The following is a 288,358-nucleotide window of genomic DNA, read 5'->3' as shown; positions in this document are numbered from 1 at the left end:
CGATACTTCAATTGTTTAACGAGAAAAAGACATAGAAAAATGTCAAGGAAAAGTAAAGAATACAGAATTATGCGTCACTTATCAGTGAAGTCTCTAGGAAGTAAAGGGAAGGTAAAGCGCAATGAATCCAAGAAAAATGTTAAGAAATGTAGAAGGGAATATGGAAAGGCATGTAGAAAAGTACAAATAACTTTTGGTGAAATTAGTAGGAAAGTTGTCAGCATCGTGTATGCAAGAGGAATTCGACAGTTAAACAGAAATCGAGAGCGGGTAGATGGAAAGAATACATTTTGAGCCCCTTCGAAAGTGAGGAACTGTTCGATAACATGTTAGACGGTAAAACGTGTGCCGGGGATAGTGGATCCAGTATTCGGCAGAGTTTTAGAGAGTTCAGGAAGACTTGTAATCAGACAAGGCCGACGGATAGCTAATATTTGCGTAGATTTTCTAAAACGCTAGTGGGAAGTAGTCTTAGTTGGAGCGTGGAATCTAAGACACTGATGCCATACCAGCCGACGTTATTCAACACAATCCAGAAGACAAGAAGGGCAGATAAATGCGAGAACCACAACCACCGCACATCCAGCTTAACAGCTCGTGATATTATGAGTAACATATACGAGAATGGAAAAGAAAACTGAGGATCTGTTTCGGTTTAGGAAAGTTAGTAGCATCGGAGAGGCATTTATGACGTTAGAACTGATAACGGAAGAAGGACTTGAGAAAAGTTATGTCACTGTCAAAGGATTTTTTGACCTAGAAAAAGTGTTCGAAAACGAAAAGTGGTGTAAGATTTTCGAAATCCTAAGAGCAATAGGTATAATAACAAGTATACGCCATAATAAAAGACGTAATATACAATATGTCCAAGAATCAAGCGGGAACAACAAGAATGGAAGACAAAGACAGAACTCCTCCTATTAAAACGGGCATAAGGCAGGAATTCAGTCCCTCTCCTCTACTGTTCAGCCTACAAATCTAAGAAACAATGATGGAAATAAAATAGTTCAGAAGTGCGATTAAATTTCATGGTGGAAGGATATAAAAGATAAAATTTGTTGGTGACGTTATTATCCTTCCTGAAAGAAACGATAAATGACAGGACCTGCTGAACAGAATGAACAGTATGTTGAGCACAGATGATGGACAAGTTGAAAGTAACATGGAGTAGCAGGTATGAGCTTAGCTAACAATGCAATATCAAAACTTGGGACGACGTGGTAAACGAAGTGAAGGAATCCTGTCACCTTAGAAACAAAACGACGTATGATGGACGAAGCAAGGAGGATATGACAACCAGGCTAGCACAGTAAAATGGAACATCCTTCGATAAAATGAGTCTACTTGCATCGAACATACATTTTAGTTTGAGAAATAAATTTCTGAGAGTGTAAGTCTGCATGTAACCGTGGGTTATAAGAAAACACAAAGATAAGATAACTGAATTGTTTGAAATATGGCTTTTCAGAAGGGTGTTGAATATCTAATAGACCGATAAGATAAGAAACAAGCTTTTTAGTATAATTGGTGTGTGAGAATAATATTTAGAAAACGCTAATTAGAAGTAGGGTCCTGGTGAAAGGACATATGATAATAGGTCAGGGAATAACTTCTGTGGTACTGGATGGAGCCGTAAATGGAAAATATACAACAGATAATGGAGGAATTTGGGTATAGATACGAATGTGAGACAAAAGTAATAGGTAGATGAGACGAAATCTTAGCGGTTCGCATCAAACCACTCAGAAAACAGTTGAAAAAAGTAATTTGTGTTTGTGTGGAACTACTCTAGGGCATGTAGAGTTCTCATAACACACCAAGCGGTGCTAGGAGTGTGTCGCCCCCACAGTATTTCCCAAAACTAAGTCCTACGTCTACCAAATTCGGTGGGAATTGCTGTAAGCGTTCTGAAGCTGTGCTGGAACAAATCTACATATACTTTCCCATATACACTTATAGATGAAACTACTTTCCCCCGACCAGGGAGCATGCTGTTGAGGGAAACCTACGTTTCTTATTCTCAGCAAACAAATGCTACTATATACAGGTAAGGTCTTAAGAGTCAAAGTACGTCATAAGGTCCGTGGAATGAACCTGAAAATGCACGAAAACATTTCTCTATCCAACAGCTGTCTGACACTCAAAAGACGGCGAAAGATATTAAATAGCTGCTTTGTCGAGATAATTCCAGTCTAAGCTGCACACTAGGTCGTTAGCAGCTTCTAACACAAGGTCGGAGACTTTGTTGACCCATCTCTTTAAGTTAGCAGGATATTAAGGACTTCCTTTCCACACGTCCAAAACCTAATATGTCCATTAGGATGACTTTAGATTTCGCCTTACTGACCATATAATATGGCAGGGTTAGGACACCGTAATATGTTTTCATTTCATCTTTCATTTCTTTGATCGTTTTTCGCGCACCATATTTTATCAAGCTTCGAAACTAACTTCCCTCAATATCAGCAAAAAAAGCACAGTTGTTTTCGTTCTCTCAGCGAAGTTGAAACTTCAGCAGGAAAGTCGTCTCGCGGTCGCAACTGTCCGTAAACTACACTCTGGGGAAAGTCATCCAGCAGCGGATGAGTTGGCGAACCCAGAGTTCTCTGGTAAACACCGACCATCCTCTGAAACTATAAGCCCTGTAAGTGCTTCAACGCCCTCAGTGCGGTGAACTGATGAAACATCGTGCCTGTGTACAAGCAATTACGAGAGGGAGGGTCATGGAAGTACCCAACGTAGCTGAAGAAATCAGTGGTGTATTAAAGAATAAGGGCTTCATTTTAAAGTTCTGTTTCTCCACTCAGCAACCCTTTCTGAGCGAATCGTAGCTGGACTTACGCTACAGAAGGCAAGGGCGAATCTATTGAACTGCTACGTACACTGTGATTTAGATTCCCCATGTTACGCAGTCCGCAATGTTATATCTGGCCTCCATGAACCACGCGCGAGATTTTCATATTTTCTCGCTCGCTACGCGTAAATTGTTAGTCATAAAGAAAAATGAACAAGACCTTTTTGTAGGAAATTTAATGTTGTTAAATTTTGTACTGCGATACGTTTTCGCTGGACTCCACAGTTTTCTAGTTACGTAAGAAAAAGTGACCTCCTGCGTCACCAGTCAGGAATTCTAGTGTGTTCCTCCGTGTCACTTCCTCCTTCCACTAAACAAAAACGTCCGATTACACGAACTAGCTCCGATATTCGGCCTTTTTTAGTGTCTCTGTCGATTCCGCTATTACACCACCGCCATAGTGGACTACTTCGTTAACATTATTAACTTAAATGTGCCCGTGAGGGTAATGAAAGAAAATCGACTTTTGTAAATGTTACACTAGAACTAATTACGTTGACAAATCGATCGATACTTAACTCTTACAAGCACAATAGCTTCGTGGTCAGAAGATCAGACGCATACAAAAATGTAGCTGTTTATTTTATGCTGTTAAAATTCTGAAAATTGTTAGGTAAAATTTAGACAAACTTCAATTTTACAGTGCTCCACTAAGCCGGTGGCGTAATAACGCCAGTCAGTGAATACCAAAAAGGGTCGAATATGAGGTATAATTCGTGAAGTTGCAAATTTTTGTATAGTGATAGGACGGAGTGTCACGAATAACACTCTAAAAATTCAGACCGGTGGTGACTGAGTGTGGGAGTGGGGTGCGTTTGAAGGTCTCTTTTGCACGTTTTTCTTGGATAACTCGAAAACCACAGCCTCTAGCGAAAACGTATCCCAATACAAAATTTAACTTCATTAAATTTTCCGCATTAAGTTGCTTTTCATTTTTTCTGTAGGACTAATGGTTGGAGCGTAGTGAGCGAGAGAATATGAAAATTTCGCAAGTGGTTTTTGAAGGCTAGATATGACTTTGCGCGTGTCATAAACCAACACTGTATATCAAAATTATGGTAACAAGATATTAACGTGCAAAGTTAGGTAGTCGCTTCCTCAAAGTAATGCGTAACGAGAACCTGCCACACTATCACAGTCGAAAATTGACTAAGAAGAAACACACAAGTGTATCAATTTCACATCGGTCACCTCGGAAGATAACAACTGTTTAGAGCTGTAAAAAATGCTCGGTGATTAATCCCTGAATTGGAACAATTTATCAGATGTATACCTGCCTCTGTAGCCGAGATCGTCAACGCAGACGAAGAGATGGCACCGTCATTGTTTCGCCGGCGAGGGGAAAAGAGACGGTGGCGTACACTTTCTTAGTAAGAGGCTCTGTGCCATTGTCATAGATTAAATTCGAAATCTTTCCGCTGCGTGTGGATTAACCGCAGGTGACAGTACTGATGTTGATCCGTCTGTCGGGTGGGTGTGCTAAGGTCGGCGGCTTCTTTGTGCTGTTCGAGAGGAGAAGGTTGTATATCGTCACAGGATTTCACCCTACCCCTTCTCTCATCATCCAACAGAAGCGTGACACCACACTACACATCTGGCCACTACAATCTACTACGGTCAACAGATACGCGTAAGACAAAAGCTTCGTACATTGTGAGGAATGGATCTTTCTACGGGATTTGCATAAACTATTGCCAGTTATGCATTTGAATCTATTCATCTCTGTGTCCCAGCCAACAATGTCATATCACTATTTCTTTCCAACAAATATGTATCGGTGACACTAATGAATAATTTACAATGTACGAGGGACGTTCAATAAGTAATGCAATAACGTTTTTGTTCTCGGCCAGTTTCGGCTGAAAAAGTGAGCAATTTGTTGTAGGACATCGGCCAATATTTCCCCTTCAGCCTCTGTAGTTTCAAGAAGTTCCGATAGGTGTCGGCGTTGCGTGTAGCCCTGTAACCTTCCAAATGGCATCTCTAACGGAGGTGCGTCCCAAGCAGAGGGCTGTCGTTGAGTTGCCGGAAAACAGGAGCATCGCATATATTCATAAGCATTTGCAGAATGCCTGGCAGTGAACATAAGCTCCGCAAGTCGTTGGTTGGCTGAGGCGTCTGTCACAAGCGCAAGGTCGCGCAAACTTGTCCGATCCCCCATGCGCTGGCCGGGCGCGCACAGCTGTGGCTCCTGCAGTGATGGATCGTGCGGACACTCTCATTCCAGTTGAACGACGCATCAAAATCAGACACCTTGCTGCTCAACTGGACGTCTCTGCTGGTAGTGCTGACACATCCTTACAACAGTTAGCGATTGAAAGGTGTGCTCGCTGGGCTCCTCGCCCACAGACAGAAGACCATTAAGAGCAATGAAGGACGATCTGTGCTGGACTACTTGCGCGTTACGAAGCTGATGGTGACGACTTTTTGTCGAACATCACAACAGGGGATGAAACATCGCTTCACCACTTCGAACCGGCAACAAAACGGCAGTCCATGGAATGGCGCCACACCACACCTCCTCAGAAGAGAAGTTAAGGCGGCGCCCTCAGCCGGTAAAGTCATTACGATGGTCTTCTGGAATTCTGAAGGGATTATTCTGTTTGATATCTCCCTATATGGGTGCTCTCGCGCTCGCGTTCTCGCTTCCCGAGCACGGGGTCCCGGGTTCGATTCCCGGCGGGGTCAGGGATTTTCACCTGCTTCGAGATGACTGTGTGTTTGTGTTGTCCTCATCATTTCATCATCATTCCTGGAAGTGGTGAGATTGGACTGTGCAAAAGTTGGGAATTTGTACGGGTGCTGATAACCGAGTAGTTGAGTACCCCTGTACAGCGGTGAATTTTGTGAAATGACGGACACAGTGGCTATGGGTTTTCCGTTGTCTCCAACAATGGCCAATTTTTTTATGGGATATTTTGAGGAACGTCCATTAACTTCGGCTCACCTTCACCCGTCTTCATTTCATTGTTACGTTGGCGGCACGTTTATGGTCCGGCCACACGGTGTAGAAGCTCTCGAGCCCTACCAGGAAAATATCAACAGTGTGAACGCAAACATCCAGTTCACCGTCGAGACAGAGAAAGAGGGAAGGCTGCCATTTTGAGATGCTCTGGTACAAGGGAAGTCGGATGGACGTCTTGGCCACTCAGTGTACCACAAGCCAACGTACACTGATTTATATCTTAGCGGCTAGAATTTTCACCACCCAGTCCATAATAGAAGCACTGCGTCTTCAGGCCACGAGTGGCCTACCGGGACCATCCGACCGCCGTGTCATCCTCCGAGGAAGATGTGGATAGGAGGGGCATGGGGTCAGCACACCGCTCTCCCGGTCGTTATGATGGTATTCTTGAGCGAAGCCGCTACTATTCGGTCGAGTAGCTCCTCAATTGGCATCACGAGGCTGAGTGCACCCCGAAAAATGGCAACAGCACATGGCGGTTGGATGGTCACCCATCCAAGTGCCGGCCACGCTCAACAGCGCTTAACTTCGGTGATCTCACGGGAACCGGTGTATCCACTGCGGCAAGGTCGTTGCCTAGTCCAGAACAGAGCAACTTTAAATATACTTGTACACAGAACAAAAACCCTTTCCGACGAGGATCACTTGGATTCCGAAATTAATCATCTAAGGTATGTCTGCCGAAAGAGCGGCTACGGGTCACGTGATACGAAGTCAGCGTTCTCCAAGAAAACGAAACGTGATAATGTTGAACATTCACGTGATGAGCCACAGATTGCATTCCTTCCCTTCTGCGACGCTACATTCATCAAAATAGGTAGATATGTTATCCGATCTCCTAAGAAGATAAAGCAGATGCTACGCCCTGTTAAGGACAGTCCTAGCCTCAGGATTCCTTGGGATTTACAACATACCACGTAATAAAATCACATCGATCATCCACCCGCACCGTCTCCGACCACTGTGCGCTGTGCGGTCTATTAAAAATCGAGAACTGGAGAAATATGTAGTTACTGAGCATAGCCTCACAAACAAACATAAAATACAGTTTGACGAAACAAAAGTTTTGTCCCGGGCTCCCACATATTGGAACTCTGTAATTAAAGAAGTTGTAGAAATAAGAATGTATAAGAAAATTTTGAACCGTGACGGCGGACATAATCTTAGCGGCGCATGGAAGTGAGCTCGCGATGCAGACAAGAACCAGAGATATTCGTCGCAGTGTTTGCGCTACAATGGGAGCGGTGGCGCCACCAGCGCAGACGTTGACACCATCTACGACAGCAGGATGCAATTACCGACCAATCAGAAGCCATATTTCGACTATACGAGGGTAAGTCAATTTTTATGCGCAATTTAGCTATACTTTTGTTTATTTTGGTAGTACTGTCGTTTTACGTTGATGACGCATGCTTTGTTTACTTGTTGTTATATATTTTCAATTTCCAAGTTGCTAGGTTAGTTGCGTTATCACTGCCGTGCTGTTAATCATGACTGCTCCGCTGTCTATTTGCACCAAAGAAGAGATACATTCAGTGATCCATTTTTTGTGGTCGTAAGGCGTATCAGGGGCCGAAATTAATCGAAGATTTTTTGTACAGTACAGGAACAGTGTTTTGCCACAACGGAGTGTCTACGAATGGATTGAAAAATTCCGGAATGGTCGCACAAGTGTTACGCGCGATGAAGGAGCCGGACGACCGTTTACCGCCACAAATGAAGAAACCATTGAGCGTTCGCGTGAAATGATGCTCTTTGACAGTCGATTAACTATTGACGAAGTGGCACATCAACTGCAAATTATTCACGGTTCTGCCTACGAAATCATCCACAACATACTTGGGTTTCATAAAATTTGTGCAAGATGGGTCCCAAAACCACTCACACAGTTGCATAAACAAACGCGCTTGGACATCTGCAGAAAATATTTGAATGGCTATGGTAACGAAGTGGACAATTTCTTAGACAGGACCCATCATTACGAGCCGGAGAGCAAACGGCAGAGTATGGAATTTAAACATCCAAATTCTCCGTGCAAGGAAAAGTTCAAGACCAAACCGTCCACAGGAAAACTGATGCTTACGATGTTTTTGGGACGCACAAGGTCCAGTACTGGAACATTATGGGGACAGGGGCACAACAATGAACCGTGTACGTTACAGTGAGATGCTTAATGCCAGGCTAAAGCCTGCAATTCGAAGCAAACGCCGAGGACTGCTATCAAAAGGTATTGTGTTATTGCACGAAAATGCCCGTCCATTTACTGCTGCCCACACTGCTGAAACGCTCCAGAAACTCAAATCTGATGTACTGGATCATCCTCCATATACACTCCTGGAAATTGAAATAAGAACACCGTGAATTCATTGTCCCAGGAAGGGGAAACTTTATTGACACATTCCTGGGGTCAGATACATCACATGATCACACTGACAGAACCACAGGCACATAGACACAGGCAACAGAGCATGCACAATGTCGGCACTAGTACAGTGTATATCCACCTTTCGCAGCAATGCAGGCTGCTATTCTCCCATGGAGACGATCGTAGAGATGCTGGATGTAGTCCTGTGGAACGGCTTGCCATGCCATTTCCACCTGGCGCCTCAGTTGGACCAGCGTTCGTGCTGGACGTGCAGACCGCGTGAGACGACGCTTCATCCAGTCCCAAACATGCTCAATGGGGGACAGATCCGGAGATCTTGCAGGCCAGGGTAGTCGACTTACACCTTCTAGAGCACGTTGGGTGGCACGGGATACATGCGGACGTGCATTGTCCTGTTGGAACAGCAAGTTCCCTTGCCGGTCTAGGAATGGTAGAACGAGGGGTTCGATGACGGTTTGGATGTACCGTGCACTATTCAGTGTCCCCTCGACGATCACCAGTGGTGTACGGCCAGTGTAGGAGATCGCTCCCCACACCATGATGCCGGGTGTTGGCCCTGTGTGCCTCGGTCGTATGCAGTCCTGATTGTGGCGCTCACCTGCACGGCGCCAAACACGCATACGACCACCATTGGCACCAAGGCAGAAGCGACTCTCATCGCTGAAGACGACACGTCTCCATTCGTCCCCCCATTCACGCCTGTCGCGACACCACTGGAGGCGGGCTGCACGATGTTGGGGCGTGAGCGGAAGACGGCCTAACGGTGTGCGGGACCGTAGGCCAGCTTCATGGAGACGGTTGCGAATGCTCCTCGCCGATTCCCCAGGAGCAACAGTGTCCCTAATTTGCTGGGAAGTGGCGGTGCGGTCCCCTACGGCACTGCGTAAGATCCTACGGTCTTGGCGTGCATCCGTGCGTCGCTGCGGTCCGGTCCCAGGTCGACGGGCACGTGCACCTTCCGCCGACCACTGGCGACAACATCGATGTACTGTGAAGACCTCACGCCCCACGTGTTGAGCAATTCGGCGGTACGTCCACCCGACCTCCCGCATGCCCACTATACGCCCTCGCTCAAAGTCCGTCAACTGCACATACGGTTCACGTCCACGCTGTCGCGGCATGCTACCAGTGTTAAAGACTGCGATGGAGCTCCGTATGCCACAGCATACTGGCTGACACTGACGGCAGCGGTGCACAAATGCTGCGCAGCTAGCGCCATTCGACGGCCAACACCGCGGTTCCTGGTGTGTCCGCTGTGCCGTGCGTGTGATCATTGCTTGTACAGCCCTCTCGCAGTGTCCGGAGCAAGTATGGTGGGTCTGACACACCGGTGTCAATGTGTTCTTTTTTCCATTTCCAGGAGTGTAGTCCCGATCTTGGTCCACTCAAACAGGCATTAAGGGGCCGTCGATTTGCTTCGGACGAAGCAGTGAAAGAAGCGGTGCATTCTTGGCTCGCAGCTCAACCGAGAACCTTCTTTTATGAGGGCATCAGGAAGCTTGTACAACGATGGACCAAGTGCGTTGAAACTCAGGGAGACTATGTCGAAAGATGGTGTTTTTGTAAGTTTCCTATTTGATTACAATAAAATTTTATAACTAATTTGCGGATAATAATTGACTTACCCTCGTATAAGGTCATCACAGCGGCAATTTTGACAATCAGTTGCTCCTGACGATGACGATGGTGTAGAAAGTCGACAGCTCGAGGTTTTACCCTGAACTGACCTGCAAGTGGTCCGAGAATGTTTTATACAAGTAGGGTTTCAGGCCTCATGCAATAACTGGCTTACGCCCTTTTGAAACATGAAGAAAATGTTGAAGAAGCTGATAATAGATTTGTAACCTACGCAAATTGGTAGAGGAGTCAAAGTAACGCACTTGGAGACAAGATACCACAGAGTAGAGGCGACTAATTCGGGATCCGGTTAGTATTTATGTCATCATTAACATCATAAAAATTGCTTTAGTGACATGGAAACAATGTGTCTCTAATAGTAATTTCTTAAAAGTTTATTGAAATAAAAGCACTAATGCAGAGGGTGTATCAAAAATTATTCTGCGTGACAGAAAACTGCTCATTTTTCAAATGGGAAATCCTGCCCAATGCATATAAATTGTTAGGCGATGTTGATCATCCTGTTTCACAACGGTGACTTTGGATAATGTTTGATATCGTAACTGGTTACGCAAGCCATTAGCCGTCAACGTAAGGTGGATGCAGGGCCATGGACGTCTCGCAGGGCATAAACCATAAATTTCCACACATGATTTCTCTCTCGGAAAACGATCCATTTACCGCCCTATTCGATATACATCATGTTTCAAAGAGATTATTCCTGTTACACATGACTGTATCGGTAAGCACGCGGCAGCATGCGCTATCTAATATGTTCCAAAATGCCGCTCATAATAAAAGGGATTCTTCCGGGGCTCATACCTCGGGCTTTATTGGTAACAGAAAGGTAGGGTCAAGTGTTTTGTATAGCAATTGTGCTAGGGACCATTTGTATACCCAGCAGAACGATCATTTTAGTGTCACTATCCTACAGGAAAGGGTCAAAGTATGAATATTAGGCCTACACACTTCCTTTTGCTTAGGCAAATGGAGCGAATCTTTTGTTTCTTTTTGAATTGGACGTAGTCTATGGTTGTCCTTAAGGGGTTTATGGAGGAACCACTAGTTCATGGGCTGTTTCTTAGAAAACTCCAAACTAGGTTTTTACCATTGTTTTCGTACCGAAAAAGAGCTATGGATTTCAAGAGGGCTAAGCACGGCGGAGGGGGGGGGGGGGGGCGGGGGGGGGGTTGCGAAAGAATCCTTGTTTGTGTTTCCCATTCTAACTACTTCGGGTGAACTGCGATGCTGAATAACAACAGCAGCAAATATAGTAACTACATTGCCGGAAGGAATAGAAAACCATGAAGGACTGTGTCAGTGGCACTAGGGTATAATACACTGTTCAGCCAGAACATTAATCTCAGTCTTTCTTCCTGTGTTATTGACTCGAGGGATCTGTTATTCGTGAGTGTGCTTACGTCGTTCGTCCAGGCCTCACGCCTCAGTAGTGTGTTCACATTCTGCGGCGTGCAGTGCGGCTGTAGCGGTTATAAAGCTAAGTACTGACAAAGTTATTTGTGCACTGTTATACAGTTATCAAATTTAATAGTTTTCAGAGGTGTTTCGTGCTGATTGTGGTGAAATAACGATTTAATAAACTTTTGGAAACGTTCGCTTCCTGTGGAGGAATCGGTTGACCTATAAGCTTGCGATCAAACGTTTTCGGTTCCCATTGGAGAGGCACGTCCTTTCGTCTATTGGTCGCACGGTTTTACGGTGCGGTCGCAAAATACAGAAACTAAACGTATTACAGTGAACAGAGACGTCAATGAACGAACGGACAGATCATAACTATGCGAAAATAAAGAAAGTAAAATTTTGACTCGAGGGAAATTGAACCAAGGACCTCTCGTTCCGAAAGTGCTCACGCTAACCACGGGACCACGGCGCTCCTGAGCTCACATCGTCCTTGATGTTGCCTATCTTGCGCATGGACTACTCCGTTTGTATATTTTGCTTATTTTTTTCATAATTCCACACAACTTCTTCCTGTTTTCTCGATCGATCTGTGTTCTGTTTTTCAAGGCCTATCCACTGTGCCAACTTATAACTAAATCTGAGGGAGGTGCGATGGGGAGGTTCCCTTGTTAGTAGAGAATGTCGAGACCGCTATTGTTAGTTCTATATTTAGTTCTGCTGGTGTAACTGAACTTTGGTAACGTAGACGTATAGTTTTTTTTTTGGTAACTGTAAACTTTTACCATGAGTGAGAAGTGTGGGCTCTGTCATAGGTTTGTGTGTGTGTGTGTGTGTGTGGGGGGGGGGGGGGAATCATTGTGGAAGCCACTGGACATTCTAGTGAGATCCTCTCCTGGGAATGCAGAATCCGTAGTAGAAATAAGTTGATAGAGGAGCAGGAGCGTAAGATCTGTGTCCTTCAGTGCAGTTACAACGCGCAAAGGAGGAACTAGATAGGCTGAGGAGGGTGAATGGGAACTGGCAGTTGGCAAGAACGCAGCTAGGAAGAGTAGGTTATACATTGCGTATATGAATAGATTTGACCGACTGTCAGAATTGAGAGAGAGGAGCTTCGTGTAGCTGTAGCTGTAGATGTAGGGAACATGCAGCAGTCCTTAGCAGTTAGGAGGCCTAGGTCAGCTGCTAGGTAGTTGGCACGGTAGCGCTGCGGGCCACCAGGTGCAGGAATTGGGGACTGAGTACCAGGTCACCAGCATTGTGAAGCCTAGTGCAGGGTTGGCTCAAGTGACTGACAGCATAGGGGAGTTAAGTAGGAATTTTACGAAGGAGGATCAGGTAATGATAGTGGGTGGAACAGGGAACAGTCTTGATAGGGACGGGGAATATGATGTAGGTGGTGACCTGGTAAAGATAGCTACTAAAACTGATGCACTAATGTGCATTTCCTGCAACTGTTTCAGCGTCATGATCGGCCTCATCTTAATGCGGCTATTAGGCGCGTTAACATGGGGCTGGGGAAGGCGCTGATGGCAGAGGGCATGGGTCACATCTCAGTGGTGCCAGTTGGATCTATCAGTAGATCGGGATTCACTGGGCATAGCCTGCACCTCAGTAGGTATGGGAAGGGGAGGCTGGCAAAGCATATAGGTTACAGTGTAGTGGGTGGTGGTGGTGGTGGTGGGATCGTTCATGGAAAAATTCCTGTAGTAGTTAGTGTTAGAGCTCATTAAAGGAAGTCCCTCTAACTAAGGGCTCACCTTCAGAGGACATAATGTTTCCAAGTAGAGAAGGAATTGGTATATTTCATCAAAATATAAGAGTTATTAGAGACAAAATTTGTGAACTGCTTATAGATGTTGACTCTGAAATTATTGGTATATCAAAGCATCACTTAAATAATTTGACAGTTCAGAGGCTTCCTTTACCGGGATACAGATTAGCTGGCTGTTTCTCAAGGAGTTCCTTGCGTTGTGGGAGTGGCTGTGTATGTAAAAACAGTATTCCATTTGAGTCCATAGACATATCACGGCACTGCACTGAACAGATATTTGAATGTTGTACAGCGGCAGTTGAATTTAGTAAAACTAAACTTCTAATTGTTGTTGTTTACAGGTCCCCTAACTCTGGCTTCAGAGCATTACTGCTCAAGCCAGAGAGCGTTCTTGATTCACTTTGTAGGAAGTACCAGAAATTACTTGTATGTGGTGACTTCAGCATAAATTTTGTATATGACGGTGCAAGAAAAAGGATGTTGGTAGATCTCGTAAATTCGTATGATCTGATGCAGACTGTGTTTTTTCCAACTAGGGTGCAAGGGAACAGTAGCACAGCCATAGACTATTTTTATTCATTCATCATTACTAGCTGAGCATTCTGTTAGTAAAAGGGTGAATGGCCTTTCAGACCATGATGCACAAATTTTAACACTAAATGGCTTTAGTACTCAAACAAATATCATATTTAATTACATACTATGTAGGGAAGTTAATCCAACAGCAATAGAGAGTTTTTAAAACCTTGTCAAGGAACAAGAGTGGCAGGATGTTTATAGTGCCGATAACACAGATGATAAATATAATGCTTTCCTTAACACATTTCTCGTGCTCTTTGGGAGTTGCTTTCCATTTGAACGTTCTGAACGGGGTCTAGCAGTAATAGGCAGCCTGGGTGGCTGACTAGTCGGATAAAGGCATCATGCAGAACAAAGTGGGAATTATATCAAAATATTAGAAGTAGTCACAATCAAGCTACAGTAGCCCATTACAAACAGTATTGTAAGGTGCTTAAAATGTTATTAGGAAGGCAAAGAGTATGTGGTACACAAATAGAATAGATAATTCACAGGATAAAATTAAAACCATATGGTCAGTTGTGAAGGAAGTTTCTGGTCAGTAGCACAAGGTCGACGATATAAAGTCAGTTCGCAGTAAAAATATTTCTGTTACTGATAAATCAGATACAAGTTCAGTATATAACAATTATTTTCTGAGTATTGCTGGTGAATTAAATAAAAATTTAGTTTCTACAGGGAATCATATAGCTCTCTTGGCAAATGCCTTTCCGAGATTGATGTCTGAAATACTCCTCTGAGATACAGACAAGAGGGAGATTGAGTCAATAATTAAATCACTAAAGACTAAGGACTCTCGTGGTTATTATTGAATGCCTAGCAAATATTAAAGTACTTTGCTACACTTGTTAACCCTTTATTTAGCCATATTTGTAATTTTTCCTTTAGGAATGGTCAGTTTCCTGAACGATTGAAGTACTCAGTAGTAAGGCCGCTTCATAAAAATGGAGAAAGGGATAATGTAGATAATTTTAGACCTACACTCCTGGAAATGGAAAAAAGAACACATTGACACCGGTGTGTCAGACCCACCATACTTGCTCCGGACACTGCGAGAGGGCTGTACAAGCAATGATCACACGCACGGCACAGCGGACACACCAGGAACCGCGGTGTTGGCCGTCGAATGGCGCTAGCTGCGCAGCATTTGTGCACCGCCGCCGTCAGTGTCAGCCAGTTTGCCATGGCATACGGAGCTCCATCGCAGTCTTTAACACTGGTAGCATGCCGCGACAGCGTGGACGTGAACCGTATGTGCAGCTGACGGACTTTGAGCGAGGGCGTATAGTGGGCATGCGGGAGGCCGGGTGGACGTACCGCCGAATTGCTCAACACGTGGGGCGTGAGGTCTCCACAGTACATCGATGTTGTCGCCAGTGGTCGGCGGAAGGTGCACGTGCCCGTCGACCTGGGACCGGACCGCAGCGACGCACGGATGCACGCCAAGACCGTAGGATCCTACGCAGTGCCGTAGGGGACCGCACCGCCACTTCCCAGCAAATTAGGGACACTGTTGCTCCTGGGGTATCGGCGAGGACCATTCGCAACCGTCTCCATGAAGCTGGGCTACGGTCCCGCACACCGTTAGGCCGTCTTCCACTCACGCCCCAACATCGTGCAGCCCGCCTCCAGTGGTGTCGCGACAGGCGTGAATGGAGGGACGAATGGAGACGTGTCGTCTTCAGCGATGAGAGTCGCTTCTGCCTTGGTGCCAATGACGGTCGTATGCGTGTTTGGCGCCGTGCAGGTGAGCGCCACAATCAGGACTGCATACGACCGAGGCACACAGGGCCAACACCCGGCATCATGGTGTGGGGAGCGATCTCCTACACTGGCCGTACACCACTGGTGATCGTCGAGGGGACACTGAATAGTGCACGGTACATCCAAACCGTCATCGAACCCATCGTTCTACCATTCCTAGACCGGCAAGGGAACTTGCTGTTCCAACAGGACAATGCACGTCCGCATGTATCCCGTGCCACCCAACGTGCTCTAGAAGGTGTAAGTCAACTACCCTGGCCAGCAAGATCTCCGGATCTGTCCCCCATTGAGCATGTTTGGGACTGGATGAAGCGTCGTCTCACGCGGTCTGCACGTCCAGCACGAACGCTGGTCCAACTGAGGCGCCAGGTGGAAATGGCATGGCAAGCCGTTCCACAGGACTACATCCAGCATCTCTACGATCGTCTCCATGGGAGAATAGCAGCCTGCATTGCTGCGAAAGGTGGATATACACTGTACTAGTGCCGACATTGTGCATGCTCTGTTGCCTGTGTCTATGTGCCTGTGGTTCTATCAGTGTGATCATGTGATGTATCTGACCCCAGGAATGTGTCAATAAAGTTTCCCCTTGCTGGGACAATGAATTCACGGTGTTCTTATTTCAATTTCCAGGAGTGTATTTCTATGCCATGAGTGTTTGTAAAAGTTATTGAAAAGGCTGTGTATGTAAGGATAATTGATCATTTCATATCACACGATTTGCTATCAAGTGTACAGTTCGGCTTTAGAAGTCGCTTAACAACTGAAAATGCTATATTCTCTTTTCTCTGTGAGGTACTGGATGGGTTACAAGAAGGTTTAGAACGCTAGGCATATTTTTTTTGATTTAACTAAGTCATTTGATTGTGCTGATCACAAAATATTGCTCCAGAAGTTGGACAATTATGGGATACGGGGAGTACCTCACAATTGGTTCACCTCTTACATTAGAACAGACAGCAAAAGGTCATTATTCACAATGTCGAGAATGGCTGTGATATGGGGTCTGAGTGGGGTACAGTCAAGTGGGGGGTGCCCCAGGGATCAGTGTTGGGACCACTCCTGTTCCTTATTTATATAAATGATATGCCTTCTAGTATTACGAGTAACTCTAAAATATTTCTGTTTGCTGATGACACCAGGTTGGTAGTACAGGATGTTGCACGCAACTTGGGCTCGGTTTCAAATAGTGCAGTTCATGATTTAAGTTCATGGCTAGTAGAAAATAAACTAACGCTAAATCACAGTAAGTTTTTACAGTTTCTAACACACAAATCAAAAAACCTGACGTTTTAATGTCACAGAATGGGCATATGATTACTGAAACTGAACAGTTCAAATTTCTAGGTGTTCAGGTAGATAGTAAGCTGTCGTGGAAAGCCCGCGTTCAGGATCTTGTTCAAAGGCTTAACGCTGCCATTTTTACGATTCGAACGGTATCTGAAGTGAGTGATCGTTCGACATGAAAATTAGTCTACTTTGCTTATTTTCATTCGCTTATGTCGTATGGTATTATGTCATTTGTAGTTAACAATATTAGGTTATTTCCAAGAATAAGCAGCTTTCACTCAGTTAATACTTTGCAGAAGTCAAACCTGCACTAGGATCGGACTTCCTTAAGTCTTGTGCAGAAAGGTGTGCAGTATACTGCTGCAACCATTTTCAATAAGCTACCACTCGAATTCAAAAATCTTAGCAGTAATCCCCGCGTTTTCAATTTGAAACTGAAGAGTTTCCTCATGGGTCCTCCTTCTATTCTGTCGTGGAGTTCCTTGAGAGATTAAACTGAGCCTTGTTGTTTTGCTGATTGCGTTTACTTAAACTTATGGTCTGACTTTTTTCAGGTTTATAAACATTTATTCTTATCTTTTATTACTTTTCTGTTGTAATTTCATGTACTGAAATGTTCCAAGACCTTGGAATTTGCTCCTCAATTTGGTCCTACGGAACTTAACGTGTAAATAAATAAAAATAACATTATTACTACCTACCTAATAGCTGGTAAGTCCACCCTTGGCACGTATAACAGCGGCGCTGCGTCGTGGTATGAAAGCAATAAGGCACCAGTAAGTCATTGGAGGGAATTGGCACCACATCTGCACACGGAAGTCACCAATTGCGTGGGGGGTGGGGGGGTGGGGAGGGGGCGAGGGGGGTGGGGAGCGATTAGCTCTGACGGCTCATTCAATCACATCCCAGATGTGTTCGATCGGGTTCAGATCTGACGAGTCTGGGGCCCAGCACATCATTTGGAACTCGCCACTGTGCCTCCATCACACTCCTGGCCTTGTGACATGGCGCATTATTGAAAAATTACACTTCCGTCGGGAAACATGGTCGTCATTAAGGGGTATACGTTTACCCATGGATGCCCACGTGTATGTGCCCCAGAGCATAATGGAGCCACCGCTAGCTTGCCTCCGTCTCGCAATTCATCTGTCAATGAGCTCATCCCTTGGAAGAAGACGAATTCGCGACCTGCCATCTCTCGGTATGATGAATCGGGGTCCATCAGACTTTGCTACGGGCCAACGTCCAGTGCTGATGGTTGCATGTCCATAGTTGCCGATGGCCTGGTGTTAACATTGGCACATGCGTGAGTCGTGTTCTGCGGAAGTCCATCGTTAGGAGTGTTGGTTTTACTGTGTGTTCAGACACACTTGTACTCTGCCCTGCATTAAAGCCTGATGTTAGTTCCACCACAGTCCGCCGCCTGTCCTGTTTTACCGGTCTGCCCAGCCTACGAAGGCCGACATCTGTAGTGAGGAGCGGCCACGCAAACCCTGCGACGTCTGGAGGTGGTTTCACCTTGGTTTCGCCACGTACTGAAGACGCTCATCACAGCACTCCTCTAACACCAGACAAGTTGTGCAGTTTCCGAAATGCTTGTGCCAAGCCTACGGGCCACAACAATTTGCCTTCGGCCAAACTCAGGTAGAATGCGCGCCTTTCCAGTTCTACACACGGTCATGATTCATTGATACTACGTGCACCGTGCGCGTCTCTGACTAGCGATCATTCCTCGCCAGATAACGTTGCTATCGCCTGGACGGGTTTATATGTCGATAGTAGGTCGGTGGTCATAATGTCGTGGCTGATCAGTGTATGTGTATACTGAGTAACTGTAGTGTTAGTGATTTATTTGTCACCGTCATCGGCGATCAGATGGAGCCCAGGACATGTTGCGAGCTAAGGCAACCTGAGCCAGTCGCTGGGTTCAGCAGTATCTTCGACGGTCTGCTAAGCCACCGGCCGCCACCGAGTAAACAGCAACGAGTTGTATACAGAGAAATAAATGAAGTAATATTTAACACTGTTTTACTGCGTCTAACGATGTCAAAAAGGTTCATTGGACTTCGTCATGGCAAAACATTGAATTGGTTGTCAAAAGTGTTTGAGCCTACGTATTGGAAGTGCTGGAGCCCTGCACCAATAGGAATTTGAGGACACAATTTCGGAACCAATTCCGATCCGGCACACCAACGCCGCAACCATTCACGTAAACATAGTTTCTTGTTCTCAGGGATACTGTATTTGTTGTCATGTCTAGGACGGTGGTTGAAGACTGCAAATTTACTTTCCATATGCCTAGTCAGCCAGACGATTTATTTCAATTTAAGAGCTGTAGCTGGCAAGAGCACCTTGTTCCCCAGACACTGTAAAATTTTTCACATAACGGGTCATAGTTCACTCTGTGATAAATTTAAACTTGCAGCATATACTACACGTAGAAGATTACAAGATACGGACACACAGCAGCAAAGTGTCCTTGGACACTGATTAGCGGTAAGAATTAGGTGTAACTGTTTGATTCACATCTGTATTTACTGAGTTGGTGTTTGGAAATGATACTAGTTTGTTCGTGAAAAAAAAAGTAAATTGCACAAACATGGCGCAGACACAGTCATCTAGTACTAGTGATACGACAACAGCTCTTATGGAGCAAGTTTCCAAATTGTTAGAATGTAGAGAACAACGGAAAGCACTGAATGAACAGCTAAGTCTGCACTTACAAGCTTTATTGGCAAAACAGCAGTCACAACCAGGTGTGAATGAAGTTATATCTGCAGTGAATGTTTCCTCTTCATCCACTGATTCTTCAGCAGCGAACCTCATAACCCCCTTCTCTGGGAAAAACATCAGAGGATGTTACTGTGTTTATTAACTATCTGTTAACCACGGCCGAGTTAAGTAGTTGGTCAGATGAAACATATTTACAAGTGGTCGAGTTACGTATCACGGGCCAGGCTGACCTGTATCTCGTACTGTGAAGTTCGTAATAAGGCATTCACGTTTGCAAACTGGCGGAGGCTTTGTGGCAAAGGATAGCAAAAGAAGAGTGCACAGTATTTTAGGGAGAAATTGAAGAGTTTAAAACAGAAAATGACTGAAACACTTCAGTCGTTTTCTGACATGATGCACTAGGCAAATGCACAGACTTGCGGGGTGACACAGAAGCGAGAAATCCAAATGTGGATAGGGTCACGCCCAAAGAATGAGAGAGAATAGGGAATTCCTGGGAGGAATTCTCCACATTTTACACGGTGGATGCGAATGGAAAACCCTGAGAATTTAGCAGCAGCATTCCGCCTTACCACTCATTTACAACAAATATACAGTACAATAAAAATGCGTACTAAGCGGAAGATATTTACGTGTAGTACGGAATGTTACCGTTGTGGTCTACAGGGGCAATTTGAAGGCTCAGAGTTACCAACTACAATGCTTCGGGCATAAGGTTTGGGATTGTGGATCCAAAATGCACAAAATGGAGGGCAAAGACATCGGCAAAAGGAAACAGTTAAACACCAACAGGGATCATCCTTCCATCGGGAGCGGTCCCTCTAAACCACAGTCCTCTAAAACCAAAAGTATAGATGTATTGTTCCCTGATAGCTTGGTTGAATAAGCAGAAGTACAAATTTCTAGTGGATACTGAGGCACACGTATCGGTTGTGAGTCTGGACCTCGAGCACAAGGGGAGACTGGAAACTGTGAGATACAGGTTGTGCGCAGCAGGTGATAATACGATAGATTCAGTAGGGACAACACAACTCAAATTTAAGGTAGGAAACATGTTTTCGTGAGCAATGGATGTATTATAAACTATGGGCCAAGGATTTTCTTCAATACTTGGATTAGACTTACTGGTTAGGCATCAACTTTACATCGACCTTCGGCAACAAACAGTTTAACTCAACGGGAATTCATATCTGATGGGTGCTACAATTGCAAATGTCTCTCTATCACAATGTACACCAATTGTTAAGATAATACCAAATAAACTCTGTAAAAGGGTGTTAAAAGTTGTTTCGCATGACAGAGTACCATCAGATACAGGAAAGCTAATATGCGCTACAGTAGATCTCGATGAACCACAGCAGCTTTATATTCGATAGAAGCATTGTCTGCTAATGACATTTTGGATGAACAGGAACGTTTTGTACGAAGAAGTGCAGCACATTTTAGGGGCATCAATGGCAAAGTTATGGTGCCAATAAGCCTGGGTAATTTGGAATGGATAAAGTTAGACTACCGGAGGGTTTGATAATGTTGTTGTTGTGGTCTTCAGTCCTGAGACTGGTTTGATGCAGCTCTCCATGCTACTCTATCCTGTGCAAGTTTCTTCATCTCCCAGTACCTACTGCAACCTACATCCTTCTGAATCTGCTTAGTGTATTCATCTCTTGGTCTCCCTTGATAATATGGACTAAAAATCGCAACATCAAATAATAGTTAATGTAGAGTAATGAAATTTAAGGAATACCTGTCTCTATGTCAGGGGTCTTCAGACTACGGCCCGCGGGCAAACGTCAGCCCTCGAACACCGTCAATCCGGCCCCCCGTATACGGCACCCAGCCCTCCGTAATGTTTTCTATTACTACCAGACCTTGCCCATCGAGCACCTTCCAAAACAAGTGGTTCGCACAACGAGTAGAAGAAAATGTAAGAAAATGACAAAGTTATTGAACGATGTTTCGCATAAAGGGTCTGTTTCGTGTTATTTTTTTCAGTCTTTAATAACCACGTCAAAAATAACCTTCTGGCCTAGATCGGTCTCTCTGGCCACTGTAAATGAATACTAAGTCACGCGTTCTCCTATAAACTCTCCACTGTGAAGTAGAATCTCCGACAATGCTCTGTTCAGTCAGCTGTACTGCCTGGCCTATCACGACGATTTTGCGAATGTCCTGTAGCGATATTGCAAGATCTTTTCTTCGCTGACGTATAATACCCATTTTCTTTCAGTATCTATTTATCAATTCTAATTCTGAATTGTCGTCGTTAACTAACACGAACTCATTAAAGATGAACATAAGGTAGTAGATATGCAAGCTAAACATTTTGCTAACGAAGAAGCTATGTCTCTTTTTTCGACAAATTTTGAAGCACAGGCATGAACAAATACTTTCAGAAACTTTCTGCTAAAACAGGATGTACTGTACTATAAGTAAAAAGTTACTATACCGTATTATAAATCTGTTTCAGTACCTATTTTTTCGGAATGGAACGCATTGATCTGTTGTAGATGGATTCCTACTGAAAAAAATGCTTTTCTTAACGAGTGTTAATTACGAGTAAGATTCAGGAAAGAATCCTCCTCATTAAGAGAAGAAACATTGTACAGTGTAAAATTTACGGTGCAAGTAAATCTATCAAAATCAGTTCTTTTCATTTCACGACCAATTAAGATAAACATTAGCTGACATATATGAAGTAACTAATTACTTTAGCTGTAATTATATGACATTTCTTGAAAATTATCGTACCTAAGTGACATACATAAGTAGTTCACAGAATGACATTAAGAATTGTAGCTATGATTAATGAGATTTATGTAGCTGCAACTTCGCTCTTTAAATTTTCTCAGTTTGGAATCAAATTTACTAGGGGAAATTATGAGCAGCGACTTCAAGTGCTCATCAGCTAGTTAAGATCTTTAATATTTTTCTTATATTTCATTTTTTTCACAGAGATAAGTAGGGCCAAAAGTGGAAAACAGGAACCAGCAAATTTATGCAATTCGTCAGACTGTGTCAGCGGAAGACCCTTGTATAATTGCAGCAATGACAAATTTAAATATTTATCTTCATAAAAATCGTTACATTGCAAATCAACCATTTCAATTTGCAGTTCTGGGGCAAGAGTTTATACACTCCTGGAAATTGAAATAAGAACACCGTGAAATCATTGTCCCAGGAAGGGGAAACTTTATTGACACATTTCTGGGGTCAGATACATCACATGATCACACTGACAGAACCATAGGCACATAGACACAGGCAACAGAGCATGCACAATGTCGGCACTAGTACAGTGTATATCCACCTTTCGCAGCAATGCAGGCTGCTATTCTCCCATGGAGACGATCGTAGAGATGCTGGATGTAGTCCTGTGGAACGGCTTGCCATGCCATTTCCACCTGGCGCCTCAGTTGGACCAGCGTTCGTGCTGGACGTGCAGACCGCGTGAGACGACGCTTCATCCAGTCCCAAACATGCTCAATGGGGGACAGATCCGGAGATCTTGCTGGCCAGGGTAGTTGACTTACACCTTCTAGAGCACGTTGGGTGGCACGGGATACATGCGGACGTGCATTGTCCTGTTGGAACAGCAAGTTCCCTTGCCGGTCTAGGAATGGTAGAACGATGGGTTCGATGACGGTTTGGATGTACCGTGCACTATTCAGTGTCCCCTCGACGATCACCAGTGGTGTACGGCCAGTGTAGGAGATCGCTCCCCACACCATGATGCCGGGTGTTGGCCCTGTGTGCCTCGGTCGTATGCAGTCCTGATTGTGGCGCTCACCTGCACGGCGCCAAACACGCATACGACCATCATTGGCACCAAGGCAGAAGCGACTCTCATCGCTGAAGACGACACGTCTCCATTCGTCCCTCCATTCACGCCTGTCGCGACACCACTGGAGGCGGGCTGCACGATGTTGGGGCGTGAGCGGAAGACGGCCTAACGGTGTGCGGGACCGTAGCCCAGCTTCATGGAGACGGTTGCGAATGGTCCTCGCCGATACCCCAGGAGCAACAGTGTCCCTAATTTGCTGGGAAGTGGCGGTGCGGTCCCCTACGGCACTGCGTAGGATCCTACGGTCTTGGCGTGCATCCGTGCGTCGCTGCGGTCCGGTCCTAGGTCGACGGGCACGTGCACCTTCCGCCGACCACTGGCGACAACATCGATGTACTGTGGAGACCTCACGCTCCACGTGTTGAGCAATTCGGCGGTACGTCCACCCGGCCTCCCGCATGCCCACTATACGCCCTCGCTCAAAGTCCGTCAACTGCACATACGGTTCACGTCCACGCTGTCGCGGCATGCTACCAGTGTTAAAGACTGCGATGGAGCTCCGTATGCCACGGCAAACTGGCTGACACTGACGGCGGCGGTGCACAAATGCTGCGCAGCTAGCGCCATTCGACGGCCAACACCGCGGTTCCTGGTGTGTCCGCTGTGCCGTGCGTGTGATCATTGCTTGTACAGCCCTCTCGCAGTGTCCGGAGCAAGTATGGTGGGTCTGACACACCGGTGTCAATGTGTTCTTTTTTCCATTTCCAGGAGTGTATATCGGCTTTAAAATGACTTTCAAGAATCTTGTTGTCGTTTGCACAAAAATCTGAAGAACGAGACTCAGAATTTATTTTTCAAACCCTCGAAGGTTCAGTTGCGAAATCTACCCGAAATGGAGTCCCTGATTGCTGACTGAATGTTTGGCATATATTAAAATACTTGACACGCTTTTTATTGAATTGAGGCTGAAACAAAATATTTTGAAAGGATTAAATTTAGTGTTCAAATAAGGCAGTAGCTGGTTTTCGCCTTGTAATTTTAAATTAAGGTCGTTCATATGCTTAGTTAAATCTGTACAAAATGATAACTTCCATGTCCACTCATTGTTTTGTGACGGCCAGTGGTGGATTCCTTTCGTTCAGAAAATTTCAGTTGTTCGGAGCTAAAAAAAATTGCGCCATAGCCTTTCCACAGCTAAACCAGCGTACGTCTCTATACTAAGGCAAACAATTTTCTTCAATCTATTCAGTTAACTCGCTGAGTTGACGATGACTGAGAGCATGTGGCTTTACATAATTAACAGGTGATGTGACTGGCTTTAAGACTTCTGACATATCCAAACATTTTCCACACAAAGATTGTTGATGAACGATTAATGGTTTCGATCCATTGTCATTTTCTACCACCTTTGACGCGACAGCAACGACATCTGTGTTTTTTTCCACACATGTTTTTGCCACTATCAGTTGTGATACTCACTAAATTTTTCCACTGGAGATTGTTTTTTCGAATAGCATTTTCTACTCCTTTAATAATTTCTTCTCCCGTGTCAGTGCAGTGAATGCTACGAACGTCAGGAAACTGTTATTATATTTTATAATTTTTATTTATCCATCGAATAAAAATTAACACCTGTGCACTATTTGAAACATATATTGGTTCATTCAGGCCCAAAAGGAACCACCCTAAGTGTCAAGTTTTGTCAGAAAACTGAGATAATATATTTTCAGCAATATCATTTACTTTTCGAGCCATAGTGTTTGCAGACAAACTGGTGTTTTTAAATAAATTAGCTTTTTCTGGACACATTTCTTCAACTGCTACAATCATACAATCCTTTACTAAATGGTCTTCCATGTTTTGCTATTGAGTGAGCCACGGGGAAAGTAGGACGAGCTGCTGCTTCTTGTTCAGTATTTACTTTCTTAAACAATATTTTCTGAGATTTCAAAACGCATTTCAAAGACTCATAAATTTCTGACCGTTGGTATCCGGTAAATTTCGAATAATTTTGAGAATGTTTAGTCTCATACTGAGGTTTTATATTGTGTTCTTTGAGAACTGATATTGTTTAATTCTAATTATACACACTGTCGTATTACTCCACTCAATTGCTCTTTGAGATCTCTGCACTCACTATGTCTCTTCCGTTTCTTTTCCATATTTACACTAATCCACACACAAGGGATTTAAGTGCAAATAAAAATCATGCCATTAATTGTATTAAGAGCAAGGGTTCTGGGTAAATAATTCCACTAGATTTATCTTTAAGGCGATTTTAATTAAATTGTCACTATTAAACATATGTTCACGAGGACACTTTAGTCACAAGACAGACTAGTTCCATTATGTTTTGATTTCAGAATATATATGTTACCGATACCCGCTAAATGATGCTGTATTAATGCATTAAACTTATACAGATTAAATGACAGTGTTTCAGAGACTGTACTGATCTCATATAGATATGATTTTATGTGTATAGATTGAAGCGGCGAGTGAGAATTTGTACTAAGGCAGGGAATCGAACCTGGGTCTCCTGCTTGGAGGCAGGTGCTTTAGTCACTAAGTCACAGTTGCACCGTTTCAGTCTACATATCCTATCTCTATGAGACCAGTAAAGTCTCTGAAACTGTGCCACTTCATTTAAGTATCTGCTCCTGGATTTCAGGCTGGATCTCCCACTTACATTCGATGCTGAGGTGCTATTCCAGAACATGGAAGGCCTCGACAATTCTATTCGTGAGTAAGGGGGAACTGAAAGTAGACTGGAGGGGTGGGTGGGTGGGTGAGAATTTGGATGAAGAAGAGAGGCGTACAGGATAGTCCGTGTAGTTGTGTCAACCGCTGTGCCCAGTTAACTTAGTGGCTAACACACCTGCCTGGTAAGCAGGAGACCCCGGTTCGATTCCCGGCCTTGGTAGAAATTTTCACTCGCCGCTTCAGTCTATATACATAAAATGCATTAAACTTCTCTGTTCTCCGGAAGACGTTACTACTATACATTTAATACTGTCAGAAGTAGTCGTAATAATATACACTCATCAAAAAAAGTATTGCATCACCCTGGTTCCCAGAACTCCTGAAGATAGACATTGACAGCGGATATTGTATCACAGACACAGTCCCTTTGACTGTTCAGAGATGTCACTAAACCCGCTCAAAGATATAAACAACCATACATGAGCAGCGCCTATTAGACGGATTAGACGGAGGGAATCCGACAGCCGATCAGTTCCAGTCGTTCCACCAGGCACACGGCTTATGTTGTCCGTAGTTCAACCATGCCTAGACGGTCAATACCGCAGTTCGACCGCGTCCACATTGTTACTTTTACTTTGTACCACGACTAGCTCTCAACAAGCGAAAAGTCTAGGCGTCTCGAAGTGAACCAAAGCGATTTTGTTCGGACATGGAGGAGATACAGAGAGATAGGAACGTCCATGACATGCCTCGCTCAGACCGCCCAAGGGCTACTACTGCAGTGGAAGACCGCTATCTGCGGATTATGGTTCGGAGGAACCCTGACAGCAACGCCACCATGTTGAATAATGCTTTTCGTGCAGCCACAGGACGTCGTGTTACGACTCAAACTGTGCACAATAGGCTGCATGGTGCGCAACTTCATTCCCGACGTCCATGGCGAGGCCATCTTTGCAACCATGACACCAAGCAGCGCGGTACATATGGGCCCAACAACATGCCGAATGGACCGCTCGGGATTGGTATCACTGTCTCTTCACCGATGAGTGTCATATCAGACAATCGTTGGAGACATGTTTGGAGGCAACCCGGCCAGGCTGCACTCCTTAGACACACTGTCCAGAGAGTGCCACAACGTGGAGGTTCCCTGCTGTTTTGGGTTGGCATTGTGTGGGGCCGACGTACGCCGCTGGTGGTCATGGAAGGCACCGTAACGGTTGTACGATATGTGAGTGTCATCCTCCGACCGATAGTGCAACCATATCAGCAGCATATTGGCGAGGCATTCGTCTTCATGGGCGGCAATTCGCGCTCCTATTGTGCACATCTTGTGAATGACTTCCTTCAGGATAACGACATCGCTCGACTGAAGTGGCCAGCATGTCCTCCAGACATGAAGCCTATCGAATATGCTTGGGATAGATTGAAAAGGATTGTTTTTTGACGACGTGACCCACCAACCACTCTGAGGAATCTACGCCGAATCGCCGTTGAGGAGTGGGACAATCTGGACCAACTTGGTCAACTTGGGGACAGTATGTCACTACAAATAAAGGCATACATTAATGCAAGAGGACGTGCTGTTGGGTATTAGAGGTACCGGTGTGTACAGCAGTGTAGATTACCACCTCTGCAGGTCGGTGTGTGGTGGCACAACATGCAATGTGTGGTTCTCACAAGCAATAAAAAGGGCGAAAATGATGTTTATGTTGATCTCTATTCCAGTTTTCTGTACAGGTTCCGGAACTCTGGAGGTGATGCAAAACTTTTTTTGATGTGCATCAGCTATCTTCATGTGAAAAAAAATGGCCTACACATTTGCCCGAAGGGGTAAGAGAAATTGCAGAGTGGAGTCCAACCCGTTTCCTGTGCTATAATACCTCAATCACACTCTGGCTGTGTATCGACTGCTCTCAACAGCCCATCAATTGGAGTTCAAACTCACCTGTAGCTCATACTACAGCGTTTGCCAGCTATGCTTAGCTCAGAGTTCACACACAGCTCCTGCTCACGCTGTGGGGCTTTGCCAGATGTGCTCAGCAGCTCATCATTTGGAGTTTCCACTCAGCTCTTGCTCAACCTCCACGTGTATGCCAGCCGTGCTCAGCAGCCCATGAATCAGAGTTCACACTCAGCTCTCACACACACTCTGGGTGTATGGCAGCTGTGCTCAGCACCCCATCAATTGGAGATCACACTCAGTTCTTGCTCACAATTCGGGTGTATGCCTGCCATGCTCAGTAGCTCATGAGTAAGAGTTCACACTCAGGTCTCACTCATGCTCCAGACGTATGCAGCCACATCCAGCAGCCAATCAGTTGGAGTCCACACTCAGCTCTCAGCCATGCTCTGGGCTTATGCCTCTGCACTCAGTAGTCCATCGATCAGAGTTCACACCCAGTTCTCTCACAATCTGGGCGTAAGCGGGCTGCTTATAGGAGACCATTAATTGGTGCCCACACACTACCCTTGCTCACGTCCTGGGCATATGCTGGCTGCGCTCAGCAGCCATCAATCAGATTTCTTGCTGAAGTCCTCGCTTCGCTGGAATTCAGATGTTCAAATGAGGGTGAAATCTTATGGGACTTAACTGCTGAGGTCATCAGTCCCTAAGCTAACACACTACTTAACCTAAATTATCCTAAGGACAAACACACACACATCCATGCCCGAGGGAGGACTCGAACCTCCGCCGGGACCAGCCGCACAGTCCATGACTGCAGCGCCTTAGACCGCTCGGCTAATTCGCTGGACTTCACTTCAACCATCAAGAACATTCTGGTGCAACGCCAGTGTTGAGTTACAGTCGAGCGAAGTAGTGTGGAGTCTCGTCCCAAGAAAATGTGTTGTTTTTTGTTTTTGTTAGACTTCATAAACGTATCATTGTACCTGTATACCTGTGTAAATCCATTTTAGTCTGTTGTTCCACTCAGTCACAAATACGAAACTTGTGCAATAAGTAACTTTCATTATGTTGATCACCATGGCTGACAAATTTTAATGATTAATGAAAAGTACCTGAGCAGTATAAGTATACATTTCTTGTTTCTTACTTAGATCATCTTCATGTTGCCTGCAGTTAAACAAAACAGGAAATTAAGCTAAAGCTAGAGTACCTTAAGAAATAAAATAAGGACCTGACACTGACAACAGTCTTATGCTGAATCCAAATCGAGTTGTGCTGAATTCATGATGTAAATTTTCTGATTGTCATATACAATGTTAAACAGTAAAACGAGAGATATTATCACAAATATTCTGCCAATCACTTAACAGAAATATGGCAAACAGCCACGACATACTATGTACAGTAGATCTGTCCTGACAGGGCCGCTCCACGCGAGAGGTATACGTGTAAACATAGCATTTGGCTTCTGTTGAGTCCGATACCCGATTGTGCGATCATAATTTTTATTCTTTAATGTCAGTTCTGTAGCTAAGGTTACGTTGTTGCTTATATCGATTATGATCGCATAATCAACTATCCCACTTAACAGAGGACAACTTCTATGTTTACGTGTACACCATTCTCGCGGATCGGCCCTGCCCGGTCAGTCTAGTGTACACAGCACGTCGCGGCTGTTCGCCATACTTCCGTCAGGCGGTCGGCAGACTGTTTGTGATCATTGTTTCTGGATTTGGTCTTAAACGTTACGTTCGACAACCAGACTATTTGTATGATGAATTTAGCACAACCTGATGATGATCTGGTATAAGACTGTTCTCAGTGTGAGTTCCTTACTTTATTTCTTAAGATGCTGTGGCTTTAGCGTTATTTCCTATTTCTTTAACTGCAGGCAACCTGAAGATGGTCTAAGAACGACATCGGTCGTAGCGCAGTACATGTTTAATGATGCAGCAGATGTGACTTTCATTAACCATTAAAACTTCTTCTCTAGAATACTTTTCTTTTTTAATTACTATACTATCTGTCATCTGAACTAAACAAATATATCAACCCACCTAAATATTTTTGTACGTCTTTTCACACTGTTATCGATTTGGGTTGTTTTTCTCGCCAAAATTTCATTTCATGTTCTCACACTTTCCCGATGACATTTCCGAACTGCTGGATTCAGTAAATCGTATTCTACCTTGTCACTGTTATCTTTTATTGGAAATTCTCGCTCTTTCGTGAATATGTTCATTGACAAAACAATGTTTAGCACGTAAAAAAAGAGGAACATGTGAAATGAAGCATCTCCCGCAATGAGAGTTTATTTGATTTTATTTCAGTGACTGTAAAATCATGTTAAAGGAATAAATATGCGATCGCCGTTCCAGTTTTCGGGTTGATGAAATATGCATAGTGTGAGCGTTAGCAGAAATGCAGAAATAGAATTATTCCGTTTTAAATAATTTGGGTTCTACCAGTCTCGCGATTTATCATGCCTCTCTGTTGGTACGAGCAGCCAATTTTACAAGTAAAGTTATATATTTACAGTTGTAAAATAATGTATCATTTGTTACTGATGTCATATTCCGAACGTTCTGTTGAAATTCCATCACTGAACACATAACCGAAACGCATGTCACAAATATCACTCGATCGACTTTCCCACTTCGCTGATGCAAGTTGGAAACCTCTGCCGCGAGAGGGCTCCGAATTGCAGCGTGTAACATTGCGGTGTATAACGTAACTATATCAGTGCGTGAGAAACTGCGTGCTGTAATCGAGTTTTTAACAGGGGAAAACTTCATTCGCAAACAAAGCACCCCTTCAATATGAAAATGCCAGACCACATACGAGTGTTGAAGACGTCAGCATCAATCTGACGCGTTGGGTCCTCTGTCAACGATTACTCTCCATACAGTCCTGACTTGGTCCCATGCGATTTCCATCTGTTTCCAAAACTTAAAGAACATCTTCGAGGACTTCACTTTGATAGTGATGAGGCTATACAAGCAAAGGTGAAGTAGTGGGTCTGTCAACGAAGTCAAACATTCTGCAGTGACGGTGTCAACAAACTGGTCTCTCGAAAAATGTGTTCGTTGAAAAATAAATATGTAGATATGAGAAATAAAGATCTAGAATGTTAAGATGGTTTGTCTTACTCAAAGAGCTTTAACAGTTTTCGCATAAATTCGGTGGCATTACTTTTCAGCGCGTCCTCGTACTGTTCTAAATATATTATTCTAGATACTTCTAAAGGTGGCAGGGGTAAAATACAGGGAGCGAAAGGCTATTTACAATTTGTACAGAAACCAGATGGCAGTTGTAAGAGTCGAGGGACATGAAAGGGAAGCAGTGGTTGGGAAGGGAGTAAGACAGGGTTGTAGCCTCTCCCCGATGTTATTCAATCTGTATATTGAGCAAGCAGTAAAGGAAACAAAAGAAAAATTCGGAGTAGGTATTAAAATCCATGGAGAAGAAATAAAAACTTTGAGGTTCGCCGATGACATTGTAATTCTGTCAGAGACAGCAAAGGACTTGGAAGAGCAGTTGAATGGAATGGATGGTGTCTTGAAGGGAGGATACAAGATGAACATCAACAAAAGCAAAACGAGGATAATGCAATGTAGTCGAATTAAGTCGGGTAATGTTGAGGGTATTAGATTAGGAAATGAGACACTTAAAGTAGTAAAGGAGTTTTGCTATTTGGGGAGCAAAATAACTGATGATGGTCGAAGTAGAGAGGATGTAAAATGTAGACTGGCAATGGCAAGGAAAGCGTTTCTGAAGAAGAGAAATTTGTTAACATCGAGTATAGATTTAAGTGTCAGGAAGTCATTTCTGAAAGTATTTGTATGGAGTGTAGCCTTGTATGGAAGTGAAACATGGATGGTAAATAGTTTGGACAAGAAGAGAATAGAAGCTTTCGAAATGTGGTGCTACAGAAGAATGCTGAAGATTAGACGGGTAGATCACATAACTAATGAGGAAGTATTGAATAGGATTGGGGAGAAGAGAAGTTTGTGGCACAACTTGACCAGAAGAAGGGATCGGTTGGTAGGACATGTTCTGAGGCATCAAGGGATCACCAATTTAGTATTGGAGGGCAGCGTGATGATGATGATGATGTTTGGTTTGTGGGGCGCTCAACTGCGCGGTTATCAGCGCCCGTACAATTACCCAATCTTTGCTCAGTTCAATTTCGCCACTTTCCTGGATGATGATGAAATGATGAGGACAACACAAACACCCAGTCATCTCGAGGCAGGTGAAAATCCCTGACCCCGCCGGGAATCGAACCCGGGACCCCGTGCTCGGGAAGCGAGAACGCTACCGCGAGACCACGAGCGGCGGACTGGAGGGCAGCGTGGAGGGTAAAAATCGTAGGGGGAGACCAAGAGATGAATACACTAAGCAGATTCAGAAGGATGTAGGTTGCAGTAGGTACTGGGAGATGAAGAAGCTTGCACAGGATAGAGTAGCATGGAGAGCTGCATCAAACCAGTCTCACGACTGAAGACCACAACAACAACAACACATACTTACCATCACTGTTAGGTTGCTTTCCCGATCCATGAGTGGATAACAACGTTCCTCAAAAAATGACTCAACCGCGTCACGCAACGGTTAACATCGTGGAGTCGTATTCTGGAGTAGAATTCTAAACCAGTTCGTATCTAGTAAGCCCTATGTGAGTCTACGTCAATATCTGTTTTTACCTCTGCACTCCGCAGCCAGCCTTACGATGTGTAAGGTTTCTAGTTTACTTTTCGATTCAGTGAAAGTAATAATGCCTCAATATTCTCATTCGATGTGTCATACTTCATATCTGTACACTGAATATTTTTCAATCGGAAATGTTTAATAGTCGATATATCAAACCACAGAGGTTATGAACACCAGAAATATGATCGTTAGTTGTCAGTAGCATTGTCGTGCCAGTAACATTCTGAGAGAAGTAACTGAATGAGTCGGTTGTTGGTCACACTGCTAAGCGGTCTGGAAGTTGATAACAGAGCACTGTGACGAAGATGCAGGGGATATAGATTTCTGGAAATATGATTTTGTAAAGATTCATTTGAGACGTACGAAGATATCGAATGAAACAACAAGTGTACTGTTAGCACTCACTGATTTATTTATATCCACAACGCGTTTAGATGGTTTAGGCCTCCATCATCAGGTGGATTTACATGTGTTAGTATGACATTCATGTGTGTTGTGTAACGATTTTGGGGTAACTCGTGACACCTTATCCAGCGGTCACAAGCTCTTTTCTCAGTCGCAACACTTCACATGTAAACTGTCTTATTTTGTAAACAAAGTTCCGAGTTCAAGCCGTCTGAAAGGTGAACGGTGGATGTGCTTCATATTAACGTCCATTAATATGTGTCCGGACACTTTGATCAGATAGTGTACATGCGATTTAATCTCGCCTGAAAAGCAGCCTGTGGTCACTGAAAGGCAATGGCAAAGGTTGCCCTCAAAAAGTCGGTCATAATAATCGGAGATACCCCATCAACAGGCGTAAAACGGCATAATGACGGAGGTATAATTCTCTAAAAATCTTAGTGAGGGAAACAATAAATTTCATTAGTTATTGTAATTTATATATTCAGCTTCAGTATTCGGCGTTAAACTACACTCCTGGAAATTGAAATAAGAACACCGTGAATTCATTGCCCCAGGAAGGGGAAACTTTATTGACACATTCCTGGGGTCAGATACATCACATGATCACACTGACAGAACCACAGGCACATAGACACAGGCAACAGAGCATGCACAATGTCGGCACTAGTACAGTGTATATCCACCTTTCGCAGCAATGCAGGCTGCTATTCTCCCATGGAGACGATCGTAGAGATGCTGGATGTAGTCCTGTGGAACGGCTTGCCATGCCATTTCCACCTGGCGCCTCAGTTGGACCAGCGTTCGTGCTGGACGTGCAGACCGCGTGAGACGACGCTTCATCCAGTCCCAAACATGCTCAATGGGGGACAGATCCGGAGATCTTGCTGGCCAGGGTAGTTGACTTACACCTTCTAGAGCACGTTGGGTGGCACGGGATACATGCGGACGTGCATTGTCCTGTTGGAACAGCAAGTTCCCTTGCCGGTCTAGGAATGGTAGAACGATGGGTTCGATGACGGTTTGGATGTACCGTGCACTATTCAGTGACCTCTCGACGATCACCAGTGGTGTACGGCCAGTGTAGGAGATCGCTCCCCACACCATGATGCCGGGTGTTGGCCCAGTGTGCCTCGGTCGTATGCAGTCCTGATTGTGGCGCTCACCTGCACGGCGCCAAACACGCATACGACCATCACTGGCACCAAGGCAGAAGCGACTCTCATCGCTGAAGACGACACGTCTCCATTCGTCCCTCCATTCACGCCTGTCGCGACACCACTGGAGGCGGGCTGCACGATGTTGGGGCGTGAGCGGAAGACGGCCTAACGGTGTGCGGGACCGTAGGCCAGCTTCATGGAGACGGTTGCGAATGGTCCTCGCTGATACCCCAGGAGCAACAGTGTCCCTAATTTGCTGGGAAGTGGCGGTGCGGTCCCCTACGGCACTGCGTAGGATCCTACGGTCTTGGCGTGCATCCGTGCGTCGCTGCGGTCCGGTCCCAGGTCGACGGGCACGTGCACCTTCCGCCGACCACTGGCGACAACATCGATGTACTGTGGAGACCTCACGCCCCACGTGTTGAGCAATTCGGCGGTACGTCCACCCGGCCTCCCGCATGCCCACTATACGCCCTCGCTCAAAGTCCGTCAACTGCACATACGGTTCACGTCCACGCTGTCGCGGCATGCTACCAGTGTTAAAGACTGCGATGGAGCTCCGTATGCCACGGCAAACTGGCTGACACTGACGGCGGCGGTGCACAAATGCTGCGCAGCTAGCGCCATTCGACGGCCAACACCGCGGTTCCTGGTGTGTCCGCTGTGCCGTGCGTGTGATCATTGCTTGTACAGCCCTCTCGCAGTGTCCGGAGCAAGTATGGTGGGTCTGACACACCGGTGTCAATGTGTTCTTTTTTCCATTTCCAGGAGTGTATGTGACAGTAGACTGTACCACGATGGTTACAGAACTTCGGGCAGCAAGATGTAGAAACTCAGTTGTCCTGGTCGCCTTCTTCATTACTACTTTCAAGTCGAAAGTCTGTTACAACCTTTTCAACTTGCTGCTGCATTAAAGGCTCACCATGTGAATGCTCCTTCTCAAGTTTTCAGTATACAAGGCAAACAAAAATTCGCACACTTGGACGCTGCAGCGTTATTACTTACGTACTAGCAGTACAAAAATACATTAACAAGTTTTGTCCGTGCTATTTTTCGATGGAAAATTCACAGCAAAGAAAAGCGTTCAGTTCAGGCTTTTGGAAATTTGTGGTATTGTACTATTGGACCAAACTGCTGATGTCATCGGTACCTAGGCCTACACACTACTTAACCTAACTTCAACTAACTTAAGCTAAGGACAACACACACGCCCATGCCCGAGGTAGGACTCGAACCTCCGACGGGGGGAGCCGCGCGAACCGTGACAAGGCGCCCGAGACAGCTCGGCTACCCCGCTCGGCAAAAGAAAACAATCTCACAACATAATAATAGCATATAAGACAAGTATCTTGAATGAATACTCCGCAGCTGTGCTACCTAGCCAGTCGAAGGTAGGGCACCCGTGGAAGAAGACAGGAAGACTGGAAATTTGTTTTAGCGGCTGTTAATGTAGCGAAGCCAAGATTGGAAATTTGTTTTAGCGGCTGTCAGTGTAGCGAAGCCGCTATGTTTATATAACCTATCTTGTCATCACTTTTCGTTTTTCAGGGGGACCCAATGTTTCTTCGTACTATGTCTTGTCACGATGACGTAATAGAGAATCATATTGCGTTAACTTGCCTTCTTAACAGTTTCAAGCTGCTTTCAATGTGTTTTACTTGCCGTTCATAATCTGATACAAAATGGTATTGCGCTTCTTGTTGAGCTTCCAATAACTGCTCATGTGCGAGAAACACAGAGTTTAAATAAATTGTCCCTTTACATGCAATAATGTAATATTTAAATGCATATGACAAACTGCTTGCAAATCCTCACGGAAAAAAAATTCACTGCCGTATCAGGTTGAGTATCCATAAATAATTCGTCCTTATAGAAGAGATTTAAAGATGTGAAGGATGACTTCATTCTAAGCTGCCATTATTTTATGAATGGAATATGCCGCTTATAAGCAGTTATCAGGTTTCCGGATATAGCAGTCCCAAACAGTGGCAAAATATGAAGAATAGGTTTTTTAGACAAGACATATGGTCTTCCTATGATGTGCACCCGTTTGATTACGTAGAAAGTACGGAGCGTAGCGCACAGAGCTTCGACACGAAGAAAAAAAAATGTTAGTACAATGGGTAAAGTTTTGCATTAGCATACAGGAGATCGAGAGTTCGACACCAGGTCCGAGTATACCCTTTATATTTTCTACTTCTGATCTGCCAAGTAATGCCAAAGTATACACTGTTTCTTAAGAGATACATATTCTATAGGTACAGTTTTTTCCTAATGATAGACGTTAGAATTATCGTCCTCAAGCGTGAGAAACAACCGGAAAGAGTAATGTGTGTGTGTGTGTGTGTGTGTGTGTGTGTGTGTGTGTGTGAATCACTAAGGGACCAAACTGCTAAGGTTTTCGGTCCCTAGACTTACACACTACTTAAACTAACTTATGCTGAGAAAACACACACAGACACCCATGCCCGAGGGAGAACTCGAACCTCTTGCGGAAGGGGCCGCGCAATCCGTGACATGGCGCCTCTAACCTCGGTCACTCCGCGTGGCAGAAAGAGCAACAATTAGTTAAAATTAAATTCCCCGTTGTAGGACACTCACAAATATGGAGATGTTAATTTACATACTATAATCGGGAAGATCGGCGGGGTGTAATATTTTGAACAGACTGTCACTGACAGCGTGTCTTTCACGAAACATACATGGTCTTCAGAGCAGTTACTCAAAGCGACCTTCCTGCGTCTCCAAACATTTAGTGGTTCGCTCGATGATGCTTCTCTGAACTTCTCGAAGCTTAGCTGCGTCATCAGTTACTAGAGCATCATGGGAGGGCGCTGCCAGTACTTCCACATTCACTCGAGGAGTGTAGTAAATCTACCATAGGGTGTAATTAGTTTTGAAGAGGCTTTTTAATGTATCTACTGTTGAACTACGTTCCAGATCAGTTCATTTGAACTTAGTGGTTGACATGTAATCGTATAAGGGAAAATAATGATTTTAAAATCCTGACCGCCGTGTACTGATACGTTTGTGTACCTTAACAATTTCTAGCTATTCTTTCTTGTCAATACCTTCTATCTCTGAAATATTGTTTTACGCAATAACAACAAAATTTTTCTGGTAAACGAAGGAACTCTACCTTCAAAATATTGTGTAAAGAGAAGAGAAAGCAGATGAAGATGAGATGAGTGATAATGATACTCCGAAAAGAATTTGGCAAAGCAGTGAAAGACTTGACTCGAAAACGGCACACGGAGTAGATGTTATTCCTAAAACCTGTACAGAAATTTGAGAAAAGGGCACCAAGCCAGAACTATACGTTTTATTTCGTTTTTTATGCCAAAATGATGGAGAGAAAGAGAGATGGTCCGTGACAGACGATACTATTGCCATCTGTTGAGAATAAGGATTCGATACAGACTGTCGACGAGAGTGACGTGTGTGAGAAAACCTAACCGGCGCCAGCCAGGTTTTTGAAATGAACGACACAGACGAATTATAAAACCGATAATTGCCCTTTCGTATTGCAGTGTATGAAAATATTATTAAGTATGTTCCTGACTTTTAGATGGAGAAAGGAATTGTGCCTTATTATTCTTTGACAGTGCGATGTAAAAATGTTAATTATTATTAACAATGTTCTTGATTTTTGGATGTAGAAAGCAAATGAGTTGACTCCTGAAATAATAACGAAAATTATCTCAGATTATGGTCACAGAAAAGGGGTTTTGTTGCGAGATTTTAAAGAGGAAATAGAAGTGAGCATTGATAAACTTTTCGAGAGACTGTGAATAACGAGTTCACGTAAATTAACGCGATGTTAAAATATAATGTCAGCGATCAAACATTTATTTTCTTTCATTAATTGGATTGTAACTACTTCTTTTCTTTTAAAAACTGAATTACATCCTTTAACTGAAAGAAAATCAGTACAAGAGAGGTTTGCTGTTGATGTAAGTACGCTATTGCGATTCGGGCCACATCGCGAATGTGTGGGACCGATTACGTTTTTATTTTCAGAAACAAACGAAGCACGGCATTTATTCGCAGAGTAAGTAAACTGAGAATCTACGGTATTTCACGAGAGTAACTGACAATGCGGCAGTTATCTTACGGTGTACTTGTAAGATTTCCCAGTGAGAGACTGTCCTAGAGGAATGATTTTGATTAGACGTTTCTGCACACTCTTCTGTGTATATGTAGTAGTAAAGGTGTCCTAGCAGATAAAGCGGGAAGTGCAACAACATATCTTCAACGAGTTAGGATACATACACTCCTGGAAATTGAAATAAGAACACCGTGAATTCATTGCCCCAGGAAGGGGAAACTTTATTGACACATTCCTGGGGTCAGATACATCACATGATCACACTGACAGAACCACAGGCACATAGACACAGGCAACAGAGCATGCACAATGTCGGCACTAGTACAGTGTATATCCACCTTTCGCAGCAATGCAGGCTGCTATTCTCCCATGGAGACGATCGTAGAGATGCTGGATGTAGTCCTGTGGAACGGCTTGCCATGCCATTTCCACCTGGCGCCTCAGTTGGACCAGCGTTCGTGCTGGACGTGCAGACCGCGTGAGACGACGCTTCATCCAGTCCCAAACATGCTCAATGGGGGACAGATCCGGAGATCTTGCTGGCCAGGGTAGTTGACTTACACCTTCTAGAGCACGTTGGGTGGCACGGGATACATGCGGACGTGCATTGTCCTGTTGGAACAGCAAGTTCCCTTGCCGGTCTAGGAATGGTAGAACGATGGGTTCGATGACGGTTTGGATGTACCGTGCACTATTCAGTGTCCCCTCGACGATCACCAGTGGTGTACGGCCAGTGTAGGAGATCGCTCCCCACACCATAATGCCGGGTGTTGGCCCTGTGTGCCTCGGTCGTATGCAGTCCTGATTGTGGCGCTCACCTGCACGGTGCCAAACACGCATACGACCATCATTGGCACCAAGGCAGAAGCGATTCTCATCGCTGAAGACGACACGTCTCCATTCGTCCCTCCATTCACGCCTGTCGCGACACCACTGGAGGCGGGCTGCACGATGTTGGGGCGTGAGCGGAAGACGGCCTAACGGTGTGCGGGACCGTAGCCCAGCTTCATGGAGACGGTTGCGAATGGTCCTCGCCGATACCCCAGGAGCAACAGTGTCCCTAATTTGCTGGGAAGTGGCGGTGCGGTCCCCTACGGCACTGCGTAGGATCCTACGGTCTTGGCGTGCATCCGTGCGTCGCTGCGGTCCGGTCCCAGGTCGATGGGCACGTGCACCTTCCGCCGACCACTGGCGACAACATCGATGTATTGTGGAGACCTCACGCCCCACGTGTTGAGCAATTCGGCGGTACGTCCACCCGGCCTCCCGCATGCCCACTATACGCCCTCGCTCAAAGTCCGTCAACTGCACATACGGTTCACGTCCACGCTGTCGCGGCATGCTACCAGTGTTAAAGACCGCGATGGAGCTCCGTATGCCACGGCAAACTGGCTGACACTGACGGCGGCGGTGCACAAATGCTACGCAGCTAGCGCCATTCGACGGCCAACACCACGGTTCCTGGTGTGTCCGCTGTGCCGTGCGTGTGATCATTGCTTGTACAGCCCTCTCGCAGTGTCCGGAGCAAGTATGGTGGGTCTGACACACCGGTGTCAATGTGTTCTTTTTTCCATTTCCAGGAGTGTATTTTATCTGATATCTACGGATTGCAGCCTATCACACTATAAAGCAGCCATTGTAATTGTGTAAACTAAGTACTATCTGCGAAATGGAATCTAGGTCTTAACTTCCTCTAATTTACGTTACAATGGCAAACTCGCTTTATTTATTATTCATCTGAGGATCGAATATAAATATTCAGTGCATCAAATAGTTTGCTCACCTCGCGGACGAAGTTCGATACACACACGGCTTTCTGTGTGAAATAATTGGGCAGTTTGAAACCTATTAATGAAAGGAGAATCTATTATTTTACTGTCTTAGTTAAAGGTTTTGGTGAATATCATACTGCCGTGAGTAAGTACTTACGAAGTATTGAAATAACATTATTGCTGGTGGAGAAAGAAAGGCAAGTCTGTTGGAAATGAACAAAGAATCGTTTTTGTGTGAGAGAGAGTCTAGCAAGCTGCCACAGCCCAAGGTTAATTATTCATCTAAAAAAACCATTTCTTTTTGCGTGTGGATGTACTGCTCTTAATGAATGTGTTGGTATGACGAATAAACATTATCGGTATGACTGTAAGCCTCCGAAAGTAATTTTCAAGTTCAGACCCACCAAATTTTCTTAACTTTGAGACACTGAAATTATCAATATAAAATTCGTATTTTTTCAGTAATATACCAGTGATGTTATAGTTTAGTAGAACTGATAAGATTAAATTTATTTAATTATTTTTATTTTCTGTATGTGAAAGAAAATTTTGTGTTTGGTTGCGATGATAAAGAGGAGTTATACATCGATTGGTAGTAGTTGTTGTTGTCGTCTTCAGTCCAGCTCTCCATGCTACTCTATCCTGTGCAAGCCTCTTCATCTCCCAGTAACTACTGCAACCGACATCCTTCTGAATCTGCTTAGTGTATTCATCTCTTCGTCTCCCTCTACGATTTTTACCCTCCACGCTGCCCTCCGATATTAAATTGGTGACTGGTGATCCCTCCATTCCTCAGAACATGTCCTACCAACCGATCCCTTCTTCCAGTCCAGTTGTGCCACAAATTTCTCCCCAGTTCTATTCAGTACCTCCTCATTACTTATGTGATCTACCCATCTGTTCTTCAGCATTCCTCTGTAGCACCACATTTCGAAAAATTATATTCTCTTCTACTCCCTTCTTGTCTAAACTATTTATCGTCCACGTTTCACTTCCATACATGGCTACACTCCATACAAATACTTTCAGAAACGACTTCTTGACACTTAAATCTATACTCGATGTTAACAAATTTCTTTTCTTCAGAAACGCTTTCCTTGCCATTGCCAGTCTACATTTTACATCCTCTCTACTTCGACCATCATCAGTTATTTTGCTCCCCAAACAGCAAAACTCATCTACTACTGTGTCTCATTTCCTAATCGAATTCCCTCAGCATCACCCGATTTAATTCGACTACATTCCATTATTATCGTTTTGCTTTTGTTGATGTTCATCTTATAACTTACTTTCAAGACACTGTCCATTCGTTAAACTGAATTTCCAGGTCCTTTGCTGTCTCTGACAGAATTACAACGTCATCGGCAAACTTCAAAATTTTTATTTCTTCTCCATGGATTTTAATTCCTACTCCGAATTTTTCTTTTGTTTCCTTTACTACTTGCTCAATATACAGATTGAATAACATCGGGGATAGGCTACAAACCTGTCTCACTCCCTTCCCAACCACTGCTTCCCTTTCATGCCCCTCGAGTCTTATAACTGCCATCTGGTTTCTGTACAAATTGTAAATAGCCTTTCACTCCCTGTATTTTACCCTTGCCACCTTCAGAATTTGAAAGAGAGTGTTCCAGTCAACATTGTCAAAAGATTTCTCTAAGTCTACAAATGCTAGAAACGTAGGTTTACCTTTCCTTCTAAGATACGTCGTAGTGTCAGTATTGCCTCACGTGTTCCAACATTCCTACGGAATCCAAATTGATCTTCCCCGAGGTCGGCTTCTACCAGTTTTTCCATTCGTCTGTAAAGAATTCGTGTTAGTATTTTGGAGCCGTGACTTATTAAACTGATCGTTCGGTAATTTTCACTTCTGTCAACACCTGCTTTCTTTGGGACTGGAATTATTATATTCTTCTTGAAGTCTGAGGGTATTTCGCCTGTCTTATACATCTTGTTTACCAGATGGTAGAGTTTTGTCAGAGCTGGCTCTCCCAAGGCTATCAATAGTTTTAATGGAATGTTGTCTACTCCCGGGGCCTTGTTTCTACTTAGGTTTGTTCGTGCTCTGTCAAACTCTTCACGCAATATCATATGTTCCATTTCATAATCTACGTCATCTTCCATTTCCATAATATTGTCCTCAAGTACATCACCCTTGTATAGACCCTCTATATACTCATTCCACCTTTATGCTTTCCCTTATTTGCTTAGACTGGTAGTAAGCAATAAATTTCATGTTAGATGATATGAAAAGGAATGAAAAAGAGTGCAGGAGCAGCAGGAAGACAAAGAATTTAGCAAGAAGGTGAGACTGGAGGATGAAGCAAAGGTCATAAAACATATAGATGACGTTATGAGAGAACTACATACGGAATTGCGGAAAGATCAAGACGAGTTTAAGCAAGCCTTGCGAGATTATTTTGTAGGACAAATGAATAAAGTCAATAATCGTCATGCATTCGAATGAGGTGGTATGGGAACGAATGGTGGAAGAAGCAAAGATAAATGGAGAGGTAAATGGAGAGATTGAAAAATTGCAACAAGACATTAGGGAAACTTAAGCCAGCGTGCCCAAGGAGGGCTGGAATTCTTAGACAAGAAACTGAATAATGAGATTTCAGATGTGCAGAAATGGTTAGTAAAACTGATATATTGTGATTTATCAGTGGATAGTATGAGTGTGACAGATGTGGATATTTGAAGTCAAGCTGGGAAAAAGGAGAAAATAATTCATGGTAATGACGAGATGTGTGGGACGTTCAGAGGAAATTTAGAGAAGAATAAATTTTAGAGGCAGTGCTCCCTCCCAAGCAGAAGTCAAAGTGTGCAATTGTGGAAATCAGTTCTGGAAAGAATTTAGGTCAGAAATGAGCAGAGGTATAAATTAGAAATGTTCGACCTTTGACTCAGAGCGGAGAACTCACCCAATTATTTTTCTGAAAGCGTTCCGTGTGACATTACCTGTAGCTTGGAACTACAGAAGGAGGATACATTTTGTGAAAAATCATTTAGAGAAAAGTGATTTGTAGTGGGGACTGTTGAATGTAGACAGATTTGAATCATATGAGAGTGTTGAAAGTGGGTTTAAATCAAACTTTCGATCAAAGAGTGCGCTAAAGTGACTAGGATTGGGTGCAGATGTATACAGAGACACGTGAGGTGACAAGAGTTTCATGTAATGGCATCTGAATCACGCAAAATATTTGGATGAAGGTATTTATGAAACACGCTTGACTGAAGTGCTTATCAGTAGGTTACCTACCGTCGCTAGAAATAGACTGATAGGAAGAAATTGGAATAGTGCCCAGCAATTATTAGAATTTCTTAAACAGCTTGGTTATTTAAATTTGTCAAGAGATAGTTATAATAAGAAGGGAGAACAGAGAGATCATAAAATGAGTATTTGACCCAAAAGGAAGAATAGTAAAGAGGGACGTACCTATAAAGTCAATTACGTTCAAATGGCTCTGAGCACTATGGGACTTAACATCTGAGGTCATCAGTCCCCTAGAACTTAGAACTACTGAAACCTAACTAACTTAAGGACATCACACACATCCATGCCTGAGGCAGGATTCGAACCTGCGGCCACAGGGAAAGTCAGTTACACACAGATGGTACACAACCATCAAAATACTAACAAGAATAGAAGAGGAATCATTAGATTTTACGATAATAGAAATTAGGGACATAGAAGCAGAAATGAAACAGTAATAATAATAAATGTAATGTTGGGGAATGTATGGAAGAGTCAGTCCACCCCCCGGGAACCAAGGAATATGCGAAGTGCCAAGAGACTAATTAATCTTGAAGAGAGCCAGTTACTATTGAAGGTATGTGGATTAGTGTGTCTCCGCCTGAGGCAGGAATCAAATACTGTAAAATATGAGTCAGCTTTTGTAAGATATCAAGAGAGAGTAGAGTTAAACGAATTATTTTTAGAGGAACAGTTAAAGGAGCAGTCAGCCTCATCGAAACCATTGCCAAGTGGATGTGCCAACGACAAAAAGTTGACATTAATAATCGACACTTGAAGTGAGATACTCACAGAACGTTTTGGTTTGTGATTTAGAAGTGAGGAGCAGATACTTTACCTGTAAGAGGTGTGATTTTGTGAGGAGAAAATTGAGTTTGCAGTAGCTCTGTAAATGAAAAAACTAACATAAAATTTTGTTCAGAAGGAATGAATTTCCTGCAAACAGTTCATGTAGTAATGGAATCAGGAGTGAAAAAAATGCTGAGGACTGACTGGCTTAGGAAGAACCAAGAAATTTCTTCACTGGGTCATGGAATTTGAGTCTGTGTTATGAGGGAGACGGAAGGGGAGTATAATTTTTGGGTGATGATCTGGCGTTGGAGAGGTGGATTCAGAACAAAGTGTTTGATAGACCACTGTAGCAGCACCTGGCCAGCAAACTGAGATAGTACATAGGAAGGAAGAACAGCTTGTAAATGAGGCAACTACAAGCCTGAAGGATGTAAAAACTTAGAACCAATACGGAGGCTGGAACTAGAAGAAGTGTTCAATCAATATAGACAAAATTTTTCGGAGAGGCTTGGAGTTACCCCAGGGGACAAATGCAACCTAAAGAGGAAGGGGAAAACCATATTTTACAAACGTCTGTATCAAATACCTCAGGGATTTGAGAGCAAGTAAGAAGGACAGGAAGTACAGGAATAACTAATTATGAGGGAAATTTCAGTGTTCATGAAGAAGTATTGTTCACTATTCAAGCATCTGCGGTCTATCAGAAGAAGCTATGTATCGCAGCTGAATATACTGTCTCTGTAATGAAATATGTTTACTCTGGGTATAGCAACCTTGGTGCACATAAATGTTTTACTCATTTGAAGAAACGAGAGACAAGGAAGACACAAAGTTAAGATAAGTAGGAAAGCATTAGCTGCATTTAATATTAAAATTATGTGTTTTATGCATCCTTGGATTTGGGGAGAAGGAAGGGTCGTGTTAAAGTAAGTAAGAAAGCAACAGTGGAATTTTCTATTAAAATGTGTGATTTATGCACTCTATGTTAGTTGTTGCTATCATGAGTGTGGAAATTATATAAGGAATGGATTGGTCAGTGAAAGTGGAGTAGATTTGTAAATTGCTGAAGAAAGGTAACAATTGAGTACCATATAGAGAAGAGAGAGGTATCGTTCCGAAATATAGGAAGAGACAGGCCATCGTGATGTAAAAGGAGATTGGGTATAGAATGGGTGTGTGCAAACTTTATTATATTACAGTGTGTTGTTTAGTTTTAGTATTGCACTGCTTCTTATCTTTATTATGTTGTATGGATGTTTTATGAATATTTACATGGAGTAAATTCTACACGCTGGGCACATTACAAATAAAGTGGTTTGATAAATATGAAGAAAGAGGAAAAAAAAAGAAAATGATTGCCAGGGGAAAACTTTAGTAAATAACTAAGTCCATATTGTAAGTACATGAGGACATGTTTCACTGTGGGGTGCGACTTGTGTTTGTAAGTGTTCTTAAGAGCGTATTATGTGACTGTCATTCAGCAGATGAACAACGCTGTTCGTTTATTTATTGGGTATGTAAGGAAGAGTGGACTGCTATGCCATGGAGAGGAAAGAGAATAAATGATTTATTAGTTGAGAAGCCCAGAGGAGCCGATTTGTGTGGTGAAGTTGCTATTTAGTGTTTGACTTTCGACAGAGAGAATTGGAGGCTTGAAGGATCAAGTTGAACACTGTTCTGTCAGAGAAAAGGTGTAAAGGATATGCTGAATATCAATGGTAGTATGAATCTGAATATAATATATCACTTCTCCTCAATTAAATGTGGCTCTCATCTGCTAGTTGTTGCTTATTGATGTTAATTTCGTTAAGTGGAGAAATATGCACTAACAACCATAAGAACTCATAAACTTACTCTGACACGTGATTAATATGGTAATGTTAACAGATGAAGAAAGGAACAACCAATGATCATATAATGTTGATTGTCGGTAAAGCAGATGCCAGACTGAGATTCATTGGAAGAATCCTAAGGAAATGCAATCCGAAAACAAAGGAAGTAGGTTACAGTACGCTTGTTCGCCCACTGCTTGAATACTGCTCAGCAGTGTGGGATCCGTACCAGATAGGGTTGATACAAGACATAGAGAAGATCCAACGGAGAGCAGCGCGCTTCGTTACAGGATCATTTAGTAATCGCGAAAGCGTTACGGAGATGATAGATAAACTCCAGTGGAAGACTCTGCAGGAGAGACGCTCAGTAGCTCGGTACGGGCTTTTGTCAAAGTTTCGAGAACATACCTTCACCGAAGAGTCAAGCAGTATATTGCTCTCTCCTACGTATATCTCGCGAAGAGACCATGAGGATAAAATCAGAGAGATTAGAGCCCACACAGAGGCATACCGACAATCCTTCTTTCCACGAACAATACGAGACTGGAATAGAAGGGAGAACCGATAGAGGTACTGAAGGTACCCTCCGCCACACATCGTCAGGTGGCTTGCGGAGTATGGATGTAGATGTAGATGTAGATGTAGATGTGTTGACACTGTTGTAAATGGTACATGTGTATATATATTCTGGTTTCCTGAGGGGAATAATATGTTTTATGCAAGAATAATTTTTTTTTTTTTTAAAAAATGGCGCTGAGCACTATGGGACTTAACATCTGTGGTCATCAGTCCCCTAGAACTTAGAACTACTTAAACCTAACTAACCTAAGGACATCACACACATCCATGCCCGAGGCAGGATTCGAACCTGCGACCGGAGCGGTCACGCGGTTCCAGACTGAAGCGCCTTTAACCGCACGGCCACACCGGCCGGCGCAAGAATAATATCGCCACTTATCAGTGGGATTAATAAAAGCAGTAGATGCTGAACAAAAATGTTAATGTAATAAATGACCTGTCTCTTGCTTGATCAGTATTTAAATTGGAACGTCTGCATAGAAAGTAGTTATTAAAAATGTAAGAAGGAGAGATATGAAGGAGAAATATAAATAATTCTCTCACAGAATAATATAATTAATTAATATGAGTTTATTTAAAGAATTGTGTGCTAAGAAGCTAACTGCGTTTTAGGAGGCAAATGCAAAGGAAAATTTTTTGGCATATATTTCTTCAAGCGATTTTCATCACAGTCTGTGTAGTTTTCGTCTCCAAGGAAATTCAGACGACTTCTCGTGATTTCTCGCAGCACACAAATGCAGTATAATTTAAGTACAATATTTTAAAGTACGTATGTAAAGAGGAAGTAGTAGTTAAAATGGCTTTGCTTTTGTTCAACATGCTACAAACGATGGAGCGAGATGGGGAGAGAGAGAGAGAGAGAGAGAGAGAGAGAGAGAGAGAGAGAGAGAGACTATCCGTGACAGAGTTGGGAATAAGGAAGATTCGAGAGAGAACATGAACTATCGACGTGAATGACATCTGTGAGTGAGGGAGAAAATCTAAACGGTCCCAACGAGGTTTTTAAAATTTGCCGCACAGATGTAGTTATAGAAACGATGGTTATTCTTTGTTACTGTGAAGTAATAAAATTATTATTAAGAATGTTTCTGTTTTTGGACGGAGGAAGCAAATGCGCTGTCTCTTTCTGGAGTAATACTGAAAATTTTGTATTATGGGGATCCACAGGCCTCCAGGTGTTTGATAAACGTAGACATGGTCAGTAGTAGACGGTAAGGTGATTTTTATTTAATCGTACGATTAGCCTAATTTCAATTACTTGTCACTGTCAAGCACCTGTAAATAATGTTTGATGTAGTCAATGTTGAGTAACAAACTGCTCTTCCTTTAGGAGTAAGATATTGATTTTTATACATTTTATATTTTATTTTATGTGGCCACATAACTCTTCCCATTTTGAGGCTTCTTTTCCCCTCATTTACAGTTGTTTCCCACGTTATTTCTCTTTGAACTGAAGCGCTCCCACGGTTTTTTAATGTATTGTATATTGTGACACTGTCATACGTTGTAAGTCATGAAGTACTTCATGTTCCCAATACTGGTTGATACATTTTGTAGCGCAGGTGACATGTGCTTACCGCCCTTTCACACATTGCATATTGGTTGTAACCTACGCCACCCGTGTATGTAACGCGCCTATGATATGTGCTATCGAGAGCCTTTGGATGAATATGAATCTGTGACTACAAATTAGCAGCTGCTGTCAGTTACCATGTGGTTGTAAGTAATTTGTGCAGTAATGTTTTATTTTAACGTGAGGTGTGTAAAGTGCTATTTACATATAGCGATGATTGCAGAGAACGTAGTGCTTTTCCATGGTGGTTTTGCAGGTGCTTGACAATGAAAAGTAGTCGAAATTAGCTTATTGCGCGATTAAATAGAAATCGCATTACAGCCTGCTACGGACCATGTTTACATTTATTAAATACTGAAAATCATCTGTGAGATTAAGAACACAGAACAGGGTACTGTTGTGAGAATTTAAAGACAAAATAGCACTGGAACTGATGAACTTTTCGAGAGACTGTGAGTAACGTGTTTACGTAAATTAACTGGATGTTAAAACGTGATGTAAGTAATCAAACATTTATTTCCTTTCATTAATCGGATTGTACACTGCTTCTTTTCTTTTAAAAACTGAATTACATCCTTTAACTGAAAGAAAATCAGTATATGAGAGGTTTGCTGTTAATGAAAGAAAGCTACAGCGAATCGGACCACATAGCATATATGTAGAGCCAATTATGTCTTCGCTTTCGGGTAGAACCGTAGCATGGCATCTATTCACCAACTAAGTTAACTGATAAGATATTTCACGAGAGTAATTAACACTGTGGCAGTTGCCGCATATCTCTCGTGTAAGATTAGAACAGCGAGAGATTGTGCTAGACGGGTGATTTTAACGAGACACACCTGCACGCTCATTTAGCTGATAATGCGGGGAGTGCAACAACATATTTTCAAAGATTTGGGATATATACACAGCCTCTCACACTATAAAGCTGCCATTGCAATTGTGTGAAGAAATTCCGTCTGTGCAATGAAATCTAGGTCTTAACTTTCAGTCATTTACGATATAACAGCATACTCTCCTCATTTGCTACGAATATAGTTAGTATCCTGGAAACGAATTTAAATATTCAGTGAATAAAATACTTTGCTCTCCTCACGGACGAAGTCTGACACACACTCTTCATTTTGTGATCTAGCTAGCTTAATAAGTTGTGACACGAATTATTTCACAAGAATGAAAAAAAAAAACCTCACAAAAGCTGACCTCGTGGGGGATCGGTTTGGGTTACGGAGAAATGTAGAAACATGCGAGACAATACTGACAAAACCAGTTGTCTTAGACTTAGAAGATTGACTGAAGAAAGGTGAACCTACGTTTATAGCGTTGTTTGAAAAATGTTCTGAAAATGTTAACTTGAATATTCTCTTTGAAATGCTTAAGATGGAAGAGAGAAGCTAAAAGGAGCGAAAAGTTATCTATAGCTAGTACAGAAACCAGACTACAATTGTAAGAGTCAGAGGACATAAAAGGGAAGCAGTGATTAAGAAGGGAGTGAGACAACTATGAAGCCTGCGCCCGGTGTTATTTAATCTGTGCATTGAGAAGAAATCATGGAGAATCTGGGTAAGCGAAACATAGTTTATGGAGAAATATTAAAACCTTTGACACTTAACGATGCCTCTGTATTTCTGTGAGAGATGAAGTAGAAGCTCACAATCAGTTTAGCAGAATAGATAGGTCTTGAAGAAAGGTTATAAGATAAATATCGGCAGAAGTAAAACAAGGATAATGGTAATTAAATCAGGAGATACTGAGGAAGCCGGTGGACGGGTTTTGTTATTTGTGTAGAAAAAAAGGGCGGGGGGGGGGGGGAATGACAATTGTCGAAGTCGAGAGGATGTAAAGGGTAGACTTGTCATAGCAAGCAAAGATTATGAGAAAGAGAGCAATTTGTTAGCATCGAATCTAAATTTTGGTCTTTACTGAATTTGTTTATCTGAAATGTAGCTTTGTACAGAAGTCAAAGGTCGACAGTTAATAGCTGAGACAGCAAGAGAATAGAAGCGTTTGAAATATGGTGCTACTGAAGAATGCCGAAGTTTAGATGGGCAGACCGAATAAAAAATGAGGATGTACTGAAGCGGGGCATCAAGGAATAATCAATTTGGTAATGGAGGGAAGTTTCCGGGGTAAAAGTTACAGTGGAAGCACTAGGCTTAACTTCAGTGAGCATGTTCAGTTGGATTTAGCCGTCCATAATTGCCAAAGTGTTGCCGGTGCAGAATTCTGTACGCGAACTGACCTCTCGATTATGTCCCATAAGTCTTCATTGGGATTCGTGTCAGGTGATCTGCGTGGCCAAATCATTCGCTCGAATTGTACGGAACGTTCTTCAAACCAACTGCTAACTTTTTGACTCGGTGACGTGGCGCATTATCATCCATAAAAATTCCGTCGTTGTTTGACAATATGAGGTCCAAGAAAGCTGCAAGTGGTTTAAAAGTAGCCGAACATAAGAAGAGGGCCCAGTCCATTCTATGTGGACACAGCCCACACCATTGTGGAGCCACAACCAGCTTACGCAGTGCCTTGTTGAGAACCTCGTGGGGTTTGCGCCTTACTCGAACCCTACTATCAACTTTTCCTCTTTTGCCTAGTCTGATGCGGCCCGCCACGAATTCCTCTCATGTGCCAATCTCCTCATTTTAGGTAGCACTTGCAACCTACGTCCTCACTTATTTGCTGGTTGTATTCCAATAGCTGCCCTATCATTGTGTCCCTTCTTCTTGTCAGTGTTCTCCATATATTCCTTTTCTCTCCGATTTTGTGCAGGACCACCTCACTCCTTACCTTATCAATCCACATAATTTTGAACATCCGTCTGTAGCACCAAATCTCAGATATTTCGATTCTCACATGCACCGGTTTTCCAACAGTCCAAATTTTCATTACCACACAATTATGTGCTTCAAATGCACCTCCTCAGAAATTTCTTCCTCGGATTAAGGCCTATGTCTGATGTCGGTCTGCTTTTAATGTCCGCTTTGCTCCGTCTGTTTTTGGTTACTTTGCTGCCTAGTTAGTAGGATTGTTTAACTTCATTTACTTCGTGACCATCAATCCTGGTCTTAAATTTCTCGCTGTTTTTTTTCTGCTACTTGTCATTCCTTTCGTCTTTCTTCTATTTACTATCACTCTATATTCTGTACCCATTAGAGTGTTCGTTTCAATCAACAGATCATGTAATTCTTCTTTATTTTTATTCAGGATAGCACTGTCACCAGCCAATGATTGATATCCTGTCACCTTGCATTTTAATCTCACTCCCGAATCTTTCTTTTATTTCCATCGTTGCTTCATCGATGAATAGATTGAGTAGTAGGGGCGAAAGACTGCATCCATGTCTTGCTGCCTTTTTAATCCGAGAATTTCTTTCTTGATCTTCCAACCTTATTATTCCCCCTTGGCTCCTGTACATGAAATATATTACCAACCTCTCCCTATAGCTTACGCCTATTTTCCTCATAATTTCGAATATCTTGCATCATTTGTCCAGGTCGAAAAATCCTAAGAAGGCGTCTTGATTTTTCTTTAGTCTCGCTTCCACAGAAATCCCTCTGTGGTGTCTTTACCTTCCCTAAAGCCAAACTGATCGTCATCGAACACATCCACAATTTTCTTTTGCATTCTTCTGTATATTATGCTTGTCAGAAACTTGAATAAATGAGCTGTTAAGCTGATTCGGTGATAATTCTCGCACTTGTCAGCTCTTGCAGTCCTCTGAATTGTGTGGATAATTTTCCGTAAGTCATATGGTTCTACACACCAAAGTGAATAGACTGTTTGTTGTCACCATCCCCAATGATAGATATTCTGACGGAATGTTATCTATCCCTACTACCTTATCTGATCTCAAGTCTTCCAAAGATCTTTTAAATTCTGGTTTAATACTGTATTACCTGCGTCTTCTAAATCGACTCCTGTTTCTTCTTCTACCACATAACACAAATCTTTCCCCTCATAGAAGCCTTCAATATATTCTTCCACCCATCCGATCTCTCTCCTGCATTTAACAGTGGAATTCCCGTTACACTCTTAATGTTACCATCCTTGCCGTTAATTTAACGGAAGGTGCTTTTGACTTTCCTATATGCTGAGTCAGTCCTTCTGCCAATCATTTCTTTCTCGCTCTCTCCACATTTTTCATGCAGCCATTTCGCCTTGGCGTCCCTGCACTTTCTGTCTATTTCATTCATTTCTGTACTCGTGAATTTCCCTCAACATTTTTGTACTGCCTTCTTTCATCGATCAACTTAGGTATTTCTTTAATCACCCATGACTTCTCTGCAGTTACCGCCTTTATACCTATGTTTTCTTTCCAACTAACGTGATTGCGCTTTTTTAACGATGTTCATCCGTCTTTAACTGCATTGCCTGCTGAGCTATTCCTTAGTGCAGTATCTACAACCTTATAGAACTTCAACTGTATCTTATCATTCCTTAATACTTCCGTATCCCACATCTTTGATTATTGATTCTTCCTGACTAATCTCTTCAGCCTACTCGTCATCACAACTGTGTTGTGATCTGAGTCTATATCTGCATCTGGAAACGCCTTACAATCCAGATCTAATTTCGGAACCTGTGCTTGACCACATGTAATCTAACTGAAATCTTCGCATATCTCCCGTGCTTTCCGAAGTATACCTCCTCCTCTTTCGATTTTCGAACAGAGTATTCGCTATTACAAGCTGAAATGTGTTGCAGAACTCAAATAGTCTTTCTCCTCTCTCATTCCTACAACCAAGCCCATATTGCCCCGTAACTCCTTACCCTACAATGCATTCCAATCCTCCACGGCTTTTTATATTTTCGTCTCCCTTTACACAATGAATTTCCCTTTCAATATCCTCATATAATTTCTCTGTCTCTACAACTTCGGTTTACGATGTCGGCATGTGCACCTTTTCTCGGTTTTGGTTTGCTGTCGATTCTGGTGAGAACAGCTGTATCACTGAACTGTTCACAGTTACACAATCTGTGCGCTACCTTCCTGTTCATAACGAGTCCTACTCCGCTTGTACCATTTTCTGCTGCTGTTGATATCACCCTATATTCATCTGACCAGAAATCCTTTTCTTCTCTCCATTTCAATTTCACTGACCCCCACTATATCTAAATTAAGCCCCTGCATTTGCCTTTTCACATTTTCTAGCTTCCCTTCTAGTTGAAGCTTCTGAAATTCCACGTTCCTACTCGTAGAACGTTACATGTTCGTTGGATATTCAATCTTTTTCTCATGGTTACCTCCACTTTGGCAGTCCCATACTGGAGATCCCGAAATCCTTTGCCAATGGAGAGATCAATGTGATATTTTTTAAATTAAGGGCTCATGTCCTGTGGATACACATTATGTGTTTTTAATGCAGTGGTTTCCATTGTTTTCTGCATCCTCATGCTGTTCACCATTGGTGATTCTCCCGCCTTCAGGATTAGTTTTGAAACCCAGAGAGTGCCCTGAATCTCTGTCCGCTCTTCCACTCTCAGTTCTTATGCTGAAGTCTTCGACAGCCAATGCTGATTATTATTCGAAATTTAAGCTGTGGCGTGGTTCGAACCCGGGACCGAGGACGTTTTGGTTACCAGTCAAATACGCTTCTTTTTTCGTTCGTTATTGTTCGTTGCATTTGTTCGAGGATGTGGGGGGGGGGAGGGTGTGGGGGGTGGGGGGTGGGGGGGGGGGTGGGGAACTCCTATGACACCCGTTCGAGTTCATCGTTGATCCATTGACTCACTTTTTCTTAATTACAGCCTGGAGCTAACCCCTCTGACTGAACACGCTGAGCTACGGTGCCGGCAGCACGTAGACCATGCGTGCTCTTATCAACTGAAATCAGGAGTCGTCTGACAAAGCCACGGTTTTCTAGTCGTCTAGGGTCCAACTGATATAGTCCCGAGCCCAGGAGACGCGCTGCAGGCGATGTTGTGCTTTTGCAAAGGCCGTCGTCTGCTGTCGTAGGCCGTTAGTGCCAGATATCGCAGCACTGTCCTAACGTTCGTCGTGCGTCCTACACTGATTTCTGCAGTTATTTCACGCAGAGTTGCTTGTCTGTTAGCACTGACACCCCTACCCAAAGGCTGATGCTCTCGATCGTTAAGTGAAGGCCGTCGGATTCTGCATTGTCCGTGGTCAGTGTTAATGCCTGAAATGTGGTATTTTCAGCACACTCTTGATACTGTAGATCGCGGAAAACTGAATTCCTAACGGTTTCCAAAATGGAATGTCTCATGCGTTTAGCTCCAGCTACCATTACGCATTCAGCGTCTGTTAATTCCCGTTTTGCGACCACAATCACGTCGGAAACTTTTTTGTATGTATGACCAGAGTACAAATGACCCCTCCGACAATGCACTGCCCTTTTATACCTTGTGTACGCGATATTGCCACCATCTATATAAGTGAATATCGCTGTCCCATGTTTTTTGTCGCAGTAATTGTGATTTCTGTTCTAGGATCATAGAGCTTGCAGTTATTTCTCTGGAGGTGTTTTCACTCGATGTATTTAATGAAAAAGGGTAGTAGCGTTTTACAGTGCAGACAAACAACAGCTGTCCTACAGACCACACGGCAGGAGACGTGATTCCCTATTCTCTTACCACTGACATCCCACGCGATGAGTTCCAGTATTATCTGTTGGTAAAGAAATTTTAGATGGGCTGCAGCTATGGCGGAGATTTTCGATGAGCTGGAACCAGAGTGTTGCAACGGAGACTGAAATTCTGGTTCTCTTTGTGGAGTATATACTATACTGGAGAATCTCATGTGCGAGAACAACTGTAATATGCCATTGCTCTACTCTCTTTATTCTCTGTAAACAATATCATCTTATTCTGGAAATATCATCTTACTCCGAGACATCATTCGCTGCCTCACTAAACCTGGCGCTGTTTCTGTATCTGATAGACTGTGAATTACTGCCGCCAGTCTCACTTTACCGACAATACCCATGGGTGTTATCAGCCTGCTAGATTACTTCAATCTTGAAGATCTACGGCACGTTTGTTGGATCGAAGAATTAAATTGAGGTTATCAGCAAACAAATTCGGCCGCAATCCAGACATACACTCCTGGAAATGGAAAAAAGAACACATTGACACCGGTGTGTCAGACCCACCATACTTGCTCCGGACACTGCGAGAGGGCTGTACAAGCAATGATCACACGCACGGCACAGCGGACACACCAGGAACCGCAGTGTTGGCCGTCGAATGGCGCTAGCTGCGCAGCATTTGTGCACCGCCGCCGTCAGTGTCAGCCAGTTTGCCGTGGCATACGGAGCTCCATCGCAGTCTTTAACACTGGTAGCATGCCGCGACAGCGTGGACGTGAACCGTATGTGTAGTTGACGGACTTTGAGCGAGGGCGTATAGTGGGCATGCGGGAGGCCGGGTGGACGTACCGCCGAATTGCTCAACACGTGGGGCGTGAGGTCTCCACAGTACATCGATGTTGTCGCCAGTGGTCGGCGGAAGGTGCACGTGCTCGTCGACCTGGGACCGGACCGCAGCGACGCACGGATGCACGCCAAGACCGTAGGATCCTACGCAGTGCCGTAGGGAACCGCACCGCCACTTCCCAGCAAATTAGGGACACTGTTGCTCCTGGGGTATCGGCGAGGACCATTCGCAACCGTCTCCATGAAGCTGGGATACGGTCCCGCACACCGTTAGGCCGTCTTCCGCTCACGCCCCAACATCGTGCAGCCCGCCTCCAGTGGTGTCGCGACAGGCGTGAATGGAGGAACGAATGGAGACGTGTCGTCTTCAGCGATGAGAGTCGCTTCTGCCTTGGTGCCAATGATGGTCGTATGCGTGTTTGGCGCCGTGCAGGGGAGCGCCACAATCAGGACTGCATACGACCGAGGCACACAGGGCCAACACCCGGCATCATGGTGTGGGGAGCGATCTCCTACACTGGCCGTACACCACTGGTGATCGTCGAGGGGACACTGAATAGTGCACGGTACATCCAAACCGTCATCGAACCCATCGTTCTACCATTCCTAGACCGGCAAGGGAACTTGCTGTTCCAACAGGACAATGCACGTCCGCATGTATCCCGTGCCACCCAACGTGCTCTAGAAGGTGTAAGTCAACTACCCTGGCCAGCAAGATCACCGGATCTGTCCCCCATTGAGCATGTTTGGGACTGGATGAAGCGTCGTCTCACGCGGTCTGCACGTCCAGCACGAACGCTGGTCCAACTGAGGCGCCAGGTGGAAATGGCATGGCAAGCCGTTCCACAGGACTACATCCAGCATCTCTACGATCGTCTCCATGGGAGAACAGCAGCCTGCATTGCTGCGAAAGGTGGATATACACTGTACTAGTGCCGACATTGTGCATGCTCTGTTGCCTGTGTCTATGTGCCTGTGGTTCTGTCAGTGTGATCATGTGATGTATCTGACCCCAGGAATGTGTCAATAAAGTTTCCCCTTCCTGGGACAATGAATTCACGGTGTTCTTATTTCAATTTCCAGGAGTGTATTACAAAAGGTGGATGTGCGTATGTATTTTCTACATCTTCTCCTAAAGTACTGTATTGGATTCAACCGAACTTTATAGGCATATCAGCTACTGTCTCAAAGGGGTGGGGATGAGGGTGAAAACTAAGCGCACCTTACGATCCGCAAATAGGTGGACAATATTTATCCAATATTTGAGAAGAGAGCAAATGATGAATTGAATCAAATTTTATACAAAATTTCAGCGCTTTACGAGACTTTTGCTCGCTCATTCCTTCACACAAATAACGAAAGGAAAATATTTTATAGTTTACTACATTTTCGCTGACCATGAACTGCCGCGTCAGGCATAACCTTTTAATTTATTACGTCTTTACCAATAACTATATTCACAATAATTTTTGCAAACAGTATTAACGCGGTCCATAAAATGTATCTGCAGAAGTGTATCATTGCCGGCCGCGGTGGTCTAGCGGTTCTGGCGCTGCAGTCCGGAACCGCGGGACTGCTACGGTCGCAGGTTCGAATCCTGCCTCGGGCATGGGTGTGTGTGATGTCCTTAGGTTAGTTAGGTTTAAGTAGTTCTAAGTTCTAGGGGACTTATGACCTAAGATGTTGAGTCCCATAGTGCTCAGAGCCATTTGAACCATTTGCCAAAGTGTATCATTATGCGATACATAGCACAAGATATATGAAGTCATAAACATTGTGTTCCGTGAAATACTGCCGCATCAAACATGAAGTTTTAATTTGTTCCTTCTTTACTACTAAGTCTACCGGTAACACATTTCACAGACAATATCCATAGCCGTACCTGCAAGCTGCAGTTGTAGCTGGATGAAACTGTAAAATTATATCATTTTACGACATACAGTTCAGGAAACGTGACGTCATGAACACTGAGCTCTTGAAAATGAGGAGGAGGGTGGAGGAGATTAGTGTTTAATGTCCCGTCGACAACGAGGTCATTATAGACGGAGCACAAGCCCAGATTAGGGAAGGATGGGGAAGGAAATCGGCCGTGGACTTTCAAAGGAACCATTCCGGCATTTGATTGAAGCGATTGAGGTAATCACGGATAACCTAAATCAGGATGGCTGGACGCGGATTTGAACCGTCACAATGTTGAAATGTATGTGAACTCCTAAGGGACCAAACTGCTAAGGTCATCAGTCCCTAGACTTACACATTACTTAAACTAACTTAAACTATCTTATGCTAAGAGCAACACACACGCTCCTGCCCGAGGCAGGAATCGAACCTCTGACGGGAGGAGCCGCGCAATCCGTGACATGGCACCTCTATTCGCGCGGCCACTTCGCGCAGTGTTTGAACCGCGAGTGAGAAGTTCCTTCTAAGCCCCTGGATCGATTTCAGCCTAACTTGGTAAATACATTACTTACTATGTGGAATGAAGTACTGTGGGCGTAAGAACCAACAACTTCCTAATGGAGTGGGCGTGGTGATGTGGAGAGGAAAGGGGAAGCAAGAGACGGGCAGACGGAGAAGAACACGGATATCAGGGAGGAGGAGTGGACAGATGGAGGGGGTAGAATGTGGTGGGGTGAGAGAGAGGATACGAGGAACTTAGGGGGGGGGGCGAGGAGGGGATAGAGGGGACAGGATGAGATGAACTTAGAGGGGGTTAGAGGGAGAGGAGGAGATGGACGGAGGGGGAAGGAGCAGATGGAAAGAGAGGAAAAACATACGGACAAAGAGAGGGAGAGCAGCAGATGGTCAGAGATGGAGAGAGAGGGGGGGGGGGAAGGGGGAGATTGAGTAATATAATTGGAGTAAATACACTCCTGGAAATTGAAATAAGAACACCGTGAATTCATTGTCCCAGGAAGGGGAAACTTTATTGACACATTCCTGGGGTCAGATATATCACATGATCACACTGACAGAACCACAGGCACATAGACACAGGCAACAGAGCATGCACAATGTCGGCACTAGTACAGTGTATATCCACCTTTCGCAGCAATGCAGGCTGCTATTCTCCCATGGAGACGATCGTAGAGATGCTGGATGTAGTCCTGTGGAACGGCTTGCCATGCCATTTCCACCTGGCGCCTCAGTTGGACCAGCGTTCGTGCTGGACGTGCAGACCGCGTGAGACGACGCTTCATCCAGTCCCAAACATGCTCAATGGGGGACAGATCCGGAGATCTTGCTGGCCAGGGTAGTTGACTTACACCTTCTAGAGCACGTTGGGTGGCACGGGATACATGCGGACGTGCATTGTCCTGTTGGAACAGCAAGTTCTCTTGCCGGTCTAGGAATGGTAGAACGATGGGTTCGATGACGGTTTGGATGTACCGTGCACTATTCAGTGTCCCCTCGACGATCACCAGTGGTGTACGGCCAGTGTAGGAGATCGCTCCCCACACCATGATGCCGGGTGTTGGCCCTGTGTGCCTCGGTCGTATGCAGTCCTGATTGTGGCGCTCACCTGCACGGCGCCAAACACGCATACAACCATCATTGGCACCAAGGCAGAAGCGACTCTCATCGCTGAAGACGACACGTCTCCATTCGTCCCTCCATTCACGCCTGTCGCGACACCACTGGAGGCGGGCTGCACGATGTTGGGGCGTGAGCGGAAGACGGCCTAACGGTGTGCGGGACCGTAGCCCAGCTTCATGGAGACGGTTGCGAATGGTCCTCGCCGATATCCCAGGAGCAACAGTGTCCCTAATTTTCTGGGAAGTGGCGGTGCGGTCCCCTACGGCACTGCGTAGGATCCTACGGTCTTGGCGTGCATCCGTGCATCGCTGCGGTCCGGTCCCAGGTCGACGGGCACGTGCACCTTCCGCCGACCACTGGCGACAACATCGATGTACTGTGGAGACCTCACGCCCCACGTGTTGAGCAATTCGGCGGTACGTCCACCCGGCCTCCCGCATGCCCACTATACGCCCTCGCTCAAAGTCCGTCAACTGCACATACGGTTCACGTCCACGCTGTCGCGGCATGCTACCAGTGTTAAAGACTGCGATGGAGCTCCGTATGCCACGGCAAACTGGCTGACACTGACGGCGGCGGTGCACAAATGCTGCGCAGCTAGCGCCATTCGACGGCCAACACCGCGGTTCCTGGTGTGTCCGCTGTGCCGTGTGTGTGATCATTGCTTGTACAGCCCTCTCGCAGTGTCCGGAGCAAGTATGGTGGGTCTGACACACCGGTGTCAATGTGTTCTTTTTTCCATTTCCAGGAGTGTACTTACTTGGGAAATTCTGGGTTCTCAGCTAGTAAAATATATAAAAGCATTTAGAGGAAGCAAAGGGACAGACTCGTTACAATGAAAGAAAAATAAGAAGAGAAACAGAACTGTAAAATAATCTTTACTTAGTTTAACGCCATTGATCTGGGACCATTAGACAAGATCAAGTTTTTGCCGTAGTCTCGAACGCCACTACAGCATGTTTGTCCACCTTTGAAGATGCCTACTATTACAGGCGCCACGAGAGGCCAGGTGAACGTCCCCCATAGCAAAATACTGTTAGTACCGATCTGCATCCGTGGCGCTGTGCATGTTTTGTGCAGACGTTCGCCTAGATGACAGCGTATCTGAAGACCGACATCGTCCTGGTGTAACAAGACACTTGGGTCATCGGGCCGTGCGACTCATGTACATTGATCCACGAGCCGCCGCTGTTAGGGCTATGCTTGTCGAAATCGTAACTGATGATAGTGTAGGGCCAACATGGGAACACATAGCGGTTGTCTGCTGCGGAGCGCCATACTAAGAATGTGAAATGAACGGTACGCTCAAAAACACTTGTGCCTGCCCGAGAATTCTACTTTGTCATCAGTTGGTTCCTGACACCTGCTGGTACTCACAGAAACTTGGCGAACCGGTCACACACATCGAGGACCTTCTGGTCTGGAAATGGTTTGCTGAACCAAAACCGTTTACCGGAACTAATAAATAAAAAATTATCCCGATTTGGACTGCTCATCTCAGTTATTATGGAGGGATGCTGACTCAGTTTTGCAGGATAGTGTATGGGGAGCTGCAGTACACAGCATAGAAACCAAACATTGTCACTGTGGGTCAGAATTCAGGTGATATTGTGTGCAGTATTAGATTAAGGAATAACGTGTACGTTATGTGTGTACTGTGTGCAGTGACTGGGAGTGGAAAATGAGTAAACAATGTAGCACTAGCCTTTATATTATTTAATAACTTCTTTGCTAAGCAGTACTGTACACTAGAGATAGTACTGCTTCAAACAGAGAGGTCCTATATTCCGGAGGTGGAGGCGTCAGTATTCATCCCGCCAAACTGATTTGGATTTTCTGCGGTTTCCCTAAATTTCTGCTGTAAAACGCCGGGATTGATCATACTTTAAGCCCACGGCCGACTGCCTGTTCTAACCTTATCAAACTAGGCCAGGAAGTTTGAAAATGTCTTATGTTATTTTTATTGTTCTTAAACTCTAATACCACGACACGTTCAATAGCCTTGTAAATGTGATCCATGTATGAATAAAATTACTGTTACTACTACTACTACTACTATTACAAATATTACGAATCTGTACGTTTAATGACAGGGATTCTGTTGCATGATAACTATTCAAGTCATATTTCACGACACTTTTTGGACTTGTTATGCTATGATTTCTTGCTCTTATACGCATACTGTTGAAATGGCAATTCTACCTTTCATACCAGCAATAATTTTTCCAATTAAATTGAATAATCAATGTAATATACGTTCTGAGCAAATCACTGACGATATTGTTTCGTCTCTCCGCTGTTAATTAACTCTGTTACATGCATGTTCATACCTTCAACATGAGGACACGCCTCGCGTCCACAATCCGACCCCGGACTGTCACGCTTATTTGCGGTTGAATAAAATAATTCCTATCGACCACACTAGCTGTACTGCATATCAGAGAGAACCATTGGCGGAAGAGAGACTACACAGACCTAAAATGTGACGTAGCAGTTGAGAGCTTTCAGCTCATAGTATCCCTGTTCAGTCTTAAATCGGTAATGTGGTGCACATCACGGTTCATTTATCCTACCCGCAGGAACAGCATTAATTGTCTCTCTGGCGACCATTAATAGTCTTAATGACCGCATTTAAGAATGCGTCCAAGTAAAGTGGAAGCTCGTGGGTAAGAAAACGCCTTTAAGGGGATTTCAGACAATGGCCACATCAAACTAGACTCTTAAGACGTTTACTGCATTCTCTTTCCGCGTCCCTATAAAGTACAGATCATTAGTCCCGATTAAAGTCCCCATTCAGAGAGATAAGGCCTTTTGAAATTACTGATATAAATCAAATTGATTATTTCACGAGTGTCGGGAGTAGCTTCACTAAGATTTGTAGTAGCGCATCCCCTGTGATTACTGGCGAGCGGTAACGAAACTACGTAACTAATGTGCTGCAGTGTCTTCTCATTTGTTACTATTTCCTACGCTTCCGAGAAGCCAGAGACGGTTTTAAGCTAAGGTATAAATCGTTAGTCTGAAGGGGAAAGTAGAGTAATGGTTGGTGGACGAGAGTTGCGATGAAATTGCACATGAATTCTTCCGTGCGCAAACATACACTATCTCTAACAATACAAACCAGTCAAATGGTGCTTAAAAAGACCAAATAGCGAAAGTTTTGTAGAACTTTTTGACAAGCTTTCTATATATGTGCTGAATGCGAATTTTCAAAGTCCCACCAAAATGCTGGCCCCGAAATGGGCCAAAAAAGAAAAAAAGAATCCACGGAAAACGGGACTTTTTTGGGTTTTCCGCTTATAATAAGGAAACGACGCAGTTTTCGGAGAAGTTAACTGCAAAGAGGGTTGTGGCTGGTTGCGGTCGAAAGGAAACTACATCTGCTCAGCCGGATTTTGATTTAAAAACCAACTGTTTATGGTGTGTGTCGGCTATTTCAACTGAACAAGCTCCCAGCCAGTTGGCGGAACCTAGTGTATGGGGTGTGTAAGCAGGGGCCGCGAGAGACTTTTCTGAACATTTCTAAGAGACATCAGAATGAATTAGGACGGTCAAAAATACTTCGGATTCGACCAGTTCCTGACTTGGTTGCAGCAGATCCACTGTACCACATCAAATCCCGCACGGCGCCCACAGCACATAGAAAAAAACGAGATCCATATGCAGCTGAAACTGATACTGCTATGCAACAAATTTTCAACAACCTCAGTGAAAATAATTATGAGTGTCAATCTTCCCTTCAGTAGTTAAAAGACCAGATCCTCTGTTGCTACAGTCCTGATGTTAATACTGTGAAAACTCACTTGTTGACGAAGTTTGGAAGTGATAAATGACTGACTCATCTGTGAAGAAATCAACTGTTGGTGTTTCAGAAACATTTGGTACAAAATTCTTATAGATAGTCGGTATCAGTAAGGAAGGTCATCTTCAGAGGGAGAACGTCGGTCGACGACCCCAGACATACTTCTTGAACGTATTCGATTGCAGGTTTGTAACACAACGGAATATTCCTCCCAGACGAGTTCCTTACAGAGAACGAGTTCACCATCCCTGATACTGTTCGAGATTTAGTTAATCGACTAGTTATGAAGAAGAAGCGAGGAAACTTGAATAAATGGAAGACCAAAAGTATGGCCGTAGCACACAGCTTGGTGGCAATTGTTGGACCCAACTCTTGGTTATGGCTATTGCAAGTTGGCCAGGGCACATTCTTATACAAAAAGTGTGGCTTTCGGAAATTAGTTGATGTGCTGTCTGGTTTAGGTTATAGAGCCTTTTACACGGAAGCAGTACATTTTGAGTTGCCACCGACGGTGGCAAAGGGATTGGAATTTGATCCATCCGCGTCATTTCAATTTGTCTTCAACTATGCTGACTACAACGCCAAAACTCTTGATGAAAACAACAGTTTTCATATAATGGGAGGAAGTTCAATGTATCACACCATACGAAGGTAAGCTATATTTCACATTCTTGTTATTATAATTTTCCGTTGTGAAATCTCATGGGCTCATTATTCTAACAGACATCGTATCTTGGTTTCAACTTTGATTATTTACCTGTTATCTAGTATCAACTAAAGTTAGTCATCTGTTACCTTACGTAGCCGTGACATAACCATATATATTTTCTTCGCAGGTGAATCATGTGAAGACGAGGGGAGTGGTGCACAAAGTGAGAAGAGGAGGAAACGTCTTTAAAATTTCTTTAAAATTGTTACATTAATAACATAATGTTAAGCTAATTATTATTATTGTTACCAAATGCCAAAACGAAACACAGCTATTATATCTTTACGTAAGTGACTGGAACATTTTTTAATTGCAAAACTGATGGAAGCTTTCAGTTTGCCGTCTGAATGAACATCATAGCATACTGATAGATGAGGTGTTGGGTTTTGGTGGGGGCGTCCGAAGTTACGCTCACTTCAATATGCATTACACGCCACATGGTTGATCTGACGAAAAAAGTTATTGAAACTATTTTGTGGGAAATTTTATCCTCTTTACTTTCATAAATTGTTATTTTTGCTAAAACTTGTGTCGTTTCACATTTTTTCGTGTTTTTTCCGTTTTTGACCCACTTCCGAGACGAATTTTTAATGGGAGTTTTAAAATTCGTATTCAGTACCCTCTAAAACATATAAAATGTTCGTCAAGACTACAAAACTGCAAAACTCTCCACTAAGAATCACCAATCGACTGGACTCATAACTTCCCCCCTACAAATGATGCCACCGTGTCCGCGGTACTGGATCCACGTTACTGGCCTCACTTTTCCTGAAATTTCGGTCCACATGGGAGTCGCACTTGGGCTATAACGTGTCGAAAAAGATCGCACTGTTCTGTAATTTGTACTGATCTGGGGCGCCACTCCTAGTACTTGCTGTAGCGCAATGCAAGGTGAGGCTTGCGGAGTATGGATGTAGATGTAGATGTAGATGTAGATCTTCATCAGGTACTGTTAACTGAGAGAGACTGAAACCGTTGCCGCGAACTATGGTGCATCTGTTGTGGTGTTGTGGTTAGCGTCGTAGATTGTCCTTTATCTGGTGAGTCCGCTGTGTTCGATACAGAATGATAAGAGACCTTGATGGTACACGAGCAGAGGAGACTTGTTGCTAAGTTCCTCAACCAATTCGATTCCCTGAGAGCCCTCAAATCTAGTACCCAGCAGATAAAGTAGTACAGAATGCCCAGCAACCCATTCTCCACCAACAGGGGCTGGGGAAGGAGGTGTCTTTTTTACTGAGTTGCTACTACAAATCTTAGTGGTCACCCCTACATGCTACGGCTCATTGTTGCGATACAGTATGTGTAGGTGGGACGAAGAATAGTTGGAAGTGACAGGAAGTAGTCTGTGCCTAGTAAAGTCAACAGACGGGGGAGGTTTTAACTGGTCCTCATACAGGCCAGAGCCCTATGTCACACACCTTTTTGCTCTGACCAGAGGACCAATGTGTGATGCTTGTAGTGTACAGATCACACAGCACCACATTTTAGTTGACTGTGTTTTACATTCAGAGAAGAGGGCACCAGGTAATCTACTCTATGTGATCAAAAGTATCCGGACAAGCCCAGAAACATACGTTCTTCATATTAGGTGCATTGTGCTGCCATCTACTGCCATGTACTCCACATCAGCGATCTCAGTAGTCCTTAGACACCTTGAGAGAGCAGAATGGGGCGCTCCGCGGAACTCACGGACTTCGAACGTGGTCAGGTGATTGCGTGTCACTTGTGGTACACGTCTGTCCGCAAGATTTCCACGTTCCTAAACATCTCTAGGTCCTCTGTTTCCGCTGTGATAGTGAAGTGGAAACGTGAAGGGACACGTACAGCACAAAAGCGTCCAGGCTGATCACATCTGTTGACTGACAGAGACCGCCGACAGTTGAAGAGGGTCGTAATGTGTAATAGGCAGACATCTATCCAGACCATCACACAGGAATTCCAAATGGCATCAGGATCCACTGCAAGTACTGCGACAGGCAGAAGGTGAGAAAACTTGGATTTCATGGTCGAGCGGCTGCTCGTAAGCCACACACATCACGCCGGTAAATGCCAAAGGACTCCTTACTTGGTATAAGGAGCGTAAACACTGGAGGATTGAACAGCGGAAAAACGTTGTGTGGAATGACGAATCACGGTACACAATTTGGCGATCCGATGGCAGGGTGTGGGTATGGCGAATGCCCGGTGAACGACATCTGCCAGCGTGTGTAGTACCAAAAGTAAGATTTGGAGGCGTTGGTGCTATGGTGCGGTCGTCCTTCTCATGGAGGGGGCTTGCACCCCTTGTTGTTTTGCATGGCGCAATCATAACACAGGCCTACATTGATGTTTTAAGTACCTTCTTGCTTCCCACTGTTGAAGAGCAATTAGGGGATGGTGATAGCATCTTTCAACACAATCGAGCACCTGTTCATAATGCACGGCCTGTGGCGGAGTGGTTACACGACAATAACATCCCTGTAATGGACTGGCCTGCACAGAATCCTGACCTGAATCCTATAGAACAGCTTTGGGATGTTTTGGAATGCCGACTTCGTGCCTGGCTTCACCGACCGACATCGATACCTCTCGTCAGCACAGCACTCCGTGAACAATGGGCTGCCATTGTCCAAGAAACCTTTCAGTACCTGACTGAACGTATGCCGGCGAGAGTGGAAGCTGTCATCAAGGCTAAGGGTGAGGCAATACCATATTGAATTCCAGCATTACCGATGAAGGGCGCTACGGACTTGTAAGTCATTTTCAGCCAGGTGTCCCGATACCTTTTAGCACATAGTGTATTTACTTCGTATTCTTTTGTGGAGGTATTTCGGAAAACCTTGTTTAGCAACTCTACTTTAGTGGCACTGTCGTCACTAACAGTACCATTGTTATCACGCAGTGAAGGTATTGACTGCGTCTTGCCACCGGCGTACTTAACATAAGACCAGAACTTCTTTAGGTTTTCTGCCAGATTTCTCACAGTGAACTTCGCGCTAAACTTCTAGCGTCTGTAAAACTTCACCAATCTAGGGGTGTTTGGGTTCTTTTACATTTGTATGCTTTTTTCCTTGCTTTTTCTAGTTCAGATCTATTTTTTTGTACATCCGCTTCTTGCAAAAACAGAGGAACACTGACAGAGATCGCTATGGATAGCTGCCGAAACCGGTCCGCCGCAGATGTAAGTTGAGGAATTTCTGCTCTGATCAAGGCAATGACAAATCTGCACCTTTGTCTTTTGTAACAAGAACACCCAAGTACCACATGGCTGAGATCTGCAATCTCAGTTGGGTGTAGTTCATAGTACGGAAATGGCTGAACTTTCATCCTATAAAGATGTGAAGGATAACAGTCGTGACTTAGCCGGATGCCCATTATCGCAGTCGTATGACGTCTATATAGCTTTATTTGTGGAAATCAGGTTTGTTTGCTGAGTTCTAGGCTGTACTGCGGCATAATCTCTCCCTCTGAACTGTCCTAAAAGCTGCCACATCTGTGACCATTCTCGAAATACTTGTTTCTTTACACCGGCAGCGGAATCTGTATGTGGTAATGTTGGCCATCTAGCACGCTTTGTTTCGCCACGTAACCCACTATATCGTTATATGAAATAAAAAAATGCCCATTGATCCATAATAACTGGACACGTTCATATTGGTTTTCACTCTAGTAGATTAACTTAATTACATCAAAAACACTTCGATAAGCGAAGCCAGTGCCCTCTTTTGTTTTGGAGCCGTCTGTGAATAATTTGACTGATGACCGCCACATTGATACAATCAGGTGGGAGACGGCAGTAGGAGAAGTGAATAATGGATCCGACGCTCTGGGCTGACGGAAGATTTTCTGCTGGTAGTTTACTAATTCGTATACCAAGCTGAATGCAGGAGGCAGAGGGTCTGTCAGCTCGAGGGGTACCACATATCTTTGCTCTAGATCAGGCGGTGCAAGTTACCTCTTTTGGTTTCATAACCAACAGTAAGATAATAGCTTTCTTTTTTCCTGCCCAGTGTAGTGTTGGTGTCCAACTGAGAGATAGCTTGTCTCTCAAGTACACTACAACCGCACACACACCTCCATTGAATTCCACATGTTCGAAAGTTTTGACAGCCACCGCTAGGTCGCTGGAATGCCTTAATACACACTACTAAAATGACCGACGACGAGACAGGAGCTAACAACCTCACGAATGAAAGCCGTCCCGATGAGGGAAATTAACGCCTTTCGGGCAGCTGTATGCAGCTATTGCTTCAGAGTGCAGCGCACCGCGTTGTAATTACACAACTTAAATGAGATCCTGATATTGGCATGCATTACAGCGAAAGTGCTAGTGTAAAGGCAGGCAAGACTTTACTGCTTGACAAGGGGGACAAGAAAATAGAAACAAACTAAACAGAATGCTGCAGACATTCATCTCTCGCAATCTACGGCTCAAGGAGTCTACAACACGAATCCAAATTTATTGCAGTTCACACACTAAATATATACATCGTTTTGCATTGTGAGATGGGGAGGGATAGCAGAAATGTGTACCATATTCATTTTCTCTTATATCACTCCTATAGAATATAAAAACTAATTTCTTTTAGCAACTTACTTTCGGGAAGTTACTTAAAAATTATCATCATTGCTCATACAGTAATTTGTGTTTTGCTGATTTCTATGGTATGATTAGTTTACCTTTTTTACAGAAGAAATTGATATTTACAATTTCATAGAACATGTGCTCCCAAAATTTCCACACCGCTAATAAACTTGAACTGTGTCGCACAGTCATTTGAAGTACTAAGTTCCTTGATTACGGAAATCTGTCTGATTTGAACCTAATACGCAGTAAGTTTGAAGTTAGTCTAAGTTAAAGATGTCACTGTTTATATAGAGATATAAAAGACGGATGAATTATTGAGCGATACAAGGAAATGCATGTTAATCAAAGTATGTTATTGACCAAAATGACGTTAGCATAAAATTCTTTAAATGACTTCACACTTATTATAGCTGTTGAACTTTAGTTTATTTATGCACAGTTGTACAATTTCGACCGTAGCTTATTTTCAAGTGTCATGTTAACAATTCTTGTAAAAACGACGAGAGATCTTGACTAGATCGTTTACAGTTGATGTTCAAAGCAGTGAGTCAAGAGAATAAATGTGTACTATAGTACATATATTCGTTGGCTGTTTGGTCGTCAAAATTCTAAGAAGACAAAAATTGCCATCCTGGTCTATTGTATTTGTTGTACATAAAACACTCTAAGTAGCCGATGCACACGTATTATTTATTAAGCGTCACTAAGTTAAAATCACGAGCAGTGGTAGACCACAAACAGTTGAGGTACAGACTATTTGTGCAAGATCTGTATTGAGACGTTAATAGTGAGTGCTTTGAGTTTTGACTACTTTAGCTGTGCTGTGAAGATGGTCGTGTTACTATCACACGTCCTAGTATGTCATTCAAAACGGGTGCTGAACATTCTTCCAGTTTGGGCAAAGTAAACTTTTGGGTAGTTTCCGCAACTGATTTTGTGAAAATCTGATTCTGGTCATGGCTGACCATTGATGAGTGAATTTCAAAATTACCGTCGTAACTTATTACTGATCCTGAAACACGTCCTCATTTTTAGATTCATGAAGCAGAAAGCTATTTTATCAGTAACCGTGACTAAATATGAAAACATTATCACCTACTTTTCTTCTGTTCATCTGTATTCCTAGTCACTGTTATTTCTTGCTCAAGACTGACCAGGAAAGTACTTGGGCTCGAACAAACACAAATACACCAAAACCGTGTGAGAAATACTGTAAAGGTCTCTTATTGCACTAATGATACTCCCGCATCTGGAAAACTCTGCAGTCGTCCGTTAGAGGCCTCTGCGTATGCCATGGTGCATTGCACACTGACCTGCCGGTACGCCAGTCGGGACCAGTAGGGACGGTGCAGTGTGCCTCTGAAGTTGCGTTTTGTGACATTATTTGTGTGTTGAAGCGTCAGATGGTTCGGCGATTGGTAATCAATCCTGCTAATGTATCGCGATTGTCTGAGATGAAGTTACGAAGAACCCTTCTTCGTGAAGATGGTATTGGTGTAGAAGACGAATCATTCGCATGTTTTCTGGTATCTATTATAGTGCAAAAATATGAGCATAAGTTAGAAACAGATACTGCTGTAACACTAAGACATAATGATGATGATAGGGATGATAATGACGAACAACTCACTGCAAACAATAGTGGTACGGCAAGTGCGGGAAGAGGCGATGGAAGCAGTGACAGTGAATACCAACCGTCTCCCAAGAAGAAGGTTAAAGTTGCAAGTATCATCACGGCATTTGGTGACAACACACTGGAGAACATGTGCGATGATTATTACGTAAGAAGTTTCGACACATACGACAAGCTTCTTAAGAGATCCCCTAAACTGAAGTCTAAAAGCAATATTAAAAACATACTGGATTACGTGGCAAAGAAAAGAGAAGGAAATACAGTTTTCAAGGGAAATCGTACACTGCTGTTCAAGACCATCAAGGAGCGTGTAATGGCGAAATTCGATGAAGCGCAAGAATGCGGTTCCGCCGTTCATTATTGGCATTTACAACATTGGGCATTAGACGTAGCCAGAAATGTCGGGTGTACAAACTTTACAGTTTCACTAGGATTTATTACTAATTTGAAAAAGGAATTTAGGATAACATAACGCCGTATCACTATGCTCCAAGCACGAAAAGATAAGGATGACGAAGAAGAGCTGATTGAAAGAGCTCAAACGTTTGTTGCTGACGTTGATGAGCATATCAAGAGAGAAAACACGATATTAGTTCTGTATGGAGCTGTGATCAGAGTCAGTTCAACTATGAACTTCCTTGTGACAGAACACTATCCATGAAAGGGGAGAGAAACACTGTCGCGATGTTGCAATCAGTTAACTGTGCAACACATAGTTACACGATCGATGTTGCTATATCAATGGACGGACGATTGGCAGACAAACTCTATATTTGCTTCCAAGAATCCAGTGGAAAGTTTGGACCCCGCGTGTCAAGGGAAATAGAAACGCGGTGCCCTCCAAATGTCGTCGTCGATGCAAGTGTGAGTGGGAAGATGACGAAACAACATCTGAAGACGTTTTTTCTGTCAATTTTGGATCCACATTTGTCGAGAAAGTCATAAGTACTTTGTGAATCCTGGTCTGGACATAAGGATAAACGAGTACTACTGGAAGCATATGGCGGAAAACATGCAGATTTAAAAATCATTCCGCCTAAAACTACAAAATATGCGCAACCTCTCGATGTGTATTTCTTCAGGAAATATAAAATATATGCCAAGAGAGTAACAGACTTCACTAAACTACGTTCCAGTAATATGCAGCCGAAATTGCACGACAGATTCTTTATCATGAATATGCATTCTGTCATTTACAATCAGTTATCTGCGGGAGTACACAGACCAATGCTTCGTTACGCGTGGCAGAACGCTGGCTACGACATTGGTGAACCAGTGAACAACTTCAAAAGTGTCATTGACGTGGCGTTCAACACTTATATTATAGAATGTGCAAATACGCCATGCGATCATCTTGCATTTCTTCACTGTGCGTTTTGCAGTCATTCGTATTGCTTGGAGCATTTTATTGGCATTCCGCATTTACATTTATAGTTAATGGCTGTTCCAGTCTCTTCTGTACCTAAGGTCCATCACCGTTCCGTTTGGATCCCTACGTAATTCGGTGCTCTCCGATACACACGATCGAACAGCGGAGGAGTGGTACTCAAGCGTCAAATTTAGGTTACAATATCTCCGGATGTAATTAACATTTTACAATGCAACAAACGGCACTGATTAAGTATTTGTTTATATTTTCAGACGTGCTAACAAAACTAACGGGGTTCCATTTAAAAAAACGTAGGTTAGTGTTAAAAAAATACTTCCGTGCATTTTTTATGGTTTGTATTAACCAATTACACTAGCCCCTCTCCTCACGTTTGGTCTGTAGAATCGATTCGTCAGTATTTGATGTAGTTTACGAAATATATCCAGCGGTAACGTTAGGTGACTCACCCTGTATAATGGTAAGACAGAGATTTCGGAACCAGATTTCAAATTGTAAGACAGTTCCAGGGCAAGATGTGGATTCAGACCATAATTTAATGGTTATGAATTGCATATTAAAACTGAAGAAACTGCAAAAAGGTAGGAATTTAAGGAGATGGGAACTGGATAAACTGAAAACCACATTTTGTAGAGTTTCAGAGAGAGCATTAGGGAACGATTGACAACAACAGGGGAAAGGAATACAGTAGGAGAAGAATGGGAAGCTTTCAGAGATGAAATAGTGAAGGCAGAAATGGATCAAGTAGGTAGAAAGATGAAGACTAGTAGAAATTATTGGGTAACAGAAGAGAGAAGGTCTATACAAGGGAGATATACTTGAGGGCAATATTTTGGAAATGGAAGAGGACGTAGATGAAGATGAGATGGGAGATGCCATCCTGGGTAAACAATTTTACAGAGCACTAAAAATCTAAGTCAAAACTAGGCCCTGGAGTTGACAAAATAGCATTGGGAGAGCCTGCCATGACAAAACTCTTCCATCTGGTCATTAGGACGTATCAGGCAGGCGAAATAGCCACAGATTTCAAGAAGAGTATAATAATTCCAATTCCAAGGAAACCAGGTGCTAACAGGTGTGAAAATTACCGAACCATCAATTTAATTACTCACGGTTGCAATATACTAACACGAATTCTTTACAGAATAATGGAAAACAGATAAAAGGTGACCTCGGGAAAGATCAGTTTGGATTCCAGAGAAACGTAGGAACATGTGACCCTACAACTTCTCAAAGAAGGTAGGTTAAGTAAAGGCAAACCTACATTTATAGCATTTCTAGACTTAGAGTAGGCTTTTGGCAATGTTGACTGAAATACTGTCTTTCAAATTCTAAAGGTAGCAGCGATAATATACAGGGAGCGAAAGGCTATTTACAATTTGTACAGAAGGGAGTGAGACAGGGTTGTAATCTATCCCCGATGTTATTGAATCGGTACATTGAACAAGCAGTAAAGGAAACCAAAGAAAAATTGGAGTAGGAATTACAATTCATGGAGAAAAAATAAAAACATTTAGACCTGCTGATGACACTGGAATTTGTCAGGGACATCAAAGGACTTGGAAGTGCAGTTGAACGGAATGGACAGCGTCTTGAGGATATAAGATAAACAGCAATAAAAGCAAAACGAAGCTAATCGAATTTAGTCGAATTAAACCATGTGATGCTGAGGGAATTAGATTAGGAAACGAGAAACTTAAAGTATTAGATGAGTTCTGCTATTTTGGCTGCAAAATAACTGACGATGGCCGAAGTATCAGTCTACATATCATATGTAGACTGGCAGGAGGAAGAAGATCGTTTCTAAAGAACAGAAATTTGTTAGCACCGTGTATTGATGTGTCAGGAATTCTTTTCTGAAAGTACTTGTATGGAGTGTAGCTACATAAGGAAGCGAAACATGGGCGATAAGCAGCTCAGACATGAAGAGAATAGAATGTTTTGAAATGTGGTGCTACAGAAGCATGCTGAAGATTAGATGGGTGCTCACGTAACTAATGAGGAGGTGCTGCATAGAACTGGGGCCACAATAAATTTGTAGCACAACCTGACTAGAAGAAGGGATCGGTTGGTATGTCACATTCTGAGAGATCAAGGGTTCACCTATTTAGTACTGGAGGGAAGCGTGGGGGCTTGAAGTCGGAGCGGGAGACCAAGATACGAATATAGTAAGCAGAGTCAGAAGGATGTAGGTTGTAGTAGTTATTCCGAGATGAAGAGGCTTGCACAAAATAGAGTAGCATGGAGAGCTGCATCAAACCAGTCTTTGGACTGAAGACCACAACAACAACCAATCATGTTATCCTAGGATACAAAAATTTAAGTATTTTCGCCTAGTGATTGACAGATTACTAATCAGAAGAAATAAACTGTTCAAGAGCTAAATGTTACTAAGAATGTGGTGAAAAATAACGGTTTTTCATGCTAGGTCGTAGACGTATTATTGCAAAAGAAATCTCATAAAAGAAACCTCCCACCAGCAAAGTATTTGGGCTCGAACAAACAGATCTGTATGAACGTTTGGTTACAGGGCCATTGTGTACCTCTGAATGTGCTGGTGGGTGTCGTTTTTCTGCAAAACTCTGCAGTCATGCTCTAGATATCACTGCAGATGTAATTGTAGACGCCATAACTATGTGGACGTAATGTGCTGTTCCAGTCTCTTCTGTACCTAAGGTCCATCACCGTTCCGTTTGGATCCCTACGTAATTCGGTGCTCTTCGATACACACGATCGAACAGCGGAGGAGTGGTACTAAAGCGTCAAATTTAGGTTACAATATCTCCGGATGTAATAAACATTTTACAATGCAACAAACGGCACTGATTAAGTATTTGTTTATATGTTCAGATGTGCTAACAAAACTAACGGGGTTCCATTTAAGAAAACGTAGGTTTGTGTTAAAAAACATACTTCCGTGCATTTTTTTATGGTTTGTTTTAAGCAATTACACTAGCCCCTCTCCTCACGTTCGGTCTGTGGAATCGATTCGTCAGTATTTGATGTGGTTTACGAAATATATCCAGCGGTAACGTTAGGTGACTCACCCTGTATAATAAATCTGAAACCTTCCGGTGTCTTGCACGTGTACAACCTTCTTTCATGATTCTTAAACCAAGTGTTAACTATGATTAAATTATGCTCTGTGCAAAATTCTACCAGGTGGCTTCCTCTTTCATTCCTTTCCCCTAGTCCATAATCACGGAATAATTTTTCTTCTCTCCCTTTTTCTACTATCGAATTCGAGTCATTCATGACTATTAAATTTTCGTCTCCCTTAACAATCTGAATAATTTCTTTTATCTCATCACACATTCCTTCATTCTCTTCATCAGCTGCGGAACTACGTAGCTTATTAACTTGTACTACTGTGGCCGGTGTGGACTTCGTGTCGCTCTTGGTTATAATGATCTGTACACTGTGTGGTTCTTAGTGGCTTATCTGCGTTTGTATTCTTTTATTCATTATTAAATCTACTCCTGCATTACGCCTATTTGATTTTGTATTTATAGCCCTGTATACACCTGACCAGAAGTCCTGTTCCTTCAGCCACCGAACTTCACTAATCTTACTTTAATCTATCCATTTCCTTTTTTAAATTTTGGGACCTACCTACCCGATTAAGGGATGTGGAATTTCACGCTCCGATACCTAGATAACGACATCCTCCGGAGCAGTTCTCGCCTGGCGATCCAAATGGGTTATGGATTACTATAGTCGTGATAGTAGCTGCCGGCCGGTGTGGCCGTGCGGTCTAGGCGCTTCAGTCTGGAACCGCGAGACCGCTCCGGTCGCAGGTTCGAATCCTGCCTCGGGCATGGATGTGTGTGATGTCCTTAGGTTAGTTAGGTTTAAGTAGTTCTAAGTTCTAGGGGACTGATGACCACAGATGTTAAGTCCCATAGTGCTCAGAGCCATTTGAACCATTTTTTTTTGATAGTAGCTCTACGATGTACTGTATATGGAATATATTTTATGGCATTTCATACGAAATTTTTGTGTCCAACAGTTGTTGCCTGTGTTTCTTTCTGTTTTCATAGCACATTTAGTTTTATAATGTGCATCGGCCGCATATTAAAGTTTTAAAAGACATTTGACTTGCACAATTTATGTTTCTTATAATAATATTTGATAATATCCAATGATAACGTAAATTTGATTCAAACAGCTGAGAGTTTACATTCAAATTACCCAAAACCGCGTTAATGGTTCTCTGGACAAAAACTAGAAATTAACAGTGAAATCTTAGAGTTGTGTATTTTTATAATGATATATCTTCCTTGATCTCTATACCTCTGGGTATATGCGCAGACAGCAACGACATATTTATAACAACTTTTCGAAACACACTAAAAACAGATATAAAAAAAGGATCAACAAGACATGAGCCCATTGCCACCCCCGCCCCCCTCCCTCTTGGACTTAAATTACATGGTGGAACGGAAAATAGTTGAATGAAGGGATTATCTATAGGAGTTCTATAATTTCATAGGCTGATTTTCTTATACTAGGGGTTACTTTTAAGTGATCAGTTATCTTGGTTAGTGGAGTGTTTGTTCAGGGTGATTTATTTTACCGTGTACAAACTCTAGTAATTGACTGATGAGAGAATACCGAACAAAGGAGGGTTAACGAACTTATATCCTGAAATGCATGGTTTCCATTCTAGAGACCATTTATTTAATCACACTTTCTTACAGAGACTGCAGTGTAATACGCGCTGTACCATACAGCCACAGTTACAGTATGCGTGGTTTCCTCCTAGAAGGTGGTGCTGTCCCTCATACATGACACCCTAGCGCCCTCTCCTGCCATAGTCATTGGTAATGTTGTGTCTGATTCACTTCTCTTGCTGACTCACCTTGTAGTGAATGTGGTACAGCATTGTACACAATGGTTCCTTATTCGAATTCAGAGCTTGCCTGCCGGCCAAAATGGCCGAGCGGTTCTAGGCGCTACAGTCTAGAACCGCGAGACCGGTACGGTCGCAGGTTCGAATCCTGCCTCGGGCATGGATGTTCGTGATGTCCTTAGGTTAGTTAGGTTTAAGTAGTTCTAAGTTCTAGGGGACTGATGACCTCAGAAGTTAAGTCCCATAGTGCTCAGAGCCATTTGAACCAGAGCTTGCCGACATGGTGTTTACTTACAGAAACGCAAACCGCAATGGGCGGCGGGCACCAAGGGTGTAACAGGAGACCTATCCCCGCCGACAACAACCACAGCATTCAATGTTGGAACAGTGTTTCGCCATTTGTCTGAGATAGGGTCTTTTCCGGACGCAGGTAATCATGAAGGACGTACCCGAATTGTTCAGACACCAGACTTGGAGGAAAATGTGATTAACTCTGTAGAAGAATATTGCCATGTCACGACCAGGCAGTTGGCCCGCATGTGAAGGGTAAGCCAGACGACCGTTTGGAACGCTCCTCATGACAACTGTTACTACCATTATCACTTGCAGCGTGTGCAAGGCTTACTAGCGGAAGACCTTCCACATCGGGAGCAGTTGGCACTAGTTTCTTCATAAGGTAACCACGATTCCGGGATCTGTGTCATCCGTCCTCTTCACAGATGAGGCCACCTGGAGTGGTATCTTCAGCTTTCATAGCAGTTATATGTGGGAAAGTATGCAGAACCGCCAAGGCATGGTGACAGCGAATAATAAGAATTGGTGCAGCCGGCATTATTGGCGACCGTATTTTGGGACCAGTCTTCCTTCCACGTTGCCGAGCAGGCCGGCCTTTCGGCATTTCTTGCTAGTGACTTTACCTCTGCTGTTGGAAGAAGTGGCATTGATGATTCGAAGGGTTATGTAGCTGCTAAATGATGGTTCTCCTGCCCACTTTGTCGTTAACGTCCGGACGCATGTCAATCGTGTCTTTCCTGGTCGATGGATCGGACGAGGGGGTCCAGTGGCATGGGCTGCTCGTTCACCGCATCTCAACCCGCATGACTTCTGGTTATGGGGCCATCTCAAAAGTATCGTGTATGCAGAGCCCATTCCAGATCTGGAAACTCTGGAGTAGCGTATTCACGGTGCCTTTGACACCGTTCGGATGCAGCTTGGCCGATGTGAATGTGTGAGTCAGAATATACTTCGGAGCATACTCGCAAGCATTGAGGTTCATGGAAACCATTTTGAATACATGCTGTAACTGTGGCTTTATGGTACAGCACATATTAGGCCGCAGTCTACGTAATACTATAATTGAATAAGTGGTCTCTAGCATGGAAACCATGCATTTCCAGACGTAAGTTCATTGTACTTTTTTTCCGTATCCTCTCATCGATCAATCTCTAGAGTTTGTACACGGTGGAAAAAATTACCCTGTGCAGAAGTTACATGTGTCAAATGAAATAAATTTCACATTTTTGTTTTAAGTATATTTTTAATTTTGTTAACAGTACCATATGAATTCAGTGCAGTAATTCTTTTTCGTACATGTAATATTTCTTAAGAAGTATGTTTAGGGTACGGCAGCTCCCTTTCCTTATAATGAGGTGCGAATTTATTTAAAAGTTGTTCGAGATTACCATCACCCTCGAGCGTTGATGTTCTGCTTAGGCGTATGTTCAAATGGTTCAAATGGCTCTGAGCACTATGGGACTTAACTTCTGAGGTCATCAGTCCCCTAGAACTTAGAACTACTTAAACCTAACTAACCTAAGGACAGCACACACATCCATGCCCGAGGCAGGATTCGAACCTGCGACACTAGCGGTTGCGCGGTTCCAGACTGTAGCGCCTAGAACCGCTCGACCATCCTGGCCGGCCAAACGTATGTTCATTTTACAATTTTTGCTGGGGTGAACCGTCTTAATAAGGAACCTAAACAAAAACACCGTGCAGAAATTAAGTACCAGCATAAAAGTCATTGATGACGACCTAGGTTGAGCATCTGACTGTTTCAGAAATGTTGCTCCGCTATGGTCGCCGCTAGCAAACAGTTGTTCGAGGGCCATTTTCAAAGTAAGAGCCGATATATACCGCAATAAGAGAAACTTTATTTATGAACATAATTGTAACACAAACTACAATATGAACATTTTTTCACTTTTCAACATAGTTGCCATGAACACTTAAACATTTGCAAGTCGTGACATCAGATTTTGGATCCCAACATCAAAGAACTCTGCCGCCTAACCGTTAAACCAGTTAGTAAGAGTTTCTCCCAACATGTCCTCATTTTCAAAACATTTTCCACCAAGAAATTCCTTCAGTTTTGGAAACATATGAAAATCTGATGGTGCAAAGTGAGAGCTGTATGGTGCAATTCCGAACGAAACTTGTTCCGTTGCGTCTTTGTTCTTGCCGCAACGTGAGGCTAGGCATCGTCGTGAAGCAGTACGACGGCGCTAGAGAGCAGTTGGTTGGTTGGTTGGTTGGTTTGGGGAAGGAGACCAGACAGCGTGGTCATCGGTCTCATCGGATTAGGGAAGGACAGGGAAGGAAGTCGGCCGTGCCCTTTCATAGGAACCATCCCGGCATTTGCCTGGAGTGATTTAGGGAAATCACGGAAAACCTAAATCAGGATGGCCGGACGCGGGATTGAACCGTCGTCCTTCCGAATGCGAGTCCAGTGTCTTACGCTAGAGAGCAGTCCCCGCCGGCGCTTTTGGATAGCGCGCCTAAGCTGTAATAACGTTTCACAGTACCTACCAGCTTTTACTGTCATTCCTCTTGGCACAAAGACCAACAGAAGAATGCATTTCCGGCCATGATTTTCCAGGTTGAAGATTCTTGTTTGAATTTTCGTGGTTTCGTCGGAGAGTCTGAATGATGCCACTCACTGGACTGACGTTTACTCTTTGGAGTGTAGTGCGCAATCCACGTTTCATCACCAGTCACACTGTCACTCACGAAACCGCCACCATCCTTGTGATAGCGCTGTGAATCGGACAAAGAATTTGCCATTCACTTTATTGTGTGTTCTTCTGTCAACAATTCGGCAGCCATCTCGCACACATTTTTTTTGTAGTGGAGTTTGTCAGTAACAATGTGAAAAACTACCGATCTTGAGACTTGTGGAAGTTTCTGATGCAACTAGTCAATAGTGAAGCGCCTGTTTTGGCGAATTGCCTGATCAGCTTTTTGTGTAAAGTCTTCATTCATGACAGTAGGCCGTCCAGATCGTTCTCCATCACGAACATTTGTCCGTCCGTCATTAAAAAGCCTACACCATTTGCATTATTCATTACGCCTTCACCTTAAACTTCAACAGCCTGCCCGTGAATTTCAGCAGGAAGAACTCGTTTTGCATTTATGAACCGAATAACCGACCGCACTTTACAATCTGCTGGATTACTGATTGATATGGCGACAAACGAAGCAGTATAACCATACAAGTAACACCGGCAGAGACGTGAAACGTAACGGTGGCGTAGTGAGAGGCTGGCCTAGAGTGGCAGACCGTGAACGGACGTCACGTGACACGATGCGCGGACACGATGCTTTATCGATTCTTACTTTAAAAATGACCCTCGTATTAAGAAAAAGCATTTTCAAGGAATAAAAGTTCGACTTAGCTTCACGCACCGATGTAAGAACTATACACTAAGCCCAGCTACAGAAAATACTTTAGTATAAATTCACTCTATATAATAAACCATTGATCACTCAATTAAAAACGCAATGTACTCTCCTAATAAAATTTCAGTTACTGCACCACTCAATATTACACTCCCTAACATTTATTTTTAAAAAAAGTCAATGATTAGTGCAATAGCCCTTGCCTGGCACAGTTACTAAGACGTCATTCCAGAATACATTCCATACTACGACTGACTGTATTACAGTGTCATATCTGTCTTGATTTTTGAGAAAACAACGGCTGGTGGCGGATGCCATACCTCTTGTTCTAAGGTCATTGTTTTTGCATCTCTATCGCTTTCACATCAGCTTCCCGAATACATATTTCGTTCTGCGGAACGCGAAGATGGATAGTGGCTCGAACTTCTTTGCAGTATACATATACTTATTTTCAAAATTATTAATAAAAAGATATTTTTCCACTTGCCGCAATTCTTCCGTCACTCTGGATTAGCTTAATATTAATTAGCTTATCTTTAACGTTTTAAATTAATATTTTAGGGGGGAACAAAACAAGTGAGTAGCTGGATCGTTACAACTGTCCCCACCTAGACGCAAACAAACTGAGTTAAATTTGCTGTATATAGAATAGGATAAAAAGAAATATGGCTGTAAGTAATTCACAGATGATGCCATAGGAGCAAGGAATGGCGAGGGTGGAGTAGAACAGTCGCTTGTGTCCGTGGATGTAGGCTCCACCTGTAGGACGTAGGCTCCCCTGGACCACCGCTCTGCAATACTAATCATCTTAGCACAGTAAATTGGATTACGTAACAAACATTAACTGTCTGATCATACCAAGTCTTTTAAGTCTGTTCCAAAGTGAAAACTTTATTGAGCGATGGATGTGGCGACAGATAATCATCACAACCCAGTTAGATCCTATGTAGTCGGTTCGCATGTGTCAACATGTGCTATTGCCTGATATCCTAACAGATGTCCTACCATCCTGTCCCTTCTTTTTGCCAGTGTTCTTCACATATTCCTTTCCTCTTCGATTCTGCGCAGAACCTCCTCATTCCTTGCCTTATTAGTCCACATATTTTTCAACATTCGTCTGTAGCACCATATCACAAGTGCTCCGATTCTCTTGTGTTCAGGTTTTCCCACAGTCCAAGTTTCACTAGCATACAATGCTTTACTCGAAGCGTACATTCTCAGAAATTTCTTTCTCAAATTAATGCCTATGATTGATACTAGTAGACTTCTATTGGTTAGGAATGCCCTTTTTGCCAGTGCTAGTCTGTTTGCTCCGTCCATCATGGGCTATGATGCTACGTAGGTACGTGGCAGAATTCCTTAACTTCATCTACTTCGTGACCCTCAGTCCTGAATTTAACTTTCTCTCTGTTCTCATTTCTGCTGCTTCTCATTACTTTCGTCTTTCTTCGATTCACTCTTAGTCCGTATTCTGCACTCAGCAGATCACATAATTCTTCCTCACTTTCACAGAGGATACTAATGACATCAGCGAATCGTATTATTGATATCATTTCATCCTGAATTTTAATTCCTCTCCTAAACCTTTCAATTTTCTTTCCATCATTGTTTCTTCGACGTATAGATTGAACAGTTGAGAGCGAAGACCACATCACCGTCGTACACCCTTTTTAATGCAAGCACTTCGTTGTTGATTTTCCACTCTTGTTATTCCCTCTTGGCTTTGGTACGTTTTGTGTATCACCCTTCTCTCCCTATAGCTTACCCGTGTTTTCCTCTTGCACCATTTCACACTATCGAATGCTTTATCCAGGTCAACAAATCCTATGAAAGTGTCTTGATTGTTCCTTAGTCTTGCTTCCATTGTCAAACACAATGTCAGAATTGCCTTTCTGGTGCCTTTCCTTTTCCTAAAGTCACACTGATCGTCATCTAAGACATCCTCTATTTTCTTTTCCATTCTTCTGTTTATTATTCTTGTCAGAATCTTGGATGCATTAGATTTTAACCTGATTGTGCTATAAATAATTCTCGCATTTGTCAACTCCTGCGGTCTTCAGAAGTGTGTGGATGATATTTATCCGAAAGTGAGATGATATATCGCCAGTGTCATACATTCTAAACATTGACGAGAGTAGTCGTTTTGTTGCCACCTCTTCTAATGATTTTAAAAATTCTGATGGAATGTTATCTACCCCTTCTACCTTATCTGATATTAAGTCTTCTAAAGCTCATTTAAATACATATTCTAATACCGGATCCCATATCTCTTCTAAATCGACTCCTATTTCATTGCATCAGAGAAGTCTTCCCTCTCATAGAGGCCTTCAGTGTACCTATTGTCCCTATCTTCTCTCTCTTCTGCATTTAAAATTTCACCGAAGGTGTTTTTGACTTTCCTATTTTCTTAGTCAGTCCTTCTGACAATCATTTCTTTTGCATCTATTCATATTTTTCAGGCGCATCTCTTCATTCCTTAGTACTTCAGTATCCCACTTGCTTGCTTATTGATTCTTCCTCACCAATCTCTTAAACTTCAGCCTACACTTCATCGCTACTACATTGTGATCTGAGTCTATATCTGCTCCTGGGTACGGCTTAGAATCCAGATCTGATTTCGGAACGTGGATGAGACCATGAAGTAATCTAACTGAAATCTTCCGGTACCTAACATGTTCCAAAACAGGCGATTCTTCCAGGGTTCATAACTCTGGTTCTAGTATCGATAAAAAGGCACGGTAGTTTTGGATAGTCCTTGGGCTAGAGACCATTTGTATACCCAACATAAAGATCATCCTAATGTGACTAACCTACAGTACAGGATCAAAGTGTTATGCCGTTCCTTCCGCTTAAGCAAATGGTAGAAATCCGTTGGTTCTTTCTGTATTTGATGTGTGGTCCCCGGTGAGCCTTAAGGGGCTTATGGAGGGGCCATTAGCTAAGCGGTTCCTTAGAAAACCCTAAAAAGCGTTTTTTACCATTTTTCGATACATTCATAAGATCCCGATCTCGAATAACCTTGAAATTTTTTTTGAGATATTTATCCGTTTCAAAGGTACAGAGGTTCAAAGTTAATTTACGCGTACGCGAAAAATAATCACGTAAAATCCGGTGTGAGGTGAAATATAAGTAATAAATAATTACAGAAAATTGCTCATATTTTAACGACCGCGAATAAACTGATATTCTTTTCAACATGAGTATATTCGCGTTTTTATGCTCCTATAGTAGTATGTTTCTCCTGGTTACATTATAATAATTTTGGTATTGAAATCAAGTAGCCACCTACGGCCAAATGCAATTAAAAAGAATATGGCAGTGTAAACGTTAACTACTTACAGCGTACCACAGTTGTGTAGGTGAAACGGAGGAAAACACATTGAATAGGACGCTCGTGCTGTCTGTCAATCCGGGAAACAACCTCAAATTGACCTACGAAAGCCACTTAAGCTACAGAGCACGTGCGCCGCGCGTGATTTTGACGAAAATTGTCCTTGAATGTTGAAAACTACTTATGTTAACTCAAAAAATTGTGAGCTTCAACGACATAAAAATTGTTACTGACGATTTAAGAAGGAGAAAATCAAGATGGGCTGAGGTATGAATTGAAGTCTGTGTTAGGGCACTGGACTACGAAAGTACATGCTGCTGTGTTAGTTACAAAGCCAGGGTGGTGCAGTTGGTAACACATGTGTCTAGTAAGTAGGAGCCACAGGTTCAAATACAGCAAAAGCACATATTTTAATTCATTATTTTTGTTTCTATCCTTATCGACAGTAAAATCAATAATTAATTCGATTTATTTGTCTAGCTTTCTTACTACGAAAATACTGTGCTTGTAAGGATTAAGTTGTGTTCGAATTGTAAACGTAATTAGTTTTGGCGTAACGTTTACAAAAGTATTTTTTTTCTTTCATTACCTTCATGATAAAGTTTAAATTAATAATGTTAACGTGATAGACAACCAAGCCAGTAGCGTAAGAGAGAAAGAAGATGTTGAAAATAATGTACCCGTGGCTTTTTGGTTCCAATTGAGGCTGTTTCCCGGCTTGACAGACGGCAAACGCCCTATATCAAATTCTTCGTCTCGATTTTCCCTTCACCACTGTTGCATGTTGTAACTTGTGGTAAGCTGTAAACGTGTCCCCCCCCCCCCCCCTATGAGTCGTCAGGCGTATTTTCTCTGATGATACGGCAGAATATTTGGAATTTTGTTTTTGCAATATGTAGCTGGGGTCATCCCCAACAAATGCTACTGATTCTGCCTTTAGTACGTATGGAAGAAAAGAGTCGGTTTGTTTCACGGTAAGACCAAGATCAGCTTTAAAGCTGGAAATTTACGTGACCATTAGATGTGTAAGTAGGCTGTTTATGTTTTTTATTGGCAACGTTACATAGCACTCTGTATGAAAATCACTGGCTGTGCTGTGTGCAGTATGTGGCTAGTTTGCATTGTTGTCTGCCATTGTTGTCATGAACTGCTATAGCTGGATGTGAACAGCAGATTGCGTTGGGCAGTTGGAGGTAGAGGTGGGTCGAACTCGTTCATTCCCGTGAACTACTTCATTCATTTCACTCTTTGCCGTGAAGCGTTCAAATGAAGTAGTTCATTCGTGAAGTACGGAAGCCTAGCGAAGTTGCCCAGTTCGCCGCTCAGCCGCTGCTACGCTCGCTTCGCCTCGCTCGTACAATAAAGCTTCGTAATACTTCACAAATTTACCAACAGATGGCGGAACTATGGAGTAACGTGCACGCAACGTTTTTCGCTCTTACAGCGTCTGAGTTATCTTAAATAGAGCATGGTCGAAGGGGACAAAGGAAAGATAAACAGAGAAGGCTGTCACGTATAAAGAAGGTACTACATTTAATCTTGCTTGACATTTTCTCGTGAAGCGCCAAAAAAAGTCTTTATCTGCCAAATGATACATTATTTGTTGTATTCATGGACTGAAAAATAGGGCTATCAACGAAATGCAGTCCAGTTTTATGTTCCTTTTAAAATTTAATCCAAAATAGAATGAGTATGTTTAACACTGTCACAAAGTCTATATACCTACGTTAAGTAATTATTCAGAAGTTTTCCTGTAGATTTTATTTTGTTGACAATAATAACCCACTAGATTCAAAACGTAAACTGTCACCTGTAGTCATTGGTACGATTTCAGGTAAAATCCCTCTTTCAGTGTTATTAACAAACCTTTTATTTTCATGTTGGCTGTGCGTGCTCACACAGATAGCCTCTTCGTTTCCATCTTTAATATTCATTTGTCTTCAAGCGCTGCCAACGGTAGGCTACCCGTAGACGCGAAGTTTAACTGCACAAATAGTCACGGGTAATGATGTCAGCACTGCAGGTAGCAGCTGACGCTGTCTTCTCCTTGCCCCTCACATCCCCCGCCCCTCCTAAACCTACCGTTCCCCCACAAACACCGCGCGATTCGTCGACAGGCAGCACAGGGAGGACTGAAGTGAAGGGAGAATGAGTGACGTGGGTGAGGGAGAGGGGAAGAGAGTGAGTGAACTAGAAAAAAGTGTGGAGTGTGCCATCTGTGAAGAGTTTGAAGTACCAGTTCATTGAAATTGAGTGGTTAGTTCACACTTCACAGGAGTGAAGCGTTCATTTGAACGACTCATTCACGAGCTCCCCATCACTAGTTGGAGGTGAGCCGCCAGCAGTGGTGGACGTGGGGAGACAGATGGCGGAGTTTTGATAATCTGTAAGACTGAATGTCAATTATGAATATTAAGGTAAATACATTGTTTGTTCTCTATTAATATCTTTCATTTGCTAACTATCCCTATCAGTAGTTAGTACCTTCAGTGGTTTGAATCTTTTATTTAGCTGGCAGTAGTGGCGCTCGCTGTTTTGCAGTAGCTTGAGTAGCGAAGATTTTTGTGAGGTAAGTGATTTGTAAAAGGTATAGGTTAAAGTTAGTCGGGCCATTGTTTTGTAGGGGTTATTGAAAGTCAGATTGCGTTGCGCTAAATAATATTGTGTGTCAGGTTAAGCACAGGCTTGTATAATTGTTCTAAGCGGACATTTCATATGTATAAATTGTTCTAAGGGGACGTTTCATATGTCGACCCTTAGCCTAGGATACCTCACTGGAATCTTCTGATTTTTTCTTGTAGTTTGTGTATTTAGTGTAGCTTTTGTTTATTGCTAGCGCGTAATTGTAGAGAGAATCTCCTTTGTAGTTGCAGTCTTTCATTGTTGTAATGTAAAACAGTTGTGGCATGCATGTAGATTTGCAACAAGTATTTCGCAGCTGCGCTTGTAATTAACTACATATTATTTTCAGTGCTATGTTAATGTGTTCTCTTATTTTTGCTCTTCAAATTGTGTTTTTCTGTGTTATCGTGTGAAATATTGTCACAATAATGGCGTGTGAAAAACGTAACACTCGGCTCCAAAGTAAAATGAGAAACGACAGTGAAGACGAAAGCAATGTGTTAGCGCCACTGTGTAATGAGTTAACTAATGTTCAAAGTAGTAATTTGGTAACTGTGCATAGGGAAATGGAGCGGGCGTCAAACAATGGCGTAGACAGTCAAACAGGTAGTGAACAGGGAAGCATTATCGATCGATCGGTCGGCAACAGCTCGCCTCAGGAATCCGAAATGATAGGACACAATTTTGTAAATACTGTAGATTCAGGTTTTGCGTCCTCACCGTCTTCTCAAATGAGTCAAGACACATTTTCTGCTTGTCAAAATGTGAATGTTGCTGGTGCAAATGCACTGCCGAAAAGCGTAGAGGAACAGATTCCAGACACTAATGCATTGTTATTACAATTAATGCAACAAATGGGACAAAATCTCCTAAAGTTAGACACAATGGAACAAAATCTTAAAAAGTTAGACACAATGGAACAACACCAGAAACAAACACAGCAACAGTTACACACAATGGAACAAAATCAGAGACAAACACAGCAAAAGCTTCAAAAGTTAGACACCACACTTGAACAAACACGTGAAGATTTAACTACTGAATTACATAACATTGAATCGAAATGTCAAAAAGTCTGTAATGACGTAAAAACACAAATTTGTGAGCATTTTCAGCCTATTTTTTCGCGGCATGAAAATGCATTACAGAATCACGAAGCAGCCATAAAAGAGCTGCAAACCATTGTTCATGAAAATCATGAGACCTTGTGGGCTAAAATTGACTCAGTTGCATCTACCGATTCGGTTACGCAACTGGCAAAAACTCAGGAAAACTTAAAGAACACAGTAGATTCGATTTCAACACAAATGGACACTCTGAAACTTGGTTCAGAAAAACACACTGAGGAAATGTGTTCACTATCGGAGAAAGTAGCTGAACTTTCGGATCAGGTCACTAACTTATCTACAAAGGTAGATGATGATCTAAATGACACAAGACCCGTAGCCTTCACTGACACAGAAGAGTATGAACAAATAAGAAAATTCAAACAAAATCAGAATCAAATTAATACGCAATACAAAAGAGAAATGCGGGAAGTACAAGATCAGCTGACACAGGTAATACAAGAATTACGTATTTCAGAGGACACTCGCGCCCCAATAAGGGAAGAGGGACATAGAAATACGGAACAGCCACAAAATAATAACACAGAGCATTTCGGTAATTATGAAAGGAATTGGCAAGGTGCACCGAATTTTGAGATGGAACCGCCGACACGACGTAACAATGACCGATATGTGACTCGCCGACATGATGATTTTGACTATAAGCTGTTCATTACTACACGTAAATTCAAAACATTTAAGAATTCTGGCAACGACATTCATCCACAAGCATGGCTCCATCAATTCTCTCATTGTTTTCCTCCCAACTGGTCATTAGAACACAGATTAGAATTTATGTGTGGCTATTTGGAGAATGAACCAGCTGTAAGAATGCGATCGGTCATTCACGATTGCCACAGTGAAGGAGAATTTTACCATGCGTTCCTCTCAGCATATTGGTCACAAGCTACACAAGATCGCGTGAAACATAGTATCATGATGATGAAACACTTTGAACAATCTGAATTTTCCAGTCTTGTCAAATATTTTGAAGACATGTTGCACAAGAATCAGTACCTGTCAAACCCATACAGCCCCTCAGAACTCATCCGCATTTGCTTAATCAAACTGCCTGAACATTTGAGACATATTATTTTAGCAGGACGTTGCAAAGACGACATTGAAGCTTTTCAGGGACTGTTACAAGAACTGGAAATTGACACAGACAGTCGCGGGATGCGAAAACAGGAAAACAATCATTACAGGTCACATCCGTCACAATTCTGTGACGACAGAAACAATAAATGGCCACGACAAACCTATTCTTACAACGTAAATCGAGACCAAAACAGACACCACCCATATGATAACCACTGGCAGAGTAATAGTTACAGGGAAAGATCACCTTTCCGCGGTAATGACTATCACAGAGACAATCAGAGAAACAGACAATATGGGAACCAAAATAACTATTATCAAGGGAGACAGAATAACTTTAGACGCAACGGTCCAGCGCGTAGTTACGATTCAAGGAGAAATTCTCCACCATGTGACCGACAAGAAAGAAACTATGGAAACTACCGACATGACGACAGACGATATGATCGTAACGACAGACCTGAATTGCATCAGAACTGGCGAGATTTAAACAGAGCAGAGCACTCTCGTCACGATGAATTTGTAGAAGTTAGGTCTCCAAATCCCAATAACGACGCGCGCCAACAAAGAGACAATAGGCGATGACTCACACCACTGGCAGCCACAAGACGTACTTATGAAACTGATGACGCAGCTGCCGTAGCTAGTAATTACGTAAAAATGGAAGACATTAGGGACATCTTACTCCAGGAACACGACGTAACACGTAACACCATTGCATATCCTGTGATTCACATTACTGTAAATGACGTAAAATTTACGGCAGTACTTGACTCTGGCAGTCCCATTTCAGTAATTAGCGAAACAGCTTTTAGCAAATGCAACAAAGCGAACGATTGCCCCACACTTCCGTTACGTAAGATTAAATTACAAGGTGCAATCTTTGGAAAAAGTGTAGATGTACGCCAACAAACCAACTTAGAATTCTTTTGTCAAAGCCACAGCTTCTCTATGAACTTCCTTATTGTTCCATTATTGTCGACGGAAATTATACTGGGAGTAGACTTTTTGAATGAATACAAAGCAATCTTAAGCTTTCACGATGCTGAAATAAGTTTAGAGAAAGAAGGTAAGTCAATAGCTTTGAAATTTGAAGACTGGCTCTCAAACCATGATGAGGAAATTAATCGGCTTTACGTTCTGTTAGACAACAGTTCGGAATTTTCTACGGAACTAGACACCAACAATCACTCTGCAAGTACTGACAGAGATGACATCGACGGCATATTTGAAATTAATGAGTTAATTCAGAATAAAATTCAAACAATTGAGAATTGTAATGACACTGATAGGCAGGACCTTTTTGAGATTTTACAAGCACATTCCACAGTTTTTACTCACAAAACAGGAACAATCAAGGGGTTTCAATACCAATTTCGTGTTCGTGAGCATACTAAATTTTGTGTTAGACCTTACGTAATTCCGGCGCATTATAGGGACCGTGTTAGAACAGAAATACAATCTATGCTTGTCGAGGGCATTATTGAGCCTGCAGTAAGCTCATACAAGAACCCATTACATGTTGTTGAGAAGAAGAATGGATCGATCAGGCTTGTTTTAGATTCGAGACAAATCAATACTATCATCATTCCTGAAACAGACAGGCCGCAGACGATGGAAGAACTTCTTCAAAATTTTAATGGTGTAAAAGTGTTGTCTTCCATTGATCTCAGATCCAGCTTTTATCAGATCGAACTTCATCCAGAATGCAGAAAATACACAGCTTTCCTTTGTTTCGGCGTTTGTTATCAGTTTCGGAAACTTCCTTTTGGTTTGAACATTTCTTCAGCAGCATTCATTCGTGGGTTAAATTCCATATTACCTGAGTTCTTAAAACGTCACATCACTTTATATGTGGACGATATTCTAATAGCAGAAGCTTCATGGGAACAACATAACCGCATCCTCAACAGTTTGTTACGTATTTTTGCAGAATCTGGAATTACAGTTAACTTGGAAAAGTCTGAATTCGGTAGGTCAAAGGTGAAGTTTTTGGGACATATTATTTCTTCTGAAGGCATTCAGCCGGATCCAGAAAAGTTAGAAGCAATCAGAGCCATTCCTGTTCCATCCACAAAAAGACAAGTCCGCAGTTTTCTAGGTCTCGTAAATTTTTACCGTCGTTTTCTGAATATGCAAATTCTAGTTACACCAAAACTTTGTTCTCTCACTGGAAAAAATACTATTTGGAACTGGGACGAACAAGCACAGTTGGAATTCAATTCTTTGAAAGAAGCGTTACTTCACGCGCCAATACTAGCTCATCCAGATCTGTCACAAGATTTCTGCCTTAGCACTGATTCTTCCAAAGTTGGTCTTGGTGCCCATTTATTTCAAGAAGCCATAGAAGATGACATTACTGTTCAGAAAACCATTGCTTTTGCTAGCCGAGTGCTAACAAAATCTGAAAAAAATTATTCCGTTACTGAATTAGAAGCTTTAGCTATCGTTTGGGCATTTAACAAATTCCGTTTCTTTCTTTCTGGTAAGCACGTAAAAGTATACAGTGATCATCGTGCATTACAATTTCTTATGTCTTCAAAATTAAATCATGATAGGTTAAAACGTTGGGCATTGTTTCTGCAAGAATTCCGCTTCACAATAGTCTACATTCCCGGCAAGGAGAACATTGTTGCGGACGCGCTGTCACGCGCACCGGCTGGGCTTGAGAAAAGTAACACAGAAGGCAACCTCGAGAAAAATTTCAGTATTCTTTACATTCAGAAAGTCGCCTTTGAAAACTTCATCACCACATCTTTAAAGGACATTGCTCATGAACAAGATAAAGATCCGATTTGGAAAGATATCAAAAGTAAATGGCATGAAAAGACACACACTCAGATTCGGCATTATTACCTGGTTAGAAACAACATACTCTTCAAACGCTGCACTGTTGATGACAAGCTATGGGTACTTTGCATTCCAGACGATTTTGTTAATAAGCTCATTTGGTACATTCATTTCAGCTACGCACATTTTGGCCCACGAAAATGTTATCATATTCTTCGAACGACTTGTTATTTTAACAATATGGAAAAGCGAATTCGAAGAGTCTTGTCTATTTGTAAACTTTGTCAAAAGGCGAAACCATCTACTATCTCACATCGTGCTCCGTTATTTCCTATTATTCCTTCTAAATTAAAAGAATTTGCTGCTGTTGATCTCTTGGGACCCCTTGTCAGAACATCGAATGGATTTTCGTACGTTCTAGTCGCTGTTGAACTTACTTCAAAATTTGTTTCTTTCACTCCGTTACGTAAAGCCACTGGACGGTCTGTATCCAACGCCTTTGTTAAAAATTTCTTACGTGAAGTTGGACACGTTAGTAAAGTCATTTCAGATAACGGACCGCAATTCAGATCTGCTGTTTGGTCACGCATGCTTCGGAATCATAAAATCAAACCTGTTTTTATTTCATTGTATTCACCACATTGTAACCCGTCTGAACGGATTATGAAAGAAATCAATAAGCTTTGCAGACTTTATTGTCACAGAAAGCATCAGCATTGGGACAGATATTTACACTTATTTCAAAATGTGCTGAATGAAATGCCTCATGATTCCACTGCTTTACCACCTACTCTTGTACTGAAGAATGAAGAACCTCCGAACAGAATCAGAGAGCTTGTACCTTTCCCGAATACACGTAAACTTCGACACAAAGACATAATTGATTTGGCTCTTAAAAATATAAAATCTGCAGCAGACAAAAGGAGAAAACTACACGGTAAAGCAAATGCAAAGAAATTATATATTGGTCAGAAAGTTCTCATTAAAGCTCATTCATTGTCACATAAGAAGAAACACTTGAGTCACAAATTCTTTCTAGTTTACAATGGACCTTACAGAATCCGACGTATACCACATGATAATTGCGTTGAAGTTGAAACTCTGCGTACTAGGAAGAGTAAAGGTTTACACCACATTTCTCATGTAAAACCATTTATTGACAGATAATCTGCTTTTTAACTTAGTCTTTGCAATTTTCACTTCACGCTACTTGTACAATTTGTCACACTGAGAAACTGTTAACATGCAACTATGTTTTAAAGCTAACTAACCATCCAGTCAAGAACCAAGAGAAATTATTTAAACAGAAATTACGAATGCATTGTTATTGCGAACAGACGACACAGTGTAATTGTGTGTGTACATTCTTGCTTGTTAGTTGCACGATTAGAACATTTACCAGCACTGCTAATGAAATTTTCATGCAACATTTTGGTTTGCTTGAGAGTGGATTCAGGATTTGAAGTACTTTCTGTGAGATTCAAGATGACTTAGTATTTGGTTTCTTTGACAGCTACACGATTATATCACGATGTTACTAATGAGTGACAATTTACAATGTGCTTTTGCGGTGTATCTGTTTTATATCTGCACAGTTTTTCCTGAATTCTTCTATAAAGTGAGACATGTTTTAGTGGTGACTTTTGTGCTATTGCTACAAGGAGACAGTCTTTTCCGTAGGACAACAATACGTTACAGCACAGTACTTTCCTCATCACGGCAATAAGCGTAATAACTAAGTTATCTATACGCAAAGCATTTCACTTTGTTTATCATGAGGTAAGTACATTGACTTCTGCAGAACTTAGCTTTCGGAGGACAATGACTACGACACTTCCCAGAGATTATCTTACAGCAAGACGCACATTTAGCGCTACAGGACACGTATTTAAGTGATTAATTTTGTACTTAAAACATTTATTTTTAAAGATTTTTGAATTACAAAGAAAGTTTTTCGTGATACATTTCATTCCATTGCTGTAATCTGTAACACCTGAGGGTATAATTACAATAAACCTCAGGGGGGTACACGCCTACTTTGTGTACCATGTGTTTGGCAAGCACAAGGAGCCCTAGCTAATATGGTATTTGCTTATACAACTTTACACATCGGTACCATATTTCTCTAACACATAAATTACACACCTATCTGATCATTTAACAGAGAAACAAACATCCTTTTACTACGTCAGTGACACATGTTTACGCAATTACAGAGTTGGATTACTTCACACTTAAGAAATTGTATTTTGTCTGTACTGTGTGAACTCTTCATATTTTTTCGGAACCATTGTGATACTATGAGAGCTTTGAATGATGTATTTGGTAAGGGAGTATGATTTTAAAGTACGTTTGAGGTAGATGACACTACTGAAATGAGCAGAGGATTTTCTTTAGGTTTTGAAATCATTGGCGGAAGCTACGACGTTTTTGACATTTGACTGAGGTGTTATGATGTAATTTTTACGACGACGATGTGTATTATGCTGTTGAGGTATGTTTATGTCAATAAGATGATGCTACCATATATGAGGAATGTGATTACGTGTTTATATGTATATGAATAATGAATAGCAGTTAGGGACTCTTGACTTGTGAAAAAGGATGTTTGAAACCAAGAATCGTACTTTAAGAGTTATGAAATGTGTGTAAATGCGTGAATGTATCACAATGCCGACGAAAATTTTTTGGACACTGTCATATCAATAGCATTTTGTTTCTACACATTTGCAACGCTAATTCTTGACCTGTGAAATTTTGTAGATGAGACTGTCACTGTAGCGGAAACTGCTGTCGTAAATATTTCCGTAAGAAAGTTAAGTGACCACCTGCACATAATGCGACGTGGGCACCCAGGTGTGTCAGACACCTGGAGAACAAGCCTTTTCAGACGCTCAGGTAGAAAAGAAAGCCATTAGGGTGTGCCAGAGGCACAGGTGGAAGAGAAGGACAAAGAGAGGCCTAGACATCTGTTAATGACATTCCTTTGTAGAGGGCATCGCTAATGCGACACGCTCGTTACTTGAAAACATATGATTTTTGTAATGCATTGTGGGCACACAGCTGTGTCAAACACCTGGAGAACAAGCCATTAGGATGTGCCTTTCATCGCTAATGCGACACCCTCGTTACTTAAAAATTTATGATATTTACTGAAATGCCTAACAAAATGACAAGAAATATTTTTACATCTGCACACCTGATTATGACAAGAGTCTTTGTACGAGAGTTGAGAGCAATTAACTTATGAAATGAAATGTCACATGACTACTGAATGACATTTTTATGCTTTGGTTTGCGTAATTGCTTATTTCATTTGATGTCTGGTTTCCAGCTGTGTAGCAGCATTGCTTTTATAAAATAAAATGCATTTGCTAATGTGAACACTTTCTGTCAACAGATCTATTAAATAATTATTTTATGATCCACATTCTTTAAAAAGGAGCACTTGGAAAGGAAAGAACAATACGAAGGAACTCGTAACAGTAAAACATGATTTTCTTTTCAAGTACATGGTAATATTTTTTTACAATAAGTTGTTATGGTGCACCACTTTAATTACATAGACATTAAGATGTGAATAGACATTTCCCTTGTCTGCATTGTTGTTTTTCCTGTAATATTTTTTCTGCTTGCGCTATGTCATGTTTAGGTATAAGTTGCTGCTGTTTGTCAGGCATAGTGTTACTGAATTTGACTTTGTGTTACTCTTCTAAGCTAGTTTTTCTTGTTTCCTGCATTGCCTTATATTAGTTGTAATATTGCACTTGCTTTGCTAATTTATGCTGCTAGCTTTGCCAATTTGCATTTTTAGTCATTTCTGTTTGTGTTGATTTGTTGTGATGCTGCATTGCCTCATCCCTTGGTATATATATCTGAGCTCAGTAGATTTAAGTTAGCTTAAGAGGGGGTAGACTATATAAGAAACTGACTATGGAGAATAGGTAAAGAATGCATTGCGAAGAAAGATTTGGGCCCCAATGAGTATTGTACAATCAGAAATAATTATTTTGAAAGAAATATGAATAGAATACAGGAACGAGGTATAGGTAGGATTTTCTTGGAAATAAATGATGAGGTAAGCAATGTGTGAACATATAAATACAGAAAGCATGCTTAGATAGAATTTTTGGTGGAAGCAAAGGTTGAAATAAGACGAACGATCTATGGAATGAAGGGAGATCTCCAAGCAAAATACTGCAGTAAAAGAAACCCTGTCCTTTCCTCTTTGCTGCTTTTTCCCAATATGTAATTGTGTGTTGTCCTTTCCATTTGTGTTATCCCACTATGTGTTTGGGTACCCGTGTGTATTTGTGTTTTTCCTGTCTTTATGTGTTTAGCTGATGAGAGCTATGTTGTAGAATTTTTCTAATACTCTGTTATTTTCTTTGTAAAGATGCTTAGACTTTATTTATTCTGTTTTGTTTTAATGCTCATGTGTGAAGTTGACGTTTCAAAAGTTATTCTGATCTTTTATGTATGTACTCATGTCATCATTCCTGTAACACTGATGTATATGTTTATTTCTATTCTTTTGTAAAGCCCCTATTACCACAAATATTTTCTGTATTGTTATGTTTTTAATGATGTATTTTGTATCTTTGTAATTGTATTCTTATGTTATATAATTGTAATTGACGCCAGTTAATCAAATTAAGTAACTTGAAAGCATTCATTTCACTGCACACATTTCGGTTGGTCATAGTATATGGACAATATGTGAGAAGTAGGGACTGATAGTGTTTGCACGTGTGTTACTAATTCAGCAAGGGACTGGATAACAGCATTGCTGGTTCTAAGGACAATTCCAAAAACTTTGTGAGTGCACAAGTGGTGGTTATGGACTTGCTGTATTATCCGCAAGACTCTTCGATGGTGATTGTGCACCTGCACAGTCGCAGCAGATGGCTGCTGGCCATCACTACCAGGACTACAGTGGGTCTACACCTTTGCTGACTCACCAGTACCACAATCTCTACAAGGACTGCAGTGGGTCTGCATCTATGATGACTCACCAATACCACAATCTCTACCAGGACTACAGTGGGTCTACTCTGTGATGACCTACCTACCAATATTCATCAACTTCGACTGACTCTGCTGTGGGTTTGCTCTGTTGTGGCCCATTACCTGTCAGCATTTCAAGAGTCAGCACTGTCTTTCTGTTAGAAGGACAACACTACTTCTTCAAGACTGCATGGACATCCACTACTTCTGTGTGCATTGCCTTTTATTGCTCAGACTTTGATAAAAGAAACGGCAGTTTTACTGTGGTGAATGATCAGGACTGTCTTTATTGACTGTGAGAAAATTTTAGCTTTTGACCAACATTGTATAAATAAGTGTGTGCATTTGATATCTTTGTTATTGTAATTATGAAAAATTTTTTCAAATCTGTATTGGCCACTGCCCAAAAAAATTTGTAAAATTTTTTGTGGGGAGCATGGGGGCTATGTAAGTAGGCTGTTTATGTTTTTTATTGGCAACGTTACATAGCACTCTGTATGAAAATCACTGGCTGTGCTGTGTGCAGTATGTGGCTAGTTTGCATTGTTGTCTGCCATTGTTGTCATGAACTGCTATAGCTGGATGCGAACAGCGCGTAGCGCTGGGCAGTTGGAGGGGAGCCGCCAGCAGTGGTGGATGTGAGGACAGAGATGGCGGAGTTTGAAATTTGTAAAAATTGATGTCATGAGCTGCTGTATATATTATGACTATTGATGACTATTAAGGTAAATACAGTGTTTGTTCTCTATTAATATCTTTCATTTGCTAACTATCCCTATCAGTAGTTAGTGCCTTCAGTAGTTTGAATCTTTTATTTAGCTGGCAGTAGTGGCGCTCGCCGTATTGCCGTAGTTCCAGTAACGAAGATTTTTGTGAGGTAAGTGATTTCTGAAAGGTGTAGTTTAATGTTACTCAGGGCCATTCCTTTGTAGGGATTTCTGAAAGTCAGATTGCGTTGCGCTAAAAATACTGTGTGTCAGTTTAAGCACAGTCATATGTACAATTGTTCTAAGTGGACATTTCATATGTACAATTATTCAAAGGGGACGTTTCAGATGGCGCACTCCAAAATTAGTCTCGTGCGATATTCCTTTTATCGAGGTGTGTTACCAGGCACAGTAAAACAGAAAGAATAACCAGTTCTCCATCAGCGACAGCAACGCCATGGCTCAAACTGCTTCTGCTCATTAGCGGCTGGGACACTGATTATCCAGGGACAGTAAGAAAGGATATATGTTAATTAAGATATCAAGGGATAACTTTCATGGTTATAGACGGCGTGCGAATTTAGAATCACATGGGAGAATCTGCACTAAAGAGGCGCTTAAGCAGTTTCCATTATTATCTGCTGTTTTTATTGTTATGAGACAGGAGGTTGTGTTTCGTGAATTGTTTCTAAATACCACGAGTTCTACGTATTTAAGTTCAAAAATGGTTCAAATGGCTCTGAGCACTATGGGACTTAATTTCTGAGGTCATCAGTCCCCTAGAACTGAGAACTACTTAAACCTGACTAACCGAAGGACATCACACGCATCCGCGCGCGAGGCAGGAATCGAACCTGCGACCGTAACGATCGCGCGGTGCGAGACTGTAGCGCCTAGAACCGCGCGGCCACTCCGGCCGGCAGTATTTAAGTGTCGTATAATATGTTAAACCTATGGGGAGGATATTGTTAATTCCTCAGTTACAGAATTTTATGGCGAGGAAAATTCTGCATACTTTTCAAAAAGGTTGCACAACTTGGGAACGATTGAGCCACACTTTGTCAGTCGTGAGCCGTCTTCTACTGTGAAACACCCGACTTGTGCAAATGAATGTAGTGTCTCTGATCTCTTAACAATTTTCTGTGTCTTAAAATGAGTTTGTGACAGTACCCAATAGCTTCTGTTTCAAAATGTTCTTAACTTGTAACTGGGTTTTGCTAATATCTCTTATTTTTTTTCACTTACTGGTTATTAATGACCCCGCCCCTCCTTTTTTGCCTCTCCTGTGATAGGGTTTTCATCTCAGAGCAGCATTTTTATCCTACGTTCTCAATTACACGTTGGATGCATTCCAATCTGTGTCTACCTCTACAGTTTTTATCCTCTACAGCTCCATCTAGTACCATGAAAGTTACACTCATGTTCAGAAAAAAACGGAACACCTTGAACGACTGGAGATGGGACCTTCATATTCACAGGACATGAACATTAATATTTTCTGACGAATTGATTAGCTTTTGAAACATGTCGGCCCGCGGGTTCAGGATCAACGTTGATGTCGCGGCGCAGCAACACCTACCGGTAAAATGTGCCTACGGCTCTCGTTGTCGCTATAAACCAAAGGCAATGGATCAGCGGGACTTGAGCAAACGCACGGGATGCCTTGCAGACGTATGCGAGAACGGTACTCTCAAATCAGTGAATTTCAAACAGGGCGCAATGTTGGCATGAGAGAATGTAATGCATCCATCCGGAAAACTGCTGCTCGTATGGGACGGAGTGTTTCGGTCGTGCAATGAGCGTCTGAAGAATGGTTCACAGAAGGCCGTAGAACACGACGAGATGGGTCAGGGAGCACCACCGAGACAATCCCCCGCGAAGAACGACACCTCATCTGAATGGCACTGCAGGACACACAGGTCATCCCATTTATCTTGACCACCTTAAATAACTGTTTGTCCAGATGCAAATTACAAAATGTTTCAAGCAAATGTTCTTTAGCCGTCATGGGGACATCAATCAGCATGATTGCCTTCGTTGTAGCTCTGTTTTTTTACAAAGATATGAATAGCTATATGACTTTTTTAAATGACATCCTGTATTTTTTATTCGGTAAGTCATTTCCTCTCGTAAAGACCTATTAAAAATGTATCACAGTGTACCATTCACTGAAACACAACGTTATTAATTGCATAAAACAACATTGACGTTGACGCTCCCAACGCTTAGTGCAGGTAATCGGGGTAATGGAACACATCCACGTGCTGACGTTGACAGAGGACAAATTAAAACATAAATAGAATGTACACACGTCATTCCGTCAACCATCGTCAGTTGAAGAGTTGGGTGAGTAGAATCTACACCAACGAAGAGAAGGTAGAAATGCTACTCATCTATGGGGAATTTAAGTAAGCCGAACAGTAATTGCAATACTGTTTTCTTATGTACGGGTACGTTTAGTACAGTAATTTAGTCATTTTAAATACTAATGTGTACAGTAGGCATACAGCAAAGGCTGTCCTTCCTACAGACTGCCTCAACATAACGTTTCTTTTATTGTTGTTGTTGTTGTTGTTGTTGTTGTTGTTGAAGGTAGGCGAAATGCTACGCAGGCTGCGGAACTGTACAGAGAGCGATATCCTGACGAGAACCCACCTTCCCGACGGATGTTTTCTTGTCTTGTTGCGACGTTTCAGGAAACGGGAAGTTTCAATCCACGATAACGCAACCGTCGTAGCACTCGCACAGACGAAGCTGCCAAAGTTACTGTTCCCGCTTCCGTTGATATCGATCCACATGTGAGCACACGACAGCTTGAACACGAGATTGGCATTCCTAAAGCCACTGTACATCATTTTCTTACACGCCACCGGTTCCATCCTTACCATGTACACCTACATCAAGAATAGCATGGGAATGATTTCCAGAATCGTGTATAGTACTGTCAGGGGGCATAGCAGCAAATCCTCGCCAACCCGAACTTCTTCTACAGTATTCTATTTACCGATGAATGTTCCTTCTCAAACAAAGGACAGGTAAATACAAGGAACATGCATTATTGGTCCACCGACAACCCACGATGGCTTAGGCAGGTGGAAAATCAGCGTCAATGGAGAGTTAACGTCTGGTGTGGGATGCTTGGTACTACAATTATTGGCCCTTATTTAATCAATGGTAGTCTAAACGGCACAGCGTATGCCAACTTTCCCAGACGAATTCTTCCTCTTCTTCTGGATGAAGGGCCGCTAAGAACCAGAATGCTTATGTGTATCAACATGATGGATGTCTAGCACATAATGCCTTTCGTGCACGTTCTGTTCTGAACCGAAGGTATCCTGCCAGATGGATTGGTCGAGGAGGAACAGTTACTTGGCCTGCTATGTCTCCCGATTTAAATCCTCTGTACTTCTTTCTTTGAGGATGCGCTAAAGACGTTGTCTATCGCGATATTCCAACAACTCCAGAGGACGTGCAGAAACGTATCGTGCTTGTAATTCTCTTCAGCAGGCAACACTGGAAGCAGTAAATAATTCTTTCATTCAACGAGTGCACCAGTGTATCGGTGTCCATGGTCACCACTTTGAACACGTTTGAATGTTCTATTCCTGGGCAATGGCACAGGAGAGTCAAAATCAATTTTGTTTTAATTTGTTTGTGGTTGAGTTTGTGATTCCGGGATCAAAGTCAATATTGTGTTATATAATTAATAACGTTGTGTTTCAGTGAATGGTACACTGTGATACATTTTTGAATAGGTCTTTAGAAGAGGAAATGAGTTACCGAATAAAAAATACAGGGTGCCATTTAAAAAAGTCATACCGCTGTTCAAATCTTTGTAAAAAACAAAGCTACAACGAAGGCAATCATACTGATTGATGTCGCCCTGACGGCTAAAGAACAATTGCTCGAAACATTTTGTAATTTGCATCTGGACAAACAGTTATTTAGGGTGGTCAAGATAAATGGGACACCCTTTATATGCGTCCTCCTCGGATGCGGAGCAACAGTGGAACAGTGTAACACATCGTACACTATTAGAGGAAACAGTGCGTCGCCGTTTATTACGGCTTGGGTTATGTGCGCGTCTTCCACTTCTCCGCCTACCTTTGACGAATGTACAGAAATGTGCTAGATGGCAAGGGTGTAGGTAACGACGTCACTGGGGGCAGGTATGGCATCAAATAGTGTTTTCGGACGAAACGACGTCCTTTTCGTTTGAAAATGATGGCCGCATTTTGGTACGGCACAGACAGGGGGCGGCATCATAATGACTGCATTCACACAAGACATACAGTCTTATGGTGTGGGGTACAATTACAAATCACATTTGGTGTTTGTCCAGGGCGCTGTGATCAGTGTGACCTCCGTGAATAATACCCTGCGACCTGTAGCCATACCCTCTCTGAACAACACCCCAGAGGCCGTTTTTAATCAAGGCAACGTACGACCACATGCTGCTGCACAAACACGTGCCTTCGTGGTATCACAGGATGTCAGCCTTTTGCTCGCCCATACGATCATCAGACTTGTCGCCAATCGAAAATGTGTGGGATATGGTGCAACGACGGGTGTAGCACTGTGATCCCATGAACTTTGAAACTAGGTGAATTCAGCTCGGATGGCTATACCACAGGACACCATCACGTAAGGACCAAGTTATCAGGGCCCATGGGGCGACAGGGCATATGCTGAACCGAGGTAATTGCTAATCATTTGTACAGAACATACTACTAAATATGTCCTGTGAATATGAACGTCCTGTGTTCAGTAATTCAAAATGTTTTCTTTTATAAATATGAGTGTATTTCCCGATATCTTGACAGATGTCCTTTCATCTTGTCCCTTTATTTATGAGTGTTTTGTACATGTTCCTTTCCTCGCCGTTTCTGGGGAGAACCTCCTCATTTCTTACCTTATCAGCTTACCTAATTTTCAACATTCTTCTACAGTTCCACATGTGAAAGGCTCCGATTATTTTCTGTTCCGGTTTTTCCACAGCCTACGTTTCACTACCATACAATGCTGTACTCCAAACGTACATTTCCAGAAATTTCTTCCTCACATTAAGGCCTATGTTTGATACTAGTAGACTTTGGGTGGCCAGAAATGCCCTTTTTGGCAATGCGAGTCTACTTTTTATGTCCTCCTTGCTCCGTCCGTCATGGGTTATTTTGCTGCCTGGGTAGCAGAATTCCTTAATTTCATCTATTTCGTGATCACGAATTTTGGTGCTACGTTTCTCGCTGTTCTCATTTCTGCTACTTCGTATTACTTTCGTCTCCCTTCGATTTACTCTCAATTAAAGCTCTGTACGCATAACACTGTTCATTCTATTCAACACATCCTGTAATTCTTCTTCACTTTCACTGAGGATACCAATGCTGCTGAATAGTACAGTTATAATGTAATATAGACTATTGAACTGAAAAAACCTTATCTTTGCCGAGTAATTTTTGAAATTTCAGAAAAAGGCTACGATGCACTAAGTGAAAGGTGAACAAGAAAGTATATTTAACTTCCATTATATGGCTGGCTAGAGGTGAAAGTGTGAGAAGTGTTTGAAGGTGCAACTATCTCCCCTACAGATAGGGTGTAAATGGTAGTCTGAGGTTGGCACAGGCGAGGATATCATGGTGGACCGCATCAGTCGAGCGCGAAGACTGATGACCGCTAAATAAATCCCAGAACATCCCGTGAGAATAGAATAAGGAGGAAGGGGAAAGGGGAAGGGGGGTATCGCTTTGATGTACTGTGTTCCCTCCTCGACACACCGTACTGTGACATCGGGACTGCAAAGTTGTAGCTGCAACTGACAGAACAGTATCACTTCATGGCAAAAAAAGCGTACACCTGTCTCCCATCAGTGCAGTATCCTGTACGTATCACAGATATTGTTTCTCTGTGTCTCTGGTCGATATTAACGTCGCTTCTGTCGGACGGTAGGAAATAAATTGCCTCCTGGACAGCAGGAGATGTTTCATTTCCGTTCTGTGTCACTCCAATCTCTGGAAAAAGATACCCAATATACATTCAGCCACACGCTTCCTAGAAGTTGCGTAAGCCTTGTAACATCTATACAAAAAATGATTAAACCTTTATCTACATCCAGAGACGCTTTTTCTGAGATAGACAACGGATACTTTGTTTGCAATCCTGATGGAGTTACGTTCAACGCTTTTTTAAACTATGCTCAGCTTTCTCTGTCTACTTCTTTCTTGTTCTTAGCTAGGTATCGGAGCGACCTGCACAATATCCACCATTTCTGTATACGTTATACAGTTAGGTCAGGGCTTAGGCACTTTCGTTAATGTATTGTATGGCGCACCATACTGGAGGAGCTATAAACAATAAAGTGAAATGTATTTCTTGTGTTATTCATTTATAATTACTCCATATCTGAAAGAACTCACTATTCCCGTCTTCTAAATTATTAAAATCAAATCCTATATATTTACAATTATGTGGCTCTCTGTTTATAAATACTGATGTGATAGACAGACATCTAAACAGGTAACACTGTCAATTATTCACCTCCATGAAGTCACATTTTACTGTAAAGAGAGTTATTTTAATAACCTTGGGTGAGGCTACGAATTGTTTTTCCTATGTAACTTCAAGATCGTCAAAGGAATATAGTTCAATGATTCTTTTTAAATAATAACTTTAGCAACCGAATTAATTATTTGCAATCAGTTAGACTTTAAGTACAAATAGTATATTATTATCACCTTGTTACCAACTGCAGGTCATGTTGTTATATTATTATTATTATTATTATTATTATTGTATTTTATACTTTAATAAGGTTTTTATTTTTTCGGGCGTTACAGCTCGCGACTCAGACGAGAAAGATAACAGTCACGAAAGGCCACGAGGAAATTAACAAAGGAATGGTCCAATCTGACACATTGAAACCTACCCTGAAAGTTTTCACACAGGAAGAATAAACCGAAAGAAACGCACTGACGAAATTTTAACTGCTAACGTCCACTGCGAGTATTTAAAAAAAAAATTAAAGTTACTCGTTTTTGTTGCACAAAGTCCCGACCGTGGCGCAAATTTTAATCCATTTATTCAGCTTATATTATTATCGTAGATAAAGATGAGACTCAAATTGTCTCAAGGAAAATTTAACTATATCAGATCTATAGATCACTAAGAAACGGTTATAACAGCGTCTTGTGTTTGTACAGTCCTATTATAGGGCATGAATCGGAGAATAAGCAAACACAGCCATGCAAGAGAACATAGTGCCAAGTTCGAAATGCACGCACTCAAATTTCAAGTACTTAAACAATACCAAAAGTCTCAAATCATTATTTTTTGACTAAATTTCAATTCTTATTGGCATATGAAATGTTGTAGATGTAAATTTTACGCAAGTGACTAGCAGAGAAAGAAAATCACGGCAGTTTACGACGTTGCGTTACGGATGACTCCCATCAATCGGGATATTAATTTGTTGACATTCCTGCTCCATGGTTACTTTCGTCCATTACCTGCACCAACCTGTGAACTCGTTGCAGCAGATCGCCGGCAGGAAAGCCGAGCAGAAACCTACCGTACTGCAACGTGCAGCACGCCGCATACAACGTGACTATTCCAAGAATCGGGAAAAGGTCTAAATTTTGAATGAAAGGTTGAAATATTGGCAAAACTTCGGAATATTCTGAACCTTGATAATGTAAACCTTCACTGCCAAGCCCGTGCCAATCTTAACACAGTCATGCACAAACCCTTTCATTCACGTTAGCAATTTTATGGTAACGTATTTTCCGAAATCTGAGCAGCTACTAAGCACGGATTGTTCTTAAATGAAAATGCTCGACACACTGTTAAGTTTATCTCTGTCTAATGCACTCGGGTATTTAGTCACCGATCTGCTCAATATTCCACGCGTAATTACTGTCTTTTCTCATACACAAAATTACTGAAAACTCTGTACATTCTAAAAAACACACCGGAATAAATATTCATTCACTTTAAAACATTTTTGTAGCGTGTAGCACAACTAACACCGCCAAATTATAACTTCTTTCGGAGCTCAACTACACACGACCGTACCATTGAAAGACAGGGCTCCGATCCCTTTAGACTGCTGTAAGCATCCTATATCTTCAAGAGAAAAGACGCGCCAAGAATACTCCGTTCTGATAGGTGAGTTTTCTTTAAGGTAAATAGAAAAACATTCTCCCGCGTTTGTCCGCTCTTTTTATGACTAACCAATCAACAAATAACACACTTTCGAACTTTTTCCAGAAATAAATATTTAACAATCTGATGTTTTCTTTATACTTTACATTTTTAACTACTTTCATTTACACTCGAGTTAGCTTTCCTTTTACCATAAGCTTACATACCGTATTATGACACAAAATTCCCCGTTGACTGCATTCACACTGTCTTAAAACTTTCTCACACTAATTCGTATAGCGTTAATCAGTAGAACAATGGATTACATATTTACTTTAGACAACATTCACGCATCATTCACACTCCTAAATGCAAATAAAAAACTGTACAAACATAAATAAACAAAAAAGCCTTCAAGAAATAAACAGAACAATTCACAAAAACATTCCATTGACTTGTTTCTTGTATGTCTCTGTGCACTACTGTCCTCTAGCAGATAAAAATTGGAGCTACGTACTCGACTGAACCCGCTTCAGACCATCTGTCACTGTGCACGCATGAGTCATTCTTCCGATACACGGGCTCTGGACAGGAGCTAAGGCGCCATGCCTTACACGAAATATTTTATAACAATTCCTGTACCATAAATCTAATTCTAATTTCTGAACAATGTATATTTTACTAAGAATGAAACGGTCACTTGTTTGTTCACCGTAGTCGTCACAAAAATGCAAAGTTCCTATTGGATGAGAAAAACAAAACATTTTTCTTAGACCAGGACAAAGAAAAATTTGTTCATTCAGGTACTTCATAGTAGCTATTTTTATCTAGACAGAATTGGGATGGAGTAAGGGAATGGTCGTGGCAGTTGTTCTGAGTATTGTGCTGTATACCAGGCATACTTGATCAAGTTCGTAAAACGTGGTTACGCAGATGGACAACGCACAAATGATTGAACTTTAACAATACTGTTCCGCTGATAAACCTGAAATGGTAAAGAGCCATCGGATACTGTATTGTCGGAAACTTTTCTGAAAAATACTTTACACTGTTGAAATTTCTCTTAACGACAGGCTGGATCACGCTATTAGTTCCGGGTGGAATCCGAATTATATTAACAGTCTTTTCGTCGCCCTTCTAAAGACATAGGTATCGTTATGTCCAGGGCAAGAGCCTAAAACAAGCAATGAATAATTTCTGGAACTGGTAAGGAGACGTTTCGAATCGAAACTTACTATTCCTTCCCATTTCGTCAGTTTTTTCTACGTCGATTACAAGATTACAAGACTCTTTTTTTTTTAATTTTTTATTTCTGGTTTACCTTGCGATTCCTGAAGCCAGGTATGAGGCTGCGGAAACAGTAATCCATTGATTCTTATCACTGGCATTGTTGTATACGATTGCGTCCTAGCATTCATCGACTACACTTGAGCCTCTGCCCTTTTTTCGCTCTAAATGACAATGTGCAGTTTGCACTCAATTCTTGCACGAAATCTGCAAAATCTTCTTTCCACACTGCTTAGCTTGAAGCAATTTGTCTCTCCTTCGTTTGAATCAAATAATTTACAGCAGTTTCTTTGTCACTGGAAGCTGTTACTTAACGTGTTTTCTTTGGGCTGGGAAGGTACCCAATTTTTGTTCTGAAATTTAGTTAGCACAACATCCTTCGAACTGTAATTCAGGAAAGCGTCAGAATTATTCTCCGTTTCTTCTAATGTTTCCACAATTTCTAACGAATTTTCGACATCATTGGAATGAATGTCCAGGATATTAACTAATAAATAACACGTATGTAGGACTTCAGGAGAAGTAGGTGATTTCGACTGCATACGACATTCTTCATATTTCATCTTTGCAAGTTGGAAAACATTAACTGGATGCCACATTAGCGAGCATCTACAAAGAAAGCAGAAAGAAAATTAAGTTTTATCTCCATTGTTAACACTTAGCGATTCCACAAAGGCAACGCCAATTATTTTGGATATTAAATGAGTTGCAGCTTCGAGCAAATAGTAACTGTGAATATTTGTATCAGATGGACTATCAACGGAAATTTAAATTCGCTTCACGAGTTACGATCGCATTGCGTCGCGTTATCTGTTTTCCGATATGCCACGAACCAAAGACATGTGCCTGCCATGTTGAGCATGGGCAGTGTGCTACAGCTCCTGTAGTGATGTGCGTTCCTCCAGCCACCTGGCCAGTTTCAAATTTGGGAATTTTCAGCATTATTTTTTAAATACTTGCAGTGCATTTTAACAGCTACAATTTTGTCATTGTGTTTCTTTCGGTGCGTTCTTAGTGTATAAAAAATTTCAGAGCACGTTTCAACAGGTGCAATTGAACCGTTCCTTTGTAAGTGCTCTTGATAAACCACGAAAGAGCACGACAAAGCTGCAATTATACGACTGTATCGTGGAAAAGTATTAGTTTTGCCAAGGAACATGTGTCGTATTAATACAGTTATTCGCTTCACATAAGAGGTGACTGGTATATTTGTGAAGGTATAAAGATATGCGAAATCGAAATGGTCGGTTGCTGTGCGTGAGATTCGCACAGTGATTCGTTTTTATAAGCGTAAATTTGTCAACATCAGTAGATAAGCGCAGTCTGATATACGAGGGTTACTGGCACGAATATGTGAATTACTCAAAGGTTTGTGTGTACCGGCGAACGCACACGATGGAGACAGGAGCACGTGACAGAGAGAAATTCATGAAATTTGAGGCTCCATTCTTGTTTACATTGTTAAGGCAATGCTGGCGGACACTGGCGGACAGCTGGCCTAAGTAAAGGAGCTTTAAGATACAAAATTAAATAACATTCTCTTTAAAGAATTGTAGCCCGTTGCTGTAACTTTCTAGAAAATAACTTAATAAACTATATTCATATATGTGCAGGAAAAGTAGTGCTTTTTACATTTATGTGCCTGAATTAAAATCCCTTTCACTTATCATTTTGTAAGTTGCAGAAAAAAATAGCTTATCTGAAACAACCCGTACATCACATAAGCATTTGCATACGTAGACATATACGTTGAAATGATAAAACGGTGCTGTATACTTTAAAAACTTAAAAGTTGCAATACTTTACCCGAGTTAGCTTTAGTCAGTTTAGATTAATCGATACAAGCCATAACAGTAATCTCTTTGCTTTGTCACTGACGGAATTTTTCTTACTTGGGAGGGTCAGTTTGTCTTCGACGAATGGGAACCGTTCGCAGGTTGCTGGCCATGTTTTTGTTTCAAAGACAATTCGTCATTACATTAGGATTCCAGGCTAGCTTACGTTCATTCCCGAGTTCGGTTGGATGTTTGTTGGTGGGGCTGTGTTTGGAAAAGGACTGTCTTTGTCTGATGGAACTGTTGTGGAGATTTTACAATGAAGGAAGAAGGCGGAGGGACACTTCAGTTTATTTCAAGTGGTGGAGCGTAGTTATTGTCGAGAGCTTATATTGGCATCACTTGGTTGTGACTACTCTTCAAGTAGGAATAGTGTGGTATGCCTGTGCATGATAAAATGGAAGCTCGACAGTTCCTTATATTTAGTTGAGGGGAGGCTGATTATTGCGCCGTTCGTAATATTTTTACTTTCTCGTACTGTTAATTCAAAGATGTTTACATCCTCCTACAGCATAAAATAGATTTTACTCGTTAAAAAAGTGTGAGTTACGAATGTGATGTTCCTATTGCCTGTCATGAATCTTAATCTTATACGTGTGGACTTAAGAACATTTGTGGGGTTGTAAATTCATTACTTACTTTCAGTTACAATGTAACTGCCTATCAATCTACCTATTTCGGTTTTATTTCGGGATATACCTGATCATTCTTTGTTTTAAAAAATTAGAGTATGGTATGTTTCATGGCCGCCACATGGATGAAACTTGTGGCCTCACTTTTACGGCTCACAACACTAAGTCTGTATTGGATATCAGCCATGAATTACGATCTTACAAGGCATTGATAATAAGCGACTTTTTTGCATGCTGTTAGGTTCCAGGTCCAGTCTAGCTAGATGAACGGGAGCTGTTTCGCCTATTGCAGTTGGTTATATACAGTGCAGTTGTAACGCGCCGACTGGCGGTATCCAAGATCGAACTTACAACGACAATCGATCGTACTGTACCAACGTCGCTATGCCGTTAATACACTCCTGGAAATTGAAATAAGAACACCGTGAATTTATTGTCCCAGGAAGGGGAAACTTTATTGACACATTCCTGGGGTCAGATACATCACATGATCACACTGACAGAACCACAGGCACATAGACACAGGCAACAGAGCATGCACAATGTCGGCACTAGTACAGTGTATATCCACCTTTCGCAGCAATGCAGGCTGCTATTCTCCCATGGAGACGATCGTAGAGATGCTGGATGTAGTCCTGTGGAACGGCTTGCCATGCCATTTCCACCTGGCGCCTCAGTTGGACCAGCGTTCGTGCTGGACGTGCAGACCGCGTGAGACGACGCTTCATCCAGTCCCAAACATGCTCAATGGGGGACAGATCCGGAGATCTTGCTGGCCAGGGTAGTTGACTTACACCTTCTAGAGCACGTTGGGTGGCACGGGATACATGCGGACGTGCATTGTCCTGTTGGAACAGCAAGTTCCCTTGCCGGTCTAGGAATGGTAGAACGATGGGTTCGATGACGGTTTGGATGTACCGTGCACTATTCAGTGTCCCCTCGACGATCACCAGTGGTGTACGGCCAGTGTAGGAGATCGCTCCCCACACCATGATGCCGGGTGTTGGCCCTGTGTGCCTCGGTCGTATGCAGTCCTGATTGTGGCGCTCACCTGCACGGCGCCAAACACGCATACGACCATCATTGGCACCAAGGCAGAAGCGACTCTCATCGCTGAAGACGACACGTCTCCATTCGTCCCTCGATTCACGCCTGTCGCGACACCACTGGAGACGGGCTGCACGATGTTGGGGCGTGAGCGGAAGACGGCCTAACGGTGTGCGGGACCGTAGCCCAGCTTCATGGAGACGGTTGCGCATGGTCCTCGCCGATACCCCAGGAGCAACAGTGTCCCTAATTTGCTGGGAAGTGGCGGTGCGGTCCCCTACGGCACTGCGTAGGATCCTACGGCCTTGGCGTGCATCCGTGCGTCGCTGCGGTCCGGTCCCAGGTCGACGGGCACGTACACCTTCCGCCGACCACTGGCGACAACATCGATGTACTGTGGAGACCTCACGCCCCACGTGTTGAGCAATTCGGCGGTACGTCCACCCGGCCTCCCGCATGCCCACTATACGCCCTCGCTCAAAGTCCGTCAACTGCACATACGGTTCACGTCCACGCTGTCGCGGCATGCTACCAGTGTTAAAGACTGCGATGGAGCTCCGTATGCCACGGCAAACTGGCTGACACTGACGGCGGCGGTGCACAAATGCTGCGCAGCTAGCGCCATTCGACGGCCAACACCGCGGTTCCTGGTGTGTCCGCTGTGCCGTGCGTGTGATCATTGCTTGTACAGCCCTCTCGCAGTGTCTGGAGCAAGTATGGTGGGTCTGACACACCGGTGTCAATGTGTTCTTTTTTCCATTTCCAGGAGTGTATATGGCTTCCTGCACCGCAAAATACTTGGGCGAACCAATCGACCACTACAGCTTTAATTAGGTACAGTTTTTAATTTCACAATCGATTTTATGACTGCGGATCGCTATCTGATTTTAGAAGATTCCAGTCGTAGTGGAGCGACTGGCGAGTATTCGAAGTCTAGCTCGTACCGTAATCGCACTCTCAATGATCAAATTGAAGACAGATCATCCTAGGTATAAGTAGTACTGCGGCAACCTCAACCACTTGCTATGCAGCCGGCTCGAATATCGAATAGTAAAAGACAGCACCCTTACTTTACACAACGTCGAGATCGAACAATGACCCGATTACACTACGAATAGACACATCCAAACATTCTAATGACAATGATCACGAATATCAAACAGTAATTGCGAGATAGGCCAATTTAGATAACAACTCTTGTCATCTAAGCTACTGGTCGAATCCAAGCATCAAATCTCTTTAAATACAGTACCTGTTTCTATTATGTCGTGATAAATGCCCCATCTAGATTGAAATTGTTCTCCCACGCTACGAAATTCTCACAACGGAGTAAGTTATCTCTGGAAAAGATTCGTAACTTTTTAATTGCTTACAAAATTCCTATTCCATATACCGTCGTGTTATGACCAGTTTGTATTAAGACGCTTCCACCAATATCGATAAGAACTGAAATAGTTTATGCTACCACTAAATCTCTTTCCACTTAGCCCAGCTCTGCTATGTAAATAATACGACGTCACGTACTTCACAGATTTAATAATCTTTGTCCTTGGTGTAATCGTTGACCTTTCCGTAGTAAATTACAACTTCAATTCTGCTTGCATTTACTTAGACACTCTTTCCATCAGTGAAATCGTTTTAACTTTTTAGAATATCTACCCTCTGTAGGTTTATTGTGGTTCCACTCAATCAATGAGCTATTGATTAGGCAAACGTACAAATACCAGCGTATACTTGTGTCCTGCAACCTGGTACTAAGATCTCTGGAATTCACCCTTTCCTTTTCTCGTAAAATATATATACACACACACGCCAGATACTAATTAAATACACGTAAAGTTTATGTTAACTCAAGAAAACTTGAATTTATGTTCTCTAGGTATTTCAGTACAATTTCATTCACGTAAGTGAGCGAGTGCCATCATAGACTACACCCTACAATACGGAAATTCAGTAATAAAAAAATTTAAAAAAACCCTAAGTGCCACCGCCACTTTAAATCTAACCTTAAGTGAAAATTTAAAACAATTCTGAACCTCTTTAGGAGTTGACAATACGCGACCCACTAAGTTCCATACTTGAATTCGGCCACTCGTCACTATAGCTAATCAAGTTTATGTTTAGCTGCAACCTGCTTGTAAAATGGTTTCTTTATTATTCTCGTCGCTTATCTACTCAACTACTGGTGCACTCTATCACAATATAGTGAAACAGTTCGTATTTATTCGAGCCAATTCTCTGTCCGCTGTAAGACAGTGGTACTTAAACAACAACTACGAACATGTGTACGAGGCTTTCCCTTCTCGACACACACAGCAACCACTACCAGACCACTTCAACAAAACGGCTAACAACCCAATTACCTCTGGGCGAGCCGCGACTACTAATGGTACAACACGGACAGGGTATCGGTTCCACCGATTCCCAAACACTCAGCACGTACAAATCTACTTCTCTCTTTAATCAGGCTCACCCTGGTTTTACCACAGCAAACTTTATGACCGAAGCTGTCCACAAGACGACACTCAATTGATAGCTCGTGCACCTAAATTCGCCAGAACCAGTGTATCACCAACGACTATTCAGAAATATCCCACAGAATCTCTGTATATTTCGTTGCTCAGCGTTGGGAGGAAACAACCGTCACAGCCACGTATATGAACAGGGGCCTAACAGACTAAGTAGCCACGCTGCCTCCGCGAAGTTTACCCAAATTAAAGTTCTGGTACTACCAATCCAAACTCCTTTCCCTCTCCCAAGCCTTAACCGCCAGCTGCGGTGCCTCGCTACACCACGAAATGGGTCGCTCTACTATCGGACGTAAACGCGCACCGATATATCCACTTAGTCAGTGAGAGGTCTATATGGGAACTAACTAACTCTTTATGCCGTACCACAGGTACCATTTAAAACACGCACCGCCACGCCAACTTTTGACAGTTAATTAATTATTCGTTGCTGTTGTCGGTTCTCTACGACAGCGGCCGGCTACTGCACGTCGCTCAGGCATCATCTCTGGACCCAGCGAAGGCGAGTTGTTGCTTCGCTGAAGTCGCGAGCGTTCACCACCTGTTTTTTCGTCGACTTTGGCGGCTCATCTACAACATATTTTTTTTCTTACTACATCGTACACGTATATTTACAGTAACCAAGACGATGGCGTCTACCAGCAAGACAATGCAACGTATCACGTTTCGACACGGCACAAAGTGACATTAATGTGACCATCGTCTATGTTAGAAGCCTAAATGCAATAACGACTCACAGAAACCAGATGGCAGAACTAGCGGTGGAGGGTACATAAAGCGTGATAGGTGGACGCCGAGAACAGTGCAGTCGTTGCCGTAATGTGTAAGTGGAGCGATTTATCTGACATCCAAATGGCTTTCTGGCCAAGAGACTACGCATTTCCGAAACAGCTATATCTGTAAACTGCTCACGTGCCACCTTTGTTAAAATATACCGTGCATGGCAAAATCCAAAACGGGCCCCGAGGCATCTGTGGTGCACCACGAACCATAGGTAACAGGACTAAACGACGGCTGCGTAGATTTGTACGGGCAAATAGACGTGCAACTGTTGAGCAACTGACCACGTAGATGAACCAAGAGGCTACCAACATTGTTTCTTCAACGACCGTTCAGCGAACATTGCCGCATATTGGCCTCCGTAGCACGTGCCTGTTTCATGCACCTATACTGACTGTTCATCGGCGACAAAGACTGGATTTGCATGCCAGTACCACAAGTGGACGTGCACTGAATGGCGACAGTGCGGCAGCGCGGTTCTTTCCGTCCCTTTACGACGGACTGGGAACATTGTCTCAGCAGATCATCAGTAGGAAAGTCGAGTGAAACCTACTGTACTTCGACATGAACCAGGCTGCAATTAGAGTCACTAATCTACGTTTCGGGAGAAACACGAAATGAAAGGTCGGAAATTTTGTCCTCAATTAATATATTCTGAAACTTAGGTGAACAAGTATCACTGCCAAGTCCGTGCTAGTCTTAACACACTCACTCACAATCCCTTTCACTCACGTTAGCAAGTTTGTGGTGTTGCATTTCCCGAAAACGTAATAGCTACAAAAATACTGATTGTTTTCGATTGAGAATGTTCGCCAAAAATTAAGTCTGTCGGTACCTAATGCAGTCACAGTTTTTAGCCACCGACCTGCTCAATACGCCACGCGGAATATATGTCTTTTCTCGTCACAAAATTCATTCAAAAATTCCGAAATTTCTACACACACATCGGAATCATTATGCCGTGACTTTCCAACACTTTTGATATATGAAACAACTTATCATTTCCATCGGAACTACTACTACACACGTCCGATCTGTTTCATGGCTAGGCTTCGACTCTTCCCTAGAATACCCTAAGTCTTCTCTACCAGTAGAGAAAGGCGCGCGAAGAATACTGCTTTACCATTGGTCAGTTTACTCAACAGACAATAGCAAAACAACACTCTCCCGCGTCAATCCGTGCTTTTCGTCAATAACCAATCGCAAAATAGTAAATCTAACGCCCGCCCTTTTTACCGACGTAATTTTCTAAAATGCTCAAGTTTTGCTTATGCATAAAGTTATTTACTATTGTTATTTATACCTGAATTAACTTTCCCTTTACCATAAACTTACTTTACAAATCTATTCTACAAAAATTCCCTTTGTCCATATCCATACTTCTTCGAAATGTTCCCACACTAAATCCTACTACATAACTCGTTAAAGAATTATCTTCATATTAACCTTAAACCACACTCACGCATCATTTATACTGCTAAAACACATTTATAACATTTTACATACACAAAAAGACATAATAACACTTTATGAAAATACTAGAACACTTTATGAAAAACATTCTATTACTTCAGTGCAATCTAGTGGGTACAATCGAAACTAAAATCACAGTCCCCCTATCCAATATTGTCCTCTATCGGCTGATACATAAACTGCGTGCGCGTCCGGTCTCGCGTCACCGTCTGCCACTATCCAGCTCTGAGACACATCTCCCACTTAACCGCCTCCAAGGCAGGACCGTTATATGGCGCTACGCCTCAACAGGTGGCGTTTTCTGATGAATCTCTTTTTATGCTCCATCGGACAGATGACTGTTAGCCGGTATGTCTGTGCAACATTCATCGTAAGGATCCAGGCCGGAGAAATGAGCATTATCGTCTGGGCATTCTTTTCGTGGCATTGCCTGGGTGATCCCGTCATTCTGGAAGACACAGTAGATCAACACAAGTTGCAGCTCTCCTTGGGGACCAGGTCTACCCCTACATGCAGTTTGGTTCTTTCTTCGACAGATGGCGTCTACCAGCAAGACAATGCAACGTATCACACAGCTCACAGTGTATGTATGTATTTCGAAAAACACGAGAATGACCTTACCGCACTGCCCTGGCCACAAAATTATCCGCATTTATACCCAGTCGAGAACCCTGCGGTCACCCTGATCGCGTTGTTCACGTCATGGATCCTCAACCTAGAAACCTAACGCAGCTGGCCCACAGTGGGCATGGCCCAACATCTCTCTCGGTACCTTCCAGAACCTCATTGTACATCAGCCTTTTGACAACTGGTGGATCCGTGTGACAGGACACCTGTGGCTGGACAGTGCACATTGCGCAGACAAATAAGGCACATTGTTATATGCTACGTGACATTTGTGAGTCAGGTAGTTTACAGAGTCATAATATTCTCAGAAAACAATTGAAAAACTATTGAATGCTACACGCAGAAAGCTAACACACTCACTGTCGTCTATGAATATCCAAATATTAGCTATGAAACCCCATTTCTTTTTGCTCCTCTGAACTATGAAACTATGGGTGTATGTAGCTACTTATATTCAACTTTACGAGCACGGTTGTGCTTCCAAATCGTTTTCCAGGACGTAACAGTTACACACTTAACCTAACTTGAATGTTCTCACAACTTATGGGAGCAGTTCGTGTTTTTTATCACAACACACGTCTTTCAAAAAATGGTTCAAATGGCTCTGAGCACTATGGGACTTAACATCTGTGGTCATCAGTCCCCTAGAACTTAGAACTACTTAAACCTAACTAACCTAAGGATATCACACAACACCCAGTCATCACGAGGCAGAGAAAATCCCTGACCCCGCCGGGAATTGAACCCGGGCGCGGGAAGCGAGAACACTACCGCATGACCACGAGCTGCGGACTCGTCTTTCAAAATGTCATATAATAAAATTACGTCCCTAATTTTAAAAAAGTCGGTAAAAATATATGTGATATATGTTTAATCTTACTGAAAAAATAAATTAACGGAGACGGTATGTAATAGATGCGTATAGGATCAAACACAAGACCACTGCAATCTGATGTATTATCTCAACGTGTAAGGCTGTTGCAATGACCACTAAGCAGTTCAACTGCTACTAATAAAAATTGTATTGAGAACATATGTAGGAAGATATAAGACATTTAGCTTAGGATGTCATCGTAAATGTTGTAATATGCAGTACATCCAGAAAAAAATACAGGGTGGTCCATTGATCTTGACCGGGCCAAATATGTCACGAAATAAGAGTCAAACGAAAAAAGCACAAAGAACGAACTTGTCTAGCTTGAAGGGGGGAAACCAGATGGCGCTATGGTTGGCCCGCTAGGCGGCGCTGCCATAGGTCAAACGGATATCAACTGCGTTTTTATTTAAATAGGAACCACCATTTTTATTACATATTCGTGTAGTACGTAACGAAATATGAATGTTTTAGTTGGACCACTTTTTTCGCTTTGTGATAAAAGGCGCTGTAATAGTCACAAACATATGGTTCACAATTTTAGACGAACAGTTCGTAACAGGTAGGTTTTTTAAATTAAAATACAGAACGTAGGAACGTCTGAACGTTTTATTTTGGTTGTTCCAATGTGATACATGTACCTTTGTGAATTTATCATTTCTGAGAACGCATGCTGTTACAGCGTGATTATCTGTAAATACCACATTAATGAAACAAATGCTCAAAATGATGTCCGTCAACCTCAATGCATTTGGCAATATGTGTAACGACATTCCTCTCAACAGTGAGTAGTTCGCCTTCTGTAATGTTCGCACATGCATTGACAATGCGCTGACGCATGTTGTCAGGCGTTGTCGGTGGATCACGATAGCAAATATCGTTCAACTTTCCCCACAGAAAGAAATCCGGGGACGTCAGATCCGGTGAAAGCTTCGACGATCAATCCACTTGTCATGAAATATGCGAATCAATACCGCTTCAACCGCACGCGAGCTATGTGCCTGACATCCATCATGTTGGAAGTACAACGTCATTCTGTCATGCGGTGAAACATCTTGTAGTAACATCAGTAGAACATTACGTAGGAAATCAGCATACTTTGCACCATTTAGATTGCCATCGATAAAATGGGGGCCAATTATCCTTCCTCTCAAAATGCCCCACCATACATTAACCCGGCAAGGTCGCTGATGTTCCACTTGTCGCAGCCATCGTGGATTTTTGGTTGCCCAATAGTGCATATTTACGTTACCGCTGTTGGTGAATGACGCTTCGTCGCTAAATAGAACGCGTGCAAAAAATCTGTCATCGTCCCGTAATTTCTCTTGTGCCCAGTGGCAGAACTGTACACGGTGTCCAAAGTTGTCGCCATGCAATTCCTGGTGCTTAGAATTATGGTACGGGTGCAATAGATGTTGATGTAGCATTCTCAACACCGACGTTTTTGAGATTCCCGATTCTCGCGCAATTTGTCTGCTACTGGTGTGCGGATTAGCCGCGACAGCAGGCAAAACACCTACTTGGGCATCATCATTTGTTGCAGGTCGTGGGTGACGTTTCACATGTGGCTGAGCACTTCCTGTTTCCTTAAATAACGTAACTATCCGGCGAACGGTCCGGACACTTGGATGATGTCGTCCAGGATACCGAGCAGCATACATAGCACACGCCCGTTTGGCATTTTGATCACAATAGCCATACATCAACACGATATCGACCTTTTCCGCAATTGGTAAACGGTTCGTTTTAACACGGGTAATGTATCACGAAGCAAATACCGTCCGCACTGGCGGAATGTTACGTGATACCACTTACTTATACGTTTGTGACTATTACAGCGCCATCCATCACAAAGCGAAAAAAGTGGTGCAATAAAACATTCATATTTATTTGCGTAGTACACGAATATGTAATAAAAGTGGGGGTTCCTATTTAAAAAAAACGCAGTTGATATCCGTTTCACCTATGGAAGCGCCATCTGGCGGGCCAACCATAGCGCCTTCTGGTTTCCCCCTTCAAGCTAGACAAGTTTCGTTATTTGTAGTTTTTTCGTTTGACGCTTATTTCGTGAGATATTTGGCCCGGTCACTACCAATGGACCACCCTGTATACTGCATCTAGTTTCAGAAAAGATGTGTGTACGTAAGTAAGTGCAAACCTAAAGCGGCTTTATTCAGTTAGTAGGGGTGCTTGCTAGAGCACTGCAGGTACTTGGCCGAGCCACGTGGTCTTTAAACTGATGCACTGCTTGCGAGCGGGCCTAAGTAACTTCGCATAATTTGTTAGAAGTTGTGGAAGCTACACGATAATACCTCGTCTAATGGCACAGCGACACGCTCGGCTTGCATGGCCAAGTAGATTTTACGAAACTGTGCCGACTTGCGCAAAGGTCGTGAGGTTGAAGGATGTGCAGGCGCGATGCACTTCCTATACATGCCACTACGCCTTGCGCTGTCGTGTTTCTTAACCTGCATAGAAGGGCAAAGCGACTGCTGCGTCTGAGAAAGCTCGTCTGCGTGAAGGCGAATGAAGGGGAAAGAGAACCGCACATTCTCCTTCACCATGCGGATGCAGTGCTGTGATGGTCAATTACGCATTTCTTAGACGTATGACGAGTTTGTCCTATATACTGCGGTGGACAATCATCGCACGTAGTTTCATACACTGCCTACAGTAGCTCCACTGCGCAAAAGAATTAAAGGGCCACCTTTTCAAATTCCTTTATTTTCCTCTATTGTTGCGTAGAAGTGTGAAATTTGACGCGAAGGTACCCATGAAATTTGACACGAAGGTACTTACATCCCTCCTCTGTAATGGTGCGACGTCACCCTCGGCGACCTTTCGAACAGCAAGGTATCGACACATGAAAAAACAGCCAGCGCTTAGTCGTTCGTATGAGGCGTAATGTGAGTTAATGACGTCATATTGACACCCAATTTCACCACAGCTTTTCCTCACGTCACTGTGGACGTGCACACGATGGGAAGGTCGCCACACGCCCTTACCCACATCCCACTGCCTCCCTTAAAGCCTCTGGGATGGAGGTCCGTACTGCGAGGCTCAGCGTTGAAATCACACGTTTTTCCTATCGCTGGCCGAGGAAAATGTATCAGACATGCCATCCCCCAGAGTCGACACAAAAAGCCCTCAGGAGGTGGCATAAAGGGCGTAAATGAAACAACCCTTTCCCTTGGATGTATTCATTTAAACACATTTCGCGATAATGAGATTTTCACTCTGCAGCGGAGTGTGCGCTGATATGAAACTTCCTGGCAGATTAAAACTGTGTGCCGGACCGAGACTCGAACTCGCAGGAGAGCTTCTGTAAAAGTTTGGAAGGTAGGGGACGAGGTGCCGGCAGAAGTGAAGCTGTGAGGACGGGACGTGAGTCGTGCTTGGGTAGCTCAGTCGGTAGAGCACTTGCCCGCGAAAGGCAAAGGTCCCGAGTTTGAGTCTCGGTCCGGCACACAGTTTTAATCTGACAGGAAGTTTCATTTCGTGATAGTTTGCAGTGCGTTGTGCAACAGAATGGCGTTCTCGACAACCTTTGTCACTGCTGACACTCCGCCGTACGATTCGACCCTTCACTAAGGACAGTGCTGGGCTGCAACCCAACCGGGTGTGATCTAAGCCTTTGGAGTGTAGCGCGACCGCAGTTATTGCTCTCGTATACAGGGAAAGTTCAAAATCATTTGACGAAATTTGAATGTGATCCGAAGCAGAAACAGATGTTTTTTCTTTTTCAACCCACCAGTCTCGCGCACAACGCCACGCTTTGGCACCATTACAGAGAAAGGTTGTAGGTCTCTTGAAGCCAAATTTCAAACATCTTCGTCCATATGGGGGCAAATGATGGGGTTTAAAAAGAGTGACCCTTTAATTCTTTTGCACAATGTATTAATATATGAATTAGGGAGAATGTTGTCCTTCACCCTTCACACACACACACACACACACACACACACACACACACACACATACATACATACACTCACACACACACATACACACACACACACACACACACACACACACACACACACACACACACACACTAACGGACACAGACATCTCACAATTATTTTAAAAGAGTTATATGTTGCCGGCCGGGGTGGCCGAGGGGTTCTAAGCGCTACATTCTGGAACCGCGTGACCGCTACGGTCGCAGGTTCGAATCCTGCCTCGGGCATGGATGTGTGTGACGTCCTTAGGTTAGTTAGGTTTAAGTAGTTCTAAGTTCTAGGGGACTGATGACCTCAGATGTTAAGTCGCATAGTGCTCAGAGCCATTTGAACCATTTTTAGTTATATGTTGCGAAAAATAAAATAGATGGGGTATGTTTCGGAGTTTTTACCTTCCTTTATGTGTCATGCCTTTAGCACCTTCTCTTTTTGGTGTTGAAACTTTGGTTTAACTCTCTTCAGCGAAACTGTTACTGAAGGCTTTCGTTCCAAAAACACTTATCTTTTAGACGGGCACAATGCCATTCACATTCTCGCTCGTGTCGTTTTGCAAGGCACTGCGGGGAGGACTGAAATTCAGTAACTTTGACACCCATTCTTTCACTGAGGGAAACCTTCTCACTAAGAAAATCTCTTTTGGCATGGGGATATGAATGCTCTACATCCATAATATTACAACGATCTCGACCACGAATATGAACATCACAATACAGCTGTGAGATTAATATTTGCCACGTTGTTAGTTACATTAATTTTTGGGTAAATTTGATAAAACCATAGTAAACGGCGGTGCGTTCACGTATACGCGCAGGACGCATGCTATTACCCAGCTGGTCGACATGTTCGGGATAATCAGTGTATATTCATGCGCCCACAGAGGTAGGGACGTATATGCACGCAGAGTCACGTTCACTTGCACGCGCCGACACATACATATACACAACCGGACAAAAGTGTTTGATCATCCATGATAGAAGCTATACACTTTATTTCAATGTACCACACATCATACAAAGTCAATAGACCAACAAAATAAATACTTTCCCCCTCTGCCATTAGTTAGAGCCGGCCAAAGTGGCCGAGCGGTTCTAGGCGCTTCAGTCTGGAACCGCGCGACCGCTACGGTCGCAGGTTCGAATCCTGCCTCGGGCATGGATGTGTGTGATGTCCTTAGGTTAGTTAGGTTTAAGTAGTTCTAAGTTCTAGGGGACTGATGACCTCAGATGTTAAGTCGCATGGTGCTCAGAGCCATTTGAACCATTAATCAGAATACAACTGATAAAAGTACTCATCCTTGGCCTCAGAACAGCCGCACAAACTCTTGGGTTCTGGAGATATTATTGTGTAGTGATTTTGCAGGTACTGCAGTGCAACACGCCTGCAATCTGTTCCATAGATCTTCAGCATTGGATGACTTCAGTTTTCTGACCTCTCTGTCAACTTCATTCCACAAGAGTAGTGGGATTTAAGTCTGGTGACTGACTTGGTCATATCGTATTCTGGAGTTCCCCACATTTCTGTTTTCTATAGGTATACTCGCTGTACGATTTAGAAGCATGATTGGGATCATTGTCCCGCTGCAGAATAAACCCACGACTAGTAGGTCTCTTGCAGATGGAACTGCCTCGTCGATCAGTATCCGGTGATATTCTTCTTTCTTTAATGTTTCACAGATTCTCGATAGATCACCGACTTTATCACCCCCACCATGACCGACCTTGCGCCATGCCTCACCGTTGGCGTCACACACTGGCTCTACGTATGTTCGCCACGAAGTCGACGAACAAACATTCGACGATGGCTTCCAGATACTTCAGACTTGGATTCATCCGTCAATAACACCTAGGACAATTGTTGCACGCTCCAGGTTTTCTGTTTCTGTGCCAATTGCAATTATATTAACAGATTTTTTTTCTAGTAAAGGTTTTTTGGCCACTTCAAACCTCGTTCACGGAGACGGCATTGCACTGTTGTAACGAGACTGGAGCTGCTCGCACACTATTTTCTTCCTCGCGAATTTTAGGTGCAGTACTAGTCCAAAAAAAAAAAATGGTTCAAATGGCTCTGAGCACTATGGGACTTAACATCTATGGTCATCAGTCCCCTAGAACTTAGAACTACTTAAACTTAACTAACCTAAGGACAGCACACAACACCCAGCCATCACGAGGCAGAGAAAATCCCTGACCCCGCCAGGAATCGAACCCGGGAACCCGGGCGTGGGAAGCGAGAACGCTACCGCACGACCACGAGATGCGGGCAGTATTAGTCCTCTAAAGTTTTATCTGTACTCGTATGAAGTGATCTTCCCTGTATGATGTTACTCAGTGTCTTCCTGATCCCCAACTTTTGTTGCTATTGTCTTACTAAAATGGCCTTACAATTACAGGACGTTTCCAGTTTCAATCTGCTGCTCCCGTCCCATTAAGAGGTAACATGATATGAACCTGATCAAGTATACAAAGACATTGCTAGATGCGTATAATGTACTGTAAACTAATGGGAACTTATTTCTGTACGGACGGCTGAATCAATGAGGCCCATTCCGTTGGAACCGTCTTAGGTAATGGTACGTCTGTGTTGTTGTAATATTCGTCATCGCCCTGTAGGCGAACAACCAGTCAAATACACAACAGAGATGCTTAGGTTTACATTTTTATACTTGTTTTATCATCAGAATGGGGATATAACAGAATATTCAAACGGAAATCTTTGTTTTAACCATAGATCCATAGTTGCTGACAAGTGTTTTATATATATATATATATATATATATATATATATATATATATATATATATATATATACCTCGTTTCCAGTTTTAATGAGGTCATGGAACATGAGAGTCGGTGGGTACTGTAGTTAGTTTTGCTACGATCGCAGGTTCGAATCCTGCCTCGGGCATGGATGTGTGTGATGTCCTTAGGTTAGTTAGGTTTAAGTAGTTCTACGTTCTAGGGGACTGATGACCTCAGAAGTTAAGTCCCATAGTGCTCAGAGCAATTTGAGCTATTTGCAGTTAGTTTTATCTCGATTAAAACCTTCTTTAACTTGTTCTCAGTGCTACATCCTTTTTTCTAACATGTCTGCATGTTACTGGAGCTACGTGTGGGGGTGTCTGTACTCGCGGTTCTCACGGGTTTTGACGCGGGTGGACATAACATTCTTTCGCCAGGCCTGACAAGACACGAAGAAACTGACGCTCACCGGATCATGGGCAAGCCACCTACAGCGGAAACCAGAGTGTACCTTTAGTTCCAGTTTCGGCGAAATACGGCCCGCACAGTAATACATCCGAACGAGAGGGTAGAGTGAGAGCAAAACTGATGTGGGAGACAGCTGACCTGAAGAGTAAACAAACATTCTGACTCGCTAGTCAAAAGAATATAGCCTCGAGAATACTCGAGGGAATACAGACATGTACCCTTAGAATTTTCCGTTCCTGTTTCCAGAAATCTGACGAGCAGGGCGAACACCAGCCATAACGTGGAAATCGAGCTAGCCGGCCCCTCCTTCGTGTGGTCCACAGTCACTATTCTGATGGGAGGGGGGAGTTCATTATACTGTAAGTCGCTCTTATTGGAAGAGCGATTCGGGGCTGCTCTAGGATTGGCCGCGAGGAAGGGAGGAGAGCGTTGCTCCAAATTTGTATGGGAAGCCAGAGAGACAGGTACTAACGGTCTTATTCCGGGACGGCAACTGACCTGGCCATTCTTTTTACCCTTCGCAGAAGATGTCGAAGCACCTAGAGTGCCGTCCACATTGATAAGTGATTTGTAAATAAGCATTCGCCGACGGCGACGAAAGCAACGTTTACGCATCATTGTAAGAAGCAGTGCCTCAGTGGCTATTCCCTCAAACCGAGTGAATGCGCTAGACAGAACAGTATGCTATTTATAGCATCAGTCCTGGCGCACGCAGCGGATGTGGACTCTTATCAGCACGATTGCGCAACCGCAACTTGATTTTCAAGCAACACGCTCCTAGTAATACTAGGTAGCGTGTTGCTCAAATCGTGGCGCGCATTCAAACGGGGGGCGCAACACGGGCCTTGATTTTTCTTGATTTTAGCAACAAAAGCGAAAAATACCATAAGAATAACATTACAGAAACTCGATTTTCGAGAAACACGGATTAAGTAAATATACTGAACGCCTTCGGAAAGGACTTCAAATTAGTTATTGTGGCCCTTAAAAGGGCCGTTTTTTTGATAACTACTACTTTCAATGATTATATAAAGTACAATCACCCACAATGCGACAATCTTCCGAAGAAGAAGGACCACTAGCCTTCACCCATAAGTGAACGCTACAGTCAGAATTTATCTTACAGCGTCTACGACAAGACAAAGACAAACTCCCGTGCGAAAAAAGGTAGGAACCCTCACTAGCAATGATAATCTCAGAAACAGGTATAGTACGGTAAGCTAAGATCTCCCTAGTTTCAAAAGATTCCAAACCTGCTCTACCTGCATTGTTACAAGCAACGAAAGCTACAGTTAGCCACCCGTTACCCCAACTAAAGGAAGAAGATACTTTCATTAAAGAAAAATTTAACCTCGCACCACAAAATAAAGTAGGTCCATTAATAAGAACAAATTGAGTAGTTTTACCAACTCCTCTCGTTTCGTTCTTTTTACCCTTCGCAGAAGGTGAGTTTAAAAGTGAGTTTAAAAGTTTTTCTTCCTCAACGGCATCTGCCACAATGTAACGCGGGGACTGCAAGCACCGCCGCAGCGTGGGGCATCCCGCGAAAGCCTAATGTGACATTCTGGCGGACTTCAGAGGCACACAGTTGGCCGCCACGCATGTAATTCAAGGGCGGTGAGACGGAATTGAAATGCGACGTATTCGCTTAGAAGTCTGGAATAGATGAGAGAGGGATCTTTTTGTTCGAACGTTTAAATTCACGCGAATTTCTAAGTATCTATGCAGTGGGCAAGTTCAGAGGCACAACACGAGCATTGTTGCTCTTTTTCTCTTGTTGTGAGGGTAACGGGTCGAGTGATCGCGCAAGTTATTAATTAATAGTAGACACAGTCACGAAATTATCCTTCGTCCAATAATGCCGAACCATACATTAACCCGCCAAAGTTACTGATGTTCCACTTGTCGCAGCTATCGTGGATTTTCCGTTGCCCAATAGTGCATATTATGCCGGTTTACGTTACCGCTGTTGCTGAATGACGCTTCGTCGCTAAATAGAACGCGTGCAAAAAATCTATCATCGTCCTGTAATTTATCTTGTGCCCAGTGGCAGAACTGTACACGACGTTCAAAGTCGTCGCCATGCAATTCCTGGTGCATAGAAATATGGTAAGGGTGCAATCGATGTTGATGTAGCATTCTCAGCATCGAAGTTTTTGAGATTCCCGATTCTCGCGTAATTTGTCTGCTGCTGATGTGCGGATTAGCCGCGACAGCAGCTAAAAGACCTACTTGGGCATCATCATTTGTTGCAGGTCGTGGTTGACGTTTCACATGTGGCTGAGCACTTCCTGTTTCCTTAAATAACGTAACTATCCGGCGAACGGTCCGGACACTTGGTTGATGTTGTCCAGGATACCGAGCAGCATACATAGCACACGCCCGTTTGGCATTTTTATCACAATAGCCATACATCAACATGATATCGACCTTTTCCGCAATTGGTAAACGGTCCATTCTAACACTGGTAATGTATCACGAAACAAATACCGTCCGCACTGCCGGAATGTTACGTGATACCACTTACTTATACGTTTGTGACTATTACAGCGCCATCTATCACAAAGCGAAAAATGTGGTCTAACTAAAACATTCATATTTCTTTACGTACTACACGAATTTGTAATAAAAATGGGGATTCCTATTTTTTAAAAAAGCAGTTGATTTCCGTTTGACCTATGGCAGCGCCATCTGGCGGGCCAACCATAGCGCCATGTGGTTTCCCCCTTCAAGCTAGACAAGTTTCGTTCTTTGTAGTTATTTTCGTGTGACGCTTACTTCGTGAGATATTTGGCCCGGTCACGATCAGTGGATCAGCCTCTATATACTCCACATGTCAATGAGTGGTGCATATCGGAAGGTAAATAGCACCAATATTATCTATGTTCTCACTTATTACATTTTCGTATTACTAATCTCTCTCATTTTATTTTCATGAATCCTGCACCAGTTATACGCCGGAAGCACTTTTCCTGAATTTACCCGACAGGATTTCGGGAGAACAATACCTCTCTGAAATCATTTGATATCTGTGATGTATAAAACCGACTGAAGCGACGAATGAACCCTCGTACCTCAGTCGGGATTCGACTTTCGTATCAACTGCTAACTAGGCAGATGCGCCAACCACTATGCCATCCTGGCACAGTGGCTTTTCATAACTGCATGGACTGCCCTCTGTTCCCCTACATTCGGACAGCAGGAGTTCGAATCCGCCCTTAGGACAAATTTTCATTCGTCGTTTCAGTGCGCTCATAAACACCATAGATGTTCGAGACTTGAAAAGTTCTCTAGGACCATATAGTTTCATTTAACTCGATGTCTGTTGTCAGGCCACTAGATAAAGACTCCAAAAAAACAAGTCATTGGAGCAATACTGTAAATATATCACACCAGCATTTGTATGCGATCACATTCATATATACACTGCATTGTCCCAGAACCCTTTCAGCAAATCTAAACCTTCCAATTTATAACATTTATTTACGTGGTGGTGCCATTCCATATTGCTTCTTAATTTTACTCCCAAATACTTAATCAAGTCGTCACTAATACTTTGGTCAAATACAGTTGGGTGCTTTCTCTGTATTATAGGCATTATCTTGCATTCATGGACATTTAAAGAGAGCTGACATTTATTACACTAAGAGGAAATTTTATCCAAGCCTTTCATTCAAACAGCAGCATCGCCTGCGAGCCATCTTATAACACTGTTGATATTATCTGATGAACTTATGGGACCATTAGAGAAGTCCAGTTATGCTTTCCTGGGGAATACCCTATGTTGGTTTCGTTACTATAGAATATTCACCGTCAAGTATAGCGTAGTGCGTGCTATTAATCAAATATTCATCGAGCCCGTCACATATATGTGAAAATACTTCGTATCGTGGTTATTATACACGATGTGATTTAGTGGCGAACGCCTATTGGTGATCTAAAAAGACAGAAACCCCCTTGTCAACTGCATGCACACACTTTATGTTAATATGTTAAACAGATAACGTATTAGAAGCACTGAAAAGCAGGCATACGGCCCTGATTAGAAAAACATATTTGGGAACCACACCAACTACAACAAGAAAATTTGTTGTTAATTTCAGTTTCAGATAAACAAGAAAATTAGATAGTTGCTGTGTGCGCCACAGGATCGTTTGGTCTAAGTGACAAATTTGCTATATTTTAATTATGCCATGTGAACCAAGGAATACATTAAAAATTGATGCAATTCTGTTGAGCCCTTAGCTCTTTATGTCAATCTAAATCTGAGTGCAGCTGGGTTTGATTTAACATAACAAATATTGCCAGCTACGATATCTTTCTTCCATTCTTTTCTTATATTTACTCCATTTGTTTAAATTAAACAAAGGCAATTTTTTACGCTATGCATTTCTCAGTTAGGGCATTATGTAGAACAGATTGTTGGCCAGTAATGACCTAAATTCGCTTTCAGCTCTGTATAAATTTAGTCCGTGCCAATAATTCATGTATTTAATTCTGATACATATATGTTTGACATAGTACAATTTAGTGTGCGCTTCGCCCCATTCGTTAAAGTGTAGATGATTTGACTGAAGTGAGTTTGTTTGGTTTTGTTTCACCAATGTTCGTACAGACATATTGCAAATGATTGTGAACTTACGTTGCGATAAATACTTGCAACCTAGCCAATGAAGTAGTAGAAAAATAACAGCTAACTGTCACTCTCTTTCTTTTTCTCTTCTGGAGTAACGCGACTGGCATACATGGTACACCCTCGGTAGAGGTAGCTGCGATCCAGTAGCTGTACAAGATCATGTTCCACAGAAACCCTACACTTTCCCTACACTTTACATGAAAAATAATAAAAAATCTAGTCGTGAATCTATTGAAATCTAGAGTCAACGAGAAACGGTTATTCGGGAAGGTTTTCGTCATCGCTGAGCCTCTAAAAGTTTCGCAGTTACTTACTTACTGCACAGGTTGTTAATACGATTAACGTTCTACGTGAGGCAGAATTGTAAAATTTCTTAATATCCAGCACCACACCTCCGTTTTGCGTCCAAAGCTTGCAAGCTATGTGGTGGCCGTAAGGCTATATTACGCGGGCTAATGACAGATTCGCAGCGAACTGCGCCTGCAGGCTATGCAACCTAAATGACGCGCCTGAGCGCCACGTCTGGCGCAGCTGACGGCGCCCATACGCCACGAGCAGTCGTCCCCGCATTACCGCATGTTACGGGTCGCTGATGACACGCGGGCCCGTGTTTAACATACCGTAGCAGTAGTAGCTCGTTCCGCCTGATACTCTCCCCGCGTATCGCTGCCCCGGCCTAAATACAAAACTTATGAAATGCAGATTAACGTCAAAACTTTTAACCGAAGACTTATTTAGGAAAAGGACGGCGTAATTTGAATTGAGCTCAGTGTTCGAAACTGAGCATAATTGAATGAAGCACTTGAACAGCGTTCCTTCTGAAACTTCTTGGCAGATTAAAACTGGCTGCTGCCACCACTGCTCCTGATCTCCGCTCTGGTAGGAGGCTAGAGATCTGTTAAAGTAGCAGAAGGTAAAAGTGATCATAAGGCTGTGATAGCAACTGAGACCATGGGTACTACAAGGAATGTTAAGGAAGGTAGGAAAATATCGTTGTTTACCAAGAGTGACAGGATACAAATTGCAGAGTATCTAAGTAGTCAACAAGAAATATTCTTTGCTGAGCGCAAAGATGTGGTGCACAAATGGAAAAAAATACCAAAAATTTGGAGTTTTGTGGTAAATTCCTGTGGGACCAAACTGCTGAGGTCATCGGACTCTAGGCTTACACACTACTTAACCTAACTTAAGCTCACTTACACACACACACACACACACACACACACACACACACACACACACACACACACACTTACACACACACATGCCCCAGGGAGGACTAGAACCTCCGACAGAGGGAGCTGCACCAACCGTGGCAAGACGTCTAAGACTTACAACCCCGCGCGGCGAAAAATTCAAAAGCTTTGTTCAGTACGCCGTAGACAAGTTTGTTCCGAGGAAGGTTTTAAGGGATGCGAAAGACCCGTCGTGTTTCTTAGCCGTTAGAAAACGGCAAAGAGAGCTGCATTACGGGTTCAAGAGAAGTCAGATCCTAGCAGACAGAAAAAATCCGAAGCAACCGTAAGGAGATCAATGAAAGAAGTGTTCAGTGACTTCGAAAGTAAAATTTTGTCACCCAATCTGACTGAAAACCTTAAAAATTTTTGGTCATATTTGAAATCAGTAAGCGGGTCAACATCGTCTAGTGAGTCACTCAGTGTTCATACAGGCACCGAACGAAAGTTAACAGATAGAAGGCCGGAATACTGAATTCGGTCTTCCGAAATTGTTTCACCCCGCCGAAATGGCAGGTTCTGAAACACCCGGGCGTGGAATAGAAAAGCAACTACAGTCACTTATTAGTGGAAAGACATCAGAACCAGATGAGATACTTGTAAGATTCTATCAAGATTGTGCTAAAGATCTTGCTTTCCTTCTAGCAGTAGTTTGTCGTAGTTCGCTGGTGCAACGAAGAATACCTTTTTTGAATTATCAGTCTTTTGAATGATTTGATGCAGCCCGCCCGAATTCCTGTCCCGCGCTAACCTCTTCATGTCAGAGTAGCACTTGCAACCTAAATCCTCAGCTGGGTGTATTCCAATCTTCCTCTATAGTTCTTACCCTCTACACCTCCCTCTAGTATTATGGAGGTTATTCCCTGATGTCTTAACATACGTCCTATCATAATATTCTTTCTTCTTAGCAGTGCGTTCCATATATTCCTTTTCTCTCCGATTCTGCGCAGAACCTCCGCATTCCATATCTTATCAGTCCACACAATTTTCAACATCCTTCTGCGGCACCAGATCTCAACTGCTTCGATTCCCTTCTTTTCAGGTTTTTCCACAGTCCATATTTCACTTGCATCCAATCCTGTGCTCCAAAAGCATATTCTCAGAAGTTTCTTCCTTAGATTAATGCCAATGTTTGATAGTAGCAGACGTCTCTTGGCCAGGAATGCCCTTTTCGCCTGTGCTTGATGCTTTTGATGTCTACCTGCTCCGTCTTCATTGGTTATTTTGGTGCGTAGGTAACAGAACTTCGTTTACTTCGTGACCACCAATCCTGACGTTAAGTTTCTCGCTGTTCTCTTTTCTGCTACTTCTAATTTCTTTCGTCTTACTTCGATTTACTCTCAATTCACATTCAGTACTCATTAGACAGTTCATTCCATTCAGCAAATCCTGTAACTCTTCTTCACTTTGACTGCGGGTAGTAATGTTATCAGCGAATCTTGTCATTAATAGCCTTTCACACGGAATTGCAATTCCACTTCTGAACCTGTCTTTTATTTCCATCATTGCTTCTTCGATGTTTAGATTGAACAGTGGGTGCGAAAGACTATTTCCTGTCTTCACATTTTTTAATCCGAGCACTTTTTTCTTGGTGTTTCAATCTTATTATTACCTCTTAGCGCTTCTATATGTTGTATATTATCCGCCTCTCGCTATTTTCCTTAGAATTTCGAACTGCTAGGACCACTTCACATCGTCGAGCACTTTTTTCCAAATCGGTAAAACCTATGAAAGTGTATTGATTCTTCTTTAGTATTGCTTCCATTATCAACTGAAGCGTGAGAGTTACATCTCTGGTGCATTTACCTTTCTTGAAGCCAAACTAGTCGTAACACATCCACAATTTTCTTCTCCGTTCTTCTGTATATTATTCTTGTCAACAACATGGATGAATGAGGTATTAAGCTGATTGTGCGACATTTCTCGCACTTTTCAGCTCTTGAAGTCTTCGGAATTGTTTGGATGATGTTTTTCCTAAAGTCAGATGGTATGTCGCCAGGCTCATACATTCTACACACCAACGAGAATAGTCGTTTTATTGCCTCTTTCCCCAATGACCCTAGAAATTCTGGAGGAAGATTATCTATTCATTCTGCCTTATTTGATCTTAAATCTTCCACAGCCCTTTTAAATTCTGAATCTAATACTGCATCATCCATCTCATCTAAAGCGACTCCAGTTTCTTCTTTTATCAGACAAATCACTCCTCATAGAGGCCTTCAAATGGTTCAAATGGCTCTGAGCACTACGGGACTTAACATCTGTGGTCATCAGTCCCCTAGAACTTAGAACTACTTAAACCTAACTAACCTAAGGACATCACAAACATCCATGCCCCAGGCAGGATTCGAACCTGCGACCGTAGCAGTCGCGCGGTTCCGGACTGAGCGGCCGGCATAGAGGCCTTAATTGTACTCTTTCCACCTAACCCCTCTCTCTTCTACATTGTTTAACAGTGGAATTCCGACTGCTCTTTTAATTTAATACCCTTTCTTTTAATATCAGCGATGACTCTTTTGACTTAGGTTGAGTCAGTTCTTCCGTCAATCATTTATTTCTCGATTTGTTCACATTTTCCATGAAGTCATTTTGTCTCAGCGTTCCTCCACTTCCTATTTATTTCGTTCCTCAGCGATTTGTATTCCTATATTCATGAATTTCCCTGAAAATTTTTGTACTTCCTTCATTCATCGATCAACGGAAGTATTTCTTCTGTTATCCAAGGGTTCTTCCCATTACTACCTTTGCACCTACAGTTTTCTTTCCACGTTTTTGTGATTGCTGTTCTTAAGTATGTCCATTCAACTGAACTGCTTACTGAGCTATTCGTTATTGCTGTATCTATAGCCTTAGATAATTACAAGCGTATCTCTTCATTCCTTTGTACTTCCCTATTCCGCTTCTTAGCCTGGCTAATCTCTTAAATTTCAGCCTACTCTTCATCAGTACTACAATCTGAACTGAGTCTGTATCAGCTCCAGGGTACACTTTACAATCCAGTATCTGATTTCGGAATCTCTGTCTGACCATGATGTAATATAACTGAAATCTTCCCGTATCACCCAGCCTTTTCCAAGTATGTCTCATCCTCTTATGATTATTGAACAGAGTATTCGCTATTACTAGTTGAAATTTATTAGAGAACTCAATTATTCTCTCTTCTCTCTCGTCTCTCATTTCTTGATCCAAGACCATATTCTCCTGTAACCTTTTCATCTATTCCTTTCCCTACAACTGCATTCCAGTTCACCACGGCTATTAGATTTTCGTCTCCCTTCACGTACTGTGTTACCCTTTCAGTATCCTTATATACTTTCTCTATCTCTTCATCTTCAGCTTGCGACGTCGGCATGTACACCTGAACTATCGTTTTCGATGTTGGCTTCCTGTGGATTCTGATAAGAACAACCCTATCACTGAATTGTTCACAGTAACACACTCTCTGTCCTACCCTCCATTCATAACGAATTCTACTCCCATTATACCATTTTCTGCTGCTGTTGACATTACCCTATACGCATCGGACCAGAAATCCTTGTCTCCTTTCCATTTCACTTCACTGACCCATACTGTATCTAGACTGAGCCTTCGCATTTCCATTTGCAGATTTTCTAGTTTCCCTACCACGTTCGAGATTCTGACATTCCACTCCCCGACTCGTAGAACGTTATCGTTTCGTTGATTATTCAGTCTTTTTCTCACGATCACCTCCCTCTTGGCAGTCCGCTCACAGAGATCCGAATGGGAGACTATTCCAGAATTTTTGCCACTGGAGAGATCATCATGACACGTTTTCAATTACAGGCCACATATCCTATGGATGTGTCTTCAATACTGTAGCTTCCATTGTCTTCTGCATCCTCATGTTGTTGATCTCTGTTGATTCTTTCGCATTTAGGGACAGTTTCCCACACGAAGGACGAGAGAGTGTCCTGAACCTCTGTCCGCTTCTCCGCCCTCTTTGACAAGGCCGTTGGCAGAATGAGGGTGACTTCCTATGCCGGAAGTCTTCGACCACCAATGCTGAGGATTTTTATTCTAAATTTAAGGAGCGGAGGGGTTCGAAATCTGGACCGAACACTTTTGACTACTATCGCCCACAAGTCTCATCTCCTGATGTAACCGAAAACTTGAGAGAAAAACACAGTTGAAGTGTACGTAACTTACCCAGTTATACCGTAATCATTGGTGGAGCTTATACTTATCCAACGATTAATTGGGAATATTACATTATTTTAGTGGTGGGCTTGATAAGACATCCTGCAAAACTTTGCTAAATGTCTTCTCTGTAAGGAATAGTCTGGAGCCCTACTCATGACGGAAATATATTTGATCTAATGGCAACAAGCAGACCTGACCTTTTTGAGAATGTCCACACCGAAACTGCCCATGACGTGGTTGTGGCAAAAATGATTACCAAAGCACAAAGGACAACTAAAACAAGCAGAAAGATTTACATGATCATTAAAATAGATAAAAAATCAGTAATGTATCTCAATGAGGAACTTGAAACTTTCAGCATAGGGCAGGAGCGTGTACAGTAACTCTGGCTCAAGTTTAAAAAAATAGTTGACCATGCACTGGATAGATATGCACCCAGTAGAACAGTTCATAATTGGAGGGAACCTCCGTGGTATACGGTCACTGTAAAGAAATTTCTAAAGAAACAGAGATTACTGCATAATAGTTGTAAAACAAAGTGTAGGCCCACAGACAGAGAGATCCTAAATGATGAACGTGTTTGGCTGTCAAGAGAGCAACGCTTGACACCTTCAGTGACTCCTGTAGCAGAATATTGTCAAACGATCTTTCACAGAATCCAAAGAAATTGTAACGGCTGTTAGTGGCACCAAAGTTAGAGTCCTGTTCCTAGCGAATGAGGCAGGAACTGAAATTGAGAGTAGGAAACCAAAAGCAAAAATGATTAACGCCGTTTTCAAATAATCCTTAAAAAAAAAACACGAGAATTGCCCCAATTTAACTCTCGTACCACTGAAAAGATGAATGAAGCAAATGTTAGTGTCAGTGGTGTTGAGAAACACCTGAAATCCTTAAAATTGAACAAAGATCCAGGGCCTGATGGAGTCCCGGTCAGATTCTATACTGAATTTGTGACTGAGCTAGCCCCCTCTTCTGATTATATCTATCGTAGATCCATCAAACAGAAAACCGTTCCCAGCAACTGGAAAATGCACAGGTCATACTCGTCTACAAGGAGGGTATTAGAGGTGATCTGCAAAACTACTGTCCAGTATCCTTTACATCAATTTGTTGTGGAATCTTAGAACATATTCTGAGCTCAAACATAATCAGCTATTTGGAACGAAATGACCTCCTCAGTGGCAAGAAACATACATTTCGAAAATATCGATCATGTGAAACCCTAATCGCACTTCTCTCACATGACGTGTTGGAAGCTATGGATCAAGGCAGTCAGGTAGACGCTATATTTATTGATTTCCGAAAGCATTTCACTCCGTACCTACCTGCGCTTATTGTCAAAAGTACGATCATATGGGGTATCAAATTTGTGACTGAACTGAGGACGTTTTGGTAGGGACAACGCAGCATATTATCTTGGATGGAGAGTCGTCGTCAGATGTAGAAATACCTTCGGATGTGCGCCAGGGAAGATGAACACATAGGTTCAGTCGTGGGTAAAGCAAGTGGTAGACTTAGGTTTATGGGTGGAATACTGGGAAAGTGCAATCTGTCTACAAAAGAGATTGCTTGCAAAACACTCATGCAACGGTTCTAGAACATTGATCAAGCGTGTGGGATCCGTACCAGAAAGAACTAACAGGAGATATTGAACGTATACAGAGAGGGGCTTCACAAATGGTCACAGGTTTGTTTAATCTGTGGGAGAGTGACACAGGGACACTGAAGGAACTGAACTGGAAGACTGTTGAAGATTGAGGGAAACCATACCGAGAAAGTCTATAAACAACGTTTCAAGGACCGAGTTGAAATGACGACTTAAGGAATGTAGTACAACCCCACACGTATCGCTCACATATGGATCGTGAAGATCCCGCACAGCAGAATTCAATCATTCTTTCCGCGCTCCATACGTGAATGGAACAGGAAGAAACCGTAATAACTGGTACAATGGGGCGTATCCTCTGCCATGAACCTCACGATGGTTTGCAGAGTACATAAATTACGCTTTCCCTGGGGCACACTTTGGATTAAGGGTACCGAGGAACAAGAAAAGAACACAGGTAATTCCCTTTTTCAAGAAGGCCATAGGAAAGATGTACTTCATTATAGTCCTGTATCCTTAACATCAGTCTGTTGTAGAATTATAGAACGTGTTTAATGCTCAGGAATTATGACATTTTTAGCGAAGAAGACTCTCCTCTATAAAAACCAACATGTATTCTGCAAAGAAAGAGCTTGCAAAACTGTGCTCGCTATATTGCTCCATGAGATCCGCTGCGCTGTAGACAGCGGCATTCAGGTTGATGCCGTTTTCCTTGACTATAGTAAGACTTTTGACATCGTTCCGCACTGCTGTCTAGTGAAAAACAATACGAGTTTACGAAGTATCGGACCAGATTTGCCACAGATTCAGTACTTCCTTGGAGACAGAACTCAGGGTGTCGCTCTTAACGAAACAAAATCGACAGATGTAAAAGTAATCTCTGGAGTACCTGAAAGGAGCATGATAGGACTGTTACTTGTTACAGAATATATAAATGATGTAGTAGAAAGCGTCTAAAGCTCTGTAAGACTGTTCGCAGATGATACGGTTGTCGATGAGAATGTAGCAAAGTATCGATTTGCCGAATGACCTACAGGAGATTGATGAATGGTGCAGTGTCTGACAGGTGACCCTGAACGTAATTAAATGTAACATATTGCGCATACATAGGAAAATAAATCCACTACTGTATAACTACACTGTTGATGACGAATTGCATCCAGTAAAATATCTAAGACTAGCAATCCAGGGCGGTATTACGTGGAACGACCACTTAAAACAAATTTTAGGGAAAGCAGACGGCAGGCGCTTGTTCGACTTATTTTGAGTATTGTTCATCAATCTGGGATCCTTACCAGGTGGGAGTGATATGCAGGAGTGAGGAAGAGAGAGAGAGAGAGAGAGAGAGAGAGAGAGAGAGAGAGAGAAGATGCTATGAAGAGCGGAGCGTTTCGCCACGGGATCGTGTAGTCGGCGCGAGATCGCTACAGAGGTGCTCAACAAATTCCAGGGGCAGATGCTAAAGAGAGGCACTGAGCATCACGGAGGAGTTTATTATTGAAGTTTATAGAGAACACATTCCATGTAGAGTTGGACAACATATTACTTCCTCCCACATACATCTCGCAAAATCACCTTCCTCTTCTTCTTAGCGTTTATACTACCTTAGCAGGGTCCGCCTGTTGACACATCTGCCTCCATTTGGATCTGAAGGATATCTTTATAGCTGGCATTGATGAGTACCACATCCTTCTTGATACGGCCAATCCTTCGTGCCTTGGGTCCGCCACGGGACTGTCGGCCATAGCTGTTCTTGCCACAGAGTCTTCTTTACTGCGCATGACGGGTCCGTACCATCTTAACCTGTGAACCGTAAATTTACCTTCAAAACCTTTTCTTAAGAATTTAATTTATTTACTAGCGATTCATGAAGAACATTAACATTTTTAATCACATATGTGAGCGTGGAAGTAGTTGCCAATTGGTAACTGATGAAACGAATTAATTTTTTTTAATAAATGTAAATTTTATTCCTAAAAGCCCTTTTTCTTAAAAAACAGATTTAAAATTATAATCAGAAAGCACCCTGTAAATATCAAGTTACAATTTATTCAGAGGTAGAAATAACATTTTTATTTTTATTTATTTTTTTTTTTTTTGATGGTATGAGCTTTCCGGCTGAGAACCTTGCTGCTCCCTTTCAACACGGCCGTAGTCACGACCGCTCACAGCAACCTCTGAAAGACTATACTGGCGAAAATCTGCAACACACCAGATTACTTTAAACTCACACAATAGGCAAGATGAAAACATTCGGCCTTTACACCTGAAGGAAAAAAAAAAAAAAAAAAAAAAGAAAAAAGTTAACACCGAATCCGACGACAAACATAACAGAGGCAGCTATTAACGTACAGCAGACCCAGCAGACCGACAGACAGACACTAACTGCCTATCAAATGCGGACGAGAGACAGATGAGCAAGCTGGGGACGAGAGACTGATCAAGAAAACAAGTAGAATTTAACAAGAAAATGAACAGCATATCTCCAGTCACTTAACTTCTAATAAACTGCGATTTCTGGCGAAGACCTGGCGCAACACTCCCAAAACGCTCTCCCAAACCGTCCGCTGCCAGCCACTTCAACGGACGCGGGAAGGCGCGCCGATCTCCCGTCTCACGGCATCGCACTTCGCCCCGGCCAGACCGATGTCGTGGGTTGACCCCTGTTGCTTTCGTGTCGGCCGCTATACGGCGCGGCCACTGGACTCAAGTGGCGACCTCACATGCGACGACGCTCCAGGCGGACGAGTCATCTTGCATCCCAGTGCGCGATCGACCAACCGATCGATCCAACCGCCACTGCCCGTTGCCTGAGCAAACTCGACCAGACTGGCGGCCTAACACATACTAGCACTCGGGACGACAGACAGACACTAACCGCCTCTCCAATGGGGACGAGAGAGAGAGAGACCAAGACTAGCTTGGCTGTCCAACTGACCAGACTCGCCCAGACTGACAAACTGCTTTTTATTTTCTTTATTGTATTTCAATTCCCCATCGGGGCGGGTTGGCAGAAGCATATGCGCTGCTCTTCAGCCGAAAGACATAGAACAAACAATAGAAGACATTTAAAAAGAACAGAGAATATGGTGAACATAGAGATAAAAAAGGGGGACCATCATGGAAGGCAATAGACAAAAAACGGGGTGACCGTAAAATGGAGATAAAAAACTGTTAAAACTGTTTAAAAGTAGCACACACAAAAAGCCACACACTGCGACAATTAAAAGAACACAAGGCACAGTGTGACTGGAGCATGAAAGGTATCGACGGATGGTGTAGCACATAACAAACACTGATGGCGAACCTCAAGGCAGTACACAATTAAAATCACACCTCTTGACGCACAGGAGAAACAGCACTAAACACAACACTGATGTGGCACACTGACGATGATCAAGACAGAGGATCTGCCAGGCGCAAGGAGAGGAGGGAAACTGGAAGAAGGGAGGGAGGGGAAGAGATGGGGGAGACGAGCGGGGGGCGCGCTGAAGAGGGCCAGGTAGGGAGGGACGTGGGAAGGAAAGAGGGAAGTATGGGGTGCAGGGTCTCAGGGGGAGGGGGGGGGGAAGGAGGAAAATCCGCTCTGGGAGAAGGAGGGAAGAGGAAAAAAGGGAGCCCTGGGGAGGGGGGGGGGGGAACAAGGCCAGGTTATAGTTGGAAGGAAGGGTAGATGTCACAGCGAAGTTCGTCATCCGGAAGGGGGGACAAACTGCCCCCCTGGCGAGCTTATAACGCCCCTTAAATGCACGTGAACAGGCAACCTTTCCCTTTTTCCACTAGAGGGAGACACCAAAGCTGTGACTGCCACAGCGGCGCCACCGCCAGAAACGGAGGGCGACTGCTTCACACTATGCGCTGCGGCGCGCTCTTCAAAACAGCAAATTTTTACCACGGCTCAACCTGCTTTTCAGAAGCTTGTCTCAGATGGGTGTGGCTCCAAGTCGCCTTCGAAGGTTTACGTTTGCTTCAGGGTCAAACTGGCTAAGCTCAAGGGACCATCGGAGCATACGCATTTCCATCACGTGGAGAGCCTGCTCATGCTTCGTTATAGCTGGCCAACATTCCGACCCATAAGGTACGACTGGGCGTACTACAGTCCTATAAACCCCTGACTTAAGTCGTAAGGCATACGGCGATCACACAGGACGCCAGTCACATGGTTCCATTTCATCCACAGTGTGACAACACGGGCACGGACATCTGGTGGACTTTGACCAGCACTGCTTATGAGTGAGCCAAGATATTTGAATTGCTCCACTTTCTTCAGGTGTTTTCCACCTACTTTGATGGTTCCATCGGTTTAAATACCAAACTTAATGTATTCTGTTCTTGGATACGTGCAATGTCTATGTGTCGGCTTTTTGGCTTTCAGTCAATTCCCGGCCTCCTCCAGACATGGTTGCAATGTTACAGTAGCAATCCGTAGACAGACTAACTTCTTTGGCCCGCATCGTCCAGTGGCGAGTACCCCATTTCCATTCCTCACTTTTCCAGGGTCATGGAAACGCATTTGTAGGGTATGCCCTAGCATTCATAACCAATTTTCGAATTGATATAGGCTCCAGCCGTTGCTTCGCTCATATTGACGCTGGAAAGACTTTATACTTGCTGGTAAGTGTCACGGACAGGCCGCTCCTTCGGAGAAAACACGCCTTTCGCAGCCGCCTCACTGAAGTGCAGACGCTGCTGGATGAAAACAGTTCCTCCACTTTATCCACCATTGGGACTTAGACGTCTTCTCCCTCCAAAATCCTTGGTAGGTGCCCTCACAAGGTGCTACCAGCGAGGCCAGCTGGACCAATTTTTTTAAAGAGCTGTTACTCCTCTCTCACTCCCGACTTTGTCCTGGATTGACAGGCAGAGCTTCCTTCCCAACTTTTGGATGCATGTTGGCGGGGTTATCTCGGGAAATGATCACGACCAGAAAATTGGAGGGATTAGAGCTAGTACAGAGATTTATCGACAGCGAAATGGCGGGGGGGGGGGGTGTTAGTTAGTCAGTTAGTCGTACGAGCGGTATCCCCTGCCACACTCCGTCTGGGGGCTAGCTGAGTAGTGATGCAAGTACAGATGTGTGCCGGACCAGGAGTAGAACGAGAACCTGGAAACTCACCTTTTGCGGAATGCTCTTCCCTTTCTTCCCAGTGTATGCAGGAGAGCTTCTGTGAAATTTGGAAGATAGGAAGTAAGGCTGGGATGGTTGGCCGTGAATAGTAATGGTTCAAATGGCTCTGAGCACTATGGGACTTAACTTCAGAGGTCATCAGTCCCCTAGAACTTAGAACTACTTAAACCTAAGTAACCTAAGGACGTCACACACATCCACGCCCGAGGCAGGATTCGGACCTGCGACCGTAGCGGTCGCACGGTTCCAGACTGTAACGCCTAGAACCGCTCGGCCACCCCGGCCGGCTCGTGAATAGTACCTGGATATCTTATCGGTAAGAGCATTACTCTTGAAAGGCAAGTTCTGGGTTCGAATCCCAGTCTGACACACTTTTTAAATCTGCCAGGAAGTTTCGAAACAGCACACTCTCCGCTGCAGAATGAAAGATACCTTCTAGAAACGATACTCTACTTTGCGCCTAGTAATTTCACAATCAAAGGGAAACTGCAGCTACAATTTCACTTTATTCATTGAAACGTCTCTGTGAAGTCTGCTGGGAGCAGACGATGTTGCTTCTCGTTCGAAGGAGGGCACAGGATGACCAACTTAGGTTTCCGATACCTGAACAGAGAGGTTTACCCATCTTAGTCGAGGGCTGTGTCGAAGGCTGTTTTTGTGTGTGAGGTTGGTGACGGAGGGCTACCCCTCTGGTAGCTTCCGCTGAACGGGGAGCTAGGTAATGTCGAGAGAGGAAGCGGCACTCTTCGGTGAACGCTTGGTGAGTACGGATCGTAGCTCTTACGGGGGGTTTCAGGTGACAGGAATCAGGTTCAGTTAGGACTTCGTTATGTTTAAACGGTGAAATAATTAAGAACTATAGCTTAACTGAAGCGTGTGAGGCGAGTTATTTTTTTAAATGATTTTTAATCTTATATTTTGTGGAAATTGCTTTTGTCTTTGTGTGTCGATTTTGTGCCACGTGTTTGGTAATCAATGACCCTTCTGGTCCACCACGGCTCCGCAATAGGGTTTATTTTAACAGTTTGCTTGTTTAATGAGCTACAATTTCTGCAAGAATATCTGTTCTTTCGTGCGCTTTCTACAAAGCAGCACAACAGTTTGAGTCAGAATGCACCACGTGCTCTAGTTCGGCCTTTTGCAAGCAGCAGACGCAGTTAGTATGTTACATAATTATGGCACAGCCTTGTGTATTGGTTAAACCTCTGCCCAGAATAGTGCATGCGTAGAATCGCAGTGCAAATCTCACTGAGATATTTTTATGGTATTAATGCAAAGGAGATGATAGTATAATTATCTCCCACCCCCGTCTTCTGTGTTTCTTCTTAGTGTAGTTAAATTGTGCTCTGTTTCATTCTCACGTAATTCTTACTTAAATATTTCGAGTCATGCACCAGTTATATGTAGTTATGATTTGCAACCAAATATTTAGTTACAATAAGTAATTTACGTGAAAGATAAATTATTTGGTGTCGATCTTACCCCCTTACTCCGATTTCCAATCCTGAATTAATCAAGTTGCTTCATGCACGACATAGAGTGTTATTTATCTGGCTGCTTTAAGAAATTTGCGTACTTGTAATTAAATTATTAAAGTAATTAAACTAATAGTTTTCCAGCTCCGTTTTTTTCTAAATGGTTAGGAAGGGCTTGGGCTGATGGCGACCCTGAATTTCTGAATTTTTATCATTAATTGAGAGAGAGAAACAGCTAGAAATGCGAGATAACGTATATGGCTCGATGAGCAACGTCGTAAAGATAGTAATACGTACATCATCGTATATTCAATCCCATCGAAGAAAACAGAAAAAAATTCACTTTCAGCTTTTAGTTATCATTTTAGTGGAAGTAGACATAGTGCCCTTATGGCTTTTGTTTCTGCTGGTCACCGTAATGAATATTTAATCCATGTATAATGTGGCGACAAATGTCACGGAATACGTCCAAATGTCGTGTCGGACCTCCTTTTGCTTGTCGTAGTGGAGGAGCTCGACATGGCATAGACTCAACAAATCGTTGGAAGCTCACTGCAGAAATATAGAGCCACGCTGCCTCTATATCCATTCATAACTGCGATAGTGTTGCACGCGGAGGAGTTTGTGGATGAACTGACTTCCAGATTACGTCCCATAAATGTTCGATGGGATTCATGTCGGGTGATCTGGGTGGCCAAATCATTCTCTCGAACTGTCCAGAATGCTCTTCAGTCAAATCGCAAACGATTGTGGCCCGGTGACGTGGCGCATCGTCATCCATAAAAATTCCGTCGCTGTTTGGGAAGATGAATGGCTGCAAATGATCTCCAGGTATCCGAACATAACATTTTCAGTCAATGATTGGCTCACCTTGACCCAGTCCACTCCTCGTAAATACAGCCCACACCATTATAGAGCCACCAACAGCTTCCACAGTGCCTTGTTGACAACTTGGGTTCATGGTTTCGCGGGGTTTGTGCCACATTCGAACCCTCTTACCGACTGAAATCGGGGCTCATCTGATCAGACCACGGTTTTCCAGTCGTATCCAACCGATATGGTCACAAGCCCAGGAGAAGTGCTGCAGGCGATACCGTGCTCTTGGCAAAGGCACTCGTGTCGGTCGTTTGCTACCGTAACCTGTTAACGCCAAATTTCACCGCACTGCCGTACGTCCCACATTGATATCTGTGGTTATTTCACGCAGTGTTGCTTGTCTGTTAGCACTGACAACTCTACTCAAACGCCGTTGCTCTCAGTCGTTAAGTGAAAGCGTCAGCGACTGCGTTCTCCGTGGGGAGAGGTAATATCTGACATTTGGTGTTCTCGGCACACTCTTGACGCTGTATATCTTGGAACACTGAGTTCCCTAACAATTTCTGAAATGGAATGTCTCACGCGTCTAGCTCCAACTACCAGTCTGCAGTCAAAGTCTTTTAATCCTCGTCGTGCGGCCATAATCACTTCGGAAACCTTTTGACATGGATCACGTGAGTACAAAAACCAACTCCACCAATACACTGCCCATTTATACAGTGTGTTCGGAACACTACCGCCATCTGTACTTGTGCATATCGCTATCCCATTATTTTTGTCATCTCAGTGTAGTTCTAGTTTCAGATCCCACAGGATAGTCGCCTCCTCTGTGTCGTGAGTTGTGCTCATGTACCCTTGTCGTTCGCGTGCGCTTTGAAGATGCATGCTGTTTGGAACGGAATACGACGTTCGCATGTCGCCCTCGGATGACACCCGTTTTTGTCACTGGAATTAGCACTGAACGACGAACGAAAGCAATTCGCCAGTATCTGTCGACAGGTCGAGAGAGAGGTTGGATTTTCGAGACGGAAGAAGGAGGACGGATGTGAGTGATGAAAAGTGAGACGGCATGTAACATGATGTGATGTGTCATTTTTCATAACTAGCATATTTTATGGGTATTTGTTCGTATATTTTTTTGAAAGCAGAAAAAGAAACTCAATTTAACCTTTGAACATTGCATCTTATAAGCAAATTTATGTAGGTGAAATAATGACAAAGTCGAGAAAATGGAATTTGATGGTGATCGTAAAGCACTTTTTCCTTGTTGGTATTACCATTTTAACGTGGCCGAAATACAGCGTTGACTTAAAAGTGGAAATGTCTCATATTAATTTTCCAGATATTTATCTTCAAACATCTTGCGAACTTCAATTATCTAGGTAAGTAGTTGTCAGAAAGAACATATTTTGTGACGTTGTTCAACAAATTAATGCAACTACAAAAATCCATTTATTATTTCTTCAGTCTCAAGGAATGTTACGTATATTTTTGTTGTATGTTTACGCAATCAACTGTGTTTCGTCTCGTTTTCTGATTCGGTAGGAATATTTTAACCAAGTTTTCATGCGGGATTACTTCACTGTCCCCTGGCTACAGGACGTTGACTAAGTTCGCAGCGGCAGAAGTTGGTGTTTGAATTCGTGTGTCATGTAAGTCTATTGAATTATTTTATCGTCGAGCACCAAGTATTATGTTACACATTGCTTTGGGCATGCAAGTGGAAAAATTGCTTTCAAGCCTCCAGAAACAGATTCTATTTGCTCATTTCATTCTTCTAGAATATTATACTAAAAGGTGTTACAAGTTTTATAGTTTGTCCACTGTTCATCGCTTTTACGAATCACATATACTACGGCTGTCATTAATATTCTGTTTTTCCATATTTCTAGTGGTATGTGTTTTGTTCAGACATATAGATTTGGCAAAGAAACGAAACTGCAATAAATGAGGAATTCATTCTCCTAATAAATGTAAACAATGGCACGTAATATCTTAAGTAACGTAACAATGTAATAAGTTCTAAAATTATGTTTTACCACTGAACACAGTAACGTCTTTAACACAGTCACAGCACATTTGTCCTTGAGCACGGGAATAACATTCGTATTCAGTACTTTGTGCGTTGTTCTTTCTTCTCTATAACTACTTTCAAGTGCACTTGCATGTTACCAACGATTTTTGTAACATACTCAAACCCAAAAAGTTCTAACGTGAGCTTTTATTCCAGATATTGCTGTGAGTATATTGTAGTTTGCGTAGCTCTTCTGTCGAGCTACTCCCATAGATACTCTTTGAGGTTAATGTCTAACGGCGGAGGTGGTGTCGGAATAACTTCAGCACAGTTAAAAACAAAGTTCTTCTTTTACGAGGGATGGTGTGTACTTCGTGTCATAAAGATGTGAAAAATTATTCCTAAGTATTCTACAGTTCTGCACAACTTTTCCTTCATGGTGCTGAGATATCGCTCCTAGGTTAACCTGCTGTCAATGAAAGTAATCTCTCCCAGACCAGATGAAATACGTCTCCATGCAAAAACACCACCCACCCTGCGCCCCCTATGCTTTGTAATAAATTGCAGAGCGTCACTTGCCTACACTTCTTCCGTGTTTCTAAAGGCGTTAATTTCTTTTATCAGAAAAAAAATCATTCCACCGCTCTTACCTATTATTAAGGCATTGCGGACCTTAGCCATTTGCCATTCATGAAGAGTATGGCTTTTGCCTCGCCACTTATCCTTTCTCTGAAAACCCTCCGGATAGTTGGTTCACTTAATTGCATAGCACATTCTTAAAGCATGTGGATTGTAATTTTGTTTGCACTTAGTTGGAGATAAAGCTTGATTGGTCTCGTAATTAATCGCTTTTCTATCCAATTTAGCTTTCTTGGCCGACGTTTTTGAGTGACGAGTTCCATGTGATCCTCCTCCTCAAATCGTCTTACAATACCACCAAGCGTACGTCTGAGTATTTTAGGAAAGCAGCGATATCTCTGTGACTGCGATATATTTCGTGGTGCAAGATGGCAAGTTGCCGCTGTTAGAACGTCGTTTTAATTCCTTTGCGTCCTATTATGGCATTGTAAACCACGTGGCGGGACGGATCAATAAGTGAACAGAGAGGGAGAAACACGACGTACCACACTACATACATTTGTACAAGGGAACTTAAGTTACCACGCGAAGTGGCCGCGCGGTTTGAGGCGTCATGTCACGCACAGCACGGTCCCTCCCGCCAGAGGTTAGAGTCCTCCATCGGGCGTGGGTGTGTGTTTTGTTCTTAGCATAAGTTACTTTAGTTTAGTTTAAGTAGTGAATAAGTCTAGGGACCGATGACCTAAGCAGTTTGGTCCCTTAGAAATTCACACACATTTGAACATTTGAACTAAAGTTCTTGCCCTTACGTAATCGAAAATTAAATATTCATTCCTTTACGATCCTTGAAAATTAGGAATTCAAGCAATACGTCTGCTAACGTCTTACAGTGATTCAATGACTGTTTGGTGTTTAACGGCTTTTTCTGTACCGATCCAGAGTTTGTTTTCGTTTGATACGTAATCACTCAACTGACAACGAAAATTAATAAAAAAGAATGCGTACTTCCCGTTCTATTGAAATTGTACGTTGTAGAAGACAAGAAATGAAACTTCAAGATAAGATCGAACTGTTAGTCCGAAATGACTCTTTTTCGTGCTTTACTCCACTAAGTGCTTCCGCTCTCTCTGCTGTTGGGAGTTTAAATTCCTCATCCATCACTGAGACCGTTAGGCAGGTTTCACCTAGTTACCTTTGGCATCAGCCCTGGAGTCAGTTGGACAAGGAGAATTCCCTATTCAAAATAAAAAGAAAAGTGCTACTGGTGCTTGAATTTATTCGAAAACATTTACTTTTGTTTTAATAGAACATTTTTCTTTCCAACGCAAGTTCTCAAGCAGTAAACGGTAAGCTTTTGGCTGCTTCATTTTTTGCTGCAGATAAAAAAAGGTGAAAAAAGAAACTGAATGCTATCATTTAATACTAAGCTGGCATTCTGTGACATGTGTTTGTTGATTCCCAGTATTTCCCGTAAGGTCATCTTCCTGCTTTTCTTAACGGAATGTATAACATCACATTGGGTGTTGTGTGATGTCCTTAGGTTAGTTAGGTTTAAGTAGTTCTAAGTTCTAGGGGACTGATGACCATAGATGTTAAGTCCCATAGTGCTCAGAGCCATTTGAACCATTTTTTATAACATCACATTCTACGTCAAATGAATGGTTTTCATTTTTCAGCGAGGTTTGAATCTTTCTTCCTTAAACTACAGCTTCCCTCATGTTCAGATAACCCAAAAAATATCACTGGACAAATATATTACTACAACATTTAAACTCACACCATAAGAAAATTCACTTTACAACGGAGTTGGGAGGCATTCGGCCTTGACTTCATTTTTATGGGTTACAGTGTGCGTCTGCACCAAATAGCTAGGCTGGAACGAGAGGATGATCTGCCCGTTCCCCCATCGCACATAGTACGTGCAGGTCGCAATGTGGAGATGTACTGCGACACGTCCACATACACCAGCAGTTGTTAACCCCTCTGGTGCAGGAGTGAAACGCCCCACTACAAGAACTACTTATCAACCTTATAACCAGCAAGGGAGCACGTCGCTCTCTGTTAAGGACCATTTCCGCTTTTTGTAATGTCCAGCGGACCACCATAAATCGCAGTGTAAAAGTGAACATTGCGGCAGAAAAGTAATTTATCCCCAATACTGAATAACTTCCTTGAACACCTCATGACACTGGATAAGACTATGAGACGAGAGACCTTCAAAAAGTAAATTACATATTATTATGACAGGCCAAGTGACTTTTAGTGAACACTGCACTACTCTTCCAAGGGACACATACATATTACACTGTTTTTGAAAAAAGTCGCCAAGGCTATGTAAACAACGACCTGAACCTTCCACCAATCGTTCGGTTCTTCGATGACAGAGCTCTGCTCCTTCATCGCGGAGCCATTCGAGAACCGTTATGCTAGTGTCCGTATCGTGGAAAAATCTCTTTCCCTCAGATGCTCTATCAGCTTGCCGAAAGGATGGAAATCGCGTGGCGCAAGTTCTGGACTGCCCGATCAGCGTTTACCATGTACGTTCGGCCTCAATCAAATTACTGACACCATCTCACTACGAATGTGCGCGAAATTGCATTTAGCTGATATGGCGTCACAATTTTGCAGTGAATCTGTGTGTATATTAGACGTTTTGTCTACAAGAATCGTACTGTCCCGCCTACTTAGAAGTTGAAACACGTATCCAGTTACTGCTCCATTTCGCTTGCACAGTGTGATGCACCTGATATTCTAACGCAACAGATAGTGCCTGCGGGAAATCGAAATATGTTCTCTCTTCTTACAATGCGCCAGTCTTGCTGCGCAGCGGTGGGACGACATGTGCAACTTGCCACGTAAATATACGGGTCAGTCATAGTAATGTGATCATCTCCATTGTTCGACGTCAAGGTGCAATAACTCGCGCAGATGGCAGGTGGCAGCACTAGCAGTGGAGGGCATATGAAGCGTATCGGGGGGAACGCAGCTAACGGTGGACACGTGGTCGTAATGCGGAAACGTAGCGATTTATTTGACGTGCAAAATGTTATGATCCTTGGCTTTGGCGCCAAAGTTGGAAGTATTCATAATTTTCATTTGCAGCTTCTTGTATTGGCCGTGTTTGCAGTTAAATTCTTGGATGTGAGGTCCGCCAGTTACGCAAAACACCGTTTTCCTCAGTACCCAAACATGTTCCGGCACCACTGTGCCATCATCAGTATGTTTTCGTTTTTATTTGTTCTGCAAGGTGAACATTTTGTTAAATGATTATAAAATTATGTGCATTTTTAGTTCAAACAACAGATCGTTTTTTTTTGTAAATACCTTTGCATTTGGTGTGCATGAATTTTCTGGATCACTTGCGTGTTAATTTACTGCAGGCAGCTTGTCATCTGCAACCAAACGGTGTTGATGAGAAAGTTTTTTGCTGGGAGTTAACCTATCTTCTAGAATGTAATTTACTTTGTCGAGGTGTTTTCGCACCTATATTCGTTTTTACTTAGGTTTTCGTGCGGCAAGCACTTCCATTCTCCGCATCATGCTGAGGTGTTGTGATGCACACCTAACTATAACAAGTATTTTCCACAAATGACGTAGTAAAACACTTTTCACTTCACCAGAACACAGTGTGTTTGTGGTTTGTTACGTGTCCCAGCCCAGTCACTGTTCATTTGTTCACCAGAGAGTTCGGCGCCAAATTTGAGTTTTGTTTGCATCTTATTTTCGTGTGTGTGTGTGTGTGTGTGTGTGTGTGTGTGTGTGTGTGTGTGTGTGTGTGTATGTGTGTGTGTGTTTTCTATGCACTTCTTAGCTTCGTGTGTTGTCTTTTATATGGTATTCCTTTTGTGTGTAAATGGTGCGTCTTTGCAGATTTTAGTGTATCTATTTTTCGTGTGTGTGTGTTTGTGTATAGACTTTGTCTGTTTGTGCTGTTTTTATTTGTAAAGTTCCTTGAGTGTGTTAAATAGTGTGCCCTTGCAGAGTGTAGTGTATTCGTTTAAGACCTGTTTTCCTTCTGCTATTGCCTTCTGTATATGGAAGTTTTCCTCAATGGTCAGTTTTCTGTATAGACTGTGGCTCGGTTTTAATATTCTTAAGTCTGTTTCTATTGTGGTTGGGTGGTGATTGTTGGCTACAAGGTGATCAGCAAATGTGCTATGGGAGCTGTTGCTTTCTAAAGCTCTGAGATGTTCTGAATATCTTATTTTGAAGTTTTTGCATGTTTGTCCTATGTACGCTGACTGGCAAGTGTTGCTTGTGAGTTCATATATTATTGATCTGTTAAATTTATCCATTATTTATTCCGGAAATGCTAAAGTCTGTAAACCGTTCGCGTGCCGCCGTGGTTAAAGTATACCGTGCATGGAAAAATGGCGCTATCCAAAACCGACGCCGAGGCAAATGTGGTACACCACGGGCCTTAGATGATAGGGGTGAACGACGGCACTAGGGATGCGTACGGGCGAATTAACGTGCAAATGTTGAAAGACAGACTGCAGAGATGATCCAAGGGACTATCAACAGTGTCTCCTCTGCTGTGTCTGAGGTAACAGAGCCAAAACGAGGAATGATATTGTTTATTCTGTTTTATTGGGAAAAACCAAAAAACAAGAACTCTGCTGATGGCGACAAAGTCGAAACAAAAACACATGTAAGGTAAGAAACAAAGTACGCATCCCAATTCGGATCTTGCAACAGAAGACTAACAAAATAAAATATTTTCCTCACAAGTTTCTCGCTCGAGGAAGACCACCGAAGAAAAGACCGAAACAAAACTACTGGAGAGTTGTCGGTACAGCGTTACCACAAAGCTGTCCAGGGAAGCCAGACCACCGTGACACGACACGTGCCACAGTCCAAAGCTACCTCTCCTGATGATCCGGGACTACCAGTAGACGAGGCGCGTTGACGTTGCGGCCGGGATGCCAGATCCCTGCAAGTCAAGCCTTCTGGACGGCCGCGCGCCGGCTTATAAGGTTCAAATGGCTCTGAGCACTATGGGACTTAACATCTGTGGTCATCAGTCCCCCAGAACTTAGAACTACTGAAAACTAACTAACCTAAGGATATCACACACATCCATGCCCGAGGCAGGATTCGAACCTGCGACCGTAGCGGTCACGCGGTTCGGCTTACAAGGCCCGTTGGCGGTTGTATCTTCTGGGACCAATTTCGATCACTTGAGTGGGAACATAGTCCGCTTGCTGATCGCAACCTTGGGTGCTGCTGTTGATCCGCCGTGCTCGGGTAGCGGGCTCTGGCAGCCATTGACCTAGACATGAGGCTGTATTTTCGTCTCCGGCAGCGGCTTCGGTCGTACCGTAAACACCTGCTTTGGTTTCACTCGCCGTGATGAAGGCAACCCGCATCTCTGGTCTGTCACACGGGATGCCGATGTAGCAGGCGGACGGGACGGACGCTGCATCCTCCACGACCGTTCAGCAAACATTGCTGCGTATGGGTCTCTTCAGCAGGTGTCTGGTTCATGCACCCATACTGTCTTCCGTCCCCGCCTAAGAAGGTTGGAATTTTCACGCCAATACTGCGACATCCTTTGGTGGAAGGTGGCTGAGCCGTGCTGCGGCTCTCGTTGGTGCCGTGTGTAGGTTTCTGCCATGGTTGTGTCGTTTGTCTTCTTCGTATGTTCACTGGCGCCACTCGGTTTCGTAAGCGTTGCCTGTCCGCTAGTGGCAGCAGCGGCGCTTAACGATATGTAGCAACTGCTGCCCTATCTTTGGGGCGACGTCGTTCTTCCTCCATGTGGTGTGAGTATGGCAGTTCGGTTGGGGACGCAGGATCAGCTAGGTCCGTACAGAGCGACAACACGCCGGGACCGCTGGCGGCGTGTATGGATTGCCGGATCGAAGGGCAGTGGTCACGAGAGTGCACAACCTCGTCGAAACCAGATCCTGCATGTCTAAGTTGAGAGCATTGCAATTCGCGTAGAGAAACCTCCACCATTGTTAAATCTCACTATTCTCCAGTGACTTGGGTTCATGTTGCTGCTCTTAGTGTCGCCGAGACGAAAAGCAGCTAGTGGAATACATGGGGAAGGCGGATCTGATTAGCCTTCCTGAGCTTCTAATTACTGTTTAGTATTTTCAGCTTCTTACTCTGTTAAGTTCAGCCAGCGATATTTTTCTATCTTGTGGCCGCTAACGCCCCATTTACCTGCCCTGGGGGGTTAGTGTATGTAATGGCAGTGTACGTTTTCTCGCGTTGCCGCCACTGTCCAGTGAGGCGTGTAAGTTTGACAGCTTCTTGACTGTCGGTTGGGTGGCGTTGTTCTACCTCAGTGGTAGTAGTTCCTTCTTCTTCCGGGCGCTCTAAGCACAGTATTCTGTGGGCGGAACCCAGACCGCTGCTTCCAGCTTTGGCGTAATTTTACGTCTTGAATTTGTTTTGTTGGATGCCAGGTAGCCTCACCAAGATTATCATTAGTCGCTCGTTAGACTGCCACTAGTCCGAGTTACCATATTGTGATCTGAATGCAACTCTTGGCTGCCTTTCTCTTCGCTCGTGAAGGAGTTTTTGGTGTGACCTACTCAGAGGTCGATTCCTGGAACACCGTCTGTCACTGGCTCTTGTCTTTTATTTATTATTGTCTTATTAAGTTACCATCATTTGTCTCACCAATTTGGTGATCTGTCGTTTGTTTTTTTAGTTAACTTTTGCTATGCCATTCGCTATTTGCCAGTACATTTGTTAAAAATTTATTAAATTGCCATTTTGGTGTTAAAGGCCTTCAGCTGTGATTGTGGTTACTTGCCTTAAATGTCTGATTGTCACCACATTGGCCTGTCTTCAAAATTATTGGCTGTCTGTATTTTATGTATTTGTTAAATTTTAAATAATTTCCATTTTGGGTGTTAAAGGCCTTCAGCCGTGATTGTGGTTACTTGCCTCAAAATTCTGATTGGGACACATTGGGTTGTTTTTTAAAAATTATTTGCTGTCTGTATTTTATGTATGTTTTCTAAATTTTTTAATAATTGCCATTAAAAGTCTGACTGCAACCTCAGTGGTTTGTTTTGAAAAATTATTTATTAAAATAAATGAGTGAAATTGCAAAGCAAACCAATAGTAATTGATTCGGGCCCCGTCCACAATCGCAGCCCAATCCTGCCTTCCTCAATTACCAGGTTTCAGTGGCGTTTTCAGAAAAATCATCTTTGGCATGTACGGCCCTGCAACATTTGTTAAAAGGGAACAGGCTGGAGGATGGATCGTCGTAGTCTGGAGAATGATTTCACGGCATTTCCTGCTTGAGCTTGTCATTATGGAAGGAACACTGAATCAAAGCAAATAAGCATCTATCCCCACCTCTAATTCAATTTGTTTTCCCTCGCAACGATGGCATCTACCAGCAGGACAATGCAACGTGCCATACAGCTCGCAGTCTACGTGCGCGGTTTGAAGAGCACCAGCTTGAGTTTGCTATACTCGCCTGGCCACCAAACCCCCGCCCCCACCTCCACCAACCTCACCCCGGATTTTAAGTCCAGTCTAGAATCTGTGGGCCTGCCTCGACTGGATTGTTCGCGCCTTGGATCCTCAGCTATGAAACATAGCGCAGCTGGCCACATAACAGGAGTTGGCATGGCTCGACATTCCTGTAGATACCTTCCGAAGCCTCACTGACTATCTTACTGAAGACGGTGGTTATTCAGGCCAGGCCTTTGACAGGTGGTCACATTAATGTAACCTGATCGTGTATATAGATGTACAGTCGCTACAGAACACCATGGCTCGAAACTTTACTCTGCTCAAATATATTTACGTTACGAGCGAGCGTTTCTCTGCAGGCAACTGTTTGTATACATTCAGTGTCCTAGAGGCAAGATCATTCCCGTGTAGTGAACATACTGCATTTATTAATAAAAAGGCTTCGTTGCTCGACGCTTGCTGTGACGCTGTTTACAGATGTGAATTGCTGTTCGTTCGTTACGCAGACTGTTTGCAAACCAAATATTGATACACTGCGCAGCCCATTACGCAAGAAATTTGTTCAACCTCAATAGTGCTCCCGTGCCGTTTGGCCAGCTCTTGTATTAACGGATCTGTCCACAGTGAAAACTTTTGAATAATGCGAATAATAAGAATAATATTACGTCATTCATTTTCTTTGTATCAAATGAGTAGCTGGGAAGAGTTAATATTACGATCAGAGATCCACGAAGTTTAATTGAAAAATGGGAATCAAAAGAAGCGGATATTTAATTTTTCAAGTTATTCGTAGTTGCTAAAATAAGTCCAGCAGTTAGACTATCCGCGTAGAGGAGTTTGAATCTAATTAAATTTTTCACAGTATTCAATTAACTGATTTTTTTAATTCGAAGGTACACAGAAATTAGTTGCATAATGAAAAAGAAAGACTGAAAAGCTGATTATTCGCGAGTGACACAACACCTGTTTGTCATCCAAAAGCTGGGAATTCTACCACCAACTTATATAACACCACGGCACCTCGACAAATCGTCAGACGTTGCCTACGACATACAACTTGTCAGTGTTTTCTGGCTGTAGAGACTGAACAACAAGAAACGGCGGTGTGGGCCTTCACATTGTCATGAAGAGACTTGAGCCCTTTTTTCTAGTCGAATATACTGCATTGGTTTCCTTCACCGGTTAGCTACGACAAAATAAAAGTAAGATATTTCTGTGATGTCATATTCTTTGAATTTTGACATACGATTACAAGTGCGTCGATTGTTAAAAGTAGAAGAGAAGTAATGTTTTTGTTATCCAAGATTTTGAGCTAAATCAGAACTCTGAGTAAACCATGTAAAATCGATGCGGTATTATCTTTTCACTCAAACTTTTCCTAGCTCGTGGCACCATATGAGCATGTTCTTCTTAAGGAGGACGTAAATGTAGTGATTCTTACGATGTGATTATTATATCTCTGCAACCAACTATGCAGGCCATACACCGGTACTTTCAAAGGTATAATGACAACGATGATGACAGAAAAGAATGCGCGCCAGCTAGGTTTAAGCTCTTTGCCTTTATGCCCAGCATGCAATATAAGTAATGTACTGTATGCAAACTGCCACAGAAAATTCACGCAAAATAAACTACAGAAAATTATAATAAGTCACCCACAATGCCCCACCAAAGGGCACACCATGGCAGCATGTAAGCAATGCGCCGACTTTATAGGTGGAGTCTGGGACTTCAGCTACACACTACACTTTATGACAAACCTTCCCCTCTTCGTTCAGTGTAAGGAAAGATACTACTGCACCGCTGACTAAGCAAGTATGGTAGATGATGAATAAACCAGTCTCAGATCTTTACTACTGAAATGTAGTTCAACACTTCCCAAATACTAAGCTCTAGACCAGGCTCGTCCAAACTGCGCCCCTGGGGCGGCCAGCGCACGCGATCGCCCGCGGCCAGCGCCCCGGGCGAATTCGTATGTTGTCGAAGTGGCCGAGCCGTTTCGTTTAGCTGGCCGTGCGGACGTAAGGCTACAGTGGATCGAGATGGATGGTCAACAGCAGCAGACAAAAAGAAAGAGGAGCGGCGCGTCCGCACTATTTAAAACTGAGTGGGAAATTAATTTCCTGTGTACTGCTGTCGAAAATCATGCCAAATGTGTAATACGTCATCGGAACCCCATGTACTTAAAAAAAGTACTCGATTGAACGGCACTTTAATACCTGTCACAAATATCAGCTCGAAAATTTGTCGCAAGAGGAACGCCAGTGAAAGCTTGAAAAACTGAAATAAAATTTCAAGCACCATCACTGTGAACTAACGTATGACTCTTTATTATTTATAAAGATGACAAATAAAACTATATTTTATAATCTGATATGTCACTTAGCAATGTGCCAGTTATCGAATATCAGATTGTCAGCAACAAGGAACATTTCTTTTCGGTTAATTTTTATATTTGGGTTGCACTGAATCGCGTCGCACAGACATAAGAAGAAGTTTCAGGTGCGTTATTTTTTGCCACTTTCTGAAAACCCTTCACAAACGCTCTCTCGGGCAGCAGTCATTAAGAGTCATTCTTTGTTTTTGTATATTTGTGTTTTTCAAATGGTTCAAATGGCTCTGAGCACTATGGGACTTAACTACTGAGGTCATCAGTCCCCTAGAACTTAGAACTACTTAAACCTAACTAACCTAAGGACATCACACACATCCATGCCCGAGGCAGGATTCGAACCTGCGACCGTAGCGGTCACGCGGTTCCAGACTGACGCGCTTAGAACCGCACGGCCACACCGGCCGGCTTTGTGTTTTTATGGATGGGAAACCTATGTTGTAGTTTGATCTATGTTTTCAATTAATTAAAACTTAAATATTCCAATAGATAAAAATTTACTTTGCGACCACATTTCGCTGTTCTCGCCAGCGTCTAAGATCGCTTTTCAGAGGGACTGGGGGAAAACGCACCTAAAACCAACCTTTTTTTATTAGTTTTTATTTGAGTTTCAATGAATGAAACACTTAATTGTTAAAATGACAAAAGTGTTTTAAAAACCAGGATTGTACAAAATTAATTGTATGTTCTTTTTTGCCGTGGTAGGAGCAGGAAACAGGTGGGCAAAGTTTGCGCGCGAGATAGAAATGCTCGCTGAGAATTGCGAAAGCAGGGAAACCCTTTGCGGCTGTGAATCTCATCAAGGATTCCCTGGTCGACTCGGCGGCTTGTATTTGTCCAGCAGAGCTCACGGAAACATTTGAAAAAATAGCTCTTTCACCTCAAACTGTTACTCGCCGAGTTAAATATATGGCCTCAGACATGGAGCAGCAATTAATGGAGAGAGTGGGAAACTTCATTTTATTTTCTATCGCCCTTGACGAGTCCGCGGACGTTGCGGACACATCTCAGCCCGTCATATTCATTCGAGGTGTCGACGACAATGTGCGTGTCACAAAAGAATTTCTCGACCTTATACCATTAAAAGACACAACCACGGGTTTGGATATTTTTCTAGCCGTAGAAAACGTGTTAGAGTCAATGGGTTTAAAATGGGAACGCCTGCCCAGTGTAACAACTGATGGAACCCTTGCGCTACGAGGGATACGCACTGGATTTCTGAGTTTCGTCAGGTCAAAAATGGCTGAAGTTTGCTGTTCCTAATAATCAGCAATCCATTGTCTGATACACCACCAGACACTTTGTGCGAAGATTGTCAACATAAAAAATGTTATGGGCACAGTTCTTCAAACGGTTAATCATCTGCGATCGCATGGACTCACACATCGCCAATTTAAAGAATTTGTGGCTGATATCGAAGCGGAATACCCGGACATCCCCTACCACGCCGAAGTAAGATGGCTAAGCAGAGGAAAGGTGCTTCATTGGTGTTTCTCTTTGGGGGGCGAAATATATACCTTTTTGGAAATGAAAGGACGTCCAGAAGAACTACTTTGTGATCCTAAATGAGTGGCGAATTTGGCTTTTTTGAGTGGCCTTAGTGGTCATTTAAATACTTTGAACATTTCATTCCAAGGCGAGAATCACTCTGTTGTTGATTTAGTGCAGTCGATTCAAGCATTAACAAAAAAAAAAAAAAAAAAAAAAAACTTATATCGTGGGAAAAACAGTTGCGGGAGAAGAATTGTGGACACTCTCCTGCACTAGACAGCGTTGACGAAGATGTAGATTTTTCAGATTATGTTCAAATCATATGCGAATTACAAGAACAGTTTGAAAACAGATTTTTGGAGATAAGTGAGCTTCAATCGGCCTTAGATATATTTGTTCGCCCGTTTTCCCTTCGGGCAGAGGACGTCTCACAAGTGCTTCAACTAGAGCTGATTGACCTGCAGTGCGATATCCGCCTGAAGGACCGCTTTCTTATGTGTAAAAGTTTGGATGACTTTTACAGCTGTCTTCCACGAGAGAAATATCTTCTTTTGCACAAGCGCGTGTCTAAAGTTCTCTCAACGTTTGGCTCCACGTATATTTGAGACCGCTTTTTCTCTCTTTTAAAGCTTGCTAAAACTACGAACCGTTCATTACTTGGCGATAAAAATTTGACTAATTCTTTGAGGTTAGCAGTCTCACGGAATATTGTACCAAGCCCAGACAAAATCGTTTCCTCGAAAAAGAAAAACGTGTAAAATGTTAACTGTCTTCTTTAACAAAAATGACTGTAAGAATTAAAGAGCTTTATAACCTTAATTCTATTTTTAATTAGTTTTCAAACTTGGTCTTCAAATTATTACGTACAAAACAGCAAACTAAGCATCCGATTTCTAAACTCTGAAAAGGGATACAAAAAGCTGTAGCACGAAGTACAACAAAAAATATTTATTTGTAACTACTAACAGTAAGAATGAGACTCTATATCCCTTACATAAAATTATTTCTGAACTAGAATATTTATGACTATAGTTCATTTAAGAAACTGATATATATTTCAGAAGACGCCTACTGTACATATGACGAGTGTGCTTGTGCAGTACTAGTAGAATCAACCTGTGGGTCAGAAAACTACTAAGTTGTCCTTCGATTCTTGTTTTGCATATTGTTGCCTAGACAGTAAATGGTTTGCTTCTTTTACCGCTCATCGACCTCTTTTACAGAGCTGCGCTTCCTCTGTTATTTTGTTTACGTTGGATATGACCGCGGGACAGTCCAGAGCAGTGCTGTGCGGTCTCACTCGCTCCGCAGCTATCTCTCTCTCTCTCTCTCTCTCTCGCTCTCTCTCGCTCTCGCTCCTACGCCGACACTAGCGACACACGGTCGCGGACGGGGCGCTGAACTACACTGCCTTGCGCCCACGGGGCGCGGGCGCGACGGCGGGCGCAATTCTTGGATGAGGCAGTCTAGACGTCTAGAGATAGCCATGCATGCTTGCACGAGATACGCGGCGGAAGGGCAGATATAACGACCATTTCAATTTGTGAGTCCGTATCGTGCTGCAGACGTACGGAAACGGCATAAATGGGTCACTCGGAATCACCACAGTTATTCCTTAGTTATTTGAAGGGGCCAGTATGTACTACTGTCTCGCCGTCACGTTATGTTTTGGTTTTGAGACCCTCTGATCTAAAGCCGCTATTACACAACACATCTTACGAGTACAAGTCAAGTGTAGACTTCAGCCACCTACCGGCAGAACGGGTAAACACCCCTTTACATGATCGACTTTCTTGGCTCAACTGACAACTCGAGACAAGTGCGTCTACTGCAGCGTCCCTAGTGTTTTATTCCCGTACTGCGTGTCGCCTGTTTTGAGTGGTCATTTTCGTTTACACGCCAACACCAAAATTGCCGGTGTTGTGAGATCTGTCTGCTGTGCTGTTTGGCATCTGAATGCTGAAAGTGAGGTTATGAGAGACTATCCTTTTTACGGCAAAATCGAAATATAGTAACAAAATGTAGAAACAGACAATGACAATAGAGTTCATTAATGACAAAATCAGAAATCATAGTGGAAATTCTTGGCGAAGGTCTTGTGGAAAATTATTCTCACTTCTGAGAACTGAAAGAATAGGAAAAGTTTCTTGCAAACATTTCAGAACATGTATCTTCATTTGCTAGAGAAAATACACACTTGCAAACACACCAGAGAATATTTAGAACGCAGTAAATAGAACCTGTTTGCTTTACACGCTGTGTCTTGTTTCCCTGCTAAGTACCAAAGAACAACGAAAATAATTTTTCTCGTTTAATAATTCTGACTTTTTCACTACTGAAATAATTTTCATTGAAACACGTTTATCTGTTTACTTTCTTGTGTAGGTTTCTTTCTCTGTGAAACATAAATAGTTTTTGTTTTTAGGTATTTCGTCTCTCTTGTAGGAGAACTCTAGCATAAAAAAATACCAGGACCTTGTGTAACTTTTCAGTGTGCCACGAAAACAAAGCAGACAACATAATAAAGGTTAAGAAGACATGAAAGCAGAAAATTCTCTTATAGATAGGAGTGAACACTAGAATAGGCTATATTTACGATGTTAGTAGACGTCGCCGTAGTCCTTTTGTATTTGTGCATGTGCAGTGTGCAGCATACTCGGAATTATAGAACTCCACGTTCGGCACAATCTATAGTTCATTGACATCGTAGACACACTCGCGTTGTGATTCATTGCTGAATTACACTAAGGCACGAAAGGCGCACGCACGTTGCGTAGTCAGTTTTGACCAGAGAGTCGCTCGCATAAAGCGGGCTTAAACTGGGAGCTTAGCAGACGGCTTATATGCCGGGGAGAAATAGAAACCGTTCTATTCTGCCGGGGATCCGTGACTGCGCAGTAGGTGTATATGCACATGCGCAGAACGCAGCATTTCACATGGGCTACCTGCCTATTATGGTTTTCAGTTACGTTCAGCAGGCGAGAAATACGTGAGCTCTTGAGGACTCTTTTGGCTACCGAGCGAGATATTCTACATATATTTCAGTGAGTAATTCTTCATAAATATAGTAATAAAACAAACGAAAATTCTGTTTTTTTGTTTGCCGTTGAGAAAAGCTGTATATCTAATCATAGTTTCTTTTTGTAAGACTGGAATCAAACAAAGAAAGTAGCGTGCTTATTGAGGTATACTGCAAAGAAAAATATCTGTATGTTCTTCTAGATACGCTGTGCCATAATAAGGTAGGTCTATGCTAAATTTAAATGTTTTACATACATGTGCATATGATTATGCTTTCCATACGTGAACGTATCACCTTCACTGGTGAAAGTGCCGTACATTTTGGTTTGACTGCGTCTTTTGTATTACTTCAAAATGCTAGGAAGGGCAGTGTTGGAGAATTGCCACAAGACTAAGAGCAGTTGTGCCGGCCGCGGCCAGCGAGGACTGTAGAAGCACTTTTGGCTATTCGCGATCGCACTATTGTAAATAACTTCCGTCATTACTGTGTCACTTACTCGAATTCCATCATGTACGATCGACAGCAGCTTTTCAAAACAAGGCACATCCATTCTGACCAAGTTCTTAAATTCCTGTTGGTCTTCGGGCTTCAACTCCTTCACAACAGACATTATATGTCCCTGCCTTCACCTCTTCTTCTCAATCAGGGTCGAACTCCATTCCTACTCATGCATTACGTTGTCGTTCTGTCCTTCTAAAAACTGAGGTGGTCAGTGTCAAGGAAAATACTGCATAGATAATTGCGTTTTACGTGTCTAAAATGCTGTGAAACGTGAACATAGATAATCATTTGCTTGTGTCAGCATGACATAAAAAGAACCCTTTAATCTGTAATTGTGTACAGTCACAACTTATTTTCATTCTAGCTGCACAAGATAACAATAACTGCTTAATAAATATGCACCTAGACTTACAAGAAGTTTCAGTATGAGCAATTAGCATGTTTACATAAGTATCTACCTTTACAATCAATGACATAAACAACCCTGCATTTTCAAATATGTACCTTTGGGGCGCAGCTGCAGACTTGCATGTACTGTATTGAGTAACAGGGCTAGCGAAAAATCTGCAGTTCCAGACTTATACGCTTGGGGCGCTGGTACAGAGTTGTGCTACAATAGGTGTGTGGTGCATACTGGCTTATGGTAAGTCCCTATTTAATATAATATTTAGAAATTTAGGTTTTTCTAATAAAACTATGTTGAAAGAATTGTTATTTAGTGTGGCAAATTCCCATATCGATGACTGCTCCATCGGAGGCCGTCGCCAACTATGAAAAACAACTTTTGTGGAGTCGTGTAGGTGGACACAATGACCAGTCAGTAGCAATTATACTCGCCATTAATTAAGTTTTTCCTTCCGTTTTTACCGTTATTTACGTGAACAGATGTTGAATACTGACAATGAGAAGGTAGCTGGGGTATTTCAGTCATTTTTATCTTAAAACAAGAAAAGGAAATTTACGACAGTCTCTTGCTGTTGGAGACAGGATTTTCCGGCATGAAAGTTTTCAGGTTGCGGTGGGCGCCATTTGAATTGCCGGAGAAGAGTAATCTTAAGCAGAATTTTAATTTGGAGACTACAATGGTTGGGAAGGAGTGGAAAGGTTTCCAACAGTAAGGTTTTGGTTAAGTGCCTAGGACATGCAATGTGAGTCCACGAATAGTGTACGACTGTTGGTGAGGACTAAAATGATTCTTTGTGATAAAATTGTACCTAAAAATTATTGAATCGCTTTACTTTTTTCTCGGTAGCAATAACGATTTTTTCTGGGAAGAATAAAAAACACTTATACTGTGTAATTTGTTTTGTAATTAAGTTCTTTTTCTCTCTCAATAGGATTTTTCAAATTTAAAACTGGATTTCTCAAGTTGTTAGCCCTTGTCATCTGTGTTGCCATTATGCCTACTCAGCCAGGCATAATGGCCACTTGGGGTTTTCTTCACATTATTGACTAGCTGTTATCTGTGGCTGTGCTCACATATAGTTTTGTCCTGATGAGTGATGGTAAGTAAACTACTGTACGTGTAATAACATCAGCTGCCCTCGCGTATCAGTCCATTCGGGTAAGCACAGCTCATGATGTGTTCACCACTCTACCACCTGTCAAGCTGTCCCAACTCATGGTGCGTCGGCATGCTCAGCATCACTGCTGAGCAGAGCACACAGAGGGGCGTGGCCAGGAGCGCACATCTATGCATCATGCTACTGAAGTAATACGTTATTCAACATGTGAATTATGCAACAAATAGTGTGGAAGTATGGATTAAACACAATGAAGATCGTAATGTTACGAGTATGTGAGCGACTTATTCGTGTACCTAGGGCTGATACTGAGGTCTGCCGAATTCGCTTGCTTGACTGTGTGCAAGTTGGCAGGGCTAGGACCTCACGCAGCTGCCTCATGCGAGCTCAGGCGCAGAGACAATGAGCGCATCGTCGGAAACGGGTAGATCTTAAGGCTGGGAATTTGAACAACTGGTGATTGCGTTGTCTTTCTGCAGAATATGCTACAGGAAATGTCAGAGTGTCAGACACTCTTAAAGTGGCCAAGTTACAGCTCTTTGAGATTCGACAATAGCTAACATTAAATAGTAACACATACCTGAATAGATTTGCAATCTCCCAAATATAAGGTGCATGCAGTGAAACTACAATATCTCAATATATTTAAAACTACAGAAGTTAATATCTCACAGCGAATAAACATTTTCACAATAACCCTCTGAATCAACAACTCTTAATCGCTTCATGCGATTTCAACAAACGTTATCTCAGATGATAGCACTGCACTGTAGCCATCATCCCAGAGAAGCTACATGTATATATCTATTATATTTAGTGATTTACGACGTCTTGTATATGTTTTTCATTATACAAATGTTTGTTAGAACGTCAAATTTGCCACAGTTACACAGAAAATGAATGCATCATGAATATCGCATATTTTGTCACAATTGTGTATTTATTTAGTGAACAGTTTACTATTTTCCCAGTACGTTTATTTAAGTGTTCACTGCAAGTGCTATTAAAAACTGTGCTAATTTGAAAGTGGTCAGTCACATGTGTTGGTAGGTACCACAACTGAAAAGAGAACTAAAAGACGCTTCTGTCAGGAAGGCATAAACTATTGTTTAAATAATATTGAGAGGGAATCCGTAGTCATTTAACGTGAACGCACTTGCGCAAGAATTGTGACTTATTTTTAAATATTATTTTAACATACTAGCTTAGTGTGGGCAAGAGGTTGAGTTAAATCATGTCTTTAGAGCTTAAGAACGAAGCATTTTGGGGGCGGGGGTGGGGGGCGGGCTTGGGGGTGGGGTTGGGGGTCCGGGGGGGCGTGCTTCAGCCAATGGAGAAGTACACAATAGACGAACACCCTGGGAGTCAAGTGGGGACTCGGGCCTTTCGAGTGAAGAACTCAAGGGAGCGATTGTAGACACTTTATGTCGAGTGCTGGAAGAAGGCAGATCTACCTATGGTAACGTACGTGATTCAATTATATATACTATGTGACACCCGCCCTCCCCCAAAAAAAACATTCGTTTTTCATATTAGGTGCATTGTACTGCCACCTACTGCCAGGTATTCCATTTCAGCGACCTCTGTAGTCATTAGCCATCGTGAGGGAGCAGAATGGGGCGCTCCCGGGAACTCACGGACTTGGTCAGGTGACTGGGTGTCACTTGTGTCATAAGTCTGTACGCGAGATTTCCACACTTCTAAACATCCCTAGGACCGCTGTTTCTGTTGTGATAGGGGAGACCTGATGGAACCTTTACAGCACAAAAGCGTACAGACCGACCTCGTCTGTTGACTGACAGACACCGCCGACAGTTGAAGTGGGTGGTAATGTGTAATAGGTAAACATATATCCAGACCATCACACAGGAATTCCAAACTGCATCAGGATCCACTCCAAGTACTATGGCAGTTAGGCGGGAGGTGAGAAAACTTGGATTTCATGGGCGAGCGGCTGCTCATAAGCCACACATTACATCGGTAACTGCCAAACGACGCCTCGCTTGGTGTAAGGAGCGTAAACGTTGTGCGGAGTGACGAATCACGGTACACAATGTGGCGATACGACGGCAGGCTATGCGTATGGCGAATGCCCGGTGAACGTCATCTGCCAGCGTGTGTAGTACCATCAGTAAAATTCTGAGGTGATTGTGTTATAAACCGGCCGCAGTGACCGAGCGGCTCTAGGCGCTTCAGTCCGGAGCCACGCGTCTGCTACAGTCGCAGGTTCGAATCTTGCCTCGGGTATGGATGTGTGTGCTGTCCTTAGGTTAGTTAGGTTTACCTAGTCCTAAGTTTAGGGGAATGATGACCTCAGACGTTAAGTCCCATAGTGCTTAGAGCCATTTGAACCATTCGATGGTGTTATGGTGTGGTCATGTTTTTCATAGAGCAGGGCTTGCACCCCTTGGTGTTTTCCGTGGCACTATCACAGCACAAGCCTACATTGATGTTTTAAGCACCTCTTGCTTCCCACTGTTGAAGAGCGATTCGGGGACGGCGATTGGATCTTTCAGCAGGATCGAGCATCTGTTCTTAATGCACGGCCTGTGGCGGAGTGGTTACACGACAATAACATACCAGTAATGGACTGGCCTGCGCTGAGTCCTGACCTGAATCCTATAGAACACCTTTGGGATGTTTTGGAACTCCGTGCCAGGCTCCAACGACCGACATCAATACCTATTCTCAGTGCAGCACTCCGTGAAGAATGGGATGCCATTCCCCAAGAAACCTTCCAGCACCTGATTGAACGTATGCCTGCGAGAGTGGCAAGACCTTATTGAATTCCAGCATTACCAATGGAGGGTGCCACACACTTGTAAGTCATTTTGAGCCAGGTTTCTGGATAGTTTTGATCACATAGTGTATGTGATTGATCCTGGGTGGTGAGCGGCCAGTGTAATACTCTAGCTTTTGAGGGGGTTCTACATTTCGACAGGTCTGAATGTGCTCCAGAGTTGGACTCTATCTTGTTCCGCTTGTGTTAAGGAACTGAGGATAGGCAGAGTATGAGTTACTGTTCTTCGTACCGCATGTGTCAATTTGTGAAACATCATGTTAAACTCTGAACTGTTTTGAGCTGGTGAATATTTTGTGTATTGTGATTACGAAATGGACATAGTTCTCGCGTATCTTTGATGACTATTTAATTTGAGGATTTTGCTACCATTCACGTAACACTCTCAGGTTATTATTTGCAGCAAATTAGCTGCGGGGCATGTTAGCAGACAAGTGCGGCTCGATCCTATGGCTGCAGCGAGCTAATCTTTTTCAACAAAGTCCTGCGTACCTCAACAACCCTAAGTACGAATAATTGCGGGCAAACATGCAGCTGGTTTGTTCGTATGGGATGCTGTTAGAAAGAGCAACTACACTAGCAGTAACCGTTAGGTACCGTCGAGATTGAGTTTTTCTCGTCCGGGATATGAGTATAATCGCCGTGGAAAAGCAGTTGTAATTGTGACACGTTACAATTCTTCCCACGCCCGGGTTCGCGGGTTCGATTCCCGGCGGGGTAAGGGATTTTCTCTGCCTCGTGATGACTGGGTGTTGTGTGCCGTCCTTAGGTTAGTTAGGTTTAAGTAGTTCTAAGTTCTAGGGGACTGATGACCATAGATGTTAAGTCCCATAGTGCTCAGAGCCATTTGAACCATTTTTACAATATTCTGTTTTTGAGGTCCCAAATCTATTGCATGATAGTAAGTGCGCGTTGGGGCTCTGAGTTCATGATTTTGGAGCATTGCGTGTTTGAAAATCGGTAGAAAAAGCTAGGTGTGGGGAAGTTCATCGCGGAACTTCAAGAAGGAAGAAGGCTACTCAGAGGCATGCTGAGTTGGAGTCTGCAGCGGCCAGCAACAGCGGAGACTTCGATGGCGGCATATCGGTAGTGGCGGCCACTGCAACGTGGGCCACCAGCGGCAACTTCTTCATCAGCATCGACACTTCGGACAACAGCAGAAGCAGCCAGCATGACCGACAAATTGAGTACTTACGCCGATAATGTTAGTTTGTGTGAACCCGCAGAGTTACTGTCAGTGACAGAGCTTCCAGTGATTAAGCAGTCACCCAGCCCAGTATGTGTGGTTCAGATGATGTGAGTGGGCCAGTTACCCCAAAATCTGAACGTGGTAGAGTTGATAGGGATGATATTAGTGGACCAGATAGTGCAAATCAGAGATAGGCGTTGTAATTTTGGTTAATTCAGTGGCGTGGTTAAGGAAAATTTTTACAAATTTGAACTCTGAAAAGAGGGATACTGAGTACAGAGATAGGTTCAATGAAAACAGAGGTAGATACAGTAGAGACATGTGCTGAAGAAAGTGTAAAAGCTGAGGTGAAGAAAATTCGGTCTGACATAGAAAGAATGATTGATTCAAAATTAAAAGGTATGACACATGTAGAAAAACATTTCTGATGAGTTTTCTCTGGTTAACATCTGAGTCGACACAGTAAAAAAAAAAGTTGGGAAAGATACGGAACGAACTGGGCGGTGAAGAGAAAATTTGTGTGCAGAGGCAGAATGCGCGTGAGGACGTGACCAATAAATCTGTTAACAATTTTTCAGGTACAGTAAGTAGTAAAATGTGAAAAGAAGTTACTTACTAATAGAGACCATTTTGAAACTGAATTAACTAAGAGCAGAATTAAATTCTTTAGCAGCAAATCAGGCTACTAGTTTTACGGGTGTTCCATGGGGTAATTCAGGAATGACGAAGTGTTTTGGAGATGATGAGAAATTCCACCTGGTTGATTTTATTTCTGCGTGTAGAGATGGTTTTGTGGGAGGAATGTCGGAAGAGGCAAAAATTAAGTTCGCTAAAAGACACCTCTTGGGCAATGCACAATTATGGGCAGATTTATTGAGTGCTTCATTTGCTACCTACGAATAGTTTGAAAATTGTTTCCTGAACAAATTCTGGAGTGAAGCGAAGAAGACGCAATTTCAGAATGAATTCCTGAATGGACCAGGTTTCAAACACGGAAGTGGGTTGGTACAGGAGTTTTTTAAGCGTGAGCTCGCTAAGTTTACGCGTATAAATCGTCCGCAGGGACTGTTGACTAACAAGAGACGCTTACCGGAATATTTACGATGGGATCTTGTCCCATAACGGGAACAGAGGAGAGGCAAATGGATATAAGTACGGGATCAGCAGTAAGCTCGACAATAATTATAATAATCATAATAGAAGTAATTATCAACGTAATAGTAATTTTCAAAGGGAATTGGAAACTGGAACTTACGTAACGGAAATCATTACCGGGAACGAAGATATTAGAGGCAGGAGCCGCATGAAGTGCAACACCAGAGGTCGGGAAACTAGAGATGCTGCATCTCCGGGTGGGTGACGAAAATTCGGCAAATAAGCCAAAAATGTAGGAAATGGAAGTTATAAGAGATAAAAATTAAATGGGGAATAAATTTAAGCACGCACCCAAAAAGATGGCGCAAGAAGTATTGTAAAATGTGTTGAGAGATTCGATAATGACGATATGGGGCTGGAGAATTTATTTGGTGGAAGGGAAGTAAATGATGCAATGAATGTTTGTTCGTTGAAAGATTCTATGATCAGAAGAGAGACTCCGATGGATCTAAATTTTATAGGTGGAATACATGACGAATTCTGATGAGGCAATAGTCGGAAGCAACAGTGTAATGTAGGTGAAGGTAATGTAGATGTTGTATCGACGAAAGTATGTGAAAGTGTTTGCGAAGTCGACGTAGTCAGTTGGTGATGAATGTTGATACATATATCGACGGATGTGCGTGATTCATTGTTAAAGGGAAGTAAGGTTGATGTTTTAGGCGCTAATGTTGCGAAGGTTGAAGGTACAGATTTGGAGTTCCCGGAGGAAGGAGTTCGTGCATTTATGTCTGTTGACGAAAGTAACCCGATGGCTCCTGATGAAAAGATGGATTTTGAGTGGACGTTGAAGGATGACTGAATGCGCCGGCCGCGGTGGCCGTGCGGTTCTAGGCGTTCAGTCCGGAACCGCACGACTGCTACGGTCGCAGGTTCGAATCCTGCCTCGGGCATGGATGTGTGTGACGTCCTTAGGTTAGTTAGGTTTAAGTAGTTCTAAGTTCTAGGGGACTGATGACCACAGATGTTAAGTCCCATAGTTCTCAGAGCCATCTGAACCATCATCTGACTGAATGTATGTTAGACGACGTGTTAAGGTGTAAGGTGGCCAAGGCGTCTGATAACGGAGAAAATGTGAAGAACAAAGCGGTTGATCAGAGTTTGGTGGAATTCAGGTGTACTGTGAGTTCTAATGTTGACTGCATCGCTCAACATTAGAGCTCACAGTACACCCACTGCGACAATTTATATGGTTTATAGGCAGAGGCTGACGGAGATATTGGTGGTGATTTCTATAATGCATTGACTGATGTTATGACTGTTGTAAGTAATGAATCTCACGGATTACCGGCAGATGCTAATGGAGTTAAACGTGGTAAAGTTTGTCGTGATCCGGCAGAAATAAGGGAGGAATTGTATAAGAGAGACGAAGTTTTAAGTTGTGTGACTCATTGTGAGGATGTTGCAGCTACTGTTATCGTTACTTCAGAGGAAGTGAACAGTATATTTGATACTTACGAGGATGATAAGACCAAGGATTCTGAAGGTGATTTAAAATCCACACATGATTTAGAGTTGAATAGAGACAATATAGAAGTAGATAATGAGAAAGTATTTGCTTAGGAGGTGATGTCAGTACTGAATGCTACTGCAAGGAGGAAATGGTTGGAATGGTACGGGAAAATTTTCTAGTCGTTACTACCTCACTGATGGGCAGAGGAGAAATATAAAGTAGTAAGAGGTCTTGAAGCGAGGAGAGACAAAGTGTTTATTGAATTGTTTGATGGTGATAATGTAACTGAAGGCTGATCCTCTGTTGTTATATCTACAATAGTTATGGAGGAGAATGGAAGGGATACTGAAAATTATCTTTTGAAGGAGAAATTTTTAGAGATGGATGAAATTAAAAATGTGCAGCCTGTAACTGAAATGATCGAGGCTGATGGAAAAAGAAATTGTGCGTCTCTTGAAACAAAAAATGGTGTTCCAGCGGTGGTCATAAATTTTGTATGTGAACGTAGGAGTCCGCTGGGGAACGAGGAAAGATGGCTCGTGTTTGGGCAATTCAAAAAACGTAAAAAGTGAGATTCAGGGATACATGTTATAAGAGGCAACGGTGGCAGAGTTGCACTTTGTAAAAGAAGAACTTGGCATGTGCATTAATATAAGTGCATATATACAAGTGTATTTTCATGTATAGTTTTAAGAATTTGGGTGGTTATTTCTGTTCTGTGTAAGGGATGCACAGGTGAATTCAAGACGTGTGTAAAATGTGTGGAGACACAACTTAGTGCAAAGATAGTGTCGATATTTTGTCACACGATTCCTTGTTTGTGGATGTCAGCAGAACATAGTTTAATTACTTATGAAAGAGAAGATAAAATGCATCCTACACAAGATTTGGGAGTAATTTCAAGGGGTTACGTAAATGTGTTACTTGTAGCATTTTGGATGGGTTTCCCATGTATTAAATGTGGTTTATTTGTAGTTGTTGTTTCGCACTAAATTTGGAGCGTGGAGGTCATCCTACCTCATTAACATTTTAATTGTTCGTGAGGGTAGAAAATGTGGTTATATGCAGAATATAAGCTACGTTTTTGGAAGTATATTACGTAGGTTAATTATATAACGTATGTTGTTTTGCAAGAGTTTTGAATGGATTTATGCATGTAAAGTCATGGGGATAAAATCGGGAGTGAATCGTATTTTAGTGCGAATAAAAGTGAAAATTTGCTGAATTTATGATCCAGTTATGCCCTGACTTATAATGAAAACCAAATGCGTGATTACTGCTCACGGCAGCATTTGTTTCCAAGTTTTTAATTACGTAGATGCGGTAAAATTATAGAAAAATTATAAAGTGTTAGTTGATTTGTGGTGTCGAACAAATTTCATAGCGTAAAAGACATGTTTTCCAGTGGGAAAGTGGACAGAGTGTTCGAAATGTCGAGCTGAATCAAGTGTTTTGCCTATACTATAAATCAGTTTTTGCAGCCTATCCTGTTTGTGAATGTATACATTCCACTGGGGAGGGCGTTCAATACCTGATCAATGGTGATTCGGGAAGACATATGAATACTGGTAACTAAACAACAGTCGTATTTCGACAGCTATCATCATTCAGCATTGACGTTGACAGCAAGCTGACGAGTGTTGCGGTGTAGTATGTGGCCAAAGGCCTCATGAATTTCATCAGAGCGGCTGGACTGCGACCCATGAAAACTTCGATGTCAGAGAAACAACCATGTGCTCTGTCTGTGAAAGTGAAGTGCTACAATGTAGTGGTTAAAGCAAAAGCTGCTATCAAATGAGAGCAAAAGCGCTAAAAGCTTTTGAAAAGAAAGAGCTGACTCAAGAGTTTATTTAAATTTGTGTATTTATTTGGCATTTAATTAATAAGTCATTATTTTATAATTTGTGTTACCTTTAGAAAATTTGAGCTGAGATTATGTCATATCCCGGGAGGTACATGCTGTCTCGTAAACCACCACAAAGTAACATACTCAATTGTTCTAACATGCAAGTAGTATATTCTACTTATTATGCTATTTTGGGGCACTTTATATTTGGAAACTGTGCTCCAGAGTAAGACTAATTTATTGCGCTTGTGTTAAGGAACCGACGGTAGACAAGTATGTGTTATTCTTCTGTCTATAGTATGTGTCAATAAGTAAATTGTTATGTTAAATTATGAACTGTGTTGAACTGGTGAATATTTCGTGTATTGTGGTTACGAAATGAACTTAGTTTTCGCGTGTCTCTGATGACTATTCAGTTTGGGGATTTTGCTCTCAACGTAACTTAAGTGCATTTGATAAGGGTATTTTCTGTCTGTATTTTAAGTGAATATCGTAGGACAATTTCGCGTTTATCTGAGATATCCTTTTTTGAATAAACATTACTCAACCTAATTCTCTGTCGTCTACATTACTTACAGACGTTATAACAGAATCGTTTTTATTAAATTACTCACTTAACTTCTATTTCATATTTCCGTGTATTTTATTAACTTCAAATTCTAGCCAATGCATAGACTATTTGTCTGCAGTCGCACAGCAACAGGTTATTATTTGCAGAGAATTAGCTGTGGGGGCTTGAAAGCAGACTTACGTGGCCCGACACTATTATTACATCGAGCTATTATTTTTAAACAGAGCAGTGCAAAGCCCAAGTACCTAAAGTACGATGCCCGCATCTCGTGGTCGTGCGGTAGCGTTCTCGCTTCCCACGCCCGGGTTCCCGGGTTCGATTCCCGGCGGGGTCAGGGATTTTCTCTGCCTCGTGATGGCTGGGTGTTGTGTGCTGTCCTTAGGGTAGTTAGGTTTAAGTAGTTCTAAGTTCTAGGGGACTGATGACCATAGATGTTAAGTCCCATAGTGCTCAGAGCCATTTGAACCATTTTGAACCTAAAGTACGAGTAACTAAAGGTAAACATGCAACTGGTTTGGTCATAAGGGATGTCCTTAGGAAGAGCACTACTCAGCAGTAATCGTTATGTATCGTAGCAAGATCGTATGGCACTGAATTCATTATTTTATCATACCCTAAAAGCACGTATCAACCAAGAAAAGCGTTTTGACAAATATGACAAAGATTAAAAGTCAAAGAGGAGATAGCTTTTTACAAGAGTACATAATTTTCTCTAATTCGCATAATATCCCTGAAATCAATAAGTATCTTGTTACTTATAATCCGTCTTCATTACATACTGTTTATTCACATGACCGGTTTCGGTTCCTCTAGAACCAATGTGAGGCAGCATGTGAAGGTTGCTGTATGTGGACTCCTGTAACCGAAATTGCAGATCTGAAGATGGTGATATAGGAACCGAAACCGGTCATGTGAATAAAGATTTTTGCAATCAAGACGGATTGTAAGTAACATTGTATTACCAGTGATTGCGGTATCCCTTCAGACATTAAGTCTGTTTTTGCAGTAAGTATCTTGTACAACACACTTTCTAAACTAGCCTACTTTCTTCCGCAGGCTTCAAGCTATCTCTATAGAAGATTTCATCGAAATCGATTCAGCGTGAAAAGATAACAAAAAAGTTTACTTTCACATTTATAATATTAGTATGGATGCGACTTTCAGTTATGATCTTTCGTAATCTCATTTTAATGGAGAAAGAGCCTTATATCGCCTCAGGCTATGCTCAAGCTACCTCTGATAACCCCTTGAAAGAGATTATCGTGTTCAGACAGACGAACATAGAGATACTTCGGTTTTAGATAAAACTTTAAGTTCGATGTCTTCTTCCGTGATAAGATTTTGATGAAATAAAGACCACACAGTGGCCCAATCTATACTCAAGTTACCTGCGAAAAATCCCATGAAAATTCGTCTAGAATTTTTGGAGATTGACGTGTTTAAACAGGCAAAGACTAGCAGACTTTAGTAAAACTTTAAATCAAGATATCTTTTTTTCCGTGATCCGATTTTGAAGAACTAAAGCCCGTACGATGCCCCAAGATATGCTCAAGTTACCTGTGAAAGCTCCATGAAAATTCATCAAGTAGTTTTGGAGAAGCCTGTGCAAACAGGCAAACAGATAGGCAAGACAGTTCCACAGATTTATTGTAAGTGCAGAAGATTTTTTAGGCATTTTTATTTTATCCAGTGACATTGAAAAAAATCAGGCAGGTATAAGGATAGACTGACTCTACATCCCGTGAACTTGCAGCTGCTAGATGTACTCAAATTTAGCTAAAAGAATCGCCAAACAGTAGCGTGGCCGCTGCGCCCGCCCTTCCGCTGTGTGTCGTTCTGTCACGTTACCTGCTTTACTTATCAGTCTCTACTCACCGGTGTTCTCAAGACCCTCTTCTTATCTCAAATGCAGTTGAAATACAAGCTTTGATATGGTCTGCATCTTCGCCGTACCTTTGAAAAACACTAAGTCTTTCTACATTTCCTTCTCTTGCTCATGAATACGACTCAGAAACAAACTACTCAGTAACTGGCTTTCAACTGGAATTTGAAGTTTTACCTGTTATCATTGCCGTATCTTCCATCGCAGTGCGTATCAGTTGTCTTTCGTCTGTCTAATAGTTAACCAAAATTTCTATAAGTTTATCAACGCGATCTTATACATATCTATTTTGGTTTCTTTTTTCCATCCCAGCTGTTGACTATACCTTGTTATTGCTAACTCTTTTCTAGACCACTTCCAGATTTCGTTCCTATTACACTGCTCTCAAACATTTCTATTAATATGCCATTACTAATAATCGGAGAAACTACATGAGGAAATTACTCAAGACAATAGTAACAACACTGGCGTTACTTAAATAGCATATACTTGATAATAATAATGATAATAATAGTCGTAACGACAGTACTAATACAGGGCTTTTATAAATGATTCACTTGTTTTCAAAGCTCTATATTTTCCAAAGTATTACATGTATAAATTGGCGTGCATGAATAGAACCGTAAACTCACCAAGTCTGCATTTTGCACTCTACAAATGTTCTATGAGTGTCTCTCTAGCCATACCACATGCGGCCACCTGGTAGTCAAGGTCGGTCCATAACTTACGTAGCAACATCTTGTCAGTGGTGATCGTAGCAGCATTTATGCATTCTCTGAGATGTTCCAGTGTTCTTGGCAGTTGCTGTAGGTAAACAAGGTCCTTAATGTTCTCCCAGACAAGTCACATCTCAAACACCTGCCATCATTCCACAATTGAAATACAAGCTATGACATGGCCTGCATTTTCGCCGTACCTTTGCATAACACTAAGTCTTTGGTTTCTTTCTTCCACCCCATCTGTTAACTTAACCTCGTTATTGCTGACTCTTTTCTGGACCAGTTCCAGATTTCATTCCTCCTGCACTGACCAGGGGAGCCAAGGGAACACAGCCACACCATCTTCACCACTACACCCAAACCAACGATGCTGTAGTTCGTCCTTTACGTTGCGACGAACATCGACGCTTCAGCGAGGGGGTGCCCCGTGTTATTGGGAGACGAAATTCTTGGAATCAGTGGTCAGCTGCAACACAACATGCTAAAAAAAGAAACACGACCCATACAGCTTCCTCTGTGACACTGCACAGAAAACATTAACCTTCAGCGAATCTCATTCACGTGACTCAATTTGTTGAGGATTTTCAACTCACCCTTACACTGTGGCGATTAGCCTTCCAGATAAATGGAAGGCTACTTCGTCTCTGAATATCAGCTTGGCGGCGAAGAGTTTCATCCTCAAGTGCTTCCTGCATTGTGGTGCAGAACTGAAGTCGCCGGCCATAATCTTCTGGTTTCAATTGTGGCACGAGCTGCAGACGGTAAGGTTTGAAAACTACCTGCAATCGCAAGTTCTTCCAGATAGCTGCGGTATTCCAAGTTAGTGGCTTGCTTGGACCGTTCTTTTTCTGTTTTTGGACCGTGTAAGAAACTTTCCCTCACGCTCTCCACGGCTGCATCTGTCACACTTGGTCAACCGGTGCTTTTCTTTTTTAAAGACAACCGAACCGGTCTTTCTAAATTGTCGATACCAACGCACAGTGCTCTGTTTACATAGGCGTTGATTACTATAATTCCTTCCGAATTTGTGCTGCAGTTATGTAACAGATAAATATCTAGCGTATTTCAGCACAGAAAAACTCATATCCTCTTTTGTCCCTATTTCGTGAAGGCCAAAAGGTGGCCACATTGCAAAATCGGTGAGTTTACGGTTCTATTCATGCATCAGTTATATTTGTACATGTAATACACTGAAATATACAGAACTCTGAAAACAAATGAATGATTTACCATAGCCCTGTGTTATGCACTGCGCAGTTGGTGGCCTTGGTGGTGTAGTACAGTGATTGCAACCTTGTGGAGCGCGCCTTGGGCCGGGAGGGAGGGGGGGGGGGGGGGTGGCGTTATAACACTAACGGGAAAGCGTGAGCTTTTTTTTCATTTCTTCTGCTTGGTTTCCTCTTCATTTCAGAGCGCAACGTGCTACCTAAGTCTTCAGTTATTAGCCTCTGTCTTCCTCTACAGTTTTTACCTTCTACAGCTCCCTCTAATACTGTGGAAATTATTCGCTGATGGCTTAACAGATGTCCTACCATCCTACTCATTTTTCTTGCCAGTGTTTTCCTAATATTCGTTTCCTCTTCGATTCCTCATTCCTTACCTTATAAGTCCACCTGAGCTTCAATATTCTTCTATACCATCACATCTCGAAGTCTTCGACTCTTTTCTGTTCCGTTTTCCCAGTCCATGTTTCACTGCAATATAATGCTTTGCTATAAACGCGTATTCCTTTTTGACAGCGCCCGTCTTGGGTTTTATTGCTGCCTGTGTAGCAGAATCCCTTAACTTCTACTTCCAGATCAGCAATTTTGATTTGAAGTTTCTCGCTATTCTCATTTCTGCTACTCCTCATTACTCTGGTCTATCTTTGATACACTCTTAATTCATATTTTGTACTCATTAGACTGTTCATTCTATTCAACAGGTCCTGTAAATCTTCTTCACTTTCACTGAGAATAGCAATATCATCAGCCAATCTTAACACTGATATCCTTTTAAACAATTTTAATCCCACTCTTCAACCTTTCTTTTACTTCCATCATTGGTTCTTCAACGTGTGGATTGAACAGCGTAGGTGAAAGACTACATCTCTGTCTTACTCCCTTTTTAATCCAAGCACTTCGTCCTTGGTCTTCCACGCTTATTGTTCCCTCTTGGTATTTTTACATACTGTATATTACCTGTATTTCCCTATAGCTTTCCCTTATTTTTCTCACGATTTCGAACATCCTACACCATTTGACGCTGTCGAACGCTTTCTCCAGCTCGACAAATCCTATGAGCGTGCCTTGATTTTTCTTCGTTCTTGGTTCCAGCGCTACGTCAGAACCGCCACTCTGGTGCCTTTGTCTTCCCTAAAGCCAAACTGATGGTGATGCAACAGATCTTCAATTTCCTTTTCCATTCTTGTGATTGTCAGCTAATTGCAAGCATGAGAAAATACTTCAAATGATAAATTCATCTTATTTTACGTTAGCTGTTAAGTTTATCCTTGTTTTTTAGTTAATGTAATTATTTCTAAATGACAAAAAATATAATGTTTTTCCTATGTAAACACTGTACGTCGTTTTTTGTATCTTCTGTGCTAATAAAATGGTTCAAATGGCTCTGAGGAATATGGGACTTAACATCCAAGGTCATCAGTCCCCTAGAACTTAGAACTACTTAAACCTAACTAACGTAAGAACATCATACACATCCATGCCTGAGGCAGGATTCAAACCTGCGACCGTAGCGGTCGCGCGGTTCCAGACTGAAGCGTCTAGAACCGCTCGGCCACACCGGCCGGCTCTGTGCTAATAATGTCTGCGTAAGTAGCATATTATTTTTATCTCGGGTTTTGACATTCAGTTGTCACATGGGGATAACCTAAAAAGCCGAAACCTGTTCGAGATGAATTAAATATAATTTTGTCGAATGCAAGGAGTTGTTTTCCTATTTAATACACTCCTGGAAATGGAAAAAAGAACACATTGACACCGGTGTGTCAGACCCACCATACTTGCTCCGGACACTGCGAGAGGGCTGTACAAGCAATGATCACACGCACGGCACAGCGGACACACCAGGAACCGCGGTGTTGGCCGTCGAATGGCGCTAGCTGCGTAGCATTTGTGCACCGCCGCCGTCAGTGTCAGCTAGTTTTCCATGGCATACGGAGCTCCATCGCAGTCTTTAACACTGGTAGCATGCCGCGACAGCGTGGACGTGAACCGTATGTGCAGTTGACGGACTTTGAGCGAGGGCGTATAGTGGGCATGCGGGAGGCCGGGTGGACGTACCGCCGAATTGCTCAACATGTGGGGCGTGAGGTCTCCACAGTACATCGATGTTGTCGCCAGTGGTCGGCGGAAGGTGCACGTGCCCGTCGACCTGGGACCGGACCGCAGCGACGCACGGATGCACGCCAAGACCGTAGGATCCTACGCAGTGCCGTAGGGGACCGCACCGCCACTTCCCAGCAAATTAGGGACACTGTTGCTCCTGGGGTATCGGCGAGGACCATTCGCAACCGTCTCCATGAAGCTGGGCTACGGTCCCGCACACCGTTAGGCCGTCTTCCGCTCACGCCCCAACATCGTGCAGCCCGCCTCCAGTGGTGTCGCGACAGGCGTGAATGGAGGGACGAATGGAGACGTGTCGTCTTCAGCGACGAGAGTCGCTTCTGCCTTGGTGCCAATGATGGTCGTATGCGTGTTTGGCGCCGTGCAGGTGAGCGCCACAATCAGGACTGCATACGACCGAGGCACACAGGGCCAACACCCGGCATCATGGTGTGGGGAGCGATCTCCTACACTGGCCGTACACCACTGGTGATCGTCGAGGGGACACTGAATAGTGCACGGTACATCCAAACCGTCATCGAACCCATCGTTCTACCATTCCTAGACCGGCAAGGGAACTTGCTGTTCCAACAGGACAATGCACGTCCGCATGTATCCCGTGCCACCCAACGTGCTCTAGAAGGTGTAAGTCAACTACCCTGGCCAGCAAGATCTCCGGATCTGTCCCCCATTGAGCATGTTTGGGACTGGATGAAGCGTCGTCTCACGCGGTCTGCACGACCAGCACGAACGCAGGTCCAACTGAGGCGCCAGGTGGAAATGGCATGGCAAGCCGTTCCACAGGACTACATCCAGCATCTCTACGATCGTCTCCATGGGAGAATAGCAGCCTGCATTGCTGCGAAAGGTGGATATACACTGTACTAGTGCCGACATTGTGCATGCTCTGTTGCCTGTGTCTATGTGCCTGTGGTTCTGTCAGTGTGATCATGTGATGTATCTGACCCCAGGAATGTGTCAATGAAGTTTCCCCTTCCTGGGACAATGAATTCACGGTGTTCTTATTTCAATTTCCAGGAGTGTATTATTACCGTGTTCTGCCACACATTGACGGAAAATGCTATTGATGTTCGTGGAACCTCTTCTTCTGACGGTGGGACAGTGATTAGCGGAGCTGTTGGCTTCACGCTACCTACATGCTATGTTTTTGAAGTTTTCTTAGAAACTTCTTTCAAATACCACAGAGCAAAGTACATAATTTCATTAGACAAAAACAAAGTGGGTGTCATAGTTGGGCGACTTTTTTTTGAGTGTTCTGAATGGTTTGATCCAGCTCGCCACGAATTGCTCTCCTGAACCAACCTCTTCATCTCAGGGTAGCAATTGCAGCCCACGTTCTCAATTAAACTCTGGATGTATTCCAATATCTGTCTTCCTCTGAAGTTTTTGCCCTCTACAGCTCCCTCTAGTACCATGGAAGTGATTTCCTGATGTCTTAACACACGTCCTATCATCCTGTCCCTTCAGTGTTTTCCACATATTCCTTTCCTCTCCAATTCTTCCCATTCCTTGCCTAATCAATCCACTTAATTTTCAACATTCGTATCTAGCACCACATCTCAAACGCTTCGATTCTCTTCCATTTCGATTTTACCACAGTCCATACAATACAATGCTGTGCACCAAACGGATGTTCTCTGAAATTTCTTCCTCAAATTAAGGCATATGTTTGATACTAGAAGACTTCTCTTGGCCCGGAATGCCCTTTTTGCCAGTGATAGTCTACTTTTGATGTGGTTCTTGCTCCGTCCATCATTGGTTATTTTGCTGCCTACGTAGTAGAATTCCTTAACTTCATCTAATTCATGACCCTCAATCCTGATGTTAAGTTTCTCGCTATTCTCATTACTTTCGTCTTTCTTCGATTTACTCACACTCTGTATTCTGTACTCATTAGACTGTTCACTCCATTCAGTAGATCTTGTAATTCTTTTCCACTTTGACTCAGGATAGCAATGTCATCAGTGAATCGTGTCATTGATACCATTTCACCCTGAGTTTAAATCCCACTCCGCAACCCTTCTTTTACTTCCATCATTGCTTCTTCGATGTCCAGATTGAACAATAGGGGCAAAATATTACATTCCTGTCTTATCCCCTTTTTATCGTACGTGGTCGTCGATTCTTATTACTCCCTCTTGTCTCTTGTACATATTGTATATTACCCGTCTCTCCCTATAGCTTACCCCTGTTTTTCTCATTATTTCGAATATCTTGCACCATTGCTCATTGTCGAGCGCTTTTTCCATGTCGACAGATCCAATGAAGTCTTGTTTTTTGTTTAGTATTGCCTCCATTATCAAGCGCAATGTTAGAAATGCTTTACTTTTCCTTAAGTCAAACTGGTCGACATCTAACACATCCAGAAGTTTCTTTTACATTCTCGGTTGCGTGAGCTGTTAAGCTGATTGTACGATAATTTTCGCACATTGTACGATAATTCTCGCACTGGTCAACTGTTGCAGTCTTTCGATTACAAACGATGAAAATTAATTGTGAATGTCTTGCAATTCGCCACATTTGTCACTACAATTTAACGAAAATCGTATCTCAATGTATTTATTCATGCTGGATATATTTGGGGCTGCCTGTCTTAGCTGCCTCATTCTGTATATGAAAGTTTTCTCTGAGTAACCTTGTCCTCAGTCTCTGCAAATAACACAGTGCAACCAAGAAGTCAGGAATGTAGAAAGAATTTCGTTACAGTTCAAAATTACAACAGGGTGAAAGAACGTGTCACATAACTTCCTAACATAGCTGTAGATCTCGTACTCAAAAGCGGCGCTATGGGCAGCAATATTAACAAGAAAATGCAAGGAACCAGGGAGGTAAATACAACACTAGATAGAAGATACCGAAATATGCCAAGGGTTTGCTTTACGTAGAGATACTTGCATCACTTGGCAAAAGATGCAGTACTATAACCTGATGATTCACTGAGTGCTACTGCTTAACTGACTGAAGTACACTACTAGACATTAAAATTGCTACACCAAGAAGAAATGTGGATGATAAACGGGTATTTATTGGACAAATATATTATACTAGAACTGACATGTGATTACATTTTCAAGCAATTTGGGTGCATAGATCCTGAGAAATCAGTACCCAGAACAACCACCTTTGGCCGTAATAACGGCCTAGATACGCCTGGCCATTGAGTCAAACAGAGCTTGGATGACGAGTACAGGTACAGCTGCCCATGCAGCTTCAACACGATACCACAGTTCATCAGGAGTAGTGACTGGCGTATTGTGACGAGCATGTTGCTCGGCCACCATTGAGCAGACGTTTTCAATTGGCGAGAGATATGGAGAATGTGCTGGCCAGAGTAGCAGTCGAACATTTTGACTACCTAGAAAGGACCGTACAGGACCTGCAACATGCGGTCGTGCAATGTAGAGTTTCGCAAAGATCGAATGAAGGGTAGAGCCACTGGTCGTAACACATCTGAAATGTAACGTCCACTGTTCAAAGCGTCGTCAATGCGAACAAGAGGTGACCGAGACGTGTAACCAGTGGCACCCCATACAAACACGTCGGGTGATACACCAGTATGGCGATGATGAATACACGCTTCCAATGTGCGTTCACTGCGATGTCGCCAAACACGGATGTGACCATCATGATACTGTAAGCAGAACCTGAATTCATCCGAAAAAATGACGTTTTGCCATTCATGCACCCAGGTTCGTCGTTGAGTACACCATCGCTGGCGCTCCTGTCTGTGATGCAGCGTCAAGGGTAACCGCAGCCATGGTCTCCGAGCTGATGGTGCATTCTGCTGCAAACGTCGTCGAACTGTTCGTGCAGATGGTTGTTGTCTTCCAAACGTCCCCATCTGTTGACTCAGGGATCGAGACGTGGCTGCACGATCCGTTACAGCCATGCGGATAAGATGCCTGTCATCTCGACTACTAGTGATACGAAGCCATTGGGATCCAGCACGGTGATCCGTATTACCCTCCTGAACCCACCGATTCCATATTCTGCTAAGAGTCATTGGCTGTCGACCAAGGCGAGCAGTAATGTCGCGATACGATAAACCGCAATCGCGATAGGGTACAATCTGGCCTTTATCAAAGTCGGAAACGTGATGGTACGCATTTCTCCTCCTTACACGACGCATCACAACAACATTTTATCAGGCACCGCCGGTCAACTGCTGTTTGTGTATGAGAAATCGGTTGGAAACTTTCCTCATGTCAGCACGTTGTCGATGTCGCCACCGGCGCCAACCTCGTGTTGATGCTCTGAAAAGCTAATCATTTGCATATCACAGCATCTTCTTCCTGTCGGTTAAATTCTGCGTCTGTAGCACGTTATCTTCGTTGTGTAGCAATTTTAATGGCCAGTAGTGTACATATTATGTAAGAGGTAATCTATTACAGAAACGCTTGACAACCACACAATATTAAAAGCCAGCCTTGCACATACTAAGAACCTGTATACACACGAATAACAATGCTCTTCCCCACAAGCACGCTACTTGGCGTATAAGGGAGAGAGCTAACACTGAAAGCTGCACGTCTATCATTTTGCAGCGTGCATACACATAATCTGAGATATTTTTTTTTATCGCGAGTAGTAGCGAGCGAACAGTTGTCGAGGGGAGTCGTGTGTGGTCGGACGCAGCGTGAGGTGTAGAGGGGCAGCGCGACATGAGAGGTCGCAACCTGCCGTGATGGTGCAAACAGCGCCGGAGGAGGCTTTGGTATTAATTGAGGATGTTGGTAATTGGCATTTTTTTTGCTTCACGTAGTTGTTGATTGGTTGCGCACTGGAGGTATTTTGTCAGTTTTGTGTATGCATACATTGAGAGTAATGTTCGTATCTTTGTTGCGCACGAAAACGTGTTCATTGAGCATAGACAATTTTGGAATAATTGAAAGTCTGTGTGAAGTTTGTCAGTGTTTAAATAATTTATTGCAAATCTAATAGGCTATAGAGGTTTTTTGTACATCGTTTAAGGCTAGTTGACCGAACTCCTCCTGGTCATTCAATTTCTATTTATGAAAATATGGCAGTTATTTTTGCCATTAATCTGTGCACTGCACTCTGCATGAATCACAGAATTGCTTTTGAAATATTCTAACATGTTACTGATCACGCAGTTACAGCGGCAAGACGAGATAAGTAGTCTGTTGCACACAAGAGCATTGCAGAACAGTTGTTAGGAGACGTTAGAGAATATTCTCTTAAAACTTGCAGTCAGATAGTTCAGAATTGATTTCCTTATAGTGCGTAGGAGGCGTAGCGACTTTTCTGTTCCTATTTCTGTTTTTTTTTCTCTTTTGGTTTACTATCAGAAGACGGAAGGCCACACAAGATTCCATACGTATCTTACAAAATAACTACCAACTCGTTACAACACAGCTAGCACCAGAAATGATGGAAGCGCTGTGTGAGAACATATTCACACAGTTCAAGGAGCTGCCCCAAATCATACTATCCAGGAACCCCTGTGAACAGACTGTTCTGCAACAAAGAGCACCAGGCGTGCCGTACTTCCACAGTTCGAACAGCGTGGTCTTCTTACCGGCCGCCGACTTGACTACGACTGCCCAGGCGTCCGGTCAGATTCTTCCCGTCGGCTGCCCGGTGGTACTCTAGGATTCCCTCTCATATTACTCTATTGTCGTCGTACCAGTTATGCCTTACGTGTCCAACTGGCCTCTCTAGTCGTCTCGTGATAGCGCTGAAGTCGATGCGCTGTCCCTGACAGCTCCCTCATGGAGTCACACTACCGAACCCGAAACCTTGTTCGAGCGACTTTTCAAACTGCCACAGCTGAGTGATGTCTTGTGACGGCACACATGTCATGACATGTAAAATGTCACTTGTTTTGTTTCATTTGTAGATCTGGAAGCTCTGTGGCCATTAAAATTGCTACACCAAGAAGAAATGCAGATGATAAACGGGCATTCATTGGACAAATTTATTGAACTAGAACTGCCATGTGATTACATTTTCACGCAGTTTGGGTGCATAGATCCTGAGAAATCAGTACCCAGAACAACCACCTTTGGCCGTAATAAAGGCCTTGATACGCCTGGGCATTGACTCAAACAGAGCTTAGATGGCGTGTACAGGTACAGCTGCCCATGCAGCTTCCGCACGATACCACAGTTCATCAAGAGTAGTGACTGGCGTATTGTGACGAGCCTGTTGCTCGGCCACCATTGACCAGACGTTTTCAGTTGGTGAGAGATCTGGAGAATGTGCTGGCCAGGCCAGCAGTCGAACATTTTCTGTATCCAGAAAGGCCGGTACAGGACCTGCAACATGCGGTCGTGCATTATCCTGCTGAAATGTAGGGTTTCGCAGGGATCGAGTGAAGGGTAGAGCCACGAGTCGTAACACATCTGAAATGTAACGTCCACTGTTCAAAGTGCCGTCAATGCGAACAAGAGGTGACCGAGGCGTGTAACCAATGGCTCCCCATACAATCACGCCGGGTGATACACCAGTATGGCGATGACGAATACACGCTTCCAATGTGCGTTCACCGCGATGTCACCAAACACGGATGCGACCATCTTGATGCTGTAAACAGAATCTGGATTCATCCGTAAAAATGACGTTTTGCCATTCGTGCACCCAGGTTCGTCGCTGAGTACACCATCGCAGGCGCTCCTGTCTGTGATGGAGCGTCAAGGGTAACCGCAGCCATGGTCTCCGAGCTGATACTCCGTGCTGCTGCAAACGTCGTCGAACTGTTCGTGCTGATGGTTGTCGTCTTGAAAACGTCCCCATCTGTTGACTCAGGGATCGAGACGTGGCTGCACGATCCGTTACAGCCATGCAGATAAGATGTCTTTCATATCGACTGCTAGTGATATGAGGCCATTGGGACACAACACGGCGTTCCGTATTACCCTCCTGATCCCCCGATTCCATATTCTGCTAACAGTCATTGGATCTCGACCAACGCGAGCAGCAATGTCGCAATACAATAAACCGCAATGATTGGCTTGAACTCGCTACCGAATTGTTGACGAAACATTTGGAATCTCGTCCTAGTAACATACAGCCCATTATCAAAGCTTCAGGCGGTGTTACACGGTACTGGCGCGATGTCTCCTGAGAGTGGAAAAATTTTTTGCCTTCTGTGTAACGGCTGCCTCACACGGAATTACGCAAATCTGAGAGACGTAGTCCCCATGTTGTCAAAAGATATAGAACTTTAATCTTCACGCACGCAAGTAATTCCAACATGGAGCATTATTTCTCTTTGCAAATCACAATCGTGAACACCCGCGTCAGACCTTCCGTTTGGGATGGAGAGAAAGGTTCACCTGACTTGATCATACTTGGGTCCTTCTTTCGGAACCGTATAGCAACTCTAGTGTACGAAGCACCTATCAATGTTCATCGGGGCCTCCATGGTAAAAATTCTATCTGTTGTTTGACATTTTTCGGCCAATACGAAAAAGGTTCCTCCTTGGATGATTAACGTCACCAGCAGATTATCGGTAAGTTTGAAATTTTCTCTCTTTTTGACTCTGTCGTTTCTGAATCAGTATTACTTTCGCTGCCATTCTTAACAGTTTTTTTTATCACGACCGCGGAAAAACTCAGATGTATCAGCTACTCCTCCTATTTATGGAACTTCAACAGTTTTGCGGTTCCAATGTTACCCATTCACGCCGAATTTAATGGTGAAAAGGACGTAGTATACAGAGTGAGTATAATGGTTTTATGGATGCCCTTCCGCATATGCATGCGGCTTTCTGCAAATGGCAGCTTAACTCTTGAAGTTTCTACGGCATGTGCTCTTGACACCGTCTGATTTCTTTTCTCTGTCTTTCGATACAGAAATCAGGAGAGCAGCCGACACAGTGGCGTCCATGCAGGAAAATGTGCAATGCATTTGATGGTTTCATGAAATGCGGTCGCTTATTACAGTTCAGCAACAATTCCGAAAAAGCTATGATAGAGATTTGCTAGACGTGAGCAGCGTCAAACGATGGTATCAGAAGTTTAACGGGACTGGTAGTTTTGGTTACAAGGCAAGAAACGTTAGTGCTGGAGTCAATGACGGCACTGTTGACAGCACGCGTACAGCATTTCAGAGCAGTCCGCCGAAATTCAAAAATGGTTCAAATGGCTCTGAGCACTATGGGACTCAACTGCTGTGGTCGTAAGTCCCCTAGAACTTAGAACTACTTAAACCTAACTAAACTAAGGACAGCACACACACCCTGCCATCACGAGGCAGAGAAAATCCCTGACCCCGCCGGGAATCGAACCCGGGAACCCGGGCGTGGGAAGCGAGAACGCTACCGCACGACCACGAGATGACAGTCCGCCGAAATCGACGTGTCGTGATTCCAGAGGAGCAGGTGTACCGCAGAGCACTGTGAACAAGGTTTTACACAAGCGGGGTAATTTACATGCATGCAAAATGAAAATACTGCAAGCTTTGCAGCTAGTCGATAAGCCCAGTCTTGCAGAATTTGCGAGGAACATGCGAGAACGAAACGATGCAGACAATGACTGCCTTAATAAAGTTTTTCTTTTTTTCAGTGAGGCGACATTTTACATCTCTGAAATTACAGAGGCATATATTTGGATCTGGGGGTCGAAGAACCAAGCAGATAAGGGACAGCCTTAAAGTGTAATTGCGTAGGCTCCCGCAGTCACCTTTAGACCCAGAAGAAGGGCGCTGCAACTGCGGGCGAAACGTTGGTTTTTCTCCAGCAGCAGCAGCAGTAGTTTTATACATTATGACGTGGTACCATACGCAGAAACCTTTTATGTCGAGCCTTAAGGAGAATGTGTAGTACAACTTAATGGACACCACAGTTATCGGATTGTGCTTTTTCAGTAAGCCTGTCGTTACGGCAACAGTTTACTTTGATATGTTATAACTTAATGTTGCGCCTCAGCTACAGGAATTTTAAGCGTGGTTAGTATTCCTACAGGATGATGTTATTTACTATAAATTTTTATTTGTGGGACATCCACGATTGTTCTGTAACATGTTCACGGTAAACCAATCCGCCACAGTTGTGAAATTCTTTTACTGACCGAAGTCTTAGACGACGGAAGGCGCTGTTCACCACTACGGTTTCGGTGTCTTAGCGTCACCATCAAGTATGTTTGAAATCTGAAGTAAAACAACAGTTGGAACCTGCTCCATTCAACAATTAAGAAATTTAGAAAAAACAAAATATTAACATTTAGAAGCTAAGAAATCGGATGAAATGATAAAACCCCAGCCTACCTAGCAGTAGTACTATGTCATGTTTAAGCCCCTGCAATTAGCAGGTAAAGATCTACTTCTTGTCTCAAAACACGGTTCGCCATATCAGGTTGAAAGCTTATTTAAGCATTCTGCTGAGCAGGGTCATTACTTAGTTTACTTCCTAGCGTGTGACTTCCACCTAATGTCCTATGGTGGATTTGTTCTTATACACTACATGGATTTCCAGTGGCAATTTTGGGATAAGAGGCAGCGATTGCAAGTTGAAGTTCTTTGCAGTCGCTATCTGGGATGTTATTTGACAGTTCACCTGCGGTAGATGTATGACTACTTGTTGTTTGGGCTTGAACATGACATCCTACTACTACCAACGATGGTGCCACTAAAGCGGAGTTACTAAATACAGTTTACCGTAATTCCTTCACGAAAGAAGACGAAGTAAATATTCCAGAATTCGAAACCAGAACAGCTGTTAGCATGAGTGACATAAAAGTAGATATCTTAGGTGTTACGAAACAACTCAAATCACTTAAGAAAGGCAAGTCTTCCGGTCAAGATTGTATACTAATCAGGTTCCTTTCAGAGCATGCACAATTGCGGCTTTCTTAGCAATCATATACAACCGCTCACTTAACGAAATGTCTCTTCCTAAAGACTGGAAAGTAGCACAGGTCACACCAATATTCAAGAAAGGAAAGAGGAGTAACCCATTGACTTACAGACCCGATTCACTGACCTTAATTTGCAGTAGTATTTTCGAGCATATACTATACTGGAACATTATGAATCACCTTGACGAAAATGACTTATTGATACATAACCAACACGAATTCAGAAAACATCGTTCTTGTGCAACACAGTTAGCTCTTTATTCCCACAAAGTAATGAGTGCTGTCGACAAGGGATCTCAGATCGATTCCATATTCCTATATTTCCAGAATATATTTGATACCGTTCCTCACAAGCGACTGTTAATCAAATTGCTTGCATATGGAGTATCGTCTCAGTTGTGTGACTGGATTCGTGATTTCCTGTGATAGACGCTAAATCATCGAGTAGAACAGAAATGGTATCTGGCGTTCCGTAAGGTAGTGTCATAGGCTCTCTGATGTTCCTGATTTATATAAATGATCTAGGTGATAATCTCAGCAGCCCCCTTAGATTGTTTTGCAGATGACGATGTAATTTACCGTCTAGTAAAATCATCAGACGAACAATTCCAGTTACAAAATGATCTACAGAGAATTTCTGTATGGTGAGAAAAGTGGCAATTGGCACTAAACAAAGAAAAGTGCGAGGCCATCCACATGGGTACTAAAAGAAATCCGATAAATTTTGGGTATACGAGAAATCGCACAAATCTAAGAACTGTCAATTCGACTAAATACCTAGGAATTACAATTACGAGCAACTTAAATTGGCAAGACCACATCGATAATATTGTGGGGAAGGCGAAACAAAGACTGTGCTTTGTTGGCAGAACACTTAGAAGATGCGACAAACCCACTAAAGAGACAACCTACATTACACTTGCCCGTCCTCTGCTGGAATACTGCTTCGCGATGTGGGATCCTTACCAGGTAGTATTGACGGAGGATATCGAAAAAGTGCAAAGAAGGGCAGCTCGGTTCGTGTTCTCGCGCACTGATGTGATACGCGAGTTGGGGTGGCAGTCACTGAAACAAAGGCGGTTTTCTTTGTGGCGAGATCTATTTACGATATTTCAATCACCAACTTTCTCTTCCGAATGCAAAAATATTTTGTTGACACCCACATACGCAGGGAGAAATGATCATAATAATAAAATAAGAGAAATCAGAGCTCTAACGGAAAGATTTAGGTGTTCCTTTTTCCCACGTGCAATTCGAGAGTGGAATGGTAGAGAAGTAGTATGAAAATGGTTCGATGAACCCTCTGCCAGGCACCCAAGTGTGAATTGTAGAGTAAGCATGTGCATGTAGATGTAGATGCGAGGTAGGATATTGTTTCATCATTTTATCCGATTTTTTCGTTTATAAATATTAATCTTTAATTTTTTTAATTTCTTAATTGTTTGACGGGGTGGGCTACAACTGTTATTTTACTTGAGATGTCATGTAAACATAATGGTGGGGCTAAGACTCCGAAACCGTAGTGGTAGTCTTCTACCTTGATTAATTTTACCTATTCCTCGTATAATTGCTTTATTTTACTATTCCAAATTTTTAACATTTACTGTTGTTATCTTAGGTCCTCATTTCGGTAACCTTATTTCTAAGTTTGATTTTTCTCGTATCTTGTTTTCTTCAAATATGTTACCTTTTGTGTACACTCCTGAGAGCCAATATCAGTTAAATTAACTAAATTAAGTTACTATCAAATCCATCTTCATTAATAGTATTTCACCATCAAATTCGTTATCAACAAAAATCTATTGTAACCCACCTGGTGTATAGCGACTTCCGGCGTGTAAGACTTCGGCGAATAAAAGTATTTTACAACTGTGGCGGATTTTTTACCAAGAACTTAATGATACTTGTTCGCCAGTTCTTGAATGAAACCTTTCAGGACCGAGGGAGCAGGAGATACAGTCCCACAACATGGCAACCACGTTGACTAAACACAATCCCCAAGGTTTTTTTTTGCGAGGTCACGTTATGGGTTACGCGTTAGTTTACCAATTTATGATGTGCAGACTCTTGCATCATGAATACGAGATGCTTAGAGATGGTGGAGGAAGTGATGTTGGCAAAGCCACGGAGAACGACTGAGTATCGCCTAGACTCTAGACATTCTACGGCGAACAGACGCATCACATTTGGAGCCGTATCCATAAAAAAGTTTATGAGTTAAGCTGCCTTTTGTACAAACCACAAGGCTGCATCTAACATAGTTCCTTAAAAATAAATTTTTGTACTGACGGAAAATCTTTATGCTCATCCTGTATTTTCCCTTCTGTGACGTCCCTTCACTCCTTCTCTCGCCGGGAGGAGACGCGACTCGTAAAGATGTTCGTCCCCGTCGGTATGACGTGGAACAGCACGTTAAATCTCGCAAGAACACAACCCCTCGTGTAGTTTAGAAATATTCTGTTATCTGTCCGGAACAGTCTTTTCAGCTTGTGCGAACCGGTAAACTGCCATCGTTTTATGTTTATTTTTATGACCGGTTAGTTCCGTGATGAAATAAAATCTTGATTCTTGTTTTCATCGTTACGGTCGTTTCTCACATCATACAAAGCGAGGATGAAATTTTGCTGTCTGCTATTCCGTTGCTGTGCCTTTGCTACGTCCAGTTATTAACAACGGTCCGACGTAACTCCAGAGATAACTTAAGTTGGAGTAATTTTTTTTTAATAAGCCGCAATACTGGTTTAAACTATCACTGTCCATTATTCATGTACTCACTTAGTCACTTAAATTGTTTAAAGAGTCAATCAACTTGCATTAATACACATTTTATTGTCCGTTTAATGAGTTAGGCGACAAGTAAGATTTCTCTTTTGACTCAGATTTTATTGTTCTTTCTGTAATTAATTGTTTGTCCCTACAACACACGCACACCGATATATCATTCAGGATTAACTTCTGTTCAGTTCAGTAATCGTAACGGTGACGACAACTTTTGACTAATCGGCGTACTTGTCTATCTTCGTTCCTTTGTTTTGTTGTGTCCTACTCAAGACTACGAATTGTTTTTCTGTCGTTGATCCATTGCTCACAAGTGTTCATCAGTACGAAGGCTAAGTCCGATAAATCAGTATCACTCAATTGAAGTATAACACTCGTCTTACTATACCGTCGCGTTGAGAACGGTAAAGATTAACTTTCATCGGTCGAATGACTGAACAATACTTAAGTCTCTACCTCACGAATTATCAAACTTCCAAAACTGAAACAATGTAATGGCGTTTGTGTCCAGACAACTGTCGCAAAAGTACTCTAGAGCGACTCAAGAGCAACTAACTAACTGAACATTTCAGTATCCGAGTTGCATTGTAGTAGCATTGAATTTCCTTTTCGACGCGGCTACAACTCTCTCCCATGGTAAATGTTATCTTTAACTGAATTACTTTCTTGTGTTCAAATGTGTGTGAAATCTTATGGGACTTAACTGCTAAGGTCATCAGTCCCTAAGCTTACACACTACTTAACCTAAATTATCCTAAGGACAAACACACACACCCATGCCCGAGGGAGGACTCGAACCTCCGCAGGGACCAGCCGCACAGTCCAGGACTGCAGTGCCCCAGACCTCTCGGCTAATCCCGCTCGGCTTACTTTCTTGGATTTAACCTTCGTTCACAAGATTTTGAATTTATTCTATAGATGTTTGATAAAGAATCTATGATAATCCTTTCCTTTTATCTCCCCTTTTTGTATGCTATTCTCAGTATTTGAATGATATAGGCGTTAATCAAAATATTACCAGTGTAGATTTCATCGTCAATAGTTACCGTCGAAACCTTCCCGTCTCCTCTATACCTCTTTTGTTAATGATAACCTTCCCTTTTACAATAACCTATGTAACCTTCCCACGTTAATAGTGTATACACTTACGTTGCTCATTAGTGTGTGCTACATCAGGTATTGTACAAGTGTCATTGTAGGAACTGTTCAGAATACGATATCTCTTAAGTGACTCGCACTAGAGTCCTGCAACAAACGTCACTGACGTTCTAAGTTACCCTACTTCTAGTATGTTAATGTCAACGGGCGTTGTTACATCAAAAACTTTACGTTTGTACAAAAGTACACTTTCTAAGTATTATTACAGTCTGTCGGTTGGCTAACAATATGGGCCCCACACCACCAATCCATTCTGTGAAAACCGCACGTCGATCGCACTTTACATTTTCAAAAGATTTGCACTTCAAGTATTTGGTGATTCAGCCTATAAACCACTTAATACCTCTTACCACGCAAATATGGTATAAGCTATGTACCCCACGTCTTAATATATGATTGTAGCACGAGGCCTTGGTTGAGATTCTTCTTTAATGCCCACTATTAATGTATACATTTTTATACTTAGGAAGCATGTTTTTATGCGCTATGTTACAATCCATGGATGTTTTTTAAGTGTTCACTCGTTGGAATAAGTTTTGTCTCGTTGAAACCTTCCCGTCTCCTCTACACCTCTTGTGTTATTGATAACCTTCCCTTTTACAACAAACTATATAACCTTTTCTTAGGATTTCTATCTCTTGCTTAATAATAACAAATTAAATCTTTCCTTTGAAATTTATTCTCTTTCTCAATCTTCGCATACAAATTTAATTGCTGCTTATGAAAAGTGATTTTCTGATTATTTCGACGAAACAGAGAATGTGTCGTCGTCATGGCGCTCAGTCGTTACCTGCAACAACCCAAAACTGTTCCTTACCTTTTTTACTGTTACTGGATCGCCATCTGACAGCTACATCGAACTGCGACATGAATATACTTACTCTGGTTTACTATACTCTATTAACTGCTGGTGGGCTGTCATAATATGTGACTGTATTTATTACCAAGGCTGACGTTATTCTTTAATTAATTTGACTGAAGTTACGTAATTCATAGTTAAACTTTTTCTTGACAACAATAAAATTTTGCAAAGGTTTACGTTGATGGTTTTTGGGATGGATTATAATTAGAAATGCAATATTGCTGGCAAAAGTTAATTATATTCTGAATGAAATGATTTTACAAACGTTCAAATGGGACTTACTTTTTACAATAATCTTACAACTAGCAATGCGCAAACATACCTTCAGTAGTCTTGAGTTTCTCAAAAAATTAATTCAATAATATTAGTTCCTCTTATTATAATAGGTAGCTGATGTCTCTGTACATCCGTTTATAATCTCTTGTAAATCATAGCTAGTGGCTGGCGGGCACACCTCCCGCCCTTTTTAAAATTATATCAATTTGCGGTCTCTCTTGTCAACAATATTTTGGTGCAGACATGCCCTGCTACCACAATTATTTCCAACATGACAAATATTAATTATTCCTACTTAATCCTATTAATAAAATATAAACGTCTTTCATAAATTGCGATTTGACAATAGACAATAGAAATATACATGTCTTACACCGTCGCTGTCAAGATGACACACTTCCCTACTTTAAGTTTCCACAAAGTTTGTTAATTGGGGTTTTCTGTCCTTGGGGCGTTACACTTTTTGTAAGTAGGCTGTTTAGGTTCTTATATTGGTAACGCCGCCGCCACGTACGCTCTCTGTATGAAAATCACTGGCTGTGCTGTGTGCAGTCTGTGGCTAGTTTGCATTGTTGTCTGCCATTTTAGTGTTGGGCAGCTGGATGTGAACAGCGCGTAGCGTTGCGCAGTAGGAGGTGAGCCGCCAGCAGTGGTGGATGTGGGGAGAGAAATGGCGGAGATTTGAAATTTGTAAGGCTGGATGGCATATATATTATGATTATTAAGGTAAATACATTGTTTATTCTCTATTAAAATCTTTCATTTGCTAACTATGCCTATCAGTAGTTAGTGCCTTCAATAGTTTGAATCTTTTATTTAGCTGGCAGTAGTGGCGCTCGCTGTATTGCAGTAGTTCGAGTAACGAAGATTTTTGGTGAGGTAAGTGATTTGTGAAAGGTACAGGTTAATGTTAGTCAGGGCCATTCCTTTGTAGGGATTTCTGAAAGTCAGATTGCGTTGCGCTAAAAAATATTGTGTGTCAGTTTAAGCACAGTCCTGTATAAATTTTCAAAGGGGACGTTTCATTTTCTGTTATCATAGCCGGAAAATACCCTGGGAGGAGAAATGAAAACTCTGGTCTCTTAAAATGCCATGTTTCAGTGCCAACGCATCTGATCATCCTCGCGTTTGTGGAACCCAAAGCTGTTCAAATCTCATGTTCCGATATTTATGCCGAACGTAATGAAAAGGACATAACGTATTTTCAAAAGCGACTTCATCTTCCTGGTCAGAGAAGCGATTACAGTCTTGCCCGGTACAAATGCGTCGGCATCCAGAGTTATTGCCCGCGGAATTGAATGGAATGTGAGGCTGCGGGACTTAATTCGCGCTGCGCCAGTAGCAGAAACGATGCCGGAAGTGGAGGCACCCGCGATTGCCGGGAGCGCGCCTTTGTGAGCCGTCCGCGATATTAGCGGCAGCCGGCGGGGCTGCACAGGAAATTAAGTTATCGCTCGAGTCCTGTGACGCAGCGCTGCGTCCCTCCTTCCCGAGCCGCCGTGCCGGGGAGACCGTTTTATGAAAGAGACGGCCAGGTCGAACCTTTGTGCCCGACAATACTCGTCGCGGGCAGCGGACGCGGGTCCGCGGGGCGAAACAAAAGCCGCTCCATTGCAGACCGGCGGGTCTCCACCTGCCGCATTACTCAGAGGGGATGTTCTGCATTTTAGGTACGCGTTAATTTATACAGCTGCCCCGTAACACTATAAATTCACTCAGTTGTATTAATGCAAACATCCTATAGCGTCAAGACACAAAGGACTTAATGAGACTCGATGCCAGTGGACATTGATTTGTATCGATTGGGAAAGTTGAAAATTGGTGCCAGACCGGTATTCGAACCCGGGTCTCCTGCTTACTAGGCACATGCGCTTACCACTGCGACATCTGGACACAGTGGTGATCGCAGCTGCGCGGAATATCCTAGCACGCTTCATGGTTGTTGTTGTTGTTGTTGTGGTCTTCTGTCTTGAGACTGGTTTGATGCAGCTCTCCATGCTACTCTATCCTGTGCAAGCTTCTTCATCTCGCAGGAACTACTGCAACCTACATCCTTCTGAATCTGCTTAGTGTATTCATCTCTGGGTCTCCTTCTACGATTTTTACCCTCCACACTGCCCTCCAATACTAAATTCGTGATCCATTGATGCCTCAGAACATGTTCTACCAATCGATCCCTTCTTCTAGTCAAGTTGTGCCACAAACTTCTCTTCTCCCCAATTCTATTCAGTACCTCCTCATTAGTTATGTGATTTATCCATCTAATCTTCAGCAATCTTCTGTAGCACCACATTTCGAAAGCTTCTATTCTCTTCTTGTCCAAACTATTTATCGTCCATGTTTCACTTCCATACATGGCTACACTCCATGCAAACACTTTCAGAAACGGCTTCCTGACACTTAAATCTATACTCGATGTTAACAAATTCCTCTTATTGAGAAACGCTTTCCTTGCCATTGCCAGTCTACATTTTATATCCTCTCTACTTCGACCATCATCGGTTATTTTACTCCCTAAATAGCAAAACTCCTTTACTACTTTAAGTGTCTCATTTCCTAATCTAATTCCCTCAGCATCACCCGACTTAATTTGACTACATTCCATTATCCTCGTTTTGCTTTTGTTGATGTTCATCTTATATCATCCTTTCAAGACACTGTCCATTCCATTCAACTCCTCTTCCAAGTCCTTTGCTGTCTCTGACAGAATTACAATGTCATCGGCGAACCTCAACGTTTTTACTTCTTCTCCATGAATATTAATACCTACTCCGAATTTTTCTTTTGTTTCCTTTACTGCTTGCTCAATATACAAATTGAATAACATCGGGGAGAGGCTACAACCCTGTCTTACTCCTTTCCCAACCACTGCTTCCCTTTCATGCCCCTCGACTCTTATAACTGCCATCTGGTTTCTGTACAAATTGTAAATAGCCTTTCGCTCCCTATATTTTACCCCTGCCACCTTCAGAATTTGAAAGAGAGTATTCCAGTCAACATTATCAAAAGCTTTCTCTAAGTCTGCAAATGGTAGAAACGTAGATTTGCCGTTCCTTAATCTAGCTTCTAAGATAAGTCGTAGGGTCAGTATTGCCTCACGTTTTCCAATATGTCTACGGAATGCAAATTGATCTTCCCCGAGATCGGTCTCTACTAGTTTTTCCATTCATGTGCATAGAATTCGCGTTAGTATTTTGCAGCCGTGACTTATCAAACTGATAGTTCGATAATTTTCACATTCGTCAACATCTGTTTTCTTTGGGACTGGAATTATTATATCCTTCTTGAAGTCCGAGGGTATTTCGCCTGTCTCATACATCTTGCTCACCAGACGGTAGAGTTTTGTCAGGACTGGCTCTCCCAAGGCTGTCAGTAGTTCTAAAGCACGCTTCATATCAGACACAAATTCTTGACTTATCCACACTGCGCTCGAATTCTTACGGGAATCGACGAAATGCCGTGAAATCCCTGGAATAGCAGGACAGAGAGAGTGAGGCTATATTCGTGGAAAGGGGCCAAAATAAGTTGCTGTCAGTTACACTCAACATATAAATTTTATTAGTTAAAAAACATAACATAAGCAAGAATTGAAAACTCTCGAGGGTGTAACGAAAGATCTCCTTTGATTTGATTTAAATCGGCTGAAAGCCACATACGAAAATCTAGGGCCCAGGGCCTAAGCAAGGTATTGAGGTACAGGAGTTCTCCTGGAAGTTTACTTCTTTCAAAAATTTTTGTACTTCAATAAAAAATAGGCTGAAGGCCACACATTAAGCAAGAACGGTGTTACGGCTTAAGGCCAAAACAAAGATTTTCAATGTTATTTCTAAATAGGCTGAAACCCGGCTGAAGGCCGCCTATCAACCAGACAATTTAACGGCTTAAAGCCTAGCAAGAAGGGCTTCCAATTTAACAGGCTGAGAGCCTTAGCTTAAAACATTTCATGCAAACTCGGCTGAAGAGCTCATACTGAAGAATAACATTGTTATGACTAAAGGCAAGACCAAGATTTTAAATTTTTAGTTTAAGAGAGATTAAAACTTGGCTGAAGGCCACATACTAAAGAATAACAATCTTATGACTTAAGGGCAAGACAAAATTTTGAATTTTGAATTTAAGAGAGATTAAACTCGGCTGAAGGCCGCGTACTAAAGAATACCAATCTTATGACCTAAGGGCAAGACAAAAATTTTGAAATTTTAATTTAAGAGAAACTCGGCTGAAAACCACACACCATGTCAAAACAATTTTATGGTTTAAGGCCTAGGAAGAATAGCTTTCAATTAGAAAAGGCTGAGGGACTTAGCTTAAAACATATCACGCTAACTCGGCTGAAGGCCACATCCCCCAAAAAATAACAATGTTATGACTTAAGGGCAAGAGCAAGATTTTGAATTTTCAGTTTAAGAGAGTTTAAAACTGGGGTGAAGGCCACACACCCTGGAGAAAACAATTTCAGGCCTTAAGGCCTAAAGAGAAAAAAAGCTTACAATTTTAATAAGCAAAAACTCGGCTGAAGGCCACACAGAGTACTTAAGACTAAAAGGAAATCACTATGTAAAACACAAGGAGCGACGCTGAAAAGGTTCCAAGGGTCGGCCCGGGAAGTAACACTAACGCACGTTTAGGTGAGACAGGCAGCCAGACCGACAACCTCTTACTCGGAAGGCAACCCAACCGAAGGCCAGCCGATAAACCAACCAACAAAATCAGTTCTGCTCCGCCTCAGCTGTCGAACTACACGCCGTGCTGGACAGCAACAACACGACGAGGCAAATACACTGCGAAAAACTACGTCAACGCCCATGGCAGGTAACCGGAACGTTAACGGCCACAAGGCAGAAGATACCACTGGTGCACTTCACTAATGAAGGAGGGAATTAAATTAAGGTAAACCCCACCCAAGAAAACGGCTGCAATTCTAGCTGACTTCAATGCGCACACGTTGCTGCTCGTGGCAATCTCGCAGAAAGCAACAACCAGGATCAAACGAAGAGAAGTGATAGCGGTTGAGACTTGATAGTAGGCTAAGTCAGAACTCAACTTTAGAGTCCAAGATCGGTGGGCGACGAACTTCGTAACCCTCGCAAGAAGCGCCTCACAACTCCAACCGCGTGTGCACGCCGCCAGCGGCTCGGGCCCAACTCCGAGCGACGGTTACCTCCTCGCTGCTCTGCACCAACCGACCGACTCCCCAACACCCACGAACGGTCAAAAGATCAAATACAGGTCGGCCGATGAGATGACCGACCGAACGACCAACCAACGGTCGTTCCCGCTCCAGTCTTCTTCAGTCAGACAGTGCACGTGTGTCGCCAGCGGTAGGCAAGTAGTGGCTGTCCGCCTCTCACTGGCGCTGCGTCCCGACCATGGAGGCAAAAATAAGAGTTGTCATGACGTCACAAACTTGAAGCCGACCCAAGTGAAGATCCGCTGTGGCCGAGCGGTTCTAGGCGCTGCAGTCTGGAATCGCGCGATCGCTACGGTCGTAGGTTCGAATCCTGCCTCGGGCATGGATGTGTGTGATGTCCTTAGGTTAGTTAGGTTTAAGTAGTTCTAAGTTCTAGGGGACTGATGAGCTCAGCTGTTTAGTCCCATAGTGCTCAGAGCCATTTGAACCATTTTTTTTTGAAGATCCGCCATGTTAGCTACCCCAAAACATTCGCTTCTGGTGGTTTGATTCTGTGTAGTCGTGAAGTGTTTTGATAAAAAATACCGGCTTGCGCCGCTTACGGGTGTACTAATCGTTCTGATTGTAGTCTAAAGTTTAAACAAATCACATTTCATCATAAGTGGACTTATTTAAGCGCTGTTTCTTATATGTACTTGAAATTCTGTTGCACTGTTAAGTTTTACAGTATGGTTTTATTTCTGTGATTTGACTTTAGATTTCCTGTCAATACAACGAGAAGACTTTCTAGAGGTGAGCAATACACTTGGTTTTCATTGTTTGGTTATTCTCAAGTAACTGAAAAGTCCTGGCAAGAAATACCTTGAAATGGGGACTAATGTTTTAAAATGCAATAATGTATGATAAAAGTAATGTAACTACATGTATTTAATTAAATCTTCAATAAAATGTGTGGAACACCTTTTATAGTGGTTAAATTATAAGTACTTAAAGGGTTACATATTTGTTAAAGCAAAGTTTCCTATCTAAGTCCAGGCTATTTAGATCATTACATTAATCACTGTGTTGTCGTGTTACCCTGTAAATTGCTGTTATTTGCCACACTGGATGTCACTTGGTAGGTAAAATTTAAAAACAAAGCAGATATGTAAACTACAATGGGCCTGACAATCTTAAATTTAGTTCTTTTCCTTCGTAATTTAACGAATCTTTCACTTTGTTGACATGAGAGCTGGCTTGTTTATATCATTCCTGCATACATCTATAGGACACCAAAGGAAACAAGTTTAAGTTTTTTGCAAACTTGGACATTTAAAATTTGCATTTGACTTGAAAATGCAACGAATACAAATCGGTCCGGCCGTGGTGGCCGAGCGGTTCCAGGCGCTACAGTCTGGAACCGCGCGACCGCTAGGTCGCAGGTTGGAATACTGTCTCGGGCATGGATGTGTATGATGCCCGTAGGGTAGTTAGGTTTATGTAGTTCTAAGTTCTAGGGGACTGATGATCTCAGAAGTTAAGTCCCATACTGCTCAGAGCCATATCAACCATTTGAATAGCAATACTACAGCGATTCGGCGTGGCATGGAAAAAAAGTCCAAATGTGTGTGGAATCTCATGGGACTTAACTGCTAAGGTCATCACTCCCTAAGCTTTTCTGAATACAAATCGGTGCCTCTAAACTATCAGTCCCTGCTTTTGGAGTTCTGGCTTTATCAATTATCGACACAAACACAATGAAAGTGAATAGAAATGGATTACGAAAGCACGCTTTTAATAGCACATACTTCTCGGTTATTCGAATTGTATAAACAAAAACGAATTACAGTACTGAGGCCAGAAGCGTCATATTTTCGTGTCTTATTGCTGTATCGAATACGCATTTAAGACCAGAAAAACGTTTCGTTCTTCATGCTGTGTTGTTCACTAAAACAGTGTAACATTTACTATATGAAACAAATATCGCGTGCACACGACAGAAGTAACGAACAAGAAGCAATTGTAAACACTCGTCTGCTAATGTTTTGAGGGATCCAAGATGGCGGCAGGCGCCGCCCATTGGCTTCAAAACAATGTACAGCGTAAGTCTGTAGCGCCATCTCCCATCGTTCTACCTCCATGGCCCCGGCCCAACCACTGTCCGTCCCGACTGCTACTCCATGCCCGACTGCACTCCTGGTCCAACAGAGCTCCCAACTGCCATCCAGACACACGACGACCCGGAAATACACTCCTGGAAATGGAAAAAAGAACACATTGACACCGGTGTGTCAGACCCACCATACTTGCTCCGGACACTGCGAGAGGGCTGTACAAGCAATGATCACACGCACGGCACAGCGGACAGACCAGGAACCGCGGTGTTGGCCGTCGAATGGCGCTAGCTGCGCAGCATTTGTGCACCGCCGCCGTCAGTGTCAGCCAGTTTGCCGTGGCGTACGGAGCTCCATCGCAGTCTTTAACACTGGTAGCATGCCGCGACAGCGTGGACGTGAACCGTATGTGCAGTTGACGGACTTTGAGCGAGGGCGTATAGTGGGCATGCGGGAGGCCGGGTGGACGTACCGCCGAATTGCTCAACACGTGGGGCGTGAGGTCTCCACAGTACATCGATGTTGTCGCCAGTGGTCGGCGGAAGGTGCACGTGCCCGTCGACCTGGGACCGGACCGCAGCGACGCACGGATGCACGCCAAGACCGTAGGATCCTACGCAGTGCCGTAGGGGACCGCACCGCCACTTCCCAGCAAATTAGGGACACTGTTGCTCCTGGGGTATCGGCGAGGACCATTCGCAACCGTCTCCATGAAGCTGGGCTACGGTCCCGCACACCGTTAGGCCGTCTTCCGCTCACGCCCCAACATCGTGCAGCCCGCCTCCAGTGGTGTCGCGACAGGCGTGAATGGAGGGACGAATGGAGACGTGTCGTCTTCAGCGATGAGAGTCGCTTCTGCCTTGGTGCCAATGATGGTCGTATGCGTGTTTGGCGCCGTGCAGGTGAGCGCCACAATCAGGACTGCATACGACCGAGGCACACAGGGCCAACACCCGGCATCATGGTGTGGGGAGCGATCTCCTACACTGGCCGTACACCACTGGTGATCGTCGAGGGGACACTGAATAGTGCACGGTACATCCAAACCGTCATCGAACCCATCGTTCTACCATTCCTAGACCGGCAAGAGAACTTGCTGTTCCAACAGGACAATGCACGTCCGCATGTATCCCGTGTCACCCAACGTGCTCTAGAAGGTGTAAGTCAACTACCCTGGCCAGCAAGATCTCCGGATCTGTCCCCCATTGAGCATGTTTGGGACTGGATGAAGCGTCGTCTCACGCGGTCTGCACGTCCAACACGAACGCTGGTCCAACTGAGGCGCCAGGTGGAAATGGCATGGCAAGCCGTTCCACAGGACTACATCCAGCATCTCTACGATCGTCTCCATGGGAGAATAGCAGCCTGCATTGCTGCGAAAGGTGGATATACACTGTACTAGTGCCGACATTGTGCATGCTCTGTTGCCTGTGTCTATGTGCCTGTGGTTCTGTCAGTGTGATCATGTGATGTATCTGACCCCAGGAATGTGTCAATAAAGTTTCCCCTTCCTGGGACAATGAATTCACGGTGTTCTTATTTCAATTTCCAGGAGTGTACTATCGGTCGCTCCAGAGATGGTATGATAGTGCACTATCGATATGCGCTGCTGCTGCCAGTCAGGGGCAAGTAAGGCAGGAAGTTAGTGACGCTAGTAAATGGAATAAGAAAACGAGGCGGCAGTACCGTAATAGAAGATGATAAACAATAAATGGCATGAACACGAGCCGTGCATGGCTCATGCCGCAAGCAATGAGGATAATGGGCAAGGGACACTAATTTGATGTGGTGTCGTAAGCACAGCACCAGGCGGCACCACAGGTGTCGGATAGGTAGAGAGCCGGTATACAGAGAGAGTGGCCATAGGTGAAGTTGCTCGTGATTGGTTGATTAGCTTTGGCGCCATTTTTCTGCCAAACGTCTCTCGCGCTTCCTATGTTCGCCGTGCTTTTGAGTTGAATTGAAGTTCAGATGACTTTTGGAAACTATTAAAAGGTATTTGAATTATTGAGAGACTTGTTATACGTTGTGCATGCATGTTCGATTTAGTTGTATATCGTCTTTAGTACGTAATTAGCGTTTGAGATCTTAAATACGAGTTGAAATAATGAAGCCTTTTGTGATTTCTTTAACAGTTCGTGCATACTGGTAGCATCACAAGCTTTTCTGAAGTCAATATATAACAGTTCTTGCTGGAAACGGAACGTTCCTGTAATTGTTGTGCATTCTCATTCTACTTTATAGCGTCAAACTTTATTTCGTTCCGAATCAGTACACTAGGCATTAATTTGGTTTCAGTATTACTGCCTGACTGCTGACGCAGTTGTCGTGGTTGCTGAAACATTATTCGTAGTAAATAATTGTAGGTACTCTTGAAGACAGTTTTTAATAGGCCTACTTACTGTGGGGTATAAGGGTTACGATAGTTTTCTTGTTATATTTGGTCGTTATTACAGTAGCCTACATTTAACATTACCTGATTTTTGTAATCTTTTTCGTTTGTTATCACACTTTTTGCATGTCACAAGTAAACAACTGCTTACGACTTTCATTCATCTGACGTAATACAGGTACGTTAAATCTTCAGCGTTATGCACGTCCGATACAAAACAAATGCCATACACTATATTTTTTTATTTACGTTACTTTCTTTACAATATGTCTAGTTAACGAACTTTAAGGGAGATAAATGCAAGTAACGAATAATTTTTACAGCCACTATATCAAATTGTCCTGTGCTGTACGTAGTAGGCTACTATGAGTATATTATAGCTGTAAAGAAAGGCATTTAACGAATGATTTCGCCATATTGTCTTGTGCTTTTGATTCGGTGAGGGTGTACTCCACTACTCCACTACTGGCCGTTCAAAAGTTCCACCCACAGTTCGGCAGAAAAATGGCCGCCGTATCGTCCGGTTGACCACTCTCCCCCTACACAGGCTCTCTACGGATAGGTCGACAACCCACTGCAGAGACGGCATATAGCCCAGCGATTGCTGCACCAAGAAGACGCAGTGGTGGTGCTGCTAGAAAAGTGACGTAGGCCGGCGCCGCAGCAGAGTAGGGAGTTCAAAGTCAGCTCGACAACCGAGGAGACCGCCTTCTACTTGTGCACTTCGCGCCACGTTGTCTGTTTCTAGAGTGTCCACACCAGGCCGTCTTCAGTGAAGACTGTAGTGGGACGAGAACTGTTTACTATCCAGCTTTCGCTTCTAGAACCTCAGGATCTGCTGCATGAGCCGAGGTGCACGAAATTGAATATTCGTCAGTAAACGTGTGTGCTCTGGTAACTAAATATGATCAGTGTTTCAGTGTTCTCCTTGTTCTCCAGTCATAGCGTATCCCTCAGTGCGCTGTAATTAGTTGAGGGTGGCGACGAGTAAAATCTCCATCTGTGATTGTATCAAAAGTACGTTACAACAGTTAGCAGTGTGCTGATAAGTTGAGAATTTGTGTCTGGCGGGAGGCGTGCTAGGGTAGTCCTTGCAAAGACAACTGTGTCCGGATGGCGCAGTGGAAGGCGCATCTGTCTGGTACGCAGGAGATCTGAGTTCGAATCCCGGTCCGGTACAAATTTTCATCTTTACCCATTGATTTAAATCAATGCCTACTGGCAGCTAGTGTCATTAATTCTTTTGTGTCTTGACTAATTTATAAAGGCTGTGAGCTCGAAACTGTGTCTTTTTTTTCCTTTTCGTACATGTCTGAAAGAACATACACCACATGCTGTATGTCCTGAAGCGTACCAGTTTCGCACCTGTTCTGTTTTATTTCCGTGCTTATGTTTCGTACTGGATCTTCTTCGATTTCAAAAGTTAAATTCATTCTACGGATATTTGTGTCAACAGCCTCATTATTAATCACTAAAAACCCTGCTGCAAGTTATATTTTTTATTGGTGAGACTAGCTTCGTTCAAAAGATCATCTGCTGTAACCTTATTTAAAGGGTGGCCGAGAAGTCCCCTTACTCCTAGTATCTAATGCTAATTGATTTTACCTATTAAATGTCCAATATACCGCATGCCGAAGTGGCTGAGCGGTTCTAGGAGCTACAGTATGGAATCGCGCGACCGCTACGTTCGCAGGTTTGAATCCTGCCTCGAGCATGGATGTGTGTGACGTCCTTAGGTTAGTTAGGTTTAAGTAGTTCTAAGTTCTAGGGGACTGATGACCCAGCAGTTAAGTTCAAAGGGTTCAAATGGCTCTGAGAAATGCAGTCCCCTAGAACTTAGAACTACTTAAAGCTAAGTAACCTAAGGACATCACACACATCCATGCCCGAGGCAGGATTCGAAACTGCGACCGTAGCGGTCGCGCGGTTCCAGACTGTAGCGCCTAGAACCGCTTGGCCACCCCGGCCGGCAGCAGTTACGTCCTATAGTGCTCAGAGCCATTTTGTCCAATGTATCGCCGGCCGGAGTGGCCGTGCGGTTCTAGGCGCTACAGTCTGGAACCGCATGACCGCTACGGTCGCAGGTTCGAATCCTGCCTCGGGCATGGATGTGTGTGATGTCCTTCAATCGAAAGGAGGAGGGCGTGAAATTAAATGGCATATGGATGCCGGTGTTAAAGAAGATGTGTACCACCCGTCCACTACTGGGTGATGGCAACGGCGATCGACGGCAGCAGACAGCGGCCAATTGCACTGACGTTTTCAAAACACGTGACGTCACGCCGCGGCACGGGAGCGCGCGGACACGGAATTTAGCGGCAGTCAGTAGCGAACCAGTGGGTGTGTTGGACCTTTCATCGAGCTACAGACCCACTTGAAGATGTCTCCCGCAGAAGGGGATGAAACTTTGGGAATTGACACAGAATTCATCAACCGACCACGGCATAACTGCCCGGATAATTATAATGGACATAAATATTCAGTTAGCGATAAACTGTTTCTGTCATTTCATGGGTCTGCAAGCGCGAAAAACTTGAAAAGGTTTGAAATTATGTTTAATGTTTGTAGACGTAATTAAGTTCTATCATTATCAAACTCTGGATAAATATAGGACATCACACACATCCATGCCCGAGGCAGGATTCGAACCTGCGACCGTAGCGGTCTCGCGGTTCCAGACTGTAGCGCCTTTAACCGCTTGGCCACCACGGCCGACTAGTGAGTGGATGCACGAACGACAACATACAGGGGAGACAATAAGACCGATTATGGGAGCATTCCATGAAAGATATTACAAGGCTCAATTGTGAAAAGTAACACTTCCCGATTGGGAAACACGTGCTTTTGTTTTGGGCAGTGTTAAAAACAGACCGTGGAGTAGAAGGAAGGAGACACGAGAAGTAACTTGTGCTGGAGTCTCTGCTTCGATGGAACAACCTCCTATGAAAACGACATTTAAACGTACTTCGGAACTCATTATACCGAGGACAACAATGTGAGATCACATGAAAAAATATCTTCTTAAGCCTGGACCATTTCGACCGATGCTCGTCAGATACAGACCGGGCTGAGCGCATTCCTTAGGTTAGTTAGGTTTAAGTAGTTCTAAGTTCTAGGGGACTGATGACCCATCAGTTAGGTTAGTTAGGTTTAAGTAGTTCTAAGTTCTAGGGGACTGATGACCTTAGAAGTTAAGTCCCATAGTGCTCAGAGCCATTTGAACCATCCACTCACTCGTCACCAAGCGCTGCTCAGGAGTGTAGCTATGGCCACTCACATGCCATAGATGCCATAGATGCAAACTAAAACTAGACTGCGCCTGCGATTGCGATAACAAGTAAATATGAATTACAACAACCGATTGCAAGAACTGATAAGAAGTGACATAGCTACGAATGTGCATAATAACATTTGATACTAAACAGGGATTACAGTGGTAAGGGGACTTTTCGCCCATCCTGTGTATGAAACCGACCGCGGGGTGTCTACTTTGTCCGGAGGCTGAGTGGCTAAGGGGTGAGACTGGATGGCAGGCTGATGAGGTGCCGGAAGAAGTGGCTGTCAAAATCAATGCTTTATTTCCAATTTGTACAATGGGTTTTCGGTATCGTGGGAAGGCAATGACGCCCCTCTTCCCCCAGGTGTGGACCAGTAGTTGGTCATCTAGTGGCTAGCGTACATCCCGCTGGCTACAGCGTACGTCACCTTCTGATTTGCTGAATTTGACTTAAACCATTACGTGCTAAATGTTTCCTTATTGTTACATTTATCCCACGACCAGTCCATTAGTTCCTCTTGATTTTTTTATCACTTGATGCTTCTATAGGTTTCATGTGTCGCCAAAACTTAGTGCTTCTACACTTTTCGCAGGCTGTCAAAACATATGCATTTGACATTTTGCAAACATTCACTGCTTACTCCACGGCTTTATTACCTCTTGAATTCTATCACATACAGTATTTTTACAACACCATATTCACTTTCACTCTCTAGAATCCAATCGACTGTGATTTATATTACCAGTCGATTGGTCCATTGGACGGATCAGCCTCAAATAGATGAAGACCATGCCAAGCAGAATTGGAGTTGGTGCCTGGTATCACGACAGTCAAGGTTATGGTTACTCGTTGTCCTTCCTGGTATTGTTCAACAAGCTGCATTAACTGCTCCACAGAGATTCGCCCCTTTTTGTGCGACTCTTAATTGGTGCAGGGACTGGATCAGATCTGGTTTCCACATATGGGTCAGAATGATTAGATTTTTCTTGCACATCAGGTGCAGCCTGTACACATTGATAGGCAAAGAATCATCCAAGGTAGCAAGAAAATATAACTGAACTGATGAAACATGTTCAGTTGGAAAAAATAGAATGGGTTGACCCAGCGTGCATAACCAGAAAATTTTCGCTAAGTAGCGGGCGTCAAAAATGAGATCACATACAACATTCCAGTGATACACAGAAAGGAGGAAATTAACAAGAATAAATTCCCAGCAAGTGTCTAGCAGGTAGGTATTATATTAATAAATTCCCCTCACCAAGGGTAACAGTATCTGGTGTGCTAGTGGAGCCTCCATGTGCCAAATGGAGGTCAAAGCATATGATCATCTACGGAATAATGTAAAAATTGAACAGCTAACAGTCACCCACTAGCCTGAAGTAGATTAATGACCATATTGCTAAATATCCAGTTATTAGATCTGAAATTATAACTAATTACCCCAAAAGTATCCAGATGAAAACTATTTTAAGGCATAAAACACGACTGCTACGAAGTAAATAACGGGACTGATTATCATCTTGTAGTTAAGCAGCTCAGTTGGCAGGTTAGATTCTGCTTAGGGAGCATCTCCAGTGGCTCGTCCAACCAGAGTAACTGCAGCTGTGCTATGTTCAAGTGAGTAACCTCGGTTATCATGGCTGGGAGATGGAAAGTTGGCCCTATTATGTCGTATCCTGTACTGTTAATCGACAGCCCACTATGTTTCAGTTCCAACCATCTCATCCCCGCGAGCCTTCCTTGCTCATAGCAACCTGCAACTACTACCACACTGTCACATATGGAATAAGTTGGTGCAGGTTTGCTTGCTAGAAATACAGTCTAGGTTTTACGATATCCCTCAGACATTGTTGAACTCCTGATCTGCTCATGAATAACTGCACTACGCATATGTTCGTGTCCACGTGAATCACATCAACTGGACATATTGTAACTTTAACTCTCTGGCACTGATGAAGTTTTTCCTCTGTCCCACTGCATGATTGTCTCCCTCCAGATGTTAGTTTTGCAGCAACACCACTCCACCCCAGATGAAAGGCTACATCACTGCCACAACTAGAGTCCTTTACATCATCGTTATCGGTGTACAGCAATCTGAGGAAGGGACTACCACCATCCTATCTCCCCTCTAAGAAGTCTGCTGTCAGAGGTTAATATCTTTCACAAAAGTAAAACACAATAAAAACTTATTTCAATACAAAATTCATAGTTCACCCTTAACATACTACTCCCAGTATCCTGCACAAAGTATCTTAAATAACCATCGATAATCATAATGAAAATACATCTGCTACTTTCAGTCTGCTAATCCGTGATCTCAATGAATATGGCACTTTCTGTACAGGTTCATTTACATTTTCCTGTATACTCTCCAATTCCTGAATTCTGTCTTGTCCTCTCCTTCCACTCTTACCATTCCTAAGACCGACTCAGGAGCATTTATGGATGGTCATAGATGCACAACATACACTGTTATCGATCTCATAGGTAAATGCAGTCTAACGTCGACTGGTGATGTGGTTTCTGTTACCCGATAAGGAACTTAGAATATCTCACAGATTTTTACAAAACATAGATACGTTTCTCAGTCTTTCTGTTGAGAGTTCACATAGTAACTCAGCAGCCTCCCAATCGCTTGATGCACTTGTCCCGTCCCTCCATTTGACTGAGAGTGAAGTGGACTAATTCTTAATTTCTTCACAAATGACGTCATTCCTTCATCAAGTCTGGCATGAAACTCGTCCCTTGATCACTGATCATCGTTCCTAGTACTCTAAACTTCAGTACTCACCTACTGACCGTCACATGTGTGACTGTAACCGCTTGATGTTTCAGCATAGGGGTCATCTCTACATACCGAGAGAAATGATCAGTCATCATCAGCAGAAAACGATTTCTCACTGGGCTCCAGTTAAACGGTCGTAATGCATCTACCCCATTCATCACAAATGGTTTTGAAGCTTCTGGCAGTCCCTCTAGCAGTAATCGCTTACGGCTGAAGTCTGCGTACTGCAAACAATTATTCACATACTGGATCATATTTCCCTTTCTCCCTCTCCCACAGTATTTCTCTGCTGGCATTCAGTGTGCTGTTCTAGATCCTTCATGACCAGATAGCACAAGTTCATGTGCTTTCTTTAGAATTTATTCCTTCAACTTAGCCGCTACCACCACTCAAGGCCGTACGTAACCTACTTACTTTACATACCTGACCATCACACATGCTGAACTCTGGTGGTGTCCTGTACTTTTTGCAGTAACTGTCAGCATTCTATGACTCTTGCCATTTGACAGGGCCCTGACTTGGACAGCCACTACCTTCCTGATTAATGCGCCTGCATGCTCATGTTTCTTTATTGGCTTGTGAACGACTTTTTAGTGAAACTCACTGGGCCTTAACGCCCATCTCGTTAGTCTGCTGGACGGGTTGCACTTGTTGTCTTAAGCCAAATGTCGATATGCCACTTTCACTGGTCGCCAGAAACCGCTGCAATGATTCACCACACCTCACAAAACTTACTCTTAACCTGGTAGCTGCTCCACAATATTACTAAACTGCAAGTTGCCTATCTAATGGCTCCCAAGAACAACAAAAGTTTGATTTTCAGTATTTCATACAACTGCTGACCAAATCTAAAAATTGAAAATGCTGTGATAATCTATCATTGAGGCATATAACTCTACGTCGAAGGTTTAACACAATAAGCCAAGTACTGAAGTTACGAACTGTGTATATCTTTAGGCAGAGTAACTCATGGCAAACAAAACTGTGCAAATTCAGTTCATACATTACTTGAGAATGAGAGCACTTAGCAAGTGTCAACAAACTTTGCATATAATTTCAAACCATTTCAAGACTTTCTTCACTGACGTACCCAACAAAAGGAAAAGTTTATCTCTTATTACATTTTCGCTGTTCATGCAGTAAACCTGGCTTGATGTTCTAACTTATTGTTTTCTTACAACTATATCTATTCACAATGTATTTTGCAGGCATAATCCACTTGTACCCCTGAACGTACTACCTCGATAGACGGTCTAATGGTGAAATGCGAGCCTGTAAATCTAATGTCGTGGGATCCAGGACTGGTCAGACACTGGAATTATTCATTGGCGTCCAGTTGAAAGAACTTGCAAAATAGGCTGCTGGACATTCGTCTTGAGGCCCACCCAGCCAAATATGCCGTATGACTATACTTTTTCACTGAACATACTGGCAAAATCTGTATTCACTGTATGACAGTAGTTCAGGAGATGTAATGTCATGAACATTGAGATGCCTGAAAAATCGGCTTTTTTATTATGGCGGAAATTACCCAGAGACTATATTTATCCAGAGTTTGATAATGATAGAACTTAATTACGTCTACAAACATTAAACATAATTTCAAACTTTTTCTGTTTTTTGCGCTTGCAGACCCATGAAATGACAGAGAAACAGTTTATCGCTAACTGAATATTTAGGTCCATTATAATTATCCGGGCTGTTATGCCGTGGTCGGTTGATGAATTCTGTGTCAATTCCCAAAGTTTCGTCCCCGTCTGCGGGAGACATCTTCAAGGGGTCTGTAGCTCGATGGAAGGTCCAACACACCCACTGGTTCGCTACTGACTGCCGCTAAATTCCGTGTCCGCGCGCTCCCGTGCCGCGGCGTGACGTCACGTGTTTTGAAAACGTCAGTGCAATTGGCCGCTGTCTGCTGCCGTCGATCGCCGTTGCCATCACCCAGTAGTGGACGGGTGGTACACATCTTCTTTAACACCGGCATCCATATGCTGTTTAATTTCACGCCCTCCTCCTTTCGATTGAAATTATTAGGGTGTTTAGCTATTTCGATTGCCTCCATGTAGAGCCTTTCGTAATATCCGCTTCTGGCCGCTAGTACTTGCGTCTCCTCGAAACGAATACGGTGGTTCCCTGGCTGGAAAGCATGCTCCGCAACAGCTGATCGTTCCGTTTCTTCTCTTCTACAATTGCCCTTGTGCTCTTCCAAACGTTTTGAAGCAGTTCTTGTAGTGGTACCCACATCAACATCTCCACAGCTGCATGGGATCCTATACACTCCAGCTTTTTCCAATGGTTTGCGAGCGTCCTTGATAGGCTTAAGGTATTCCTGTATCTTCCTAGTGGGCTTGTAAATTACGGTAATATTCCGCTTCGTCAAGATCCTCCCTATTCTTTCCGTTACATTTTTAACAAACGGCAGGAAAACCTTAGATTTTGCAGTAGCCTGTACGTCACTATGATTTCGGCGTGGCTATCTCAACGCACGTTTTATTTCGTCGGACGAATATTCGTTGTTCATTAGTGCATTGTGGAGATGTTCCATCTGAGCGTCGAGCAACTCAGGTTCACAAATATTTCTACCTCTGTCCGCTAACGTCTTGAGAACACCCCGCTTCTGTTGTGGGTGGTGGTTCGAATCCCGATGCAAATAACGGTCCGTGTACGTGGGTTTGCGGTATACGGAGTGGCCCATACCACCATTTTCGTTTCTAAAAACAAGTACACCGAGGAAATGTAATGTGCCGTCTACCTCCTCCTCCATTGTAAAATGAATTCTCGAGTTTATAGTATTCAGATGTTGGTGGAACCAGCTTAGTTTCTCCCTGCCATGTCTCCACAGCACAAACGTGTCATCCACGTATCGGAACAATACATTTGGTTTTTTGCTGGCAGTACCTAAGGCCTGTTCTTCGAATTTCTCCATAAAGAAGTTTGCAATTACGGGATTTAGGGGGCTTCCCATAGCCACGCCATCCGTTTGCTCATAAAACTGTTCATTCCACTTGAAGTATGTGGTCGTCAAACAACACTTAAACAGTTCAGAAATATCGGCAGGAAAAATTCTATCCAGCTGTTCCAATACAGCATTAAGTGGAACCATGGTAAACAGTGATACCACATCGAAGCTGACCAATATGTCCTCTGGCTGGACCACTATGCCATTCAATCTGTTGATGAAATGTGTCGAATTCTTTATATAAGTGCCCGAACGGCCCACATATGGTTTTAACAGCGTAGACAAAAACTTGGCTAACGAGTAGGTCACGCCGCGGCGCGGGAGCGCGCTGACACGGAATTTAGCGGCAGTCAGTAGCGAGCCAGTGGGTGTGTTGGACCTTCCACCGAGCTACAGACCCACTTGAAGATGTCTCCCGCAGACGGGGACGAAACGTTGGGAATTGACACAGAATTCATCAACCGACCATGGCATAACAGCCCGGATAATTATAATGGACATGACATTTCCGGCCGTGAAGGTCTAAATTTTGAAGATTTGGTGTTTATTTAGCACGACTTCAGCATCAAGCATCAGGTTTTGCATTATTAACTCATTACTAGTAAGCTTTGGTTTTTCTTTGTCATTAATCTGTGGATGACTAATTCGAAAATAATAAAACTGACATAAAAACTATTGTGCTTTAGTTTTCAACCAGAAACGTTTTACACGCTTAACGCCAAGTATTTTACACATTAACTCATTTGTAAAGTCATCAAACGTTTGAACGGGGTCAGGGATTTTCTCTGCCTCGTGATGGCTGGGTGTTGTGTGCTGTCCTTAGGTTAGTTAGGTTTAAGTAGTTCTAAGTTCTAGGGGACTGATGACCATAGATGTTAAGTCCCATAGTGCTCAGAGCCATTTGAACCAAACGTTTGAAGCTGTTCTATATGTGGAAGTTCGATTCTTTGTACTTTAATACGTTCATCGTCTGGTCGGGACCCCTGTCATGGTGTTACAGCTGCCAGATAATGTCATTTGGTACAGATAACTCTGATCCAGGTTTCTGGATGTGAAGAGTGAGGGAGTGAGGAAAAGAGAGAGAGAGAGAGAGAGAGAGAGAGAGAGAGAGAGAGAGGCGGAACTCTGAGAGCTGGGAACTGTCTGAAATTCTCTGTTCACTAGAAAGAGCCCCAACATACGAGTGCTTGAAGACTTAATTAACATTTTTAAATGATTTAATTAATGTATATAAACAACATATGTTACAACACAGAAGCCTCACATGCCATTAATTTCATTCTTTTATCCATGACGTTGTTTTAAGTTAATAAATGGCATGAAAGAAAAGCTATTATCAACATGTCGTCTCAAAGAGCCATAGGCTTACACAACTATGCGCAAATGTTCTTAGATCTTCTTGTTCTTGTTCACTATGTAGTGAATGCCAGAAATTAGTCATGGCTGGATCATTTCAATATGAAAAAGCTCTATCAGATTTCATTTTTAATAATGAAATTGTTTTTAAAGCAACCAGTTTCGTTTTTGTGTCACTGGGAATCTGCATTATGTTTTGGTCACTAACTGAAAATGGGTTTAAACCTTATGAAAACGATTTTCTGATGACCATTGTAATATTTACATTTTTCAGTATATTTGGTCTCATTGCTGTTATCAGCAGCACATTCACTCTGTTCTTTCAGGTATAGAAATTAACTGAAATCCTAATTTTATAAGTGACAGATTATTAGTTTTAATGTAATTTTAAATGGGCTAATGCTTTTGCCTTCTAGTTTTAAATTTAATCTTTGAGATAGCAACTAATTTCTGTTAAAAGTAATAAATAAAATTACTAATTGTAATGTCATAAAGCTTTCTTTCGTTTGTGTATATCCTTGCTCTAAAAAATCAGAAACAACATTTTTCAAGTTCCAAACATATATTCAGAATACTGCGCCTCACGATGTAGCACAAGTGCGCCGTACAATTCACAACAGCCTCAGAATTTTCGTGTAGTTAATACTGTAACTCTGAGTTTATTCCCACATTTCAGAACCTGTGGCATAACATGCTGTATATCTAGAGTTTTAAGTTTTCTCCAGACGGTGACTGTTGGTGTATAATGCAGTAATATTTTAGTACAATATGATTTTTAAAAAATTTCGGCAACATTGTAGCGCCGTTGATTCTACCTATAATTAACGGCTCTCCGTGAGTGCACACATTGATGACTTAAATGTAATCTACTTTTAAATTTTTGTAGGCATAAGTTTACTATTTCAGATATATCTGATCATCTTGTTTTAGAAAGCAATGTCTCAGACTGGCCAGATCTTCTAAGATTTTAAAATTAACATCGTTTAGAGTTATAAAAATGGTAAACTGGGCAACATCCTTTTTTCATTGATCCATTCAAAGCTCCAAAAAAGAAAGTGCAGTTGCTGAGATGCATCCTGAGAGAGTTTCTGGTTTCGCCTCGTAACTGGCTGCCTTCACATAGTAGGTTTTCCACTTTCATTTGGATACCCTTATTAACAAGACAACGTCTGAATATTTGGAGACCAAGTATAACAATATCTTCCCCATCAGAAAGAAGTTTATCTTATTTCACTAATGCTGAAAAAGATACATTGCTGCCTATGTCATCGCCAACTCTTCGCAACTTACTTTAGCAAATATAATTTGTTTTTTACTGGCTTCTTTTTTATATGTCACAGATTCTTTCCGACGTCAGACCCAAGTAAAATCTTCATTTCTTCCTTATTAGTCTGATTTTGTTATCTTTAGACTCTATCAAAGTCATGCCGTCTATTGCGTGAAAGAGTGCTTCAACAGACAATACAAAAGTCTGTTTCTGATGGATGTGTGATAAACAACAGTAAGGACCTACAAACTACGAAGTGAAGACCTCGAAAAACTCTATCATAGTTAATTTCTGGCGCTCATTACTCTGTGAACATTTCCTACAGCTAAGAACGTTGGCACACCGATCACATAGTATCTAGCTCTCTCTGTCTCTGTCTCTCTCTCTCTCTCTCTCTCTCTCTCTCTCTCTCTCTCTCTCTCTCTCTCTCTCATACACACACACACACACACACACACACACACACACACACACACACACACACACTCTTCGCATCCAGAAATCTAGCCCAGAATTATCTTCACCAAACGACACTGCCCGGCAGCTGTAGCATCGTGAGCGGAGTCCACGACAGTACTCACCTTCTTATCGAAGGGATGATTTCCGACTACTGATGGGTGTTTCTTTTGAACAGACGTAAATTAGTTTATTTAGCTGTGCAAGTCACTCATTCTTTTACCTCCTCTGATCGAACAAGATACTACCCCAGTTTTCCAACCCAGTGATGAACGAACGTATGAAGGTACAAAAAGTGCTTGAATTACACAACGCATCTGAACTCCTCTCTGAAAAAAATAGAGTATGTCTTCCTATCTGTTGGAAAACCGCAGTATGTATCGAAAGCTTAAGAAAGTTCATAAAAGCGAATTATAGAGACAGTTATCTTCAAAGTCGGTATTTAGTCGTTCAAAGAGTATCGAATAAAAATTAATGTTGTTTTTAATACAACGCAATAAGTAGACCAAAAACGGCGATTATCATTTGATTGCTGAGGTTGTCTGCAGTCGGATACATAACGATACAACTAGGGCACCGACACTCAGCTTTCTAGCGAAAAGCTATATGTTAGTATACTGGGTTCCATATAATTGCAACTATAAATATCTTCACAAGAAATTACTTTAGGTTTTTCGATTGAATTATTGGGGTGACATCCAGAACTGTGATTGGAACTGCCATCAGAACTCTAATGCGATTTCGTACATGTCCTGTAGTGAAAATCGGTCCCTCATTACTGCAGTTCTCATACACACTCACCTGCACAAAAAAAAGTCTTTAAGGTTTTCTGTTGGGGAGCTCTTCAGAACTGTTATCACAATTTTATTTTCGCAAATCGACAAATAATTTTTCTTCCAAGATCAAAATTTTCCCGAGTACGCGTTTTCTCCGCGAAATTCAGCAGAGCTGTTAAAATTTAGTACAGAGAACTCTAGAATTATAGCATATCTACCAGAACTCTGAAAAAAATATGTTCTTCAAAAGTCGGGAACCAACTTCACAGCCAGCTATTGAGAAACATTAACATAATTTTTTTCGCGAAATTCTAGAAAACTGTTTAAAATTTGTGCAGAGAACTCTGAAAAAAAAAATATATATAGTTGTCGAAAACTGGTTTCCAATTCACAGTTATTCAGCTATTCAAAATTGTGATCATAATTTTTTTCGCAAAGTTATACAGCACTATTAAACAGAATATAGCTTACGTATCAAGAACTGTGAAAAAATTTATACTTCTCAAAGTCGGGTGACACATACATATGACTCTGGAAATGGTTCCCTCAAAATTGCAGTTATCTCATTAACTATTATCCGCGCAAAAATCGTCATTAGGATTTTCTGTAGAACTCTTAGGGATCGATTGAGAATTGTGATTGTGAATTTTTTCGCAAATCTGGCAATTAATTTTTTGTACATGATTAAAATTTTTCCAAGCATTATTGTTTTCTCCTAAAAATTCTGCAGAAGTATTCAAATTTTGTACAGCGAACTCCAGAACTATGGCATACCTATCAAGAACCCTGAAAAAAATGTATATTTCACGGAAGTCCTGTGCGAACTTCACCTGACTGGGCAGGGCCGCTGTGTTGCCACAGCCATCTGCAAAGAATAATAGAGTTTGCCAGTTTTGTCTTTTCTAAATGAACATGAAAGGCCGAGATACTGCGGCACTGCCTGGACAGTATGAGAATGATTCTTGCCTTCGCTCCAAAATTTTGGTTATTCATTTGAATTGAACCTCACCACCACACTTGGCGCAAAGGGCCACTCCAATCTAGGAAACACTGCTCCAGGCTAGTACCAACCTCGTGTTCATTTATGAGTGTTTTTACGGCAAAAATGGGAAGTTTCTGCTTCATTCTCTTGTGTTTTCATGAAATAAGCGATATTCTCGTGCGTCACATTAGCAACAGCTTGGAGCCAGCCTCTCCATGTACATCTTTTAGAAAGTAGGGGGTGGAGGAGTGTGAACTTAGATCCTGGGCATTCATCTCCAGACCGTGATCAAGGTGTCGTCTCCATCAGATATTTGGTGCCGACTGAGGCAAGCAAATTGATTTGGAGAAATGTGTGACAAATTGAGGTAGCGCTATCTATTTTCTGATGATACTTGTGTAACAATTACATCTCTGCAACAGTTTTTCCGTCGATATGAACTGCACGTTTCCAAAAAATTAGTGATTTAAGACACTCAGAGTATGTTTCAAGTGCTTCAAATTCGTGTATGTGCACTTTACACTTCACTATTATGCGGGATCAGGTTTTCTTGTGACGGCTGCGTCTGTTTATTCGTGGATTCTGCGCTAGGCAGGAAGGGCTGTAAAACCACTGCTGTAAGCGGTTCTTCCTAAGTAACTCTAACATCAAAAAAATTTGGGGTGCACCTTAGAGCTAAAATTTTGACAGTATATTTCTGTTGGTGTACTTTTCCCAAGTGAAAAATTTCAGCTACGTTCCGACATGTCAGATTGGATCATTTCCTTGTAAATGAAGCACTGGCAGTTAGCGCAATACGTGATTGTCTGGGGAACGGAGCTGTTAAGCATATTCCAATTACCAGATTGGAAAATAAAATAACAACTGACGGTAACGTGTTTTGCGAGCTGTGAAAGACGGTGCGATTTTACGTGGTAAAAACGACACGAACAGTTCTGACCCATGAGGTCCAGGATGGTATAATAATTCTCCCATAATCGGTTCAGGAAGTTGAAGGAAACGGTGTGCTCCGAGCCACGGGGAAAACAGCACCATCTCAGAGTTTTTATCCATGTTAAATAAAAAATATGGTTGGTAAAATAAAGAACAACTATCAAACCAGTTGTGTATGTACTACCACTGAACGAGGGGAGGCGACGTTCATAGAGCTTTTTCAATAAATTGATATTATATAATTTTGGTTGGTTTGACGTGGATGAAATCTAGCGAGAGCTTCTGTAGTCGCAAAAGTGGCAATGCGATAATGTATAAACGCGGGAGCATGATTTTTACCACAAATAAAATAGATGGGAGCTCCTCAGCGTGAAATTTGAGATGATGGACGAGAAAAAGTACACTGTCGAAATACATCAGGACGAAGAGACTTTTCTTGTCAGATTAGAAAAAAATCTGAAGCTCTGGCATTTCTATTCTTGTAAGGTCATTTGATAGTTATTTCTTCTAAATACAGGCCTAGTTGCTAGTTTTTTTTTTTAAAGAAAGAGTGAGCTTCTAAGGCTGCCACACCTGAGAATGCCAGAATGTGTTATGAAGACAAAATGAACAAATCTTAACGACAGGAACGCCAGACAGCGGAGACCCTAGTGTATTGCTTTCTTGGTAGAAATTACGGCGGCATTACTTTCGAAACCTTTGTATCCCGGGTTCGATTCCCGGCGGGGTCAGGGATTTTCTCTGCCTCGTGATGGCTGGGTGTTGTGTGCTGTCCTTAGGTTAGTTAGGTTTAAGTAGTTCTAAGTTCTAGGGGACTGATGACCATAGATGTTAAGTCCCATAGTGCTCAGAGCCCTCGAAACCTTTGTAGGCCGGCATGCAGTATTTTAGCTGTCACCAGATAATTTTTAGAAATTAAGTGAATCCATACGAAGTACAAGTGGTTACGATAACATACTAGATCTCTTAGTGACAAACAATCCTGAGCAGATACAGAGCTTGATGACAGAAAGTAGCGACTACAGCGTTCTTGTAACGAGATTAAATACCGCAACATCCACACCCACCAAAAATAAAGGCAAAGAATATCTATTTAAAAAGAAGATAAAAATTCTCTTTACGTCTCCCTAAGAGACAGTCACCGTTCCTTCGTTACCACGTAAGCGTCGAACAAATGGGGCTGAAATTCAATGACATAGTATTGACGGTAGTTGAAAAAAACGGAAACAGATCCCCGGTGGTACACAAAATAGGTCAGTGAACTGTTGCAAAAGCAACCAAAAAAGCGTGCCATAGGAAAGAATGCAAAATCTCCATGACTGGCAACGGCTTTAAGATGCTAGAGACTTAGCACAGACATCAATGTGAAATAATTTCAATAGCTTTGACAATGAGACACTGTCTCGAAACCTGGAAGAAAATCGAAAGCGACTCTGACCGTATGTAGAGATTACCAGTAGAAAGACACAGTCAACATCTACACCGCCTAATGGCAATGGTAATGCCGACGGCAGGACCAATAAAACATAGCTACTAAACATGGTTTCCTAAATTCATTCACCAAATAAGGCAGAACGTCTATTCCAGAATTCGAATCAACAGCAGTTCCCAACATGAGTAGATATCATCGGTGCAGGATAGCAACTTAAGTCACTTTGTACTGTGAAGTCTTCTTTCGAGATTTGAGTTCCTTTCGGAATAAGCTGAAGAAATAGTCCAATTTTTAACAATAAAACGTAGTCGCTCACTAGATGCAAGATCTGCGTCTAAAGACTGGAAAGTTGCACAGGTGACACCAATAAACAAGAAATCAAATGAAGGTGGTCCGCTGAATTATCGATTATCATTATCGATTTGTAGCGTGTTCGAACATTACGAAATTTTTCGGAGAAAACATTCTGCTGAGACATTACAAGTAGACATTCAGAAGGTATCGTTCGTGTGAAAGTAGTTGAAGTAACGAGGATTATCGACAGGTGATAACAACTTGATTCCATATTTCCAGATTTGCAGAAGGCTTTTGATACCGTCCATGCAATCAGTTTCTAATTAAACTGCGTGCATATGAAGCGTCGTGTCAGATGTGCGACTGGACTGATGATTTCCTGCAGAACGGTCAAATTTCGTCATATAGTGAAACCGAAGTGACATCTGTGGCTCCGCAAGCAAGTGTTATAGGGCCTCTGCTGCTCTTACTTTATATAAATGATTTAGGACACAATGTGAAGAGCCGGTATCGATTGTTTGTATATGACGCTGTCATTAACCGTCTGTTAACGTCATCATAAGATAAAAACAAATTAGCAAAATTATTAAGACAATAAATCTGCGTGGTGCGAAAAGCGGCCATGGACCTTAAAAATAAAAAGTGTGAGGCCCTGCACACGAGTAATAAAAATGTGAGTTATATTTCGGTTATACCATAAATAACACAAATTGGGCGGCTGTAGATTCAACTAAATACCTTCGGATTACAATGAAAAACAGTTAACTGGAACCATCCCATAGGAAAAGTCGTGGGGAAAGCGAACTGAGTTTTACTGAAGAGGTGACTTAGAAGATGCAACATATGTACTGAAGAGACTACCTACATTATGCTTGAAACTTCCTGGCAGATTAAAACTGTGTGCCCGACCGAGACTCGAACTCGGGACCTTTGCCTTTCGCGGGCAAGTGCTCTACCATCTGAGCTACCGAAGCACGACTCACGCCCGCTACTCACAGCTTTACTTCTGCCAGTACCTCGTCTCCTACCTTCCAAACTTTACAGAAGCTCTCCTGCGAACCTTGCAGAACTAGCACTCCTGAAAGAAAGGATATTGCGGAGACATGGCTTAGCCACAGCCTAGGGATTGTTTCCAGAAATTATGCTTATCCGCAATTTTCTGGACTACTGTTTCGTAATGTAATATACTTAGATAGAACTGACGGAGGACATCGAAAAAGTTCAAAGGCCAACCCCTTTTTTATTGTCACTAAGTAGGGGAGAGAGCGAACGGACATGACAAGCGAATGAAAACAACGTCGTTTTTTGTTCTGGCGAGATATTTTCACGAAACTTCATTCACCTTCTTTCGCATCCGAACACCAAAATATTTTGCTGCCTCCCTTCTACATATGGAAGAATGAGCACATTAATGAAATAAGAGAAATCAGAGCTACCACGGAAAGATTCTGATGTTCAATCTTCCGATGTGCTATACATGAGTGGTACGGTTGGAAATTAGTGTGAAAATGATTCTATGAACCGTCTGCCAAACAAGCGTAAACTGCAGAGTAATCATGCAGATGTAGATGTAGTGTCTAGCAGAACGTAATTTCTGTCGTGCGGCACTTTTCCTTTACGACAAGAGCAGATCAATAAGTGCTCAGCAGTGGAATGGCATCACACTTATACATTATTATTCGGTAAGGTTTTCACCAAAATTGTTTGGTGTAGTAACTGCCTAATCTTCTTTCACCTAAGTACAGGATGAGCAAATAGTTTTTGAGGCTAAAACTGCGCAGAGAGCTTACAATAAACAAGAGTTTCTTGCTTCATGAGACAATTACCTTGACGAGATAATGCACGTATTTTCCATTGCATTTCGTTAAATTTCTTGTATGAAATTGCAAAGATTAATGTGCAGATGTAGTACACGGGATGAGCGTTTCGGCTTGCGCCTGCGCCTGGCAGTAGATCACGTGGTACAGGGGGTGGGGGTCAGGCAGGCTGGAAGTGCTGCCAGGATGGCCCGCCGGTGTCGAGACGAGACAGGCCAGCTAGCGGCCAGCTCATTGGCACAGGTTGTTGCGTCGCAAGTTGTTCAGAGCGAATGTTTGTTTTAAGATAGCTTGCTGTATGTAACTTGGGGGGCTGACATCTAGCGGCCTAAACGGGAGACGCACGTGCATCTGTCACTGCCTGCCGTGGCAAAGCTATTCAATCTCTCTTACTGAACGCGTACATTCGCCACCTATAAGATTCTAAATAAAGGATAGTAGTTTTTGTTTAATCGCTTTCAAAATCTGTATACTGCACTTTGTTATTAATAGAAAGGTTGTTTGTAAATCTGAGCTTTCTAGCGGGCTTATATTCGTGGACAGATAAATTTACTTTAAAGTTAGAAAAACTACACTTAAGAAAGGAAATTCACCTGGGAACATTTATGACTTGTTTTTGGTTGTCAATTGAAATACTCACCTGAAGTATTAGGGTATAGAATTATTTAATTGAAATTTAATTTAAAAATTTCAAATACCTTACAATTTTCTTAGTATGAAATCTAGAATAACTTCGGAAAGAACTATTAAAATCAATATTTATTTTGTGTTATGTATTAGGGTACCTCCCCCCATGAACCATGGACCTTGCCGTTGGTGGGGAGGCTTGCGTGCCTCAACGATACAGATAGCCGTACCGTAGGTGCATCCACAACGGAGGGGTATGTGTTGAGAGGCCAGACAAACGTATGGTTCCTGAAGAGGGGCAGCAGCCTTTTCAGTAGTTGCAGGGGCAGCAGTCTGGGTGATTGACTGATCTGGCCTTGTAACACTAACCAAAATGGCCTTGCTGTTCTGGTACTGCGAACGGCTGAAAGCAAGGGGAAACTACAGCCGTAATTTTTCCCGAGGGCATGCAACTTTACTGTATGATTAAATGATGATGGCGTCCTCTTGGGTAAAATATTCCGGAGGTAAAATAGTCCCCCATTCGGATCTCCGAGCGGTGACTACTCAAGAGGACGTTGTTATCAGGAGAAAGAAAACTGGCGTTCTACGGATCGGAGCGCGGAATGTCAGATCCCTTAATCAGGCAGGTAGGTTAGAAAATTTAAAAAGAGAAATGGATAGGTTAAAGTTAGATATAGTGCGAATTAGTGAAGTTCGGTGGCAGGAGGAACAAGACTTTTGGTCAGGTTAATACAGGGTTATAAATACAAAATCAAATAGGGGTAATGCAGGAGTAGGTTTAATAATGAATAAAAAATAGGAGTGCGGGTAAGCTACTACAAACAGCATAGTGAACGCATTATTGTGGCCAAGATAGACACGAAGCCCACGCCTACTAGAGTAGTACAAGTTTATATGCCAACTAGCTCTGCAGCTGACGAAGAAATTGATGAAATGTATGATGAGATAAAAGAAATTATTCAGGTAGTGAAGGGAGACGAAAATTTAATAGTCATGGGTGACCGGAATTCAAGAGTAGGAAAAATGAGAGAAGGAAACATAGTTGGTGAAAATGGATTGGGGCTAAGAAATGAAAGAGGAAGCCGCCTGGTAGAATTTTGCGCAGAACATAACTTAATCATAGCTAACACTTGGTTTAAGAATCATGAAAGAAGGTTGTATACATGGAAGAACCCTGGAGATACTAAAAGGTATCAGATAGATTATATAATGGTAAGACAGAGATTTAGGAACCAGGTTTTAAATTGTAAGACATTTCCAAGGGCAGATGTGGACTCTGACCACACTCTATTGGTTATGACCTGCAGATTAAAACTGAAGAAACTGCAAAAAGGTGGGAATGTAAGGAGGTGGGACCTGGATAAACTGACTAAACCAGAGGTTGTACAGAGTTTCAGGGAGAGCATAAAGGAACAATTGACAGGAATGGGGGAAGAAATACATTAGAAGTAGAATGGGTAGCTTAGAGGGATGAAATAGTGAAGGCAACAGAGGATCAAATACGTAAAAAGACGAGGGCTAGTAGAAATCCTTGGGTAACAAAAGAAATATTGAATTTAATTGATGAAAGGAGAAAATATAAAAATTCAGTAAATGAAGCAGGCAAAAAGGAATACGAACGTCTCAAAAATGAGATCGACAGGAAGTGCAAAATGGCTAAGCAGGGATGGCTAGAGGACAAATGTAAGGATGTAGAGGCTTATCTCACTAGGGGTAAGATAGATACTGCCTACAGGAAAATTAAAGAGACCTTTGGAGAAAGGAGGACCAATTGCATGAATATCAAGAGCTTTGATGGAAACCCAGTTCTAAGCAAAGTAGGGAAAGCAGAAAAAAATGGTTCAAATGGCTCTGAGCACTATGCGACTGAACTTCTGAGGTCATCAGTCGTCTAGAACTTAGAACTAATTAAACCTAACTAACCTAAGGACATCACACACATCCATGCCCGAGGCAGTATTCGAACCTGCGACTCTAGCGGTCCCGCGGTTGCAGACAGCAGCGCCTAGAACCACACGGCCACTTCGGCCGGCGGAAAGCAGAAAGGTGGGAGTATATAGAGTGTCTATACAAGGGCGATGTACTTGAGGACAATATTATGGGAATGGAAGAGGATGTAGATGAAGATGAAATGGGAGATATGATACTGCGTGAAGAGTTTGACAGAGCACTGAAAGATCTGAGTCGAAACAAGGCCCCCGGAGTGGACAACATTCCATTAGAACTGCTGACAGCCTTGGGAGAACCAGTCCTGACAAAACTCTACCATCTGGTGAGCAAGATGTATGAGACAGGCGAAATACCCTCAGAATATAATAATTCCAATCCCAAAGAAAGCAGGTGTTGACAGATGTGAAAATTACCGAACTATCAGTTTAATATGTCACAGCTGCAAAATACTTACGCGAATTCCTTACAGACGAATGGAAAAACTGATAGAAGCCGACCTCGGGGAAGATCAGTTTGGATTCCGTACAAATGTTGGAACACGTGAGGCAATACTGACCCTACGACTTATCTTAGAAGAAAGATTAAGGAAAGACAAACCTACGTTTCTAGCATTTGTAGACTTTGAAAAAGCTTTTGACAATGTTGACTGGAGTACTCTCTTTCACATTCCGAAGATGGCAGGGGTAAAATACAGGGAGCGAAAGGCTATTTACAATTTGTACAGAAACCATATGGCAGTTATAAGAGTCGAGGGGTATGAAAGGGAAGCAGTGGTTGGGAAGGGAGTGAGACAGGGTTGTAGCCTATCCCCGATGTTATTCAATCTGTATATTGAACAAGCAATAAAGGAAACAAATGAAAAGTTCAGAGTCGGTATTAAAATCCATGGAGAAGAAATAAAAACTTTGAGGTTCGCCGATGACATTGTAATTCTGTCAGAGACAGCAAAGGACTTGGAAGAGCAGTTGAGCGGAATGGACAGTATCTTGAAAGGAGGGTATAAGATGAACATCAACAAAAGCAAAACGAGGATAATGGAATGTAGGCGAATTAAGTCTGGTGATGCTGAGGGAATCAGATTAGGAAATGAGACACTTAAAGTGGTAAAGGGGTTTTGCTATTTGGGGAGCAAAATAACTGATGACGGTCGAAGTAAAGAGGATATAAAATGTAGACTGTCAATGGCAAGGAAAGCGTTTCTGAAGAAGAGAAATTTGATAACATCGAGTATAGATTTAAATGTCAGGAAGTCGTTTCTGAAAATATTTGTATGGAGTGTAGCCATGTATGGAAGTGAAACGTAGACGATAAATAGTTTAGACAAGAAGAGAATAGAAGCTTTCGAAATGTGGTGCTACAGAAGAATGCTGAAGATTAGATGGATAGATCACATAACTAATGAGGAGGTACTGAATAGAATTGGGGAGAAGAGGAGCTTGTGGCACAACTTGACTAGAAGAAGGGATCGGTTGGTAGGACATGTTCTGAGACATCGAGGGAACACCAATTTAGTGTTGGAGGGCAGCGTGGAGGGTAAAAATCGTAGAGGGAGACCAAGAGATGAATACACTAAGCAGATTCAGAAGGATGTAGGCTGCAGTAGGTACTGGGAGATGAAGAAGCTTGCACAGGATAGAGTAGCATGGAGAGCTGCATCAAACCAGTCTCTGGACTGAAGACCACAACAACAACAATGTATTAGGGTATAGAATTATTTAATTGAAATTGACATTAAAAATTTCAAATACTTAAAATTTTCGTAGTATGAAATCTAGAATAACTTCGGAAAGAACTATTAAAATCAATATTTATTTTATTATGTGTTATGTTAGCCTATGAGTAAATGAGAGTGTGTATGTGTGACATTCGTCAAATTTCAATATTGCATTGTATACCATCTTGAGTAACGTGCAAAGGTTACACAAGCCTGTCGTGGGAAAATGAACCTAGGGGATTTACTCACTTTGTTGATGATGTATGTCTAGGTGTGATTGCTATTGTAACAGAGGAGCCAGAAAGTCAGCTGGAGTAAAGTCTGTATCTAAAGAATATTTCCAGAATTATCGTCACTTCGTTTTCGTTTATTAAAAAGTAATATATGTATGTCAGATTGACGCAAATGCGACTGTGAATAAGTCTGGTGCAGGCCAGTTTTGGCGCGAGTATTATCATGAGCGAGTATTCTGATTGGCCGTAAGTGTGGGCAGACTTAGAATTGAGACAGTTGCCGCTTGTTACTTGATAGTTATACTGCAAGTGAGGCTGGAAGAAGGAAGTCGCTTGCTAGCTTTGAACGTGGACGGTCATGTTACTAGTACCAGTAAAAATAATTTGTAAGATGAAGGATTACTTAGTGTGTGAGTTATTGGTGAGGTAAGTCGATAGTAGTTGTTGTTCAGGATTGCTTGGTGAAATTTCAGAGGTTTTGACTAAATCTGTTGGACAGATATTCGCGTGTGAAAAATAGGCCAGCATAGAATCCGCGTGGCATGTTTCAGTATTCAACTACTGAGCGTTTTCGGCGAGCAATTTCTGTTTTAGAAATACACAAGAAGGACCAAATGTAATTACTCATTTCAGTGGTGAAATTAATGACGTTGAAAACGGTGTTTAATTTGGGTCAGGTTTCGACAGATTTCTGGCTGCTGTGCATGTGATATGTGTTTATGAATCGTGAACTGGAAGGAAAGAACCAATAGTTTCAATGTGGACTGAATAGTACCTTTTCTTTGGCTATCAAGGACAAAATAAACATTATTGTGTGGAAATTTCGGACATTATTACTGCTAGATAAAACTGGATGACAGTATTTCTACAGAACCTTCTTTCATAACTAGAGTTGTGCGGCCTCAGTAAATGTAGATATTAGATGGTGTTTTTTATCAACACTGTTTTTACATAATCTTATAAGTATCTATGTTGCTGAGTGAAGGGACATTGAGCAGACACCGTTCTCAGGTAGATGAATTTTAATTTGCAGCCTGTACAGTGACAATGACGAATAAAAAATGGTTCAAATGGCTCTGAGCACTATGGGACTCAACTGCTGTGGTCATAAGTCCCCTAGAACTCAGAACTACTTAAACCTAACTAACCTAAGGACATCACACACATCCATGCCCGAGGCAGGATTCGAACCTGCGACCTTAGCGGTCGTGCGGTTCCAGACTGTAGCGCCTTTAACCGCTCGGCCACTTCGGCCGGCTAATGACGAATAGACACGAGGAATTAAACCATGACACACCGAAAGGTAGGCTGCAATAGGATATCTGTCTGCCCTCTATCGCTATTTATAACTCCCATTTCTAACATTCTGCGTGGTTTCTGTTTGTTCTAAGTCGTGTCTACCTACCACTTTCGCGCAACGACGCTCTGAGCGCGTTTTTTAGGGAATTGACTAGTTGAAACCTGGGACCTGTTGCTGGTAAGGAGACGCCAGACCACACATGACATGTAGAGTTCAGAAGAGTTCAGTGAGACTAGCGATGATATAATCAAATATTTAATGATTTCAGCGTCAGCTCCACTTCACTCCCTGTAAAAGAATCTTAATACTAACTAAATTTAGTGGAAGGGGATCAAGGATTTCCTATTTTTTAGTTAACTGGTAAAATAACGTCGAAAAAGCAGTTAAGTTTACCATTGGAAATTTTATTCAACTCACAAAACATTGTTTATAAATTACACTATTGATAAAAGGAAATGTTTTAATACAGGATGATAAAAACCAACTGCGTTCAACAAAAATGTGAACGAATATTCCCTGAATGGGTTTCCAACTTCTTCAATGGATCGAAGGATGACCTATGCCATATCACATCTATAATCTAGGTTTAAATTAAGTTTCACAAAAGAGAAAACTATCAAAATGGTCTACAGTGACGCTCAATTATCTTTAATAACTTATCTAACTTGTAAATTACAGTGGCTGATGTGGCTTCTCAATAATTATATAACAGAAAAATCATCGCGTTTCAGATTGTAACTTACGTAGCAAATGTGAATACCATGAGCTTTAATTGACGATTGACACTACTGTTACGCAAAACGGGGGTGTAACAGATGAGACTTCTACAGTTCTGAGTGAAGCCTTATGCGCTCAAAAATGCGGCATCGCGTGCGTTCATTACCTTGTCGGTGTTCGTCAGGGGGAGCGGCCGGCGCAGCTCCATACAGCTCGCCGTCTCAGAAGCATCTCCTCTCCTAACTTCTCCTTACTACAATTTACCGAAGTTGGTTTTAAAAAAAACTATCTGGCTGTGTTTTCATCTGATCAATCAGGGTCTCAATGTTAACCTTAAGCTCCGCCTACAAAAATTCTGTCTATCCAATGAAAAAGTTATACTTTTCGTGGTGGGACAATGTTTTTAAAGTTTGCAATGTAACAGAGACGCGAAAAAGTCTCACGCTAAAACTTGCAGCTGGTGTGGTCCTTTTAGTGTTATCGTAAGAACTATAGTGTTCTTCTGGAGGGCTCTAGCTTTTAACATGGGCTGGGGGGTGGTCCTGGTGGTTAGCTGGCACGTGGGTGTCCGTCCCTTATCGTAGGGCCTTCTAGCTTAACATGGTTCTGGTCTCGGCTTCTGTTCTCGTTTCTCCCCTCGGAACTGCGTCTGTCTCACGGTGGGAAGGTATGACATGCATTTAGGCATTCTTGTGTTAGTCTGTGGTATTCCATTTGCTCACTCGTTACTCGTATTACTTTGGTTAATTTAACGTCACGATTTATTCGGAGCTATGTGACATACTACTGGATTTGCTTATCATGTCAGAGTTTTCATGGAAGGTGTTGGATTTGCCTGACACCTTACATATCACCACCATTCGAACTTAATTTTTGCACTGAAGTTAGGCAATGATTGAATCGTTGTCTAAGTCCATCAAAAATTATTCCTTTATCTAAATTTTGTTGCCTACTGTTCAGCCACGTTATTCTGGTTCTATGCTAGTTTGTATCACTAATTTATATTTTTATATTCTTCCACATTATTCTCAAAAATATGTTTATATTGACAAGAGAAGAATATTTTTATGCTATAATTATTATTATTATGTCTTTTTAATTATTTTCTTTCTTTATTTAAGTGTGAAGTTTTTTAAGAAGTTTGTTATCGAAAGTGAGGAGTCTTTCACATCGATTTTCTTAGAAATATTTTTTTTTGTAAATGTAGTAATTAAGTAAAATCTATTCCTAACACATTTTATAAATATCATGTACAAGTAAAATGTTTTTGTTTCTAGACACCCATTTCAACATTGTTACACTAACAAATAAAAATTATTTCCAAGAATTGCTTTGACAAAGAAATATACATACACAAGTATTGAGATATTATCCTAACAAATGGTTCAAATGTTAAAAAAAAGGGAAAACATCCAACAAGATAATTTTTTATTCTTTGTTTTTATAAGGAGAATATAAGTAAAATATAGTTATTCTTTTATTTTTATGAGGAGAAAATAAGTGGCATATAGTTTTAATGTTTATTATGCCTTACTTTTGTTCTTTATATACTGTCTATTTCAGAACTAATGACTTATTTTTATCGATAGTCTATTTTTTACCTAAGTCCATAGTCAATGACTGTTATTTTGTAGTTTATTAGCTGTCTGGTGTGCTTAACTTGATTAGTTTTTCACACATTCCTTTTTGCACAATTCCTATATCACATAATTTGTTTTCACACATTCACACAATCCTAGGAATGTTTAAGCATGAGGTCGGCGAATGTTTTTGCACGAAGGTGATGGACTTGAGCGAGATGGATGTGGGCAAGTATTTGATGTACAGCTTCGTTCGTCGTTACGTGTTGGCTTTGCAAGTGTGTGTTGCTGTTGTGCAGGTCCCATAATGGAATGAAGCTGTGAGTGCAGAATCTCGTGGTTTACTGGCTTTGTATGCATGAAAGTCATTGTTGTGTGTCGCTGAAAGCGGTCGTTTTTCGTTGTAATACTTTGCAGATGACTAGTTTACAGTAGGACAGGGATTTTGGAAGGTATGTTGTCTATCCTTCACCCATTGTCTTTCTTGGTCTCAATCTTGCGAATCTTCAACTTCAGTTCTTTCTGCTTTTTCTCTGCTTCTTACTTGATTCTTGGTTCTTCTCTGGGCAGGATATGGAAATATTTATTGATAACTAGTCACTTTGAAGTTCTCCTCTGAGTAACAGTTTGATAAATGGTTTGGGCATGTCATTTCTACTTTGTGGACGTTCTCTTCAGTTTCGTGCATCAGTGTGCTGTTTAATAGCGGTAGTGTGACTTTTACACATATTTTTTGCCACTGGTGGCTTCCCAAGCCGTCTTCTTGTTGGGCCGATTTTTGCTCGCTCCGCTGTGTCGGGGCGTCCCGGGGTTTATGAGCGGTGAAAGTCCAGTGTTTGCTTGTCAGTGCCTGCACCAGTCCCTTTCGTGTTCCGCCACTCTGTGGTTCCGCCTTCTGTCCCTGCAGGGTTCCACCACCCTGTGGTTCAGCAGATTTACTGCCCACTTCAGCTACCCTCTGTTGGTCTCACTGTCATTTCCCTTCTCTCGACGCTTCTGCCTTGTAGGAATCGTGTCTTGCTAATTACATCCTTTTCTTTCTTGATACTTCTCGCGTTGCAACTTGTGGGTCGTTGCATCTGGTCTTTGCTGGAGTTTTTATGTAGGTTCTTACAAAAAGTTTTACTTATTATCATCTAACATATGTCTAGTAGCTGAATGCATTGCACTGTACTCTTCGCGACCTGGCTTTCCATTGTCAGGTATTGGTTCGGTATCTTGTCTGGCTAACCTTGCCGCTTCATTGCACAATACAAACTGTCTTGACACATATATTTGTGGTTCTGCAGGTGTTTGTGGTGCCGTTTGTTTATAAAGAATTTCTAAACGTGTTTGTTGCGGTGCAGGCTGTCTGATTTCACGTATTTTATTTTCCGCTGTGATTGGAATCGAAAATGCATGATATCTTCGTTAATTGCTTATTTTTCCGGTGCTGTTACAGATACGGATGTGGTTGCAGACTCAGTGATTGTTCGATCCTGTTCACTACGCACTTCAATGGTTTGCAACAACTCTGTTCACAATTTCTGAAATTGTCGCTTCGTTTGCGCTTCTATTTTGACTATGCGGTTATCCTATCTTTTCAGCGCTGCTTTTGTGATACGTTTGTGTAACACACTGTTTTCAACAATTTTACGCGCTGTACCTGCTGCTTGTCTAGTAATTATGTTTATCTGTTTCTCTAGTTTCTTGACTTGTCCCTGGGTGTTGTTACGTAATGTTTTGATCTCGTCCTGAGTGTCATTACGCAATGTTTGTACGTCCGCGTGTACTTTGTCAATGTCTGTTCTCAATTGATTGTGACCTGTTACTAAGTTTCCTATCACTTCTCGAGATTCTTTTGCCTCGTCTTCAATATGACTTAGGTGTAACTGAATTTTTTTTGTTTTGTGCTTTAATCTCACGCATTTGTCTCGTGGTTTCTGCAATTTGTCTCGTCGTTTCTGCATTCTGAATTTTAATTTGGTTCGCAATTTCTTTATTTTGTCTTGTCATGGTTTCCGTCATTAACTGTAATAATTCTGCCAGATTGGTGGATCCTACTGCGTTTTCTTTCGACGTCCTACGCTCTGTGTTTTCGCCCAAGTGTTGGTTTGCAACCGATTGCATTGAACTGTGCGGTGACACGTTTCTCCTCGAATTCCTTGTACTCTGTGGTGAGGGAGCTCTGATTACTTGTACTATGGGTTCTACGTATTCAAGACGCAAGTTAGAATCCTCATCGACTGTCTCTCTACTTTCCTGCTCCTCTGTCGTATGCTGACTTACGTTTTCTGTGCCTTGGCGTACATTATCCTCGTTATGGTGCGTTATCTGTCCTATTTCTCGCGATACTGCATCGTCTGTTGTACTGTCCTCTATTTTCTGTCCATATTCATGTTGGGTCTCTACCTCAATTCGGTCAAGGTCTCGATCTGCCATTGTTAATCTTTCCGAATCCCTTATTTTCTGTTTTAAAAGCAATTCACGCGCCCTACTTCGCGTCAACATGCGCTCATTCGATCTCATGCGTTTCATAAACTTTTTGCACACACGACTTGACAATCCATTCACTTACTTGTTGGGTCAGAAACAACTTGTCAACGATGTATCCGCCACCTGTGTCCTTGCATTGGAGAGAAAACTTAATTCTAACAATATTAAAATTAATAACTTAATTATACTATTGTCTCTGCTAGAATGTCTCACGTTGTATTGAATACTTTCTTACTATCTATCGCTGCAGCTACTGTTTTCGACTATGTATAAATTTGAGAATCTTTTTTAAGAAAAATTTTGAGCAGGATGTTTTTATGACCAAGTTAGGCATGTGGTCGACCTTCAGTCATGGTATTTTACCATCGAGGCAGGGTCGCCATTCTCTAACGTTCTGCGTGGTTTCTGTTTGTTCTAAGTCGTGTCTACCAACCACTTTCCCGCAACGACGCTCTGAGCGCGTTTTTAGGCAATTGACTAGTTTGAAACTGGGACCTGTTGCTGGTAAGGAGACGCCAGACCACCCATGTCATGTAGAGTTCAGAAGAGTTCAGTGAGACTAGCGATGATATAACCAAATACTTAATGATTTCAGCGTCAGCTCCACTGCACTCCCTGTAAAAGAATCTTAATACTAACTAAATTTAGTGGAAGGGGATCAAGGATTTCCTATTTTTTAGTTAACTGGTAAAATAACGTCGAGAAAGCAATTAAGTTTACCATTGGAAATTTTATTCTACTCACAAAACATTGTTTATAAATTGCACTATTGATAAAAGGAAATGTTGTAATACAAAATGATAAAAACCAACTGCGTTCAACAAAAATGTGAACGAATATTCCCTGAATGGGTTTCCAAGTTCTACAATGGATTGGAGGATGACCTATGCCATATCACATCTATAATCTAGGTTTAAATTAAGTTTCACAAAAGAGAAAACTATCAAAATGGTCTACAGTGACCCTCAATTATCTTTAATAACTTATCTAACTTGTCGTAAATTACAGTGGCTGATGTGGCTTCTCAATAATTATATAACAGAAAAATCATCGCGTTTCAGACTGTAACTTATGTAGCAAATGTGAATACCATGAGCTTTAATTGACGATCGACACTAGTATTACGCAAAACGGGGGTGTAACAGATGAGACTTCTGCAGTTCTGAGTGAAGCCTTATGCGCTCAAAAATGCGGCATTGCGTGCATTCATAACCTTGTCGGTGTTCGTCAGGGGGCGGCGCCCGGCGCAGCTCCATACAGCTCGCCGTCTCGGAAGCATCTCCTCTCCTAACTTCTCCTTACTACAATTTACCGAAGTTGGTTTAAAAAAAAACTATCTGGCTGTGTTTTCATCTGATCAGTCAGGGTCTCAATGTTAACCTTAAGCTCCGCCTACAAAAATTCTGTCTATCCAATGAGAAACGTTATACTTTTCGTGGTGGGACAATGTTTTTAAAGTTTTCAACGTAACAGAGACGCGAAAAAGTCTCACGCTAAAACTTGCAGCTGGTGTGTTCCTTTTAGTGTTATTGTAAGATCTATACTGTTCTTCCGGAGGGCTCTAGCTTTTAACATGGGCTGGGGGGTGGTCCTGGTGGTTAGCTGGCACGTGGGTGTCCGTCCTTCATCGTAGGGCCTTCTAGCTTAACATGGTTCTGGTCTCGGCTTCTGTTCTCGTTTCTCCCCTCGGAACTGCGTCTGTCTCACGGTGGGAAGGTATGACATGCATTTAGGCATTCTTGTGTTAGTCTGTGGTATTCCATTTGCTCACTCGTTACTCGTATTACTTTGGTCAATTTAATGTCACGAGTTATTCGGAGCTATGTGACATACTACTGGATTTGCTTATCATGTCAGGGTTTTCATGGAAGGTGTTGGATTTGCCTGACACCTTACACATTTAACGTCTTTATTCTTACTGTCACCTTTTCTTTGTGTTTATTTAGTTGGCGAACATTATGAGCTGATTTTGTGTAATACTTCTTTCCTCATGCTCACAGACATAAACAAGGTCTCCGAAGTGCCCCTCTACTATAGGCAGCATAAAATGCTATAAAATGTGTAGATATTCTTCGACGTTCAGAATTTTCTTAAGAGCAATAACTGGACTACATCCGAACAACGAAAAACACAACCGTACCGTAACACCACCTCCTCCGTACTACCATCTTGGCAACACACGTGATGGCAGGGAAATTTTCTGCAGGCATTCGCCAAACCCAAGCTTTTCCATCGAATTGCCACAATGTAAGGTGTGATTCATCATTCTAAATCACTTTTCCAGTAATACACTGTCCAGTGGTGTCGTATTTTACTCACTTCAAACATCGCTTACCATTACAACGACCCGGCCTACACTGCGCCACCACACGTCACGATGGGTGAGAGAAATGGCGAGGACAAATTAACGCCGGGGCCTGGAGTTAATCAGTGCTAGTATGGAAAGGTGTTTATTCGAGCGGCCTTATAAAGTATCCCAGCTGGTCTCAGAACCGCACGCATGCGCAGTTGATTGCAGAACGCGCAGACGCTCCGATGGCACCTGTGTCTTCTGTTGTCATGTGTCGTGGCCGGCAGCTATGGCGGTCTCGTGTGTGTTTTGCCAGTAGCGAAGAACGATCAGCGAAGAACGAGTCCTCCAGAGCTGTGCCAAGTATGCACGCCCACGTGTACTCGTGGTCTCCTTGTCGCGCGGTTGGGAGCGATATTCGGTACTAGTTATTTGATGTTGAGCAGCGATGCCCCAGTCATCTCCCAGTGTCTACAAGGGACGATGGCCCTTGATATATAGGCGGATAGGAGGCCGCGACAACGTGACTCACCCAATCGGATCGGACATCTTGCAGTCTGTCGGTTGAAGTCACTCAGAGGGCGGCGGCTGGTGAAACCGCCCCGCCACAGGTACGGCGAGCTTCGTACCAGAACATGACGAGTTAATCAGTGGGCAGGCAGCCAGCAGAGCTTCATGACCAAGGACTAGCCATGGTTTCTCTGAAACTCAAAAGCCCGGCATTCTCTCCAGTACAAAAAGCAGACAGAGCGGCGGCATAATGAAATGCCTTGAGCTGCAAGCTCGATTATTTACATCCTTATTGGGGGGAGGGGGGCTAGCTGGTTTGTCGTATTATTCATGCTGTTAACTTTTCCTAGCTCGCTCTGCACCGAGTACGGGTTGCTAGGCTCGATTAAATTTGCCCACGTGTGAGTTCCCTGTTGTATACAAGAGTCCGAATTACAAAATGCTACTCCACCCTTCACACCTTGTGACGCGGCGTTAGCGGTTCTACGAACCTCGGTCATTACCAGTGTCGCAAACCCTACCTGGCCTGCTTGTTTTGTCATAATGTCAACAGTACCGTCCAGTGGCTTACTTGGTTAGCTCATTGGTCTAGCTGGCCTCTTGCCTCGCCATAGCAGGAAAATAAAATAAAAAAATATTTACAATTCGTGCATCAAACTTTTACCAGGCGCAGCACCTCTGACTACAGAAATGAGTGGCTTAGTAGGAGTTGCTCGACGATCGTACCCCATGCTTTTCAGCTCCCTGCGCACTGTCAGTGGGCCAGCTAGAGTGCTAGTAGCCCTTTGTAACTCACGAATGTTTCTCTCCACTGATTTCTTGTGAATTTTTACTCCCAGTCCGTCAATACATGACGTCTGCCAGTCCAACAATACGTGAGGTCTCTCTGGTCTTCGCGTTTCCACTTCACATTCATCAACAGTGACTTGGGCAGCTTTAGGAAGGTTGAAGTGTCCCTGATGGGTTTGTTACTCAGGTGACATCCAACGAGTAGTCCACGCTCAAAGTCGCTGAGCCCTCCTGACTCACCCATTCTGCTGTCACTGATTCTCTACTGACAACACTATTTTTATTTTTTAAATTTTTTTAAAATTTTTTTAATACATTTCATTCCCGCACCTGAGGGGTAGTGGACGGGCCACTCGAGAGCGTCTCGCTCTATTTGGCCTTAGCTTAACATTTTTGATTGCTTTTTTCCTTTATTGACAATGTTCTTACAGCTATGTCTTACATCTAATTACTTCTAATATACAGTTCTTGTTATACATTTTCACATATTTACAATTCTAGCTGTACCTGTGTATATTGTTTCCACAATCGGAGATTTTGATATTTGGACATGGGTACAGTTTGCTGCTGTGTACTTGAACTTTATGGAATACTACAATAGTGTGATAGGATTGACAATAAGAACTAAGCACTAGAATAAACTGAACAGAGAGAAATTTGGAATTTAGATGAAATTATGACATAGTTGGTACACATTTAGTAGGGTTATAAGTACTTCGATGGTTGACAAGGTGAAACATGTATGGTGGAAATACTATGTTTATGAATAAATAAGTGACCAGCTTGCTGTTATTTCTGGCCTATGACTGCGCAATATTTAGGTTGTTCAGGTGTGAGGGAGTTCACATAGGATCGGGGTCCGGATCCAGTGCCAGTAGGTGCGGTGGTGTTGGTGTTTCCTGTGCTATTAGTGTCATCTGTGCCGAGAATTCATGGTCGTTCATGGTGTCTGGGTGTGTTGTTAGAATGTTTTGTATGATCGTTCGGGGCGGAAATGTGTGTTTGAACTTCGGTTTATTTTTATGTCTAGGTCTGTTTGTGAAGAACTGACAACACAATACACCGTCTCCTTTTATACTGGCGGGTTCGCCACTCGTGACATGTCGCGGTAAATTCCGCATTTCATAGAGGTGTCCTGATACGTTTGATGAGATAGCGTATTTCACTGGTCACTAATTCTGTAGTACAGTGCACTGTTTGTAATTAATAAATGTAATCAATGAACGTTAGCATCTCAGTCTATAACGTATTAAATGCATAATCACATAAATGGGTTCCCAAAGTGTCCCTTAACAAACTGAGCACTACATAAAAACACGCAACATGTAGCTAAATACGCATTTCACACCACAATATTTCCACTTTTCTTCTTGCACCTTTCCGACACTGCTTTCTACTCTGAATAATACATGCTTAGTCCATATAACAAGGCCACGAAATAAGAAATGCGCTCTGGTGACCATTAACGCACAGGGCGCTTATGACATCGCCGTTTAGCAGCCTACAAAGATAACTACATCATATCACATCACCTTTACGCAGAGAGTTTCGCGATCTTCAGACTGTCTTACCAGATTCTGCAGTTTTCTTGAACGTTTATGTCTCTGCCAGCCGTGGTTCTGCAACGGCCAATAAATGGTATTGTACTTTAGACTTTACCATGGCACTGATATTTTGATTAAACCTCCAGGATTTCGTTTGTCAGTTTCATGTCTTTCATTTCGATACCAGGGCTGAAACGAGCGAGTGGCCAGCTTATTTCGGCAGAAAATTAATTTCGCTTGCAGTGAAAGTTACCTCGGCTTATTTGCCGTTTTCCGAACTATAACATCGCTGCGTAACTCGTTATGAGCTCGTACATATTGCTTTCCCTGACAACAACTTGCCTTCGTTTAATTTTGGTGCGCTCGCAGTCGGGTATGACTTTCATCAAGCTGTGGTACTAACTGGATTTCAAGCCGATTGATCATTATTATTGAACGAGAATGATAATGTTTATATTTGTACCTTACACGAGTTTTATTACGCTGCAGGAACACACTCTTTTTCTGTTGGAGCTGTTGTTGTCTAAATGTCGATGCCCGTATGTCACATGGGATCACTGTGTTCCTTTATTGATTTTGTAATGATCATCCAATAAGATTACTATCCCCGGTGCCACCACGGATGAAGTCTTCCTTATGTTGGCGAAATCTATGCTGCCCTACATTCGATGAAAAGGAATGTACTAGTACCTAATTTATTTGCCTCCTCTGTGCTTTTTTCTCCTACTTACCTTTCACATTCCGATTTTCTTCGTACTTGACTCACATATGGGAGGTCTCTCGTTCAAATCCCCACTGGGGCACCCCCATGTTTATTTTCCGTGGTCTCCTTTCTGGCGAATGCTGGGATGGTCCTTATGGAGAGACACGCAAGTTCTTCCATATTCACAGGCTGCTACTATCGCGATGTCACTGAACTGCTACAGCTTCATTTGCAAATACTATGGTCTTTTACAGACGTTTTTGATGTTATATTGGGTATGATCCTTTAACCAATTACCTTTGAAAATTATTAGGTCGTTAAGAGACTGTTCCAAACGAACATTTTGAATTCACAGATTTCATTACTTTCCCTTTTCTTTTATTTCCACCACTTATATTTACACAAGACTAGCAGAGAGATTAAACTGCTTCATTTATTATTAATGTGCATCTTCTGTCTTTCAGTTCTTTCTTTCTTTGTCCCGTCTAGTACGCTGTCAGCTTTTCTAAGATTAGTCAGTTTGTTTTATTATTAACTTTGTCCACAGATGCCCTTTCTAACCTCACGGTCGTCAAGATAACGTAAGGAAGGGAAGTGGTGTACAGTATCTGCCTGAATTGTGTTCCGTGTGTTATCGTTTCTTAACTGTTTGTGTAGCCTATTCCCTGGGGCGGAATTTTGCAAGCGAGAGTGCTGCCCGTTACGCTATATGAGCATTCTTCTATCATTTAGTAACTTTTCACATTTAATTACAGCCTCTTCTCTGATTACTGTGTTCCTCCATTTTCACACTACATGTCACTTATAACGAAACGTACGAAATTTATACGATAATTGCGAATTTTTTGATGTCAGGTACGTTAATTATAGATATACTACCTACTTGTGATACATGAAAGTCTAATACGGACCAGGCCTCGAACCCGTATTTCCCGGTTATCGCGAGCTGTCGCCTTAACAACTTCGGCCATCCCTCCACGCTCCCTGGACCGACCCAAACCTCCACACGCTAATCCTGATGGTCGCATGTTCCTTGACTGCCGCAACAAGGAGAATGAGAATGCAAGGAATTAAAATCAGTATTAGTATTAGCGTTTTTGCCCGTCGAGGTCATACAGCCTCAAGTTTCACATAAAAGTGTCAAGTGTCTTAATGGTTCTCCATAGGCAATCAATTTCTTCCCATAATCGTTGTAGCAAATCGGGCGTAACTTGTGCAACGACAGCGCATGTTTGATTTTTCACGTAGGCTAAACTGTTTGGCGGGGGAGGAACATACACACGGTCTTTAATGAAACTCCAGAGAAAGAGATCCAGTGGTGTAAAATCTGGCGAGCGCGAAGGCCATGCGACTGGCCTTTCACGGCCAATCCATCTACCTGTGAAGCGATTATCGAGTAAATATTGAACATCCGTGAGGAAATGAGATGGTGCACCGTCTTCCTGTTAGTAAACCGTCCCATCCCGGTCATCTTCATCGATCTATGGAATAAAAAAGTTTTCAAGCATATCCAGGCACACAATACCAGTGATATATATATATATATATATATATATATATATATATATATATATATATGTGTGTGTGTGTGTGTGTGTGTGTGTGTGTGTGTGTGAGAGAGAGAGAGAGAGAGTCATTTAAGACGTAACAACCCTTTTATTCCCTGAACGGTTTCACATATCGAAACGCGGTTTTCGGCAAATGTTTCGGCGCCGAGGGGCACGAATGTTTATTTGGTTAATGTTTCTAGCGCTGATATAAACGGAGATATTGAACCATGTATTTTTTTTTTTTTTGATGGAACCATATGCTTTTGATAACAGAGTTCGGTAGGTCTTGAGAAGACAATTACAGTGATAAAGCGTTTGTTAATATTGACGTTGAAAACTGTTGTACAAAATTCGAGAAATGTCCTATATTTGAGAACAGAGTGGCAGGAATCAGCGTTTGCGGTGCAACCCCAAGCAGAGCTCTCGTGCTACGCTGTATCAAAATGTCAACGCATTTACCTGTTTACTTGTTTGCACTGCAAGCCGCTCCTTTCTGATTCAACGTTTGTTGCGTTCGGACATGGACGCCAATGAGGAGACGTTGGATACACTGCTTTTATATGGTGAATGTAAAAAAAAATGCCATAAAAATAGCACAGTGCTATCTATCCGGATCGCCAGTGTCCGACGCACGCCGGCACGGTAGCTCAGCGTGTTCGGTCAGAGGGTTAGCTGCCCTCTGTAATAAAAAAAACTGAGTTCACCGATCAACAACGAACCAAAACGGGTGTCTTACAACGTCCGCCCCGAGCAGATACAACGAACGAAAGAGAACAAAATGAGATTTAAAAAAAAAAAAAAAGACGCGCAAGGCACTTGCACGAATTATTAAGACGCTAGTGCGGACAGGCTGCTTGAACGTCAAAACGAGGATAAGGAAGAAGACTGCAATTGACAGAGACACGAGGAAGCTACTCTGGCTACAACGCTAATGAATCCGCACAGTCGTACGAGACAGATTGCCAAGGAATGTGGAAATAGCCAGACTAGTGTCACCTGTCAACTGTCACTACATCAGGCACTCAACACCATGATTTCGAACGTCGTTTAGATTTTGGTCGTCCTGCCCTTCAGCAACTGGCAGACGACGATACGCTTCTCCAACGTGTGCTCTTTGCCGGTGAAGCGGCGTTTACTAACTACGCTTATGTAAATTTGTATAACATGCACTACTGGGCAGCCGAAAACCCACGCTAACTTTGTCAGGTGCAACATCAACGGCCGTAGAACCTGCTGCGCGATCATGGGAAATTACCTTATGGGACCTTTCTTCATCTCAGACGTTTTAAATGACATTCGCAAGCACACTTTCTCACGAACATTCTGCCAGTTCTTCTAGAGGAGGTATCACTGGCTATTCGACAGCGTATGTGGCTACAACACGACGGTTGTCCAGCTCACTCGCCACGCGTACAATGAAAATGCAGAATGAGAAGTTTCTGGACGTTATATAGGACGAGATTCTGTTGTCAAATGGTCTTCCAAATTCCTTCGATCTGACTCCTCTGATTTCTTTCTTTTGGAAGCACTCAAAGGTGCAATCTATGACGAAGCACCAACTATGCCAGATGATATGTGTCGTCGATTTGCCAGTGCATGCTCTACCACATTATTCACTGTAATTACATCTGTTCATCTTTCTTTAGAACGGACGACAGTTGCAAAATTGCCTTTCAGTCCATGAGTAACACTTTGAACACATGCTTAAATAAAGAATAAAGGTTTTTTTTGGAAAACAAAATTTATATTATATGATTTGGGTGGTTACCAAATCATTGTTAGTAAACTGTCTGTTTCATTTAAATGTCCACGAAATTGAACTCCACTGTCAAATACGTTGACAGCCTGTATTGCACATAGGTAGTAACAGCGTCACGAAGGGCATGGAAAGACGTTTCGTTAAAAAGAATATTTATTTTGCGGTGTACAGGTGGCCACCAAAATGTTTTTAATAAAATGTTCAGTTCAACAAATGTATCCCGTATGATATAATTTAGAGCAGTGTAGGTAAAAGTTGACCGACAGCATGCATTTTTACCTCTAAGAAGCATACAGCCACTTACTGTAATATACTGCTCAAATCTTCCTTCTAAGATTTAGATATTTAATACAGCAGTAGCTTTTTGCAGCGTATAAGTCGTCTTTGGAAAATGAACTGTTGATTTTTCTGTTTCAGCTCACATAAATCTCATAGGATACACGAAAGTGATATAGTTTTTCTACGTCCTAGAGTCTAGCCTATGTCATATTTCCACATACAACATTCGGTGGTGGATCGATATCTAAGTCGTCAGTTGGTTCAAGGGGAAATAAAGTTCTACTCTCGTAAAGGAGGCCTACCTTACGATATACAACTACGCAGCATGGTCCGAGACGCCTGCGCTGTAAATATCGTTTCCGGCCAACGTACTCTCACATTCTAGGACATTTCTCGAATATTCCTACGACAGGATTCAACGTCAACATTAACAAACGATATATCACTGTAACTGTCTTCTCAAGAGCTGTCGAGTGCAGTTATAAAAAGTATACTGTTGAATTTAGAAAAAAAAAACTACTTTCTTCAATATCTCAGTTGGTACCAGTGCTAAAAGCATTAACCAAACAAAACCACACGTGCCCTTAGACGCTCTAACATTCCTCGAAAACCGATATGTGTAACCCTTCACGAAATAAAGGGGGTGATACGTCTTACATGACTCATCCTGTATATACAGGGTGTTACAAAAAGGTACGGCCAAACTTTCAGGAAACATTCCTCACACACAAATAAAGAAAAGATGTTATGTGGACATGTGTCCGGAAACGCTTAATTTCCATGTTGGAGCTCATTTTATTACTTCTCTTCAAATCACATTAATCATGGAATGGAAACACACAGCCACAGAACGTACCAGCGTGACTTCAAACACTTTGTTACAGGAAATGTTCAAAACGTCCTCCGTAAGCGAGGATACATGCATCCACCCTCCGTCGTATGGAATCCCTGATGCGCTGATGCAGCCTTGGAGAATGGTGTATTATATCACAGCCGTCCCAATACGAGCACGAAGAGTCTCTACATTTGGTACCGGGGTTGCGTAGACAAGAGCTTTCAAATGCCCCCATAAATGATAGTCAAGAGGGTTGAGGTCAGGAGAGCGTGGAGGCCATGGAATTTGTCCGCCTCTACCAATCCATCGGTCACCGAATCTGTTGTTGAGAAGCGTACGAACACTTCGACTGAAATGTGCAGGAGCTCCATCGTGCATGAACCATATGTTGGTCGTACTTGTAAAGGCACATGTTCTAGCAGCTGTACTGTACTTTCTCGATTCACCGCCAGTTGGCCCAATTGAAGGAAAGTAATGTTGACTTCGGTGCTTGTGTTGACATGCGACTCATTGCTCTACAGTACTACCATCAAGCACATCAGTACCTAGCATCAACAGGTTAGTGTTCCTCACGAACGTGGTTTTGCAGTCAGTGCAATGTTTACAAATGCGGAGTTGGCAGATGCCCATTTGATGTATGCATTAGCACGGGGCAATAGCCGCGCCGCGGTACGTTTGTATCGAGACAGATTTCCAGAACGAAGGTGTCCCGACAGGAAGACGTTCGAAGCAATTGATCGGCGTGTTAGGGAGCACGGAACATTCCAGCCTATGACTCGCGACTGGGGAAGACCTAGAACGACGAGGACACCTGCAATGGACGTGGTAATTCTTCGTGCAGTTGACGATAACCCTAATGTCAGCTTCATATAAGTTGCTGCTGAACAAGGGAACGTTGACCACGTCACTGTATGGAGAGTGCTACGGGAGAACCAGTTGTTTCCGTACCATGTACAGCGTGTGCAGGCACTATCAGCAGCTGATTGGCCTCCACGCGTACACTTCTGCGAATAGTTCATCCAACAATGTGCCAATCCTCATTTCAGTGCAAATGTTCTCTTTACGGATGAGGCTTCATTCCAACGTGATCAAATTGTAAATTTTCACAATTTACATGTGTGGGCTGACGAGAATCCGCGCGAAATTGTGCAATCACGTCATCAACACAGATTTTCCGTGAACGTTTGGGCAGGCATTGTTGGTGATGTCTTGATTGGGCCCCATGTTCTTCCACCTACGCTCAATGGAGCACGGTATCATGATTTCATACGGGATACTCTACCTGTGCTGCTAGAACATTTGCCTTTACAAGTACGACCAACATATGGTTCATGCACGATGGAGCTCCTGCACATATCAGTCGAAGTGTTCGTACGCTTCTCAACAACAGATTCGGTGACCGATGGATTGGTAGAGGCGGACAAATTCCAAGGCCTCCACGCTCTCCTGACCTCAAACCTCTTGACTATCATTTATGGGAGCATTTGAAAGCTCTTGTCTACGCAACCCCGGTACCAAATGTAGAGACTCTTCGTGCTCGTATTGTGGACGGCTGTGATATAATACGCCATTCTCCAGGGCTGCATCAGCGCATCAGGGATTCCATACGACGGAGGGTGGATGCATGTATCCTCGCTTACGGAGGACGTTTTGAACATTTCCTGTAACAAAAGTGTTTGAAGTCACGCTGGTACGTTCTGTTGCTGTGTGTTTCCATTCCATGATTAATGTGATTTGAAGAGAAGTAATAAAATGAGCTCTAACATGAAACGTAAGCGTTTCCGGACACATGTCCACATAATATATATTCTTTCTTTGTGTGTGAGGAATGTTTCCTGAATGTTTGGCCGTACCTTTTTGTAACCCACTGTATACAGGGTGTTCTATATTCCCCCTTACGAGCTTCTAGGACGCGTAATAGGGACTGAGTAGCTACTGCTTAGAATTGTAATGTTAGTCCGGGTCGTACCGTTTACGCGCTACAGCCGTTTGAAATCATGTTTGTTAGGTAGCTTTGAACAAGCGTAATTATGGTGGCGGGAGCTTGCGGTGGATAGCCTGACGTCATTTTACATCGATCCTGTCTCTCTGACCTCGTTCGAGTCTCATTCACGTGTCTGTGTGTGTTAGAACAACATTGTTGAGTACACGTTTGCAGAATACGGCGATGTGGTCCTTGTGTATGGCGAAGTTCACGGTAATGGAAGAGCTACTCGTCGCCTTTATCAAGATCGTTATATACATCTTTCGTAGGTGCAAGGTGTGCATCGTACTTGGTGGTCGTCACATCGAACCTTCCTTGTAGTGGATCAGAATGCTAACCCTCCTTCGAAAAGGATAAAAACTGTTTATCTGTCAACAGCAGTGTTTCTGAAAACCGACTAAGTTTCCGTTTTGCTTCTTTGGTTCATAATTAATGGAATGGTAAAACAAGTGACATATGAGGCCACGTCTAATAAACTACTTGTAGAGGTGGTCGAGTTACCGTTATGGTTACCCGTTTCCGGACATGGGTTCCAGTGCGAAATATCATCTACTCCGTCCCCTCTACAAGTAAGGGGAATGGAATTTTAGAGCAACCTGAGCCGGCGGCTGTGTCAGAGGGATTCTAGGCGCTTCAGTCCGGAACCGCGCTGCTGCTACCGTCGCAGGTTCGAATCCTGCCTCGGGCATGGATGTGTGTAATGGCCTTAGGTTTAAGTAGTTCTAAGTTCTAGGGGACTGATGACCTCAGATGTTAAGTCCCATAGTGCTTGGAGCCATTTGAACCGTTTTCTAGAGCATCCTGATCAGCTAGGACAGTATGACCACCTTTGGCACGGAAAACAGTGGCGACGCGTCTTGGCTTCGGTAGGTCGCTGGAGGGAAAAAATGGTTCAAACTATGGGACTTAACGTCTGAGGACATCAGTCCCCTAGAACTTAGAGCTACTTAAACCTAAATAACTTAAGGACATCACACACATCCATGCCCAAGGCAGGATTCGAACCTGCGACCGTAGGGGTCGTGCGGTTCCAGACTGAAGCGCCTAGAACCGCTCGGCCACACCGGCCGGCCGCTGGAGAGAGTTGCACCACATCTGCACACACATGTCAAGTATTTCCCGTAAATCCCGGGATAGAGGATGATGAGCTCCGATGCCACATTCAATCACATCCCAGATGTGTTTGATCGGGTTCAGAACTAGCAAGTTGGGAGGACAGCATATCAAGTGGAACTTATCACTGTGATCCTCTAGCCACTCCATCACACTCCTGGGCTTATGACATGGCGCGTCATATCTTGTTGAAAAATTCCTCTGTAGTCGGGAAACATGATTGTCATGAAGAGGTGTACGTGGTCTGCAACCAGTGTACAATACTCCATGGACGTCATGGTTCCTTGCACGAGCCCCACTGGACCCATGAATGCCCAGGCGAATGTGCCCCAGAGCATAATGGAGCCGCCACCAGATTGTCTCCGTCCCACGATAGAGGTGTCAAGGAGCTCATCCCCTGGAAGACGACGGATTCGCGCCCTCACATCAACATAATGAAGAAGGTACCGAGATTCATCAGACCAGGCAAGCTCTGCCACTGCACCAACGTCCAGTGACGATGGTCACGTGCCCATTTCAGTCGTAGTTGCCGATATCGCAGTGTTAACATTGGAACATGCGCGGATCGTCGTCTGCGGAGGGTCACCGTTAGGAGTTTTCGGAGCACTGTGTGTTCAGGCACATTTATACTCTGTCCAGTGTTAACGCCTGAGGTTAGTTCCGCCACTGTTCGCCACCTGTCCTGTTTTATGTCTGCTCAGCCTACGACGTCCAACATCGGTAATGAGGGGTGGCTGCCCAGCGCCATGACGTATGGACGTGGTTTCGTCACGTGTTGAAGACACACACTACAACACTCCTCGAACACCTGAGAAGTGCCGCGCAGAGTGGCCGCGGGGTTTAAGGCGTCCTGCCACGGGCTGCGTGGCCACTCCCGGCAGAGGTTCGAGTCCTCCCTCGGGCATGGGTGTTTACGATTCTTAGCATGAGTTAGTTTAACTTAGTTTAAGTAGTGTGTACGTCTAGGGGACGGATGATGGTTCAAATGGCTCTGAGCACTATGGGACTCAACATCTTAGGTCGTAAGTCCCCTAGAACTTAGAACTACTTAAACCTAACTAACCTAAGGACATCACACACACCCATGCCCGAGGCAGGATTCGAACCTGCGACCGTTGCAGTCCCGCGGTTCCGGACTGCAGCGCCAGAACCGCTAGACCACCGCGGCCGGCTGGACGGATGACCTTATGCACTTTGGTTGCTTAGGAATTCACACACATTTGAACATTTTGATCCTGAGAAGTCATGCAGTTCCCTAAATGCTCATGCCGAGCCACCGGGCCATCGAAAGCTGCACTCAGTCAAACTCGGCTAGATCGCGCGCCTTCCCCATTATACACACGGGCAGCGCCAGAAACAGCATGAAAAATCTTGTAAGGGTGTCATAGGGTAAGCTGTGCTGAGAAATAATTTTGAGAAAAAATTCGATACATTCCGAGGTAGCCAGCCGGTGGGGCCGAGCAGTTCCAGGCGATTCAGTCTGGAATCGCGCTACCGCTACGCTCGCAGGTGCGAATCCTGCCTCGGGCATGGATGTGTGTGATTTCCTTATGTTAGTTAGATTTAAGTAGTTCTAAGTTCTAGGGAATTGATGACCTCAGATGTTAAGTCCCATAGTGCTCAGAGCCATTTGAACTATTCCGATGTAATTAGCATTGAAGTTAACCACTCAGGCAGTTGCGAAGGCAAATTGAACCGCCAGAGACGGCGTCGACAAACATGTTGTTCGTTTAGTTTCCTAAAACCGAACAAGAGAGCGATACAAAAACTGGACGTGACGATCGAATCCGAGCCAAAGACTAAGCAGTGTCTCTCATTCGCTATCATCTACACTATGAGAACAACTCTCAATAATCGTATCTGGCGAGACAATTGAATTTTCGCGCAACAACCTAATTGGCTAACTACAATGCTAATTAACCCGAAAACAGCGCGACGTATCGAATATTTTAATAACAGTTATTTCTCAGCACAACCCACCCTGACCTCTCTTTCAAGCTCTTCATCAGTTTCTGACCAACTTATTTACACATCTGCTGTAAAACACCTTGTTTCAAAAACATTCCCTACATGTTTATCATTGCCACCATCAATATACTCCCCTACTCTACCCCCACAACGCTCCATGCGAATTTTTCATTGATGGAAACAGTAGTGGAATTTTGCTCTGTTAGCTCCTTGATAACGGTTGCCGCCTTTAGTTTCTATTGTGTTCTGCCACTGGTCTAATATAGGATGCCTAGGAAACCTGCTTTCTTGGATCGCTAGACAATAATTCAAACAAATCGTATTAATGAGATTTTATTACAGTAAGATAATTGACAAACCTTTTGTGAAATGTGTAATGAGATGTCGCAAGCAAAAGGCGGCATGAAACATGAGCAATCTCTTCGGTATATGCAATTCCAATACAAGTCCAGTAATACAGTCCTAAGTCACTGCTGTAGCGTTCGTAGATAGGCTAGACTTCAACTCGGGTGCGGCCAAGCAGAGTGGTGTATACATTCTCTTGATCTAGATGCCGCATCTGTCTCGGTGTCGTCTTAGAGCTTACTATTGGCTGACTTAGTCTCACATCCCTCTCTGCTGTTCCGTTATTGACCGTCGTGCTGGCGCTTGATGTTACGCCGCAACAGGTTCACTGAATCAACGGGTTGAAATATTGTTCCTTTTAATGCAGATTTTACATTTGGGAATAAATAAAAGTCACATGGCGCTAGGTCAGGCGAATAAGGTGGGTTGTCAAACACTGGGATGCGATATGAATCGGCGCGTTGTCGTGGTACAGGACCTATGACTTGTTCTCCCACAATTCGAGTCAATTTTTTTTTATTTTCTCATGCAGTTGAGGAAGAATCTCAAGGCAGTAATGCTGATTAGCAGACTGATATTCACGAACGCAGTAAAGATACACAAAAACATGAATATCGCAAAAAAGTAATCATTATCGCTTTGACTCATTCGAGCTTTTTCCGCTCCCGATGAAGCTGGAACCTTCCAGTGCATGGATTGCCATTTAATTTCTGGGTCACAAATGAAAAACCAAGATTCGTCACAAGTTATCACTTTTTCAAAGAAATTAGGACAATTTTCTGTGGTATTCAAAGCGCTAGTACAAATATTTTCACGAGCTTCTTTTTGTTCGACCTTGAGAATTTTCGCCAGCAGTTTCGCACACACTTTTCTCATCTTAAATTGGTTATGGAAAATTTGCATTACGTATTCCCTGTCAATTCCTACAGTTTCAGCAATTGATCGGATACTACACTTAAGGTCAGATCGAATCAGATAACCTACTTTTTCGAGATATCCATCCGTTTTTGGTGTTGGAGGGCGTCTCGGATGCGAGTCTTCTTCAAAGTCTTCTCGGCCATCTTGGAAACTCTTGAACCTTTCAGATACTTGCGTACGTGATAAACAGTCTTCACCATAAAATTCAAATAGGTTTAAGTAGCAGTTTTCCCAAGTTTCATATGAAACTTCTGTTATAAGGCTTATCATTTTTACCGACAAAATAAAGTAAAACAAATGAAGGCCAGCGCCACACTGATCTGTCTAAAAAAAAGCAGAGATGCCTATCTACTGAGAAGGCTTAACGATTCACATCTATTGGTCGTCCATCTTGGCACATGCATACTTACTCTGTGAAAGTATGACTTCTGTAATTTTATAGCCACATGTCACCGTATATTTTCTCTTGTGTTTTGGAAGATATTTGCAATTTAGTTTTACACTGTGCAGATGGAGTCAGACCAAACATGTTGTGCTAGATACGTCTTTCGCAGGCGCCCAGTTTCAACGAAAGCCGGTGGTTTCTTCCCCGTTACAAACAAACGATTTTTAAATTTATTTGTTATCTATTTATCTATTAATAGGGACAGCAAAACTCTATAAATTACCAGTACTCCAGCAGCGACAGGACTGCCCTGGCCCTCACTGACTGTTACCGCTTAGCATGCAGCGCTACTGAGTCGCTGCTGGAGTACTCCTTATTACTCGTGTTTTACTGTCCCTGTCAATACATATCGATAAAACAAATATCCTACTAGATTAATCTGGGACTGCTCTATCGAAGGGGCATCTAAAATTACTCTTTCAAATCATTTTGTTTGTAATGGGAAAGAAACCAACGCTTTCCGTGGACACTGGGTGTCGCTTGAAAGATGTGATGGTCACTATTTGAAAACGTGCTATCATGGGTTATTTCGTTTCCTAGGTAGCAGAATCGTCAATTCTGTTCTCACTTCTGCTATTTCTCATTATTTTCGTATCTCTTCGATTTACTCTCAGTCCATATTCTGTACTCATTTGACTGGATTACATTCAACAGTTACTGATCCTCTAATCCTTCTTCACTTCCACAGAGGATAGCTATGTCTTTAGTGACTCTTATCGTTGATATCCTTTCACGCCAAATTTTAATTCCACTACTGAACTTCTCTTTTATTCCCGCAATTGCTTCTTCGATGTACAGATTGAAGAGTAGGGCGAAAGATTGCATCTCTGCCTCACACCCTTTTTAATCCGAATTCTTCGCTGTTGGTCTTGTTGTTGCTTTTTGGATCTTGTACCTAATGTGTATTACCCGTTTTTCCTTATTTTTCTCAGAGTGTCGAAGATCTTACACCGTTTTACATTATCGAACGCTTTTTGTAGGTCAACAGATCCTATGAACGTGTCTTGATTTTTCTTCAGGTTTGCTTCCATTATCAACCGCAAGGCCAGAACTGCCTCTCTGGGCCTGTACCTTTCCAAACGCCAAACTGATTGTCATATAAAACGTTTTCATCTTTCTTTTCCATTCTTCTGTATATTATGCTTGTCAGCAACTTCGAGACATCAGCTGTTAAGCTGACCGTGCAATAATTGTCGCACTTTTTGAATCTTGTAATCTTCGGAATTGTACGGATGTGTTTTACCGAAAGCCTGATGGTTCATCGACAGTTTTATACATTATACACACCAACGTAAATAGCCATTTTGTTGCCACTTCCCCCAATGATGCTACAAAATTTGATGGAATGTTGTCTATCACTTCTGACGCGTTTGATCCTAAGTCTTTCAAAACTCTTTTAAATTATGTTTCTAATACTGTATCCCCCATCGCTTAACTGTCGACTTCTGTTTCATCTTCTGTCACGTTACCAGTCAAGTTCTCCCCCTCATGGAGGCCTGCAGTGTACTCTTTCAACCTCGCTTCTCTTCATTTAACAGTGGAATCCCTATTGCACTATTACTACCCTTGCTTTTAATTTAATCGAATGTTGTTTTAACTTTTCTGCATATTGAATCAGTCCTACCGACAATCATTTCTTTTTCAAATTCTAGACTTCTTCTTGCAGCCATTTCTCCTTATCGTCTCTGCACTTCTTATTTATTTCATTCCTAAGTGATCTGTATTTTTGTATTCCTGAATTTCCTTGAACATTTTTGTACTTTCTTCTTTCATCGAAGAGCTGAAATATTTGCTGTATTACTTATGGTTTCTTTACTGTTACCTTCCTTGTACCTCTGTTTTTCTTTCCAACATCTCTGATGACCGTTTTCAGAGATGCCCATTCCTCTTCACCTGAAATTCATATTCATTATCGCAGTAGCTATATCCTCAGATAAACTATATCTCTTCATTCCCGCCTCGCGGAGCGGCCGAGCGTTTTGAGGGGCCATGTCACGGATTACACGGGACCTCGCGCCAGAGGTTCGAGTCCTCCCTCGAGCATGTGTGTGTGTGTGTGTGTGTGTGTGTGTGTGTGTGTGTGTGTGTGTGTGGTTCTTAGCATACGTTAGTTTAAGTAGTGTGTAAGTCTAGGGAGCGATGACCTTAGCAGTTTGGTCCCTTAGGGATTGACACACATTTGAACGTTTTTCTTCATTCCTTAGGATTTCCGTATTCTACTTCTAAACCTAATTGATTCTTCCTGACTAGTCTCTTAAACTTCAGCCTACTCTTCACCACTACTAAACTGCGTCTCTGTCTATTCCCAGTATCTGATTTCGGAATCTCAGCCTGACCATATTGTAATCTAGCTGAAGTCTTCCCGTATCAGCCGGCTTTTTCCAAGTATACCTCCTCTTCTTGTGATTCTTGACCAGAGTATTCGCTATTACTGGCTGAAATATATTGGAGAACTCAATTAGCCTTTCTCCTCACCCATTCTTATTACCAAGCTCATAATCCCCTGTAACCCTTTCTTCCACTCCTTCCTTTAGCACCGCATTTCAATCCCCCATTACTACGAGGTTTCAATCTCCCTTCACGTACTAAATTATCCGTACACTATTCTCATGTACTTCCTGTATCTCGTCATCTTCTCCTTACGACATCGGCAAATATAGCTAAACTGCTGTACCCGATGTTAGTATTCTGTCGATTCCCATCAGAACAACCATGTCACTCAACTGTTCACTGTAACTCACTCTCTACCCTATCTTCCTATTTATAACGAATCCTACTACCGTTACGCCATTTTATGCTGCTGTTGATATTACCCTCTACTCATCTCACCAGGAATCCTTTTCATCTTTCCATTTTGCTTCATTGATGTCTACTGTATCTAAAAAGGGCTCTACCACTTCCCTTCTCAAATTTTCTAGCTTCCCTAACACGTTAAAACTGGTGACATTTCACGCCCCGAGACGTAGAATGTTATCCTTTTGCTGCGTATTCAATCCTTTTCTCATGGTCACCTCCCCCTTCGCAGTCAACTGCCGGAGATCCGTAATGGGGCTAGTCTGGAATCTTCTATCAATAGACCGATCATCATGACATTTTTTTCAGTTACAGGCTACAAGTCCTGTGGATACACATTATGTGCCTTCAATGCGTTGGTTTCCATTGGCTTTTGCATCTTCATACCACTGATGATTGTTGATTCTTCCACCTTTCAGGGGCAGTTTGTGGTAATCACATGATGCCTATGTTTGTTATGGATAATGATAATAATTACCAGTGAGTGTATACACGGTGAATCACCTAAAACATGCACCGCAAATGTTGAGGAAATGGATAATGCTATTGATGTATAGTTTTCACAGAATGGACTGATAGTCAGGGGCTCGTATTGTTAGCGCATATACAAATTGTAATAATAATTAGAAAGTGTATTTTTTGTCCGAACATACATCTTTTTAAACGGAACAATGCCTGTTGACAACAACAAACTAAAAGTAGGGTAAATTAGCATGTCAGTTTGGTTGTTGCAGGAATCTAATGCGAATCCCTTACGAGATACTGTATTGTACAAAGTTTCCACACCAACGATTGTTTGTGTCATTCAACTTGTGTAGTTGCTAGGTACAATGTTGTTATACTTGCTTACAAAGTGTTTGCGTGTTTCTTGAGTGTACTTTGACTTGCTAATCAGTTAGTGCGTGATAGTCCAACCAGTAGGTCGTGAGTGGAAGATGGCATTTACCAATGCAGAAAAAGCTGACAGGCTCGTGGTATATGGAGAGTGTAGGAAGAATGCAGTTCGTTCTTGTACGGTGTATGCGGTAAGCTAACGCAATAGACGTCAATCATTTCAGTTATTTATTAAACCCTTCAATCAGTTATGTGACACTGGTAGCGTAAAAACTAGACAACGTTACAGGAGGAAACAAGTGATGACAGAAGAGTGGCAAGTTAACGTTATTGCTGTTCTTGCCCTTGATCCGCACGTTAGCTCCCTTGCAATCGCACGAGAAAGTGGCATGAGTGAGGCAAATGTCCTACGAATTCTCCATCGACATAAGTTCCATCCTCATCACATCTCTCTTCATCAAAAGCGATTGTTAGAATCGTATTAACTCCTGTACATGTGCATTAAGACAGGATACTCCAAATTGATCACGTATCTTGAAGCTTCATTTACTAATGATGCATAGGTAAACCACCGAAACATATACTATTGGTCTGTTGACATTCCCGTTGACTTCGTCAGGTGAATCGTCAGCGTACTTGGAGTGTAAACTTGTGGCGTAGTATAGTGACCCAAAAGCTCATAGTCCTGTTTTTCATAGGCGGAATACTGAACGCGCACAAGTATCGCTGCCTACTATTAGACCATCTTCCAAGGATGCTAGAAGTCGTTCCTCTGCAGACAACAAGGAACCTGACAGCAGAATATGGGCTTGGCAGTAGGAAGTAAAGAGGAGAAGGAGTAAAGGAGTAATTTAGTTCTGCAATAAATTTCAGATGGCAATAACGAACAGTCTGAAGAACCACAGGGGGCACATTCCCGTGGAAAATAAAATCTTCATGATACGAATTGACAGTGGTGCATTGGTTCCTAACATAAGCGTTACTCGATATACGCAGGGCTGAAGATGACAATGTAATGTCGAAATTTGGTAATTTATTATTGGAAATCGACCAGTCGAAGTCTCGCACTCCGAACATGGGATGGAGTTACATTTATTGTTTTTACTTGTTGCTGGCAATTTATTAGAAATGTATGTTCCTGAATACTGGACTTCTTTTTGGACCAAGATAAGTGATTTTAGGTCATTATGTATATTGTTCTTATTTCTAGCACTGATCGTATATGTTGAGCTATTGGGTGGTAGTAAAGACGTATTACTTGCAACAGAAGAATAAATATACTGAGAAACAATGGTTAGAATATTCAGTTCATGAACAGGTTTCTACATGATGTTCTTAAATTTACACCACTAATGATTCTTATTACACGCTTTTGCATTACAAGCTCTTGTATTTCTCTCGGTTTGACGAGTTTCCCCTACAATATAATCGCATATGACATTATAGAATGAAAGCAATCAAAGTACGCAAGTTTTTTATATTTGTATCTCCTATCAATTGTCACTCCTTATACCGAGCATCGGCCCTGCGCAGGTCTTCCTGCATTTCACTACAGTTTTCTACGTCACGAATTCTCTGTATATAACAGCATCATCGGCGAAAAACCTCATGGAACTTCCGACGTTACCTGGTAGGTCATTTATATACATTGTTAAAAATAATAGTCCTGTAACACTCCCCTGCGCAGGCTCGAAGTTACTTTTACGTCTGAAGACACCTCTCCGTTCAAAATGATATGCTGTGCTGTATTTGCTAGGAAGTTTTCAATCCAGTCACATATTTGGGCTGATATTCTGTTCATCGCGTGGCGGTGTGGAACTGTATCGAATGCCTTTCGGAAGTCAAGGAACACAGCATCTACCTGGATGCCTGTTGCCTGTACCTACTGCTTTCTGGGACTTGTCGACGACACCGCGAGACGGTTTTCAAACGATCGTTGTTTTCAGAACCCGTGCTGTTCCCTAGAGAGCAGGTTTTTCGTCTCCAGAAATGTCATAAAACCATGTTTCAAAAATTTACAGCTGACCGACGTCCGAGGTATAGTTTTGTGCGTCTGTTTGACGACACTTCTGAAAAACGGGAATGACCTGTGCTTTTTTTCCAATCATCAGAAACGATTCGCTTCTCCAACCAGTTACTGTAAATTGCTGCTAGAAGGGGGGCAAGTTCTTTCGCATATTCTGTATAGAATCGTATTATCCCATCAGGTACAGTGGCGTTCTCTCTGTTGAGTGATTTGCATTGCTTGTCTTTCCCATGGTCACTTATTTCGATATCCGCTATTTTGTCGTTCGTGCGACGATTTAAAGATGGAACTACAGTGCGACCTTTCTCTATGAAACAGTTTTGGAAAGAGACGTTTAGAATCTCGGTCTTTTCTGGGTCGTCCTCCGTTTCACTGCCATTGTGGACACAGTGTCTGGACAGATGGTTGCAATCCATTTACTTATTTAACATGATACCAAAACAGAATTCTTTGAATGTCTCGTGCTTGACTCTAATTGCGGTCACTTTGGCATCGCATATCCAGCAAGGAAACGGAAAAGAAAGGACATTTCCAGATTGGTCTATGATGGGTGTGGACGTGTGCATCTGACCGTTCGTATATTCTGAGGTGCAGAAAAAGTGTGTGCTAAACGTGTGTCTACGACACTATATTTGGTGGTGCTGTTTTATATGGAAGGAAAAATCGTCTCTTAAAAGTTTGAGGCAAGGGATGTAAAATGTTCCATGCTTTATCTATATGGAAATGATGGGCGCTGCAACTGTAAGGGTAATGGCGGGAGCAGCCAAAATAATTTCATGCTTAAATTTAAATTTTCAGCAAAGAAATAATTCGTGTTTTTTTAGGAGAACGTATTTGGAGGTCCTTCAGATCAGGATCATGGTTAAATGGAAGACGGGTTCGGTTATAAGCCCTCTATGTAATTTGATGCTGCCCGCAGCCAATTCCTCTCCCAAGCCGGCCTGTTCATTTCAGAGTAGGACTTCCAACAAACGTCTTCATCTATTTGTTGGATATATTCCAATCTCTGTCTTTCTATACAGTTTTTACCCTCTACAGCTCTCTCAATTACTATGCAAGATATTCCCAATTGTCTTAAAATATGTCCAATACCCAAACCCTTCTTCTTATTCATATTATGCATATGTTCCACTCCTCACCAGTTCTGCGGAGAGCCTCGCCACGTGTTAACACTATGTATATCATGAGCAGCAAGCACAGTATGGAGTTGTAGCAGTATATTTTGTCTCAGCCCTGTTGTCTTTTTGTGGCAGATATGAGTCCATCAGTCACAGTTATAGGTCTTATTACCTATTTGCTATCGATTTTGATGCTATATTACACCATCTTCATGTCCCTCTATGATACCAGGTGATCCTGTGGGTACCAGGTAATCATCGTTATACAGGCTGTAACTAAATTCTCTATGCAGACTGTGAGGACTTGTAATGGGAACCAAGACGATTAAGTTTAGCATAGGGACTCATGTCCGCCGGAAGACAGTTTTACTGCTACATGCAATATAGAGTGTCGTAGGCTGAGACTGGACTCACTTTAGTTTTTTTTTTTTTGCTGATGCACGCCGTAGTGAATGATGATTTCCAAGTTGAAGTACGTACACATTATTCACAACAGAAGTTCACAACTAAGTTAGTTCCAAGAACGACTGAAAGATAGTTCGTGATCGCTTGACAACAACAGAAACAAAGCGTGATACCTGATCCGCGGGAAGCCTCGTCCGGGGTGGCTGAAAGGCGGCGGGAGGAGCTCGCCTTTTAAAATAACTTAGAGCTGTACAGAGGCCCTGCGGAGCAGAGTGGAGATTTCTGGCTGGTCTCTGCGAGTTCGGACTGATGAGCTACGAGTGCAGCCGGCTACTAGCCTCGAGCTAAGTGAGCAACCGACTGCCCGCTGTAGGCCGCCCTCGGTCTTAAGTATCCTGCAGGCTAAAGTAAGTCTTTGACCACGTGATGTGCGGAAGGTACTAGTTTCCTCGATATCAGCGCCGCCGGTTTCCTGATTCGCGCACTGCTCGGAAGCGTGGCTGGTGTCTCGAGTGGCATCTGTAACACACCGTGTATCAGCGGACTGTTTATAAACAGTCTTGTATGCGTAATACGTGACGCCCGAGCTGTACTACCCTACCGCGATACTACTGCACTCGGCCGAGCGTAGCGTGGATTCACAGTGACATTAAAGTACATTAGTGACTAATGAAAATGCATCGCATTGTGGATGGTTTCAAGAGAGCTCTACACATGCTATCAACTGATTCACAGAGTCGTGAAGACACGATAAAACCTCACGATACGCCAACCGAAGCGCCCTAATTGTTAGTTGTAGAATTTTGGAACACGTATTATGTTCGAGTATAATGACTTTTCTGGAGACTAGAAATCTACTATGTAGGAATCAGCATGGGTTTCTAAAAAGACGACCGTGTGAAACCCAGCTCGCGATATTCGTCCACGAGACTCAGAGGGCCATAGACACGGGTTCCCAGGTAGATGCCGTGTTTCTTGACTTCCGCAAGGCGTTCGATACAGTTCCCCACAGTCGTTTAATGAACATGTCATTCTCAATGGAGATAAGTCTTCCGAAGTAAGAGTGATTTCAGGTGTACCGCGGGGGAGTGTCGTAGGACCGTTGCTATTCACCATATACATAAATGACCTTGTGGATAACATCGGAAGTTCACTGAGGCTTTTTGCGGATGATGCTGTGGTATATCGAGAGGTTGTAACAATGGAAAATTGCACTGAAATGCAGGAGGGTCTGCAACGAATTGACGCATGGTGCAGGGAATGGCAACTGAATCTCAATGTAGACAAGTGTAATGTGCTGCGAATACATAGAAAGGAAGATCCTTTATCATTTAGCTACAGTATAGCAGGTCAGCAACTGAAATAGGCATTAGGAGAGTTTTTAAAATGGAATGATCATATAAAGTTGATCGTCGGTGAAGCAGATGCAAGACTGAGATTCATTGGAAGAATCCTAAGGAAATGCATCCGAAAACAAACGAAGTAGGTTACAGTATACTTGTTCGCCCACTGATTGAATATTTCTCACCAGTGTGGGATCCGTACGAGATAGGGTTGATAGAAGAGATAGAGAAGGTCTAACGGAGAGCAGCGCGCTTCGTTACAGGATTATTTAGTAATCGCGAAAGCGTTACGGAGATGATAGTTAAACTCCAGTGGAAGACTCTGCAGGAGAGACGCTCAGCAGCTCGGTACGGGCTTTTGTTTAAGTTTCGAGAACATACCTTCACCGAGGAGTCAAACAGTATATTGCTCCCTCCTACGCATATCTCGCGAAGAGACCATGAGGATAAAATAAGAGAGATTAGAGCCCACACAGAGGCATACCGACAATCTTTCTTTCCACGAACAATACGAGACTGAAATGGAAGGGAGAACCGATCGAAGTACTCAAAGTACCCTCCGCCACACACCATCAGGTGGCTTGCGGAGTATGGATGTACATTTCTAGGTGAAATAAAATTGTGTTCGCGTTATATTTGTAATTCTCAGGAGGGGAGACGCCTGCAGGCGACGGATAGGCAAACCCGCAGGGCGAATTCGTCAGTGCAGTGCATGTACTCGGCCTATGGTAGATATCCAACACCCACCGCATACTAAGTACGTGGCTTTTAGAGAACAGATATAAGGTTAATTGCAACTAATCACAATTAATAGTTACTGACTAGTAAACAAGCCTTGACGTTTTAATGTAAGAGACAGAGGAAATAATGTTTATAACGAAGAAGTCTGCATACAGATTTCGCAAAGGATCTTGATTTAGAGATCTCTGTGGCATCCGAGAAAGACGTACAGGCGCGTGTTATGGCTGCACCGGATGTTGGAAGACCAGCGATTGGTGAGCGTTTGTACCGGAACATGGGACGGAAGTGCCGAATCTGTGTTGACGTCGGTGGTCGTCACATCGCTCCTTCTTATATATGAACGGAGACAAGCAGCAGGAGTAAGAGAGTAATATGTGTAGTGATTCGACGGGTATTCAATAAGTAATGCAACATACTGTTTCCAAGGCTAGATTCGGCTGAAAAAAATGCGTAATTTGTTGTAGGACATTGTGAAATATTCCCGCTTCAGTCTCTACAATGTCACCAAGTTTCGATAGGTGGCGACCCTATACGTAGCCTTAAAGTCTTAGGAGATGCGTTCCAACCAAAGAGCTGTCAGTTTCTTTTGGCGAAAAACCATAGCATCACAGATATTCATAGGCTCTTGCAGAATATTTAGGGAGACCTGGGACCGAAAAAAAAGCACGGCGAGCCGTCGGGCGAGGCCTCTGTCATCATAGCAACAAGGTCTCGCGAACCTGTTCGATCTCCCACGTGCCGGCCGGCCTCACACAGCTGTGACTCTTTCAATGTTGGAACGTGCGGACACTCTCAGTCGAGCTGATCGATGGATCACAGGCCCCTCGCTGTTCAACTGAACGTCTCTGTTGAGATTCTGAAGGGATTAATATGTTTAACGACCTCGCTCATACTGCAACGATCAACTGTGAAGTGCGCTGTGCTACCCTAAGGAAATACACTACTGACCATTAAAATTGCTACACCACGAAGATGACTTGCTACAGACGTGAAATTTAACCGACAGGAAGAAGCTGCTATGATATGCAAATGATTAGCTTTTCAGAGCATTGGCGACACCTACAACGTGCTGACATGAAGAAAGTTTGCAACCGATTTCTCATATACAAACAGCAGTTGACCGGCGTTGCCTGATGAAACGTTGTTGCGATCCCTCGTGTAAGGAGGAGAAATGCGTACCATCACGTTTTCGACTTTGATAAAGGTCAGATTGTAGTCTATCGCGATGGCGGTTATCGTATCGCGACATTGCTGCTCGCGTTGGACGAGATCCAATGTCTGTTAGCATAATATCGAATCGGTGGGTTCAGGAGGGGAATACGGAACGCCGTGCTGGATCCCAACGGCCTCGTATCACTAGCAGTCGAGATGATAGGCATCTTATCCGCATGGCGGTAACGGATCGTGCAGCCACGTCTCGATCCCTAAGTCAACAGATGGGGACGTTTGCTAGACAACAACCATCTGCACGAACAGTTCGACGACGTTTGCAGCAGCATGGACTATCAGCTCGGAGACCATGGTTGCGGTTACCCTTGACGCTGCATCACAGACAGGAGCGCCTGCGATGGTGTACTCAACGACGAACCTGGGTGCACGAATGGCAAAACGTCATTTTTAAGGATGAATCCAGGTTCTGTTTACAGCATCATGATGATCGCATCCGTGTTTGGCGACATCGCGGTGGACGCAGATTGGAAGCGTGTATTCGTCATCGCCATACTGGCGTATCACCCGGCGTGATGGTATGGGATGCCATTGGTTACACGTCTCGGTCACCTCTTGTTCGCACTGACGGCGCTTTGAACACATTTCAGATGTGTTACGATCCGTGGCTGTACCCTTCATTCGATCCCTGCGAAACCCTACATTTCAGCAGGATGATGCAGACCGCATGTTGCAGGTCCTGTACGGCCCTTTGTGGATACAGAAAATGTTCGACTGCTGCCCTGGCCAACACATTCTCCAGATCTCTCACCAATTGAAAACGTCTGGTGAATGGTGGCCGAGCAAGTGGCACGTCACAATACGCCAGGCACTACTGTTGATGAACTGAGGTATCGTGTTGAAGCTGCATGGGCAGCTGTACCTGTACACGACATCGAAGCTCTGTTTTACTCAACGCCCAGTTATTACGGCCAGAGGTGGTTGTTCTGGGTACATCTACATCTACATCTACATTTACATCTACATTTATACTCCGCAAGCCACCCAACGGTGTGTGGCGGAGGGCACTTTACGTGCCACTGTCATTATCTCCCTTTCCTGTTCCAGTCGCGTATGGTTCGCGGGAAGAACGACTGTCTGAAAGCCTCTGTGCGCGCTATAATCTCTCTAATTTTACATTCGTGATCTCCTCGGGAGGTATAAGTAGGGGGAAGCAATATATTCGATACCTCATCCAGAAACGCACCCTCTCGAAACCTGGCGAGCAAGCTACACCGCGATGCAGAGCGCCTCTCTTGCAGGGTCTGCCACTTGAGTTTGTTAAACATCTCCGTAACGCTATCACGGTTACCAAATAACCCTGTGACGAAACGCGCCGCTCTTCTTTGGATCTTCTCTATCTCCTCCGTCAACCCGATCTGGTACGGATCCCACACTGATGAGCAATACTCAAGTATAGGTCGAACGAGTGTTTTGTAAGCCACCTCCTTTGTTGATGGACTACATTTTCTAAGGACTCTCCCAATGAATCTCAACCTGGTACCCGCCTTACCAACAATTAATTTTATATGATCATTCCACTTCAAATCGTTCCGCACGCATACTCCCAGATATTTTACAGAAGTAACTGCTACCAGTGTTTGTTCCGCTATCATATAATCATACAATAAAGGATCCTTCTTTCTATGTATTCGCAATACATTACATTTGTCTATGTTAAGGGTCAGTTGCCACTCCCTGCACCAAGTGCCTATCCGCTGCAGATCTTCCTGCATTTCGCTACAATTTTCTAATGCTGCAACTTCTCTGTATACTACAGCATCATCCGCGAAAAGCCGCATGGAACTTCCGACACTATCTACTAGGTCATTTATATATATTGTGAAAAGCAATGGTCCCATAACACTCCCCTGTGGCACGCCAGAGGTTACTTTAACGTCTGTAGATGTCTCTCCATTGAGAACAACATGCTGTGTTCTGTTTGCTAAAAACTCTTCAATCCAGCCACACAGCTGGTCTGATATTCCGTAGGCTCTTACTTTGTTTATCACGCGACAGTGCGGAACTGTATCGAACGCCTTCCGGAAGTCAAGGAAAATGGCATCTACCTGGGAGCCTGTATCTAATATTTTCTGGGTCTCATGAACAAATAAAGCGAGTTGGGTATCACACGATCGCTGTTTCCGGAATCCATGTTGATTCCTACATAGTAGATTCTGAGTTTCCAAAAACGACATGATACTCGAGCAAAAGACATGTTCTAAAATTCTACAACAGATCGACGTCAGAGAGATAGGTCTATAGTTTTGCGCATCTGCTCGGCGACCCTTCTTGAAGACTGGGACTACCTGTGCTCTTTTCCAATCATTTGGAACCTTCTGTTCCTCTAGAAACTTGCGGTACTGATTTCTCAGGATCTATACACCCAAATTGCGAGAAAATGTGATCACATGTCAGTTCTAGTATAATATATTTGTCCAATGAATACCGGTTTATCATCTGCATTTCTTCTTGGTGTAGCAGTTTTAATGGCCAGTAGTGTAGAAGAAAGAACTTCAGCGTGTTCGTCGCCACAAAAATGGAAACGAACTTCTCCTTCTCCACGACAAGTCAAGGACTCGCACAAGTCTGTGCACCGGTGAGGAGCTCACAAAACTTCATTGGACTTTCTTCCTCACGTTTGCTACAGCCCGGATCTCACTCATTCCATCTGTTTGGACTGATGAGAGATGCATTTCACGGGAAGCAGTACGTGAGTGATGCGGAGGTTATTGATGCAGCAAGACGTTGGCTCCTGCGTCGACCAGTAGAATGGTATCATGCAGGCACACAGATCCTCCAAGTAATATGACGTAAGGCCGTCGCACTGAACGGAGCCTTTGTTGAAAAAGAGTGTTTTGTACCAGAAAGTGTGGGGGATACTACGGTGTCCTGCAATCCTGAATAAACAACCTGCTTTCAGAAAAAAATATGTTGCATTACTTATTGAACTCTCTCGTATTTTCAGTGTAGCGGAAAAACGGGACGTTCCCGCACATGAGTTCCTATGGTAAACTTTGTCGCCACTACAAGTCTTCAGTGTCTGTAAGGGGAATTTAATTACACCGTGTATATTTCGTAGAGCGCACAAAAAAACGATGTCCTCTATGCTTAATTACTTTACTTGTTTATGATGTAAACGCTGTCGTTTTATTATGTAATATAGTTGATCTCGTAGACAGTCATTAATATTGTCACATTCTCCTATTGTTTCTCTCTGTCTTTGTCTATCTGTCTCTCCCCCCTCCCTCCCCCTCTCTCCCTCTCTCTCTCTCTCTCTCTCTCTCTCTCTCTCTCTCTCTCTCTCTCTCTCTCTCTCTCACGCACTCACACATACACACGCACTACCCGAGTCTATTTTCCGACCAGCGGCGCTGAGCACCTCGTTTCAAAGCTGCCTGCGTTTTATTTTCGGCCGTGTAATGGAAAGTCCGTGTCGAGGGCTTGAGCCCTTGGGCTCTGGCGTCAGAGTTCAGGGGGTGAGGCGATGGCGTAGCATCTCGCGCTACACGCGGTGCTGTTCTTTCCCTTTGTCGCTCTCGTCACCAGCACTGCAAGTCAGAATGACGCAGGATTCCGTGCTAAGGTGCGCTTCTACTGCGGCGCGTCGTACAAATAGCACCGTCCTGTTCTCGAGCCGCCCAGCGGAAAATGCACTCTTGTACCGCTAGAGGGCTCAACGCGTTCCATACGAGCGGCTGGTGCACGTCATTTCTCATTGGCATAACAGTGTGAGAAAATAAATTAACCACGAAATGCCTTAACGAGTCGCCTGGAGGCGGTACATCTCCGTATAACATGAGATTATCGACTGCAGGATTAAAACTCGTCGCGAAGTTGCCTTGTCACATTCGAGTTCCGCGTGGTGAACAACACGGCTCCTATCTGAGATGGACACTTAAGAGGGGCGCACGTGTTTCGTAGCAGATGCAAGGGGCTGTAGACTAATAACAGCTATTATGTAAAATTACAAACATGTGTACCTTAAACAACCAGAGGCCGTAACAGCAAAGAGGTAACAAGACATGAGGCTCTAGGTTTCTTTAATGTTTTGGAGAACAATAAAGAATTGAATCACGAAATTATGAAACGAGCTACTTGTCTCACCAACTGCGACATGGTCGCGTATACAAACAGTGATCCAATACTGCCAAATTTTTTTTATTCCAGCCTTTGATCAAAATATGAATTCTTTAGACGATGACCTGTTTCAGTCCGTAATGACCATCCTCAGATCTTTTTTATACCATGTCCTAAAGTGATAAGGCCATAATGGCATCGTCAGAACATATAAATATAATCTGTGGATGGTCATCACGGACCATCATCTAAAGAATTCATATTCTGTTCAAAGACTGGAATAAAAAACATTTGAGCTACTTGTCTTTTTATTTGCACGATGAATGTGCACATCGTTCAAAAATATACGGTTGCGTTTAACCCCTGCGCAAGAAAACTGAATCGGAGGAAGAAATACTCTTTTGAATTACGACCACTCTATTAATGTCTACTATCAAACTGCAGTAAGCCAGATAATATAAAAGCTTGCTAAATGGAAAAGAAGATATGTAGAAAAATTGAGCTGTTTTTCCAGGATAGTTGGAAGATAAAAAGAATATTAATTTCTTTGGCCATTTCTGCTTTTGATTGTCTTCATCGTGACATTTGGATATTTGTGTGTACAAGTGTTTTATGGTCCCCTGCTCTGTATTGTTCTACTTTACCTAAATTAGCGGTCTCTGTGGCTGACCTTACTTCAGCTATCATGGTGCAAAAGTCCTTTTTAATGAGCCTTGTAACTGCTTTGTGCTCTGAATTTCTTTGCAGTATCGCCTCCTCGTTGTTAAACTCTGTTTGGATGAAGTTCTTCAATTCTGTATAATAATTCCAAGCTTCATTTTGTCCACTTTCTTCATAATTACTTTAAGCTATTAAAATCTAAAGTTTCTTTCGCTGTCTTCATCTAACAGAGTTTTGAAGCCCTTGATCAGAGTGTTTCTCCATATTTATGGCGATTGTATATTGGAGTGGAGCCAAATGAAAGATAAGCTCTAAATGCAGGAATTACATCGATTCGTTAATCTTGTCTCTAGCTATATAGGCATTCCTAATTTCACTCTAGATCCACAAGTCATTGACCATGCGTCTCATATATAAAGCTACTGATGTTATTCTTTTCACGTGTTTTATAAGACTATTGGAGTATCCAGCATTGCCCAAGTATGTATTTATTCCAATCTTTTATTAGTCCATTTCCTCCTCTCCTCTCTCTCTGTCCATGTTTGTCCTCCACCCCACTTCCTCTTTCTGTCCACCTCCTCCACCGTCCACTCTCTATTCTTGTCCTCCTGTCCCTCTCTCTGTCCATCTCCTCTTCTTCCTCTCTCTCTCTGTCAATCTGCTCCTCCCCATCTCTTTGTCCATCTCCTCCTTCCCCTTTCTCTATCTCCTCCTCTCTCCCCTCTCTATTCCTTTTCCCCATTTTTTCCAAGTCATCACGCTGATCGCATTAGGAGGCTGGTGGCTCTTACCCTTGAATATATTTCAGTACTTGATGTCCTATGTCCAGAACTGTGTGTCATACAATGATATGTTGTTGTAGATACATTCAGCGGCAGATGCGGATATTGTATGCGACAAGTGTTGCGAATAGAGTTAATAGCAACGAAATAATAGATGTCTTGCACGATACGGCAGCTTTACACGCATCTTAGTGTTCATGACTTCATATCTCTCAAACTATGTTTCGTACAGTGATATAATTTTTCTGGTGCATTCCGTGGCGTATGTGAGTACGTCTTCGAAATGTGTCACGAATACAGGTAGTAGTACAGAAGTCATAACCTAAAGCGCCATGCTTCTTCTAGCAGTTTTATTCCATGAACAGCGAAGTTGTAGTATGCAATAAACTTCTTTCGTTTTATCAGTTTGTAGCGGTCGTCAGCCAAAAAAGATTTCGTAAATGTTTGAAATTATGTACAAAGTTTGTTGCATGTCTGTAAGTGCTCTTGTTCTCAAGTACTGGGTGACTAAAGTATGGGTATTCGTGCATCTTCGGCTACAATGCTTTTTCACTCATCCCCACGCCTCTGATACGTAGTTAGTTCTTACCACCCACAGAGATAATTTCCAGACATTGAGTGATATGTCTATCAATTTTGGTTGAAATCGGTCCTGTGTTGTAGAAGGATGTACGGAACGTACTCTTATGTACATACATACATACGTTGTTACATTACCTGCATGGGCATTTAGGTACTACATTATGTAACAGGCATTGCTTATTGAACAGTTCATGACGAGGCAACAAATTACATATTCCTGATAACGTGTCGCTTGTACCAGCGAAGAACAAACGGTTTTAGTAACATTTTTATTTTTTCTGGTGGCTACCGGTTCCGGTACCAGATGCCATGAGGCAGCCACCTTGAGTTTAAACTGATGTGTTAAGTTTTGAAATGTCTGTCACCGAAATATGGTGGCAAGAAGTCAGTCTCAGTCATCTGCAATCGAGAAACTTTATGACATAATATTTATATTTTTAGAAATAAATAAATTTAAACGTCTTCAGTTTACGATAGTCCTTGTAATTACTATAAAACATGTTTAAAGAATTGTGTTTCATTCACGCAGTGTTTGCCAACCACCTAAGGATTGTGACATACATTGTGGAGGAAATCACAACCTTATTTTCAGTGTCTCAGCCATACTTATGAATGAAATTAATACAGTCAATATATTTTAAATTCGTTAGTCGTTCTAATATCACGCTGTCGATACAGAGTTTTAATCGAATGGTGTCAGTGAATCGAAATTCCATGGATTTAGTATCCAACGTCGAGATTATGAAAATGTATCTTTCAGAGAGATATCTCAGATCCGAGCAGCAGAATTAAGCACTCAAGGGCTCTTTCAAAAGTCACCTCATAAAAAATAAAGGATAACTGGAAAGAATCTTGACATCTACCCTATTATGTAGGAACCAAAATTAATGAAGACAGGCCACCACAAACACAGTGTCCCTTTAAAACTCCCCACATTGCAAAGGCCCAGTAGATACGGCAATGAAATTGCACCACATGCTAGAATAAGGTATAGTTCTATGCCCCAAAGTTCTATGCCTAGCCCACGTTTTCTGGCAGTCCTCACCGACCAATCTTCTGTCACCTTTTTCTGCGTGGTGGTACAACCTAATCGGGTTCCGAGAAGATCGCGTAGGCATACACCATAGTTGGCGGCATTCAGCTGGAAGAAAGGTACCAGAAGCATCTAGAAGCTTCTCCCTCGACGAATCGGACGGGCCAATAAAACATTTACCGGAAATGTTCGTTTGGACATCGGTGCACGCCGACTGAGTCACATGGGCCGCAATGGCCTACAGTTTTTTTTTTTTTTTTTTTTTTGTATGTTCATCGCGCTATTGTGACACGAAAGCCAACGGAACCTCCCTGTCCTCCTTCGCCAAGGCAGAGCAGAAATCTGAACCAACACTCAGCTAAATTTACGTTCTTATACACTATACGGAGCCGACCCAGACTTGGAATTTGCTGATCTGGAAAAGCGCAGAATTAAAAACAGGCTAAAACATAGTTTGTTCTTAGAATCAACGTAAGAGGTACGAAGACGACGTACATCTTACAGTGGGCTGTATTGCTCTATGATGTAGCTCAAAGCAGCGTTTCCATAGCCGACCACGTCACAGAAGCTTACCTGCTGTCATAGCAAACCAGGACGAAGCACTTACATAGGCCCCCAGCGCAGCCGGTAGTATGAGATTCCATCGGTGCCTTGGTTTCGATCGGAGCCAGGCGTTGGTCGAAAGTGAAGTCTAGCAGCTAAAGCCTCATCGATCATCCTGGGTTCGATTTGTGGTGTCTGCGCTCCCCTTCCAGCAGCCTTGGGCCGCGAGCAGAGCACAGTAGTCCAGTCGTAAGCTCCTTGTACTGTGACTGTTACCTTACTTGAGGCCGACACTGCCGCCAGCCAATGTTATGCCGCCACAGCATTTCGCGTGCTCACTCGCTGTCCGGCTGCCATGGCATCGATTAATGGAAGCTTTGGTTAACAAATGTTGTTCTAGAGTAAGCATCCTTGTTTCCCCGATCGGTGCAATATTGGAACATCCCATCCTCAAATCCTTTCGCACACGCCATTATACTGTCAGAAGTGGCCACCCTGTTACGTTGGTGCCCGCGAAGCGGTCATATCACTACTTGGCCACTTCAGTTTTATGTATACGAGGACAATAAAAGCGCCGGCCGGAGTGGCCGAGCGGTTCTAGGCACTACAGTCTGGAACCGCGCGACCGCTACGGTCGCAGGTTCGAATCCTGCCTCGAGCATGGATGTGTGGGATGTCCTTAGGTTAGTTAGGTTTAAGTAGTTCTAAGTTTAGGGGACTGATGACCTCAGCAGTTAAGTCCCATAGTGCTCAGAGCCATTTTTGAGCCGATAAAAGCTTACAAATGCCACAGGGACGTGTTTGACATAAGTGTAGTGAAGCAGGTCTCATTGACAAAGAAAGTACGGGCATATAATCTATCTGTACAAAAGTAAACTTGATCGGCTGGTTCCGTCACACTTATTAAAATATTCCTAGCTATTATGCCGCGATAAGACGAATTTCTTGTTGAAAGCCAATGTTTTGTCCCGTCCGTGAGGTCATCTTCTAGGAGGTAGTAGCTCTATGAAGGCCCGATGCACACCTTGGTTCGCTACCGGCTGAAGAAATTCATTTCCCATGTGCTCCTGCACAGAGGCGTGACGTCACGTGTTTTGAAAACTCGAGCGCAAATGGCTGTTGTCTGTTGCTGTCATCCACTTTGCTGTCACACCTTCTTCTGCACCAGAATCCAGATACTATTTAGTTTCACACCCTCGTCCTTATGATTAAAGTTTTCTTGGTGTTTAATAATATGTACGCTGTGTCTGAACAGCCTTTCATAGTGCCCACTTGTGAATGTTGTCACATCGGATCCTGTAGCAGCAAAGCATGGCCTGCAATAGCTGATCTGTCTGTTTAACCCTTTCTACGTCACCTGGTGTGGGAGAGTGCAGAGCGTCTCGCATTGCAGTGTATGGGTCACACTGATTGTTTACCTGGAGTGGTGCACCGTGATGAACGTCGTTATCGAGCAGTGTCGTCCGGTAGCGTGTTGCATGCCTTGCATTGAAGATTTCTGCCGGGCTAGTTTTACGCTTGGTTGCATGTTGTGAAGGTATACCCATTGATTATTTACGGTCGCCTTAACTGCGCAACAGCATTGTGCTGAATCTGGTTCAAAATGATTCAAATGGCTCTGAGCACTATGGGACTTAACAAAATGGTTCAAATGGCTCTAAGCACTATGGGACTTAACATCTGTGGTCATCAGTCCCCTAGAACTTAGAACTACTTAAATCTAACCAACCTAAGGACATCACACACATCCATGCCCGAGGCAGGATTCGAACCTGCGACCGTAGCAGTCGCGCGGTTCCGGACTGAAGCGCCTAGAGCCCCTCTGCCACCGTGCCGGCCTGAGTCTGATGAGTCTTCATTTGTTAATCTGAGACAAGGAGTTTTGATCTGTGGGAGACCTTTTTTTATTGTACTGTTCATGGTCTCGGTTTGGTGATTCTAAAAGTTTCTGTTGAACATGCTTTTAAGTGGCTTTTCTTCTGGTGAAACCTATTTGTATTCTGGTTAAGAAGTCTGTTAACGTAATGTACTAGGCAAATTGGCAGTGATATTACATAAATTGATGATATTTGTGCCACCGGATTATTAAGTCCAGTGTACTGCCAAACAGCTTAAAAAGCTAGCTCGCATCTTTGGTAAGGTATAGAGTTGGTAAGCAGGGCACATGAGCCGCTGGAGAGGAATGCTAACCACATTTGAGGACATAAAAATTTATTTTCACCACGTTAATTAAAACAGAGCACTGGAAACAACACAATGGTTAATTAGTATTTGCATATTGCGGTGATCTACACCGATTATTCAATTGAAGAAAAGCAACGAGAATAACTAAAAAGATAATTTAAAGGAAAACAGCCTTTAGGCCCCAACGCCGGCCGGGGTGACCGAGCATTTCTAGGCGCTACAGTCTGGAACCGCGTGACCGCTACGGTCGCAGGTTCGAATCCTGCCTGGGGCATGGATGTGTGTAATGTTCTTAGGTTAGTTAGGTTTAAGTAGTTCTAAGTTCAAAGTTTATGTTTTCATGAATTTGCCATTTATCGCTGGTAATGGGCTGGTTCAAATGGCTCTGAGCACAATGGGACTTAACATCTATGGTCATCAGTCCCCTAGAACTTCGAACTACTTAAACCTAACTAACCTAAGGACATCACACAACACCCAGTCATCACGAGGCAGAGAAAGTTCCTGACCCCGCCGAGAATCGAATCCGGGAACCTGGCCTAAGTTCTAGAGGACTGATGACCAAAGTAGTTAAGTCCCATAGTGCTCAGAGCCGTTTGAACCATTTTTGGCCCCAACTTTAAATTAATAAAAAATTACTTTACATAAACATAACATTAACATAACTACAGATCTGAGCTTCTTAGTCAATTATTAGGCCTTGTGAATATGAAAAATAACAATTTGTGAAAGCTATTAGGTTTAAAAAAAATACTCAAACAGCAAGATCTCATAAATACGTGAATTAACTTTTATGAAAAACGTTCGGCAATATGATATGATAGCATGAAAGGTCTACACAGCAATCAACACATTCTCTAAGTTTGGAGTTTGCATCGGCCGCGCCTGAATTCCGTGCTTGAGAGATCTAATGACAACAATAGGCAGGAGGGCCTTTTCACACAAACACAGTATTAATGCACAGTTCACTAAAATACTAAAATCAGCAGCCAAGCACTGGGTAGTGCCAAATGGAGGAAGAGCTATTAGATGTGACCAACGCAGTTACTATTAAAGCCATAGTTCATTAAACAGTCTTCGATGACGTGAAATTTCACTTGATAAATTTATAAACCACACCTGGTTCAAGGTGATAATGACCAGACAATCCGCACACAAGCTTAAATACTAAACCACCGTTTGACGGCGCAAAATCGTTGCTATTATAGTTCCAACAAAAAAGAAGTTGGCAATTCCAATTTAAATTGATGGCTGAAGTTTTATACAGAGAATTAACTTTGATTCATAAAATTGCCCACTTAACATAATAAAAATAATAATTAAAAAAAAAAAGAATCGCCGAATATCGGCCACACTTGTAATGCGGTAGAACCAGGGCACAGCGCAGTTACATGGACTTGCAATACCAAATATCCCGGTCCCACGTCCAAGTCATTTAAAGTGATTTACGGATTGACTAGCGAAAATCAAAGTGGCTACACGGAACGGTGACATCCAAAAGTTCCACTACAAAATGGCTCACCACTTAAAGTTAGTCCAGGAGCTCGCTGTTAACACGCACGCCAGGGTAAACTCCCTCGCTCTCGTCAGGATTCGAGAGGGACACGACTGTTAAACAGAGCCTATGTTGACCAGTGACTGCTTACGCACTCCAGTTCCACTCGCCCCCAGACCCAGGCGCCGGAATGTCAACACGGTGCGTCCTCGCAGTACACCAAGTGCCGACTGACTACTTGCGATGCTCCGTGCGCTGTCCTCCCTCTGTCACTGCCCCCGACCGAGGCTGCCCTCGACCGATTCTCTCCTCGCGAGCCGTGGCCATCCTAAATAGAGGACGCTAGCCAACCAGTACGCCCCAAAGCGTGTAACTTCGACAGAGAAACTATCCTGCCAAGAGGATCGCAGCAAGTCACGGCTCAATCGTACGGTTCAGTGTCCGGCAAATGGTTATATCTCTTAGGTATTCAAGTGTTTAACTTTCCTTGGTGCTGTAGAGTGGCCTAAGGATGCTAATGGTAATCCTATCTTGCAAGGCACACAACAAACACGCCGTCAGTACAGAGCCGAGCTTATTTGGTATGTTGATTGGGTTCTTTAGCTACAGATGAGCTGCTTATGGATTGTTATTTGTTTTAAAACTTGTCTTTCAATCTTGCTAGTAATGAAGTATTTAAATCTGTGATTGGAGAGAGTTACTTTATTCTTTTGTTGATTTTAAAACTGCTACGACAATTGGAGTCACTTAGTTCAAGCCGTTATTTTCCTGCTCAAGTGTTGTGAAATATTTTTTTAATTAAAAAAAATGTGTGTGAAATCTTATGGGTCATCAGTCCTTAAGCTTAAACACTACTTAACCTAAATTATCCTAAGGACGAACACACACACCCATGCCAGAGGGAGGACTCGAACCTCCGTCGGGACCAGCCGCTTTTTTAATTTAATTTCAATTTATGGTTGTCCTAATTTCCTTTGTGGAAATCTCTGGAAATAAAAGCACTTTGTACATTAAAACACTACTCTATTGGTCCATGCAGTTGCTATCATGGTAAATATCTACAACATAGGAATTTTAATAGTACCCACGTCACTTCTCCATAACTCTTGTTACTGACAGCATAGGAAATATGCCGACAGAGCGGAATGTCACAGTAACCTACAAACCCACCCCCAAGATGAAATAACGCCTGAAGTAGGCCAAGTACGCTAGCAAAAAGTTGGAATTTCCAGGATAGCGTGTACTTGTGGAGAGGCGTACATGCACACAACTAAAGAACGGTTGAGAAACGTCTAGAAGAACATAAGGGCAGCTGTAGAGGGAAGAAACAGAGATCAGGTGTTGGGGTAAACGCTTTTCAGTCAGGGAGATCACCGGCTTCCGTTCGGTAAGATTTAGGTGCTTGCAGCCACAAGCGGGTACTATGAAAGGCTACACAGAAAGATCATAGAGACTACTAAACTCACCATTAATGTTAGTCAGAAGGAAGAAAGTGTACCGGTCTTCCAGCATGGAGTGATGGCAATAGCGGACGATAGTAATCAACAACGGCCAACTGCGCTCGAGGTCTTAAAACAGGTGACGTCACGCCACTATGGAGGAGCACACGGAAACGGAACTTCACTTCAGTCAGCAGAAAAACAGTGTGTGCATCGGATTTCCGCGAGAGCTAGAACCTGCTTTGAAGATTTTTCAGATACGAAGATGCATCGTTGTGTTTCAACAAGAAATTGATCCGATTCCGGTAATACTTTGTAAGTAAGACCATATATTTGTGAAGACCTGCAAATCGCAAGAGGGATGGTGCTTGAAGGCCGGCGTATCAAAATCGAAGTGAATGTTAATGTTAAAAAATATATCGGCTCAACCACTTGTTTATAGTGTAAAACACTAAGATTGACGCGTTTCGGAAGTCAAGCTTCCATCATCAGAATAATAAAAAGTAAAAGAATCTGTTAAAACTCGCTAAAATGGAACATGCACCAGGCACAATAAAATTGATAATAAAATTAAAACATCGTAGCTACTTCCCTTGTTGCAGCCGTGTCTTCACAAGGGAAGTACCCACGATGTTTTAATTTTATTATCAATTTTATTGTGCCTGGTGCATGTTCCATTTTAGAGAGTTTTAACAGATTCTTTTTATTATTCTGATGATGGAAGCTTGACTTCCGAAACGCGTCAATCTTAGTGTTTTACACTATAAACAAGTGGTTGAGCCAATACATTTTTTAACATTGACATTCACAACCACGACCTCTCATCCAGTACGGATAAAATCAAAAATCGAGGTGATAGTGATAAACTGAAAGTCAATAATGGATCATTTGTTTACATGTTGTGCAAAATTTTCAAAATGACAAAGGCCGCCGCTGGGTTCTACAAATCCTTGAGGCCCAACTCATTCCAGTTAGGATACAGTCACTTATGCTGCTTTTTTCAGCTTTCAGATTTTGGTCCCCTACCTCCCCCCTCTCCTCAGTGTATGGTCCAGACACGGCATTCAGTGACGTGTTCCATTTTCCTCAGATGAAAAACCACTTCGTGGTACGCAGTTCCAGAATGACGACGAGACGATTTTCGAGGTTGAACGTTTTCCGAACAGCTAAAACGAAGACATCTACAATCGTGGTCACGGACAAGCCATCCACTGTTCGGAGAAACGTGTCGCACGGAAGGGGGCCAAAATGTGAATTATGACTAACACCATCAGCAAGTTTCATGACAGCAGTTTTATTTTTTAGAGGTGTTTTTTCTGAATCGCGGTATTAGTAGCAATATTGCTGTTAGTGCTTACTAGGTGCCGTTATTACAAATGGTGCTCAAAGACATTCGAATGGCGCACAACATTTAACTCGTACAGCGGACTCCGTCACTACGTGTGCAATGCGGGCTGCATACGACTTAGCGACAGGGGCTCTCCTGCTGTGTGCGGGCAGACTGACGTCACATCGATCGGACGGTGGGACCTCGGGGAACTGAACCGCGGCTCCGTTTGCTGCGAGCTCCTGGCTCCAAGGTGTTTGCCTAGCACACTGACATGCTTGCATAACTAACCTGGACGAAGCGTCAACTCGGCTAATTAGTTTCGTGCCCGCCTTCCGGTAGATTCTGTAGTCACTGTTTGTCTTTCATGCAGAAATTATGAACCTGTTAAATATCCTCCAGTACGTAGACACCGAAATGAGGGTACGAACATGATGTGCTAATATCGATGAAGCAGTGAAGAAAATAAAGAAAGCCTGACAAGTGAAATTAAGTTCCAGACAAAACGATGCCATTTATGCGATTCGCTGATGACACAGCTATAGTCTGTGAAATCGAAGAAGAATCGCAATACCTGCTGCATGAATTTAACAGTTCTCTGATCACAGAATACAGACTGAGAGTAAACCAAAGAAAGACGAAAGAATCAAGAAGCAACTGAAACGTTGCTAGCTAGAAACTTAACATGTAAAGTGAGAACCATTTGCGAGACGAAAAGACGTAACTTTGCTTTTTTGAAAAAAAAATATTGCGCGCCGAGCGAATCAAAACAGATATAACAATCAGACTAGCAAAATCATGCTTTGTTAAACGAATTCTGCTACTGTCAAATGTAGGAGCCAACTTGAGAGGTAAATTTCTGAGAATGTACGTCTGGTGTACAGCAGTGTATGGATGTGAATCATTACCTGTGGAGAAAAACCGGGACAGAAAGGATCTGAAGTGACGTGGTGTTAGAAAACCTATCTGCAAAATAATTGCGATGATAAGAAATGAAGAGAATCCATCCATAATTGACAACGGAAGAAGTATGTGGAAAACACCCACTAGCAAAATAGGGAATGACACGGTAGAGGTAGAAGCGAAACAATTATTCTGCCTAGAAAGCAACATCACGCAGATTTGCCGAAGTTGCTGAAGGTAATTTTTGGATAAGTCGTTCAGAACAATTTTCCATGACTTCCTATCTCTACTACCCGCCTCAATCTCTCGAGTCCCCTTATGTAGCTGTTAAGTTGAGATCTCCACCCAATACTATAAAATCACCGGGAAATTTACGCGAAATCTTCTCCAAGTTTCCCCTCAAATGTTCCTCTGCTACTGCACTCATAGGAAGCCCACAAATACATCCGACGACGATATCTGATCCACCTTTAACATTGATCTCATTCATATTATTTCGCATTCGTAATCTGTGCCAACCTCTTTACATAATATCGCATTTTTAGGTCTATAAATACACTATCAGCCATGTTCAACTTAGAAAGTCATTGGAATTTGCAGCCGGTTTTAGACAGCTTTGTGTCCATAGTATGGAAGAGTTTTGTACATGGAGGAGAATATACCAAGAAACATGATGTATTCTTACCGGTGTTTCAGTGCAGTGGCCAATTTCAGAATCACATGAAAGACCGGTATGAGTAGTTTCAGGCAATGTTTTACCGGTTCTCCTGCTGTGAGGCACAAGCTTGTGTTTTATGCAGCGCTTGTAAATATAACGAGTCCTAAATATTTACTTATTGCATAATACATTGAAATAAAATTCTCTGTATTTTTAAAACTAGTTACGTAAAATACGGACGGTTAAGCCATATTTCGTCAGTTGCGCAGATCTTCTACCTTGAAACAGGTCTTCTAGAAGGGGACAAATGGTATTTGGAAATGAACTGAGTTTCTTTAACGTCTTAACAATTTTCCCTGTCTTGATAAAGGAAATTTATATTAGCCTCCAGTAGCTTCTATTTCAAAAGGTTTTTAACTCATAACTGATTTCTGAAAATTCTTATTCCTAGTTTGATCTCACTTACTGATTATTGGTGTGTAGTAGAATAATAATGTGACACATAGGCTACTAAATATTAGTAGTGATAGGACTTTTTGTATTCCAACACTTTTAAATTTGAATAGAATATTTGTTATTACGTACATGGCAATGTTGTATCTCGGAACAGGTTTTCAGATTCAGAAACGCCTTAATTATCAGAAGTAATTTCAGAAAAAGACTGCAACAAACATAAAGTTAATGCTGTCATATCAAAACAGAATAAGAAACTATATTAAACTTCTGTTCAGGGCTGAAGTCTGAAAAATGTTCCTATGTACAACCATAGGTGGGCTTTGTTAACGTTTATCTGCCAAACAGGTTATGGGACCATTCCACAGATGCTCCAGCAGTTAAGTAACACTTTGTTAATACTTTCTGTATCTGATCTGCCATAACAAACACTACTCTCTTTCGTGAAAGGGAGTAGTATTTTTCTCTGCCTGAAATCAGAAGGTATCTTAATGAAACTGTAGTAGGATTAGTGTCCTCTAAAAAACCAATATGTGCACATCAAACGTATTCCAGTATCATTCGTGTCGGCCTTAGCAACGATTTGCGTCTGGGTGAAACCAGTGTGTAGACTGGGATAGGGAAAGAATCACATGGAAGGATAGGTCCACAATTCTTTCATCATTTGTCCTTCGTATGATCACATTTATTTACAGTAAACATGAGAGCACCAAGTAAAATATAATAATCAGCAAGTATCTCTGAACATAAGAGGTTGTTAAATGAAAATAAGCCTTTTTGAATTTTACCCACAGACTGACATGACAAAACTTTTAATTCTTGCTACCCCTAGGAATCAGTACAAGCAACAAATAAAAAATAAATCATAATAAAATAGCTCTTAAATAATAATCAGGTTACCTTCCATTCGGAAAGCGGTTGCACTCAGCGACTGTTATATTGACTTGTAAATTATACACTCCTGGAAATGGAAAAAAGAACACATTGACACCGGTGTGTCAGACCCACCATACTTGCTCCGGACACTGCGAGAGGGCTGTACAAGCAATGATCACACGCACGGCACAGCGGACACACCAGGAACCGCGGTGTTGGCCGTCGAATGGCGCTAGCTGCGCAGCATTTGTGCACCGCCGCCGTCAGTGTCAGTCAGTTTGCCGTGGCATACGGAGCTCCATCGCAGTCTTTAACACTGGTAGCATGCCGCGACAGCGTGGACGTGAACCGTATGTGCAGTTGACGGACTTTAAGCGAGGGCGTATAGTGGGCATGCGGGAGGCCGGGTGGACGTACCGCCGAATTGCTCAACACGTGGGGCGTGAGGTCTCCACAGTAAATCGATGTTGTCGCCAGTGGTCGGCGGAAGGTGCACGTGCCCGTCGACCTGGGACCGGACCGCAGCGACGCACGGATGCACGCCAAGACCGTAGGATCCTACGCAGTGCCGTAGGGGACCGCACCGGCACTTCCCAGCAAATTAGGGACACTGTTGCTCCTGGGGTATCGGCGAGGACCATTCGCAACCGTCTCCATGAAGCTGGGCTACGGTCCCGCACACCGTTAGGCCGTCTTCCGCTCACGCCCCAACATCGTGCAGCCCGCCTCCAGTGGTGTCGCGACAGGCGTGAATGGAGGGACGAATGAAGACGTGTCGTCTTCAGCGATGAGAGTCGCTTCTGCCTTGGTGCCAATGATGGTCGTATGCGTGTTTGGCGCCGTGCAGGTGAGCGCCACAATCAGGACTGCATACGACCGAGGCACACAGGGCCAACACCCGGCATCATGGTGTGGGGAGCGATCTCCTACACTGGCCGTACACCATTGGTGATCGTCGAGGGGACACTGAATAGTGCACGGTACATCCAAACCGTCATCGAACCCATCGTTCTACCATTCCTAGACCGGCAAGGGAACTTGCTGTTCCAACAGGACAATGCACGTCCGCATGTATCCCGTGCCACCCAACGTGCTCTAGAAGGTGTAAGTCAACTACCCTGGCCAGCAAGATCTCCGGATCTGTCCCCCATTGAGCATGTTTGGGACTGGATGAAGCGTCGTCTCACGCGGTCTGCACGTCCAGCACGAACGCTGGTCCAACTGAGGCGCCAGGTGGAAATGGCATGGCAAGCCGTTCCACAGGACTACATCCAGCATCTCTACGATCGTCTCCATGGGAGAATAGCAGCCTGCATTTCTGCGAAAGGTGGATATACACTGTACTAGTGCCGACATTGTACATGCTCTGTTGCCTGTGTCTATGTGCCTGTGGTTCTGTCAGTGTGATCATGTGATGTATCTGACCCCAGGAATGTGTCAATAAAGTTTCCCCTTCCTGGGACAATGAATTCACGGTGTTCTTATTTCAATTTCCAGGAGTGTAGATTGCAGCAATCAGTTGTCATTTTTTAAATTTTAATATGTAGATCCAGATTTCGGCTAGTGAGCTAGCCCTTCTCAATGCACTATTATTTTCGCTCATTGCATGTAAATACCTGTTGATCGGGCTTCACCCACAGATCATTGAATACAAGTAAGTAAAAGATAACGGTCACACACTGTTCTTAAACAATAACAGTTATTAAATTACGAACCGGTTATTTACAATAAACACACAAACATGGAAAATCTGACAAATTTTCTTATATCCATAAACGGATACAATGACGAATAAAGCTCAAGCAAAGAATAGTGAGTTATAATTAAAAATAGAAATTAAGTAGATGGCCATCAGAACGGAAATAACATTAAAATTTTCCTCATCACACCAAGTATATAAGATAATATTTGAACAGGCAAAGAAACTACCTCAAAATTTAATTACAACATCCTTCAAGTACAGGCCTTTAGGCAGACTATTATAGCAAGTACATCACAGCCTTAAGAAGGGAAAGGTGAAACTTAACCTGCAGAAGGCAAGCCGCAAAGGTGATCAGTTCCGCTATAGCAACAGTGGATATTCCTCAAACACAGCCGGAACACAACAGCAAAAGGTCTCGCGGCCAACTACAGCTGAAATGTCGGGCTCGCGCTTCATAAGATTAATACGAACCCTCCAGGGAATACTTAGTGATTAGGCATTATAAACAGTGTTCCCCTGAATCATTGAAGATTCCAGTAATGGTCTTTGCGTACGCCAGTGAAAGAAGCCGCTGGGAAAACACTGGGCGCACGAAGTATGCTCATTCGCTGCCATCAGAACCTCGCGTACAATTCGGGCGAAATCCCTTATCAGATCAGAAGGGTGGACTCTAGTGTTCCTTCTCGGCCTGTCCGCTATTTTAGCTAAAGGGCCATCACCCATCAACGTTAGAGCTTCCAGCGACAAGCAGTCCTACCCTCTGGACTTGTTTGGACCTTTCAGGAACATCGACCCCAATCCCAAGAGACAAGCAGTGGGCAATACCTCAAACCTGTTTTTAGGGTGTAAGGGGACAGCCCCGAGACCAGTGCCCAAGTTGCTCTTCTACCGAAATTTGCGACCCTACCACTGTTCGCCTTTCACCGTCAGGTAAGTGTCTCCGGCCAGGGCGAGCTGATCGGAAGGCTCTGTGACACCAGGGATCCTAGGCGATGATATAGGCTCCCGAAGTACCAAAGCATTCGTCCCATGTGCTCTAACGACACCGTAGCCTACCACAGCAGCCTGAAGCCTGTCGATAATCGCAACTCAGCTTCCAGATGTATGTATTTTTTGATGCAGTTCTTAGCATCACTTCGTGACCAGCAACAGTGTGGTGGTTGGCGCAACTTCGCTACACATTTGTTGGCTTCCATCATCTTGGAAGCAACCAAGTGTGGATTAAATGTGCTTTAGTCGAGTCGTTTTGCAGTAGCAACTTCGTCAAAGATTTAGATGCAAATACGTGATTTGCAGTGCAATCAACCAGCGTTATGGTTCCACCAATGTTAGTGCAGTAAGCTTTTTCATGCTGCCCCGTGTGTGTGTTTCTATTACATGGCTCCTCATGGCTAACTGCTTTTGTTCGTGATTCCCAATCACCAAGATTTTTCTGATTACCAGTCTCTGTAGAGACTGGACGAGTTATCGCTGTTTTTTACTTGATTCCATATAGGTTATATGCACTTTTAGATTGGCCAGTAAGCCATACTGCTGAGAATTGCGGCCTGGCTAAATCCCACTATATGAAACAAATATGCCTCACATTTGTTTGTTTACGTTAAGAATAAAACCAATTTCATAGTTCTCTCTTTGCCAATGACATGTAGTTCCCGCATTTTTCGATTATTGATCAAGTTATTTACCTTGGCAAAAGAATTTCCTGCTGTTGGTAATGTAGACATATCTTCACAGTGTAGGGTGAACAGAACTCTAGCAAGTGAGATCGTTTCATCTACTGGTAGGGAAATTAATGACTGAAAGAAACTTTCATTTACACTCCGCCAAGCATCTACAGGCTTGGGATCAATCTACAGACTTGGCGACCTTGACGGAACTGTTAGAGAATTAATTAGTTGCCGGTCACTGATACAACCCTGATACTGAGTCATTCACGAGGATTGCGGAAAGATCTGTCCTAGTTCATCTTCAGCCATAGTTCGCCTAGCCTTTAGCGGTTACAGAAGTACAACTTGTTTCTAACTGCCACCTTCAGTATTCCAGGTAGCGATCGTTTTCCTAGTATTCTTTCACCAGAGTAGAGAGAGAGAGTCGATCTTCGATCGTTGCCTGCAGCCTTGAGGGACTGTTCGTGAATCCAAATAAAATTAAAGCAATAACAGCCCTTGGTCTTTCTTTCTACTTCTTTCTTCTTTTTTGCTACCGAGGGCTGTTATTGCTTTAATTTTACTTTGTAAACTGTCGCTGACCACGCAGCCATGTTCAAAACTTTGTGAAGCCAGTCAGGTGGCTTGAAGGACAATAAGGGGGACCGGCCAGGCACCCAGGCACACTGCACAGCGCACAATCCCAGCCTCTGCTTACAGGGAAATCAGTCCGTATAAGGAGACGAGCACCGCTAACAGGGAGAGGCAAACAGCCCAGTCCGAGACGCGGGCGCCATGTCAGCGACCAATGGCTGCACTCCAACTGGCTACGAGGCGCTCGCTGGAACCGAGACCGTTGACGCCACCGAGCTGTCAGCAGCGAACACCGCAACTGACAGCGAGGAGTTGCAGCACGCTGAAGACAAGGCCGTCCACACTCCCAGTTCCAGATGAAGATCAAGAAAAGTCGAATACCGTCACGCAACCATACGTTTTTGCTAGTGATATGAAAGCTATGTTTTGGCATTTGATGGCGGTAATACACTACTGGCCATTAAAATTGCTACACCACGAAGATGACGTGCTACAGACGCGAAATTTAACCGACAGGAAGAAGATGCTGTGATATGCGAATGATTAGCTTTTCAGAGCATGCACACAAGGTTGGCGCCGGTGGCGACACCTACAACTTGCTGACATGAGGAAAGTTACCAACCGATTTCTCATACACAAACAGCAGTTGACCGACGTGGCCTGGTGAAACGTTGTTGTGATGCAACGTGTAAGGAGGAGAAATGCGCACCATCACGATTCCGACTTTGATAAAGGTCGGATTGTAGCCTATCGTGATTCCGGTTTTTCGTATCGCGACATTGCTGCTCGCGTTGGTCAAGATCCAACGACTGTTAGCAGAATATGGAATCGGTGGGTTCAGGAGGGTAATACGGAACGTCGTGCTGGATCCCAACGGCCTCGTATCACTAGCAATCGAGATACCAGGCATCTTATCCGCATGGCGGTAACGGATCGTGCAGCCACGTCTCGATTCATGAGTCAACAGATGAGGACGTTTGCAAGACAACAACCACCTGCACGGACAGTTCGACGACGTTTGCAGCAGCATGGACTGTCAGCTCGGAGACCGTGGCTGCGGTTATCCTTGACGCTGCAGACAGGAGCGCCTGCGATGGTGTACTCAACGACGAACCTGGGTGCACGAATGGCAAAACGTCATTTTTTCAGATGAATCCAGGTTCTGTTTACAGCATCATGATGGTCGCATCCGTGTTTGGCGACATCGCGGTGAACGCACATTGGAAGCGTGTATTCGTCATCGCCATACTGGCGTATCAGCCGGCGTGATGGTATGGGGTGCCATTGGTTACACGTCTCGGTCATCTCTTGTTCGCATTGACGGGACTTTGAACAGTGGAAGTTACATTTCAGATGTGTTGCGACCCGTGGCTCTACCCTTGCTTCGATCCCTGCGAAACCCTACATTTCAGCAGGATAGTGCACGACCGCTTGTTGCAGGTCCTATACGTGCCTTTCTGGATACAGAAAATGTTCGACTCCTGCCCTGGCCAGCACATTCTCCAGATCTCTCACCAATTGATAACGTCTGGTCAATGGTGGCCGAGCAACTGGCTCGTCACAATACGCCAGTCACTACTGTTGATGAACTGTGGTATCGTGTTGAAGCTGCATGGGCAGCTGTACCTGTACACGACATCCAAGCTCTGTTTTACTCAACGCCCAGGCGTATAAAGGCCGTTATTACGGCCAGAGGTGGTTGTTCTGGGTTCTGATTTCTCAGGATCTATACACCTAAATTGCGAGAAAATGTAATCACATGTCAGTTCTAGTATAATATATATGTCCAATGAATATCCGTTTTCCATCTGCATTTCTTCTTGGTGTAGAAATTTTAATGGCCAGTAGTGTACAAGTTCACGGGGCTAGCTCATCAGAAAATTTGGCAGCTCAGACTGCCGGTTCTGTGGCTGCATTATCAAAAAAAATTATAGGCACAGAGCTCACAATTACAAGCACAAAATGCTACATTAAGTCCAGAATAGGTAGAAAATTGGAGGAACTTAGAGACTCGTTTTCTATGGCTCTTCAAAAGCATCATAACGATGTCTTCAACTGGTTTGACGCCTAGGCTTTAGATTTCAAGAAACAAGGTGAGGTTTGTGGCTAGGAACTTTCAGAGAATAGAGAGAATTGAATAACATTGTCACTAAACAGCGTAGATTGGACAAGAAAATTGTCACTACTGAAAGTCAGACTGATGAACAGGAGGCTACTCTACAGTGGCTGAGCGAATGGGTGGTCACATTGAGTTGTTGTGCGTTATAGAAACTGGGGTTCACTCAACAGAGGGAAAGTTCGAAGAGCTCAAAGCAGGGGTAGCTGACAAGATCGCTGCACAGTATGTACGATTAGAACAAAATTTTTCATGTCAATTAAGTAGCAAAATTTTAAATGTTGCATCTGACTGGTGAATGCATCTTCTCGGTGTAGTTATGTCGCTGTCAGTAGAGTGGCAAGCAAGTTCTACTGCTGAACAAGCCACTTTCAGTGCACCAGTCCAGAACCAGGGTGGCATGTCTGAAGGGACGGCGTTCACACTTGCTCTCATGTGCGGAGCGCTGGTTTGATCTGCGACTCCACCACCAACTGTGAACATGGTTTTCTCCCACGTTACAGTCCCCACGGCAAAGAAAGCAAACCAGCTGGAATCATTTACCTTAACAGAGAGGTCTGCAGCAATTCTGCAGGGAACTGTTTAGTAGAATATCTCACAAAATTCAACCGGGTTGACTTTATAAAAAAATTTCAGCGACTGGTACATCTACATATACATCTACATGGATACTCTGAAAATGACATTTAAATGCCTGGTAGAGGGTTCATCGAACCACCTTCACGCATTCCATATCAGCCCTCAGCAACTAATGAGTGTTTCCGGACATACAGCATGCTGAAGATGAATTAGGACCGCAACTTTTCCTTTATTAAAATGAATGGTTGGAATTTCGTCACAAGCTGCATTAAGAATTATCCTTTATTTATTGTCGGTGACTAGTTTCCGACATTTTGTCCATTCTCAAACCATCTGACTTCGTAAATAATGGAAATACTGTCGGGTATGCGAGTTTGGAATAGCTTGTATGTTAAACTATGCCGGCCGCGATGGTCTAGCGGTTCTAGGCGCGCATTCCGGAACCGCGCGACTGCTACGGTCGCAGGTTCGAATCCTGCCTCGGGCATGGATGTGTGTGATGTCCTTAGGTTAGTTAGGTTTAAGTAGTTCTAAGTTCTAGGGGACTGATGACCACAGATGTTAAGTCCCATAGTGCTCAGAGACATTTGAACCATTTTTGTTAAACTATGTGGACTGCAGTTTGGACTGTCTGCTATGGCTGTCACAAATGTGCGTACGTGACTGTATTTTAGCTGAGAATGGACACAATGTCCGAAATTAGTAATCATCAATAAATAAAAGATACTTCTTAATGCATCACACGCCCGAATTCCAGCCATTTATTTCAACCAATGAACGTGTTAGGCCAACACCTGGCATCCGATGCAAGCCTCCGGTGGCAGATTACTGGGAGAGACTGTTCAGACTTTGCACTGCTGAATGGAGAGTTTCTCACCCAGCACTGGGACTAAGCCCATCAGCAGACAGAACAATAGTCTTTACTGATGGGTCTGGCGTACAGTTCGAGAGGCAGTACACTCACAGAACTGTCTCATGCCAATTATCGTCAGTTCACCATCTGGTACCACCAATAGACACTAAGGGAATGAAAACTATGATACAAGAGGACGTCTCAATGGGCACAGAGGTAGCTGCTGACGGTCCCCATTATTACCGTAGAACAACCACTGCCTCTGCTTCCTACCTTGGAAGATTTCCAAGAGGAGCAGTGTGGCCGTAACCACAGTGATGAAGTTCGAGGTTGGACTACTAACTAGTCACAAGCCCCTCCCATCGCCAGCGTGCAGAAAGGTGTGGACGGACGAATAAGCAGTCAGGACACAACCAGAACATTAATTATCGGCCAAATAACCAGAACGAAAGGCATATTATCTCGGTGCAATTCGTAAACGCCCGTGAAAGACAGCGTAAGTCGAACCACTGGCAGCGCACACCTTCACAGAATATGCAGCAGAGTGTGCCATCAGTGGTGACAGCTTCTATTACCAAAGTCACTTAGGAGAACTAATAACCACATATGACTTATTTACGGAAGGAAAGCGAATGGTCCAGAGTTCACCTCTCTGAAATGCAACAGTGTGGAATGACTATCTCCAGATGAGCATCTATCACGCAGCAGCTAATCCAGCTCAAAGCTGTTTCCTGTAAGTAGGCAAGCTGGCAAGAAAACATTGCTTCATGAAACATTCTAAATGAGTAGAGTACATTACTCATTTCGAATCATCAACAATCTGAACCATGGGATTGTTGGTTATTTTCTGGATGAGCTAATCTTAGACAAGACCATAATCGCGTCAGTAAGGTAAGAGGTGAGATTACCCTTTTCCCTACAAGTGACCTACAAATCAAATTAACAGTTACTTTAAGGAGAAAGGAAGCTTTGAGAAAAGCTCTCAAAGACTGGCGCGACCACACCTCAAAGAAACCTGCGATTAGGAAGGAAACCTGATCCCGTACTGGTGCCATCGTCGGTCAAACTTGCTCAAAAGAAAATATCCAAATTCTCTCTTTTGTGCGATAGCCCTTACCGTGTGGAGAAGGTGCTAGGTGACGACTCCTATATATCTGTAGTTCTGACACTGTCGTTGAGATGGGCATACAGAATAATGGAAACACTAAGCAGTTCGTAAGTTAAGAACAGGAGACCAAGAACGAGGATCGGGGAGGGTGGCCCAACTTGATGCATAATTTATCATTCCCAAGCAAATATTTTTATTTAATAACAATTCAGTTATGACCCAACGGACATTTACCACGATTATTGCGAAATACATATAAATAGTTAAGATTTTTAAATTATATTCACAATGTATAAGGACATTTGCATTACACATAAAATTAGAAATAGTACTCAAAAAATGTCAACTGTGCAACACAATGATGGCCGGACTATAAAAAGTTAAATAATTAATGGTTCATGGTGTGGGTTCCTGTAGTCATGTCCTAGTTCATGAACCACGGGCAACGTATGAGTGGCCAAGTAAGTGGTCCCGACAGTCGGGATACCAGTTACTTTGGAATAAGGCTGGGCATCTCGGACATATTCTGAGTCGTGGTCACCTTTGTGCTCACACGGCAAAGACTACCAAATCCACCGGTTAGTCCCTCAGCCGTTAGGGGTAAAACCCAATGGGACTCGGGGCAAGTAAGGCTAGCAACCTGCTTCCCTGGTACTTTAAATATGATGCTGGCAACAATCAGAGCAAAATGCCTCGGACCTTTGGAGGTGACGGAGTCCCACCTCTAACTGACAAACCAGGGACTCCTAAGATACGACTTGGCAAACAAATGGTAATGAGATGGGGAGCTTTTAATATCAATGGGGGATACTCTGGGAAGAAGGTAGAGCTGGCAGAGGCTGCAAGTAAGATGGGGCTGGACGTTTTAGCTGTTAGTGACATTAGGGTAAGGGGTGAGAAAGAAGAGGAAGTGGGAGAATACAATGTCTACCTGTCAGGAGTCAAAGAAGGAATAGCACAATGGGGTGTAGGGCTTTACATCAGGAAAGAAATGGAACCCAGCGTAGTTGCAATAAGGTATGTAAACGAACGACTGATGTGGATAGATTTGACAGTGTCTAGCAAGAAAATTAGGATTGTGTCAGTATATTCGCATTGTGAAGGGACAGATCAAGATAAGATGGATAGTTTTTATGAGGCACTCAGTGATGTAGTTGTTAGAGTAAAGGACAAGGACAGTGTTCAGATCATGGGTGATTTTAACGCCAGGATTGGAAATCGAACAGAAGGGTATGAAAAGGTTATGGGTAAATTTGGAGAGGATAGGAGGCCAACAGGAACGGGAAACAACTCTTGGATTTCTGTGCCAGTATGGGCTTAGTAATCACAAACTCCTTTTTTAAACATAAAACCATTCACCGGTATACTTGGGAAGGCAGGGGAACCAGATCTGTCATTGACTATATAATAACAGATCAGGAATTCAGGAAGGCTGTGAGGGACACACGCGTATTCAGGGGATTCTTTGATCACACTGATCATTATTTAATCTGCAGTGAAATTGGGATTGTGAGGCCGAAAGTGCAGGAGGTCAGGTCCATATGTAGGAGGATAAGAGTGGAGAAACTTCAGGATAAGGAAATCAGGCACAAGTACATAACAGCGATCTCAGAAAGGTACCAGTTAGTTGAATGTAGTCAATTACAGTCATTGGAAAAGGAATGGACAAGGTACAGGGACACAGTACTAGAAGTGGCTAAAGAATGTCTTGGAACAGTAGTGTGTAAAAGTAGGATGAAGCAAACAGCTTGATGGAATGATACAGTCAAGGCAGCCTGTAAAAGGAAAAAGAAGGCGTATCTAAAATGGCTACATACCAGAACCCAGGTAGACAGAGAAAGTTATGTTGAAGAAAGAAACAAAGGCAAACAGATAATTGCAGCATCCAAGAAGAAATCGTGGGAAGACTTTGGAAACAGGTTGGAGACTATGGGTCAAGCTGCTGGAAAACCATTCTGGAGTGTAATTAGCAGTCTTCGAAAGGGAGGTAAGAAGGAAATGACAAGTATTTTGGACAGGTCAGGAAAACTGCTGGTGAATCCTGTGGATGCCTTGGGCAGATGGAGGAAATATTTTGAAGAGTTGCTCAATGTAGGTGAAAATGCGATCAGTAATGTTTCAGATTTCGAGGTAGAATGGGATAGGAATGATGATGGAAATAGGATCACATTTGAGGAGGTGGGAAAAATGGTCAATAGATTGCAGTTCAATAAAGCGGCTGGGGTGGATGAAATTAAGTCGGAACTCATCAAATACAGTGGAATGTCAGGTCTTAAATGGCTACACAGGATAATTGAAATGGCCTGGGAGTTGGGACAGGTTCCATCAGACTGGACAAAAGCAGTAATCACACCAATCTTTAAACATGGAAACAGAAAAGATTGTATCAACTACAGAGATATCTCTTTAATCAGCGTTGTGGGTAAAATCTTCTCAGGTTTTGTTGAAAGGAAAGTGCGAGTATTAGTTGAGGACCAATTGGATGAAAATCAGTGTGGGTTTAGGCCTCTTAGAGGTTGTCAGGACCAGATCTTTAGCTTACGGCAAATAATGGAGAAGTGTTATGAGTGGAACAGGGATTTGTATCTATGCTTTATAGATCTAGAAAAGGCATATGACCAGGTTCCTAGGAGGAAGTTATTGTCTGTTCTACAAGATTATGGAATAGGAGGCAAACTTTTGCAAGCAATTAAAGGTCTTTACATGGATAGTCAGGCAGCAGTTAGAGTTGACGGTAAATTGAGTTCATGGTTCAGAGTAGTTTCAGGGGTAAGACAAGGCTGCAACCTGTCTCCACTGTTGTTCATATTATTTATGGATTATATGTTGAAAACAATAGACTGGCTGGGTGAGATTAAGATATGTGAACACAAAATAAGCAGTCTTGCATATGCTGATGACTTAGTTGTGATGGCAGATTCGATTGAAAGTTTGCAAAGTAATATTTCAGAGCTAGATCAGAAATGTAAGGACTATGGTATGAAGATTAGCATCTCCAAAACGAAAGTAATGTCAGTGGGAAAGAAATATAAACGGATTGAGTGCTAAATAGGAGGAACAAAGTTAGAACAGGTGGACGGTTTCAAGTACTTAGGATGCATATTCTCACAGGATGGCAACATAGTGAAAGAACTCGAAGCGAGGTGTAGCAAAGCTAATGCAGTGAGCGCTCAGCTACGATCTACTCTCTTCTGCAAGAAGGAAGTCAGTACCAAGACTAAGTTATCTGTGCACCGTTCAATCTTTCGACCAACTTTGTTGTATGGGAGCGAAAGCTGGGTGGATTCAGGTTACCTTATCAACAAGGTTGAGGTTACGGATATGAAAGTAGCTAGGATAATTGCAGGTACTAGTAGATGGGAACAATGGCAGGAGGGTGTTCACAATGAGGAAATCAAAGAAAAACTGGGAATGAACTCTATAGATGGAGCAGTCAGGGCGAACAGCTTAGATGGTGGGGTCATGTTACACGCATGGGAGAAGCAAGGTTACCCAAGAGACTCATGGATTCAGCAGTAGAGGGTAGGAGGAGTCGGGGCAGACCGAGGAGAAGGTACCTGGATTCGGTTAAGAATGATTTTGAAGTAATAGGTTTAACATCAGAAGAGGCACCAATGTTAGCACTGAATAGGGGATCATGGAGAAACTGTATAAGGGGGGCTATGCTCCAGACTGAACGTTGAAAGGCATAATCAGTCTTAAATGATGATGATGATTAAATAAGCCTGTAGTGGCTCTCTGTCCCCACAAGTAGAGCACAACCGTGGGCTAATCCCACAACAGAACTTGAATATACGTTCAACAAACATTAAATAAAAGTCATTAAAATTCATAGATCTCTGCAGGTTATTTTTCATATAGGCAAGATACAGCCTAGCAGCTCTTAGGTTACCCACACATAAAATGGAAACAACAGTAATGCTTCGATGACTTACGCCTACAACACAATTAAAATGATTATTAATTACACCCTTAATTTTTTAATGAAATCAAGAAACTCAGTGCTAAGACTTTCATCACATGCCCACAAGGGCCTTACAATGGCAGGCAGAAATACTGAGTCAGTTACTTCCTAATCCGGCGGCACCCTCGCCGTGGCACGATATCAAAAGAATAACAACAAACTATTCAACCTACGGCCGGAACGGGAAAGCCACCGAAGCAGAAGGAAAACGTGTCGCTGCCCTCGACCAGCAGAACAGCAACGCGTCAACCGCTGCCGATACAAGGCTGTCAACATATACCAAACAACAAACAGCCAAGCAAGTGTAATAAAAATTAACATACACCGTGACACTTAAACGGACAGTTAAAATTCAAAATTTTTTGTGAAATCTTACGTGACTTAACTGCTAAGGTCATCAGTCCCTAAGCTTACACACTACTTAACGTAAATTATCCTAAGGACAAACATACACACCCACGCCCGAGGGAGGACTCGAACCTCCGCCGGGAAATTTCAATTATTAAACTTCATTATGGGAGTGGGCCGTTCATAGCATTGCAAAGTTAACCTTACCAGCAATAGCAATGAACAAGGTAATTTGAAAGAATAAATACACAGTAATTGAAACAAGATTTTAAATGAAGGTATACCTTTACTGAAGGCCTCTTAGGGGCTAATATACACTATAGTTGGGATACGCACCAACTGTACATCCATAACCCGAAGGGCTCCTCAACACAGAATAAGAGTGTGCAAATACAAGCACTCACACACATGCCCAACATGTGCGTGCCTTTAGGCTGAGGATGCACAAATTTAGCTAAAGGCCAAATCCAGTAGCTCGCCCCCAGGAAGGGCCTTGAGGTCTATAACAACCAGAAATTACAATCAGTAGTATCAAATACGCAGTAATAACAAACCATGATTTCAAGTACAAGATTAACATTGAAATGTTCTAGCTTGGCAGATAAAGTAACTTCTAGCTTCAGACACACAGCCCCAGACGGGTCACCGAAAGGCACAAAAATCTGGATTGCTTGCCAGCTCACGGTGGGCAGAACTAACAGTCCTTAAGTACAGTACTTACTAAACACTCTTCATAGATAATTTCAAACAAATGCCGAGAAGGCCAATAGCTTCGCGACTCCAGGTAGTTACCGAATAATACTGCCTGCTGTTCGTGGCTGCTAACAATTTGTTCAATACAGGGTTATTACAAATGATTGAAGCGATTTCACAGCTCTACAATAACTTTATTATTTGAGATATTTTCACAATGCTTTGCACACACATACAAAAACTCAAAAAGTTTTTTTAGGCATTCACAAATGTTCGATATGTGCCCCTTTAGTGATTCGGCAGACATCAAGCCGATAATCAAGTTCCTCTCACACTCGGCGCAGCATGTCCCCATCAATGAGTTCGAAAGCATCGTTATGCGAGCTCGCAGTTCTGGCAAGTTTCTTGGTAGAGGAGGTTTAAACACTGAATCTTTCACATAACCCCACAGAAAGAAATCGCATGGGGTTAAGTCGGGAGAGCGTGGAGACCATGACATGAATTGCTGATCATGATCTCCACCACGACCGATCCATCGGTTTTCCAATCTCCTGTTTAAGAAATGCCGAACATCATGATCGAAGTGCAGTGGGGCACCATCCTGTTGAAAGATGAAGTCGGCGCTGTCGGTCTGCAGTTGTGGCATGAGCCAATTTTCCGCGGGCTACGCGTGAAACTTGCCCGCACGCGTTCAACCGTTTCTTCGCTCACTGCAGGCCGACCCGTTGATTTCCCCTTACAGAGGCATCCAGAAGCTTTAAACTGCGCATACCATCGCCGAATGGAGTTAGCAGTTGGTGGATCTTTGTTGAACTTCGTCCTGAAGTGTCGTTGCACTGTTATGACTGACTGATATGAGTGCCTTTCAAGCACGACATACACTTTCTCGGTTCCTGTCGCCATTTTGTCTCACTGCGCTCTCGAGCGCTCTGACGGCAGAAACCTGAAGTGCGGCTTCAGCCGAACAAAACTTTATGAGTTTTTCTACGTATCTGTAGTGTGTCGTGACCACATGTCAATGAATGGAGCTACATTGAATTTATGAAATCGCTTCAGTCATTTGTAATAGCCCTGTACATCTCGGCGTATTTGGCACACGATGATGGACTGATGTACGTCGTAACCAGGTTGCACACGACGAGAGACGCTACTTGTCGGGTAAACTCGCCGATATCAACGATGAAAGCTGCAGGGAAACGCGGGTCCCCACAGCCCAACGACCAACGGTGTTAATCTCGTGCAAT

The sequence above is a fragment of the Schistocerca cancellata genome, chromosome 2 (genome assembly GCF_023864275.1).
Source record: "Schistocerca cancellata isolate TAMUIC-IGC-003103 chromosome 2, iqSchCanc2.1, whole genome shotgun sequence".
NCBI classification, from domain to species: Eukaryota; Metazoa; Arthropoda; class Insecta; order Orthoptera; family Acrididae; genus Schistocerca; species Schistocerca cancellata.
The sequence above is the reverse complement of the archived record's forward strand: the minus strand, read 5'-3'. Positions refer to the sequence as shown.